Consider the following 221,753-nt stretch of genomic DNA (forward strand, 5'->3'; position numbering starts at 1 on the left):
GTGGCAAGGAACAGTTAAACCCAGGTAGACTGGCAGCTTGCCTGGCTCCGCACTGGCAGGGGCAGGCCCTGGGCTGCGTGGGAGCTGCTAGCTTACCGGGCTGGCCATTGCCATGAAATCACTGCAGAAAATGGGTCAGCGCAGGACGTCCTGGCTCTAATTTCTGTGAGCCTCTGGGTGAGCTGATACGGGGAGCGCGTGAGCTGCTGAGCAGCGTACCTACATGGGTACGCTCGACTGATGTCAAGCCCCAGGACAGCAGGTGAAAAACGGCCACCGCGGGGTCGGACCCATGGGCCAGCTCGCTCAGTAGCCTGTTCTCCCACAGTGGCCAACAGATGCTTCAACGGGCATGGCCAGCAAGTGACAACCCTTCCCCTCACTGGCCACTAGCAGTCAGCGGCTACACCCGGCGCAGGGTTTGCATCTCTGACTGTCTTGGCTTATAAGCACTGAGGGCCTGCTTTCAAGGAACGGACCTAATTTGTTTTTTGACCCATTATAACTCTGGCTGTCACAACATCCTCTGGCAGGGCGTTCCACAGATTGACTGTACGAAGAAATACTTCCTTTTGTTGTTTAACCTGCTTCCTGTTAACGGCATGGGGCGACCCTTGGGTCTTATGTTATGTGAAAGGGAAAATAACACCTTCTTCCTTCACTTTTGCCACTCCAGTCATGGATTTCTAGGCCTCGCTCACCCCCTTGCCCCGCCCCGAGTCATTGCTTTCCAAGCTGAACAGTCCCTGTCTAGTTACTGTCCTATGGGGCCCATTCAAAACCTCTCATTTTTGTTGCCCTTCTCAGTAGTGTTTCCAATATAATTTATCCGAGCTGGAGCAGCCAGTCTGGGATGCAGCGGTCAGGTTGTGGGCGTCCCATGGATTTATATAGCGGCATTATTCTATTCAGTGTTTTATAGTCCTTTCCCAAAGGGAGCTCCGGGGCTGTAGGCGTTAATGCCTGCAAGTTAGGGCTGTGTTTCTAGCTGGGTTTCTCGCGCAGCAGTTCAACTAACTAGCACAACTACAGCTAGAAATTTGGATTGCGAAAGACACTGGGGCGGGAGGGGCAGGTGCTGATCTAAGTACACAATAAAGCGGGCAAGAGGCCAGTGGTGTGACCCTGTGTCACCATACAACCGCACCATGCGGCGCTGACATCAAGGGCGTGCAACACAAGCTTTTCCCCAGTGCCGCCATTTGAGAGGCCCAATGGTAAAACTGCACATTTTCTTTATGTGGCACTAGAGTTTAAAACCCACCGTGTATATGATTTGATCGGATTCATTTAATTCAGTAATTCATTGAACCAGGCTGTCGCGCTGCCTTTGTAGGGCCATGCTCATGGCTGTGCATAGAAAAGAGGCTGTTAAAAGGAATCTGCTAGTGGTAGAAATGTTCTCCTAAGTGTTAGTTTTTTAAAATGCCATTGCTGCTTTATTTAGCTGGTAACACTCGCCATCAATATGGGGCTGCAGGGTGGGGTTGCCTGTGTGTGTCTGTGTTCCTCGCAGCTAAGAGCTCAGCTGTGGCCAGGTGGCAGGGTGTGCCCCTGCCTGCGAGCTAAGCCACCTGGCTAGAAGCTACGATCACTGCGTGGTGCGAGGAGGGGCTGTGATGTTAGTGCTGTTCAGTTTAGTCAGGCAGCAATGCCCAGCTGTGTAATATTGTGGGAACCCCTTGGCTTGAGTTGCTTAAAGATGCCCTCGGCAAAGCCCCACTAAATAGACCAACAGCGGCTCACCCAGCATTGTCATGGGCTGGACTCACATGCCAGCTCTTTGGGGCTGCATTAATTGGTTGTGGGTACAGGTGCTGGCTGAACCTGGGGCCCTTTACAGACATGGGCCTCCTGAGATACATCCCGGTAGGTGAGTGTGCTGAAGTCTTCCTCTACGGAATCAAAGCCCAGCCCTTTTCTCAGCCACTTTGGTTTTTGGCTAAGCGTTTTTTAAACATTCCCTGGACTCTCTATGCGCCTCCTCAGCTTCTTTGAGCCCAGCAACCCTGCTGCTCTGCTAGGCACAGGCAACGGCCTGGGAGCTGCTTTCCACTCGTGTGCTAGTTCACATCAAGGAGTAGCACCCGCTACACTAGCATGCGGGGTAGAAGAGGGCCACAGTGCCTCGTCCTGCATCTGCTAGGGCTGCTTGGTACGTTGGAGGAAAGGCATCTTAAACGGTCCCACAGGCTTCTTCAGACACCTCACCTCAACTACTCTCCTCACCTCCGGTCATAGAGTCACAGAACATTAGAGCTGGAAGGGACCTCGTGAGGTCATTGAGTCCAGCCCCCCGCCCTCTTGGCAGGACCAAGCACCATCTAGACAAGCCCCGATAGGTGTCTAACCTGCTCTTAAAAATCTCCAGTGATGGAGATTCCACAACCTCCCCAGGTAATTTATTCCACTGTTTAACCACCCTGACAGTGAGGAAGTAATAAATATAGTCAACCCTGACTGGGGCGTGCTTGCAGTTCACGCGCTTGTGAATGTAGCACGTGGCCAACAGTTGTTGATCCAATTATCTGGGAAAGCGATCAATCCAACTGATCTACATATACTCCTTTCCCATAACCAACGCTGTGAACCCAAGGAGATATGGTATTGTCCTTCACTATGACGAAGGCATCCTGGGTTGAATCATGCTACAGACAGCTGTTTATGCATGTCTGACGAGTTCCAATAAGAATGAAACCAGTCACAGTGGTTTCATCAGAACCTTATTCTAATAAGTTAGGAAGTTTTTTCTTAATGTCTAATCTAAACCTCCCTTGCTGCAATTTAAACCCATTGCTCCTTGTCCTGTCCTCAGAGGCCAAGGAGAACAATTTTTCCTCCCTCCTTTTTGTAATCTTCTTTGAGGTACTTGAAAGCACTATCATGTTCCTTCTCAGTCTTCTCTTTTCTAAACGAAACAAGCCCAGTTCTTTCAGTCTGCCCTCATAGCTCATGTGCTCTAGACCTTTAATCATTCATGTTGTTCTTCTCTGGACCTTCTCCAATTTCTCCGCACCGTTCTTGAAATGTGGTGTCCAGAACTGGACACAGGTCTCCAAACGAGGCCTTAATCAGCACTGAGTAGAGCAGAAGAATGACTTCTCGTGTTTTGCTCACAACACTCTTGTCAATGTATCCCAGAACGATGTTTGCTTTGTATGCAACAGCATCACACTGTTGACGCATATTTAGCTTGTGGTCCACTATGACCCCTAAATCCCTCTCTGCAGTGCTCCTTCCCAGCCAGTCTCTTCCCATTCTATAGCTATGAAGATGATAGTTCCTTCCTAAGCGCATTTGTCCTTATTAAACTCCAGCCTGGTTACCTCAGACCATTTCTCCAGTTTGTCCAAATCATTTTGAACTACGACCCTATCCTTCAAAGCAGTTGCAACCCCTCCCAGCTTGGTATCACAGGCTGTCTATCCACCTGGGGGCCAAATGTCAGGAAAACCCCTCTGTCGAGACATCTGTTCTTCCGCATGGCACGAGGTATATGGGGATGTTGACAGAATGCTCCCGACCAGCAGATCTCCAGTCTGGACTTGCACTCTGTCCACAAAACTTCTGTTGACAGAGGCCTGCAGTCTAGACGTAGCCTAAGAGGAAATTACAAGGCTCAGTCAGACCATAAGACCCAAAACAAGGGGCTCAAGTGGGCCACGCACTGATAATATACAGAGATGAGTTCCACCCCAACTTACGGCCTCTTGCCCTTAGCAGAATTACAGAAAGAATCTACATCCCTGAAAATCTAGGTAATGATTCACCTCCTAAATGCTGGGAAAAAAAATCACATTCAAGGTAATTGTTTAGGGTAGGAATGTTATTATTTTACTAACTGAGTCATCAGGTTAAGGGGTTCTGAAAAGATTAACTCAAACATTCTGAAATAATTAGAGTTAAATGACACGTAAACACTCATCTGAATTAATTTTTGAACTTGGTTGGATGCGTTACTAACTGCATCACTAGGCAGCCGTTTCTTTTTACAGCACTGAGCAGGGAAGAGCATTTCCCATCAGAAGAAGAAAGGTGTGGTGGTTTTATTTTGTCCACATTAATAAATTCGGGAGACATTTCTGGATGAACCTCTGGAAAATGTTGGTTTCTTGCCTGGGATGTTCGGTGGGGGCTGATATGATGACACACACAGAGTCTCTCTCTTAGTTCATTCAGCAGGGGCAGGAGAGACCACACACACACACACACACACACACACACACTGTACATTTTAGACTCTGATGTGGTTAGCATGTAACAAATAGAATAAATGTATTTTAACGTCCTCTCACCCCTGCTGGATGAAAACAGACAGGTCTCTATCACACATGGTATACATATATTAACCAAGATACAGCCAAACCTTTTAAATGCATCTGCTTTTATTCCAGACATTTAGAAGTGTTACATAAAGTGTTGTGATTGATAAATCTATTGAGAAGGTTAAAAAGACTCTGTGTGCGTGTCGGAATTGATTGAAATTGACAGAGGTATATGTGCTTGTAAAGTTACATTATAATAACAGCTGGAAGACGAGACATTTCAGAAAGATAATACCCCTGTTTTGCTCATGATTTAGTTTGCCATTCAATACCATCATAAGGTGCATTCACATTGAAGTGGCTTGTTTTCTGAACAGATGATTTCTTTAGCCAGTTTAACGGCACGTGAGTGAGGATGTCATTTACAAAACATTTTAAAAAAGGGCATTTCTTAAAGGGAACCAGAGAGATTTCAAGGTCTGTAATAACCAAAGTTGTTCTGAGCCCACATATTTTGCACATGTGACACCAGTAACTTTAAGCTACTTCTTTGGCATAGCCGCCCCATTTCACTAGTTCTTTTGTAGCCTAAGAGGGTTCTGTGCACAGCTCTTGCCTCTGTTGTAATGTGACTAAGAGCATCAAGAAACTTCCCAACTGCACCAGTCTGCTTGCGTTCTGAATCAGAAGCTTTTAAAAGGAAGAGACAGGGAGCGCTCTCGCGATATGTGGCGTCAACGTCACCCTGAGAGCTACACAGTTTTATCCAATTGTTTCAGTGTCACATTTTTATTTCACATTTCAGACACAGAACCACATGCGAGGCATGCGCCCTTCCTGCTCTCCTACAGGTTAAAGCGCTAATACGTAAGGCGACCATCTGTCCTGGTTCTGGTGGGACAGCCCCGTATTTCAGGCGCCAGGAAGGTGTCCTGATTTATCTTCAAAACGGGGTTAATTGCCCTGTATTTGTGGAGCGCGTGGGGTTCCCAGTTCCCACCACACACCAGTACATCTGCCATCTGGTTCGCACCTCCCCGTGGCTCAGGAGAGCTGGGAGCCAGATCCACATGGCTGCCAGCTGGCTCCCCTGGGGACAGCTGGGAGCGGGACTGGTGTGGTTGCCTCCTGGTTCCCAGCACCCACCTACATGGCTACTGCCCGATTCCTGGCTCCCCAGGCCTTGGTGAAGCCAGGAGGAGCTGCCCCTGTTCTGTATTTGGGATGGGAAGATTTGGTCACCCTGCTACTCTGCCCCCTGTGATGGTGCCACTCTGAGCGGGGGTTGGGGGGTGTGGGGTGTGCCTCCCATGCTCATGTACACACAGGTGTGCCAGCACTCATGGACCCAGCTGGCGCACACACAGCAGCACAGCCATGACAGCATGGCGAATGGTATTGGAGGGGCACAGCTCAGCTGCTTTCAGGGAAGCTTGTGCCTCTGTTGGTGCTACCCATGCAGCCGTGGCTACAGTACTATTGGGACTTGTGCGAGCTCAGTGAGAATTACTGTGGACGTGAGCAGGACCCGCACACCCCTCACTCACAGCATGCACATAACCTATGCTGTGCCGGGCAGCTTGCTGGATTCACCAGGGCAGGCAGACTTAAGAGACCAGAAGCCACCTCCTGTATGCCTCCCTTAGGCACAGCTCTGATTGGCTTCACTGAGTGTAAATCATACAGCACAGCAAGCACGCCAGCCGCTTTCCAGGCAATGATGGAGCCACACTTTCAGTTAGTGCAATTTGGAATAGCTCCATGGACGTCGGCAGCACCATGTTGATTCCGAGCTGGGCCATGTGGCCCTGCCCTGGAGACCTTACGCTATTAGGTGTGGACAGTAAGTACCATGTAACCACCGAGTAAGTGGAGTTTGACCGAAGTTGCAGGATTGGGCTTTAGTTAAGAAACATACCAAGCCATGAACAAAACTAGGAAGTGATGAAATAGCTGAAGACACTCGAGGAACCCAGCTTTGACTCTAAGGTTGTGTCTACATTTGCATTCCTCTTTTGAAAGAGGTATGCAAACGAGAACATAAGAACATAAGAATGGCCATACTGGGTCAGACCAAAGGTCCATCCAGCCCGGTATCCCGTCTGCCGACAGTGGCCAATGCCAGGTGCCCCAGAGAAGGAAAATGACAATGATCAAGTGATTTATCTCCTGCCATCCATCTCCTGCCCTAGTACTGAAGGCTAGGGCACCACACTTTACCCCTGGCTAATAGCCATTTATGGACCTAACCTGCAAAAATTTATCGAGCTCTTTTTTAAACCCTAATAGAGTCCTGACCTTCACAGCCTCCTCCGGCAAGGAGTTCCACAGGTTGACTGTGCGCTCTGTGAAGAAAAATTTCCTTTTATTAGTTTTGAACCTACTACCCATCAATTTCATTTGGTGCCCCCTAGTTCTTGTATTATGGGAAAGGGTAAATAATTTTTCTATATTCACTTTCTCCGCACCATTCATGATTTTATATACCTCTATCATATCGCCCCTCAATCGCCTCTTTTCCAGACTGAAAAGTCCCAGTCTTTCTAGCCTCTCCCCATATGGGACCCGTTCCAAGCCCCTAATCATCTTAGTCGCCCTTTTCTGAACATTTTCTAATGCCAATATATCTTTTTTGAGGTGAGGAGACCACATCTGCACGCAGTACTCAAGATGTGGGCGTACCAGTTTTATATAGGGGAAGTATGATATCTTTTGTCTTATTATCGATCCCTTTTTTAATAATTCCTAACATCCTATTTGCTTTACTAACTGCCGCTGCACACTGCGTGGATGTCTTCAGAGAACTATCCACTATAACTCCAAGATCCTTTTCCTGATCTGTCGAAGCTAAATTTGACCCCATCATGTTGTACGTGTAATTTGGGTTATTTTTTCCAATGTGCATTACCTTACACTTACCCACATTAAATTTCATTTGCCATTTTGCTGCCCAATCACTCAGTTTGCTGAGATCTTTTTGTAGTTCTTCACAATCTCTTTTGGTTTTGACTGTCCTGAACAACTTGGTGTCATCTGCAAACTTTGCCACCTCACTGCTTACCTCATTTTCTAGATCATTGATGAATAAGTTGAACAGGATCGGTCCCAGGACTGACCCCTGGGGAACACCACTAGTTACCCCCCTCCATTGTGAAAATTTACCATTTATTCCAACCCTTTGTTTTCTGTCTTTTAACCAATTCCCGATCCATGAAAGGATCTTTCCTCCTATCCCATGACCGCCTAATTTACATAAAAGCCTTTGGTGTGGGACCATGTCAAAGGCTTTCTGGAAATCTAGGTATATTATGTCCACTGGGTGCCCCTTGTCCGCATGTTTATTAACCCCTTCAAAAAATTCTAATAGATTAGTTAGACACGACTTCCCTCTGCAGAAACCATGCTGACTTTTGCCCAACAATTCGTGCTCTTCTATGTGCCTTGCAATTTTATTCTTTACTATTGTTTCTAGTAATTTGCCTGGTACTGATGTTAGACTTATCGGTATATAATTGCCAGGGTCTCCTCTAGAGCCTTTTTTAAATATTGGCGTTATATTGGCCGTCTTCCAGTCATTGGGTACCGAAGCGGATTTAAAGGATAGGTTACAAACCACTGTTAATAACTCCGCAATTTCACATTTGAGTTCTTTCAGAACCCTTGGGTGAATACCATCTGGTTCTGGAGACTTGTTACTATTCAGCTTATCAATTAACTCCAAAACCTCCTCTAATGTCACTTCAATCTGGGAGAGTTCCTCAGATTTGTCACCTAAAAAGGCTGGCTCAGATTTAGGAACCTCTGTAACATCCTCAGCCGTGAAGACTGAAGCAAAGAAATCATTTAATCGCTCCGCAATGGCACTGTCTTCCTTGATCGCTCCTTTTATATCTTTATCGTCCAAGGGCCCCACTGCTTTTTTAGCGGGCTTCCTGCTTCTAATGTATTTAAAAAATATTTTACTATCATTTTTTGAATTTTTGGCTAGCTGTTCCTCAAAATCTTTTTTGGCTTTTCTTACTACATTATGACACTTAATTTGGGAGTGTTTGTGTTCCTTTCTATTTTCCTCACTAGGATTTGACTTCCACTTTTTAAAAGCTGCCCTTTTCTCTCTCACTGCCTTTTTAACGTGGCTGTTAAGCCATGGTGGTTCTTTGTTAGGTCTCTTACTGTGTTTTTTTATTTGGGGTATACATTTAAGTCGGGCCTCTAGTATGGTGTCTTTAAACAGTTTCCATGCAGCTTCCAGGGATTTTAGTTTAGTTACTCTACCTTTTAGTTTCTGTTTAACTAGCTTCCTCATTTTAGTGTAATTCCCCTTTTTGAAATTAAATGCCGGAGTGTTTGACCGCTGCGGTGTTCTTCCCAACACAGGAATATTAAAAGTTATTATATTGTGGTCACTATTTCCAGTATGTCCACTATGTCCAGTAACAGTTACCTCTTGGACCAGATCCTGCGTTCCAGTCAGGACTAGATCGAGAATTGACTCTCCCCTTGTGGGTTCCTGTACTAGCTGCTCCAAGAAGCAGTCATTTAAGGCATCAAGAAATTTAATCTCTGAATCCCATCCTCAGGTGAGATGTACCCAATCAATATGGGGATAATTGAAATCTCCTATTATTACTGTGTTTTTTATTTTGATAGCCTCTCTAATCTCCCTTAACATTTCAGCATCACTATCACTGTCCTGGTTAGGTGGTCGGTAGTATATTCCTAATGCCATATTCATATTAGAGGAATGAATTGTTATCCATAATGAGTCTATGGAACATTTTGATTCCTTTAGGATTTTTGTTTCATTTGATTCTATTTTTGAGGTAACTCAAAAAGGCAAATGAGGCACAAATTTGCATACCCACCACCTCATTTGCATATTCTTATTTCAAAATAGCTTCTTTCAACAGAAGAAAACCTGTGTAGACATGGCTCTTTGCAAAGTAAACCCCATCTTCGAAAGATCCTTCTTCCCATAAAAAAGGGAAGAAGGATTCTTTCGAAGATGGGGTTTTACTTTCCAAAGAGCCATGTCTACACTGGTTTTCTTCTTTGAAAAAAGCTATTTCAAAATATGAATATGCAAATGAGGTGGTGGATATGCAAATTTGTGCCTCATTTGCATTTTCACCAAATCACAGAATCACAGGGCTGGAAGGGACCTCAGGAGGTCATCTAGTCCAGCCTCCTGCTTCAAGCAGGATCAACCCCCACTAAGTCATCCCAGCCAGGACCTTGTCCAGCTGGGACTTAAAAACCTCAAGGGATGGAGAATCTACCACCTCTCTCGGCAACGCATTCCAATGCTGCACCACCCGCCTGGTGAATAAGTTTTTCCTAATATCTAACCTACACCTCTCCCTCTTCAACTTCAGACCATTACTCCTTGTTCTGCCATCTGACACCACTGAGAACAGTTTCTCACCCTCCTTTTTAGAGCTCCCCTTCCGGAAGTTGAAGGCTGCTATTAAATCACCTCTAAGTCTTCTCTTCTGTAAACTAAACAAGCCCAAATCCCTCAGCCTCTCCTCATAGGTCTTGTGCTCCAGACCCTTAATCATTTTTGCTGCCCTTCGCTGAACCTGCTCTAGCAAATCCTCATCCTTTTTATACTGGGGAGGGGCCCAAAACTGGACACAATATTCCAGATGTGGCCTCACCAGTGCCAAATAAAGAGGAATAACTACTTCTCTAGATCTGCTCAAAATGCTCCTCCTAATGCGCCCCAGTATGCTGTTAGCCTTCTTGGCTACAAGGGCACACTGTTTACTCATATCCAGCCTTTCATCCACCATAACCCCTAGGTCCCTTTCCATCGTACTGCTGCTGAGCCAGTTGGTCCCCAGCCTGTAACAACGTTTGGGATTCTTCTGCCCCAGGTGCAGGACTCTACACTTCTCCTTATTGAACCACATCCGATTTCTTTTGGCCCAGTCCTCCAATTTATCCAGGTCCCTCTGGATTCTCTCTTTACCCTCCAACATATCTACCTCTCCACCTAGTTTTGTGTCATCCACAAACTTGCTGAGGGTGCTACCCAGTCCCTCATCCAGGTCATTAATAAAGATGTTGAATAACACCAGCCCCAGAACTGAGCCTTGCGGCACTCCGCTTGAAACAGACCACCATCCAGATATTGAGCCATTGACCACGACCCGCTGGGCCCGACCATCAAGCCAGCTTTCTATCCATCTTATAGTCCAAGGATCCAATCCATATTTCCTTAACTTATGGACAAGAATGTTGTGGGAAACCATATCAAAAGCCTTGCTGAAGTCAAGGTATATCACATCCACTGACTTCCTCATGTCCACAGAGCTTGTTACCTCGTCATAGAAGCTAAATCAGATTGGTGAGGCAGGACTTGCCCCTGGTGAATCCATGTTGGCTACTTTTGATCACTTTCCCCTCTTCCAAGTGCTTCAAAATGGATTCCTTGAGGATTCCCTCCCTTATTTTCCCAGGGACTGAGGTAAGGCTGATGGGTCTATAGTTCCCTGCATTGTCCTTTCCTTTTTTAAAGATGGGCACTACGTTTGCCTTCTTCCAGTCATCCGGTATCTCCCCCGATCTCCAAGAGTCTTCAAGGATAATGGCCAAAGGTTCAACAATGACCTCTGCCAATTCCCTCAGTACCCTGGGGTGCATTAAATCCAGACCCACAGACTTGTGCACATCTAGTTTTACTAGATAGCTCAGAACTTGTTCCTTCCCCACAGATGGCTGCCCTCCACCTTCCCATACTACATCATCTAGGACCATCATTGGGAAGTTGACTTCGTCCGTGAAGACTGAGGCAAAAAAAGCATTGAGTACTTTTTCCTGCATCATCTGTCAATAGGTTACCTCCCTCACCCAGTAATGGCCTCACACCTTCTCTGATAACCCGTTTATTGTTCACATGCCTGTAGAACCCCTTCTTGTTACTCTTCACAACCCTTGCCAGCTGCAGTTCCAATTGTGCTTTCGCTTTCCTGAGCGAAATTTTCAGTTTACTTCATTTGCATACCTCTTTCGAAAGAGGAATGCCAGTGTAGACACAGCCTAACAGCAGGAAGCAGATGTAGAAAAGGCGCAAGGATTAGATTTCACTATTGTGGTCTGCAAGAGCTGTGCTGTCTGGTCAGTTTTGCTTTACAAAGTATCTTGAACAAAAGAAGCTATGGCTTTGCTGAATGGTAGGTCTCCATTACCTATCCCAGCTGGGGTGAGGAAGGTGGCAGTGTAGGATGTAAAAGAATGGCCAGCAGACTTTCTGCTTGGTCAGGTACTTTTTCACAACTGCTTTGCCGGCTGATCTCAGCCAGGCTGAAACACACAACACTTGCCGCTCAGCTGGGCCTTTTAAGGTTTTGCACCACATTCGGGTTTACGTTATTGCTTGTTGGTGACCAGTGGAGCTAAGTTGTGACGTGTCGGTAATGGCCACTTTCTGGCACGGCTCCTCAGGTGGCACAAATCTGCGGAGTCCCATGGACACCAATGGAGCCAGGCGGATTCATGCCAGCTGAGGCTCTGGCCCTGTGACTCCATCTGTCATCTGGCTGGTGTCGCTCCTTCTTCTTCGTTACCTTATATGGCCTGGTGAGGAGACTCATGGTGGCTTGGGCATCTTCACAGCCTCTGGCTGATGGCCTGGATGGTCCACTAGGCCGTTTTCCATCTGTGAAGACTATATTATGGCTCAGCTACCCTGAGCATGGCAATGAGGCCTGGTCTATAGCAGAAAATAGGGTTGGCATGACTTCATGTCACCCAGCTGATTAGTGGAGTGGCCACCACTGGAGTTGTGTTTCTATTTGCGGTGCACATGCGCCAGTGCCTCAGTGCACATAACAATATTTATTCCGCACACGGAAGGGGAAAAATCTACACGTGAATGAAAAACACCAGATGCATCTAGCATGGCCCCACAGATGTAATGTCATGGCCTTCCCCACGCCTGTATGCAAGTGCAGAGTGGCTGCCCCTGTGGCTCCATGCCCCCAGGGTGCCCAGAATCGGCATGAGGGGAATGGAGCAGGAGGCTCTTGTGAGACACCTAGTGCTCTTCCGCTGGTCATGAGTCTGCTCCGAAGTTAACAAGGCCTAAGGCCTTCCAATGGGCCTGGACTGGCCAATAGCCCTGAGGCTGATGTTGAGGAGTACAGTGGCTGCGTGGCCAGTCCTAGCCTTTGGCAGCAACCCCAGCAGCAGCAGGTCCTAGAAGCTGCTGGTTTGAGACAGCACTTGAGGTGTGTTCCTGGCCAACCGCCTGCTCCTGCAGAGGTCTCCCACAGAAGATGGTGATCTGGATGATTTTAGCTGAGGCCTGAACACCCTCATGCTACAACCCTCCAGTCCCCTTGAGCTCCAGGCGATGTGTCAACCTGCCCTGGGAGCAAACACGTCTCCCGCAAGGGACTCAAACTTCTTGCCGGCTCCTTCTGCTGCAAACTGGGCCTCGTTATTCTTTAATTAACATACCCAAGAAATCAATTAACTGCTACATTTCTAATTAAATACTACAGGAGATGATAGTCTCATTATTATCTGCTGAGGTGAACAACTCGATGTGTTTCTTTTGCCATTTCTCCCACTTCCCCAATTATGGGGAATAATAAATGCAAATGACGCTGCTGTTCTCACAGGTTCGAAACTCCTTTTGTACATTAGGAAAGTCAGAGAGATTAATTAGCTATTAAGTGAATGTGCATAATGCTATCATTAGCTGTTGTGTGTATTGTTTTTGGCACAATTTGCTGTCCTAATAAACAGCATTAATGTGCTCTCACTCTCTCAGTACCATGCTTATAATTTCTAATATTGCATAAATAGCAAAGTGTGTGTGTGTGTGTGTGTCTTGGCTCTGAAAATGTGTGCTATAGGAATGGTGGATTATGATTTGGGCTAGATTCTTCTCTTACTCATGCCTGGGGTAATTCCAATGAAGTTGGTGGGGTTACTCCAGATTTACCGCCGGACCAAGTGAGAACAGAATTTGGGCCTTTTTAAAAAATGTTTTTTTGCAAGTAAAGAGAGATCCAGTGACCCCATAGTAAACAGAGATCACTCTTTTACAAGAGTGATTAGTGCTTACGGATGCTTCCATGAGCAGGGCAAAGAGGGGTCCCTCTAATTTTTTCCACCCGGGGCAGAATAAATTTTGTTACATGCACCAAGGCAGGTGAGCATGTGAACCACCAATAGAAACACATGCGGCTAGCTCTGGACACTCTGCTAGTCAGCCGGGCAATACCTGAATCTCTCCTGGGTGGCTGCTCAAGTGCTCAGCTTAAAAAGAACACTGGGCCCAATCTGAAATCCTAAAGGGGCCCACTTCTTAGGACATGGTGAGCTCCCACCATCTATAAATCAGGTCCCTTTTCAAGGTGTTTCAGGCTGGATCCCCAAAACCAGGTCATGCTTGAGCCTCCAAGTTAAAGATTTCAGAGCTCCCAGTGCTTAGTGGTCCAGTAAGTTTGGCCACCCTAAGCCTGTCTGTTCCCATTATCACGTCACCTCATTAGGGAAGTACGTAAACACCATCAGAAGTTAATAAACAAAAAGCTTCGTAATTCCTTAAAATCAGCACCTGCTCGTGCTGAGCCCAGTTTGCAGGGATGACAGTGCAAAAACAGCAGTGAGAGGTTTACCCCACCCTTACTCATGAACAGCAAGTCTGCGGTACGAGGTTCAAGTATGGCAAATGCAGACATGGCCGTGCACACCCGCAAGTGAAACTGGCTTTTTATGATTAATTATTCCTATTAAATTGAAGGCCTGAGCATCAACCACTGGGTTTTTCATTGTTGAACCATTCTGCTGCTATCGCTGACACCAGCATCCACTCCTAACCCTTCTAAAATGAATCATCGATTAAAAAAAAAAAGTTGGGCTGATTCAACATTGCATCACTCTGGATTTCAAGTGGGTTAACGCCACCACATATTTCAGGGGAGAAACAACAACCTAAACTTGCATAATGGAACGCTATGGTGAGGCTGACCCATTATCACTATTCTGGGTTTGTGCAGCTCCTAGCGCAATGGTGCCTGGGTTCTTACCCGGGGCTGAAGTTAGGTACATGAGGTTTTACAGACAGTGCTCAGCCCCAAAATCTTACAAATCCCAAAGGGCTTGAGTGTCTCTCGTGCTATGGATTTCAGTGGGCTTGTTCCGGATGCACACCAGCCTAAGCGAGAGGCAAGCTGAGATGTGCATCTTACACTTGCCAGTGACGTCAATGGGAAATCCCATTTAAAAGCATCGCAGGACAACAAGTCCCTGAGTTACACAATGACTGGCTGGAAGAAATAGAAGGCTGGGAAAAGGTGAGATGCTAAATCCTGTGTACATAACTGTATATTATACTGATGCCCAGAGCAATGGCCAGCCAATCAAGGCAGGTCTGAGTAGGGTGGAAGGGATCAAGACATGCTGGAGGATGGGCACTGGCCCGGTTCATATAGGTGCTATTCCCGATTAACAACGGGTGAGGAGTGCCTGGCTCAGCAACCATTGCCAGCTGGAGAGACCAAAATGAGTAACCTTCTATTGCACATGACAGGCTGACAGGTCATAGACTCATAGAATACTAGACCTGGAAGGGACCTCGAGAGGGCACCAAGTGCGGTCCCCAGTCCTTGCAGTAGGACCAGATACTGTTTGGAACATATCCACTTTGATTCTGTTTCCCCACAGCATCTGCTCGAGCCACGCAGGGAAAGGCTGCCCTAGCAGGAAGCAATGAATTAGTAGAGGCAGTGATGATGACGGACAGAGCAGACAACAGAGATGCAATTAGGGGGATTAAAAGGGGAAGGGGAGAGGGAAGACCTACAAGAGGAGATGACCAAGTGGACGGGAAAAGAAATACGAAGGATAGAGAACGCATATGAATGTTCAGAAGGGGACTGAAAAGGGTTCACACGCAAAACAGGGCTAACAAGAAGCCTGGTAAGAGAGAGACACCTGCTGCCCCCAATATACTGTCAATCATTCTGTGTGATAAACAGGGGTGAGCAAGTTCCACCTCCCGGTTTCACTCTGGAGTATCACCGAGGCCCATGCAGCACTCTAAATCCCAGTGGATCTTCTAGCCACATCAATGCAGGAGACACATGCTTATCGAGGGCAAAAGAAAACCCTACCTATTCCTGGAAACACTGGTTGCTTTGAGCAGCACGAGTGATGCGGAGCAGCTGGAGCGAGGCAGTAAGACTTGCCCTCCATCTCTGGGAAGCCAGAGGCCATGACAAATTAGCTGATTCCCTTTGTGTCAGGCACAGTTCCTGCTGGCACCTTAGGATGAGTTCTAGATTCCCTTGCCCAGGTCAGCTGTACTGCAGCTGGCCACTGGGACCTGGTACATCAGTTAAGCACTGAAAGAGTTTACCAAGGTCTATGGTGAATCCTCCATCACTGAAAATGTTTAAATCAAGCCTTGCTGGCAGCGTAGATGGTCTGAGCAAGGAATTATTTTGGGGCAGGTCTTTGTTCTGCGTTAAATGGGTTAAATGACCACAATGGCTCCCTCTGGCCTCGGAATGCAGGAATGTATGAACAGAAGATCTATGCTGCTATATTTCTAGAAGACAAAGGGACTAGACATTTAAAACCAAGTCCAGCAGCCACACAAGCTTTGTCCATTAGATTGGAGAGGAATTCCTCCCTGCACTTAACTCCACAAACCAGGGACAACATATAACATCCTCCCCGCTTTTCTACCTCCACCACCAAGAGCGCAATAGGGTAACATGATTGTTTTGATGCCAGCAAGAAGTGCTCTTGGATTCTGCTGCTACCTTATATGGATAACAGGAGACTGGGTGAAAGGCAGGTGACAGATGATGCTTCATTGAAGAACTGTGAATAAACGCAAACATCAAGAAATGCAGGGACTCCAGTTAGTCTCTTGCAATGTTGAAGAGGGTGGCCTTGATCTGAAATAACACATGAACTGAACTGTAATGATACCAGCTTGGAAAGCACTGCTACTAGAGATGGGCCCAGGCTCTAAAATTCATATTCATAAGAACGTAAGAATGGCCATAGTGGGTCAGACCGAAGGTCCACCCAGCCCAGTATCCTGTCTGCTGACAGAGGCCAATACCAGGTGCCCCAGAGGGAGTGGTCCAAACAGGTAACAATCAAGTGATCTCTCTCCTACCATCCATCTCCAGCTTCTGACCAACAGAGGACAGGGACACCATACCTACCCATCGTGGCTCATAGCCATTGATGGACCTAACCTCCACAAATGTATCTAGCTTTTTTTTAAACCTCGTCATAGTCCGAACCTTCACTGCCTCCTCTGGCAAGGAGTTCCACAGGTTGACTGTGCATTGTGTGAAGACGAACTTCCTTTTATTTGTTTCAAACCTGCTGCCCGTTAATTTCATTTGGTGTCCCCTAGTTCTTCTATGATGGCAACAAGTAAATAATTTTTCCTTATTCACTTTCTCCACACCACTCGTGATTTTATATACCTCTATCATATCCTCCCTTTGTCTCCTCTTTTCTAACCTGAAAAGTCCTCGCCTCTTTAATCTCTTTTCATATGGGATTTGTTCCAGACCCATAATCATTTTAGTTGACCTTTCCAGAATCTTTTCTAATGCCAATATATCAGAATTCAAAATTCAGCCAAAGGGCATTCAGATGTGACAATTTGGTTTGGCCAATTTAAAATTATTCTTTAATGTAGCTATGTTACTATTAGGGTGGTTTTCAGGATACCAGACCTTTAATTTTTAAGGCATCTACCTGCTGTGCAGCTCTCTGCTTTGTGAGGCAGTGTACATGAGACATGCACAAACTTTGCTCAGCCTTTACTTTTGTTCCTTCTTGTTTTATTAGTTCCCTTAACGTAACACAGACTGAACATGCACAGTTGATCTTGGCATAGGAAAGACACAGAACGAGAAACAGGTGAGGGGAAGGGAAGGACAAGGATACAAGAAAACAAAATTAAATTCTCTCAGAGAGCACTGTGTGTGTTCTCTCTCACATGCTTCATCTCCCCTGCATGGCAAAATGGAAGGCTTTATAGTAGAGCGTAGACAACTGAAGTAGCTATTTAAAGATGACACATAGATGAACATGATACATTGGGGAAGAGTCAACACAGCTTTTGTAAAGAATCACACCTCATCAATCTATTAGACTTCTCTGAGAGTGTCAGCAAACACGTGGACAAGGGTGATCCAGACGATAGCGTGCTTAGCTTTTCAGAAAGATTTTCACATCAAAGATTCTTAAGCAAAGTATAGTCATGGGGTAAGAGAGACGGTCTCCTCTTGGATCAGTAACTGGCTAAAAGCCACAGAATAAAGATTAGGACTAAATGGACAGTTTTCAAAATGGACAGCAGTACATGACAGGATCTCTCAAGGACCCATACTTGGATGTGTGCATTTCAACATATGCAGAAATGATCTGGAAAAGGGGGTGAACAGGTGACAAAATATGTAAACGATGGGGAATTATTCAAAATAATAACTGCTTCAATCAAAACTAACTGCTAAGAGTTACAGAGAAGTCTCTCAAAACTGGATGACAAAATGGCAGATCAAGTTCAGTGCTGATAAGCACAAAGTAATGCAGTACCAGCAATGTACTAGCAATAAAAGCTAGCAGGATGTTAGAAACCATTAGGAAAGGAACAGATAATACGACAGAAAATACCATAATGCCACTTTACAAATTCCTGCTACATCTTGAATATTGCACGAAGGTCTAGTCACCCAGCACAAAAAAGATATATTGGAATTGGTACAGAGAACTGCAGCAAAATGATGTGGTTTATGGAACAGCTTCCATATGAGAGAAATTAAAAAGCCTGGGGCTGTTCAGCTTGGAAAACAGACAGGTAAGTGGGGCGGGGGTGGAGAGTATGATAAGCACCTGTAATATCACAAGTGACGTTGAGAAAGTCACGTAACACAATAAAGTTATTCAATGAAATGAAAAGGCAGAAGGCTTAAAACTAACAGGAGGAAGTATCTCCTCACACAATCCTCATCAACCTGGGGAACTCCTCACCAGGGGATGCTGAAGCCTAGAAGTATAACTGGTGTCCAAAAAGAATTAGATAAATTTAGAGAGGACAGGGTCAGCAATGGCTACTAGCCAAGCTGGTCAGGGATGCAACTGCTGGCTTGGGGGTCCCTAAATCTCTGACTGCAGCAGCTGGGACTGGGCAACAGGGGGATGGATCAACTGAATACCCTGTTTTGTTTCTTCCCTCCAAAGTACCTGGCATTTGCCACTGTCAGAATGCAGGTGACTGGGCTACATAGACCACGGGTCTGTACCAGTGTGGTCATTCTGATGTTTTTATGATGTGCACAGAAACCAAAGTCAATACCAGTTACATGGCTACATCTAATAGAAGAACCAGATGCAAAATTCAGGGATGTTTGGCTCAGAGGCTTTGGTTCAGAATAGTCTCAGATTGTTACCTCTTTCTCCTGAAATCACACGTATCCATTGTGGGTCAAACTTAGAGAGGGGCTGGACACTGAGCTCCAGTTAAAGGCAATGGGAGCTGCAGGTCCTCAGCACCTCTGAGGACAAAAAGAAAGTCATTTCTGAGTTTGATTTTGGTAAGCAGGGGATCACTGTTTGTGACTCATCCCTGTTAAAGGGACACTGCCCAATTGTTTGCTCCAGTAACTGCACTGCCGTCATGGGAAAGTGAGCAGGATTCCCTCTGGAGTTGCATGCCATTAACAGAGAAGTTGTAGGTCATGACTGCAGAATCTTTATCATTATTAACACCAATAGTAATTATTATGATGTGAATTATGGCAGCATCTAGGCACTGTAATCATGGAGCAGGTCACATGGCGGTAAGGGGCACCATCCATGAGCACAACATCTAGAACAAGCACCTATACCAGCTTTGCCATTGAGATCTTGGGCCAAAGTTGCAGAAGTTAAAGGAAAATCTCAAATCACAGGCCAGCTCTCTAGCTGAGCTTAACCAGCACAGCAATAGCAAACATGAAATGAAATAAATTAAAATGAAAATAAAATAAAGTAAGCAAATTTGATATGGCTTCATTGGAAGAAAATAAATCTAAAATCTCTTGCTGCATCTGATTACGATTCTTTTGAAGCCAGTCCTGCCATAGGACTCTTGATTTCAACAGAGCTATTCCTTACTCATGCAAGTGTGAAATAAGAATCAGATCTTGTAGTTGCAATTTAAGATAAGGGCATATTAACTCCCCGCCTCCAGTCTCTTTTAAACCACCTAGCCCTTACAATGCATCTATGGCTTAGTTCCCCTGCTAATTAATTACCTGCAAAGCACTGATCTTAAACACTCTGCAGTGAAAGTTCATGAGTGAAAAGAAACAAACCACAGCCTCCCACCATCCTCCTTGGGAAAAAAATTAACTAGTTTGTCTTTTCTTTCTTTTTTTTTTAAACATTGCAAAACTTGTTTCTTTTTTTTTCTCTCAGGTATCTCTCTCAAAAAAATGCAGCGAGCAAATCCTTGAATATTTTTTATCAAGCACTGTAATTAGCTCTGCATGTTGAAAATTACTCACTCCATCTGTATGCCCCGGCAGGTAGCTAGAGTTCACAGCTAGTGGAATCTTTGATCAGTAATTATGATGTAAAAACAAATCATCCCCCCCTTTCCACCACCACCCCCCCGCCCCGCAGCAGTGACATCTCTGCAAAGGAGAAGTACTCACTTCCACCTCCCCCACACCCTTCCGTGACTCAGTTAACCTCTCCCGTCAGAGAGGCTGGCAGGCTTTCAGCAGAGTGGTTCAAAGGGTGACAAAATTATGGCACCATGGCATGGAAAACTGAGCGATGCAGATAGAAAACAGAGCCAGGACATTGCTCATGGGTAATCCGAGCAGCTGATTCCGTTTGCCACTTGGATTCTAGTTCAGAACAACATAGAACGCAGACTGCACCACATACAACTAGATCCAATTTGGTTTCTGCATTCATTAGGAATGTGAGATTGTTCATGTGCCCTTTATGCTCAGTTTAGCTGTTACACTTTTGGCATATATATTTTTTTCCTCCATTACAAATATATGGATGTGTGTGTATGTCCCTCAGTTGTGGGGCTCAGCTGTATTTTAATTTGGCTTTTATCTTCCACCCCACCAGTTCGGCAATGAGAAGTCTGTTTTCTTCTGCTAATTCGCTGGCCTGTGTTTTTCTCCAAAGCAGTTTGGGTTTCTCACTGGCAGGTTGAGATTTTTCGGCTCCACCTCTTGGTGAGCTCCATTTCTTAAACAGCTGCTGTGGCAGGCCTGGCTGTTCCGTTTCACTGCTGCTGTGAGCCTCATAACCCACACACGCACTGGTTGAAACTAAGGGGCCTGATTCTGTGCCGGGTTGCTTCCTGTGTCATCCGAGATATCCATGCAAAGTGGATGTGCAACTTTACCACACCAAAAAGGCAGGGCTCTGGCACTCACTTTGGGCCTGATTCAAAACCCACAGAAGCCAATGGAAAGTACGGCATTGACCTGAATGGGCTCTGGGTCAGGTCCCCATTGTGAAGGAGTCTATGAACAACGACATGAGGCACAAGAGAGCAAAGGATCAGTTGTTCTGGTGGTCACATGGTGTAAATCAGTGTCGTATCACTGAGCTCAAAGGAGTTATGCCAGTACTTGCCAGCTGAGGACCTGCCCTCTGTGTCCTGGAAAGGATGCAGCATTTTGCTGGCCGAACTGGACTTTGCTGACTTGACTCAGTTGCACCAGGGACACACCACAATAACGACACCAGGCTCCAACTGCCACGCAGGCCGGTGAGAAGCAGGACAGCTCCTTTGGCAAAGAGGGGGTTGTTTTGGTGTGAAACTACTGGAAGAGGAGCATCGGCCCCATGTCCCCATGTCACAGCTGTGCATTGGTGGGACAGAACACACACTTCCCCAGTCATTTTTGGCACCACGCAAAGTCCAGTCTTACCATGTCTCACAATGCCTAACGCTTGGCTCTTGCTCGGCAGACATGGGCTGCCTCGCTCACGTACATTCATGTGATCTAGTGCATTACAGGAAATATGTTGGGTTAAATTCTGTTGTCTGTTACCTTGGGGTAGAGCCACAACAGACCCATATTTGAGTAAAATTACTCTGGATTTACACCAGCGTAACTGAGAACATGACTTGGCCCACTAACTCTAAATAAGGCTAGAATGCTCTGAGACTGATTCTCCTCTCGCTTAAGCTGGTTTTAGACTGGTATAACTGCATTGACTCGGGTGCAGTTACACCTGATGTACACCAGTAGGGGGGCAGAATCAGTCCCCATTTGCTTGACCCACTGCTATGTAACTCCAAGTTTATGCTGGTGTAACTCCAGTGGGGAGTCCGCCTATCATAAAACTGAAGGAACGGATGGGTGACATAGGTCTGTTACTAAAAAACATTGCAAGAACCCATTTGTATACATTCTTCAGCAGAGGCCGTTTGGTTTTCCATGCATCCCTCCACCCCACAAAGCCCCAAACCCAAACAAGCAACTGAATAATTCTAATATATGTATTTTTATAGAGTCCCCGCCCCGCCCACCCATTACCTGGGTGAAGATCTTTTCATTCTCATTTTATTCATTTGTGAAATGCACCAAATTCTAATCTCTGTAACACCAGCCTAAAACTCCACTGACTGCAGCAGAATTACTCTGGTGTGAGCGATCAGAATGTGGTCTATATTGTAAGTCAGCTTCTCCGAGAGTGTCAGTGTCACTGAAATGGAGTTTTGATGGCTTATACCAGCCGAGGATCTGGCCCTTCACCATTTAGGCCTGATTCTGCTTTTAATTATTCCAGTGTATTTTAACAGAAACTGGCAAAGTTACTCCAGGAGTATGTCAACAAGAATAAAATTTGGTCCATTATGCAAAGTTACAGGACAGATCCGTTTCCTTTATACTAACAGATCTCTTCCCAGTCTGTGCACCGTAACTTGGCAGGTTGATGTTTTATTATCTCACTACCCCAGGCAAACCCTCAGATACGTTAGTGCATTAGGCTCCAATCACACAGAACGCCCAATGAATGGCAGGCTACAATCGCGGCTGTTTGTTGGAGAGGCAGGAAGGTGCGCACAAGCTTTGACCTTCATTGTGTTATTTGTTTAGAATCAAAGTGTCACAAACTTAAGCAAGGAGCATTGTTTTTGTGCATGATTACTGGTGCAAGACTGACATATAATCAATACTATACACTTATCAAATGTCCTATCTAACACTTCTAATTCATGCACCAATCGATTTCTATAGAATTATAGCTGTGCAGCATCCAAGTGTTGAGATTTCATTCTTATTAAAAAAACAAAAGTGTCTTGTGTAGTCTACTTTCATGGAGAGTTAGGCATACCCATGTCAACATATCATTAAACTCCCTTCCCTGCAGTCCTGTTTCTAAATCAGGATGTTATAGTGTAGCTAGTTTGCTAAAGTGTTTGAATGTCATTTGTTTTTGTTCTAGTTTAAAACTTCAAATATGAATCATTTCGACTGATGCGAGGTGCCAGTGTTCTGAAAGTGTTAATTCACTCCCAGCTCCTGAGAGCGGTAAAAGGTTACTATCTCTGAGTTCTAGTGCTTATTTTTCCCCCAGAAGTAATTGTGAGCTTCCCCTTTCTCCTCCCCGAGTCTTCTGTGCTGAGAGGATCCACTTCCACTTACAATCCTTTGTTGTAGACAACAGTCGTACTGGTGGTGGCCCCTGCAATTTCTGGCTCCAGTCGAGAGGTCTCAATCTGCCAAATCAAAGAGGAGGTAAGATTAGAATCCGGCCGATATTGTCCGACAGCAACAGACGCATGATACAGCAATAAAATACGGAACAGAAGCAAGACTTTGGCTGAGGTTATGCTGATTTTACTTATGCTGGTGTAAATTGGGGGTAACTCCACTGAAGTCAATGGAGAGTTACAGCAGGCCTAGCGGAACTCCTCTGCTGTGGATTGCAGGAGAGGAGCTGTAGTAACAAGCTGTAATGAGTGTGCTCTGCAAGTCAGAAATGCCGTTCACCAGCGATCTCCAAGTGCTTTCCCATGTTTATGCTCATATCACACCGGCTTATACTGAATTATGCTATGTGACGTGCCTCACACGCCCTCCCTTGCTAACCCTTGAAATTCTGCATGAATTTAAGCAGCCCAACCGCACCTTGTTTTAAAAGAAACTCTGTTGTCTTATTTTATATACAGGAGACGCCTGATTTATGCAGGGGTTGTGTTCCTGCAACCCCCGCGTAAGTCAAATTTCAGGCAACTTGGGGGAGCCAGGAACTAGGTGGCAGCCGACCTCCTGGCTCTCGGCTCCCCTCCTTACAGAGCCAGGAAACTGACCAGGGCAGTCAGGGAGACAGGCACAGCTTCTCCCCAGCTTCCTCCAGCTGGGAAGCCAGGGGTTGGAGCGGGGAGCCGGGGATGGTTTTTCAACTGGCACTTAACGGCTACGTCTACACGTGCAGCCAACATCGAAATAGCTTATTTGATGTTGCGACATCGAAATAGTCTATTTCGATGCATAACGTCTACACGTCCTCCAGGGCCAGCAACGTCGATGTTCAACTTCGACGTTGCTCAGCCCAACATCGAAATAGGCGCAGCGAGGGAACGTCTACACGTCAAAGTAGCACACATCGAAATAGGGATGCCAGGCACAGCTGCAGACAGGGTCACAGGGCGGACTCAACAGCAAGCCGCTCCCTTAAAGGGCCCCTCCCAGACACACTTGCACTAAACAACACAAGATCCACAGAGCTGACAACTGGTTGCAGACCCTGTGCCTGCAGCATAGATCCCCAGCTGCCGCAGAAGCAGCCAGAAGCCCTGGGCTAAGGGCTGCTGCCCACGGTGACCATAGAGCCCCGCAGGGGCTGGAGAGAGAGCATCTCTCAACCCCCCAGCTGATGGCCGCCATGGAGGACCCGGCAATTTCGACGTTGCGGGACGCGGATCGTCTACACGGTCCCTACTTCGACGTTGAACGTCGAAGTAGGGCGCTATTCCTATCTCCTCATGAGGTTAGCGACTTCGACGTCTCGCCGCCTAACGTCGAAGTTGGTGCCGCTACTTCGAAGTAGCGTGCACGTGTAGACGCAGCTAACCTGTGTTAATGCAAGTTGAGCGCAAGTCGAAATCGTGTGTATCGGGAGTTTCCTGTACATTTCCCTTTCCCTTGCTCATTGCGGGTTCTCCCCACATCAAGGCAGATCCTATCTAGTCGCCAAACCTGCAACAGAGTCCACACGGATGGGCACTTTGGGCGGGATTCATAAAGGTACTGAGTGGCTTAACACAACCCTTTTGACTGTGCTGAGACCCAGTGAAGTCAATGGGACTCCTGGTGCAAGCAAGAGTCAGCGTGATGAGAGCCAATTCCAGGATCAGGGTCCTAATGTCTTGGGGGGGACTAGGCGTGAGAGCCTAGCATTGCTGAAGTTGGTGGCAAAAGTCCAGTTTATTTCAATAGGACTACCATGTCACCCTGTACCGTCTTTAAACCTGCCACAAGTGGAGGCAACAGGACTAACAAACCTGTTGAGGTCCCTTCAAGCCCTATCATTATATGATTTCTTGTCTCTGTAAAACACTGTGCGCATGTATGGCACTAAAAAGTGTCAAATCACATAACAACTATATAATATACTAAATCATATGCTGTGTAAATCTTTGAGAAGTTTATCAGTGGATCTCTATGATGCATAGTTTAAAGGCAGCATCATTTCATTGCCCACTGCACTTTTTCTCTCTGTGAGATCTCCTCTATTTTTTCCAATCAGACTCAGAAAAAAGCTCTCTATGATCCAAATGTAGTCTGAACCTCTGTATTTGGAGGAACAGATGGGGAGTGGGGGAAGGAGGAGAGGGAATTCTTGTTGTCCAATCCAAGCCAGGATCCTCCCAGAAACAGGACAGGGGACCTTAATGTATCACATTTTAAAAAATCCTATACATTTAATCAGTGCTGTAGCTGACACAATGCTAGGAGCCCACGTTAAAATCTAAATGCTTTTGAAAATGTTTAACCTAGTTAGACAAATTAGCAAAAATTTGTGCAAAACAATTTAGGTATTTAAAATATTCAATGTTTTTAAAAACTGGAAAAACTGTTCTTAGCTTTCAGCTGCAAAAACCCAACAAAATATAACATCAAAGCAATCTTAACATGAGGTGCAACATAACCCTTCAGCAAAGCTGTTAAACAGCTACTGAGGCATCATGGGAAATAGCACTTCATTTATTCAAATGCACATATGTCAGGTTTTTGCACCATATGTCATTCCAAGCTATTTACAGTAATAATTAAATCTTAATCAACGTTTAACCTCTGTAAAATGTTTGAAGGGATCTAATCACCCTTCAGACTGCACTAATGAAGGAGAAATATATAAACATAAAAAGAAAATGATGCATAGATAGCACACCAGAAAGAACAGTAATTGCAAAATTGTATTTCTTTTAAATATAATCATCAAATTATGTAAAGTAAGCCAACGAGTATTTTAAGTGAAGACATCTTGGGTGTCAGAGGTGTGATCAGCTAATTTTGTACTGCTATCCATAACAGATGTAGCATATTTTCTTTTAGTGCCATTATTAGCAACTTCACCATTTCTTCTTTAACTGAAACACAAAAGTAGAGCAGTATACTAGGGGGAAGCTACTCCACAAAGATGCAATAGCCTTTCCTCTAATTGTACATGAGAATTGACAGCCGCCATTTTCATACCGGGATTAGCTCCGATTTGGTTAGCTTTTCTTTCTGTTTTTCCACCTCCAGGAAGGAGAGAAAAGGTTTTTGCACATCTATTAAGACAGTATCACAAAGGTATTAAATATCACAGCAAGAGGTGCCTTAGAATTACCTAGCTCAGAGACATAAGTAAGGGAGATATAGACACTCAGGTTAGTCACAGACTCACCCGCATGATCTAACTCTCCGCTCTGTTAATACACCCACGCAGCTAGCTCAGGCTGGCACAGGCAGGGAAATTCACCCTGTGTAAGGCTATAGGCACTACTTCAGCCCAGTGGCGAGGATACAGTGCAGGATGGATGGGTGGAACCAGCAAGGAAGGGAGTGTGCTGCTGGAGACAGTTGCTGAAGATGGAACAACCACAGGACTCCTGGCCTACCCAGACCCAAGGGCCCTGCCCCACTCGTAGAGGATGCACAAAGCAACAGCAGCTGCTGACTGAACCTGGTGGATGGAAGAGTGAATTGGGAGGAGCCGTGGTTTCCACTTGCACCGGCTTGGGGTGTGAATTCACAGCCCCACTTAGCTCTATGCACAAAGCCTCCAACAAGGCTGGGTGGGAAAGATGAATTTCACCTGCTACACAGAGGGGGATTTCTGGGGACTGCAATTCAGATGACTGTACCCCTTTCTGGAGTCTGATCTGTCTTGGGTACTCCCAAGGTCCACCTCATTTAAAAATGACTTGCTTACAGAGTCAGTCATAAAAAGACAAATGCGTCACAGCCACACTCTTACTGAAAAGTTAGTTACTTTCTCTTTTTTACCATATACTTATAAAACGAATCAATGGGAACATAACTGTTGTATATGCATTTCAGTGGATAGTATATATAGAGCAGTATAAACAAGTCCATGCCCATAGGAAATTTTAATTTGCCCTGATTTCGCTAGTGCTTTTTATGTTGCTTGTTGTGAAGGCAGGCAAGCATCTCTAGGGATGGATGTACCCCTTGGAAGACCTGACGGGTAGGCATCCCCCTGGCTGAGAACCCGGAAGCTAGACTGTGCATAGCATGCACAGCCTTGCAGTAAGTAGATCTGCGTCACCCCAGGGTGTTCTGGCCTCCTGGGGCTTCCTGACTTTATGGAGGGAGAGCAGTTGGACGCCACTGATGCAGCATTCTTGTCCTGCCCAGTAGTGCATGGCGAGCGAGGCAGGCACTGTGGAGGGGGAAAGAAGGCAGTAGGAGGGGATTAAGAATGGCTGGCAGGTGTCGGGCTGAGGAGACAGTGGAGAAGTGGTGCTCTCTGACCAGCAAGAAGGTAGAGTCCACGCTGGAGAGGAGAAATTCATAGCACAGGCAGTCTATGCTGGGACAGGTCTCTTTCCAGAGACCCTTAGCAGATGATAGAAGTAAAATTGCTGTGTAAGCAATCCTGGGGGTACTAGGTACATTTTATTGCCTCACACTGTTGGGCCCACCGATGAGCCCGTTAAGCCTGGGAGACTGGAGATAACTGACTGGAGGCTCTCCGGCACTGGGGGTTGGGGAGCCATGAGGCCTGCAGGACTCTGGTAAAGGCAATAGTGGAGGTGTTATAAGCACCGGCCCAGAACTTCAGTGCCACGTGCGCTCCCGGAAAAGCACATGTGTGTCCTAGGTGGATAAAGGAACAGAGGACTTTGCAGGGACACCAGCAACACAATAGGGAAAGTCCCGGCAGCAGCATGAGCTGGGCTATCTCCTCACCATCCCATTTTTTGTGTTAAAGACGTCGTTTAATACAGTTTGGTAGATGATTCTATATCAGCTGCCAGTATCCTGGAATCTCCCCAGCCTGGCTTTGGGCCGGGGCCTGGCACTAGACTCTTGGTGCTGCTGGGTGTCCATGCACTGGCCAGAGAAAAGGGAAGTCCCTCCATACTCATCCTGCTGGGCCTCTGGGTAAGTGGGGCAGATGTGCATCTGGTGGGCCCCCAGACTCACCCATATGGGGTGACCAGACTCTGTCCCTCCCTTAGGAGTGAACTCAATGACCTCCTGAGGCCTCTTCCAGCCCTACGATTCTATGATAATGGTGCTGGTCTCCTTTCCGTGGGTGAGGGTTGTTCCATGCAGTGCACTTGTGTGCTGGGGACCATGGCCCGCTATCTCCAGCTGAACAGTTGCTTGAGCTGTGGCAGTGGGAGAGTCGGGAGCGGGAACCAGCTGGAGGAACCACTGAAGGGAACCAGCCTTTGCAATCCCTGTTCCCAAAGAGTGCTGCGAAGCGTTGGGGCTGAACCTGCCAGCCTGAAGGGTATGTGAAATGCCAAACCAAGCAGGAGCAACACCCAACACCCTGGGTCCTGCCAAAGAAAGCTTCACCCTTGATGTCACCAGGAGCTAGCTTAGTCCTGGGCAAGGACCTGGATACACCCCAAGGCAGAAGAGAACAAGCCATATATTCAGCTGCTGGTAGGTCAAGCTGGCCAGTCTGGCTGGGACTTTGTCTAGGACTAAACATTATTGCCTTACTCTTATGTTTTGGGATTCAGCACAGTTCTAATAAGCCGGCATCCCTCCTCCAGCCGATTACCAGGTGCATTTAAAACAAATCCACCCTACGTTCCTTTTGAGCACCTGTTTATAAATGAGCATAACCCAGGTGACGAAGCCAGCATGGCAGAGCCGGCCTTCCAGCCAGACCCTTGACCTGGTGAAATGTATCCCCGGAGGGGAACAAAGGCGCTTTAATGGGAAAGCCTCTTGCCGGTGGCTGCGAGTGAGTTCTATTCCCCCGTCTGTCCCCTGCAGTGGAAGCCTCTCTCCTCTAATCAGTACAGACAAGGCTAATTGGGGTGATAAAGAACTGGCTCCGAGAGCTGGCGTGGGCTGGCAGAACAAATGGTGCGGTGGTCACAGCTGGGACTGTGGAGACAGAGGGAGAGAGTGTGATACAGGCTCCGGGAGCTGAAAGTTTAATCAGCCCATGTTGCATGCGGGGCTGCAAGGTGGGGGGTTGTGTGTGTTTTGCATTCGCTGCTGACATGGGTGTAACGTACACGCGCGTCCGGTGAAGCAGAAGCAGGCAGAAAGCAGATGCTTTTTGTTGGGGGTTGATAATCATCTCGATCCCGGCTCGGGAAAAGGTGTAGAAAGGAATGTGCTCCTAAGGCTGGAGGGTGGGAGACAGGTCTAGGCTTCCTGCCAGGGATCCTGTAATGATATGGAAGGCAGCTAGGGGAGACAGGACCAGATGGATTTGGCATATAGCTAATCACTCAGCCAAAAAAAAAAAAAAAAAGCTGGTTTTCTTGAGGGGAGGGTCAATATGTACTGAAGGAAGCTCTGTCACGATGGGGTGGGGGAAGGGGATTCTTGTTCTATGGGGCAGAGAAAAACACTGTTCCTGTTCAAACTGAAGCACGGATGCAGAATTTACTGGGGAGGGTCTATGGTATCAAGGTCAGACTAACAGTCTGTTCTGGCCTTGGTCTCTTTAACTATCTCATAGAGCTGGAAGGGACCTTCGGAGGTCATGGAGTCCAGATCCCTGCCCTCACAGGAAGACCTATCACCATCCCTGTCATGTTTTTTTAACATATTTGCTGCAGGCCCCTAAATGGGCCCCTCAGGAATTGAGCTCATAACCCCTGCAATTAGTAGGCCAATGCTCAACCACTGAGCTATCAGTCTTGAGTCCCTAGTAGAGCCCAGAGCACCTGCCAAATGGCACATTCAAACAAATGGTGCTAGAATCCAGGGCCGTATTAAAGCACGACGAGCAGAACTATCCTGTGTATCACAGCAGCACCTAAAAGTGCCAAACAGGGCCCGGGCACCCCTTGTGCAAGGTGCTGTACTATCAAAAAAGCCCCAGTGTTCCCTCTACTTTTTCCATGCATGGGCAGAATAAATGTTTTTATGTGCACCAAGGCATGTGCAGATATTCACCACCAATAGAAACAGCTGTGGGTGGCTGTAAGTGCTCTGCTAATCAGTTGGGCAGCATCTGAATCTTTCTTGGGTGGCTGGCCAAGTGCTCAGCTTACAGGGTACATGGGTCACAGCCTAATTCAGGAGAAGGCAACACAATGGGTGCGTCCACACTTGCATTCCTCTTTTGAAAGAGGTAAGCAGAAAAGCAGTGTAGACACTGTTCTTTTGAAAGCAAACCCCATCTTCGAGAGAATCCCTCTTCCCATTAAATAAAAGGAAGAAGGAATCTTTTGAAGATGGGGCTTACCTTTGAAAGAGCAGCATCTACACTGATTTTATTCTTTCGAAAGAAGAATATGAAAATGAGGTATCAAATATACAAATATGTGGCTTAGTTGCATTTTTATTCCCCTCATTTGCATGCCTCTTTTGAAAGAGGAATGCAAGTGTAGATGCACCAAATGTGTATAAGAAACATGAGTGATGGGCTCTACCTGGCCTGGGCATGGACAAGAAATTGAGGTTTTTTTTTTAATCCTTTCTTGTTCCTGCAGTGTGATCGTCTATGCGGATTATGACAACGGCTTCTAAAGCCTTCCTAGGATAATTCAGACCTCCTAATTTTTTAATTGGGAGTAAATGAAACCAGGTTGCTAATAGCGATAAAATTAAAAAATCGAACCAAACCTCACGGTGATGTGGTTATTTTCAAAAGGCTGAGGGCTGTCCTCAAAAAAACACAAAAGAAAAAACCAAAAAAGACAAATAAAAAAGCCAAAAACAAACAAACCCCCTAAAAAACCCAGCTTCCCAATTTAATACACATTTCAAGACAGCAAACACTGCTCTCCTCTCTTCACATCAAGGAGAACTTCCAAGAAGCTCCCCTTAGCTCAGAAAAACAGAAACGCTCTCTGGCTGTGTCTACACTAGCCCAAAACTTCAAAATGGCCATGCAAATTTCGAAGTTGCCAGGGTCCTTTCGAAAAGGAGCCCTGTCTGGACAAGCCGCGTCAATTTCAAAGTGCTGCGGCTGCCGGCAGTCTAATGAGGCGCTGAATATGTATTTCATTTGCATGGCCATTTTGAAGTTTTGGGCTGGTGTAGATGTAGCCTCTTTCTCTTTCTCTCTCATTAGCTGTGTCTACACATGCACGCTACTTCGAAGTAGCGGCACTAACTTCGAAATAGCGCCCGTCACAGCTACACGCGTCGGGCGCTATTTCGAAGTTAACTTCGACGTTAGGCAGCGAGACGTCGAAGTCGCTAACCTCATGAGGGGATCGGAATAGCACCCTACTTCGACGTTCAACGTCGAAGTAGGGACCGTGTAGACGATCCGCGTCCCGCAACGTCGAAATTGCCGGGTCCTCCATGGCGGCCATCAGCTGGGGGGTTGAGAGATGCTCTCTCTCCAGCCCCTGCGGGGCTCTATGGTCACCATGGTCAGCAGCCCTTAGCCCAGGGCTTCTGGCTGCTGCTGCGGCAGCTGGGGATCCATGCTGCAGGCACAGGGTCTGCAACCAGTTGTCGGCTCTGTGGATCTTGTGTTGTTTAGTGCAAGTGTGTCTGGGAGGGGCCCTTTAAGGGAGCGGCTTGCTGTTGAGTCCGCCCTGTGACCCTGTCTGCAGCTGTGCCTGGACCCTTATTTCGATGTGTGCTACTTTGGCGTGTAGACGTACCCTCGCAGAGCCTATTTCGATGTGGTGCCGCGCAACGTCGAAGTTGAACATCGACATTGCCAGCCCTGGAGGACGTGTAGACGTTATTCATCGAAATAGCCTATTTCGATGTTGCTACATCGAAATAAGCTATTTCGATGTTGGCTTCACGTGTAGATGTAGCCATTAAAAGGCATATTCAGGAATGCAGGTGGGATTTGTGAATACACCAGCAGCTTGGAGAGCTCCCTTTACACGAAACCACTCGGCAGACTTGTCTTGGTGGCATCTGTGCAACCCCATGGACACCAGGCTGTTGCAGCAAAAGGGAAGAACATCATCTGGAAATGAATGGCCCCTCCCTGCACTCAAGGCTCTGAATTTGCTTGAATGGGGGATGCAGAGTCTGGGTGCACAAACCTTGAATGCTTTTCATGGCCCCAGAATCTCCACATTTATCATGATCACATCTGATTAACAGCTTCCGACCAGAGCTGGTTGCTGGGAAGTCGGCTACAGCTGCACCCCATGTTACTTTTCAATAGATCATAAGGCCTGGGGCGGATGACATCTGCTTATGGGGCGAGAGATATTAGGATAACCTAGTCTGACTTCCTGCATAACACAGGCCAAAGAACCATGACCAGCGATTTTTCCATTCTAGCCCAACTACCTGTGACTGACTTAAAACAGATAATTTAGAAAGTCATCCAACTTCCATTTAAAGACTCCCCATGACTTTACCACACCTCTTGGGAATCTGCTCCATGACCATTTACCATTACTCTTTAAAAACTTGCCTCATATCTCCAGTTTGAATTTTTCTCACTTTAAGCTTCCAGTCACCAAAGGTTGCTGTGCCTTTACCTGCTAGATCGGGGTCAGCAGCCCCAGGCACAGGTGCCAAGAGTGGCACTTGAGCCGATTTTCATTGGCACGAGAGGCAGGAGCACAACCTCCCCCATGCAGCCAGGAGCTTGCTCAAAGCCAGGCTGCCTGTGGATTAACAAAAGACCAGCTAATGCTACCAACCACCACCTACACAGTAAAGCTCTGCACCTCAATTTATTTATTAATGAAGCTGTTTAAAGTAGGACTAGTAGGGTAAGTCTATACAAGGGAAATAAGTCGATTTTAGATACGCAATTCTAGCTATTGCATCTGCGTAGCTAGAATCAGTGTATCGGAATCGACTTATTTCCTTAATGAAGACCTAACTTCTATACTCTCACTCGGACCTCCCTTACTCATCACGATAGCGTGGACCACAGGGGTCAAGTGTGGAGCCCAGAGAGATCACTTTCGCCGCTTCTTCATCAGATGCGCAGAATCAAACTCTGGAAGATCGACCCTAACTGGGTCAATCTTCCGCTTAATATAGACAAGCTCTTAGTGACCTTAAAAAGTATCACCAGCACTCAGATTGTACAGAGAGTCAAAAGGTCAAATTTCGACACTCTGCCTCGGAAAGGTTGCTGACCTCGTGCAAGGTTAAAGAGGCCCGTACATTCAGAAACCTTCTCCCTTGCAGGTAGTTACCATTCGTAAATAGCCTCTTCGAATGGACTGAGACTCTCGATGTATGTCACATTTACAAGATTTTGAATCATTAACTTTCTACTCAGCCTTTTCCAATTTTTTAGCTTCCTTTTAAAACTATGCACTAGATACAGTCGTCCAGAAGCGGTCTCACCGCTGCTATGCACATTGGTAATAACACCTCTCTTACTCAATACACCCCGTCTATGGATCCAAGGACTGTATCGACCACTTTTGCCACAGCATCAGCCTATTGAGCTCAAGTCCTTTTCAGAGCCACTACCTTCCAGAGTCCAGCCCTCTGCTTTACAAACAGGGCCTTGTCCTTTCCCACCATTCATTACCTTGTATTTCGCTGTACAAAACACACATGCTAGCCTACAACATGTGTGGGCTGCTTTGTATTGTTACACTGTACAAATGGCAACTTTCATTATCCAGACTTGGTGCCCAGCTGGGTTCAGAGTCAGATCTGCTGGCACTATACACTTATACTACTTTTTACGCTGGGGATTCCTGCGACAGAGAAGAGGAGCTTGATTCTACTGTGGCTCATGCATCATCAATAGAACTGGTGTTTGAATTCGAATTTGCAGTGTCAAATTTTATTAACTGAACTCAAAGGGCAAAATGTGGAGACAATGACGTTGCACGGATGTAACAACGTGTCCTGCAGAATCTTTATTGCTGGGGACTGTGGCCCAAGAACATTTTGATGTCAACTGATAGATGGCATGAGAGTTGCAAGGGGTTTTCCAGAGATCCCCTGTATGAGCTCGCCAAAGCGTGGCATGTGACATCTCTGGGGAGAGGCAGTACCTCATTGCTGGTGATTATCATTTCAAAAATGGGCATGCAGATAGCGCCAAAGGCGTTAAGTATCTAGCTTGGAATTTATGTTCTTCACACCTTGAAGTTAGAGGCCAGTGCTGACACAGGCCTTGGGCTGATTCTCTTCAAGCAAGGGGGTAGCAGACCTTCTCTCTCTGATCACGTGCACATTGTGCCTTGTATGGTTCACGGGGGCAGCAATTTGCATACTAAGCCAGATCCTCACGAAGGATGTGGAAAATCCATAAGAGAGAAAATCTCCAGGAAAAAACAAAACTATCCAGGGGGTATTCTGTTTGTGAGAAAAGACAATGACCTTTCGGGGATATAATGGGGTGCAGCTCTGGATCCTTTCCTGAAGATTTTCATACCATGCAAAAAGCATCCCAGCCAGGCCTGGCTGAAAACTGCTGGAAAGACTTTGGTTTGAGACTTGGTAGAATCATAGCATTATAGAATCCTAAAACTGGAAAGGCCCTTGAGTGGTTATCACGGCAGGACCAAGCACCACTTAGATCAGCCCTGTTCGATAGTTATGTAAACTGTTCTTAAATATCTTTAGTGATGGAGATTCTACAACCACCTTAGGCAATTTATTCCAGAGTGTAACCACCCTGACAGTCAGGAAATTTTTAGGAATGCCAGTGGCAATTTTACTTAACATGTAGCCATTTGCCTCCGATACGTCTATTGCTGAATAGTCACAGAGATGTAGCCGTGTTAGTCTGTATCTTCGCAAAACAAAAACACAGTCCTGTCGCACTTTAAAGACTAACAATATAATTTATTAGGTGATGAGCTTTCATGGCATGGACCCACTTCTTCAGATCTGGAAAAAGTAGGTCTGTCCGACGAAAGCTCGTTACCTAATAAATTATATTGTTTGTCTTTAAAGTGCAACAGAACTGCTTTTGCACTTCCTGTCACTCGAATCTCTATTACTAAAACTGTGGCTTGTTTTCATGATATGCATATGTAAGTGCCGGATGCTAAGCACAGCAGCAATCTCTGGTGCGACTGGTGACCTTCAGGAGCAGTGAATCTGGATATACCAGGGGTCTCCAGTAAAAAGGTGCTGGACCCGCCAGGGAGATGCTCAGTGGTTAGGTTGTGCCTATTACGAAGCTGCAGAGAGAGAGGGAGAGAGCAGGACCTGTGCAGGCCTAGAGGAAAGTGCTTGTGCTCCCCATGGCGGATGGAGTTAGGAGCAGACCCTGGCAGGCACAAACAAGGCTTCCTTGCGCTAGTGGCAGATGGGTGACCCTAGGAGCACCACAGTGCTAAGGATGGGAGAGCTAGAAAGTGCCTGGCTTGACTTCCACATCCCAGGATGGCTCTGTAGCGCTGGCTGCTGGACACAAAGGTATTCGGTACACACAGGTCAGGCACAGCAGACCTGGAACCCCCAGGGGTTATTTTCACAGAATCACTTTGCCAGATTTGGAGATACCCCTGACACCAGGCTCCCTGGTATGGGTTTGTTTGACTAGTTCAAACCATTTTCCCCAGGCAGCTATGGTTTTTGCTACTCTGGCAGGTGGTGGGCTTTTCACAACTGCTTTCATCGAAGTATCTGGGGCCAAATGCACCCCCAGCAACACCTGCGCGAACAGAGGTGCACAACAGCATTCTGTGCAGGCGGGGAAGCTCTCAACCCTGGCAAAACCATCTCTCATTGGTGCTTATGCCAGGAGTATCAGTAGCCACAACAACAGAAGAGCTATGGAGATGGGCTAAGCTTGTGAACCGGCTTAAGCACAGGAATCAGTTAGAAATAGGCTCTCTCAGCCACTCCTCTGCAATTGGGTGCCCCACTTCGTGAATATACACATTCCCCTCCTGAGATGTTCACTCTCACAACTACGTCAACTGTCTCTCCCCCTGTTCTGTGCATCAGTAATCTGGGTCTTTCCACAAAGTCCTACAAACAATGCTCAGTTTGTCGAGCAGAGCCAGGCAAAATACAGCCCTCGGGCCACATCCGGCCCACCAAGCCACAGGATACAGCCTGTGGACGCAACAGAGAGCCTCAGGCAGACTCGTTGCCTGACCCGCCCACTGCATGCCATTAAGGAAAGTGGCTGCAGGGCCCTGTTTGTTTTTCAATGGGTGGGAACTGGAAGAGAAGGCAGGAGAAGCTTTACAGATTTCTGGACAGTGGGAACTTCCTGTCTGAAGCACCCCTCTGCTCCCCCTCAGGCTCCCAGTTATTCACAAAAGCACATGGCCCCTGCTGGCCATGAGTCACCTAGGTGAGTCTCCCAGCCACAGCCTGTCTCTGTCACCTCAGAGCCTCTCTCCTCTGATCCCTACATAACCCTAATTGTCTGCCTCTCTCCTCCACCCATACTCCAAATAACCCAAACCCTGTGCCTCAGACCCCGCACCCCAATCCCCGGCCCCAGATCACAATTCCTTCCTGCCGTAGGTTGCAGCCCAAACCCCTGCACGCCCTCCTGCACCCCAATCCCTTACCCCAAGCTCCCTTCTGCACCCAGCTTCCATCTCAGACCACCTCCACTAATCCCATGGAAGAGTGCAGCCCTTCACCACTTTCCAAATTCTTGGAGCGCCCCCCTCATCAAAAATTATTGTCCATCCCTGCTATAGAGTGAGAGTGGAAAAGATCACAAAATACTGTTATACAGTAGACCCTGACTTGCGCAGAGCTTGTGTTCTTGAGCAACACCACATAAGTCAAATTTTGCATAACTTAGAGGAGCCAGAAAACTGACTAGCGCAGCACAGCAGTGCTGGTCAGTTTCCCTGCTCCTCTAGGTGGTGGGGAGCTGGTGCCTAGCTGGGGCTGCCTGCCATGAGCTGGAGCCAGGAAACTGACCAGCACTGCTGCACTGGTCAGTTTCGTGGCTGCCCTGAGTGGCGGCTACCCCGGAGCCAGGTGCCAGCTCCCTGCCACTCAGAGTTTCGTTCACCCAAGATATGTGCAACTCAAGTGTACATGTCTTGGGGTTCTATCGTACTGAATTTTCTCCATGCAGCTTTGAAAACTCAGGAGGCTTGTTCTTCAAATGCTCCCACTCAGAAGTATCATAATAAACAAGCTCAGGTGTGCGTCCCTCGAGGCCTTTGGCTGGAAGGGGTCAAAACTGCTTGATTTTGTGGCATTGGCCTTATGCAGCTCACAGCAAACAGAGATCCTCCTGTAGTTCAAAGCAGGTAGATCTGGAGCAGGTAGATCTGGATTCTCTCTCCGCTGACACCAGGAAGTTCTTTGTGGCCGTGGTGCATGGCACAGTTAATAACAACGGTGCAGTAACTAAACTAAAGCACAAACGTTTGGGAGAAGAGTGGCTGGTTAGTGGAGAAAGGTTGGGATCAAAGACACTTGCACAGCTGCAGGGTGCTGAGAAATTTATCCAGTGATTACTGTCGCTATTGAGAGCTTTAGTGACTCATTTCTTTCCCACTCTGCTTTGATCATGGCCCTTTGTTTGGCACTTTAAAGTATGGAATTTGAAAAGGAGGAATGACATTCCCTAAGAGCTTTCAGTACTGTCTGGTGATGAAGGGAAAGCAACAACTAGCCAAGGTGCCTTTTTAAATCTTGTCCATTAATGGATAGAAAACACCACCCCCTCCCCTGGGTTCAAGGTGTTAATAGAGAAAGCTTGAGGGGCTCAGAAGGGGCACAAGGAACAGGTTGTTACGCACGAGTTTTCATCCTCTTTCATGAGAGACCTTAATCTGAATTGCAAAGCTGTCATGTAACTTAGCTACGTGGGGAGAGAGGCAGTCTCTGCCCCAAACAGTTCACAGCCTACAAGGATGCAGTGGAAAGTCAGAGGCGGGAATTAGTTAAAACAGTGGTTCCCATTCTTTTCACTAGTGCAGACCCCCAATCACCACCCCCAAGCCATTCACAGACCCCCATCAAAGCCATTTCTAGCCTCTGTGTGCACTTCATGAAATGAAAAAGGAAACCACAATATGGATTTTCAGACAGCAGTTTATAACATTATTGGAAGAGATGTTATGTAAAATTAATTGATTGTAACTTTGCAATTTATTTGAACTTATTTTCTATGATCATCTTTCTATATCTTTAATTTTTTTCACAGACCCCCAGCAATACTCTCACATACCCCAGGTTGGGAACCACTGATTTAAAACACTCTAATTATTTTTTCTATTTTGAACATTTTTAAATACAAGCTTAACTCTTACGACCCTCGCAGCAGCTTGGCTGGTGGGGCACGGTCGTCTGGGATGGAAAGGTGTCTAGTGCAATGTGGCGGAAGGCCCAGGATGAAGGGCAAGGAAAGGTCACCGACAGGGGCCTCACTAGTGCTGTGCAGAGGCCCAGAGAGACGAGGTCTGAGATGCGGGCAGAGCTGAAGCTGTGAAGAGCTTCAAAAGCAAAGTTTGGAGGTAGTGGTAAAAGAGGAAGCCAGGGAACAGAGGTGGTCACATTCCCCGTAAGTACAGCGAAGGTGGGCAAGGAAGTGATCATCCAGGGCATGAGAAGCACTGGCAGAAGGATGTGAAGGGAGGCTTTGGCGCGGTTCTTGTCTAGCTCCCACCAATGCTGTTCGTCCTTCACCTGCACGGGCAGCGAATTGACACAGACAGGATCAGCAGGGAGCCAAGGGGGACACAAAACCCTCCATGGGAGTTGCCTCCCTCCGGTAGCAGTCACCTCGTGTTCTTTAAACGTTTCATAGCCTTAAAATACTTGCATGGTCTTCCCTGAGCTCACTTCCAGAGTCCCTCTCCGAGGAGCATGCAGCACTTTGCAAACCACACCCCAACACAAGCCCCACACTCTACAGCATTTCCCTCTTGGTATCAGTCAAATGTCACCTGTGGACAAGGGCTCCAGCATCAGACAGGGTGGAGAGAGCGAAGGTGAGGAGAACCACAGCAGAGGCTTTGTGGGGTTTGATGGAGGACAGGTTAGGTGCTGGGGAGGCTCTTGTAGTAGAAGCTGCTGCAAATGGAGGAGGTAAGCAGTGAGAAGCACCAATAGTTTAACCCTTTCTGTTGCCCTGGGCGGAGTCTAATAATGTTGGCCCTTTCTCCCTGTTTTGCCTATTGCCAAGAAGTGAAAGTTTTATGACCCCTTCCTCTGCACTAAGGTAAATAGGAGCGGCCTTACTGGGTCAGACCAAAAGGCCATCTAGCCCAGTATCCCATCTTCTGACGGTGGCCAATGCCAGGTGCTTCACAGAGAGAGAACAGAACATGGGATTATCATGTGATCCCTCCCATTGGCCCTTCCCAGCTTCTGGCAGACAGAGGCTAAGGGACACCCTCTCTGCCCATCCTGGCTAACAGATGCACCACTTCTCCATGAAACTAACTCCCTTTCGAGCCCCATTAAAGTCCTGGCCTTCACAACATCCTCTGGTAAGGAGTTGCACAGGCTGACTATGTGCTGCATGAAAAAGCATTTCCTTTTGCTTGTTTTAAACTTGCTGCCTCTTAATTCCATTTCCTGACTCCTAGTTCTTGTGTTGTGAGTAAAACGCACTCCTTTATTTACTTTTTTCACATTGATCATGATTTTGTAGACCTCTAGCCTATCTCCACTTAGCTGTCTCTTTTCCAAACTGAAACATCCCAGTCTATTTTAATCTCTCCTCCACTGCAAGAAGCTGTTCCATGCTCGGAACCATTTTTGGTGCCCTTCCCTGTACCTTTTCCAACCCGAGTATATCTTTTTTGAGATGGAACAACATGATCTGCACATGGTATTGCTTGATCGATACCTGTTCGGTCCACTCCCTCTGGGGTAGCTGGTATTGGCCATTGTTAGCAGACAAGATACTGGGCTGGATGGACTTTTGGTCTGACCCTCTATGGCCATTCTTATGTTCTTACATTGGTATTGAAGATGTGGGTGTGCCAGGCACTTCTAGAGAAGCAATATAATATTTTTTGCCCTAAGTTTCATTTTCCTAATGTACCAGTGTCACGTGACACAAAAAGAAATAGCTCCAGTACAGACATGACCAGGCTGCATCTCAGAGGCTACAATGAAACACAAAGCTGAGCCATGAAAATGAAGTCTCTCCAGGCTTGGTCTGCCTGGCCCTCAAACACTCACACTGAGTGCCAAGCCTGCCGTGTTTTTCTAGTTTTGACATAAAACTTAGCCATGAGCTGATAAAGAGGTGAAACTTAAGACCAAATCTAACAACTTACAGATGTGTTTGATATATATTTCTCTATGCGGCCATAGTGGCCTGGCAGCACATTTCCATATAATTCATAGGGTGTATGTATGTCACGTGGGGATTATTAGATGTTCCATGTTGACTGCTACAGAGTTACCCATTCCATTGCAGGTCAGGTTTGCATGGTGATAGACATCAACCTAGGCAATAACATGCTTTAAATCTAACTCGCGTAATTTACCTGTGAATTTCACCTGGATTAGAGGGGAATTTAGGGTTGAGTCTATCCACTGTCCCTGCTCAGGGATTTGCCATGCAGCCTTAGACAACTATTCTCAGCTTGGCATTACAAAATGTCACTCCAAGAAATGAATTTTCTTTTCTTTCCTTTTTTTTTTCCTACTGAAAAAGCAGCAGGAACAGCTGACTACAGGGGACATTTAGGTGCTAGCAGGTTTGCCTGTTTCAGATGCTTTCTCTGCGTTTGGTGTTTGATGCACACGCCTTAGGTGGGGGCTTTTGGCCACCAGCCCTTCTCCATCTGTCTGGAGGTTCTGATGTTGGCTAATATGTTGGGTCAGATGGTACAAAGCAGAATCTCCAGGAGCTGAAGGGTTTTAACGTGGGCAACCTGCATAACCCCGCTGGGGAAATCTGCTCTGTAGAGAATGTCTCAGTGACGGCATTGGTGCCATATGTTTATTTATGCTTTCTCACATCTGCTGATTCCTCCGTGCAGGACTATGAAACGTCATTGCCTGCAACAGAGCACCAAGTGTGACCTCAAGGCCACGGTATGGGTGTCATCAGCCGCATGTATGACAAAGAGCAGAAATATTCTCCCAGGTCTACACTAGACATTAAAGTCGATTGTAGATATGCAATTGTAGCTACAGCAATCAACCGATCTACAATCAACTTACCTGGCCGTCCTTGCAGAGCGTGAGGTGTGCGGGTTGGCCCAATAAAAGACATTACCTCGCCCAGCTTTTCTCTCTAGCATCCTGGGATCAGCATGGCTACAAAAGCAGTGCACACGTCTCCTTTCTCTCTCAATCCGCAGCATCAGCAGTACATAGTTCTGATGGTGGCAATTTTCTTGTTTGGGTCAAAATGAGCAATACCAGATTAAATCCATCTGACAGTAAATCCCTCACACAGATTGTCTCAGGAGAAGATCTTCCTGGCTGTTTGGGGGTGAATATAAAATCTCAGAGGTATACACTACTATCAAGGCAACTTGTTGGGTATTAAAGAACTTACAGAAGTTGCTAGAGCTTCTGAGATGCCAAACAATCTTCTTGAGTTTTGAAATCTCATGCTTTCAATGGGTCTCCTCACTGACCTCCAACAGAAAGGCTGCTGGGCATGGCTATAATTGCTCGACTTTGGGAAATTTGTTTGTTACTCGGAACTTCTATGTATTAACCAATTCTTATGGCAGGCAAATTTGGAGCAGTTCTGTTTGCTAAGCGGGCATGAGTTCACAACACCTTACTTGGACATGGCCTCTGCACATAGGGGGAGAGGCTCTGCAGCTTGTGATAAACTTCAGCAGACATGTCTGAAACTGGGATTGCTGAGAAATGAAATGAAAGAAAGACAGCAGCAAGCAGGCCCTGGGAAAATGCTTTCTTTCCATCAGTATGGAGGCTTTTAAGTATGGCTTTCAAGCCTTGTTACGAGGTAATGTATAGCTGTTTGCCTAGAGTTGTCGGATGTCAGCTCTTTCCTTTGACTCTTAACGGCTTACAGCTATCAGGAGGTGAAGATGCTTTAAAAGAGAAGGGCATCAGGTAAGTTTCTTTATGACCACCGGCACCCACACACCTGCAGGAGTCTGTGCTTAAAGGAAGGATAGTTTACATACCTGAACCTGTGTCCAGGGAACAGAGGTATAAACATGAAACCAAATCCCTTTCTGATATTGCTATGGAAGCCCTTTGGGCAGTACAGATGGGTTCTGTCTCTCCTCACCCACATTACATGACCACAAACAACCATTCAAAACGACTCTTCCAACTACTGCTCTGGGGATGGAGGATAAGGGCTTATGGCCTGATCCTGCAAGGTCCTCAGCACGCTTATCTCCCATTAACTTCACGTGGACTTGATTTCAATGGGACAAAGACATCTCCTTCAATCTCCTTTGGGAGCAAGGTGATATGCCTCTATTGGACAGAGACACAAGGTGGGAGACCTTCTTGGGCCAGCTTCTGTTGATGGAAAGGATGAGCTTTTCAGCTTCAAAGGCAACATACTGAAAGGGCAAAAATGTGGTGACTGGGTCAGGAAACAAACTGCCACTATTGTAAACAGACATCAGCACACAGATCAACCTCCTCACACGTCGCAGTTGTTTTGACAGAGGCATGGGAACAAAAACCTGGGTGCTGAATAAACCTGACTATTGCTCACTTGTGACGTTCAAGGGATGAGAAATACCAGTGTGTCTAGTAATTACACTTGGGTGCAAAGAGGCATTTCTAAAGCAAACTGTCTTGTTCTGCTGATGCCTCATGTCCAGTAACTTCTCAGAGCTACTGGTGCTGAGAACAAGGAGCTCTGAAGACAGAACTTCCCCCTCTTTCTCTGCAAAACAGGCACGGCCTGGCCAAGAAGGAGGGGTGCTTCCCCCAAGCTGGTACCTCAGAGAGAACAAGGCAGATCAACCTCTAATCAATCCAACTCCGACTGAGTACAATTCAGGTGCCATCTGCTGGGGCGTGCTTGTGGCTCAGAGACCCCCTCATTACAACCTTGATTCTGACCATCCAACTCGTTTTGCACAAGTCTCCAAGCTGCCACCAGGAAATACCTTCCATCTGCCATCAGTCTGGGTTGGATTTCAATTGGCTCCCATGTACCACAGAAAAGGAGACGGGGCCATGACTTCATGGAGTTCACGAGGGACTTGGCTACTGCTATGGAGTTTACAAGGAAGGACGCTACCGTGATGGGCAGCAGTACAAAATGGATAGACAGAGGGATTAGGGGAGAGACAGGCAATAATTTTTGAGGCAGGCGTCACGCCAAGAATTTGGAAAGTGCTCAGGGGCTGAACACTGCCGCAATGTTAATGCGAGAGGTGCAATGCCTGGGATGGAGGCTGGGTGCAGAAGAGAGCTTGGCGTAAGGGGCTGGGGTACAGGAGGATGTGCAGGGGTTTGGGCTGTGACCTCGTGCAGGAAGGGGTTGTGACCTGGGTCAGGGTCCGGGGTTTGGGTTACGCGGGATATGGGTGGAGGAGGGGACAGATGATAAGGGTTATGCAGCGGTCAGAGGAGGGAGGCTCTGGGGCGACAGAGACAGACTCTGGCTGGGAGACTCATCTGGGTGAGTCTTGGCCAGCAGGCCAGCTGATTTCACAGGCAGACGCTCTGCCCGCCCAGCCCTGGCAGGGTCCATGTACATCTGTGGCTAGCTAGGAGCTCGAGGGAAGCAGATGGATGTTTCAGGCAGGAAGTTTCCATTAGCCAGAAACCAGCCAATGAGATTGTGAAACCTTTCCCGTCCTCTCCTCCAGTTCCCACCCATTGAAAAACAAACAGGGCCCTGCAGCCACTTTTCTGAATGGCATGCAGAGGGTAGGGCAGGCAGGGAGCCTGCCTGAGGCTCTCTGCTATGTCACTGACTGGATCCAGCTGCTTGGTGGGACACATCCAGCCCATGGGCTGTATGTTGCCCAGCCCTGGATTAGAGAGATCAGTGGAAACATTTCTGTAGCCATTAGCCCCCTTCATTTTATCAAGTTAATTTCTTTCCATACTGCAGGGGCTCCTGTGAGCCATGGCAATGCATATTTTCCTTCTGCTGAAGCATGACTCAGACGGGCACAGCACAGATCTGTGCTAGAAGCACAGGGCTCCCTGTGTTCCTTTAGAAGAAACAAGGCTCTACAGAGATTCCACAGGCTGCCCACAAGAAAAAGACTCCCAGGAGTCTCCATATGCCACTTCTGGGAGATCACTGCCAACAGGTTGGCACCCAGAATGTGCAGCCATCGTCCAGCTGAGATGAGGAGGAGGAGCAGGCTGCAGCAGAGAGGCAGCCCAGCAACTCACCAATATCTTCTGCTCTCTTGCCCCGTCTACATCCGAAGAAGAGAGTTCCAAATACCACCGGAGGGTTCTGTGAGGTCATGGTGATCAGCAGTGCTTTGGGCTTTTCTTAATTACTGGAAGCAGGGTGGTGCACTGGGTGTAGGAGGGGGGTCACATGCAACCCCACCACCCGCACTGTCCTCCACTTCTGCTGAGTATGCGGGTCGTGGTCCTAGAGCAGCTTGTGCTGCTCTTGGGCTGCACTGCTGTGGGAGAGGGGTTGGACCACCCCTGCACTCATTGGAAGTGGTATGGAGCTTCTAGAGGAACACGAGGGTGGGTTGGAGCACGGGGGGGAGGGGGGATGTAGAGTAAGGGAAGGGGATCGGCACTGAGGGGGGGGCACATTGCCAGTGGTCCCCTGGACCCCCACTCACAGGCTAGAAGGAATGATACAGAGAAGGTAATTAACCACTGGACCGATTTACTATGAGCTTTGATGGATTCTCCATCACCGGCAGTTTTTAAATCAAGACTGACTGACCTCCTAAAAGGACATGTTCCGCTTCAAACACGCAGAATTTTGGTAAGTCCTTGGGCCTGTGTTATACAGGAGGTCGGACAAGAGGACAACACTGGTTGCTTCAAGCCTTGGAAACGATGAGTGGTGTTCCGATGATATGCCATCTCCTCTTGCAACTCCCTGTGCATAGCTGCCCCATTAAAATGCAGTCCACTCTGGTGCAGACTGGAGCAGAGGCAGGCAGGAAGCAGGAAGGAAGGAACCAAAAGGCTGCAGTCACTTGACTCAGCAGCTGCTCAGCTCAAAAAATCACAGAACACTAGAACAGAAAGGGATGTCAAGAGGTCATCGAGTCCGGTTCCCTGTCCTCACGGCAGGACCAAGCACCATCTAGATCATCCCTGATAGATGCTTGTCTAACCTGCTCTTAAATACCTCCACTGATGGAGATTCCACAACCTCCCTAGGCAATTCATTACCGTGCTTAACTGCCCTGACAATTTTTTCTAATGTCCAACCTAAACCTTACTTGCTGCAATTTAAGCCCATTGCTTTGTGTCTTATTATCAGAACACCATAGCAGCTCAAGACTTCTTCCCCATCTGGAAGAGAGGAGAATCATTGCTGGAGACGGGGAGAGCAGGGACAGACAGGGCAATTCCATGTGGTAGGGAAGAAGAAGACAGAAGTGGATGCAGGGGAGGTTTCTCAGAGAAGAGTCTACATGGGCGGAGTTAGAAGGAAGAAGAACAGTGGTGGGGTATTTGCAGCACACAGAACTGACACGGAAAATCTTTTCTGATTCTTACTGCCAACATTTAACTTCATTTTATTTCTTTGGGGAGCTTAAAAGACCCATGCCATTTGAACGATCAGACCCACACAGGCAGTGCATGTTTTCAGTGCTTTGAGAACACACACCACCTTGCTGTACTAATGATCTCCCAGGCAGCCTTCGAGGGCATCACAATTAGAGGGAAGTGAAAGGGTGTAATCGTTGGAGGAATCTGCTCTACAGGAAATGAATGACTGTGATTATTTTTGCCCTGGTTGTTTTTGCAGCAAAGGTGTTCTGCAGATGCCAGGCTGTCAAGGTGGGATCGGGGGGAGTGGGGTGGAGGTGTGAAGGGAGGGCCAAAGGGCAAGGCCAAAGGAAAAACAGCATGTGAAATCCGGCTCCTCAGGAAACACATGCCAGGACTGTGAACCCTGCCCTCAACAGCGAAACAGCTGGCACAGGTGAAAGGAAACAAGAGATGAGAAAGAAGCGAGTGAATGAGTTGGAGAGAAGAGAGATTGCCTAAATGAGGTGAGTCATTTGCTCAAATCTCTTCTTGCTTTAGAATCTTATTTAGAGAAGGATGATGGGAGGGAGAAAGGAGGGATGGGTGGGAGCTGAAACGTCATAGAAACAAATGGACAAAAGACTTTCTGCTTTACATCAAGGCTGATCAAAACCTTTTTGACAAGTAGGTCTACTCTCCTGCTTGCTCCTTTGACTGGATACACTGTTGCCTCGGGCCAATAGCGGAAACTCTTCTGGTCCAGCAAACAATAGTTTTTTGTGTGCAATCCCTTTTCTGAGTTACAGATTCCAGTATTTGATAGGATAACAAGTCTGCTGGACTAGGGAGAAGCGGCGGATGTGGCATACCTAGACTTTTGAAAGGCATTTGATATGGTCCCTCGTGATTTTCTTATCAATAAACTAAGCAAATACAGCTTAGATCGGGCTACTACAAGGTGGGTGCATAAGTGGCTGGGTAACTTCTCAGAAAGTAGTTATTAATGGTTCATAACTATGCTGGAAAAGCATAATTAGTGGGGTTCCACAGGGGTCTGTTTTGGGACCAGTTCCATTCAGTATCTTCATCAATGATTTAGATATTGGCATGGTGAGTACACTTACCAAGTTTGCAGATGATAACCTGGGAGGGGTTGCAACTGCTTTGGAGGAGAGGGTCAGAATTTGAAATGATCTGGACAAATTGGAGACTATGAGCTATGAGGGCAGACTGAAAGAACTGGGCTTGTTTAGTTTAGAAAAGAGAAGACTGAGAGGGGACATGATAGCGATTTTCACATACTTAAAGGGGTGTCACAAGGAGGAGGGAGAAAAGGTCTTCTCCTGGGCCTCTGAGGATAGGACAAGAAGCAATGGGCTTAACCACGGGAGGTTTAGGGTGGACACTAGGAAAAGCTTCCCAGCTGTCAAGTAGGTTAAATGCTGGAATAAATTGTCTTGGGAGGTTGTGGAATCACTGGAGGTATCTGAGAGCAGCTTAGAGAGACATCTGTCATAGACAGTCTAGATAAGCAGTTCTAAAATGCCCTTCTGCTCCCCGGGCTTAAACCCCTCTCAACCCCAAAACGCCCCTCTGCCTCCCCATCTTAAACCCCACTCAGTCCCCCCGCCACCCCTCACCCCCAGGCTTAAACCCCTCTCAGTGAGGGTTGCCAGCTTTTTGGAAAACTTATGTGGGACAGGCAGCCCCACCTGTGGGATCCCCAGCCAGGGCTGCCTGTCCTGCATAAGATTTCCAAAAAATGGGGCAGGAAGCAGGGACCTTGGCAGCTGGAAGCTGGATGGGGCACAGAGCCCTGGATGGCAGCACCAGATGCAGATCCCTGGCCGGAGCTGGCTGGGGTGCAGAGTTTCATTTCAGCATGGCAAGGCAAGGCAAGGCAAGGCAAGGCAGGGACTGGGAGCTGGAGGAGTGAGCTGTGGCAGAGCCATAAATGGCTCCTTTAAGAGCCACATGCAACTTGGAGCCACCCAACCAGCGACCCTTACCAAACCTAATCGCAACCCATGTTTGGATCACCAGCCACAGGATGGGAATCCCTGGTCTAGACAGTGCTTGGTCCTGCCGTAAAGGCAGGAGACTGGACTCGAATACCTCTCGAGGTCCCTTTCAGTTCCAGTGTTCTATGATTCCTGCTGTGCTATGTGACCCTCTCTGATCCTATTAACCCCAACTCAGAAGAGGACTGAAACAAGAAAGACTTCATCCTTTAGGACTAGTAGCACTTTGTCAGTTTAGAGTGCTCTGTGAAGAGCTTCCAGCTGCTCTGGTGACAACACAGATAAGCCTCACAACAGGCCTGGGAGATTGATAATATTAGTCCCATTTTACAGATCGGGAAATCAAGGCACAGACAACAAAGTGATAGGCTCAAGGTCACACAGAGATTCAGAGGTCGGACTAAAAGACTGGTCTCCTGACTTCTAATCCCACACTTTAGCCAGTAGACCATGCTCCTGCCATGTGGTTCCTGGTGTGGTATCCAGCAGCAAACTGGTACAACCTTTCATCTGAACAAAACAGTCCCAGATGCCCAAGTAAAGGTAAAGAATGGCCCAATGAGAGACAAATGCCCTCTCCATAACTTATCTAGGGCATGATCCTACCACTGCAAAACGAAATGGTCCTTTGCTGCCCTGTGATGGGGTGTGAGTTGTGTGCCTTCAGCCCTCCCAATTGTCAAGTTATTGCAACTCAAGCAAACCACAGGAGTCCGAAGCCAGATAAAACCATAAAGTCATGAGCCTGCTCCCCCAAAATGGGAGTTTTACATTTCCCAAGGAGAGCTCTAGGTATTCTTCAGTAGCCGCTTACTGCAGGGTGCCTAGATTTCCATTATCCCATCTATTGAAAGGATGAGCAGGTAACTCTCACTCCAGTCCCATACACTCACTTGCAGCCCTTGTGTGCATGTGTGTGCGCGGGGGTGGGGGGGGGTCACTTTGCTATATCCTGAGCAGAGGCTGTATCACTACCCCACCCTCATATCCCACTTCTGACAGTGCACTGTACTTCTGCCCTTCATTGGACCAGATCACTTCGTCAAACTCTGAACTCAGGTGGTAGTTAGTCCACCCCTGCCCTCTACTTCAAACACGAACCCCCACCATCCTCCACTAGTCACCTGCGGCTGGACCTGACACAGCCACAAAGGCCACATATTTTATCTCCAGATCGCCACAGATCATAGCGGCAGTGGGACCAGCTGAGACACAGGTAGGCTGCCACCGAGGTCAAGGGCATTACAGAGGCAGCTAACTGGGTTCATAGCTCAATTAAAAGTCAGACTTGAATCAGCACTGGAAACTAAAATTACTCTCGTCTATGACAACTCTCAGAAGGGCAGCCGCGTCAGGAGTCCTAACGAGGAGTCCTGTGGCACCTTAAAGACTAACATTTATTTGGGCATAAGCTTTCACGAGTAAAAGCCACTTCATCAGATGCATGCAGTGGAAATCACAGAGGTAGGGATGCATATATATATAAAATAGACATAAATATATACACCCACAAGCATACCAAAAGGGAGTTACTTATCACTTGTAGAATCTTAGAATTGTAGAATCATAGAACCCTAGGGCTGCAGAGAACCTCAGGAGGTCATTGAGTCCTGCCCCCGAAAAGCAAGACCACACCCAACTAAGTCATCTCAGCCAGGACTTTATCAAGCTGGGATTTAAAAACCTCCAGGGATGGAGATTCCATCATCTCTCTAGGTACCACATCCCAGTGGTTCCCCACCCTCCCAGTGAAAGTGTTTCCTAATATCCAACCTAGACCTCCCCCATTGTAACTTGAGACCATTGCTTCTTGTTCTGCCGTCTGTTACCACTGAGAACGGCCTCTCTCCATCCCCTTTAGAGCCCCCCTTCAGGAAGTTGGAGGCTGCTATCAAATCACCCCCACTCTTCTCTTCTCCAAACTAAATATAGTAAACCCTTGATTTAACGGACTCATGGGTGGAAGGAATGTGCGTTAATGCCAAAAGTCCATTAAATCAGAATCTGCAGGGCTGGCTTTGTCCAACACCTGGGAGGAGCGCAGCAGGCTCAGGATAAAGAGCTCGGCAGAACAGAGCCTCTGGGCTCACCTGCTACGAGCTGCTCATCGCCTACTCAAGGCTGGGCACTCCTGCAGAAACTATGGTTCCCTGTAGGGGGTGTGCCTCTGCCCAGGGCTTCGGCTGGCAAGACACCAGCCAGATGTCCAGTCCGGGCATCCACCCTGCTGGGAGGAGGCTGAGCAATCTCCCTTGCCCTCGGGCAGCAGGCAGCCCACCAGGAGTGACAGCGAAGTCTGCCACTCACCTGGCATTGGTGCTCCTCTGGCCTCAAAAGCCCCAGTGGCATTTATTTAGGGGAGCAGGGAGGGCTGGCAGACAGTGTCCATTACTTCCAAAGTCTATTGAATTGGGGTCTGTTAAATCTAGGGTTTACGATAAGCCCAAATCCCTCAGCCGCTCCTTGTGGGTCATGGGCGCCAGCCCCTTAGTCATTTTGGTTGCCCTCTGCTTGACCCTTGCCAATGCAACCACATCCTTCCTATACTGGTGGGGGGGGGCAGAACTGGATGTAGGACCAGTGTTAAGAAGACCAGTTCAGTCAGGGTGGATGTGACTCACTCAGCTCTGGGACTGCTCTTGCCTGAATAAATCTCTCAGTCTGTAAGGTGCCACAGGATTCCTTGTTCTTCTCTATGAGTCATCTGTTGGTTTGCAATAGTGGTGCCTTGCACTAAGATCCCTTCAGATTCCTAAATTTATCTGAGTCAGCACATAGAAGTGAGGTCTCCTGGGAACACCTTCGGGCCAGAGGAAGAAACACTGGGATTTCTACAGGTGTTGGCTTTTCCCTCGGAGTGGTACTAAACAAACAACCCAGGAGAGCGTTGGCTGCTGCAGGTATGGCTCAGCTGAAGCATGTAGCATAGTTTTACAGCTAGCACCTAAAAGTGACGTTCTGATACTTGTGAACATTCAGGACCTCACAGCATTTGTCACAAGCAGCGTAATCGTCGAGACCAACCTTGACCATAAAACTCACTTTTGGCCAATGAGGTTTTACACTGCTTAACGCCATCAGCAGCCATGGAAACCATCCCTCATGCCTGGGAGCAAAGACAAACTGCTGTGCTTCTCACTTCTTAAACATGCACCGGTTCCTGCCCCCAGCAGCTGGCAAATCCTTCCCTCCTCCAGCTCCTGTCCAACTTGGACAAAGCTACTGCAGAGAATCCCCTCAAGCAAGGCAGTCCTAAGGGAGGGATGGTTGCTTGGAGAACCCCTGTTGCCGTGCATCTGATTTCACTCCTAAGTATGACACCAGGATGCTTCTGGAGGACTATGGCTGTGACCTCCATACAGCTCTTTTTGTCAAGTGCCATTTCATTAAAAAATCAGCCTTTTAACTGTGGACACATTTCAACCTCACCAAATCTGCTAATTATTGACAGTTGGTGAAGAGGAGATTTCACTTGTTCCTCCTGTTAAACTGCATCTAATTAGTAATTACTGGTTCACTGTCATCTTTACTGCAATAATCCCACTGCACATTGGCTCATTAACCTTTTGCTTTTCTAATGCAGCCTGCCAACAAGATGAAGGCTGAAACAGATTGGAAAACAATAGCTCAGTCTTGTATTTTTGATGTTTTTCCTCTTGCCCTGGAGATCTGAACAGAAGATTATTTTAAGAGAAGAATTTCAACTGCAATCACCCTCATTCTTGGTGATGGTTTGTCCTACATCTAGTCGGCTACTAGAAGCCTTTCTGAGCCTATGATGGGCCTGGGTGTCTCTGTCACTGACTCCTCTTCTGGACACTCCAGGTCTGGGGACCAGAGCCCTGTGTACTACCCAGCATGTTGGACCTGGGTTCTTCAGAAGGATTCCTGGACTCTGCAGGTGCAGCACACTGGAAATTTGCACAGCAATTCCTTTTAAATAGAACACGAAGGGGCTGAGTTAATTAAATGTGTGAACAATGAACTCAGAAGGGTAGCCCCTGGCTTATTTACTGGGACGCTGAATGCAATTGATTTTATGCAATTCCCCTTTTCAGTGTGGGACATGTTGCAGATGTTTGTACAGGCAATGCAGAACTGCACTGGAGGGACTGTCAGTGTGTACGTTATAGGTTACAGCACCTGGGCAGGAGGTGCTGTGAGGGGTGCGGGAAACAGTCTGAGATGGGAAGTTAAGCATATTAGCTGGATATCTCTGCAAAAGTGATCAGCAGTAACTTATTTAATGCAAACATGTCTATTGCTGCAATTAGTTTCAGAGAGACCACCACCATACTGAGACGCCCAGGAGAATCCCCACTATATTCCCATATTATTCTAGGCCTGCAGCAGACCCCAGGAGACACAACTCCATTGGTTTACAATTGGGCCCAAGGCAGTTTCAATGCATTAATTTTCCCAAAGCTTGGTTAAGATCAACTCACAGGTAACCAGTCTAACGTCTGTGTAAGCTGTTTTAAGGCTAGATTCTGATTTCACTTGCATTGGTGTTAAATGAGCATAATTCCATTGATTCTGAGGCTCTCTCTAGGTTGCTGAGAATTGTCAGCAAAGGATATGTAAATTGCACAATGCATTTGCATGTCTCCTGCCGACAGTTCTGTCGAGAGAGGTTTTCCCAACATTTGGTCCATCCACGTGGGGCCAAATGGTGGGAAAACTCCCTCTGCTGCCACATCCCTTCTTCCTCATGGAACAAGGAAGACCAGGATGCCAGCAGAAGGCTCCCAACATGGCAGACTTCTGTCGGGAGACCTCTGGTCTCCCGACAGAAGCCTGAAATCTAGACATAGCCTGAGTGATCACTTCTGATCTATGCTAGAGTAAACACAAGCAGAATCAAATCTTAAGGCTCAAAAAATACAGCCACATGACCTGCTTCATAAATCTGCAGAACATGTGGCCAAACTCACCATTTTTCTGAGGTCTTTGGGAGTAGGCAGCCTGACAGGATGGGAAAGCAGAGGTGTGGAGATGGAAATAACTATTAAGGGCTCTGGCTTTCGCATAGGTTGCTGGGGCAGCCCTTTAAATGTGTTTCTTGTATGTTCTGTCCAGTGTTCAGCTCCAGCAATGGGAGTGCCACACAATCAAGGTAAATAAATGAAATGAACAAGGCTCCCCACTTTGGTCCACGAATATAAAGTAAGAACAAAAAGCCACTGAAGCTTCTAAGATGAGAGCTTTCTTGTGAATCAGCCGGTGTGCTCATTTACTCGCTGACGTCAATGGAGTAGTACATGCATGACGGAGTTTGGCTCATTTACTGTTATTTTAAATCAGGGATGGGGAATTTATGGCCTATGGGCTGGATTCAGCTTGGGGCTCCTCCCCCAGCAGCAGGGAGCAGGCTGGGGGAAGGGCAGCTCCAGAAAGCTCTGCCCCTGCACATGCTTGCAGGGACCGCTCCCAGTCACTCTCATTCGCTGGGAATTGTGACCAATGGGAGTGGTAGGGGGTGTTGCTTGCAAGCAGAAGGTGGGGCAGAGCCACCTGCACCGCCCCTGGGAGCTATGTCAGGTAGTTGCCCTAATCCTCTGCCCCTCCACTAAGACCCAACACCCTTGGCCGCCTCCTGCATCCCCCTTCCTGCCCAGACTCCGCACCCCAAATTCTCTCTCACATGCTCCTCCCACCTAGAACCCCCACCCCAGCCAGCTCCTGCAGCCCCCACTCAAACCCCGCATCCCAACTCACTGTGTGCTCATCCTCCCTCCCAGACCTACCACCCCAGGGCTAGCCCTCCTGCCCAGACCCTGCACCCCCAGCTCCCTCCTGCACCCTCCCTCCCACCAGACACGCCCCCCATACCCTACCATCCCCCACTCCTGCACCCCCACCTTCTTTGGCCTGTGCTGTCTCTGGAGCTGACTACCTGGCTTACATTCCTGTTGTCAATCATTTGCTCCACGGACAAGCAAGCTGCCTCTTGTGTTCCATCTATAGCTGCTTTATACCTACTCAGGCACAAATTCTTCTAGCACGGGCCACAGAGGTCCTACCCAGGCGCACAGGAAGGGCTGCTGGCAGAGCCAGTAGAGGGAGCAGATTTCATGGGCCTCTAGTCCACACGCAGAAGCCAAACATATCAAACGTTCAGATCCTGAAGGGATGGGCTTCAAAATTGAGGCTCAGCATTAATGGGCTATGCCAGGCGACCTAGCCAACTCTGTGAAGAAATGGCTTTGAAGAGACTCATTTTAGAAAACTGACCTACTCTGCTCACTTCCTAGGTGCCGAATGCCCTGCAAGCTCATCAGCCATTAAACAGATTGGAATCAAACTCTGCAGGACTAGAGATTACACACGCCATGCGGTACAGGCAAACACTCATTAAAGACTGTGAATCTGACAGGACTCAATATAGAAATGCCCTGTGTCTCAGTTCTCACAGTAGACCCTGCTTTTTCCAAAGCCGAGGGACGAGAGCTGAGACCCCAGTGGTAAGTGATACACCCCTTGCTGTAACCGCTTCCTTTCCCTGACACAATGAGTGGGCAGAGAGTGCATCAGTCTGTTTTAGCAGCTAACCAGCTCTGATTCATGTTTACACTGTAGATAATGTTTTTTGTTTTTTTTTTTTGCTTTTAGAAGGTCACTTTCAATTAATCTTTCTAGCATTTGAAAATTCCTCATTGTTTGCAACTTTAGTAGTCTCTGATGCAAAATAGACCTTAATTTTTTTGTGTAATTTAAACAGAGCTGGGATTGATGTGGCTATTAACATCAATATACCTTGGCAGACCAATATATCAATCACACTCTTCACCCAAGGAGCTCACGGTGCCTTGCTGACATCCATTAGCATTGTTAGGTTCATTTTTCAGGCAGGGAAACAAAGGCACAGAATTTTTTCTTTTAAAGGTTGAAACCTTCACAGAGCCTGTGCAATTTTGGATGCTTCAGCTTCTGGATAACACACTGTACATACCTGTGGCGTGACTGGGTGGCCATCACCTTGGAAATTGGGTTCTAGCTGCTTTAAGATGGAGATCCAAACTATGAGTCACCAATCTGAAGAAGTGGGTCTTACCCACAAAAGCTCATGAATTAATGAATTTGTTAGTCTCTAAGATGCCACTGGACTGTGTGTTACTTGTGAAGCTTCAGACTAGCACAGCTATACGTCTGAGCCTAAATTAGTGGACATTCTTGAAAATTTAAGCATTACTGACTTGTCCAAGGAATTTGGGCCTGACTCATTTCAGTTGCAACTATGACGGGAAATCGTTAAATAGCCCATCTTCTCTGGTCTACATTTTGGTGACCCAAAAAGTGAGAGAACATCAAAGTGGCATTGAAGTGTGGCTTTTGCCTGAAAAGTGATGATTCAAAGTGTTATCTGATGGCGATAGCTGCCACTCTTTGGCTACGTCTACATGAGCCCCAAACTTCGAAATGGCCACGCAAATGGCCATTTCAAAATTTACTAATGAAGCGCTGAAATGCATATTCAGCGCTTCGTTAGCATGCGGGTGGCTGCGGCACTTCGAAATTGACGTGCCTCGCCGCCGCGCATCTCATCCCGACGGGGCTCCTTTTCGAAAGGACCCCACCTACTTCGAAGTCCCCTTGTTCCCATCAGCTCAATTTCGAAGTGCTGCGGCCGCCCGCATGCTAATGAAGCGCTGAATATGCATTTCAGCGCTTCATTAGTAAACTTCGAAATGGCCATTTGCGTGGCCATTTTGAAGTTTGGGGCTCCTGTAGACACGTCCTTTAAGTACAAGCAGACAGTAAGATTTCCAGGTACTTTTTTTCAAATGTGTCATTGGAATGTTTTGGTCCCTGTTTACCTCCCTGCAACTAACACATGTTAAGACTGACCACTGCCCAGCCTAGGAATTCCAAAACAGGAGGGTTGAATCAAGTAACTGTGATGGGAGAAAAATGGGATGGGTAGAGAAGGGAGACCAAACAGGTGCCATGTGTGTCTTTAAACCATATATTTCTTATGGAACTCAGGACTTTCTATTCAATTAATCACTCGTTCAGCCTTTATTGAATCTGATCCAAACCTCAGGAGTGAAATCTTTTGCAATAAACGTAACACAATCACAACCCTCTCTTTTGCTCCCCCATGGAAGATATTGTGGTATGATCCAATCACTGGCTAAAAGAAAAGAAAACCCACGTGGTGACAGAAGATGAACATGCTTTTGTGTGTGCATCCAGCCATTGTTACTGACAATGTAAGCACTGCCATGGGCTGAGCAAGCTGTGACGTACACACCGGAGGCCAAGTATGTTATCAGATCAAGCACCTACTTAAGCCCAGGAGATAATTGCTGGCTCCCAAAGAAGAGGAAGGCCTGGCAGCAAACATTCAACAGAGCAACTGACTTTTGTGAGTCAGTGTGTTCTCTCTGAACCAAACCCACAGCTGTAGGCAGGGCGGGCGGAGGGGGGTTGCTCCAAGGTCCTGGAAGGGGCAGGGCTGGGGCCAGCCAGCCCTCAGCACTGTCTGGAGTATGCCTTGCTGTGGTGCCCCCCCTGCAGTCCTCAGAACCACCTCGACACACTGTGCAATGCTCTGGCAGCGATTTAAAGGGCATGGGGCTCTGACTGCTGACACTCCTGCAGTGGTGCTGGGACAACGGCCCCTATATTCCCCACCCCGCCAGGCCTGGCTGAAGGCATGTCCCAGCTCTCTGAACTCAAAGTCAACATGCCCAGGCTAGCAAAAGCCAGGCTTCCCAGGGACTCGTCTGGCTGGTGGCTCCTCCAAACGGAGGTTTAACATCCTGTTGGCTGTCGAGGTGATCACCTGATAAAAACTTGCCTCCTATTCACTGGGTGAGGCGAACAAGCTGCCACGTTGCAGTGACTTTGACAGAGCTACTGACGGAGTGAGGTAATACCCCCCCACTTCATGCTGTGCAGGGGATACACAGTAGACATGCACTGACCTCCGACATCTGTGGAAAGAGACTGATGGCCAAGGGAAGAGCCAGGCCAAAGGCCCCGAGGCACACAAGGCCTTGCACTGGAAGAACCATCCGGGGACGGGACCGCAGGAGAGACGTTCTGTAAAGAGGAGCGAGGCTCTGTTAGCCAGACGGTCACACCAAGTCACCACATCGCAGCGAGTGCTGCTGCTCTGCTAGGACTGCATGAGGAGCATCCCCCTATCTGAGACTGACTCCAAACCCCACCTTGCGAGCCCACTGTTGCCTGGGTTCAGGACGCCAAACCCTCTCACTACTAAAACATTCAAAGGAAAGAAAGGACTCGGTCTCTGGCCCTTGCTCATGTCGTGTGGCACCCTGCTTTTGGAGTGGTCCTAATGCAATCAAGGGGGCCCCACTTGCAGAGGGCAATCCTACTCAGGCTGCACCACAATCTGTCCCACAGGAAGCTATGCGCAGACATGGGACTCATCCTACAGAACTGAGCAGCTCCTTTGAGTCAGGGCCAGGCAAAATACAACCCCGCAGGCCACATCTGCCCTGCCAAGCCACCAGATGCGGCCCAGGGATGCCGTGGGGAGTCTCAGGCAGACTCTGTGCCTGCCCTTCCCCTGCCACGCAGAAAAGTGGCTGCGGGGCCTTATTTTTCAACCGTGTCTTTGTTGGAAGTGTGCTGCCCAATGTGCGCCACAAGGACTTCCGGGGACAAATCTGACGGTTCTTTGAACTGCAGTGAGATGAGCCACTCCAATTCTGTCCCCAGGAACTGCAGGAGAACTTGGCAGGCCTTGTGAGCACAAAGGGGGAATTGCAGGAAGGCTCAGGAACCTAATCAGCTCTCCATCTGCATCCTCCCTGCAAAGTGGACGGATTACTGGTGCAAGTGAAAGCAGAACATCGGCTCGAACTTGCAGACCTAGCCAGGTCTGCTAGCCTGGCTTAAAAGCACCACCAAACTCAGGTGAGAGGGCTTTGTATGTGGACAGGAAGGGGGTTAGGGACAAGCCTGAGCTAATTCTATACTACGGGTCTCTACTGCAAAGACAGTCTCTGTCCCAAAGAGCTTAAAATCTCAACTGCAAGACAGACCAAGGGTGGGAGGGGAGTGAAGGTCTGGCCAAGGGAAGGGACTCATCCCAGGTCACCCAGCAGGTCAGTGGTGGTGTAGGAAACAGACCCATGTTCTCCCGCGTGCCAGTCCAATGCCTGTCCTGCCCTTCAGTTAAATCAACACCCAGGGCTTTTCACATTTCTTTTACTATAGGTTGAACCTCTCTAGTCTGGTACTCCCTCTTTCAGCAACATCCATGGCTAGCTAGATGACCACTTATCACGAGTGTGGCCAAGTTTCTTGCGGTCCCATAAAGTTTGTTTCCAGCCACCGGTCCTGGCTCTCAGTGTTCTGTGCTGTTATTTAGCTGTAATTTGCCCCTAAAAGTCTTCCAAGAGCCCAGTAAGCAGGGCAAGTGTTGGAAATGCTGTTAGACAATATTGACCTCCTGTGGTCCAGCAAATTCTCTCATCTGTCACTAGTCTGGTCCTGATCGCGCTGCACAAGAGAGGTTCAATCTGTATTTGTCTCTCTGATCAGCCTGGCTGTGAGCACCACCACACTGTAAGATCACACACAGCAGCAGGGTGAACAACTCTCGCCATCAAGAGGCAAGGCTAGTGGAGCACCTGAGGTTCTCTGAGTCTCGCTAAGGTGACAGTTGAAAGCTATGTTTTTATTTTTGCTTTGAGTAAAGCTCAGGAAAAACAGGTCCAGATTCTGTGCTAGTGTAAATCAGCCCTAGCTCCTTTGTTCTCCAGAGCCATAACACCTAACTGATGGTGAGTGAAAACAGCAGTGCTCCGTGTAAAGGTCATATTGTGCAAGCTGGGAGGGTATTATCCAATGTTCATCCATTCTGGGGTCAGTAACCTGGAAGAAGTTTCTAAACCCAATCTGGGTAGTTTATGCTACAGGCAGAATTCCTGCTGACACCAGCAGGAGTCATGTCTGAGTAAGAGATTCAGCATTGATCCCTTAACCATAATATAACAAAGTTATAACATTATCCTACTGGAAACTGAGACTTCAAGCATTGCTGGCCAGGAAAAGCAGACAATGGATCCCCTCTCTGAGAGAGAAGATTGCTGGAATTGATGCATTCAACTCGAGCTTAAAAAGTCTTCATCCATTAGAGCCCTTGTTGAGAGACTGGCCTCTTTCCGGCTTCCCGGGAATACAGTTTAGAACCCAAACATCATGGCTTACACCACCTTGGCATTTTAATTTGGAAGCTGCCCCCTTTTTAATTACTGCCCTGTTGGGGTCCTTATAATCACCCAAGTAAAAACTAAACTAATTTAAAATGATCACTGGTACAGTTCCCAGGTGTGACTTCCAGGAGTGTTTTAAACTCAGGCCAGTTCAAATTACAATGGCTATAACCTCCTAATTAAGAAGAGTTATGGCTTGATTTAAAGGGAAAAAAAAACCTAATTAACACTTGAAGTGTAATGTCTTAATTGGGACTGAGATTCTAAAATTTGTGAAGTTCTGTATAAATGATTCATAATTAGTTGAGAGGATCATTTTTCTTCCGCACTTAGAATCTTTGTCCTCAAATCAGTTCTCAAAATAACATTTATCTAAATATTGTCCTCTGCATTTTGCAGAGAGGAAAATGGAATGCTATTTAGTACCACAAAACCTCCCCCGCCCCCCAAGCAAAATCTACATCTGATTTCAATGTTTAGATGTTCCACAATCTCTTGTTTGCATCTCTTGTCAATTTCCTGGCCATAGGGTTTTACGTGATTTCAGGCATTTCAATCTGAATTTTCTGGTGGTGTAATTGTAGGGGTCCTGACCCACATAGGGGTTGTGGGGACAGGGGGTTGTAAGATTTTTTGGGTAGGGTGGTGGAAGTATTGCTGCCCTTACTTCTGCAGGTGGTGTTGTGCCTTCAGGTTGGGCAACTGGAGATTGGTGGTTCTTGGCCAGAAGTCCAGCTCTAAAGGCAGGGCTGCCACAAGCAGCGGCACAGAAGGATGGTGTGGTATGATACTGCCACCCATATTTGCGCACTGCAGCTGTTACTCTTTTGCTGCCCAGCTCTGAAGGCTGCATAGAAGTAAGGGTGGCAATACCATGACAACCCCACCCCCAGTAACCTTGCAACCCCCTCTGGCAACTCCCTTTTGGGTCAGGACCACTCACGGTGGGAAACATTACTGCCCCGTGAAATTGGCATGATATAGGGCAGCAGCTCTCAAGCTGCGGCCCACAGATCCTGAGGGTATTTACTGTCCCTGCTGATCAAGGACCAGGGAAACAGCTCAGCCGCAGGTGCAGGGGGGATGGGTGGGTTTGGGGAGAGGCAGAAAGAGGTGGGGAAGAGAAGGGGCAGGACTGAGTGGGGGCAGGAGGAGGGGTAGAAATGGAAGCAGAGCCTGGAAATCCAGAAATATTTTTAAACCAAAGTTGGGGTCCTTGGGATGATGTAGGATAAAAGCATACACAAGACCAGATTTCACCATGGGAAACCAGATTTCATGGGCTGTGATGCCTTTTCCATGGCTGTCAAGTTAGTAGGACCCTGCTCACACATGATGTAAGAACTAATTCACTGTTTGTGGAATACTGAACTAGTTTATCTTCCAGTAAATAAACTGGAAGCCTTGTTCAGCTGGTAGGTCACAGGAATGGAAGTTGACGCCTAGTTCCTTTTAACAGGTTTGCCATACTGAGACAACGTCTACACTTAAAACGACCCAGCGGCATGGCTGCCCTGCTGTAATAGTTCAGCACGGACATTACAGCAACAGGAGGGATCCTCCTGCTGTTGTAGTTAATTCAGCTCCCGAGAGACAGTAACTAGGTCCACAGATGCTGAAATTATGGGTGGGAGGAGGGATTGCTGCACCTCCTGATTAAAAGTAGCAATCACAAACCCTATATGTGATTTCTGCCTTCAGCACTGCCATGATAAAAGTTGCAGCACCACCGGCTAGGTTGGCAGGAGAATTCTTGTATTCACCTAGCATCATCTGCACCATGCATTAGATCAGCTTTTAACTCTACCCCTGAGAGACGTACTTCCCTTAGCCATTGCAACTTCTCAGTGGAGGCCACCCTGACGTGCTTTGGATCAGATTGCAGTAATGCTACTCCCATAGAAAGAAGAGCCGTCCCAGTAAAATCAAGGGGGAGCTATTTGCGAAGTCTGATGCAACTCAGTGCAAAACAGGGATATCCCACCAGAGCACCGTGTAGCTCAAAATATGTCAGACCAGCACCGGGTCTTCCAAAGTGGCCTCTAATTCCGAGCTGCTCCAGTTTTTCGGTCCTCAGCATTTGATGCGCTGAGCCCAGTACCTTGCTGCCTCGCATTGTGAGTTTTTGATTACACCAGTGGAAATAGATTGTGACACACTAGCAAATCAGAACAGTAGTGTTACACCCACTTTGCACTGGGGCAAAGAACACCCCAGTGACATGGCTATGGTGAACCGGACCCAGCGTTCCTAAACTGGCCATCCAAACACAAAGCACTTAGCATTGGAAGCTGCCTGTGAAAACACGGGCCTTGACTCTTCTGCTCCTCCGCTGAGGCTCCTGAAAAAATGACGGTTTCAGCCCCATTTCTGAGCACACATTGTAGTGCGTTTGCCTCACACCCGACTGCAAAGAACGTTTGTAAACTGATCTTTGGAGGAAAGGCACTACGTATGTGCAAAGTATCTCTCCTCCTGCCATTGCCACCACTTCTCTCCTTCTGTCTGTCTCTCTCCCTTTCTTTTTAAGCCTTGTCTGTCTACTCCCCCTCAAAATCCCCTAGTGCCTACTTTTTATTTTCCATCTTGCTGCTGACGCACAGAAGATACTAGCCAGCCAATGACACAGTGAGGAGCGTCTGGCTCATTGATCTCAGGTGTAAATTATTATTCTGTGATAGATGTATTTAAAACAGAAAAACCTTAAAGATCACATTTACATATATGTGTGTGTGTATATATATATATAAAAATATATATATATATATCAACTTATGCAGACAGTACATCTGCTCCACAGACACAGTGTGTTGTAGATCTTGTAAATACACCTTCATTCAACTTTCATCACATTGTTCATTAGTGATTTAAATTTTGCATAATTTGGCAGCTGCCTCTGGTGTTTTTCAGGAGGTACTGTAATTTATTCCATATGGAAGTCACTTGGTGTACTAAAAAGGAGATATCAGGTTCAGTGAACCAGAGCTGTATTTGCCTAGAAGAAGGTGTTAGATGCTAAACTAAATATGACAGGAGTTAACTGAAATCTCCCAACTGGCAGATTCTGTGGGTTTTGTTGTGTTTAATATAAACAGGATCATAGCTAATACATACAGCATGAGAGACACTCAGTTATCATGGGACAGGACAACTATGCTAATTTATTGTGGGTTAAAAACCTGAGGTAGATCACAGGCAGGAGGGGGCGACTCAGAGCCTCTTGTTAAAACTGCCCCTACAAATAAAGGAAAGCATGGAGTGATCTTCCTGTCCCTGATGGAAGTGTCCCAGGTCTGGATCCTGTTAACCCATCCTTGCCCGAAGCAACTTATCCTAGAGATCAGACCAATCTATCTGAAGAAACACATTTATTTTGCCAGCTTGATGGTCTCTATTTTCAAAATCAGCTCCCAGGGGAAGCTTCCCCCATGTGCCCTGCATGCCCCCACTGCTCTCCATGAGGGCCACTCAGTGGAATGCTGTGCTTTGTCAGCAATAAGACAGCTGTCAGGGGAGTGAAGGACTCCAGGGTTTTCCTTTTAAAAGAAAAAACAGCTTCGACTTACAACAGGAGGTAACCTCAGCATGGTATGGGTGCCCATGGATGGGATGCTATCAGGTGAGCCCATTTCGCTACACATTTTGAGACCCATCATGTGATAAGCTGGGCTGGAGAGGTGATTAACAGATGATGAAACGCTCATCTCCAGAGCAGTATAACTTGGCCACTCTTTGCATTCCCTTTAGCACTCGGCCAACGTTACCAGCCTTATCAGACCACCAGTCAGTTTCACACACAGTCATCCTGTGCCTTCTTTCATGTGGCTGGCATGCACGTTAAGACCTCCTGGAGCATACCCATAGGGCCCCGCCCCTGCCTGTATTTAAATCCCTCTTGAAGACCCACTTTTGTTAGGCTACCTGCAGCGAACTGAGCTGTTTGTAGACAAATTGCTTGTTTTGTTGTTCCCCCTTTTCCTCACCTCTATGTACTCGTCTGTCTGCTTGTCTTCAGATGGGAGCTCCTTGGGACAGAGGCCAGCTCTGCAGAGTGCTTGGAAAGCTCTGAGCATGCACTGGGTATCACCAAAAATAAATGGTTTTAAACCACTCTGTTGGTGCCTTGCCCAAACAGTGGCTTGAGAGGATTTTAAATGATGTATTAAACATTATAAAATGGCACTCATCTGCTTTCATTGCAGAATAAAGTATATTTTGGGTAAAACAACTTGACCAGCATCTTTTAACTTTGTGATCTCTGCTTTCTGTGCTACACTAAGGTGATGCAGCTGGTATAAGGCCTTAAGCCCTTAGCAAACTCCCACTGGCACAGAACACTACTGCACATTTCCTCCACAACACCAGAACATCACACCTGCCCTTCACTCCCTGCACTACCAAATCAAGTTCAAGGTCTCAGTCTGTACCTTCAAACCACTCAACAGCCTGGGCCGCACTTATATTAAGAGCATACATCCTCCAGGTGGAGACTATATCATAGAACTGGAAGGGACCTTTGGCCATCATCAAGACTAGCCCCTGGACTCACGGCAGCACCAAGCACCATCTAGATTGGGGGTGGGAGAACCCCAGCCTGCAGTCCAGATGTGGCCTGAGGCTTGCCTGGATTTGGCCCCTGATGTTTGGGACTCCCCTCCCTGGCATCTGATCTGTGGTGGGTGGGAGATGCGAAGCTCCAAGCCTTGTGGACTGGAGTCAGGCAAGCCGGGGTCTGATCTGGGCTCCTGCTTCCTTCACCTTCTCTCCCATTCAGACCCCAAACACCCACCCCCACAAGCTCTTGCACCCTTCCTCCTGCCCAGACCCCATACCTGCTCCCCAGCACCCCCCTCCCACAAACTGAACTCTGAACTCCCCTATTTTTGGTCCTGCCCAGGGCCCCCAGAGGAGCTAATCTGGACTGGGGGAAGGCCTGAAATCCACACCCTCACCCATTGTGTTGGCGCATGAGGGCAATAAGGTATCAGTCAGGGGCCACATCTGCAAGGGTTTAGGGTTTTTTTTTTTTGGGGGGGGAGGCTTCTCACTTTTACATGGCCCCCCAACTGATTTTTCTGTGGGTCACTGGCCCTTGGCTCAAAAAAGGTTCCTTACCCCGATCTAGATCATAGTCAATGACCTTTCTCCTCTGGCAAAATGGCACTCTCCGCAATAAGGTGAAGCTTGTCTGTGCAGGAGACAGTTTTCTCAGGGACCTATCCAGGACCACAAAATGACCTCAGAACTGCTGTGAACCTCACCACTTTCCGTTCTAAGTGCTACGAACATTTCACTGACCTTTTAGTCGCGAACAGAAATATAAAGCAACGTGCATATGTGCATATGTATGCGAGTATAAACCCTCCAACAGATAACACTTTGCTGCACACACTTCTCCCCTGGGAAGAGGATGGGAACACAAAAAATGTGGGAGGTGTGTAGTCACATTGCTTAATGCTCTACTGGAAGGCATTATGATACTCCAGCAATGAGGGTGGTAGATGTAAGCAGAGGAAGATGCCTGTGCATGACTTCTCTTAGCGCTACAGCCACCACACGGGTTCTTGTCGGATAAAAGGCTCAGGTCCAATCGCATGGGATCCATAGTGGCTGGGAGTCTCCTGTCCCCTGTGGCCTTTCTCCGCCTTCACAGCTGTTGTAGCACTACCCTGGCTATCCTCCACTTGTTCTGCCATTGAGGACTTTTGGGATCATTCCTCATCTGGACCCTCCCCCTTGACCTTGCTGCCATGGATGACCCTGCTGGGAGTTCGAGAATCCCTACAGCATCGATCTTGGATTCCTTTGAACACACAATCCCACTCACCACAACAAGGTGATGATCTGGAGAGTGAGAGTAGAAGAACCAGTATAGAACAGAACAACTAGAATCCTCGATCTGAACAAATCAAACCAATAGTTCTACTTATCTCCTCAGTATGAAGATTTCCAGTCACCAGTCTCTAGTTCAAGTCTGTTTGCCAAAAGGTTCTGTCACCTTCTTTGGCCTGGTTATGAGAATCCCTCTTTGTTTAACTCAGAAAACAAATTAATTGATTCCCAGTTCTCTTCTATACAGGAACAAACCCCAAGGCACTGGGTTTATCACAGGTCAAGGGAGAGGGGGGGAGGAATTGTTGCATGAGTCCCTGTTGAAATCTTGACACCAACTTTCCACCTCCAAATCCTGCTGAAAGGAGTAACTGCTCCTCAGGTGGGAACAGAAAATAACCCTGCTGCCTAGACCAAAATGACTGAAGTGATAGCAGATTCCCCAGTTCCCAGATGTTTTCAAGGTTATTTTGGGCTCATGCTGGTTGTGCTGGAGACTTAAGTTCATTTGCTATCTACAAAATGGGCACAGCATGGGCAGCTGAAACACCATGGCTGGGTCTGGCACCTGGGCTGTATGTCCGACATACCTGATTTAGGCTGCAAGCTCACGTTGGCCTTTTAAATCCAGAGTTGTGAGATCAACCCTTAAGGAAGCCTTTTCGAGATCTCGGGCAAATAGATTAAAAAAAAAATCTGTCAGGGATGGTGCTTGGTCCTGCCGAGACGGGAGGGGACTGGACTCAATGACCTCTCAAGGTCCCTTCCAGTTCTACGAGATATGTATATCTCCAGATACATCCTGGGCCAAAATCTCTACTGGTATAAACTGGTGCAGTTCCACTGAGTCCAGTGAAGATGTGCCAAGTTATACCCAGCGGAGAATTTGACCACATCTTTGTAAGTTCTGCACACAGTGGTCATGTTTATACCAAACTAATATTCTGCAGCCTTTGAAACACTAACCATTATAACTGCATAAGCAGATCATTTCCTAACAAAAAGCAGTCAAGTAGCACTTTAAAGACTAGCAAAATGGTTTATTAGGTGAGCTTTCGTGGGACAGACCCACTTCTTCAGACCATCAGATCATTTCCTGGGTGACTGAAAAATGGTTAGTGGGACCTGTTCACATTATGGCTTGAATCATACTAGCAATAAATCTTCTGTGATTTCCAGCAGGGTTACCGCTAAACTGGTTTCGTTACCTAGTGTGAACTGGGGATTTAAAGATTTAAGCCAGCCCAAAGCATGGTGTAGGCTAGTCCATTGCGCAACACACAAAACCCGTTCTGAAGATGCTGCCCAGTCCTGTTCCCAATTAACTCAAAGGGAATGTCCAGCAAGGGATGTGATAGAGAACCATGTCAGGCTGGCCACCATGGGCAGTAATTATGCCTGAGAACAAGGTGGTAATCCACGCAATGAACAGGTTCTCATTCTGCTTCTGTGAGAAGCAGGAAACTGGGTACAGGGAACAAGAGGAAGCTGGCAATACGCTGCTGCAACTGATGCTTCGTTGGTGAATCCCTGTGCCTTTCCTTCCTCATTTGCCCATAACCAGAGCACAGTAATAATCATACATGTGTATGAATGATGACCCTATCATGAGATATAAGGAAGATAAATTCATTCCTAGTGTAACACCACTGTAGTCACACTTAGGCTAGCGGTGAGTTTGATATAGTGAGTCTATACCAGAGAAGATGAACCATGAGTTCCCACACCGTCCTCTGTTTTAAAATGATATACAGGTTGAAGGTCTCGTCTGGCACTCTTAGGACCTGACTGGTGCTGAATGAGAGAATTTGCTGGACCACAGAAGATCAATGTTGTCCAGCACATTACCAACACTTCCACTGCTTACTAGGCCCTTAGTCTTCATTGAGGTGTAAATTACAGCTAAATAACAGCACAGAACACTGAGAGCCAGGAATGGTGGCTGTACACAAACTTTATAGGACCACAGGAAACCTGGCCACACTACGTAAGTGGTCATCTGGCTAACTAAAATCATGCTGGATTACGGATGGCGCTGGACGAGAGAGTGCTGGATTAGAGAGGTTCAACATGTGCTTTCATAGATGCAGCTACACTGCATTGCTGTTTTATTAAGGCTGTCTTAACACAGGTTCTTATACAACTTAAATAAGAATACATCTGTGTGAAACAGGAAACATCGTGCTGCTTGCAGAGCACGAGCTGTCTCAAAATAAATGTTGATTCTATAGGTTAGATGCCTCCACATGGCGTCCAGGCAGCAGGAGATGCATGAGACATGGTGAAAGAATGGAACACTGGAGAGCTGAGCAGTGGGAGGTAACATTGAGCTGCCTGAAGAGCAAACAAGGGAGGCCCAGGGAGTTAAAATACGCAGCAGGAGAAGAGACTAGAGACAGCCAAGGGAGCTGAAAAAAATGGCATGAGAGATGAGAGAGGCAGCTGGGGGAGTTAAAACATGCAGATGGAGAAATGCGAGAATGGCTGGGACAGATAAAAGACCTGGAGCCAAGTGGAAAGACGGCGACCAGGAACTGGCCACTAAAATCAACTTCTAAAATATTGGGACAAAAACCCCAACAACACTGTATTAGGTTTGTTTGAAGCTGAAAACCACTGACAGAGATGATGGCCAGATCCTCAGCTGATAGAACACAGCTCCACTGAAATCAAGGAAATAGGAAATTACACCAATTTACATGAGACATCAAGAGTGCCATTTGTAAGAGCCACTTTTCCCACTAAACAAAAACACACCAGAACTCTGAGGACGATCCAGATGGAACTTTGTGAGTCAGGCCCAGGTTTATTTAAAATCACCTTCAGCCATCAAAATAATACGTCATTATTCTTCTCATAATTTTTAAAGTAATATGAGGTTTTTTCAGTAACTCAAGGTATGTATAATACACCTCATATAAGGCAAAAAAACTTTCCCACCATAACCACAATATGACAGTTTGCAGTGTTACTGTAGTCCTATTGGTCTCAGAATATTAGAAGATAAGGTGGGTGAAGTAATATTTTTTATTGGACTAATTCTATTGCTGAAAGAGACAAGCTTTCAAGCTCATACATCTTGCCTCTCAGACAAACAGGAAAGGAGCTAGCAATTTTCCAGTTAAATATTTTTCAATAAAAAGGGCAATTTCTGCAAAATTGAAAATTTTCATTGGAAATTTTTGCTTTTGCCAAAACAATTCAATTTTCCATCAGGAATATTGAAGCAAAATATTTCATTTCAGGTTGGTTACACTCATACTAAAGCATTTCCAGCTGTTGAACTAATCTAATACTTTTTGTTTCAAGCCAATTCAAAATTAAACTGAATCTATTCATGGTACTGTAATGGCTCATGGGAGCTGTAGTTCACAAGTCTCATGCCACCATCTTCTCCTATGGGCCAAGTTCCCTGTCTTGACTATGTATCCCATGACGCAATGCAGCCTCCCCTCTGACCAAGCTTTAGGTACAGCATGGAAGATGATGTCTGGTCAGGCATCAGATTTACTTCTGTGAGGCAATGCAGCAGCACTGGGAGATGCAGTCATATCATCAGGATTACAATCTTGGGAATCTTCCAGTTTCAAAACCCACGTGATTTTTGCAGTTAATAACTTACAAATTGCTACAGATAAATAAATTAATAAAGCATCATAGCACTTGAAAACTGGAGTTACAAGCTTTCAGATGGAATGGAACCATTTTTTTAAAGTACTGATTGTTCTCAAGATAGCAGCAGATAATTTCATGTTGGAACTGCAGAGGGAGGAAAGGAAGGCAGCAATCAGAATAACGCATCACAGTTTTCTAAATCCAGATATTATAACGGAAGAGCTCTGCAAAGGCACAAACGGCAGTGAGCTACATACTTCTCACGGAAAGCTAATGGGAACTGCGGTTAGGTCTAAACAGCAAAGTTATTTTGAAATAACAGCTGTTAGTTCAAAATAACTATCCTAGCATCTACATGATGTAATCACTGTTTTGAAATAAATTTGAAATAGCAGTTGACTTATTTTGAAATTGGTAAACCTCATTTCATGAGGAACAGCACGTATTTTGAAAGAGCTCTTTTGAAATAAGACAGGGAATAGAGCCTATTTCGAAACAAAGCATAAGCCTCTGTGGACATACTTGCATTTTCAAAAGAGGAATACACATAGGAGAAACCAAAATGCAAATGAGGCACTGATTTACATATTTCATGATCATTTGCATAATCTCCTTTTAGAAGAGATTCTTTCAAAAGGAAAAAAGCAGTATAGATGGAGCTCGTTCTCACATAAACCTGATCTTTGAAAAAACCCTTCTCCCCGAAAAGAAATTATGCAAATGAAGCACAAGATATGTAAATCAATACCTCATTTGCATTTTTGATTTCCTCCATTTGCATTCCCTTTCAAAAGAGGAATGAAAGTGTACACATGGTCTCAGGGTGTAGATGATGTATTTTGAAATAGCTAAGTGCTATTCTGAAATGCATTTTTGTGTGTAGCGGTGTTATTTCGAAATAAGCTATTCCTGAATACCTTATTTCAGAACAAAGATACTGTATAGACATATCTTGGGTGTGTATATGCCCAGTGTGTCCTCGACAATCTACTGCATTGTCTGTAAATATTATAAATAAGTAGAAAAGTTATATTTCTGCTAGTCATTATTTAAGCTTTTCATTGCCAATTCAAAGCATTCAAAAATCAAATCAGAGCCCCAAAACCATGAAATTGGCTTAAAAATTATGCGATTTAAAAAAAAATTGGGTTCAATGTGTAGGTTTGGGTGTTTTTTGAGACTTTAGGGGACACTGAGATCACATTTTCAAGCTCTTTTTCGCATCCAGGATGGCTAAAAAAAAAAAAAACACTTAAAAACGAAACCTGAGAATCTCACCTCATTGCTGAACTCAGGACTGGGACTTCAAGAAAAATGACAAATAGGAGACTATTGTATGACTACAAAAAATGTACAATCCCAGCCAATGTCCCCAGTGGAGTCTTTATGGGCCTGATCCTCTCCTGGCGTAAAGCCATGTAGCTTTGCTGACCACCAAATAACCTGGCCTTATACATCTAGTTTCCTTCCTTGCTGGCCCCGAGTGTTATGCCTTGACCTTCCTGCACCGGTCTGAGCTCCTGAAAACTCACTTCTTCCAAAAAGGCCCTTGTTCCTGAGTCTTCCCCTCAGAGTATGGTTACCAAATGAGACAGAGAACGTTTATTCCACTGGTCACTAAAAACCCAAAACCCTGCAAAAAACGTGGAACTGTACAATACACACGTGGGGTATCTTTTGGCTTTCCAGGGAGACTCTTATCTTAGGGCACCCTGTGCTGCCATCCCACAAGCTGTCTGAATGGTGTATTTTTATGGACAGCCAGCTCCTTACAGCAAGAAGGAGCGTCAGGCCATAACGACTGGCCTGAGAAAACCATTGAGCAAAGGCGGATGAACAGCCAGGTCCACGCAACAGGAAAGAACCACAGATTGGCTCGGCCATTGGCTACACATTGGCTACATTGCTACATTGGCTGTTACAGCGCTGTTCAAGGAGCGCAGCGGTGAAAATACTGTTGTGCGTCCACACTGGCAGTTGCCAGCACAGTAGTGTGACCGCATGTGTGGTGTTTGCAGCAGCTTTTGGAGCAGTGCATTCTGTGCAGCTATCCCACAGAGCACCTCTTCCTTTTCCACTGCTGCAGTTTGTGGGAAGGCGGAGTAGAGGCACAGTGCATTCTGGGTCCTGTCCCAATGCCCAGTGGCACATCCCCTGTGTCCCAGCAGTCCCTGAACTTCTGGACACATTTGGTGCCACCTTTCAACAGCTTTTGCGCTGCGCGCTCTGCCTCCTGGGTCTGCGGGAATGGAGCCCCAGCTGTTGGCAAAAATGCTGACTGGTCTCACTAATATGCTACAAATGGCAGTCGAGTTATTCCTACCTTGGCCAAGTGACAATGAGGAGTCCGTACAGTGCATTACAACACAGGATTACTTGTGGCATTCGTGACGGTGCTGACCCCGGTGGAACACCACTTTTGGGCTCAGGAAACAAGCACCGAGCGGTGGGATCGGTTGCAGGTATGAGGAAAGCCACTTGCATGGGAGTGTGCTGAGGTTGGCTCCAACCCACGGACTAATGACATGCAAAGGGAAGCTGCCTTGCTGGAGGAGAAGCACATGGAGATTGCCCTGTGAAAAACGGCTGCTCCAGACAGCTTTTGCTCAATTGCCAATCAGCATGAAGTGGAAAGTCAACTGCTGGACTCACATTGATGGAAGTGTGTAGGGCCAAGCCTATCCCACTCTAAAAGAACATGGCTCCTTGGTGCAGGGGAGAACAGGGGAATTCCTTCGTGCAGGGTCGTACGGTACTCTGGACAGGTGGTGACTTGGGGAGATCACTGTGGGGGAGGACGACAAATTCTTCTGTGAGAGGATAGCTGTTGTCTGGGCCCATACACAGCTTGTCTTTGTGCAGCACTGGTTTCCCCAGCTGACAGCACGGTGGTGAGGGATTGTTAGCCTTAATGGGACAGGAAACACAGCAGCCTTGCCAGCAAATGGCCCAGATGCCTGGCCCAGCAGCTACATGGCACTTTCATTGAGATATCTGAGGCAGATTACCATGAAGCAAGAGATTGCCTCAATGCCCTGCTCAGTGTCTGAGCAGCCCCATGTAGATAGCAGCAACATGCAGACACAAGCCTCCTTTCTGAAATCGTCCCACTCCCAGCAACTCGCTCGAGTGCTTCCAGAAAGCAAACCCACTTCTCCCAGACACATACTCTGATAGCTGTGACTGGCTCGCCTCATTGGGGGTACAAATCAGCTCTCAACTGCAAGCATCTGTAGATGCCGAGTGGTCCTCTGGGTCCTGCTCTGGGTCTCCCTTCCCTCTCAGTATGCTCATCTACGAGTTCCTCCTCCTGGGTCGGTCCATGCTGAGATGGTCCCTGAGCGCCTGAAGTATTCGTGGGGCTTTCAAAGCAGGGGTGGGGCCCCCCAAGTAAAACACGCAGTTCTTTGTAGAACTGGCACATCCTGGGTACAACCTTGGAGCAGTGGTTGCTTCCTTCTTGCCTTGTGGTAGGTGTTTCTTAGCTTCTTCACTTTGACCCCATGCTGCAGTGCATCCCCATCATGCATCTTGAGATTTGCCCATAGGTATCATCAATTCTACAGCTGGAGCGCAGCTGAGACTAGACTGCTTCTTCTCCCTAAATGTTGATGAAGTCCAGCATCTTGGAATGGCTCCAAGCAGGGGATCTCCTGGGGTAAGTCTACATTAGCCAGCTACTTCGAAGTAGCTGGCGCAATGTTGAAATAGCACGCATCGTGTCTACACTCACTGTCCGCTATTTCGACGTTGAAAATCGACGTTAGGGGGCGAGACGTCAAAATCGCTATTCCTATCCAAAGGTAGGAATAATGCCCTACTTCGACGTTGAACGTTGAAGTAGGGCGTGTGTAGACAATCCACATCCCGCTACATCGAAATAGCGGGGTCCTCCACGGCGGCCATCAGCTGAGGGGTTGAGAGACCCTCTGTCCAGCCCCTGCAGGGCTCTATGGTCGCCGCCTGCAACAGCCCTTAGCCCAGGGCTTCTGGCTGCTGCTGCAGCAGCTGGGGGTCCATGCTGCATGCACTGGGTCTGCAACTGGTTGTCGGCTCTGTGGACCTTGTGCTGTGCAGGCCAAGTGTGTCTGGGAAGGGCCCTTTAAGGGAGCGGCTTGCTCTTGCCCCAGAAGGGCTAGTCCAGCCTGTGACCCTGTCCGCAGGCTTTTCTGGCCCCTTATTTCGATGGGGAGCACTTGTGTGTGTGGACACTCCGCATTTCCTTCCGGGGCAGCTCCTTTTGATGTTCCCCGTTGCTACTTTGACATTGAACATCGACAGCACCGACCCTGGAGGACGTGTAGACAATACGTGTCGAAGTAGCCGATTTCAATGTCCTTACTTCGAAATAGGCTACTTCGATGTAGTGTGCTAGTGTAGACGTAGCCCTGGTGTGTGGAGCAGGCCTGCCCAGCTGCAAAGATGTGGTGAAAACACAACATATTGCCAAGCAAACAGGAAGGGATCTTTCAAATTTCAAAAGGAAAGCAAAGGGCAGCTCTGAGGGTTGGTCACCTGAGAGCAAGGCAGTAGAGTTGATCAGAGAAGCAAGAAGAGGCATTGTGGGAAAGGTGTGGGAGGCTGGTCAAAACACAGTACTATCACCAGGGTGTCCACGTTGGCACCCCAGCACTTTATCCAGAACACAAGGCTGAAAGAATTGGGCTTGTTTAGTTTGGAAAAGAGAAGATTGAGGGGAGGCATGATAGCAGTTTTCAGGTATCTAAAAGGGTGTTATAAGGAGGAGGGAGAAAACTTGTTCATCTTGGCTTCTGAGGATAGAACAAGAGGCAATGGACTTAAACTGCAGCAAGGGAGGTTTCGGTTGGACATGAGGAAAAAGTTCCTAACTGTCAGGGTGGTCAAACAGTGGAATAAATTGCCAAGGGAGGTTGTGGAATCTCCATCACTGGAGATATTTAAGAACAGGTTAGTTAGATGTCTGTCAGGAATGGTTTAGACAGTACTTGGTCCTGCCATTGGGGCAGGGGGCTGGACTCGATGGCCTCTCGAGGTCCCTTCCAGTCCTAGTGTTCTATGATTCTATGAAGCTCTGTGCTTCTCACAGAGGTGGTTTACCTAGAGCTCAGAAACTGGGGAATTAGTGAACACTAAGGGCCTTGCCAGTGGGGACACCTTGAAAACTATGGCACAGGACATGATTTTCTGCACAGTTACTTGCCAGTGTAGACATGGCCTTAGACTGGTGGGAGAAGATCACTACACCTCAGCAAATGCAGGCTGGAGTCAGTGGTACTTAAAGGATGATGGACATAATGGGAAAAGGGGACATGCCAGGTAGGGCCCAAGAAGGTAATGGTGGAAATGGGCAGAAGGTGCCTACTACCGGACCAGAGGAAGATATTTTAAGTGATGCCAGAATCCCAAGATTTGGCTGGGACACTTGGGTTTACAGCTGGATATTGGATAAAGGAGATCAAAAGTTTCATAAGATCATTAAACCACCTTGCATATATCGTACAATGTGCTAGTTTTACATCTCATCAAACAGCACAGACGTCTTATGTGACATGAGTCCTGAGTTCAATTCCAAGCTCTGCTACTGGCCTTCTGGATCATGTTGGGCAAGTCACTTCTGCTCCCTTTGCCTCAGTTTCCCTAGGTATAAAATAGGAATAATAAGACTGAGGTCCATTGTAAAGCACTTTGAGTACTACCGATGAAATGTACGTGCCATGAGTACTCACAGCATGTCTGTTAGGAAAGTACCAAGCACAAGATTGACATTATGGAAATAACAGCAGAGAGTCAGGAAGGGTTTGTAGCTAAGGCAGGGACTCTGTGACATTGGGCAAGCCATTGAAGGGTTGCTCACATGCAGAAATTATTCCATAGATAGGTGGGGTGAGATTTTAAAGCACAACAGCTGTTCTGGAATAGTTCCATATGTGGACACACTTATTCCAAATTAACTTAATTCATAGTGGAATTAGTCTGGTCAGTTTCCCCATGCAGTCAGGTCCTTAATCTCACTCTGACTCAGCTTCAAACCTGCAAGAGGGGGCTAATAATACTTTGAATCCTGCTTTCCTTTGTTTTGTCCATGTAAGAGAGTCCAGGGCAGGGACACTGTTTGTACAGTACATAGCACACTGGGGACCTGGTGATGAAGAGGGTCTCGAGATGCTAGAACAGGGGTGGGCAATAATTTCTGATGAGGGGCCACTCCAAGAATTTGGAAAGTGGTCAAGGGCTGAACTCTTCCATGATACTAATGGAGGCGTTGCGAGGTCGGGGACGGAGGTTGGGTGCAGAAGGGAGCTTGGGGTAAATAGTAATACTAATGAACAAATGCAAAACACCCGGAAACACATCAGACATCAGGCTTGATCCTTGTTAACAAGCAGAGAGAATTTCACATAGCCCAGTGGCATTTATGGACCGAGGACAAAGCTGTTGTTCCTCAAAGCTGTGGTTCAATACCCAGTCGTGCTAATTACTGTTTACTTTGCCAGTGGAGTGTTTTAGAGTTGCCATCATTAAGGTTTGCTTAAAAAGCAGTTCCAGCTTAGCCCTCTAAACAAAGGTAGCTGACTCTTCAGAGACACTTTCCTTCAATGCAGTAATCAGTCTCTGAAGGCTAACAGGTGACGCACACCCTGCTGAAGCCCATTGAAACTGAATGAAGTATACAGCAGGGATGATAGTAGATACCCTCTTCTCTGGCAGAGAAAATCTTTTAAGAAACCAGGACAGAGTAAACATTCAGAACAAGAAGAACTCACGGCTCTAGCTTCTTAGAAGAAAAGGAAAATGGCATGCTGGTATATGGGAGAGGGTGGAGATGGCCAAGTGAGCACATATGTTGTTAAAATGCTGTGATATTGACTTTTAAATATTAGATGATAATTTTGCCCCACAGCATGCAAAACCAGAATATCACAGAGCCATATATCATGATGGAGACAATCTTAGGCGCAGCCACAACAGCTGTCCTAGCACTGTAGGTGAATCATCTCCATGAAGGGGGTATCTAACAGCTCTGGGAGCCTGTTTACACTGGCGCTTAACAGTCCTGAAACTTGCTGCACCCGGGGTGGGCAAGTGTTTTCTTTACACCCCCGAGCAAGAAGGTTACAGTGCAGTAAAATGGCAGTGTAGACTAGCCCTTAATCACAGGAAGCCAAGTTTCTCACAACATGCAACAGACGGGATCAGACGTTAGCATCCTACCTATGCTTCCACACAGTGGCTGATAACCAGGCCCAGGGTTTCAGAAACAGGCCCGCATGAAATGACACGCTTACGCCCTGATCCACCAAAGTCCGTAGAAGTAAATGAGCATCTTTCCATTGAGTACAGTGGGTTTTGGCATAGGTCTCTAAAAAGCAAAAGTGATCAAGCAACTGCAGCAAGTCAGACCGAAGATTTTTTCTTGATCCTTTTAAAGAGATGCCATAATACTACAGTATTCTACACCAATGGCCAAAGATGCGAAAATAACAATACAGCATGTGACAATACAATCACTGCTATATAGTGGAATATACTTTTGTCTTTGGCCAGTTTGACAAACATATTTCCTCTCCAGTAACAGTTACTATCCTCACTGGAGACTGAAGGTATAACTTCTGGCCTAGGCAGACACACTCACATTGCTCTGATCAAACTAACCAGTTAAAACAGAGTAGTAGCCATGGTGGCATAGGTGAGCTTGCTGACGAGTCCATGGACTCAGGTTGGTTAGCCCCCGATCGCCTTTGCTACTGCACTGCTATGCCTATATTGTTATTTTTAGCAACCTAGTTTGAGCTAGCACAGGTGTGTTTCCTTGAGCAGGAGTTGAGGCTTTCCAGCTTCATTCAGACATATCTTAAACTGCACATCTTTACCCACAAGGGCTGTTTCCCACTTTCCCCCGGTTTCCCTTTCCCTGAAATTCCCCATGCCTCACATTACCCAACACTTACTTTTCCAGTAGAGACATAATAATTGGAGGTAGAACCAGTATAGGCATTGGCAGGACCACTCTAGTCAGGGCTGTCTCTATCAGTGCCTTAAAGAAAATAAAATAAAAAAGAAGACGACACTTAAAACTGGCCCCAGCACAGGGCTTCATTGATCAAACAATTCAGGGGGACAGAAATCCTTTCCCTAGCATTTTTAAATGGTATATGTATGTTTGGAATGTAACAACAAAGACTGATAATGAGGTTGAGGTCGGTCACTTGCAGATAGAGTTATTGATTATTAGGCTGGAAGAGACCGCTGTGACCAAGAGGTCTGACCTCCTGTATAACCCAGGTAAGAGAACTTCCCTTAATCAATTCTTGTGTGAGCCAGAGCAGCTCTTTAGAAAAATATTTAATCAATCACACTAGAACTGGAAGGAACCTCAAGAGGTCAACGGGTCCAGTCTCCTGCCCTTACAGCAGGACCAAGCACTTCCTAGACTGTCCCCAACAGGTGTTTGTCTAACATGCTCTTAAAAATCTCCAGGGATGAAGATTTTAATATTGATTTTTTAATAGCCAGTGATGAAGAATCCATCACAACCCTTGGCAAGTTGTTCTAATGGTTAATTACCCTCACTGTTAAAAATTTGCACCCTCTTTCCATTCTGAAGTTGTCTAGTTTTACATTCCAGCTATTAGAGCTTGTTCTATGTATATATACACACCTTCGTGTGCTAGACTAAAGAGTCCACTGATTTCTGTTCCCCAGGCAGGTGCTTCCCACTGTGATCAAGTCACCCTGAACCTTCTCTTTGTTAAAGTAAACAGATGGAATTCTTTGACTCGATCACTGTAAGGTTATTTCTACACTACAGTCCTTACAGTGGCACAGCTGTACCAATTCTGACCGTATGAGCGGTAGTGTAGACATGGCCTTTGTTATGTTTCCAAACAGCTAATAATTCTCAGGTTTCTCCTCTGAGCCCTCTCCAACTGATCAACATAGGGCTGAGCAGTAAGTGGCTTTCCTGTCCCACGAGAATTTTATAGATTTTGAACAATGCTCCCATTCTGCATCAGGAAGACATACCAGACCCTTGAGAGGCTGAGTCTACACTACAGCTCCCTTTTGAAAGGATGGCTTTCGAAATGGAATGTATAGGGTAAATTGAAAAGTTTTGTTTCAATGGCAACCTTTTAAAAAACTTTAAAAATGCAGATTAAATTTATTAAAATATTTGTTCAAAAAGCCATTTTAACCCAAACACAGCTTCTCTTTTAGAATATGCCAAAAAGCAACATTTTGAGAATTTCATAAGTTTTTTTTTTTTTGCACAAATGTTTTGAGTTGGGAGATTGTTCAATCTAACCCTATTTGGTGAGCAAGTTTGGTTTTGATGAATCTGTATTTTTCATTAAAAAAATGATTTGCTGAAAAAGTCCTGCCCAGCTTTCCTTCCCTGCACTTGGTTCTTGCACTGTTGTTGCTGCCAGTTATGCACAGGAATCTATGCTTGGTTATGTCGGTATAAAACCACAATAACTCTGATATGAATGAGAGCAGGGCATGGGCCTATGCACCAAATAAGTAACCCAACTTTCCATCTATGATTACAGGTCAGCATGGGATGCAGTTGTGAAAAAGGTTAATATTCTGAAGTGTCACAGGGAAGACCAGGGAAGTAACTGTCCCACTCTATTTGGACCAGATGAGGCCTCAGTTGGAGTACTTCATACAGTTCTGAGCACCACACTTTAGGAAAGATGAGAGTTCAGAGGAGGACAACAAAAACGATAACAACTTTAGAAAACCAGACCTGTAAGGATAGATTTAAAAAACTGTGTGCATTTAGTCTTGAGCAAGGAATCATAGAGTCACAGAACACTAGAACTGGAAGGGACCTCAAGAGGTCATCAAGTCCAATCCCTGGCCCTCACGGCAGGTCCAAGTACCACCTATATCATCCCTGCTAGATATTTATCCATCCTGTTCTTAAGTATCTCTAATGATGAAGATTCTACAAGTACCTTAGGTGATTTATTCCAGTACTCCACCCTAACAGTTAGGAAGTTTTTCCCAATGCCCAACTCAAACTTTCCCTGCTGCAATTTAGGCCCATTGCTTAAAGAAGATTGAAGGGGACTTTATAGTCTTCCAATACGTTAAGTGTTGTTATAAGGAGGATGATGACCAAATTATTCTGTGTCCACTGAAGGTAAGACAAGTAATGGGCTTAATCTGCAGCTAGAGAGTTAGGTTAAATATAACGTAACTCTGGAACAGGCTTCCAAAGGAGATTGTGGAAATTTCCCTCACTGGAGGTTCCTAAGAGTAGGTTAGTCAAACACTCTCCAAGGATGACCTAGGTTTGTGTTATGCTGCACCACAGCATGCGGTTGGACTAGAGCACCTCCCAAGCTCTGTTCCAGCTCTACATTCCTATGATTCTATGACCTATTCAGCATATGATCTAAGCGCCTCCCAAACACTGATAACTGTATCCTTACATGAACCTAGGAAGTCAGCTCCTTCCCACTTTACAGATGGGGAACCGAGGCACACAGAGATAACGAAATTTTCCAAAGTCACACAAGGATCATGCTGCAGAACCAGAAATTCAACCTAGTTCTCCTGAGACATGGGCAGAGACAGAAGAAAAAACATAGATATAAATGCCAGAATAGGGAAAGCAACAGTTGCATTCAAGACTCTTCATCCCATATGCGGATCACAAATAATGTCTGCAAAGACAAAACTGAGGCTCTTCAACGCAAATGTGAAGAGAGCGTGCTCTTGTATGGATGTGAAACCTGGCATACTAAAAAGTCTTCAAATCACAAGCTACAGAAGTTCATAAACTGATGCCTGAGGTACATCCTTTGCCTCCAATGGCAGGACTTGGTCACAAATGAGAAGCTTTGGAACAGAGCAGGACAAGAACCACTTGATACTCAAAACAAGAGAAGAAAGTGGGGCTGGCTGGGCCACAGTCTCAGCAAACTGTAATCCAGCATAATTGGTCAAACTCTCACATGGAACCTGCAAGGAAAATGCAAAAGAGGAAGACCCCGAACAACGTGGAGAAGATCTACTGGGACTGAAGGACAACAACTGGGGTACTCCTGGGGTCAGCTAGAAGTTTTGTCCCGAGACAGACTGAAGAGGAAAACTGTAGATGACCTGTGCTCCACCAGGAGTACAAGAGTTTAAGTTAAGCCTCCTGAGACCTAGTTCAATACTTTGACCACAAGACCAGGAGGAGACTGGTGAGGGTGAGGCTGTGTCTGTGTTTACTGGCTGAGGGACAGGGGATGATACAGCTAGTGCTGAAAGAAGGGAGGAAGATGAGCTGAATTTAGGAGTAGCTGGGGGAGGGAGGGTGAACTGGTGCAAACCTGAAGTTGGTGGTGAGTCAAGGAGGACGACTTGGGGGGAAAAAGAATGCTGAGGGAGGGGCAGTCAGGAGATGAGAGACACAACCAGGTGCTGAGCGAAGCAGACTGGTGGAGGAAGGAGGCTGTGCATGCAGAGCTGCAAGGAGGATAACTGGGAAATCTAAACACTGCGGGCAGGGGAGTGTGGCTAAGGTGCGCAGTAAGAGTGGGTACCGCTGACTGGAAGGAGGACTCTGGGACAGTACAGCTGAAGTTGTATGAGATAAGACTGCAACTGAGCCATCCCAACCCATTCCCCCTTAGCTGTGTTCCAATTCCCTCTCCACATGCAGTGGGGTGTGTATGCAGGTGTGATCACAGGGCAGAACAGGTAACCCTGGTGCACCCACAAAATTTTTCACTGGTTGTCACCATCCTGCACATATTAAAATGCCTGTAGCACATCACTCAAACTCTGCTGCCAGGTAATCATTTAAACCCAGTCCTCAAACATATTTACATACTTCACTCCCATTCAGTCAATAGAAATTGGGAACCTAGCTCCCTTTTCAGGACCTGGGCCTTAGCCCTTTGGCCAGACATTAAGACACAAAGTGGCCTTGGCTAGGGATTGGGCAGGGTGAGTCAGGAAGTCTGGTTCAGCTCTAACACCAACTGCCTCTGAGCCCTGCAGGAAATTGCTTAATAGCTGTACCTCTGTATCGCCTTCAGTAACATGGCAATATTAACAGAGACAGGCACCTGACAGGGTAAATTAGTTACTCTGTATAAAGTGTTTTAAGAGCTTTGGACAAAAGGCATGACAGAAGTGCCAAGGACCATATTATGAACAACTCTGGCTGGGTGTGTGCCCCTGCACACTTCATCTTTCAGAATAAAACCCACAAGGAAAGGCCTGTTTCAGTGAGACAATCAAATGAAGCTCCAGAGACAAAGCTAGTCAAGGACAGTCATAATGCAGTCACAAGCCTATGACAGGTGAGAAGGTTGGTGGGGCAGGCAGGACCAAACCAGGAGAACAACAACAAGAGAAGAACAACAGCTGGGGTCTCCTTATAAAGATTTGGTGGATGGTTGCTAATGTCATTTGGCACAGAGTGAGTTAAAGAGCTATTCAGCTGGCAAACTAAGTACTTCTCACCTGTGAAAGGGTATACGTTATCTCTGCCTCCTGCTCAATGGCAAACTGCAGCTTCCACAATGGAACCCTTGGACTGGCAGTGCAGGGGAACAATAGGCTTTGACTTGAAAAGCTTTGTAAGATTTTTGGGGCCAGAAGGGACCACTACGATCACCTAATCTAACAACCTGCATTACACACCCATTCCTTCATGAAACTCACAGCTTCTGGTGGAGCCATGAAGCATCTTTTTAAAGAACGATCAGTCTGGATTTAAGACTTCAAGTGCTGGAGGATCACTCACAGGTCTAGGGAAGCTGATTTAGTGACCACTGGACAGCCTGCATCACACGTTCTTATTGGATTTGTCTAGCTTCACCCACTCGATCTCATTCTGCCTTGGGTACTAGACTGGCTGCACACTGACTAGAACTGGAAATGACATTTAAACAAGAGTTTCTACCACTCTTATTCTATGATTAATCTTGATTGACCAAACCAGGTATTCTGGGCCAAACACTCAAAAGCAGCTTCAACTCCTAAAGGTACCCCTGATCTCCCATTTTTGTGCATACCAAAGCCCCCAGATTTCTGAGTGCTCACTATACTTGTCTGCACAAAGCAGACAACCTCCATAGCCTGATTTATCCTGGATGATTATTAAGGCCTACTCCATCCTAGTTCACTAAATGGCAGCTGTGATTCTGCTTTGTTTCTAGTTCACTCAAACCAGGGCTCCCACAACCACTGGCTTCACTGAGCCTCAAGGCCAGTTGTGTATCTGTGTGCACAGCTCCCTGGAACTGCACAGGTGCATACACATTTGTACGCATGCACACAGCTCCAGGGAACCCCAGAAATACATATATGTTTGCATGTGAGTTTGCCCAGCTCCAAGGAACTCTACTGGTATGTATGTGCTCTGCATGTGTGGGTGCCCAGAACACAGGAGACCTGCAGGTACATACATGTTTGGCAGCAATTCTGGAAGATCCAACAACTTTTCCATTACTGTCCAGGACGTCAATCCCTTCTTCCAGCTCCGTGTGCCTCATCAGGACAACATTGCAGACATTGGCACTAGCTGAGGGTGAGAAAAGCACAATGATTATTAATCCGTCCGTCAGGTTTCACAGGCCACAGAAGCAAGCTGCAGCCCTCATTTAAAAATCAAGCAGGCCCCCTTGGCTCTCAGTAACATCCGTGCCAGTCTGCTTTCACTCCACTGTGAATAGAATTGGACCCCCCTGAAAGGGAGTTTTGAGGGTGGAGAGCTGACACTTGAACTGAGAGTTATATATGATTATTGAGAGGAGGCTACTACGTGGAGATCTGCCCAGGCAATTTGCTGTCACAGTCAGAGGTGGATTAAGACAAAATGGGGCTGGGAAACACCAACATTCACAAACTCCCCAAAACTCTCTTTTGTATGTTAACTTCCCCTCCCCCACTGAAATCCCACTTCTCAACCTGCTCCCGACATCCTGACTGACCTCCCAGCATCGCTGGGCCCGGGATGGTACTAAGTAGCTATGGGCTGTACTGCTGCTTGTTACACTGTTGGTGGGTCAGTACTCCATGTAGGGGTCCTTCTGACCAAAGTCTCAAGGAATCTGCCTTAATTTACCCCCGGGATAGCTGAGACAGACACAAACCCTTCTGGACAAATAGCTGCCTTCGGACATGACAGAAACCTGTTGAAAATGATTTCATTGAGCAGTGGGAACAAAATCCAGATGTTTGAGATCAGTGCTGCATTCAGCTCTTAACAGTGCATATCAAGTTCTGTAGACTCTAATTAGAAGCAGTTTCATTAACACCTGCTGTTGTAAACCCTATTCCTACTGGGTTCCCATCATGTGGTGGCACACTTAGGGGAACAATAGCTGCTTAGATTTTCTTTCTTTCTTTCTGTCTTCCTTTCTTTATTTAGCTTAACACTTTAATTAGGCCTCTTTCCAAACTAGGCTATAAGCCACCAGTGACTTAGTGGGTTCCCTTCATTTTGAATCAATATTTTAGGCTTAACACTCTCAGTTCACCCCAGTTGTGCAGCTCACACCTGGCCTCCGAGAGTTGCTCGCTGCTGAGATTTATGGCTGATTAGGTCTCCATACTGACATTCTGTAGACACACCCTCATCCTTGTTCGTCTGGACGATTGTAACCTTGCCCCTGTTCTCAACTCCACTCTGAAAATTGCTGCTAGCCTCAGCCTACCGGCTTGTGGCTCTGGCCATATCACCCCTTTATTGAGCTCTTTTCCAGTGCGTCAGACACAAACTTCATATTTTTACCAATAAGACCCTTCACTACATAGCCTGGCTCGATAGGTCAGGAACTTTAACTCTGCAAGTTGTCAGCTTTGCTTTCCCCCCAGTTTGTCCATTTCTCCCTAAGCTCCTTTATGCAATCTCTGACTGCAAAGCTCCAAGGTCCCCAACTTATCTTCTTGCAAACCCCTCTTTCGCTCACCCCTGCTATGATGCCAACAAAACCCAACCTGTGACAATGGCTAGGCAGCAGACTCTCTAACTTATTATATTGCCTAAGGAGGTTGTAAAATCTCTTTTTAAGAGCAGGATAGACAACTGTCTCTCAGAGATGATCTATGGTGCTTGGTCCTGCTGTGAGTGAAGGGGACTGGACTTGATGCCCTGTTGAGATTACTTCCAATGATATCAACACACTTGTTTTACCATTATACATTGGTAAAAGCTATTACCTTGCCTGAGTCATCTGTCTCATTCACCTGCAGTGAACTCTCTGGGACAGGGACTATGGCTCAGCTCTCCAGAGGGACTTAGGCTCCAATGATTTCAAAGGAAGTTAGAAGCCTATGTATTTTTAAGGACATGGGTCTGTTTTTTTAATTACATGGGCTGGCTCTTCAGCTGATGATGGATGAGGCTTATCGGTTATGGTTAATAGATAGGGGACAGAGCAGCCCTCTACCTCCTGTGGGCAGGGGATTTCTCCAGACCCGCATGGCCTGATGCAACCAGTGGGTGCTCCAGCCCAGCCAAAGCATCCTCATGTCTGCTGCAGGGCAGCTGCCTTCCTTCCCCATTTAATTGTTAACTAATTAAACTGGACTTTACATCCCCAGATCTTAGTGGGCAATTCTGCTGATGAAGCACAAGGAGAAACAGAATCTAGCTCCCTCCCCCCTTGGCTCTGCAGAGCTACAGGAGAGTAAAAAGCACTAATATTGTACTTTTGTCACTGTCATAACCGGCCATGGCTAATCTGTGTAGGTCACTGCTCTTACATTCATATACCAAGTTCATCTGTGGAATGGACCCAATTTTGGGGGGAGTCGGAATTCCTATCCAAGCTAACCCAGATTCAACATCGCAGGTCAGTTGCTACTTTCCTTTTCAAACGGCATTTCTCCCTTCTATTTAAACTCCAAACCCAGCTGGATTTTAGAAGCAACATTTCTTTCCTCCATGAGAGAGTGGGAAGCTGACATATAGAAAAGCTTAAAAAGGGGCCCAACTCAGACTCAACATGAACATGAGCAGCTCTGTGGACTGTGGCATAGCTACAGGAACTTATTTCAGAGCTGAATTTGGGTGCTTTCCTCTATTGTAAAACAAATGCCTTATTTCCAACAAATCCCAAAATTCTACCTCATACATTCACCTCAGGCAAATAATGCATGGAATAATGCACGTAACACTCATTATTTCTTTATCACCAGGGCAAAGGGCAGGAGAGCCGTTTGTGATGGCTGGTGGTACAGTTTCATCATCATTCCCACAAGCTGTTTGCAACATTATTTTTGTTTCTTTTAAGAAAAGAGCCCCAGCACCTCTGGGAGACAACTCTCTTCTCCCCTGTTCCACAGGCCGATGGATTTACACCCAGGATGAATTTGGGCCATGGCGTTGGTTTCTTTTCAGCACCACTCTGTGGGCCAGTGATCTGTTCCAGCTCTCTCTTAAAAATGCTGAATTGGAAACAGTGAGATTCAACATCTTCCCAAATCCCATTCAACTTCTGCAAGAAAGCGGAAGAAGATTGACTGAGGGACTATAAATGGCTAATGGAAGAACAATCCAATATGTGCATGGGACAAGGGCTGGAAATCAAAAATTGGTTCTTTAAGGGTCACAAATCACACTGATTCATACTAGTATATATCTTCATTAGGATGACTGGTCTTACTTACCTTAGGCGGCATGGTTTTCCTGTAATAGCAAGTGGATTAAAGTTGAAATCAGCTGTTCACATGAGGAGACCAGTTATATTTTCCCAGCCTGAGAATTCTCTGAGAGCAGCACATCCTTCCAGGATCAAACAGTATGTTCCTTCTGGGAATGCCAAAGGTTCCCTGGTTTGTTCCTTATTTTGTGACAAGCCAATTTCTTAGCAGATCCGTAGTAGAGAAGTGATGCTACCCATAATTGTAGTATACAGTGACTTCTCCAGGACAGTGCCCTGAGAACAGGGGCAAGGAGACTGGTTTTTTTTTCCACAGCTCTAATACAGGTTCACTGCCTAACCTTGAGCAAGTCACTTAACTGCTCTGTGACTCAAGAAAATGAGAATAATGGACTCGCCTTCATTGTGAAGCCAAAGAAGAGTTTTGGCTGGAGTGTGAGCCAATCAATGCATTCCTAGAGTGTAAGTGTATATGGGCAGATGCACATATTTATTCTTCCACTGTGCATTGGGAGGCGGGAGGGGCAATAGGGGAGAACAGGTGCACTGGCAAATGCATTCCCACTTCCTGTGATAATGCACTGATCGTCTAGATCAGGGTGAGCAGACTTTTTCTGTCAGGCCCCACATTTTGGCCCTGCAATTAGCAGGACCTCCGCAACCTGTTTAATGTAATCCAAACCACAGAAATGTCATTTAGGTCCATATGGGAAAAAAAAACAAACAAACCCCTTTTCAGACTGTGTAAGAAAACAAGTATGTAGAATGTAAAGACTTTAATAATTGGTATGTAAATGTGAATACACACACATAAAAACAGTAGCATATTTTAATGTTTTTAATTAGATGGATGAGCCTGAGAACCACCTGCCAATCATGCTGCACCCCCTCCATTGAAATTTCATGCCTCCTGGAGGGCCCCCCCCCGCCTTTGCGCACCTCTGGTTTAGATTGTCAGTTGTTTATAGCCCAGCACAGGTTTTGCCCTTTTCCTAATGTAGCGTCAGCTGGAATGCTTGTGTTGTTTTCAAATAAAGTATTTGTTTGCACAATCAATTGGTGTGCAAGTGCTAGGGAAAGAGACACAAAGTTCAAATCAAAGTTTTTGTTAAAGTCAGAATGACGGCAGGTAAATCGGTTCGTATAGCGCAGGTGAATCACATAACTCCCCATTAGGTCATTTCCACTTGCTGGTTAGGAGGTGGGCACACAGGGCATTACTCACTTCCCTCGTTTTCCTATATCCAGTTCTTGTGCCTTTCTGGTTGCCTGTATTGGGTTTATACTGTCTTTGACTCCCTCCTGGTGAAAGTACATCCCAACTCCTCACATACACTGTGCAATATACAGCATGTCCCAATAACACGGATGGCATTACATGCATTGACATCCAAATGGTCTATAAGCAGCACCAACCTGGATTTATCCAGTCAAAGTCATATTCAGTCACGTTCCTGAAACTTCTCAGCAAGTAATTAAATCTTCTTCTGCCAGATGCTCTAATATGAGGACACAACTTTGTAAGCCAGGGAGGTAGAGGATAACTCAAGTCCCTTAAAATAGCAGTGGGTAGAGAGATCTCACTGCTAGCCATGTTACTGAGAGGGAAGTAAGTGCTTCCTTGTCCAAATTTGAAAACACCCTGGAATTTTTCCTCTGGTGTCATGCACCCTGCAGTACATCCAATGCTGCTGTACATGAATCTTCTTCTATGGTTGAACAAGGTCTTCAAACGAACAAGCAATATCCTTTCCAGGTGATGTATCCATGTGCACCATGTGGGGGCAGACAACAAACACATGTACCATAAACAGTCCCAGCCTGGCAGTCCCAGTCTCTCAAAGCCAGTAACTATTTTGGGGACATCAGCAGTCTTCTTCAACACTTATGGGTAAACCACAACAACCACCAAGTCACAAATCTCTGTCACCACAGCCACTGACAGCTGATTTGCCAACACCACACTGGGCAGCCGCTGATCTGCAGCAGCCTAAGGCAGGCAGCTTCCAGATGGAAATAATCACCTGCTCCTGGACTGGTATGGACTGCCTCATATGCAAATTCTGGGACTGAAGGGCCAAGGCCAGCACCTCCCACAGCTCCATGAAAGTGGCCTGCTTCAAGAGGAAGTTTCAGAGTCACAGCCAACCATCCGAGGTCTGCAGGAGGATGTAGTTTCACCAATTCTGCTTCAGAACTGCCAGTCAGCACAGTGAGATTCCACAGCTGTTACAACCTGTCACAGCTTTTTCTACTGCTCCATCTCTGCATGCCTTCTTCATGACCTCCTTAGCGAGGCCTGCCACTCCCTCCTCAAGGCAACAAGTCATTGCCTAAATGTCCTCCATTACGTCTCCTGCCCTGCATTTGTCTTCTGTTCCAGCAATGAGAGCCGCTTCATGCTGACAGCTAGGGCAGGTCATCAGCATCCTGGCCTGGATTCAAGCCTTGCTAACAGCATGCAGTCTGTGAGCAGCAGTGTGGAATGTGACTATCTGGAAGTACGTATGTTTACAGCACTGGTTTACTCAGGGTAGGTCTTCACTACCTGGAAGACTGAACCAGTCAGGGCTGATCTTCCAGGGTTCAGTTTCATGGGGACCTGGGATGCTCTGGCACAGCTGGAGCTTTCCTGCCATGGGTGGAGTGCACTCCAGCATGGCTGAAGCAGCCACATCTCCCACCAGCCAGGCTGGAGTAACCTCCTGCCCACGGATTGGTGGGGGCTGCTCCAGTCCGTCCCAGGTAATCATAACTGATCAGCCTCATCCATTTATGTTAACCATTAACATCCCTAGACAGGATAGTGGATGTCTTCTACCCTAGGGGTGAATTCATTCTGCTGGTAGTCCGCCACTTTTGAGCTCACGGGGGACGAAAGAGGCTAAAAATGTCAGAGAGTGTAATTCATTTTTTGACAGGAATTTCTACACATGCTGAGAAACACAACACGGTTCAGATCCCTAGGTGATGTGAATCAGCGGCTTTGAAGTCACTGGACCAGATTCTCACATGGTGTAAGATGGCCCAGTCCTACTGAAATTAGTGGAGCTAGACCAATTTATATCAGCTCAGCATCTGGCCCCAAGCCTTTACAAGGTTAAATCTGTCTCATTTCTGCAGGCTGGTAGTTGAAAGCTAATATGAAGACAGATCTTTAATTAAGCAGTTTGCCCAGGTCTCCAAACCAATAACTTCCAGCTCTCAAAACAACAAAACAGCAATTAGTGGGAGGATTTCTGATGTCCTGGAGCACAATTAAGCATGACAGTACACAAATAAAATAAGAACCAGAGAATTAATTAAGGGCTAAACAAATTAATTAGGGTCCCCAATCAATTCTGACGCCAGCTTAACCTCTTTCTCCTAACACCTTTCTGTAAAAATAGAACCACCTCGTGGCAGAGAATCTGTACATGCAATGCTGAGCCAAGCCTGCTCTGAGAATGAATGGGGTCTGAAATCTACAGCTAGCTTGAAATGCCACCTTGATGCAAAACACAAAAGAATAGTTAAGATGAAATTTCCCATTAAACACACATCTGAAACAGGTAAGCCTACTGTGATAAGGATTTTCATGATAAACAATAATATAACACTCCTTTAGCACTTTTGACCCCTAGATCTTGCAGTGCCTTTTGAAAGCAAGGAAGTATCATCAGTCCCATTTCTCAGATGATGAAGCTGAGACATAAAGCAGAAGCAGTCAAGTGGTCTGCCTAAGATTACCCAGTGGGAGACAACAACCCTTTTAATAATAGTTTCTCCGTATTCCCATTATCACTGTGCTCTGAATGGAAATTACATTTTACTATGCAAATTGCCCAGTGCCCGATACGCTCAGCACAAAGTGGCCAATGCAAGAGGTGAAGCAGAGACTGTACAGCATCTACTTAGGTGCAGAATGAATGAAACAGATTTCTGCAGACTCCAGTTTTGTTCAGGGACTAACCAGTGTTCCCTGTAAGGTGGTCCCCCAGGAGAGATTCAAATAGCACACTGATTAGCAGAGCGCCTGCAGCCAGAAGCATGTGGTTCTACTGGTGGTACATATTTGCACATGCCTTCGCTCATATAACAAAATTTATTCTGCACGTTGAGGGATAAAATTAGAGGGAACACTGGGCCTAACCGAAAGGCCACTGAAGTTGATGGAAAGGTTTTAGAGCTCAGATACTCCGACATTTAGATGTCTGCTTCCACTGAAATCAGTTGTGGTTGGGTCCACACCCACAAAGGTATTTCAGAGCCTAACTTCTGGTCAGCGTGAGGCACCTAGACACCCTTGAGGATCTGGGCCTAATTGACTCCAACAGACTCTGAATATTTGACAGACTGTCTACCAAACAGTGCTATGACTACATTATTTTTGTATATTTTTAAAATAAACCTCAGGCTGTCTACCAATAACGATGGCAAAGCACAGAGTACGGAGCAACATAACGCCAGGAAATGCTGAAGTTGATAGCTCTGCCTCTTTGGGGCGTGCTAGGCGATACAATCTAATTACCTGGCTACACGATGTTTTTCCAGTGAGACCTCTGCCTCACGTAAAGTACAGGCTGGTTGATGAATAAATTAGGGCTTGTTTGGTCACTGGAGCTGAACAGTGTGCAATGGATGAAGGAAGGAGCACACCTTGCACAGTCAGGATGACATGTAACTACTGAACAGCTTCCTCATTCACTGCATGTCTTCATCTCAACTGCACCCTCAGGGAGCCCCGAGCACTCCACTTTCCCACTCGGACATACTTTTCATGTCATCATGTATTTATTTTGCATGGGGACACATACGTGGTTTGGGCTGATGACACGAAAGTACCAGAGGAAAGCAGCCCTGTTTCTGATTAGATCACAGAACGCTGAAGCAGATGACCAAGCTTCTGTTCTCAGTTCTGCGACTGACCCACTGTATGACCGCGCCATGACACAAACAGGGGTCACAATTACTTTTGTAGAAGTCTTTGAGATCTTTGGAGAAAGATGATGCATATGTAATAAATATTAAGAGGACGTGTTAATATAACATAAGTCTTCCCTTTGGGCAGCCCAGTCAAACAAGACAAGATGGCTGATGTCAGAGGAAGCAAGGGAGTATGTTCTCTGGACCACATGGAGAGCGGATCCAGGAATTTTTAGCTGCAACTTTTTTCATTGGAACCAAAACTTTTTGCAGAATCACATCAGTTTTGATGAAAATGCCTTTGAGAAAAAGAGAGAGATCCCCCTCCCCAGAACTGCCTATAACCTGATGGGTGAGGACACTCATCCGGGGTGTTCCAACTCATCTGAATGTACCTGGTGGAGAACTGTGCAGTATCTACATCCACCCTCATCCTGGTAAACACCAGAGCGAGATGAAGCTGCAGCCCATCTGGGTACACCAGCACTTTCTTCTACTAACATTCAACAGGGACTAACAGGAAGTGTGATCACAACCTGCACAGAAACCATCTTGCCTACTTGAGATGATCTTTGGAAGCCAAAAGTTCAGCTGGACTCATCACACATGGTTACAATGGATTTATGCAAACCAGATACCAGCGTGGCCAGAAAAACTTTCTTTGTCTGGCCAGCAGCCTATGACCTTATCTCTCACACACAGACATAGCCATTCACGCTTTGTCACATTAAATTAGGTTACTGCAACATGCTCTCCACCCTCAGCTGACCAAACAGGACACTTGGAACTTGCATGTGATCCAACAGGTAGCAGCTACCTTTTAATGTGAAGCAGACGCACAAGAGCATATCACATCATCACACTGTGCTCTCAATTAGCTAACAATCCAATTCTGCCACTTGTGTGTGCGAGTCCTACTGTTTGCACAAAAAAGTGACTGGGCACAAAAACTGTGTGTGGAAGTAACTTGCATGTACAAAAGTTAGTGTATACAAATGGAGTCTGAATTGGTGCCCACTTTAAAAGCACGGTTTTAGTTTCACACTGAGCAACATAGTCAAAGGCAATGGCAAAACCTTAACAGTCACTATGACCCAGATTCTCAAACCTAACTCTCAGTGAAATCAATGGGTGGTAGGCATCTCAATACTTTCCTTTGCAGATCTGGACTGCTTTATTTACTTTGCAGTGGTCGGAAGCACTGATGAAAATTCTTTACATAAGACTGCAGCAGAATCAAGCATGAGCAACATGAGCAAAAAGTTTTGAAAATGAACAGAATGCTGAAGAGTTAGCACTTCAATGTTCCACGACAGAAATAGAAAAATATTCATTAAATGTGTGGAATCACTTTAATAATCATTATCCAAGTCAGCAATGGCTTATGGCTGATGATTAGTCCTTTAAAATACTCAGACATATTTGTTACCCGAGCAATCTAGAAAATCTGGCCATGCAAGACTGGCTCTGAGCAACAATACAATACAAGTCAATGCTTTCATCACAAAGAGGGACAGGTTTCCTCTTAGAGGACAGAATATTTCAATGATCTACTATAGAATGGTTTCAATTTGCACCCCAAAAACTCACAGCTAGGGGTAGAGCTGTAACAATTATTCACACAGTTCTGGGTTTCTTTATAAGCAGCTCCTAAAAGTCCACATTTTTGCAGGAAAAGTATTTTCATCCATTTTTATTGTAAAAAAAAAATGGCTCTATTGCTGGTTCAGGGACAGAATTCTGTCCGATTCAAATAGCGAATCACTAAGTATCTTAAAAAATCAAATGCTTTGGGATTCAGAATTTCTATGTTCAATATTGTATTATTATTTCATGTCTTATAATGGAAACCGCACTCAGATAAATAACTGTCCATTTTCAACGTATCTTTTGTAAGCAGCTTTGCTGTGCTGGAATGCAGCTTTTTAACTTCCGAAAGCAATTTTCAGTGATTCATATAAGACATCCCTTTGTCTTCTATAACAATAGTGCACTAGGGGGAACTCTATTCTTCTCCTTCGCCAGTGCAGGAGGAGCACTGCAGATATGGAAGTCTGTAATGCAAGAGAACTATCTTAACTCAAGTATTGTTCAGTGACTAGTGGGTAAGTCTTTGTATAGTAATTCAGCCAATTGTATTCATAACTGCTGTGTGTTCGCATACCACAAACATTCAGGCCACACTAGCAGGATCGCTTGTGAAAGTGAACACTGCAACTGAATGCTCAAATAGCAGAAGGTAGCTAAGTGTGAATTGTACATTTGATTTCAAAAGGTGTAATTCCTGACCAATCTGCTGACTGAGAATCATTCACTAAAGAAATCTGTACGTTTCATGGTATGAATAAATGAAATTGTTCTCATGTTGTAGGCAGTGTTATTGTAGCCACATCAGTCCCAGTGTATGAGAGAAACAAGGCAGGAGAGGTAATATATTTTATTGGACTTTCAAACAACTCCCTAAATTTCCCCAAGCTCATCATTACACGCACGGTCTGAACAGACCAGCCCACACATCAAAGCAGTGCCAGACCCTGCCAGGACAACAGATGCAAAACCTGCAAACATACCTCCGCTACTACAGTGATCAACAACACACCTTTCACAACCCATGGCTGCCACATGTGCCTATCCCAATATGCGGTGTGCCTCACCCAGTGCATTAAATGGCCCAACAACAAGTCCATGGGTGACATCAGACAATCACTGTTCTCAAATGAACTCACACAGAAAAATGATAAAAGGCAAGAACCCCCTATCAGCTGGGGGGGTGATCATTCTGTGTCTGACCTCTCAGTCCTCATCCTCAGAGGAAACCTGCACAAAATCATATCAAAAGCCAACCCCGACAGCTTAAATTCACCACTCTGTCAGACACTGAAAATCACAACTGAATAAAGATACAGGGTGTATGGTTTATTACTATCACCCATCACCCAATCCCTTTTCTTGGCACCTCCTTAACGAACCGTAGAAGCCATTTCTCCAAACTACACACTTCAATATACCAAGGCCCTTGGAGAGGTACAAAGAATGTGGCATGATCTTTTCCGTGTCAGTGAGGTGCGCAAACAACAGATGGAGCATGGGCAGTACGTGAACTGACAGCCGGCGGAGGCCAGCCCCCTGCCCACTCCCAGCCTTACCCCTTTGCCTGGGGCCCTGCCCTCCTGTAGTCACCAGCCCACAGCCCAGGCTTGTGTCTCTAGCCCCACAGGGCCCTTGTCTCCCCCCACAACCCTGGAACCCTGGCAGGTGCACCCCCTGAGACTGAAGTCCCAGTACCACCAGCCCACCTGCGTCCCCAAGCTCCTGCGTACCACCTTGACAGCACAGCAGCAAGTTCTCCAAAGACCTCTGATCAGGATGGAGAGCCACAAGGCCTCTAGCACTAATTAGCGATGATACAGTAAGTAGGATGTTATTAAAAAAACCTTGTGTCTGTAAAGGCAGCGTGTGCCTTGCGACTCTCAGACTTCTGAAGATTGTCATTTGCAACTCAGAGGGTCACATTTTAGCCATCCCTTCAACAGAGGAAAAACAAAATCTTGTGTCCTTTGTAAGAGCTTGTACAGAGCTTTTCAGGGTTAAAGTACACTAGGAACAGTCATCTTCAAAACAACCTGGGAGGGAGGGGAGTACTTACTATTTACTATTTTTTGCTGAAAACTGTGCAAGACACCTCTCAGACCAAAACTGACCCCATCCCCGCCCTGGAGAATTTACCTTCTAAACTGTACTCCTGTTTACAGACCAGCAAGCTAAGGCCCAGGAAGAGAAAGGACATAATTTTCTAAACCGGCCACTGATTCTGGGGGCCTGGCTTTCTGTGCCCCCAACCACAGACACACCAGGCCTGAGTTTTAGAGGGACGTGTCACTTCCAACTTCAGCAGGAGTCAGGAAGAGCTGAAAATGCTCAGCCCCTGGGAAAAGCAGGCCCAAGTGGAGCATGCAAAAAAGTAGAGGACACTTGAAAATTAATTTGTAAGTGATTTGCCCAGTGTCATAAGGGGAATCAGTCAGAGCCAGGAGCCTAACTCAAGAGTTTCTGGCTTCCCAACCCATGCCTAAATCAGAACATCTCATCACCCTTCCCCTCACTCCAGACATAATACAGGAATTTATGGCCAGGGCTGGCTGACCTTCTTCTCCAGGGTAGCAAAGCAGAACAACCCTACATCTGTGATGTTAGTCATTTTTCAAACAGTAAAAAACCCCACAAACCAACAACTTAGTCTTGTAGCAACCTGCTGAATGCCTAAGCGAGAGTGCCTAAGGCCCACTGGCTCTCAGGAGACTGAGGTCCTTAATGTGCATAGGTGCCTTTGTATATCCCATGGCAGCTATGTGCATCTTAGGTGCCTAAATATCTTTGCAACCTACCTGGGATGATGTGCAGCAGCCCCTTTTGTTGAACATATACAACAATGTCAACTCTCCAGACTGGATGCCACTCGAGGTAGTGGTGTCCAGTTGGGAAGGTTGGCAATCCCATACAATAACCAGATCATGCTGTAAACCACCTATATTAGTCCTTGCATGCACACATTTTCCCCCTCTGCTTTTGAAGGGAATTTTAATGTCCCCAAAATCAAGGAACTAACACCACCAAGCGGTACCAAACCAGACAGCCACTCCACAGAACGCTTATCAGTGCGATTCAGATTTAACCGCCAATGCTCCTGCACTTCTGGTTCAGAGCCTGTAGGGGACGGAGTTAAGACCACCAAACTCACTTCACTTGGCATCTAACACCACATCTGGACCTACATTGCCAAGAGCTACTGAGTTAACACCCATGTCTTAATACCTTCATTCAGACTGAACGTCGGGATCTAATGGGAGATGCCAGTTGGTGTTCTGTTCTATAACGGAATGGAATGGTCTCAGCCTAGCAGAGTTTTGGGGTACTGTGCAGGTACTGCTTCCGATAACTGCACAGCATGCAAACCCTTGCACTTCAGCCCTGGTCCTCCATACTTGCTTCCCACATGACTACCAATATGCCAGTTAACGTTTACGTTATGTCTCAAATACATTGACTAAAACATGCCAGGAGAATAACTTCCTATGATTACTTCTTGTTAACTGGGACATAACCAAATCTTGGGCCCCCCACGTCCCGGAGCCTAGCAGTTATTCTGCCCAGGCTATGATTACTACTCAAGGACCAAACAGTTACCTAAACAGTGAAGAGTAGAAGAGTCAGAACTCATTCTTCTTTGTCCAGTCTTCTCTCTGACAGCATCAGTGGTGCACATCGGTGATTCTCACTGAACCAGTGCATTTCAATCCTGTATTTTATTTAGAACAACAACTGAACTACCCATTGCACATCTTGCAGTCCTGCCAGCCTGTTGTTCAGGCAACAGTATAAATCAGAGAGGCAGAAGCTACCTATATTCCTGACAGCATTAAATCCAGATTTAGGACTAAATGACATATAGTGTGCAGAAGCGTCTTATTGCTTACCTACAGCAGGGAACGGCACAAACCTCTGGATCAAGAGGCGGGTGGCTGGAGTAAACTTGTTTGCTCTCTGAACCAGAACATTAAGGCCCACCTTTAGACAGAGAAATCAAAGAAAGGCACAAGCATTTAGTTCCAAACAGTGGTACACATTCCAAGGCCTGCAGTAACTAAGGAGTGATGCTCTTAAATGAGACAGAAGGAGATGGAAGCGGGAGACCCTTGCTTCTGAAATCATTCAAGTTGAATTCATTCAGGTAATCTTCCATTACTTCCATCAGCTAGCTTAGTGGTTTGAGCATTGGCTTCCTAACCCTAGGGTTGTGAGCTTAATTCTTGAGGAGGCCATTTAGGGGTCTGGGACAAACAGATTAATTAACAGAAAAAAAATTTGTCAGGGATGGTGGTTGGTCCTGCCAAGAGAGCAGGGGGCTGGACTCAATGACCTCCTGAGGTCCCTTCCAGCTTGATGTGATGTGTATCTCCATCCCCACCACAGCTCGTACTCTCCTCTGCCACTCCCAAAGGAAGGAAAGGATACATTACTGTGTTACTCTTCTGGGTTTTAATTCACTACTGCCTTTAACAGAGATAACCTAGCATGCATTTTTATCCAGTTCAAAAGTATTTTCCCAGTTAATCTTACTTCTCTAGCAGAATTTGGATTGCATTATGAGTTAGTCATGTATATGGCAGCATACACTGTATTGCCAGCAGACCCAGTTGTCGTAAGATGGGCTCAAACTGGGATCTTTTGCATGAGTCTCTCTGTATTGTGTAAGCTAGAAGACAATTATTTTAGCCAGGTATCTGAAACTCACTGCCTGCAGGCCATCCCTGGCCACAGAAGTTTTGCAATTCAGGCCAGCAATACTAGGGTGGGGTTATCTATTCCTGTCCCCTCCAAGCTCCACCCCTTCCTACCATCATCTCCCCCTTTTACTCCTAAGGTACCTTGTCCCCCAAGGGATGCAGCCTCCTGGATTACTGCAGGGAGAGGGGAGCTAGAAAAGGGCAGCAGCTGTCTTACTATTTAAACACTGAGTGAACAAATTAGGTTTTTCACACCCTTAGCACCCTATTAAATCCAAGCAGATTTCTACTGGGACAGTGAATGACATTTTTCACATTCACACCCCCACTTTGGTATTGCTGGTATTAAAAAAGAATCATAGTATACATATTTTTAAATAATCAGACAAATGTTTGTCGTTTTTCCCCTTCTTTCTCAAAAACGACTGAGCAGTGTTTGCTCAAACTTTCCAAGTCCTGGTGAATTTAAGCCCCAAAGATGAAAGCTCAATTGTAAGCTATCTGAAAAGTTGGGGTTTTGAAGTGCAAAGACAATCCTAACTGTAGTTGCTGGTATCACTACCCCTATAACACAGCTACAGTATTTATAGATTTGATTTACTGAATCTTCAGAGATGTCATTTTTTTTTCACTACCCAACTCCTCTGCTTGCAGCTTTGAACGCAGGATGCGAATGCAAAACGCAGGAGCAGCAGCTTTCGAAAAGAGAAAAGGTTGAGTTGAGTCACTGCTGTGAAGTTACTGGTAATAAAATCCATTTTACTGTCAAATTCAATTTGGTGCCACAGATGAATTTACTCTTCCATCTCTAACACCCACCCCGCTGTGAATATGAAATTAAATGTTGATATAGATTTAAATACAATCTTCCCAAATTCTCGACACAGGAATTAGATTTAAGAAACTAATGAGGGCTTGTTTTTACAGGTTTGAAATTATTTTACCCAATCTGTGAACTCTTTCCTGCAGATCACAAAGTGGGGCCACTGTAAATAGGAAAAAGAGACCGCACTGCAACACACCAGTATTTGTGATCACAAATAACTGCAAACAAAAGGGGCACCAGCAAGGACTTGTTAAGGGGTTTTAATTGCTAGGGACTGGCCAGAGGTATCACGGCCAGTGGGTCAAATGCATCATGGAGTTAACGCAATGCTAATGGAGTTATTCCAGGGTGCGTATAGTTAATCACTGTTATTTATTTGTACCTCGTTAAAATCAGTCCCCATTCTGCAAAGACATACCAAAGAGACTGTCCTCGTACCAGAAAATGTTTGCTTCGTAGCTTGGAAACAGCATTGCTTGTTCTCCTGGACCTACAGTTGCCTCTGACAAACTATCTTCTCCTATTCTTTATGTAGGGTCTTTGCCCCAATTCCTTATTGTCAGCATCAACAATGCAGTCAGCTGAGCGCTGAGAGCAGAGTTTGTGATGCTGCCAGAACTCTGGATTTTACCAGGAGTATTACAACTGTAGCCCCTCCTGTTCACTAGCCCAGCGTGAGTTTATTCAGCATAGGGGAAGCCTTGTGATTTCTTACACAACTGGAGATTAGGCCCGAGGTTCCTTGGTGTGCTCTGCGTTGTGTATCAATGTGTGTGTACCTCAGACCAGACCACTCAGACAAATCACCAGGAATAGGCTTTATTCACTTAAAAGAACAAACAAACCCACACACACTTAAAACAGGATCGCAGTTCAGCAGCCCTGCTCCTCTGTCTGCAGCCTGCACACTGCTTCAGCTCAGTCTCTTCTGAGACCCTGTTGGAGGCAGAGGGCAAATCCTGGCAGGAACGAGGGAGTTCTTCCAGCATGCCAAAGTTTGTAGTCCACAACTTGTAGTTCCCAGGGCTGCCGCTGAAATGCGGTGGTCCTTGGGCTATACAACATTTGGGCTATGTCTACACTAGCTCCCCGCCCTTTTGAAAGGGGGATGCTAATGAGACACTTTGGGATATGCTGATGAGGCGCTGCAATGAATATGCAGCGCCTCATTAGTATAATTGCAGCTGCAAAACTTCAAAAGTGTTGCTTTCAATTCTAGTGGCTTGTCTACACGGGGTGCTTTTCAAAAGGATCCCACACACTTCAAAATCCCCTTATTCCTAGAATCAAATAGGAATAAGGGGATTTGGAAGTATGCGGGATCCTTTTGAGAAGGACCCCATGTAGGCGAGCCATGAGTGATCAAAAGCAGCACTTTCGAAGTGCCGTGGTTGCCGTTATACTAATAAGGTGTTGCATATTCATTGCGGCACCTCATTAGCATATCCCAAAGTGTCTCGTTAGCATCCCCCTTTCGAAAGTAGGGGGTCTAGTGTAGACATAGCCTTGGTGATTTTCTGAAAGCCCCAGCTCCTGGAGTCAAAGGATTATTTAAGAACCTCGACTTTCACATAAAAGAAAAACATCTTTCCCTCATGGTTGCAAAGAAAACTGGAAAACACAAACTAAATGTGACCAAAAGGCTTTGAAGCCAAAAGACAAACATTAAAAAACCTCTCTGAATTATATTTTTTAAAAGCTCACTATTTTTCAGCCACCTTTGATTTTTTTGAGGCTTGACTGATGTTTTTTGGGTTGGCGATGCTGAGTTTGGCCAATCAGGGCCCAATCCTAGCCTCCCTCAGTGAAGGCCAGGTCTGGGCTTTGTGATCGCTCTGATGTGGATTTCTGAAGTAGCAGGGTGACAATGTTAATTAAGTGACAAGAGGTAGTTTTATCTATTTTTTGGAGCTGAATTTTTACAAAGAAACAGAAACTGAGAACTTAGAGTCAATGAGAGCCAACAGCTCTTCCTCTCTACCTACTAAGATTTGGGAGACTTGCATTGGGGGTAGGACCCAACACTTGCCTGTTGCAAGCCTTCTTGCATTTTCCTTTGAAGCATCTTGTTGGCTTCGGCCCTATATGGACTATGGTTATGATCCAGTCTAGCAAATCCTATATTTCAACACCTTTCAGGTTGAGCTTAATGTTGGCATTTCAACTAACTGCCAGCGGCCAAGGAAAGAAATTCAGACCTATGGGAAGGGATCCAAATGAGACCCGTCCTTCAGACTCAAAGGTAACAGCACAAAAGGAGTCCAGAGAAGGCACAAAATATAGCTAATACAAAGGGTGGCGTAGGAGCTCAAATGTAGAGGAAGGAGATTGAGAATTAGGCAAAGGAGAGCAGGGACAGCGTAGGAGAAGAGATTGGGAAGGAGTTTTATACTGTTTGGAGCCACTGAGTTTCGGAAGAAATTGCATAAACACAGAGAGCCACTTTCCCATTTATTCCATATGATGCTGCAAGCTAGAACCAACCAAAAAACTCTGCCCCAGAAGTAAACTAAAGGTAAACAGTCACGTGAGGCAGCAGGGAAAGAGGGGTGGGGCTTTATTTTTGAATGCATATCAGCATTAAACGAACAGCAAGGCACGCAAATGGATACTGCCCTTTGCAGGGGCAATGGTGGCATGTCCCTGAGTCATGAGATCCAGCAGGCTGCAGGAGAGGGGGCAGAAATCTGCTCTGGCAGCCGTGAAGAGAAGCACTGCAGCAACAAGGGAAAATGCTGTAGAGAAGAAGAACTTGGGGGGGAAGGCAGCAGGAGGACATCCCAGAGTACCCATAAGGAGGTGGCCTTTGGGTGACATGGAGGACATTGTGATACCTACCCACTATGCTTTCATTGACACTGCACGCTGCTGTGGGGATATGCACTGGCACAAAAGGCGCAGTATGAATGCACTCCCCCATAATACATTTTTTGTCTGACCTGTAATAACCAATCTTAAACTGGCCAACTCCTGTCTGTAGACATGTCCTCGGCTCCTTTGGAAAGATCTGCTACAGCTCCAACAGAAGTCATGGGTTTGATGAAGAAACGAGCGAGTGAGGTTCTCCAGCCCATGTTATGCAGGACCCCAGGTGCCATCATCATCAGACAGTGGCAGATTCTCCAACAGTGCCAAGATTGGGTGTTTTGCTAAAAGATCAGCATGAGGAATTATTGTGGGGAGGTTCCATGGCCTGTGTCAGGAAGGGGTTGGACTAGCTGAACTCAGAATGACCCTGTGATGAGGTTTTTAACCTACAGCAGGCCACAGTAGGCAAAAAGGACCAACTAACTCTGTGGCAGGCACCTGAAGGAGAGTCAGGAATGATACTGCCTCATGGGAACCCAGCTGGGGCAATTCTTAAACTTAAGAATGGCCATACTGGGTCAGACCAAAGGTCCACCTAGCCCAGTCTCCTGTCTTCTGACAGTGGCCAATGCCCAGGGTCTCAGAGGAATGAGCAGAATGGGTAATTATCAAGTGATCCCTCCCCTGTCACCCATTCTCATCTTCTGATAAACAGGGGCGAGGGACACCATTCCCACCCATCCTGGCTAATAGCCATTGATGGACCTATCCTCCATGAATTTATCTGGTTCTTTTTTGAAGCAAGACTTTGCCACAAATGAGGGGCTTTGGAACAGATCAGGACAAGAACAAACTGACATTGAAATCAAGAGAAGAAAGTGGAGATGGCTAGGCCACACTCTGAGAAAACCATCATCCATTATAGTCTGTTGAGCGCTCACAGGGAACCCGCAAGGAAAACACAAAAGAGGAAAACCTCAGAAAACGTGCAGAAGGTCTACTTGGATTGAAGGACAACAACTGGGGTACTCCTGGAGCCAGCTAGAAGTTTTGTCCCAAGACAGAATGAAGCAGAGGAGACTTGTAGATGAGCTGTGCTCCACATGAAGTACAACGGTTAAGTAGTAAGTAGTAGTGGGGAGGGATAGCTCAGTGATTTGAGCACTGGCCTGCTAAACCCAGGGTTGTGAGTTCCTCCCTTGAAGAGGCCATTTAGGGACTGGGGCAAATGGATGTGAGGGATGGTGCTTGGTCCTGCCAAGAGGGCAGGGGGCTGAACTAGATGACTTCCCAAGGTCCCTTCCAGTTCCAGGAGATGTGTATCTCCAATTATATTGTATTAATTTAATATATTAGTAGTATAGTCTTGTTCTTCCCAACGTCCCCTGGCAAGGAGTTCCATAGGTTGACTGTACGCTGCGTGAGGAAATACTTTCTTCTTGTTTGTTTTAAACGTGCTACCTATTAATTTCATTTAGTGGCCAGTAGTTCTTGTCTTATGGGAACAAGTAAATAACTTCTTCCTTATTCACCTTCTCCACCTTGGTCATGATTTTATATATCTCTATCACATACTTCCTTAGTCTCCTCTTTACTAACCTGAAAGATCCCAGCCTTTTTAATCACGTCTCAAGAGAAGAGGCAGCCAGAAGGAACCCTGCAGTCATGCCCTGGAGAAGGTGAGCTGGTGGTCCCAGACAAGAAAGCATTCTAGGGGAAATGAGGCCTGAGATTCTGCCTGGGGATATTATTGTTTTTGTTTTGAGTTTGAAGATGACCATTACATCCCTGAGCTATTTGGTTTCTGGGAACACATGAGTGGCTGCTGTGCCCATTTAGAGCTCCAACTGTCTGTGGCGCACTGAACAAACCAGGTTCCTACATCTGATATAGAGTAGCATCTGATGAAGTGAGTCTGTGCTCAACGAAAACTCATGCTCAAAACTTTTCTGTTAGTCTATAAGGTGCCACAGGACCCTTTGTTGCTGTTACAGGTTCCTACAGGCTACTTAATTAACAGCAGACCTGCTGCCGTTTTGAGATTTACACTGCTGGTGTTTCTGCTCAGTTGCTCTCCTTGGCTCACAGACCGTAGCTCCAGTAGGGATGAGACTTCAACCGGTAAAATGATCTGGAGGAAGATCTTCAGGCTGCAACAAGAACCCAAGCAGAGGTGAAATGGCCTCAGGGAACAGAGGGGATTTCATTGGTGACCCAAGGGGTGGCTAGAAGGTTGGGAAGAAAGGCAGGAAAGAGCCCAGGGAGATAGCAACAGGGCCTGCGAGCGAGCAGACCGTGGTTGCTAGGCATAGGATCCTGGAGCATGGAGAAGTGGGTGGTACCCCTAACAGCTTCTGGGAAGGTGGCGTAGTGTGGACAGTAGATCAGAAAAGAAACAGACAGTTTATATCGAGAGATTTTGTCACTGCGGAAGGGGAGTGCTATAGTCACCTGGCTGGAAGGCTGTGTCATATAGAGGGAGTAATCTGACTCCAGAGGGGGCATCTGACTGGTCAAGAGCTAATCCCTAGAGGAGCCACAAGGAGGCTTCTCACCCATAGGTGCTGACTCCCCATCTAGCTGGGGGGATGCTCAACCCTTCCTGCCCCAGACCCAACCCCCCTCCACCCTGCCCTGCCTCTTCCTGCCTCTGCCCTGCCCTCAGACCCATTCCACCATGCCGAGGACCTGCTTCTTCCCTCCCCTTTCCTTTCCCAGCCACCTCCTCAGAGAGCTCCCCCTTCCTCCCCGAGCTTCCTGAATGCTGCAAATCAGCTGTTTGTAGGGCAGGAATTGGTTAGTGGGGCCACCAGTGAGTGAGAGGCATGGTGGACAGGGGAATAGAGAGGCAGCTTGGGTGCTGGTGGGTGCTCAGCAGCCACTACTTTTTCCCTGTGGGTGCTCTGGCCCCAGAGTCAGTGCCTATGCTCTCTGCAATGAGTAGCAAACCCTATGATAGGCCCCCTCTGACCTTGGAATTTAGGACGTTATGAATAATGGCCCCTTCTGGCCTTAAAAATCTCTGAACAGTTAGGGAAGGAGAGAGGCAAAGAAGTGGAAACAGGAGTTTTTGGAAATTGGCTCAGGGCAGGGATGCAGCACTCACAGCCACAACAGAAGTCAAACAGGCAAAGAGAGCCCATCACCTGCTCTCAGAATCAGGAACAGGAGGAAAATCACTGAGTGACAGAATACACGTTGCTGCAAATCTCTAAGGAGGCATCAGGCCACTCTCCCTCACCCTGCTTTGAACTGACCTATCCCTGCTTCTTAATAACAAGAAGTCCTGTAGCACCTTACAGACTAACATATTCTGGAGCATAAGCTTTTGTGGGCAAAGATGCAGATGCATCTGACGAAGAAGGTCTTTGCCCACAAAAGCTTATGCTCCAAAATCTCTGTTAGTCTGTAAGTTATCACAAGACTTGGTGTTTTTGAAGAGACAGACTAACTCAGCTACCCCTCTGCTATGTCTAAATGTATCTTTCCCACACTAAGTGGTAGACAGTCCTGAGGCTGGTGGGTGGCCTCCGACTCCGTCTTACAAACTGATGATAGGCTATAACACCAAATTCACAGGCTGTCAACACAGCCACTCTACACTGCTCACAAACAATTATCAAGACAAGGGAGCTGGGATTAGAAAAAGCCATGGGGTATCCTCGCCTAGAGAGGAGAGTGAAATATTGTGCACGTGTGCGTCTGATGGGGATGGCAGTGCGGAAGGAGGCAGGGAAGAGGGATACCGTGCAGGAGATCAGAGGTTATAGTGAGGAAAAGTGGCTACCGGATCACTCGGTGCTTTTGGTTTTAAACAGTGCACAAAAAGCAGTTCCTGTCTGTCCGTGCTTACACTCCCAGCAAGCCAAGTGCTGAGGAGACAGGAAGCACTGGGAAGACCAGAGAGTGCTAGCATGGTGCTTGCTTTAGATTTGCCTTTATGGCATATGATTTACTCTCTTCTTGTGGCCATCACAGATGCAGGAAGTCTTCAGGAGGGAGGGAGGTGGCTCTGTGGACGGGACCGGGAAGGCGTTCCATTCACAGGAGGGAAACTTGGGAAAAACACCAGAACATTTGTGGGAGAACAGGATGTGTGGTAACAAGGCCCTGTCACTGATGAAGTGTGTGGACAGGTGTGTGTGTCACTAAGGATATGTCAACACCACTATTCCATGTAAGCTCTGCACTTGGCACTCAAGAGAGAGTCAGGTGCCGCCCAGCTGACTAGCAGAGCACCCAGAACACCCACAGCTGGCAGCATGTGTTTCTACTGGTGGTACACATCCCTATACGCCTGTGTGCGCATAACAATTTACTCCGCACCTGGACAAAATGAGAGGGAACGTTGGTTGACACTACATCTGAGGTTGTGGTTCAGGCTGGATCTTGGGACTTTCAAGCTCACCTTGCTCCGTAGGCTTCACAGCCCAAGTTCTAGCCCAAGCCACAGCTTCAGAGCAGTGTCTACACAGCTATTTTTAGGGAGCTAGCTTGAGACCCACTAGCACATGGCTGCATATCTAGCCTCGGAGGTTAACTCCCAGATACAGCATAGAAACACCCTCAGTGACTAGATCTGAGCTGCAGACTGTGGTTGGATTATGTAGTAGGGCCTTGAAGACAATGAAGAAACATTTGAACTTGCTGCACTGCACAGAATCACAGACCTTCCTACTGAATGAGCAGCTCTCCTGTTCAAGTAACATTTGTGAAAACCATTTGCTCCTCCCTCTCTGTTCTCATTGCAGACAAGGCTCCAGAATCCATATTGTACAGAAAGGTTCTAACGACTCATGCGCATGGACAAACCGCAGGCATCCTGTTAATACCAGTCTGAATCAAAATTGCGATGAGTACAAGCAGAGTGCCAAAGTAACGCAGTTCATATTGCCTTCCACCAGCTGTAATTCTGGGACACCATTTCTAGAAATATTCCCACTGAGATGCTAAGACTTCAGTGATGCCCATTCACTAAACAGCATGACTCAAAGTCCCTCCAAGAAAAGCCCGGGTCCTGCAGGAAATGTCTTTGTAATTCAGTAGGTCCTACTCCTACTCTCGTCTTGCTGAGTCAAAAGCAGGGAGGGTTATTTTTCAGAGGAGGCATCACTCTAAAGGCCTGGCATTTGGGATTCACATTTGTTAAACTTTTCGTCGCATCTTTAAACCTAATTTCCTGGCCAAATTGTAATTAATCTAATTACATTCCCTAGCCCTAAATTCTCCCTCTAGTTTCAATTAAATATTCAGTTCCTCACTCCCCATACTAAAGTGATGTGCAACTTTGCTCTGTGCTGTTAAATAACTGACACATTCCCTCTGCCTTACACGGTTTGCACAGAACCACATTTTCAGCTTGAAGCCAGTGGGAGCTGGGACTGCTCAGGACCTCTGCAATTCATATTCTGGCATCTTATTGTTAAGTACTTGTATTCCATAGCATGTAAGAGCACTTGTGCTGGGCCAGGAGCCAACTGAGAAGCCCAGATTTATTGGGCACCTTTGAAAATGTTGGCCTAAATTTCTCATTTACTTGGTATCCTACAAGATAAGCTATATAAGTGTAAGTTTCAGAGGAGTAGCCATGTTAGTCTGTATTTTTGAGAACAGGAAGTCCTGTGGCACCTTATACACTAACAGATATTTTGGAGCATAAGCTTTCATGGTTAAAGACCCGCTTCATTTGTCACTACCACCATGTAGGGCCACAGAATTGGGAATGTCTGCACAGTCTGAAAAGACCGGGGCAGTAAAATACTATTTCTGCCAACAGACACCACCCGCACAGTTCTCCCCAACTACAGGCTGCAGGGTTAAGTCAAACAAGTCTCTTCAAATATCTTACATTATGAAATCACAGTGCTGACCCCACAGGCTTGTCCACTGCAAGCCTGATATTTTGAAAATACCTTCAGCTTCCAGTTTCCTTTGGGGGAGAAAACCAAATCCCTCCTGTCAGAATTCTTCATTTTTTTAAGAAGCTAAAATTTGTCTGCATGGCCAGATCTTAAAAAAATAATAGCTTGGTCAACAAACTTCCTTGTATTGTACTTCATTAGTGCTACAGCCTAATCTAACGCCCAGTGACATAATGGAAAAATTCCCATTTTACTTCAGTGGGTTTTGGCTCCTTGCACAAAAGCTATTTTTGATGGGGCTAGTTATAAAAGTTGGGAATTATTTGGAAATTGTAGCTCAAGTTCCCAGCACAGTTTACAAACTTATTCGCTCTGTTTATGGTCTGTGTAGAGACACACGGGAGAAGAAATTCTGAAACCAAGTAAGATCTGATTCAAGCAGCTTAACACCTGTACAGCAGCCTCAGTGGAATTTGTAAGCTCTGGAAGCCAAACAGTTCTGATTGAAGGAGTGAAGAAATGTGGTGGATTTCTTTGGCTGTAGCAAGCTACATATGCTAAATCGCCCTGGCTGTAGCTCGGATGGCAGTGATTGCAAGACTGCCCAAATAATTTCCATACTGTTCTTGTCTGGCTCCTTTTTAAAATGCATGTTGCACCATTTTGGAAGTAGCATCACTAAAGGCTTTCCTAAGTGAGAAATTTGCACTGGTGTAACTCAGGACAAGTGTTTAAAACACAAGTTTCAGAGGGGTAGCTATGTTAGTCTGTTTCAGCAAAAACAACACGTATCTGACAAAGTGGGTTCCAGACCACAAAAACTTATGCCTAAATAAATACGTTAATCTTTAAGGTGCCCTAGAACTCCACGCTGCTTTTATGGTAAAACACAGTGGAATTAGGTCATTAACCTAGAAGAGGGGAGACCTGGGTACAAGCTCTGCTCTGCCACAGACTTCCTTTGTGTCTTTGGTCAAATTACTTGGCCTCTCTGAACCTGTTTCCCCTCTGTATAAAGAGGATAACAACACTGACCTGCCTCATAGGGTTACTGTGAGGCTAAATCCATTATCTGAATCCTCAGGCATTTCAGAGGATCTCTGTACCCAGGACAAATAGAGTTAAACTGGTACAAAAAGCCTTGAGGACATGCTAAATTTTGGTTTAAGAATGGCTTATTTCAACATAGTTATGCTGATTCTAAGTTGACTTAAGCTAAACTTAAATAAGTCTTACCTACCAAAATAAGCATACACAAAGCTTCTTGCACTGCTTTAACTAGAGCAGTTTAAATTCACACCTTAGATAATACTGGCACAACCTTCTCATGTACACAAATTCCCATTTAACTTCAATGGGATTACTTCCATGTTGAAAGTTAGGAACACACTTAGGTACCTGAGTGAATCAGGACTTAATCTCCACACAAACATCCATTACAGATAACAAAATCCATCTCAAGCAATGCAGCAGCCCCAGGCCTCACAAAAATAGGCTGCCTGCAAGAGTTGGCTCTTTAATTGTTTATGTACAAAACCTTGTATGCCTCAAAGTAATTCTTTAAAGTAGTGGGAAGCCTGTCAGAGGTACAATCAATGCTGCTGTCACTACTTAGAAAAGTGTAAGAGAGTAATGCTAAGCCTAGCGTCTGAGCAACACTAAAACTGCATGTATGCTAAATAAAGAGAAATTGGTTTTATTACATTGCTTCCAAGGGAAAAGGTATACATCTAATGCCTAAGTCAAGTACATAAGGTATTAAGAGACTACGCTTCTCTTCTGTATTCTGATAGGAAATAAGACACATTTTTAACAATGAACATGATTAACCACTGGAACAATTTACCAAGGGATGTAGCCGATTCTCTGTCTCTATTCTCAATCTCTTCTGAGAAATCCTCTGAACTCTTTATACAAAACAAGCAGGACCTTGGTTTTGAAGACTTGTCCAAATGATTCTCTTGTGCACCGCACTGAATGCTTCTCCATTTATCTACCTTTGATAACCCTTGAAGGCTTTGAACCTGCAGTTTTGAGGAATTTAAGTATTCAAATGCGAGGCCTAAGGCCAGATCCAAAATCTACTGAAATCAATAAAAACAAGTCTAATTGACCTCCATAAACTTTGGATTGGGGGCTACATCACCAAGCCCCCAGAATCTTATTTATACACAGCAGATTGTTGTTACTCTATATTTTACTGCTTACAATTGATGCAAGCTATACATGACTAACATCCCACATCACCTCTGAGCCTTCCACTTAGCAGAGCAGGGCTGGAGCCCCCCTGGAACCCCCGTCCACAGCACAGGGCTGGGGCCATAGCCCCTAAGAGCCTCGAGAAGAACTGGGGCCGGAGCCCACCAGGACCCTCTACCACAGCACAGGTCTGAGACAAGAGCCCTAGTGCTGCAGACTCTGTAGCATAAGCCCCCACCATGGGGTGGGGCTAGAGCCCCTCTGCAATGCGAGGCTGGGGCTGGAGCCCCCCTGGCGTCCTCTTCATGGCACAGGGCTGGGGCCAGAGCCCCTGCCATGGAGCCGAGCAGAACCTGCCGCAGGCTGATTTCTCCCCCCTTCCCCCGTGGGCTGGGGGTGGTGTGTGGGTTCTGGCCAGGAGGGAGGGTGCAGGAGCAAGCTGGGGGTGGGCGTTGAGGTTTAGATGCGAGGGAGGGTGCAGGAGTGAGCTAACGGTGAGTGCGGTCTGGCTGGGAGGAAAGGTGCAGGAATGGGCTGGGGTTTGGGTGGGAGGTTCAGGAGCCGGGTGGAGGCGAGAAATCTGGGGGGGAAGGAGAGTGCAGGAACAGGCTGAGGGTGGGGTGCTGGGCAGGAGCAGCGTGGGTGATGGAGGGTTTGGGCAGGAGGGGATGTAGGAGCAGAGTTGGATAGTCTGGGAGGGACGAGGGGGAAGGAGTAGGCTGGATGAAGAGGGGAGCTTATCTCCCTGCAGCATTGTCACTGCTCTGTCCCCACAGCTGGCGATGGCCCCCTTTCCAGGGCCTGCAGCAGCTCTGTGCTCCTGGCCAGTGGGGCTCCCTGCCTAGGGCTGCCAGCAGCTCTGCCCCCAGCCTAGGGGGCTGCCCGCTGTACTGGCTGAGAGCACAGAACTTGCCAGACCAGGGAATCCGGGATAAGAGACATTCAACCTGTATTAAAATCCATGACATTTTCAGATATTGAAAAAACCCAGCCACAGGGAGATTTGAAGACCGAAATTGTAAAGCTCCGCCTCTTAATTTACTTACTAGGGTAAACCCTCCATTTAACCGACTAATGGGGAGAAGGGGTCTCTGTTAATGCCGAAAGTCCATTATAGCTGAATGGTTCTATCGTATGATGCTGCACTGACCTTCCCAGCCCGTCACTCGCTCCTGTCCTCTGTCCCCCACTTCCCTTCCCGCCTCCTGCTCCATTCTTCCCCTCACACCTCCATCTCCCTCTCCCAACTACGAGGGAGGAGCTGAACACTGGCCTGGCTCCTTCCACCTCCTGCAGCTCTCAGCACTGCTCTGAGCCGCCCGCGCCAAGGTAGAGCGTGGCCATTCCCAGCCTGCCAGCAGCCTCCGACACCATGGCTGCTGCTCAGCCCCATTGCAGGCAGCTGCAGCCGGGTGTCAACATGCTCCACACACGTGGGGCTGGGGGAGGAGAACTCCTGTGCCCAATGGCAGCCCCCCATCCCCTGGCTCCTCTGGCCCCAGCTGCTGCAGTGGCCCCTCCAGCCTCGGCAGCCCCAGACGTTCCAACAGCAACTCGGGCTCTGGTGAGTCTCTGCCATTTATTTGGGGGCGGGAGCTGGCAGACAGCGTCTGGTATTTCCGAAGTCTTTTATATTGGGGTCCCTTAAATCGAGGGTTTACCGAAAGCTGGTGTAAGTTGGACTATTGGTGACTTTAAAGAGTATCAGCGGCACTCGGCGCCTACCTAGGGGTCAAAAGGTCAAATTTTGTCACTCCAGCTTGGAAAGGTTACTGACCCCTGATCTAGATGGTGCTTGGTCCTGCTGTGAGGGCAAGGCACTGGAACTGATGACTTCTTCGGGTCCCTTCTAGTTCGAGTATTCCATGACATACGTAAAATCAGTTATAATTCTGACTCTGATGGCACCCGAATAGCTGTGCCTGTCCTCAGAGAACTGACACAGTGCAGTAGGCACACAACAGTCAAGTCTGTTCTTCCTCGTGCCAGGTGAGGCTGTTCTTCAGTAAGACAGCAAATACTAATGTAGAGGATGAGTATAAATGCTCTACCCCTAAGGAGCTCTGCGTTGGGAAACTTCTTTGGTCTCTTACCAGGAGCGCTGGCATTCCTGAAGTAGACAGCGCATCCTCAGAGATGGCTCTGACCAGGTGGTGGGAGAGCACAAATTAGCTTCGAAAGGAGCTGAATCCATATCTCCCAACTGGTAGGTTGGCTGTAGCATGGGGTAAATGAGGGGCAAATATATTCATATGGTGCAGAAGATGGAAAACCTCAGCACCTTTCTCACTAGTGACAGAAAGTTCGTAGGACTGTTGTTTCTTGGATCCCTTCAGTTTTCCAAAGGTATCTGCCAGCCATCTGATAGCGTATTCTGGAATTCTAGGCTGGACTGAGGCTGACTCTAACTTTCCCCATTCGCCTGATAGTCACGGGATTCCTTGCTCACCTGATCTGACATGCATTTGATTTCCTGCAATACGTCTTCCTCCAGAAAATGTATTTCTCATTGCAATGCCAGTCCTCCTTCCTGCTCAGCGAATGCCCAAGCAAAGAATTCATTTGTGGATTATTTCAGTGATGTCTTTTTATGCTAACTTCCTCTTACGTGTCTGACAGACCATTGTTGATCTTTGATCTCATCCTGTGATAACCTATGTGCTCCTATGGGACAGTGCGTAGCACACAGGAATGAGCATCAGAACTGCCATGTTCTATTCTGAGCTCTGACTTACAAGGTAGCATTGGGCAAGTACTTTGCATTTTCTGTGTCTCAGTTACCCCTTCTGAGCAATGCAGGTGATAACAGGGTGCCTCCATTGTAAAGGGCTTTCAGACTTACAGAAGCAAGGCCCCATAAAAGTACTAACTATTACAGTGTGTCTTGGCTCCCCGGGGTCAGTGAGCTCTCTCCTCTGGAGCCAGAGAGAGATAGCAAAGGACCAATCGGAAGCAGTAAATCTGGAGCCAAGGCACTCTTCTTTCAGGCAAGCTGGTCTCTTGGGTATGTTCACACATAATTTTGGAGCCCACAGGAACGCCAGGCCTGGAACTATAGGCTCACACTTATGCTCTAAACACAGCAGTACTGAAAGTGTTTTGAAGTTGTGGCTTGTGCTGGCATTTTGACTCAGAAGCAGCTTCCAAGTCCCATCTAAGCCATTTTTTTAGAGCACCAGTGGGAGCCCTCCTAGTCCAAGCTTTTCAATCCAGGCTGGAACACTTGGTGCTATTTAGGTACACCCTTAGTAAGGAAGGCAGCTGTCCACACTGAGGGGCTGTTTCAGAGACAGGAGCCATGAAGACAACACAGCTGAATCAGGCCCATGCTTTCCACTGGATGCCTGCCTCTGTTTTATGACAGGGCCTGTGTACCTGAAATGGCAGCCAAGCAGAGCCCCTACCACCTGCATGTCTGAGTAGCTCCAAACTGGATGTCATCACTTCGTTTCAGAGTTCCCTACGTCAGTCTAGGTGTGGACGTAACACCCAAGGATTATGCGCATAGCAGAGTGGGTTACCTTCCCTTCCACATGTCTTCTTTTCTGAGCAGGAAGCAGATACTCAATGTTCAGGCAAATCGTTAAGAGGAACTTCCTAAATAAAAAGGTAGCTATTTCTGACAGACCTCCACACTCTGTCAGGCTCTTCTTAAAATACGTATATTTCCATAGCATTGCTTACTTCGGAACATAGAATCATAGAATACTAGGACTGGAAGGGACCTTGAGAGGCCATTGAGTCCAGCCCCAATGGCAGGACCAAGTACTGTCTAAACCATCCATGACAGACATCTATCTAACCTGTTCTTAAATATCTCCACTGATGGAGATTCCACAACCTCCCTTGGCAATTTATTCCCCTGTTTGACCACCCTGACAGTTAGGAACTTTTTCCTAATGTCCAACCTAAACCTCCCTTGCTGCAGTTTAAGTCCATTGCCCCTTGTTCTATCCTCAGAGGCCAGAAAGAACAAGTTTTCTCCCTCCTCCTTATGACACCCTTTTAGATACCTGAAAACTGCTATCATGTCTCCCCGCAATCTTCTCTTTTCCAAACTAAACAAGCCCAATTCCTTCAGCCTTTCTTCATACGTCACATTCTCTAGACCTTTAATCATTCTTGCCGCTCTTTTCTGGACCCTCTCTAATTTCTCCACATCTTTCTTGAACTGCGGTGCCCAGAGCTGGACACAATTCCCCAGCTGAGGCCTAACCAGAGCAGAGTAGAGAGGGAGAATGACTTCTCGTGTCTTGTTCACAACACACCTGTTAATGACTCCCAGAATCACAGTTGCTTTTTTTGCAACAGCATCACACTGTTGACTCATATTTAGCTTGTGGTCCACTATAACCCCTAGATCCCTTTCTGCTGTCGTCATTCCGAGACATTCCGTGAATCTCTCCCCATTCCGTATGTGTGAAACTGATTGTTCCTTCCCAAGTGGAGCACTTTGCATTTGTCCTTATTAAACTTCATCCTGTTTACCTCAGACCATTTCTCCAATTTATCCAGATGATTTTGAATTATGACCCTAACCTCCAAAGACTGCCAACATGGGCAGTCTTTTCAGCCTGGTGTTTGTTCCACTGGAGTCTGGTTAAGAAATCTCCCTTGCTCAGACATCCTGGAGTGGCATTAGCACAAGAGTCTCTCATCTAGCTCTGTGGGGATCCAAATGAAGCATGCCAAAGCCTCAGGGGCTCCACTAGGGGTATCTGTCGGGAATTTAATCCCATTGTGACTAGATTTCTGAAGACCACGCCCTATCTTAGCCTTTCAGTGATGCCCCTGCTCCCTCAGTATGCTGCTCTGAGCCTCTTGTGACCCTAATATGCTCTCCTGGAAGACAGCAGTCAGATTAGCAACTATCTCCATCTATAGAGTGACCTTATTTTTCCTAAGGGAATAGCAGCATTTCACACTGACATCAGCTTCTTTTCATTTCATATACAAGACTTCTCCACAATTTTCACTGTGAACCCAAATGCAGAAGGAAATCCCAGATTCAGGAGAAAATCCAAATCCTGGAGGACATCTGAAGCGTCTTGAAGACCAACTTGCCAGGGACAAAGGAGTGGGGAAAGCACCATTCATGATTCATCCTCAAAGGTTTCTGAAAGGGATTAAAGCACATCTGACCACACTCCCTTGCTGGATCCATCCTCATCTCCTATGCTTGTGCGAGTCATTCCTCTGTGATACAACTTCGAGCCCATCCTGTCAGAGCCACTGCCACTTCTTGGGCAGAGAGAGGAGAAGCCTCCTTTGGATGAGATCTGCAGTATCAGCTACACTCTCCCAAGTCAATAATTTATTACAACCATAAGGCGGCTCTCCCCAGTGGAGCACTCCTCCTTCCCTTTTCTTGTCTTCTCTCCACAGACCATCGAACTTGTTCCTGTCACTGTGGCCCAGACAGTCAGTTAGCTGTCTGTTCACTTCCCAGTCTCCCCCCAGGGCAGGTGCTGCTAACCAGACCCACCACCCACACTGGGAAGCCAAGCAGCACAGAAAAAAAATTCTTCCCTGGTTTTATGTGTATGGTTGAGCCAGTGAAGACCCACCCGGACTCAGGCAGCCCTTTGGACTAGCTGGTACCGCTGGGAGCGAAGTGTAGGCTAAGCAGGTTTAGCTTCTGAAATCATTCACAGAACTGGAAAGCCTCAGGTTCTGCTTGCTAAAGCTGGAGTAAATTAGGAATAACTTCACTTAAACCACTGGAACTACAATGGCGTAAGTGCAAGGAGAATCAGGTCTACAGCACATTGTTGCCAATGCCCCCAGCCCAATCTTCCATTCTTGATTTTTTTGGGGTTTTTTAAAACTCTAATATACATTTTTATGCTACATTCCAGGATCGTTCCAGGTTTTGTCCCCCGTCTGATATTTCTAAATCATTTTTATATCAGTCCATCTATTCCCCCTTTTTATATTAGTCCATCGAGTGCTCAATTTTCAGACAAACCTCATCCCAAAAGAAGCTACCATGGAACAAATTTGGGAACATACCAAAACAGCCTGGAAAGAGACCTGCGATACAACACTGGGGAAGAGGACAAGGCATCACAAATAATGGCTCACAGCAGAAACTCTGAGAAAAGTGAAGGAACAAAAGGACAGAAGAGCTGCAGTCAACAACAGCAAAACAAGAGCAGCCCAAGTGGAAGCTCAGAGACTGTTTTCAGAAGCCAACAGAGAAGTTAAAAAGACTGTAAAACAGGACAAGAAGAACTTGTATAACCTTGCAGAACAAGCTGCAGGATGGAGAAACTTGAAGGAGCTGTATGACATGGGAATGAGCTGGACCATGGTGTACAGTGGATCAGCCAGTAGAGGACAAGGAGGGGCATGTGCTAACAAACCCAAGCAAGTAGCTCAATAGAAGGAAGGAACACTTTGAAGAGCTAATGAACTGCCTTGACCACATGGAACCTCTGGAGTTACCACTTGCAATTGCACCTCTGCAAATTAACGTCAATAGACCTACAAAAGAAGAAATCGGAAAAGCCACTGCCCATCTGAAAAGCAGAAAAGCACCTGGTCCAGACAACATGCATGCAGAAGCAATCAAGGCATGCAATGAGACATCAGTCAACATGATGCATAATCTATTTGGGAAAATCTGGGATACTGAGGAGATCCCAGAAGACTGGAAACAGGGCTACCCTATAAAGCTTCCAAAGAAAGGCAACCTGTAGTAATGCAAGAATTGGGTGGGGCATCACATTACTGTCTATTCCAAAAAATGTATTCAGTAGGATACTCTTGGAGAGAATGAAGACAGAAATTGATAGACAGCTCAGGGAAGAACAGGCTGGCTTCCAAAGGGAGAGATCCTGTACTGACCAAATAGCAACTCTCAGAATGATCACAGAACAGTCGCTTGAACGGAACTCCACCTTGTATCTAACCTTCATAGATTTTGAAAAACCCTTCGACAGCATTGATAGAGACACTTTGTGGAAACTGCTGCAACACTGTGGCATCCCATCCAAAATTACTAACCTGACCTGTTCAACGTATGAATCCTTGACTCGCCAAGTTGTTCACAATGTTGTCTTGACAGAATCAAGTGTTGAAAAAGAACAATTATTGCTTAGCATTCAGAAGATCAGTAAGCATGCTGTGATGAAAATAAAAGGCAAAATGAAGGTTTGTTTTGGCAAGCATACAGAGAACAAGATAAAAATAAATCAAAATCACAGAAAAAATAAATCTAGGTTACTTACTCCTAGCTAAAACCCTTTAAACATAATGCCTTCTCAGAGCCATACTCTAGGAAATTGTATGTTCCGCTGCATCAATCCAACAGCCATTAAAACAGTTTGGCTAGCTCTAGACAGATGCTCATCGGGGGTAAGACCGCATCACTCTAACGAGTCATGCCTACCCTATCCCCTCTATTCTTGTCCACAACTCAGGCAAATACAGTAGCAGAGCATCCTAGAAACAACATGGATATCAGTGATGGAAGAGACTTGTTAAATCTGCTACTTCATCCCTTTTTCCACAGCTAATGAAGGATTCTTGCGCACAGTATATTCTCTACTCCATTTTAAATGGCTAGTTTGTGTGATGATTGGGTGGGTGAAGAAATAAATACTGGACTTTGTACTGTTTTCCTTTCCCCAAGTTACAGTATGCAAAGGGAACAGATTTCAGGGCCAACATCTTCAGGCATGGGTGCTTTCAGTTAATCAAATTAAGCCACATTAAGACAATAAACTTAAGTGGCCTGATTTTCAGGGATGCTGAGACACGGCAGCTCCCACTGACCTCATTTGGGAGGTGCAGCTGTCCAGCACATCTGAAAATCAGACCACTTATTTAGACCCCTAACTTTAGTAATCTCAATTTGAACATCTCTTCTCTCTCTCTCTTCAGTAGTCATCTGGGCTCCATTATCATTGTAGCTGATTGCCTCAGAGTCTTTAAAGCATTTGCCCTTTCTCTGAGAGGCAGACTACAGTAATGCTAGTTTTTCCATTGCGCAGATGAGGAACAGCTGTGCAGAGAGAGAGAAGAACGCTAAGGGTACATCTCCACGAGCACTTTTGTCAGGAAAATTTTTGTTAGTCAGGCTCATGAATACCCCTGAATAGCGAAAGTTTAATCAACAAAGGTGCTGGTATACACAGCACTATGTCTCTTGGCAACATAGTGTCATAGGATATTAGAATGGGAAGGGTCCCCGAGAGATCATCAGTTCCAGCCCCCTGCCCTCACAGCAGGACCAGGCACCATCTAGACCAGACCATCCCTGACAGACGTTTCTCTAACTTGCTCTTAAATACCTCTAGAACAAAGGTGCACATTTTTAATGATGAGTCATTAATCATTGGACCAGTTTCCCAAGAGTCCTGGGGGATTTTCCACCATTGGCAGGTTTTGAATCAAGACAGGAGATTATTCTAAAACAGTGGTTCCCACCATTTTCACCAGTGCAGCCCCCCATTTGCCCCCCAAACTGTTCACTGACTCCTAATCACCCCCCCAAAGCGTTTGCAGACCCCTAGGCACTCCCTCACACCATTTGCGGACCCCCATCAAAGCCACTTCTAGCTGCTGCGTACACGTCATTAAATGAAAAAGGAAACCACCACCTAGATTTTCAGCCAGCCACTAATGACAACATTGGAAGACCTTTAATTTGAAAATAATAAGTGACTGTGTCTTTGCAATTGATTTTAAAAAATTTTAAAATTGATTTAAAAAAATCATTTGTTAAATGGAGATTCTACAGCTTATTCCAGTGCTTAACTGCCATGGCAGTTTAGGACCTTTTTCCTAATGTCTAACCTCAACCTCCCTTGCTACAATTTAAGCCCATTGCTGCTTCTCCTACCCGCAGAGGTTAAGGAGAATAATTTTTCTCCCTCCTCCTCCTTGTAACAAATTTTTAGGTACTTGAAAGCTGTTATCATGTCCTCTCTCTGTCTCCTCTTTTCCAATCTAAACAAATCCAGTTCTTTCAATCTTGCCTCATAGGTCATGATTTCTAGAACTTTAATCATTTTTGTTGCTCTTCTCTGGACCTTTTCCAATTTCTCCACATCTTTTTTGAAACGTGGTGCCCAGAACAGGACACAATACTCCAACTGAGGCCTAATCAGTCCAGAATAGAATGGAATAATTGCTTCTGATATCTTCCTTATGACACTCCTATTAAAGCATCATAGAAAGTCGATTGCTTTTTCTGCAACAGTGTCAGACTGTTGACTCATATTTAGCTTGTGGTTTGCTACAACCCCTAGATCCCTTTCTGTGGTACTCCTTCCTAGACAGTCAACTTTCCATTTGGTACGTGTGAAACTGATTGTTCTTTCCCAAATGGAGAACTGTGTATTTGCCCTCACTGAATTTCATCCTCTCAGACCATTTCTTCAACTTGACCAGATCATTTTGAATTCTGACCCTATCCTCCAAAACACTTGCAACCTCTCCCAGCTTGGTATCATCTGCAAACTTTGTAAGTGTACTTCCTATGCAGTTATCTAAATTATTGATGAACATACTGGACAGAACCAATCCCAGAACTGATCCCTGTGAAACCCCACTTGTTATGCCTGTCTAGCATGACTTAAAACACTGATAAATACTCTCGGAGAACGATTAGCCAACCAACTCTACCATCACTCATTGGATTTAATTATGCTTGCAGAGAGAGCTCTCACCTGCCAGCACAGCTGGGAGACTTTAAAGGGGAACAGCTGTAGTGGTACAGCTGTGCCTTATAAGGCATGTCATACTGACACAGCCTAAAGCTCAATGTTTCAAATGCATTTAGGCTTTGAGCTTCCAGATGGTAGGAGTCTAAACACCTTTGTGAAGGTGGGCCACACTGACTTGCCTCATGTCCCAAGGAAATCTGTGGTAGATGAAGGAAATGAACGAAGGTCTCAGATCCCAGGTTTGCACTATAACCACTGAATCATCCTTCCCTGTCACAATCTGATGCCACCAGACCAGACCTCTGAATGAAAAGGTTGGTGACTGTCAGTAGAATTTGTTTGCCAAAGCTGACGAACATCATTGGGCCTGAGTCCCCTCTCACTGCTGCTGGTGAAAAGCAGGAGTAACTCCACTGACAACCCCCAAGCACCACAGGATAAGAGTCAAATGAACCTCTTTTTCCTTTTCCGTAAAAAAAAAAAACAACTGTTTAATTGAGCCCCAGAAAAGAAGACAGCCTCCTTAAGAAATGTGCAGCAAGGAGGCCAGATTGGAATGTAATTGAGGATGGTCTATTCCCCACTGCATTTGAAAGAGTGCTCAAATTTTATATACGGATAGCAGGGGATGTTTCATGAAAGAATGAAAAAGGCATCTCAAACCAGTAAACACTGCTTTTGCAATAATGGGGGAAAATGGCTTATAAAGGTTTTGGTTAATTGCTAAAAATATGAGACCAAATCCTATTCTAAGTTACACCCCCTCAGTCTGATTTGGTTACATGGGTGTAACAGAGAAGAACCTATCCCACAGTGGTTAGATAAAGACAAAGGGTATTTAAACAATTGAAAACATGACCTGAAATTTGTCAAGACCTTTCTGTGCTGCTCACACTGCAAACATGGAAGGGACTCACTTTAATTAACGTAAAGTCTCTGCAGACCAGTGGAGATAATGGCACTTGGTTTTAGGTCATCTATTCTTAACAGGCTCACACTGGGGGGTGATCTGCTGCTAATTGACAGCAGAGATCAGTTAATGAGGTTTAAGGCCTTAGAATCCCAGGGAACAAAAATGAAGGTTCCTTCTAATTTTTCTTTTAACTGATAGATGTGAAATACCTGTTTCAGAAACTTTACTTTGGCTATGAAACCAGTTTACCAGATTAAAATCACAGCATCTGTAAAAAGTCTCATCTCTGCACAGCTGAAGGATCTCACCCAGAAAGTCTGCACTTCAAAACTTCCCGAAAAGGAAGGGAGCAGCAAATAAAAGAGACCGGTTTTGCTCAGACTGATTGGGCTAGGCACTATATAACAATGACACTACGGCCGCGTCTACACGTGCACGCTACTTCGAAGTAGCGGCGCCAACTTCGAAATAGCGCCCATCATGGCTACACGTGTTGGGCACTATTTCGAAGTTGAAATCGACGTTAGGCGGCGAGACGTCGAGGTCGCTAACCCCATGAGGGGATGGGAATAGCGCCCTACTTCGAAGTTGAACGTCGAAGTAGGGCACGTGTAGACGATCCGCGTCCCGCAACATCAAAATGGCGGGGTCTGCCATGGCGGCCATCAGCTGAGGGGTTGAGAGACGCTCTCTCTCCAGCCCCTGCGGGGCTCTATGGTCACCGTGGGCAGCAGCCTTTAGCCCAGGGCTTCTGGCTGCTGCTGCTGCAGCTGGGGATCCATGCTGCATGCACAGGGTCTGCAACCAGTTGTCGGCTCTGTGGATCTTGTGTTGTTTAGTGCAAGTGTGTCTGTGAGGGGCCCTTTAAGGGAGCGGCTTGCTGTTGAGTCTGCCCTGTGACTCTGTCTGCAGCTGTTCCTGGCACCCTTATTTCGATGTGTGCTACTTTGGCATGTAGACGTTCCCTCGCAGCGCCTATTTCGATGTGGTGCTGCCCAGCGTCGAAGTTGAACGTCGACGTTGCCAGCCCTGGAGGACGTGTAGACTTTATTCATCAAAATAGCTTATTTCGATGTTGCTACATCGAAATAAGCTATTTCGATGTAGCGTGCACATGTAGACGTAGCCTACACGAACAAAACAAAGCAGTACAGACTAACATGGCTACCTCTCTGTTACTATATCAACAAACAGTTAAACCTGTCCTGCAGAATTTGGGCTAACTGGACTGAAATGATTACAAATATGAATCAACTTGGTCTTCTCTTGACAGAAGAAGCCCACTCACTCAGCTGTTTCCTGTAAGGCATCCGTCTTCTCTTGCATATGCTCGAGTTTGTCTGCAAGCAGAGCAAAGTTCTCTGCAAACTTTGGATCTTCAAGCTTCCTAGTTTGGGTCCATTGGAGTCCCCTTACTGATTGGCATATACTGTTTCTATGACCCAGTCTAGGAAAATCAGGAAGAGTAATAGAGAAAGAGGCAGCCTTGGCAAAAAAGCAGTGCAAGATGTTGACTAATTTTTCTAACCCAAAGGATTAATCCTCATCATAAATATGCATGTTAAATTCATACATGCAGTATACATATATGTGAAGGACCACAATGCCTTGTGATGTACCATTATGACAAAAGAGATCAGCTAAGATGCCCCTGCTAACAATCTGCAGAAGTAAGCGTTTATGGCAGTGGCGTTCAACTGAAACTTACCCAATCACCACTGGCCCGCCCCCACCCCCGCCAGATTACTCATGTGGCACAAGCCACTCCAGGGCCCGAGCCACTGCTGCCATGTGAGTCACCTGGGGCCGGAGCCACACCACGGCTGGAGCTGCCACTGCTGCGCAAGCTGCCAAGGGTCCAGAGCCATGCCTCAGCTGGAGCCCACAGGGCCGGAGGAGGCACCTCCGTCACTGCTGCCACGCTTTTATCCCACCATGTGGCTGGGCGTGTGCACGGAGCAGCCGGAGGGGCACCCCATGTGTACGGCTCTCTTGCCCCATTCACTGTGTATATTGGTGAGCGTATTGGACACTGCAGGTTTATAGGAATGGGCTGAGCTTTGCTGATGGAGGGTCTCTCTTCTGGAATCCACTTTTGCTGCTAGTTTGAGGAGCTGCTGACCCTCAGGAAATGGGGAAAGGGATACCTTCTCTCAGGCTTTTGGCTGGGGGGCTAACAGTTCGTGCAGGTTGCGAGGAAAGGTTGGGGTGGAGGGAGTCATTGCTTGACACAATATTAAAGAGACAACCCAAATTCAGCAGTTACATGAATTGTGCTGAAAACTGTATGTTGAATTCAACTCCAAAAATTTTCGGGAAGAAGGGGCATCCGGAAGAAGGACTTCTTTCTGGAAGCCCCTCCCTGGGGCTGTGCTTCTACACGGCATTTTGGAGTCTGGAAGAACAGTCTTCCGGACTCCAAATCACGTGACGTTATGATAATGAGGTGTGGGGAATTTGCATCCACACCTCATTAGCATCTTTTGCTCCATGTATTAGCATGCCTCTTCCAAAGGAAGTGGCCTGTGTAGAAATGGCCTTAGGGTCTGTCTACACAGCAGCCTTATTCCAAAATAAACTATTCTGGAAGAGCTATTCCAAAAAAATACTGCTACACACAAAATGAATTTTGAAATGGCACTTAGCTATTTTGAAATACAGTGTCTACACACACAGAGCCTATTTTTCCAAATAGAGCCACTGGATGTACTATAGCTTATTTTGAAATAGGCCTATTCGCTATTCTAACAGCACCTGTTTTGAAATAGCACTATTCCTCATGAAATAAGGTTTACCAATTTCGAAATAAAACCATCACTATTTTGAATTTATTTCAAAATAGCAGTTGCATTGTGTAGACACTAGGATAGATACTTGGCTATGTAGACCTACCCTTGCTGTTCAACGAGAAGAAGCACTCCTGGTTTGGATACACACAGCTGACACAAGCATCGTAGCGTACACATGCAAAAGCACGCGAATTCTGGCACATGCATCCTAGCATGACTTCATTGTGTAGTACTGTACAAATTTGCCTTCACACAAGGATATTGCATAAAGAGAGATACTTCCATCGAAAGAATCCCAAAACACCAAGAAACTCTATACTCAATCCTGCTTCCTTAGGAAGGTAAAACTATTGACTTCATAGGTCTGAGCATTTTATGTACTGACAACATCAAAGAAACATAGTCACTGGTGTTGTGAAGGTCAATGACCTGGTAGAAGCTACATGAAAGTGAGAGGTAGAGGATGTTTTGGCCAAGGTAGCAGGGAAAATCCCTACTCTTACAAAAGATGCTATGGGATCTTTGATGTCCAAGCAAAGCAAACAGATCACCTTCATTTTTTAGGCCGTGTTTCAAAGCCCACCTTAAAGAGCAAAATCACTAAGTTAATTCCAGAAACATAGCTACTCTACACAGATGCTGAAAAGCTAGGTTGAATTTATGCTCCTTGGGAGTTTAAGAATGATAAACTTGATGGTTACACACTAAGCCATAATGTTAGGAAATGTAAACTTGTAAAGACTAGTCTTCGTGGCAGATTCCATCTAAATTACAACTTGAATATTGCCCATAGCTCAAATCCTGCCCACATAAAATACCTATAACTATAGCACAGTGGTGCTTTTCACTTGAGTTGGCCTACCCAAAGAGGGACAGCTGATGAGGTCTGCTATTTTAGTTTGCTAAGTGGAATAGACTAAAACTCAAAGTCAGCAGACCTCATCAGCTGCTAATACAACCAATCTGTGCAGCCAATGCAATCATTCTATGCAGCTCATTTTACAGTGAGGGAGTAAATAGAGTTACTTACTTTCAAGTTAACTATTCAGTGAAGGCATAACTGACTTCTACTGCACAAAACTACGGCAATGTCTTTGCTAGCGAGCGTATAGTACTTCGGCTGCATCCATGAAGCTGCGCCACTTTAAGATCACTCATGGGCTTGCTCAACGCCAATGTCCAGGGGAGAAGCTCTCTCACTGAACTAGCACTGTGCATACTACCACTTACGCTGGAGAAGATTACATCACTCGAAGGTGTGTTTTTTCCACCCTCCTGAATGACATAAGTTTTCCCTACCTAAGCGGTAGTGTAGACATGGCCTTAGCAGAGTGTAATGCCTAGGTATTAAAAAAGCTGGTGGCCTGTGCTCAGAGGGTCGGTTCTCAGTGTTAAGAATCTTTTCTTGATAATGAATCTAGATTACATCTAAAGCCATTTGCCAGCTCAAATAAACTGTCTCTTAAAAAGATACAAAATTAATATGGGGAGAAGTTACTTCTTTAGAGGAGAGAAATATAAAGTGTTACCCACTGCAATTGAGACAGCACTTATGACAGCTCCCAAGTAGCCCTGGATGAACTTGGATGTTGGAGAAGACTTTGGAAAAGAAAAACAAACAAACAAAAAAAAGCATTTCAACACAGAATTCTGGTTACAAAAACAATTCTGAAACATTATGACTATTTAAAACCATGGTGTGCAACCAGTTCTGAAGCAGGTGACCACTGCTATAATGAACGTGACACATTATTCTGAAAATACATTCATTATTTAAGCCAATACATTCATTATTTAGTTACACTCAACTGGCCAAACAGCCACATGTGGCTAATGGATTGGACACCATGATTTTGTCACATATGCTGGTTTATATGTGGCCCTGTTAGCTAGTGGGATTGCCAAATGAACAGGAGTGACAGTCTGATAGGAGCAGGATAAAGCAGCAGTTTATCAATTTGGGGGTTGTGGGATGTGTTGTGGGGCAGGGGGTGTCACAACTACAGGACTGGTATTAGGGGTTGGCAAGAAGGGCAACGCCACAGGGCAGCAGGGGCTGAAGCATGTAACTTAGCTTTGCAGTGCCCATTGTGGTCTTTAAGTAAGTTGAAATGTGGGGCACGCAGGACAAATCGGACTTCTGAAAGCAGTACAGAGGTTGAGCGCCACTGGGTTAAAGCAGTGGCTCACAACCAGGGATATGCATACTCTTACGGTATGCCGAGATCTTTATAGGGGTACATCAACTCACAAGATATTTGCCTAGTTTTACAACAGAATACATGAAAAGCACTAACAAAGTCAGGACAAACAAAAACTTCAGATAATGGCCCGTTTAAACTGCTCCATGTACTACACACTGAAATGTAAATGAAATACGTATATTCCAATTGATTAATTTTACAGTTATATGGTAAAAATGGGAAAGTAACTGTTCAGTAATAGTATTACTGTGACAGTTCTGTATTTTTATGTCTCATTTTGTAAGCAAGTAGTTTTTAAGCAAGGTAAGCCTTGGGGTATGCAAAAGGAATATGGTGGTCTGGAAAGGTTGAGAGTTAAAGGTCCTGGGAAATTGATTACTTAGCCCCAGGCATTTACTATTTGTCCTGGAACTATTATGTGTAAATTTGATTTGGCAAAATGACAGAGCTATTCCCACACGCACACGTTATTAACCTAAAGCTATCTGATTTAACTATAGGTCTTTGAAAGGTTATCTTGACCTGACAAGTTCTTTAGCTTTTAATGAGAATCTATTACATGTAAGCCAGATGGCTTGTCGTTCACTTTTGTACCTTCAGCTGGCTGACACCACAAGAAACAGTGTAACAACATAACAGAGTTTGTGGAGGTAGGCGAAAAGGAAGACTAGAGGTAAAGAATGACCCTGGGATAGTAACAAAATGGGGGAAGGACTCCCAACAAGGCTTGCATATTTAATCATGAATTCTTTTGTCATAAAAAAAGCCAGATATCTTTCATATTAGCTGTTTACTATTTGCTAAATCAAGTCACTTCTTACCAACTGGGCCAGCCCAGTAGCAAATTACAGTTGCAGTAAGAGAACAAGATCTGGAAAATAAACTGACTTATCTCCCCAAATTCAAGGGTGCCACATGTACTGAAGAAGAGAGAAGCTTCGTATCAGCTAAAAGGCCCAGAAGCTCCATGTTTAAATGCTCTTGAAAACAAGAGCATTAGATACAGGAGGCAGGCCAGTACAGCTCCTGTCCCAGCCTTAATAACCTCTGCCCCTGCACCGCTAAAAATCTGGATGGACTCTAGGACCCTGCAGAACTCCTCTAAGAAGTTATCCTGCCATGAAACGTTTGAAACCTGTCTGAAGGTGCGGAGTGAATATCGCCAAATCACATTAGCAGATGGTTCTTATTAGTGCTAACCAGCAGAGATTAGAGCAGCTCACTGGGTAAGAAGAACCAGCATCTAGAGCTGAGATGTCCTGCTCTGGGAAATGATTTTATATCTGGTTGAGGTCACCTGAGTTCCTAATAAAGTCAAAGGCACTCAGATGGAATTATATACAGAACACATATATTCTACAGAGCAGAACAGGAATGACATGTGCTTATATCACTCAAACCCAGGCCAGCAACACCTCCGATATTCTGGAACACTGCCCCTCTGTGAATGGTGGTGGGACATAGAGAATTTGAACAAAAACTTGTTTCACTAATTACTGAAGACAATTTAATAATGCAGTCTCCAGAGAAGGGCCAATCCATAAATCTGCTATGGCACCTAGCCTGCAGCTTCTGTTAAAGTTCAAGTTTTGGGGATTACGACTTCAGTGTCAAAACAGATCAGACCAGACTTACTGCGGGCACTGCCCATGCAGCACTTCCTTACCTTTGTTGCATTTCGGTTTGCATAGTTGACACATGCGTTGTGACTCTGATTCAACCACTACAAAGGAAACAAAAGGGAATAAGACACAAACAATTATTTAAAAAATCAGAACAAATACATTTGTGTCCTTACTGCTGCTGCAAAAACCAAACATGTGATACAGAAAAGTCCACTTTATCCAATTATACCTCCCACTGGGTCATGGAAGCTTTGAGATAGCTAGAAAACCGGCACGTCTGTAAAAGTACAAGCATAAAAGAGAGGAAAAGTACTTTCAGAAATGTACATTATCCACCCTGCACACACACACACACACACGCATACAAGCTACTGGCATCCCTGCACCTTTCTAAAACTCTGTGAACATTTGGAGTACAATCCAAAGCCAAGTGGGGGGGGGGGCTTTTAATTGATATCAAAGGACAATGAAGCTGATCCTCTGATTACAGTGCTAAATATTGTAACATTTGAAAGGGACACATCAGATAGGTTAGACACTAACTTTAGTGAAGTAAGACCTCCTTGAACAATGCACGGTTTTGCTGATGTGGACAGCACTGTGCTGGCTGGAGATGCATTCCTGGAAACAAAACTACTGCCCCCTGGGGGTGATATTTTTTTGTTGACTGGACAGTCCTCTGCCAGCAACAAAGAGGGACTCCAGTGCACATCGTACAACAGCGTGGCTGCAGTGGCACAGCTGTTTCATTGTAAGGTTTGCAGTGTAGACACAACCTAAAGCTAGAAAATAAGGACATGCCTTAAACAAAAATGGTACGATTGTGCTAAAAACTAATCTAAAGCTGGAAAGATCAAACCTTCTCTACAATTCTTTTCATAAATATACCGTCACTGAAGGGTTGCATTCCGTGGTAATTTTAACATTAAACTTTCTTCTTCCTGCCCTGTTCCAGGATATCCTTTATAGAAAACAGCAGGATATTACAGGTCTTAACAGCCAGTCCTTTAGACATTCACTAAACTCAGTGGTTCTCAAACTGGGGGTTTGTGGGAGGCTGGTCTGGGGATCATGAAAGGATTTAATGTACCACTTCAGGGACAATGGCCTGGATGATCTATTGGTATTTCCATCCCTCACTTCTAGGACAGCACTCACTCAATGGAAGTGTGCAGGCAACAGTACTGGCAACTGGAGGAGAGTAGCGCCACGATTTTGAACTGAAGTGCTTTATCCACAGCAGCTCTTGTGAATGAAAAAGAACTATGGTTCCCCACCCCACACCCAAAGCAGGAGCCAGGGGCAATGTAAGAGTAGGGTACTACCAGTACTTCTCCCAGCCAATGGCCAGAATCGGAGAGAAGAGAAAGAAGAGAAGGGCAGCAGTCACCGAGTGGTGAAATGTGAAGAGGGCATAGACACAGAGAGATCTAATTGAGAAAAAGCAGTAGTGGTGGACCACAGGTATGGTCTTCCTATTGGCCTCAGAAACTTTCCCATCGAGGAATACAGCAGGCCACCAAAATTTGACTTTTATACAAAAAGGAAAAATGTTTACAAGAAGGTTGTTTGGCAATAGGTGCTGGGAATGGCCTTGGTTTCCAAGTGCGTCTTTTTATAAAGCTCCACTAATCCAACTTCATTGAAGTGGCCCATTGAACAAAGGTAGGGAACTTTCTGTAACAGGGCCTCAACCCAGGTGAAATTGGGTTTAATTGAGGACCCAGTACTCAGCCCTGCTTAGTCACCATCCCACAACTCCACCCCAGTTACCAACCCAAATCTCAGCTCCAAAATACAAAACTGGGACAAGAGTTGCTCCGCTCCCTTCCTACCTTAAGCCGTCTTTGGAATGGGGATGGAACCCCTGCTATCCTCTCCCTGGCTCTGCTGTCTTCTAGGATGGCTGGTTGATACACTTCTGGACTCTTCAGAGGGTGTCTGGCTGGCCCACTCCCCCTTTCTGCAGTGTTGAAAGGGGGGGCAGCAAAGGTAGTAGGGTCACTACCCCCGCATTCAGGAAAAGATCTCCTGGAGGGAGGATGTTCTGCACCACCCCTCAATTCAGCAGAAACGGGACCCCAGAGGCTGAGTGGTCCCACTCATGCTGCTCCAGTGACTGCTTACCTCAGTCTGGGGCCTGACATGCCCTGGACTGCAACATGCGTACTCAAGGTGCTGTGGTTAAAGAGTGTCAGTGCAGGCACATGGGGCTGCTCTTCTCCAGCTGCTGGTCAGTACCTGAGAAATAATACTGAAAGGAAAGAAGAGGGGAAAGAAACAGAAAGGAGTCAGAAAAGCAGGAAAAGGAAGGGGAGAAAGAATTGGAAAGAGGGAGGGAAGCAGGGACAGAGGAAGAAGGAATGGAGGGAACACGAATGGTGGGGAGGGGCAAAAATATGCTTGCTGGTGACCCTCTATAGTTTTTGTACCACACATTAATCTGGCATGTGATGTTTGCGTGAAGGACTCCCAAAAGCAATCTCTTCTGTTAACTCTGTGACCTGGGTCCTTCTGGTTTGACAGTGGGACCAGCAGGCCATCATAACCAGAGAAAGTTTGTGAACCACTGATGTAACTGCAGCCTCCCAAGTGCGCTCGGAGCGAGTCAAGTTGAAGGCTATAGCCCTTTTCTTTGCTGCGGGCTGTGTCTGCATCTGGTATGAAGCAGTTAGAATCCTACATTTTACATGCTGAAATTACCTCTACCTAAGCACAAGTCACTGCCAGGGAGTTCCATGCTGCTCCACTCTTGGAATGGGACTTGACATTTGTATATTCTGTCAATGAATTTCTCCTAGATTGTGCTCTTGTGAAGTGGTTTTTTTTTTTTTAAAGAATGCTCTTTCCACTTCCAGATAAGGATTCTGACACCCTTATTTATACTGAGTAAACGGTATTTTCTTAGCAACATGCCTCACGTAGCATCAGACCAGGATTCATCACTGAATTTGGTCTGCACATGATGCAGGTTCAGCATATGAACTCTGTGGCCATCACTTACCTTGTTTACCTTAAAACAACCACAAACTACTAGGATATGCTTATATTTTCTGTTGTCTGCACATACGCTTTCCAAAGTCCTAGACAGTTGGCATTTTGCCTGGATCTTCCATGGCTGGCTTGACATTTTATACCACTACTTACTTGGAAGGCAATAAAATGGAAAGATTTTTAAGCACACTTTAAATAAGCCATACTATTCAATTGTTCAGAATTGTTTAACTGGGATAATATTAACTATCGATAAAATTCTTACATGCACACACAAACACACCCCTAAATAGCTTTGTGTAAAGGAACTACATAGGAGTAACTGTAGAAACATTAGCCAAGCCCCTGGTTCCTATCCTAAACCCGACTCAGCATGCAGAACAGGCATGGATCCCAGCTGCCAGCTGATGCCCATGCAACCGGGGGGGGGTCTTCTGCTTGTAAACGCTGGAGACACCACTGCCTTTAGGGACCATCTGCAGCCTCAGAGTGCTGTGGATGAATTTCCCTAAGGAGGACTTACCCGCGAAAGCTCATGACCTAATACATTTGTCAGTCTTTAAGGTGCTATAGCACTGCTTGTTACCTAACAAAACAGGCAGTGTAGTTGTAAACACGTTGGTCCCTCAGAGACAAGGTGGGGGAAATAACATCTTTTAGTGGACCAGCTTCTGTTAGTGAGACACAAGCGTTTGAGCCACGCACTGCTCTTTTTTCTAATGTTATCGCTCTCACCAAGAGGAGGAGGTCCCACAAAAGATATTAGCTCCCCCAGCTTGTCTCGCTAACAGAATACTTTCTTTCCAACATCCACAAAGGCTGGAGCTTAAACTACTTGACAGAACGTCTTAAAAACAGCAGAGGTGCAAGCATCAAGGACCAAATTCCCTTCTCCATGGCTGTGTGCTTTGTTTCATCATTTACACTTGAGCAAAGTGAGCATAAAGTAATACCATTTGGACTTAGCATATTTTACACATCCTTTATAAAAGTGTGAATGATAACACAATGTGCTGGGCAGTAGAGAACCAGCTCCACAGGTTTATTTGCAGAACCCTCCAGTCCTACCAAAAATTTCCAGTTACATCCAGCCATCCTGTCTTCTAACTAAGATGCTCTTGATGCAGAAAGGTGAATGCGTCTTATTCACACTATCCTTGGTTTTTGGGTCTGTGCTGATGAGGTGACTCAAGTATGCTTTACTTTTTGTCACAAAAGTCCGTAGACTCAACGTGCCGTGGCAGAAGATTGTTACCTGCCAAAAAACAGTGGTTGCCAGCGTCTGGTTTGGCAGGAGAAGACCAACAACCTACAAGAGAGAGGAACGATTTAAAAAACACAAAAGGAGCATAATGAATACACTGTCGGTTGGTTTGTGGTGTTTTCCTTCACATTAAGCACACTGAGATGCTTTCTACCCACCTATTCATGTGGGGCAACAGGTGCAGAATATATCTGCTCCATCAAGGTTCACGATTAGAACCCTACATATCTGTGGATATCGGCTTTGTACCTGCAGGTATCTGCATGCACAGATGCAAACATCTGTGGCTCATTTTTGCGAATACAGATCTTGTATATGTGCAGGGCACTATTTATAATGGAGTTCAGTACCATACAGAAGAGCAAGGTAAAAGAAAGAGAGCAGACATCTAGAAAGCAGGATTCTCTTTCCACCTTTGTCCCTGACTTTCCCTTAACCTCTGTGTACCTCAGTTTCTCCATCTGCAAAAAGGAGATGGTTATGCTACTACTCTCATATGGATGAGCCTTAATTACTTTTGCAACACTCGTTGAAATCCTTAGACAGAACTTCAGACAGAAGGGCAAAATATTAGAAGCTGTATTATTCTGAGGACTAATACTCTGAGGGGACTTCCCCTGTTGGTAATGAATTATTTTACCCAAGTATCTGCTGGAATAGGATTTAAATATTGTATTTCAGAGAAATTCACAACTAATTTCTCATTGTTTATGGGTAGGTGGGAAGGTTTTATTTGTCAATACATTTATGGTTTCATCTTTTAGAAAGGCAGCAAATGTTGAAAAGAGATCGGATTTTCTTCTAAGAAAAGAGGGAACTACCATCTTGAAGTTCAAGTGCTGTAATCTGAACCTTAGCTGGGACCAGTGGTTTTAACGATCATGTGGGTTAGATGGTTAAAATATTCCAGGGCATATACCTTACAGTCACAGTTACAAATATCCTAGAGGTCCAAGTTTGGGCCATGCACTTAGTTCCATACTCCCTGGACCAATAGGGGTCGGGACACTTTACCTCACACAGGTATGTAGGGAGATGCAAAGAAAGGCTGTGCCTCAATCCACAAGAGAAAAGGTTACCACAATGCATGGAACTGATGGGGGACAGAAAAGGAAGCACAGAGGCAGGAAACTCCTGTGGCTCACTCTCAGACAAAGCTCCCAGCAAGATGAATTGCCAGTGAGTGGGTAGATACAATGCGATACTCCACATTTAATGTTTCCCTCCTCCAGCTACCTAATCTTCCAGAAAGTCAAGTGAAAAGACAAGCATGGATTGGTAATGTAATGTAAGACACCAAATGAAAAGCCAGGCCACTTTCCTTTGTTCCCCCAATGTGCGCAGCTTTTATAGGCCCATGTTCCCATGAGAAACCCCCGTTCCCCATGAGAGCACTCTTCCCTGGGGGCTAGAAGACAGTCGATTCACCCATGTTCTTGGCCACTGGGCCAGGTCATCCTCTCTGATTTTATTTATGCCAAGGATGAGGGGAGAGTAAAACCTGATAGAACAGCCAAAAGAACTGGTCAAAAAGAAAGATGAGCCTACAATTTGCACTCTTTTTGGGGGGTATAACTCACATGCTAAGAGTCCAGAAGAAACAACTAACAAGGGGGTGGCAAAAGGGTTGCAAGGGATGGTTTAGTTTACACCTTCCTGTTAGTTGCTTTTTCCTCCTACTTGCGTTCTTGAAATATGAGTTACACCTACTTTGCATGCCTGCTGAGTGCCAAATCCATGAGTTACACTAACTTACCATTTACACCCAACACATAACACCAGGATTTACATTATCAGCGAACTTGGCCCAGACAGTTTCATAGGAGTTGCGCTTCACTCCAACAGGCTTGCATTTGGCTCCAAGAGCCGATAGGTTAGAGGCTGAGTAAGAGGAGGCAGCTCAAAATGTTAATCATTTATAATCTGAACCTCAGGGGAAGAAAACAAGAAAGACTACAAGAAAATGAACACCCAAAATCTGCATGACTGAAAGAGGCACATTTAATGCAAACTCTCCATATGTGCGAGAGCCTGCCAAGGAACGTACAGCTTCACTTTTAATTACTGTCAGGGAAAAAAGAGCTAAAAATGAAAACAAAATAAAGAACCCTAAACACCAGAAATATGTCAACTGCAGAATCCTAATTGCTTGTCTAATGTGATGGTCATTGTGGCTTTGAAGCCAAGGCATATAGGTGGTTTCCCTAAAATTTTCTGATTCTGACAAGACTCTAGGGGTGTGTCTACACGGGCACAAATCTTTGAAATAGCCAAGCTAATGGCCATTTCGAAGATTACTAATGAGGCGATGAATTGAATATTCAGCGCCTCATTAGCATTAGGACGCTTCCAGCTGAGGCACTTCAAAAGTGCACCGCTCCACGTGGCTACACGAGAGTCCTTTTCAAAAGGACCCCACACCTTTCGAAATCCCCTTATCCCGCTCACTGATCGGAATAAGGGGATTTCGAAAGGTGCGGGTCCTTTTGAAAAGGACCCTCATGTAGCCGCACCGCGCTTTCGAAAGCGGCGCTTTCGAAGCACCGCAGCAGGAAGTGTCCTAATGCTAATGAGGAGCTGAATATTCATTTCAGCGCCTCATTAGTAATCTTCAAAATATGGCTATTTCGAAGATATGTTCCCGTATAGACACAGCCTAGATGAAAGAAGTCAAATGGGAGGAATTAGCAAGTGAGATCTTTTTTACTCAGGAAACTAAAGTCCTTTCCTATTGGTTAAAGAAACTGCATTTATCTACGAGTTCATATTAATAATAGTACTCAGCTCTTATTTACTGCAGTATTGCCAATCCCAGCAGTCAAAATCCATCAGACCCCATGAGAGGAAGAAAAGACAGAGACTCACAATAATCACACAAAGCCAGAGGCTGAAACTTTAAGAAGATTACCAAATACCATGAGACTCTCAGTGAAGTTGCAGGAGATGGTAATACTGCTACCGCTTTTCCTCGCCAAATACATTACCAAGAGGGGCAAGTATCATTCCCCCCTTTCACAAAGGGCACAGCATGGTAGAACTCACTAGCCAGATGATGCACAAACAGGCCTTGGACCTTGGTGACATGGCCCCCACTCCAGTGATCTACCCACTGAGCTACGCTGCTGAGTTAAGTAAGCTCAAAGGAAGACTCTTCCTAAGTTGGTGTCTTCTCATAGGCTAGAACCACCAAACTGCTGCAGAGCCATGTTGTTCGAGGAAATCCCATCCCCCTATGTTCAATGTAAGAGTCAAACTGTTTTTATGCTAGTGCCGGCTGCCAATTTTGTCACTAAATTTCACAGATAGATTGGCATAAATGTTACATTTTAATTTTAACATTTGAAAATGCCTCTTTTTAAAAAATGACAAGAGGTTCCAGTTTATCCTTTACAGCTAGCGAAATGGGACTCATCTGACAGCTCTCAGCTCCTCTGACAGCTCTGGATTTGGGCCGATTTAATTGTCAATTTGATCGTTAACTCATTTATGTTTAACCTAATTTAAAAAAAAAAATTATGCTCCACTCAAGTTATCCCCCAAAATATTAGCTACAACATATACACAATAATCATTTTGACCTCTCTACTGTGGTGACCACGTTATTACCCTTGCACCTTACAGTGATAGACTCAGGAGCTCAATCTGTTTAGTTTAACAAAGAGAAGGAGTGATTTTATTGCAGTTTATAAGCACCTGGTTATGGAACAAATAAGTGATAATGGGCCCTTCAGTCCACTAAATGAAAATACAACATAATCCAGTGTCTGGAAGCTGAGGTCTGATAAATTCAGACTGGAAACAAAGTATGATTTATTTACAGTGAGGGTAATTAACCACTGGAACAAGTTACTAGGGGTCCTGGCCAAAGTTTCCTCTACTTTTTTTCCCAACAATGTGCAGAATAAATTTTGCTGTGTGCACTGAGGCCCATATGGATGTACACCACCACTTTAAACTCATATTGCTGTAGCCGTGGCATGGCAGCCCAACTCCTTGACTGTCCAGGAGGGAAGGTAAAGAAAGGGTGAGGCCTCAGGGTGGAAGGGGCTGTGCTGGGGCTTGCCTCCCCTAGCTGCACCTTCACCCACTGCCCATGGCTAAGGGACTGTTTAACTGCAATGTCAGGCTGAAGGGCCCTAGAGCCCAGGCCCCAGCCCAAATATCTACACCACAATTAAACAACCCCTTAGCCTGAAGCTTCGCACAAGCCTGAGTCAGCTGGCATGGGCCAGCCACAGGATTTTAACTGCAATGTAGACGGTCTCCAGAGAAATAATGGGTGAGAGACAAATACAAGTTTAAACCAAAAACTAGACAATATTACAAAAGTAGCAGAATGGGGGGTGTGCAGGGAAGGAAGTGAATAATGTGTAACCGGCAAACAGCCTTAAACCTATCTAAATCCATCAGGGCATATTTTGCACAATGAAACCCTTGCTAACATGTGATGGGAAAGGTGTGAACATTTTGTGAATGTCACACCGATGCAGTGTGGAATTTGGAGAATTCTATGCGAGCGCTAAAAAATGCGTTTCCTGTTACACTCAGGCCGGGAGGGGAGAGATGCTAAAATACTTACGATGGGCGTTCCAAAAGGAATGTAACCTGAACAAAAGAAAGAAAGAAAGAGAAACCCATTTTAACACATGGAGGCTAAGGAGGTAACGCACCTGAGAAACTCGGTGCTGCTATGAACGTAAACTAGGAAATACACAGGGCTAGACTGGGTCTCCTATTGTTTGCACCAGTTTCACGCCAATGGAGTGCCAGTGACTTTACTGGAGTTACACCTTGATGATCAGGAGAGGAAAACTGGACTCACCATACTTACCTCACATTCCTTTTCTGCTCCTGGGCATTTTGAGTATTTCCCCAAGGATTGTTTAGGTTTGGTCTACACTAGAAAAGTTATTCTGGTGTAGGTTGGTTAAGCATGTGTTATTTTTACTGATATCCAGGTCCCTAAACCCTAGTATGGATGTAGTTATTAGAATAGAAAGCAACCTTACACTGGTACATCTTATTTCTCTTTCTGAACCAGAATGAATTACACAGACATAGCTGTCTCCACACTGGGCAACTGAGGGAGTGGATAATACTGCTTTAGCTGTAACAGTATTGTTAAAACAGAAACACAGTATAGTGTGGCCCTCTCCAAAAATCAATATGCTTCACAGGTCACCTCCCCTAGCAAGAGGTGCCAATTACCACAATACTTTCTTCTCTATGCAATACTTTGCTGTCCTGTGGCCCCTCCCACCAGATGGGCTAAGAGCATATTACAAACATTAACACATTAAGTCTCATTAAGTCATTAATGCATTGTCTGTCATTAAGTTGACAGGGATGCCAAAGCCCAGGGAGGTGCAATGATTTGCTCAAAGTTGCACAGAAAGTCAGCAGCAGAACAGGGGTGGGGAGAAGCCAGGAGTCGTGGCTCCCCTGTCCTGCGCTTTAGCCATGAGGTTATCCTTCCCCACCAAAAGTCTTTAGCGAATGAAGTACCAACCCTGCTACCTCACTCACGTTCACACATTGCTTCACTGCGTGAGCCCATTTCCTAGCACAGCACCTTAGAAACCAGACAAATGTCCCTTCTAAGAGGGGATACAGACTGTCCCTGCTTGGGGCTCTTCAAAGAAGGTATCAAAGGAGGTAGTTCTCTTTTGCCTCCAGGAAGGGAACACTAGGAAAAGGAGGGGAGCAGGGAGAAGGGGTTGCTTTAATGACGTAACACCAATTGTCTTGCACCAAGGCAGGATGTGGTATGTCACAAAAGCAAAGCACTCTGTCTCAGGGCTTGTCTACACTTGTGGGGCTTTTGGGAAAAAACCCTTTTTTTTCTGGGAAAAACAAAAACAAACAAAAAACCCTGCCCTGTAGCGTTCACATGGACATGCAAGAGAAGTCGAGATAAGAGGGCTTTTCCCCCACAATATTAATTCCAGCTCTGTGAATGATTTTGATTGACTCCCCCACCCCGCCCCACAGTCAAAAATGAATGTGTGTGAAGAAAGCACAGCTATTTTCAGTTTATGTGAAGGCTCCTTTTACAATGCTGGGGCTGTGAACTGTGGCTGTAAATTTGAATGCTCCATTTTGCAATGCCGTGGCTGCGTGAATGGGATTTTTCAACTTTACTTACTTCGACCTTGGGACATTGCAAAAAATATTGTTGACAAAAAACATGCAGTGCAGACACAAGCTCTGAGAAAGAACATGGTCAAGGCATGGAAGATGCCTTCCAAGAATTTTACACCCTGCTGATCATCAGGATAGGGGGCCCAATCCAGTCTGCTTAGAGGCAGAAAGTACCAGAGGTTTTATTTACGTGGCAGCTTTCTTCCCCTGAGGTTAAAATGAATGCTAACCCTTAAGCAGAGTGCCTGGATACAACAGGGATGGGTGCTGTGGAGAGGCCAGACAGGAGATTAGCTAGAGTTCGCATCCAGATGTCCAGAGAGTATGGAGAAGAAAGAGGCAAACATTAAACATTGAAAAGGTTCAGAGAAAGAATTGGACAAAAACAGGATTATATCGTTAACTATGTGTCTTCAGTAAGATTAGCAAACAGATCAGTACTCTGATTAGAGGCTATACTATACCTGACATTCTGAAAGGCATGAAGATCTTCTCATTAGTATCAGGATGTATGATGGCCTGCAAAACAATCAGTAAATAGACATAGTGAAAGTATGGAAGTGGCTGGCAAGCAGAAAAGAGCCTGACCCTTCCCATGACATACACTACGTTTAACCAGAGAGCACAGCATGTGTGCATGTCTCTACAGGAGCATAAACAGCATGCTGTACATGGCTTTTGCAGCACAGATCTGTGGCCCATAACCACAGTAGAATTCACAAAAGCCTCCTCCTACTTAATGGTTTTTGGTTTCTTTAAAAATTCTTGACATGGCTGAGTGCTTGTGACAAGTGACAGAACCACAACACTGGAGACAGAAGGCTAGCGCTGGTACATAATGAGCAGTAAGTAACACGTCCACCAAGAACACTCTACCTGAGAGGTACTACTTAAAGGGACAAGAAGAGAATTTAGTCTTCATGATTCATTCAGTACGTGGTGTCTCTATCAAGAATGCTAACAATGAGGCCAGTTTTGTTGGTGGTTTTGTAATCTGGGCATTCAGACTAAATTAATTGTACACAAGACATTAATAGCCATTAGATAGCAATAACTCATTGTCAAGCAGACTAGATGGGAAGCAGCAACCTAAAACAGTGCAATGGAGCTCTCTTGTCCTATGTGTAGCTTTGAAGTTTTGACACAGTAAAGTTTCTGAAGGAAAAAAAAAATCAGTTCTAAGCAAATGTTCAGGACAGATTTTAAATTCAAATTATTCCAAAGTGTTACTCAGCTCTCCTGCAATAAACCAAGTTGTTCAAAAATCCCTGTGATTACAAAATTAAAAGCATGCTTTCTGAAATGACAGATTTTTATTTAACTCTTCCTGACTTTATACATGATGGGTTTTGCTCAGAGCCTCCCACTCCCACTAACTTTACATATGCGTTTTTCTAGGATTAAGCATGAAGATTATTGATAAAATCTAAACAATAACAAAAACTCCCTCCATTCTCATGTATACATATGCCGTCTTGTAAACTGGGTCAAGACAAGCATGGACATTTGCAGGGAAACCCACCAGAGCCTGTTCATTATGTTTCTAATTGAACAAGTGACTGCAAAGTCATCAAGTGCTACTGAAACAAAGAATCCTCCAGTAAAATCCAACTGGCTGACATAATGATTCACTGCATTACTTCAGGGGTGGAAGAGAATTTCAGCATTCATTTCCATCCAGTTCATGGCCCTACTGTGGCGGCTACCTACAAAGGAATCAAATGTTGGACTGAGACCACCATCTTGTTCTACTCTACAGCCAGCGATAAAAGTCCCCTTTGGTCTCCCAGACCTTACCCAGATAAGGACCAAATCTTCATATGAAGTCAGTAAGGTTCAGTGTAAAATTGGTGTAAACGGGGTGAGATTCAGTTTGCTGTTATTTGTGGACTATTCAGGGCAAAGCTATGACAGAGTTTTTATTCTTATGGAAGAACTGTCAAACATTCTCATAGGAAGGTGGAAAACAGGAAAACTCAATAAAATAAAATAAAATAAAATGCTCTTGTTTCAGACAAAGTTATTTGCACATGCTGTTTGATCTTGTCAGAAACATAATTGGAAAACTGACAGAGAAAGTGGCACGCCCTTTTTCCCAGTTAGGAGAAAAGAAAGGAATCATAATATTGTAAAGGAGGGATAAAATATTTTAAAGGTTTATTACCTGCTTTATTTTTTGAGCTCCCCAAAGCTGGGAAAAGAAAAGAAAATATTATTTTTAAAAAAATCAGCAAAGACGACCTCATGCGCTTTGAGAACCAAAGTTACATACAAACCCCCTGAAGCACTAATCTTCTGATCTTTTATATTAAAGGAATGGGGAGAATCACTCTATGAACGAACCTTCCTCTGCGTGTCACAGACTGTGAGTAGTACCTTATCATAGCCAGTAGTTTTACTGAAATCTATGACAATGAGGGTGAACATCCGTTCTGTTTTTACTGGGACAGTCCCTTATTTAAGCTGTCTCATAGGCATCCATACTTTTTAAAGCAAATAGACAAACTGTCCTGTATTTTGTGGGGTTCCTGTTCCCTGGCACCCTGTGTCTTGGGCTGGCAGCCTCTCCTGCCAGGGAGCTCCTGCACTGGGGGCCTGCGCTGTTCCCCAGAGCTCTGCACCTGTGGCAGCAGCTCCTGCTGCAGGGGACCTCCTCTGTGTGGCAGCTGTCCCATTCCCTGATACCCCACAGTGGCAGCCCCCATTGCCAGCGAACTTCACAATGGGGTGGCTGCCTTGTTCCCTGACGCCCTACACTGAGGGGAGGCAGCTCCCACTGCTAGGGATTCCTCCACAGGTTGGCTCCCTGGTTCCCCAGCCTCCCACACCTCAGGGAGGCAGCTCCTGCTTCTTTCCCTACCTTTTTTGCGACCGGGTGCTGGCAAACAGGGTGCGTGCTAACAGGAGGGAGTTTGGAGAGGCTCTCCTGGAGGAGGAGAAGGAAGGAAGGAGCAAACTAAAGCACCTTGGGGTAAGTGGCTGCTTATATTTGGAGGTTTTGGGCTTGTGTGTTTGTTTGGAGTTTGGAGTTTGTTTGTTTGGAGTGCTGAGCTGAGTGTGTGTTTGTTTTGTTTGAAAGGCCGTGTGCTCAGGCAGGCAGGCAGGCAGGCAGTTGGAAGCTGATTAGGTTTGAATTGAAACACCGTGTGCTGATTGGCTGAGCTGTAGGCAGAGGGAGGAGCTATCAGGGAGGCTGAGCACTTAAACCCTGCTAGTAAGCGACCAGGGAGCTTTGCGACCGGGTGCTGGCAAACAGGGTGCGTGCTAACAGGAGGGAGTTTGGAGAGGGAGCTTGGAGGGAGCCAGTGACTTACTTCTGTTGCCCTTAAACTAAATCCTTTATAACAACTCTATCTGAAACATTTAATTAACCCTCGTATATAACTAGAGTAGGAAATGGAGGCAGAAGCCCAGCAGCAGAGTGGGGGCTATCCTGTTTATTGTGTCGAGTGCAGTATGTATGACTACCTACCCTGTGGGCGGGTGGCGTATGTGTGCGCTCGATGCAAGGAGCTCCTGGCCCTCAGAGACCGAGTGCGTGCTTTGGAGGCCAGGGTGGCTGAACTGGAGGAGCTAAGGAAGGCAGAGGTGTTTGTGGATGAGACTTTCCGGGACATAGTAGGGCTGTCCCACCTCCAATCTGACAGTCCTGAGGCTGTTACGGAGGATGAAAGGCTCAGGGAAGGAGAGCAGTCAAGGGGAGCAGAGGGAAACCATCCCGTAGTTGGGACCCTCCTTCCAGAGGGTGATGTTGTATCCTCTCGTGCCGAGGATACTTCTCCGGGGGAGGGAGCGCCAGCTGTTAGGAAGAAGCAGGTTTTAGTAGTGGGGGATTCCATCATTAGAAATATAGATAGTTGGGTTTGTGATGACCGGGAGAACCGTATGGTGACTTGCCTGCCTGGTGCGAAGGTTGCGGATCTCTCGAGGCATCTAGACAGACTTATGGGCAGTGCTGGGGAGGAGCCGGTCGTCGTGGTACATGTTGGTACCAATGACATAGGGAAGGGTAGAAGAGATGTTCTGGAGGCCAAATTTAGGTTACTAGGAAGGAGACTGAAATCCAGAACATCTTTGGTGGCATTCTCTGAAATGCTTCCAGTTCCACGCGCAGGGCCAGATAGACAGGCAGAACTTCAGAGTCTCAATGCGTGGATGAGACGATGGTGTAGGGAAGAGGGGTTTAGATTTATTAGGAACTGGGGACACTTTTGGGGTAGGGGGAGCCTATACAGGAAGGATGGGCTCCACCTAAATCAAGGTGGATCCAGACTGCTGGCATTAAACATTAAAAAGGACATAGAGCAGTTTTTAAACTAAGAGGTGGGGGAAAGCCGATTGGTGCGGGGGAGCACCTGGATCGGACGGAGACTTCTCTTACACGAGGCTCCATAGACAGGGATTCCCTAGAAGTTAGTCAGATAGGGAACGTGGGAAATAATATATGGGCAAGATCAGATGTGAAACAATCGTGCATAAAAAAATCCACCACGTCTGTGAAAGGCGGACATATAAATAGTGGTAGTTTTCTAACATGCTTTTACACTAATGCTAGGAGTCTGTCTAATAAGATGGGTGAACTGGAGTACCTCATATCAAAGGAGGAAGTTGACATAATAGGCATCTCAGAAACATGGTGGAATGAGGACAATCAGTGGGACACTATCATACCGGGATATAAATTATATCGGAAAGACAGAACAGGTCGTGCGGGTGGCGGAGTGGTACTATATGTGAAGGATAATATAGAATCAAATGAAGTAAAAATCCTAAAGGAATCAAAATGTTCCATAGAATCATTATGGATAACAATTCATTCCTCTAATATGAATATGGCATTAGGAATATATTACCGACCACCTAACCAGGACAGTGATAGTGATGCTGAAATGATGAGGGAGATTAGAGAGGCTATCAAAATAAAAAACACAGTAATAATAGGAGATTTCAATTATCCCCATATTGATTGGGTGCATGTCACCTCAGGACGGGATTCAGAGATTAAATTTCTTGATGCCTTAAATGACTGCTTCTTGGAGCAGCTAGTACAGGAACCCACAAGGGGAGAGTCGATTCTCGATCTAGTCTTGACTGGAACGCAGGATCTGGTCCAAGAGGTAACTGTTACTGGACCGCTTGGAAATAGTGACCACAATAGAATAACTTTTAATATTCCTGTGTTGGGAAGAACACCGCAGCGGTCAAACACTCTGGCATTTAATTTCAAAAAGGGGAATTACACTAAAATGAGGAAGCTAGTTAAACAGAAACTAAAAGGTAGAGTAATTAAACTAAAATCCCTGGAAGCTGCATGGAAACTGTTTAAAGACACCATACTAGAGGCCCAACTTAAATGTATACCCCAAATAAAAAAACACAGTAAGAGACCTAACAAAGAACCACCATGGCTAAACAGCCATGTTAAAAAGGCAGTGAGAGAGAAAAGGGCAGCTTTTAAAAAGTGGAAGTCAAATCCTAGTGAGGAAAATAGAAAGGAACATAAACACTCCCAAATTAACTGTCATAATGTAGTAAGAAAAGCCAAAAAAGAGTTTGAGGAACAGCTAGCCAAAAATTCAAAAAACAATAGTAAAATGTTTTTTAAATACATTAGAAGCAGGAAGCCTGCTAAAAAAGCAGTGGGGCCCTTGGATGATAAAGATATAAAAGGAGCGATCAAGGAAGACAGTGCCATTGCGGAGCGATTAAATGATTTCTTTGCTTCAGTCTTCACGGCTGAAGATGTTACAGAGGTTCCTAAATCTGAGCCAGCCTTTTTAGGCGACAAATCTGAGGAACTCACTCAGATTGAAGTGACATTAGAGGAGGTTTTGGAATTAATTGATAAGCTGAATAGTAACAAGTCCCCAGGACCAGATGGCATTCACCCAAGGGTTCTGAAAGAACTCAAATGTGAAATTGCGGAGTTATTAACAGTGGTTTGTAACCTATCCTTTAAATCCACTTTGGTACCAAATGACTGGAAGACGGCCAATATAACACCAATATTTAAAAAAGGCTCTAGAGGAGATCCTGGCAATTATAGACCGATAAGTTTAACATCAGTACCAGGCAAATTAGTAGAAACACTAGTAAAGAGTAAAATTGCAAGGCACATAGAAGAGCACGAATTGTTGGGCAAAAGTCAGCATGGTTTCTGCAGAGGGAAGTCGTGTCTGTCTAATCTATTAGAATTCTTTGAAGGGGTTAATAAACATGCGGACAAGGGGCACCCAGTGGACATAATATACCTAGATTTCCAGAAAGCCTTTGACACGGTCCCACACCAAAGGCTTTTATGTAAATTAGGTGGTCATGGGATAGGAGGAAAGGTCCTTTCATGGATCGGGAATTGGTTAAAAGACAGAAAACAAAGGGTGGGAATAAATGGTAAATTTTCACAATGGAGGGGGGTAACTAGTGGTGTTCCCCAGGGCTCAGTCCTGGGACCGATCCTGTTCAACTTGTTCATCAATGATCTGGAAAATGAGGTAAGCAGTGAGGTGGCAAAGTTTGCAGATGACACCAAGTTGTTCAGGACAGTCAAAACCAAAAGGGATTGTGAAGAACTACAAAAAGATCTCAGCAAACTGAGTGATTGGGCAGCAAAATGGCAAATGAAATTTAATGTGGGTAAGTGTAAGGTAATGCATGTTGGAAAAAATAACCCAAATTACACGTACTACATGATGGGGTCAAATTTAGCTACGACAGATCAGGAAAGGGATCTTGGAGTTATAGTGGATAGTTCTCTGAAGACATCCACGCAGTGTGCAGCGGCAGTTAGTAAGGCAAATAGGATGTTAGGAATTATTAAAAAAGGGATCGATAATAAGACAAAAGATATCATACTTCCCCTATATAAAACTATGGTACGCCCACATCTCGAGTACTGCGTGCAGATGTGGTCTCCTCACCTCAAAAAAGATATATTGGCATTAGAAAAGGTTCAGAAAAGGGCGACTAAGATGATTAGGGGCTTGGAAAGGGTCCCATATGGGGAGAGGCTAGAGAGACTGGGACTTTTCAGTTTGGAAAAGAGGCGATTGAGGGGCGATATGATAGAGGTATATAAAATCATGAATGGTGTGGAGAAAGTGAATATAGAAAAATTATTTACCTTTTCCCATAATACAAGAACTAGGGGACACCAAATGAAATTGATGGGTAGTGGGTTCAAAACTAATAAAAGGAAATTTTTCTTCACACAGCGCACAGTCAACCTGTGGAACTCCTTGCCCGAGGCGGCTGTGAAGGCCAGGACTCTATTAGGGTTTAAAAAAGAGCTTGATAAATTTTTGCAGGTCAGGTCCATAAATGGCTATTAGCCAGGGATAAAGTATGGTGCCCTAGCCTTCATAACAAGGGCAGGAGATGGATGGCAGGAGATAAATCACTTGTCTTCTGTTCTCCTTCTCTGGGGCGCCTGGCATTGGCCACCGTCGGCAGATGGGATGCTGGGCTTGATGGACCTTTGGTCTGACCCAGTATGGCCATTCTTATGTTCTTATGTTCTTACCCCCCTCTTCCCCGTCAGGAATCTTTGGAACCTACCCCCCTAACCAGGGGGTTCTGGAGCCCCCATCCTCCACTCCCTTACAACCCTGGTGCCTCCCCCTTGGAGGCTGCAGAGCCCCCATCCCTGGTGCCTCACCCTGGAGCACCAGCCCCCATCACCAAGGAGCCATGACATGGGACAGAGACCCCATCCCTGGAGACTGGTGTCCCGTATTTGCCATAGGACAATGTGCTCACCCCAATGACAGCACATGGAGAGGAAGGCACTGCTCAACATAAGACAGGATGACAGACCTTATATTGTAAGCTTCTCAGAGGAGGAACACTGCCCTTTTCTCTTTTGTGTACACATCTGAGCATACGATTAACATAACAATACCTCAGATGAGCTCCGAGTCCCACTGAAGTCGGTGGTCGTTGGTGGGCGTTACACTTTAAGGCGGGTAAACACCGCAACGATGTTTTTGTAACCATTCACTCAAATGCAAACTATGATTAGCTTCAATAGGGTGACTGAACCATTTTTCACTCTTCCATGAACAACTGTGCAAGGAAAATCTTCTTGACTGAAGAATGCTCACGGAAAAGGAAAGTGCCATGAATATTCATAAAATACAGATTTTTGTTAGCATTGGTAATGCAGTAGCACACCAAGGCTTCAGACCAGGGTGAGGCCCCATTGTGAGTGCATTGGATAAACATACAGAAAGTCAGCCCCTGTCTCAAACAAGTTTACAATCCTTTTTATGGCAAAATGCAACAAGTGACGGTAATAAGTAATCGAAAGAAATGGGGGAGCTTGTGAGTAACAGAGAAAGATGACCATCCATCATGACTCACTTTGGGCAGAATTAGGTGGTTCAGTCATTTAAGGTTTAACATTTTTTATGTGAAATATAGGATTTTGCCACCCTCTCTCACCTTGGACTTGGCCCTGCTCCCATTCAAGTTAATGACTGACTTGTTGCTGGGTCAAGGCCACTGAGGTATATTTGAATGGGAATATTCATGGGTTAAGGCACTATGTCCAGTGAGGAAGTAGGACCCACAGCTAGCAGCCCCTAGTCATTATCTACACCTAGATTCTGATCTCATTCGCAAAGGTGTATATCTGGACTATCAATGTCACGTGAGTTACTGTAGTTTTCAAGCCCCTCACAATTTGTAGTGTATTTATCTTCCCTACACCACCGTGAAGAAAAGCACTGCTATTATCCCCATTGTACAGAGGGGAAACTGAGGCAAAGTGATTAGCCCCAGTTTACACAGGGAGCATGTGGCAAAGAAGGGAATTAAACCAAGATCGATTCAAATCTCTGGCTAGCATTTCACAGACTGGACCATGCAGCTTCTTTAAGACAGCATACGTAGAAAGGTATAAAAAAAACATCAGCAGACCTTCAGACTATTAAACAAAACAAGAAAACACACACTTCAGTCAAAGAGGAATTACACTGTATGTTTCTACCTCTTCTAAATGCATAATACAGCAAAAACAATGTATTTGCTGGCATGATTTTACACACTGCCATAGAGAACTTCTTTTAGCTTCCCTGCTCAGCTCTGTTTCCAAATGCTCTACTGAAAAAAGAGTCCATCCATGAGGAGTAAGGATGTTGCTGAGCAGGTTCTATGAGGCACTTTGGACCAGGTATCTAATTTTACTAACTGGTCCCAATATTTCTGCACTTCTTTGCTGCAGAGCAAATATTGTCAGAACACTGGATTATCCAAGTGCTTCCCAACACAGTCCTTGTAAGACGCACCTGATGAGTCACCTAAAGATTGTGCCAACTCATTTTCAATTTTTTTTATCCTCTAATTCATTTTCTGTTTTCAGCAAGTCTACAACATTTTTCCAATAGATTCAACACTGTGAGTAGTTGGTTTTGCCAGCCGGTGCCTGGCTGCTGACAACAGGTCTCTGTTTTAGTTAGGGATTCCATTCACACTTTCTCTGGCCATGTTAGAGATGGGGGGAGGCCAAACGCTGATCTCATTTACACTACTGTGAATCCAAAACATCTGCACTAAAGTAAGTAGAGTTATATCATATTTATGCTTGTCTCAATCTGCCCACAGTTTCCAAATAAGGGGCTACTTTTGGGTGGTCTACCACGGGCATTCCTTTTTCACACAGGAGTTGCTATACATTAATTACATAGAAGTATACAGTAAACTCTTTCACATCTGACATTCTATCATTTGGAACTCTCAAATAATCTCCACATTAAATATAACTAAATTTTAATTACTTTGTCCACAAGTACAGTATAGTGAAAGTAAATACAAATAAATACAGCAAATACAGTATAAGTTTACAGCATACAATACTACTGTTGTTGGTAAATAAAGTACTCTGCATGCATTTTTATTTGTTTCTTAATATCTAAGCTTGTTTGTCTTTAGTGTTGTGAGTTGCTGGCTCTAGCTTTCTAGTATCCAGAGTATTTGACTATTCTGCAACCTCCTGGTCCCAAGGCTGCCAAATATGAGAGAGTTTAGCATATACCAACTGCTACCATTCAGGACAACTACACCTGAATTTCCCCTTCATAGTTCAGCAAGATCAGCCACTGTAATCTCCCAGATCCTCAGCTGTCATCTCTCTTGAATGGAAATCCATATCTCCTTCCCTCCTGACTGAGTTTTTTTCAGGGTACACAAATTTCTCCTTATGCTGAGAGCTCCCCAGCAGGTCACACCGCCTAAGCTAGCCTACTTTGCTTTCTCCACAGAGGCGACAAACAGAGTAACTGTCCACAGTTACCACACCACTCTCTCTAAGCAAGCACATTTATTCTGAAGAGAAAGCATTATAGAGATAGCATATTAAAATAACAGAAAACACGCCCACACGGTAGTAAGCTTACCCCGAAATCACCCTTATTCCACCAAGAGCTCAGGCAGGTCTCAGTCTGTCAAATCCCACGCAGGGACTCTTGTGGTTACAAGTTCGTAACACCTTTTGTTCAGAAGAAGAACACCCATGATCCATGAGTCCTTCTTTTATACAATTTGTCCTCACGTAACAGGTGATAACCAAAGATTGCCTCCTCAGGGCAAAGCCTCTAAAAGCCGAATTATTTCGCAGATGAGTGAGTTTACGTTTGCATACACTTCCTCCCTAGAGATTTCCTGGAAAACCCACTTCGCTTTAACAGTTAATTCTTGTCTGCCCGTTGTTTCAAGTGGTTCTTAGAAGCTCTTAACACCCAGAGTTTACATTAGTCATGACTGCCCCCTAGAGACATTATATGCAATCCCAAAATACTATATAACCATTTGCATTTTTAATGCAGTACACATCCAGACTGTTTCAACTGAGTTCATTAAGGTTTACCCAGAACACTGCAGGAAATTGACATACCTGTCACACTAGCCACTTATTAGCTTGTATTCCCTCAAGTGTTTGCTCTCCCTCCAGCTCTGGTGTTGGTAGCAAATCTGCTCATGTTTTGTTTCTTTTGTGTAAATCATAAAGTAAAAAACAAAAGCAAAGCAAACTGAACCATGTTTAACAAACTTCACTTTCTGTGCAGCAACCCAATGGGCAGTGGAAGACAAAGAGTTCTGACTGCGGCCCATGAAACCTTTTAGGATGACAGGTCTGCCTCTTGCTTCAATGACACATGCTTCACCACTGTGAAGGAATCAGCTCCAGGGGCCATTTGCAAATGCTCCAAAATTATAATCTAAGAGCTCTCAAATTTGTTGATGACAACTTACTGTCTTCATCCATGATTTCCAAGATTCTACTTGCCCTTCAGTTCCGGGAGCAGGGACTCAACTACTCTGTTACTGACGCGCCAGAGGTTTGTGTAAAGAACGAGAACGTATGAAGTTAAGACATCCTCAGGAGTTTCTACTATGATTATTCAAAAGTCTGGGGTGGGGAGTAACACCCAAAACCCTCAGAGAACTGGGCGTCCATGGAGATTTCTTGCAGAGCTTAGCAGCAGAGAATGAAGTTGGTGGGATGCATCCTCCCAACTAATCTAGCAGAACCAGAAAGCTCCAAACACTCGAAGTGCAACCAGGCAGCTTTCCTTCTTACAGACTTCCTTAAGGTTGGACGTCTCTGGCAGCAAGGCTGTGTCAGGGTTGGAAAACCCAGAGCACAATGAGGAGAAACAAACCCAATTAACCCCAGGGGAATGGTCACAGAGGGGTGGCCATGTTAGTCTGCAACTTCACAAATAACAAGCAGTCCTGTAGCATCTTAAAAAACAACAAATTTATTAGGTCGTGAGCCTTCATGGATAAGATCCATTTCCTTAGATTACTAGAGTAGACAATTAGAATCCAGTGTTCGTGAAGGGGGGAGAAGGGAACAAAGGGTTCCTCTGACTAGTAAGACCTACAGATGAAGCAAATTAAGCAGGATGTGTGCTCTTCCTGCAAATATCAAAGGTGGGGAAATTGCTCTTGTAATGCACATGATATGGGAACTGTTCTTTGGTTAACTAGGAGTTTTGGTTAACTGGAGTTTTTCATGGTAATTGTGCCTACAAATTTGCCCTAATGGTGAGTCTAACTGTATAAAGTCCACAAAATGTCACAATAACCCATAACTACATTCTTTGTCCATCTGCATTTGAAAAGGAGACAAAATAATTAGTCCAAAAATAAAGGCCTACTAATATAACTCGTGGACTGTGTTAAAATCATGCCTGAGAGACAAAAGAAGTCGGGGAAAACACCAGCAAATTAAAATTCAGGCATCAGAAACTGGGCCTAATTGGCGGACAAAACGATGAGAGTTTGGGCTATTCCATCCACCACCTGCTTTGTAGGACCTTAATATAAGAAACTTTAAGGTGAAAAATTGACTACTGGAGCAACCTTCCCCATTATCATGGCTGCCCCCCACACCCCAGACCTTCAGCATCCTCATCCTGAGACATATCGTGACCAGACTGGGCCAGAGAGAGGATCCCAGAGGACATCATTACTTCTACCAGCTCCAGCTGAATTCCTATCATCCCAGGAAAGGGTAATATGTGGGGTGGGGGGAGCACGTGGCCCCCAAATGCCACGAGTGGGACAGGCAAGGGGCTCGCCAGCAGCCAGTGTGGCCAGAGTCTCTGGGCATGTGGTAGGACTAGTGGAGGAAAAGGGGTGGCCTTTCTTGCATTAGAAGTCCACCCCACACACACACACTGGCAGCAGCAAAAGTGGAGCAACATGGCTCCAGCTCCCTCTCCTATCCTGTCATGTTGCTCGGGGAAGAGGTGGGGACTGCCCCTGCACTCAGCAGTGGGAAGTGGAGCCATGCAGCTGGGGAAGCAGAGTGAGCTGGGGCTGCATTGCTCCACGTCCATTGCCATTGATGGTGAGTGTGGGGAAGAGAGTGGGGAGCATGGACCCTTGCTGCCAGTACTAGACCCCTGGGCCTGCTAGTATCCCAGGTCATACCACTCGGGAGGGAGAGGGAGAGAGACAGGGTGGGGATGGATCAAGGGCAGGGATGATGGAGGAAGATGGTGAAGAACGGGCAGAGAGGGGTTGTGCCAAATCAGAGACCGGTGCCAAACCACAGAATTTTCTGGAACATGGGAGGTCAATATTGTCTAGCTGCACCACCAATACTTCCACGGCTTACTGGGCTCTTGGATAAATTACAGCTAAATAACAGCACAGAACATTGGGAGCTAAGACTGGTGACTGGAAACAAACTTTATGGAACCACTGAAAACTTGGCCACACCCATGATAAGAGGCTGTCTGGCTAACTAAAATCATGCTGGACCATGGATGTTGCTGGATAAGAGTGTGCCAGACTAGAGAGATTTAACCTGTACAGACTTCCAGTGTGTAAGATAACACTTGAAAGTACGTCTCAAACTAAAAAACATAAAGGATGCTTCAACCCCAAATCTATCCTTTAATATATCTATGTGTAAAAATATGAGTTTTAATTATGTCACTTGAAGGAAACAATTCTCCTTCATTGACTGAAGAACCGCAGTACTGTATCCTGTTTTGGGCCCGCCAGTATAAAAAGGGTGTGGATATGCTGCAGCAGGTTCAGCGGAGGGCAACTAAAATGAATCAGGGGCTGGAGCACAAGACCTATGAGGAGAGGCTGAGGGATTTGGGCTTGCTTAGTTTACAGAAGAGAAGACTGAGGGGTAATTTAATAGCAGCCTTCAACTTCCTGAAGGGGAGCTCTAAAGAGGAGGGTGAGAAACTGTTCTCAGTGGTGTCAGATGGCAGAACAAGGAGTAATGGTCTGAAGTTGAAGAGTGAGAGGTGTAGGTTAGATATTAGGAAAAACTTCTTCCCCAGGAGGGTGGTGAAGCATTGTGATGCGTTGCCTAGAGAGGTGGTAGATTCTCCATCCCTCAAGGTTTTTAAGTCCCAGCTTGACAAGGTCCTGGCTGGGATGACTTAGTGGGGATTGATCCTGCTTGAAGCCAGGTGCTGGACTAGATGACCTCCTGAGGTCCCTTTCAGCCCTATGATTCTATGAAAACAAGCAAGCAGTCATGTAGCACTTCAAAGACTAACAAAATAATTTATTAGAGGATAAAAATATGGAACGCTGCACAAACCCTTGCATCGTTCCACTTTTTTGTCCCCTAATAAATTATTTTGTTAGTCTTTGAAGTGCTACATAACTGCTTGCTTGCTTTCTCTGGACAATAACAAAGAAATTTGATTCGGAACCCTGCTAGCCTCTTTCTGGCTTTACTACACTATCTGCCTACTGCCACAAAACTTCAATGTTAACATGATACCAGACTGGAGTTTGCACCCCATCAGCAAGTGCCAGTCATTTCTTACTCTGGAAGCTGTAAACGATTTACTAAACTCACCTCGGATTATCAATCCCACACTGAATTCCGAGTGCTTCAGCTTAGTGACTGGAATGTGTGATCCATCAGGGCTTGCTCTATGAGCAAGACTTTCTCCTGTCATTGCTCATTTTCCTGACCTCTTTGAAAAACAAAACAAAACTGTTTGACTCCCACAGGGAGAACTGTTGTTCCTATCAGAGTGCTGCTTACTTTGCTTTGAAAGTTCTTGGAGAAATATCTCAAACAGACAGCAAGAGCTTGCTAATTGGTAGCCTCTAGTATTAAAGATACCCAGCTCTTCTGTTTGGTGCTCGTTCATGCATTAATAAATGAAACAGGACACCAGCGTGGTGGTCAAGTGGCTAAAGCAAAAGCACTGGAAGTCAAGAGGTGTCCCAGGTTTGCCAGAGTCACTATGGCCAAACTTTCAAAAGAGGCTAGAGTGCCCAACTTGAAACATATAGGACTTAGCACCCAGAGATGGTGACCACCTGTAACTCCCACGGACATCCATGTGGGTGGCCATTGCTATGACCCTGCAGAATTACAAGAAAATTCATGGCAGTTGGGATTTTCAAAGACTCCTTGGGTATTTAGGTGTCCAGCTCCCACTGACAACAATGGGAGTTAGGCTGGAGCCAAACATGGCTTGGTTCTGTGGGGGACAGGGGAGGTTGCTGAAGGGGTGGGACCTTAGGGCCGGACCTCGGGGTGGAAGACGCAGGGCTGGTTCTTGCTTTCCCCACCTGCCGCTCACATTTACAATAATGTAAACTTGTATAAGCAAAGGCAGAATCAGGACCCAGATGACATGGTGAAAACATATCACAGCCCTTAAATAACCTTTTACAGTCTCAGAGCACTTTATAATCACTAACTAACCAAACTCCACAGCATTCCGACTAGATGGATTTTGCAGACGGAAAGGTACTGGACCCTACTGGTCCCCTGGTGGGGAGGGATACGTCTCTGCTAATGTACTGACAAACCTGGTACTTCCTCAGGGATACACAGGCGGTCTGGGCTACACACAGCAGAGTTCCACTTCAAACATGGTCCCAGGACCTCCTGCCAGCCAGTGATCATTTGCAGAAGACATAGTATCATTTTGGTATTATCTTCCCACCCAAATGCGTGTGTGTGTGTGTGTGTGTGTCTGAAGGACACCAGAACAAACTGCTTTTCGTCCAGCCTGTCCATTCCTCTCCCAAGCCTGCTCAGTCTTTGCCATCCCCCATCAAGGAACCCAAACCTGCTCAGGTTGGGGGAAGGTGGCCCACAGTTTGTTGAGCCACTTCTGTGTTCGCAGGAAGATTCACAGTTGGAGCATCAGGGTTGGGGGTGGGATGTAGGCACACTGGCAGGGGGCTTGTTTCGGTAGAACTGATTTTAGGCATTGCTTCTGGGTTGCATTCTCTACCTAGTACGGACTGGGCCAGGAGGTTCTAGCAGAGATGAACATGCAGGACGGAAGTGCTCCCAAGTCCAGTCTTCAGACCATTAGAACACATCCCTGCGAAAGCGAAGCAATGGGAGCCCTGGTGTATAGCATTCTGATAAAATATAGGTTAGAAATAGGGGACCAGAGGGGGGGAGTGTACAGTTTACTGCAAATGGACCTCTTCGCTCTTCATCAACAGTGTGAAGAAAAGTTATTATTCTCCAAAAGGGATGCTGTTTGGCCTCCAATAGATGCATGGTTCTCTGCTGTGCCTGGGACTACAGGAGCAGCTCTTCCTGCTGCTAGCATGATTGAAGGACGATCACAGTAATAAATACATGCCCATTATACTGGGGGGGCTCTTTTCACTCCACTGAGACTAATGGAGAAGAAATGAAACAGTTTCAAAACAACAAGTTGCCAAAACTGCAGTTGGGTATGCCCAGGAGTCAGAAGCTACAAGCAACATGCCAGAGTGCATGCTCAGCCAACGCTCATGGGAAGGCACTGGTTGGAGGAAGAGCGTCTCTCTCTTAGGACACAAAAGGACACGTTAGAAGCTCACATTTCTCTCTTGCCGCAGCTCAGTTCTTTCAGTGACGCTCTTGTATTAAAGGGGTGAAGATTTCGGGCTAGATGTCTTGAGGGAGGTAGAATGAACAGTAATCGCCACCTTAACATCAAGACACTGCCATGTTGGGTTCATGAGAAATTTGCACAGAGATTTCTTTTGCACGTATTTTGTCATTGCTCCCACAATGTGCTCAGTCTCCTACAAACATACAGGAAAACAGAATCATACCATCATAGAACCATAGAGTTAGAAGGGACAGCAAAGGTCATCTAGTTCAACTCCCTGCTGAGATGCAGGATTTGTTGAGCCTAACCCATCCATGACAGATAGCTATCATCCAGCCTCCTCTTGGAAACTCCAGTGAAGGAACTTCCATTACTTCCCCCAGCACCTGTTCCAATGTCCTCCTGGTTTTACAGTAAAGAAGTTTTTCCTAAGATTTACCCTAAATCTGCTGTGCCGTAGTTTGAACCCATTGCCTATTCTACAGCTCTCTGTGGCTACGTCTACACGTGCACCCAACTTCGAAATAGCTTATTTCGATGTTGCGACATCGAAATAGGCTATTTCGATGAATAACGTCTACACGTCCTCCAGGGCTGGCAACGTCGATGTTCAACTTCGACGTTGCTCAGCCCAACATCGAAATAGGCACAGCGAGGGAACGTCTACACGGCAAAGTAGCACACATCGAAATAAGGGAGCCAGGCACAGCTGCAGACAGGGTCACGGGGCGGACTCAACAGCAAGTCGCTCCCTTAAAGGGCCCCTCCCAGACACACTTTCATTAAACAGTGCAAGATACACAGAGCCAACAACTAGTTGCAGACCCTGTATATGCAGCACGGACCCCCAGCTGCAGCAGCAGCAGCCAGAAGCCCTGGGCTAAGGGCTGCTGCCCACGGTGACCACAGAGCCCCGCAAGGGCTGGAGAGAGAGTATCTCTCAACCCCCCAGCTGATGGCCGCCATGGAGGACCCCGCTATTTCGATGTTGCGGGACGCGGATCGTCTACACGTCCCTACTTCGATGTTGAACGTCGATGTAGGGCGCTATTCCCATCCGCTCATGGGGTTAGCGACTTCGACGTCTCGCCGCCTAACGTCGATTTCAACTTCGAAATAGCGCCCAACACGTGTAGACGTGACGGGCGCTATTTCGAAGTTACTGCCGCTACTTCGAAGTAGCGTGCACGTGTAGACGCAGCCTGTGGCAAGAGAAAATAACTTTTCCCTGTCTTTTTAAAGGCACCACAGAGGTCACAAACTAGACAAACTACAGTTCTGTTTCCACAGATACTTATGCACATGCTTGCATTTAGCACAAAATAGATCCAGTGTCATGGGGACTAGCCTAGGACTTTTGGGAACTTGGTTTATTGTGCTGCTCAAAGACAAACCCTCTCTGTGACCTTGGACAAGAGGGTGTATTTTGCTAAACATACTAGGCAGGTTGCTTAAGGGGAGAGTGATTCCACTGGTTTGTTGTCCCAATGTGATAAATTTTAGCCAAAAGATGAAGAAATGAGGCATTGTGATAAGATAAAGTTTAACATAATAGAATCATAGAACTGGAAGGAACCTTGACAGATCATCAAGTCCAGTCCCCAAACTCATGGATCAAACTCCATCGAGACCATCTCTGTCAGGTGTTCGTCTACCCTGCTCTTACTCTCCAGTGATGGAGATTCCACAGCCTTTCTAGGCAATTTATTCCAGTGCTCAACCACCCTGACAGTTAGGAAGTTTTCCTTAAATGTCCAACCTAAACCTCCCTGGCTGCCATTTAAGACCATTGCTTCTTGTCTTATCGTCAGAGGCATTTTTCTCCCTCCTCCTTGTAACAAGCTTTTAGATATTTGAAACCGGGTATGTTCCCTCTCAGCCTTCTCTTTGCCAGACTAAACAACCTCAGGTTTTACTCTTTCTTTATAGGACATGTTTTCTAGCCCTGTAATCATTTTCGTTGCTCTCCTATGGACCTTCACTGGTCATGGAGAGTTGGGTTTAGGGAACGCCGCACTTCTTGTGATAAAGCATTTAGACCTCTCAATTCCCTAATTTAGTCCTTCCAGAGCAAAGCTTCACCCTGTGCCTGAGAAGTATTGTCTATGTACAATAAATGATGGCAAGTGCCTTGGGACAGGATCCTGATTTTCCTGCACTGTATTTTTGTGTCATACTGAGTATGATAATAAAAATAGTAAAGCAGCTGTGTTGTCAAACAAGGATTCTTCACATCTCTCCTGTGTAGCTGGTAGCCATCAAGTACTGCTTCTTTCAACTTTTACCACTTCTGACATGCCAGCCTCAATTTGTTTTTCCAGTCTGTGCTGGTCGGTTGAAAGGGTTGGAAAAGGGACTCTGGCAAATAGAGGACACGGATGTAGTTCTACAATTAGACAAATGATGCAAAGAAGACTGGGAATAAAGCACAAAAGCCACATCTTTAAAGCCTGTGGTCGGTGAAGCATTTCGCTTTGAGGCTATGTCCACGCACCAGTACTCATAGGTTGCAGGAAATGCCACTTTCAAGGAGTATGCAGCTTTATTCATTCTGCGAAAGCTTCTGTGATGGCTGGTCTCCCTCAGAGAAGTACTTCTTCAAATTAACATGCTTTTTTCCAAGGGAGACTCCCCATAGGAGGCAGTGTGGGAATGGCTGCCCTGTTCAGAATTGGATATGTTACAGTCTATACCTTCTGCTGCAAATTGGCTTTGAGTGTACATGTGTGTGTGCGCGCCTCATTTTCATCCATCTCCTTTCAAGTATCACCAACCATCAGAGTGCCATGCTAAAAGCCTGAGTTCTCCAAGAAGCCAGGGGAAATCTGCAAACCAATGGCTCACAGGACTGGGAACTTTATACATAACACCTTAGATCTCTCTCACCCTGTAGAAACTCGTAACGAATGCAAATGGAAAAAAAAATTTGCAAAATCAGTAAAGGAATTGTTTAACCAAGGAGCTAGGGGAAAGCTGACAGGTGCACTCAGATGGGACAAAAAAAGCTGCCAGGGCTTTCAGTGAAGCAACAGTATCTCTGTACACAAAGAAAGGTGTGATATATGTCACACTTTCTCTACCACATCAGCAATGATCACAACACAGCTCCTCTAAGATAACACACAGATCTACCTCAGGGTGCAAGGATAGTTGAGTGATTAGCAAATTGGCCTTGTAAACCCATAGTTGTAAGCTCAATCCCTGAAAGAGCCTTTCAAGGACTCGGGGCAGGTTAGATCTAAAAAAAAAAAAACGGTCAGGGAGGGTGTTTGGTCCTGCTGTGAGTGCAGGGGACTGAACTTGATGACCTCCTGAGGTCTCTTCCAGCTCTACAGGATATGTATGTACAGCTACTCTTAAGGGAAAATTGACATGCTTGAGGTCAGTCTTCTAGGGTTCAATTCAGTGCACCTATTGGGAAGGTGCTAAATTGAACTGTCATGGCACTACTGTCAACTCGGGTCAGGGAGGTTAATGGGAGAGTTCTTCCTGTTGACCTCCTGCTGTGTGGACAGCAGCAAAAATCAATGTTAGATATGTAAATCTGATAGCTGGATTTGCGTATCTAAAAATCGATTTTACCTCATAGTGTAGATCTGGCCTAAGAGACATAACGGGAAGCCTGACGCCACCATTGCTTCCCTTCTAACTTTCCAGAATACAGTTTTCATTCCCTTAGGCCAGGTCCACAATAGGAGGTAAAATGTATTTCAGATATGTAAATCCAGGGTTAAATTCAAGCAAAATAACAGCACAGAACACTGACAGCCAGGGCTGGGGGCTGTAAACAAACTTTATGAGGCCATGAGAAACTTGGCCACACCCATGACAAATGGTCCTCCAGCTAACTAAAACGCCAGATGACGGATGTTGCCAGAGGAGAGTGCATTGGATTAGAGAGATTCAACCTGTAATTCTCCATGCAGAAGTAGGAATCCAGTAAACAATTGCTTGTACGTGTTACCTCTTTGTTCGTGACTCCAGGCGGTAAAGTCCCATGTTTATAATCCTCTAGCAACTGCACAGCTTCCTTAAGACGACTCTGTAAATACATAAAACAATAAAGCATGTTCTGCACTGACCACATTAGACCTAAGGCTGTGACTCTAGGTTACAGGAGCACACACAAGTCTTAAAACACACTTCTTTATGTAGGCCTTAGTATATGCATCTTTTTATATATACACACATATTTAGCACATGTATCTGCAATTGACTTATATTATCCACTTCTTGAGGCAGGGACTGTCTTCCTCGTTGTACAAGTAACGAACATCACATAATAATTACGCAGGATAGAAAAAAGAACAAATAATGCTGGCATAAATAGTATCAGAATACTGGTCAACTGGTGTCTTCTTGGTGTGATGAAGCTGATTTACTATATCATGAAGGATGCTGGAGTCATAATTCAGCTAGAGAAATATATTTTTGAAAGCAAAATGACATATGCAGGTGCAATGGACAGCACATTTACAGGGAATCAATTCATTCGCTGTATCAAATCCTAAATACCATCAGAAGTCAAAAGAAGCTTTGCCTACGTAGGGACAACAAAACTGAAAAATATAAAATGAGTCTAAATACTATGTAAATTCAAGCCTTCAAGAACTGTACTAAGAGGTGCTAGCATAGATACTTACACCTCTTCCATTAAAGGAAACATGCATGTGTGCATGCGCGCGCACGCACACACTGTGATCACCTGTGAAAAATCAGTATCTATCAACAATTATTAAACAACATGTTTGATTCTAATCTCAGCTACATCAGTGTGGAGTAGAATAACTCCACTGAAGTCAGTGCAGTTTCTTGTCTCAAACTGGGCGTACCTTCACTGAAATCAATGCAGTTACTCTGCTTCACACCAACATAAAGGAGGTCAGAAGCAAGCCCCATATATCTGAGATACAACAATATTTTCACTTACTTCAGAACTGATTTAACTGTGCTATCTCAGGTACCAACATGTGCAAAGGTTGGTACAGGCTGCACCTATCAAAACCTCTCTTGTCTGGCAATATCTGGATGTTCCAGGACGAGAGAGTACCGGTTTGGGGGCTACTGAGAGCCTGCAAGCCTGAGAGCCTGCAAGTGTGGTCGCTGCCAGAATGGCAGCCAACAGCCCAGCTGGAGCCACAGCCAGGCCCCGGCCTGCCCCATGGCAGCACAGAGACGAGAGCCAGAACCCTTGCCTCCCCAAGGCAGCAGAGGCTGGGCGCTGGAGCTCACCGCCTTCTCTGCAGGACCAGGGGACGGACATGGAGCGTCCTGTCTGCCCCACGCTACACGTGAGGCAGGCAAGAGCCCCAGAGGAGCCATTGAGGAGCTTGGGCTGGGGCCGGAGTTCTAAGGAGGGAGGCTGGAGGGTAGGGATGCAAAAGCCCTGGGAGCAAGGCCACATGGTAGCAGAATCCCTGGATCGCCCCTGGTCCAGCAAATTCTCTTAATTGGAACCCATCGGGTCCTGACCATGCTGGACCTGGGATGTGCAACCTGTATTTTAATGATGACCATAATATACATATTTGAGCTCAATTTTTAGAACCAGTGTTGACACCATTCTGATCCCACTGAAATTAATGAGATCAGAATTAGGCGAGAACTGAGAACTTTTGAAAATCTCATCCATTATACAAACAAACTCAGGAATAAGCAACTTCATCACTTTGCACTAAAGGCAGCTTTAAATATCACATGCATTCAAATTATCACAGGTGGACATTCACGTATTGCTGAATCAAAAAGTCCCATTTGTTTCCAGAATATATAATGATAGTTAAAGGGGAAGGGTGATCTTGCAATTAAACACTGGACTGAGACTCACAGGCCAATTCTTTTGATGTTTGTAATAAAAAGTGGGACATAATCTCCATTCAATTAGTTCAAACTGCAGAAGAACAAGTCAGGCTGTAAAGGCTGGTGCGGGGTGGGTGAGGGGAGGACACTGCTTATCCGATGCCCTGCCAAACCTGCAGTGAGGTTGCAAAAATGTTAATGGACTAGGGAAACATTTTACATTTATTTAAAAACAGAAAGACAATTCAGATTTATTTACCTGGTGACAGACTGCCTGCAGGAATGTTCATGTTTTTAAATGCTACAGTCTAGCTTGTTTAGTTTAACACTCCTGCACTACTGGTTACAACTATTATTTCAAGATAGGAAGATTATAATCAAATTTCATCTTGTTAAAAAAATTCCTATTTATAAAGCATCCCTAGGCACTTATGGCCCTTACCACTGCATCATAGATCCTCACAAACATTAATAACCTAGTCCTTCCAAAAATTAAGCAAAGTATCATTACAGCCGAACTTATTCTTCTATAAACTGGGCTAATTGCTGGCAGATTATTAGCTCCTTTTTGTTGCAAACATCAAAGCATACTTTGTTGTTTTCTTGGAAATGCCCGCAGTTAGGCCAACCTGAAATTAGCTATAAATGAATGACTAGTGCTTTTCAAGCATTCGGTATTTAAAAGCATTAATGAAAAAGCAGCAGTCCCAGCATTCTACAGAGCAAATGTGCTGTGGATGGATTTGTGCCCATTTTTGCATAGACTAACCTAATTCCATGTATATTCACATATTTCTGGCCCTGTATTACATTTCGTATTGGCTTGAATTAGCCCTAATTCACCACAAGTGTAAAAAGTGAATAGCCTTTGCAAAGACACCTAATGAAGCTTAACTTCAGGAGACGTGAAGAAGGAAAGAATTCAAGAAACATTAAAACAGCCTTAAGGAAATGTGAACATTAGAATAAGCTTCTTCTCTTCAAGCTCTGCAGTGGAGACCAGTCAGAGTTACAGCTAATTGTTTTTCTATCCCCTCTCTAGATGTGCCTGAGTGCGTCCTACAGGTGATAAACTGCTTCTTGTGGGTTTGAGTCACCGGATTCGCCCACTCATACAACCCAGTTTGCAGATCCTAGTACACATCCCAGCAAGTCCAGCTTCACTTCAGTACCAGCAGTTTTGCCCTTCAGGAACTGTGACCAGTGATATATCCATAGGGACCATGCAGCCTTGTCAAAACAAAGTATTGTTTGTTCTTAACAGTAGGAGCACCAAACAGCACAAGAGAGCAAATATTTTAAACCACAAAAATAGGCTAAACACAAGCCTCTCTACATAGAGCTTGTAATTCCCTCCCCTGTCCCACCCTCCTCTCTCGGCAGCATTAGGCAGGTACCCCCACCTTTTTCAGATTCCTGACACAGAGACCTGTTCCCTGAATAGCCCCAGCAACTAACCCTGCTTTCTCTAAATAGTAAGAGTCCCTCTCTTGAGTGTCCTTTTGATCTTAAGCCCCCCGCTCTGGGCAAAGTAAGCCTTTTCAATCTGCTGGAGTCACAGCAGGAAGTCCTTCCTAATTATTAGCCCAGCCATTGTTCTTGCAATGGGCTTGGAGCACTTGATCCAGAAATTATTTTATTTCTAGTCTGTACCGAACAGCCTCGTTTGACTCATTCCCAGCAGTTAGACAGATCACAGCCCTTAAAGCAGTTGGACAATCATATAGCACAAGTAAATTAATATTGAGCAGCCTTCATGTCCTCCACTGTCACCCAAATGTTTTGTCTTCAAGATATATTTATTGAAGACAAACTTCATCAGACATATTACTTGGTAAATTCAAGTCTCTTTTCAGAAAGCAAGAGCCTAATCTGAAATCTCCATGCCGCCTACGCTCACTTTCTCTGGCATCAGAGGGGTTGTCGAGTTAGTCTGGATCTTCAAAAACAACAAGAAGTCCTGTGGCACCTTACAAACTAACAGATATTCTGGAGCATAAGCTTTCATGGGCAAAGACCCGCTTTGTCAGATGCATGAGACACTTTCTCTGGGAGGTTCCCTAATCACTCCGCACTTACAGCTGACCTAGGTTTGGCATGCTGACTCAACAAAGATACAATCCAGACATCTGAATTCACACTAAACTAGTTGCGTGTTCACACCATTTGTTGGGTGGGACTGGCATGTGTTGGGAACTCTGAGGGGGCAGAGGCACAAGTATTGGAAAGAAACACCACAATCTGCTTGAAAGACCATGGATTACTTTAGTAACCAGGCTCTGGACAACTGGAACAAGATATTTGAAAAAAATACTAAAACAATCCTCCTGGAATTACCTATGCTGAGATTTAAATTCTCACAATCTAGCAACTGTATGTTGTGAGTGAGAGGAAGAGAGGTTGTGCTCTTTCCTAGAAGGAAGTGGTTTTCTTTTAAAAATATACATAACAGTGGCTAGATACAACAATAGGCATCTGAAATGCTTATGAGTAAAGCTAGTGATATGTTCTGTGCTCAATGGCTATCACAGCCTCCACAACATTTATAGAGGGAAAAAAAGGACTGTACGCAACTCTTTGCGCTGCCATTCAAATAAACAACAAAAATTAACTCTTTAGCCTTTATGGTTCTCAGAATCATCTTCCTAACAGGACAACAAGGCAGTGTGTAATCTTCCTAATGCTTCCAACAGATTGTGCTTCCAGAGAGCATTCCTTCTTTTATAATAAAGTGGTTAGAAGTGACAGGAAAGCCATCAAGCCATATAATTAGGAAGGATAACAAGCTCTGTCAAAACTGGATCAAGTATAACAATGTTAGCAATAATCTTGTGTATGTTACTTGTTTATCTTATCTGACTATCTTATCTGAAGAGGAGTGACAGTTTGAATATATGCCTGCTAAACTGATGGCTGTGACTTCAGTCCTTGAAGGGGCCATTTAGAGATCTGGGGCAAAACATTTACTTTTATACACACACACACACACATTATATATATATATATATATATATATAAAAATAACGGATGGTGCTTGATCCCACCAAGAGAGCAGGGAACCAGGACTCCATGACCTCCTGAGGCCCCATCCAGTTCTATGACATGTGAATGAGTTTGATTTTTTTAAATTTAAAAAGGTAATTAATTTATATGAAAATATACACAGCCGCTTTTGGGAAGGAGGGAGATGGGGAGAGAGGAAGTGTGATAAAACTGACTTTTGCATTTTTTCTATGACAAAAAACTGATTTTTTCCAATTCACACACCCCAAGACACAAAAATTCTCCTAGTAATAAAGTAAAGAAATACTGAGATGAAATAAAGAACAGGAGACTCTGATATGACAATCCAGAAGTGAAAAGTCAAAAACAACTGAATGAACATTAAGTAAACATCCAGGGAAAAGAATCAATTTTCTCTACCAAACTTCACAAGAAACCAATATTGTCAGTTCAATATACCAGAGAATATACTTAGTAGCATTGAGTTTTAGGGAGTGGAGTTTTGCACTGAAATTTCCTAAATTGTACGCCTCGCAAATTATCTGCGTAGAACAGCATGTAACTTTGAATGAAAGTCTATAGTAAATAAATGAATGGATCTGTGTTCTATTTTTTTCCTCTTCTGATGAAACTTTAGTAGTTACTATAACAACCCTGGCTAGCTCTCATCTTGTAGCACACAGAAACAAAAAAGCCCAATTTTTGCTTTTAAACTTGCAGTCTCCTTAAATGTCTCCTTTTGGCTCAGCAAGCAAAAACATAAATAAGGTTTTGTGAAAGGAAAGAGCCTCGGAAGAAAATTGCTGAGGGCTGCAAACGATTATAAAAAGCTTCAACAAAATTTACAAATGTTATAACAAACAAAAATGTGGATCATAACGATCGCACTACGAATAGTAAAGGCACTTGGTTTAGAATCGTTCAGATTGTTTTAATAAAACATTAACTGCCCCCCAAACTTTCCTAATACAGGTTGAACCTCTCTAGTCAGGTACTCTCTTGTCCGGCAACATCCACAATCAAGCATGATTTTAGTTAGCTGGACGGCCACTTATCATGGGCACAGCCAAGTTTCCTGCAGTCCCATCAAGTTTGTTACAGCCACCACTCCTGACTCTCTGTGTGCTGTGCTGTTATTTAGCTGTGATTTACCCCAATGTCTCCTCCGAGCCCAGCAAGCAGCGGAAGTGTAGGTAATGCTGCTAGAAAACATTGACCTCCTGACGTCCGGCAAATTCTCTCATCCGGCACCGGTCACGTCCCGAGGGTGCCAGACTAGAAAGGGTCAGCCTGTACAGATTTGAGATTAACCATCAGTGCCTCACACTTCCAGAATGTTGAATGCACCTTCTTTAAACATTCTAAACCCAGGAACAGAGCCATCCTGCCCACAGAGCAAACTGGGGTAGCAGCCCCGCGCCCTGCACTTTTGGGGCCCCACAGTGGCTACCCCACCCATCCTAAAGACAGGTGGATTCCTGGGGCCGAGGGTCAGGTGGCAGGAGCAGTACTTGACGCACTGCGTTCTTGCTTTCTGCGGCAGCGGGAAATGAAGCAGTGCTCTGCTTCCTGTTGCTGCGAAGGAGCAAGGCACACTGGGCTGGGTGGCTGGCACAGCGCAGCACACCACAGCAGGACTAAGCAGGCTGCCACTCCTGCTGCCTGCATCATGAATGCAGGGTGGCAGGGGTGACCTTGCTGCCTCCACCATCTGGCCCTCTGCCCCAAGTAATCTGCAGGCCCCACTGTCGGGGGGGGGAGGTAAGGGAGCAAGGTGAGGTGGAAGAGACAGAGCCTGCAGTAAGGTGGGGGGTTGCCTGACCTGATGCCTGGGGCACTGGGGGGAGTTGCCCAGGCCCTGCCCCTCTGCTTGAGATGGCCCTGCCCAGGAAATGCAGAACTGTGGTACGCATCAGTCCAGTGATGCAACTTGTACCACTAATGACACCACTGATTCAGACGTGCCCTGAGGCCCGGCAATTCAAAAGGGTCTGGGGCTCCTAGCATCTGTTGCAGCAGCAGCATCTAGAGCCCCAGGCCCTTTAAATTGTCACTAAAGCGCCGTGCACTCTGGGCAGTGCTGAGGGCTGGCTGCCCCTGCCTCTTCCAGGAGTACAGAGCTGCTCCCCTTCCCCACCTTGCCCTGGGGCCTGGCGGCGCTGTTGACTCCCCTGCACTGACTCCAAGGTGGCATACCATCGTTATGGTGAGGTGATGTCACTACAGTTACAGTTGCACAAGGATTTTCACTTTATGGAGACCAAAAATAGCCTGCCAAAATGGTGTCCGCTGGTTTCAAGCAGAGGTGGGCAATTATTTTGAATGGAAAGCGTTCAAGGGCTGCACTTTTCTAGGACATTAATGGAGAAGGTGCAAGGTCTAGGATGGAGGTTGGGTGCAGAAAGGGGTGCCAGGTAAGGGACTGGGGTAGAGGAAGTGTGTGGGGTCTGAGAGCAGGTTTGGGTGCACGAGTGGATTCTGACCTGGGGAAGGGGCATAGGAGAAATGCAGGATCTGGGAGGGAGTTGTGAGCAGGCACAGGTGTGTAAAGAGGGGTTTGGGTTGTGACTTGGGACAGGGATGCAGGAGGTGGTGCAGAGGGGTTGGGTTGTGATCTGGAGCAGGAAGGGGTTGTATCCTGGGTCTGGGAGTTTGGGTGCAGGAGTAAGCCAGCAACCCAATGGAACCCTCAGGCAGATCTCCCAGCCTGCTGTGCCCACCAACCCCGCCCCGCCAGCTCAAAGCAGCCGGGAGCTGGGGCCGGCTTTTGCATCTCTGTGCAGTGAGTGCCATTGGGGTAGGGGGACTCCACGAGCTGCCTGCAACCACAAGCGTGGTCCAGGCTGCTCCCATTGGCCAGCTGCCAGCCAATGAGAGCTGTGAGGACTGGGGCAGCACACAGACACCCCTCCCCCTCTGGCCAGGGATGCATGCCAAGCAGACACACACACATTGGACTCAACAGCCAGTCACTTTGAGAAGCGTGTGGAAGCACATAGGCAGGGAACAGTGTTCCCTGTCAGCTGAGCGCTTGAGTGGCTGCCCAGGAGAGATTCAGGTGCCACCCAGCTGGTTAGCAGAGCACCCACAGCCACCAACATGTGTTTTTATGGGTGGTGCACATCTGCACCTGCCTTGGTGAACATAAAATGTATTCCACCCATGGAGGGAAAATACTTGTGGGAACACTGGCAGGGAGCCTACCCTAGGGTCCTGCTGGGTTACGGGAGATTGGTGACGCCAAGAATTGAGGTGGACCGGATCTGAATGTTTGGTGGGATGTATTTTGCCTGTCTCTGGTTTAGAGGATCGCTTTAAATGTTTATTGTGTGCTGCTTTGTCCTCTAGCAGTTTGTGGGCGGAAATATCATTTGAGGTTTGCTATGACTGCTGCTGGTTACTGGGGTCTTTCATCTTCCCTCTATTTAATTCAAACTATTTTCCAAACAAAAAGCAGTCAAGTAGCACTTTAACGACTAGCAAAATAGTTTATTAGGTGAGCTTTCGTGAGACAGACCCACTTCTTCAGACCATAGCCAGACCAGAACAGACTCAATATTTAAGGCACAGAGAACCAAAAACAGTAAGCAAGGAGGACAAAGCAGAAAAAGATAATCAAGGTGAGCAAATCAGAGAGCGGAGGGATGGGGGGGGAAGGTCAAGAATTAGATTGAGCCAGGTATGCAGACGAGCCCCTATAGTGACTCAGAAAGTTCCCATCAAGATTTAAACCATGTGTTAATGTGCCGAATTTGAATATAAAAGCCAGCTCGTCTGTTTCCCTTTCCAGAACGGTGCGATAATTCTTTTTCAAATTTGGCACATTAACACATGGTTTAAATCGTGATGGGAAATTTCTGAGTCACTATTGGGGCTCGTCTGCATATCTGGCTCAGTCTAATTCTTGACCTTCCCCCCCACCCCTCCACTCTCTGATTTGCTCACCTTGATTATCTTTTTCTGATTTGTCCTCCTTGCTTACCGTTTCTGGTTCTCTGTGCCTTAAATATTGAGTCTGTTCTGGTCTGGCTAAGGTCTGAAGAAGTGGGTCTGTCCCACAAAAGCTCACCTAATAAACTATTTTGCTAGCCTTTAAGTGCTACTTGGCTGCTTTTTGTTTTGATAACGTATAGACTAGCACGGCTTCCTCTCTGAATCTATTTTCCCTGACAGTACTTTCTAAATCTGTAAAGTAAAACCTGTGTATGCATGTGGATTGTACACAACTTTGAAATAACAGCTCTTAAACCAGAACATATGCTCTTAGAGCAAAAGTTCCAGAAGATGGCCTCTCCAGAACTGAGACAGAGAACAACCAATGTGTGTAACACATTCTCAGCAAGCTGTGAAGAGCAGGGCTCTTAACTCGCAGCATATGGCTGCTACTCAGGTTCACAAGACACAGCGTAGCACTTTGAGCTATCCACTTATTTAGCTGCCTGCAAACTACGGTTTGCAACAAAGCCCCAGTGCTGCTGCACTTACTCCAGTTTACTTTCTCTGGCTTGTCAGCTTGGATTGAGTCATGCTGTAGAGATAATTTTAACCTGGATGACAAGGGGTAGAAGGTGCTGAGATCAGTCTTCAGCGGGTAAAAGAAGTATAGGGAGGATCAGTCCTACAGTAAGCCTCAAAAAAAGTTACAGACCATATCATTTTGATGGTACACTGTTTGGAGGGGAAGAGGCCATATCTAGAGAGCTCCTTGTGACCTCAAATTTGGACTAGTAAGCAATTCTGGATTTCCAGAACATCTGGCAACTTTCATGACAGGCCAATCAAACATGCAGATGTCACATAAATTAGAAAAATTAGGTGTTAAACATTAAGCTAGTCGCAACCTTAACTACAATGGGCCTACTTCTCAACAAATATTCACTAAGGATTGGACAGCTCAAGAGATTGGCAATGGGATATGGTGCCTTTCAAGTCCCTGGTTCAGATTCACTACATTCCAGGAGTGACCAAAGACTGTTTGGCCAGCTAGGAATTGGACAAAAACTGAATGTCCACCTTACAAATGGACTTTCTTGATGTGTGTCACAGCAGAAAGGTTGAGGGCTCAATGGGTCACGGAATCTGAGCTGAAAGTGATACCCTCAAATCCAAATTGAGAAAATGTTGGCAATGCGTTATGCCAAGGACTAAACACATTGCTACTGCCTATGAGGTATCTATTTGGAGGATATTCAGAAGACTGCTGGATTATCAGACTGGTACTTTTTCATAAAATCATATCTGACCTTCTTGCTAGCACTTAATGGCAGCTGATTAAATCACGGCAAGAGTGAGGATTATGTAGACCATCCCTGACAGGTGTTTCTCTAACCTGATCCTAGAACTCCCCATTGATGGGATTGTAGAGTCTCTATAGTCAATGGATTCCACTGTTTAACCACCCTGACAGTTAGAAATGTCCAGTCTAACCCTCTTTTACTGAAACTTAAGCCCATTGCTTCATCTCTTATCCTCATGGGCTAAGGAGAATTTTCTCCCTCCTCTTTGTAACTAACTTATATTACTTAAAAACTCTTGTGTTCCCACTCAGTCATCTCTTCTCCAAACTAAACAAACCCAATTTTTATCAATCTTCCTTTATTATGCCATGTTATCTAGACCTTTAATCATTTTTGTTGTTGTTCTCTGGATTTTCTCTAATTTGTCCACAACCTTCCTGAAATGTGGCACCCAGAAATGGACACAACACTCCAATGAAGGCCTAATCAGAATGGAATAGAACAGAAGAATTACTTAAGTGTCTTGGTTTCAACACATCTGCTAATATCTCCCACAAGGACGTTTGCTTTTCTTGTAACAGTATTACACTCATCACTCATATTTAACTTGTCATCCGCTATGACCCCCCAATCCATTTCTGCAGCACTCCTTCCTAGACAGTCATGTCCCATTTTGTCAGTACAGGACTTTGCATTTGTCCATAATGAATTTCATCCTATTTTCTTAAGATCATTTCTCTAGTTTGTCTAGATTTTTTTGAATTTTAATCCTATCCTACCACCTCAGTGGTTTTCAACCATGGGTACACGTACCCCTGGAGATATACAGAGCTTTTCCAGAGGGTACGTCAATTCATCTTGATATTTGTCTAGTTAACAACAGGGTACATAAAAAGTACCAGCTAAGTCAGTACAAATTAAAATTTCATACAATGATTTGTTCTGTTCAATTCTGTATACTATACACTGAAGAGTTTATTTATATTTCAAATGATGTATCTTATAATTTTATGATAAAATTAGAGAGTAAGCCATTTTTAGTACCAATGACCCCTTTGTACTTTTATGTCTGATTTTGTAAGCAAGTGAGTTTTAAGTGACGTGAAATTTGGGGGTATGCAAGCCAGATCAGACTCCTGAAAGGGATACTGTAGTCTGGAGAAGTTGAGAACCACTTCTCCACAGCACTTGATAACATCCACCAACTTTATAAGAGTACTCTGCATGACACTGTCTAAGTAACTGATGAAGATATTTAACAGTACCAGACCCAGAACTGATCCCTGGAGATCCTACCTGATAAGCTCTTCTAGCCTGACTGTAAACCATATCTACTTTCTGGGAACAGTTTTCCAACCAATTCTGCACCCACCTTATAGTAGCTCCACTTCTGTATTTTTCTAGCCTGTTTATGAAGAGCATGTGAGACAGCATCAAAAGCCTTAATAAAGTCAAGGTACAGCAAATCTGCTGCTCCCCACCATCCACAAGGCTTGTTATCCCATCAAAGAAAGCTATTAAGCTGGTTCGACATGATTTGTTCTTGACAACTCCATGCTGACTCTTACTTTTCACACTGTTATCTTCTAGGTGTTTGCAAACTGATTGTTTAATTATTAGCTCCATTATCTTTCTGGGTGCTCATGTTAAGTTGATTGAGCTGTAATTCCCTGGGCTGTCCTTATTCCTACTTTATAAATTGGTACCATTTTGCCCATTTCCCAGTCCTCTGGAATTTGTTCGGTTTTCCATGACTTTTGAGATAATTGCTAATGACTCAAATATCTCCTCAGTTAGGTTTCTGAGTATTCTAGGATGTATTTCTTTTGGGCCTGGTGACATGGAGACATCTAACTTTTCTGAGTAATTTTTAACTTGTTCTTTCCCCTTTTTAGCATCTAATCCAACCTCATTTGTTCTCTTCATCATCATCTTCAATAACTGTGGATTCAGCTCCTGTTGGTGTCTGATGCATCTCTCACTATTTCCTTCCATCTTTCCCTGTCCAGGGCGAAGTGGCTTAGTTTCTGTAGACTAGCTCCGCACCAATCTACTGTATCATCTACCCATTTTCTGTGGGGTCTGCCTCTCCTATTTGAACTATCCGTTATGCCAGATACCAGGGTCCTGATTTTTTGTTCTTCATTCATTCTGTAGATATGCCCAAATAGTTGTAGCTTCCATTTTATAACCTTCTGCAGCAGGTTCTCTTTTGTCTGCATCTTTCTATATAATTCCTCATTAGTGACCTTCAGCATCCATCCTATTCTCAGAATCTTTCTGTAGCTCCTTTCGAACACCAATATTCTTCTTTTCGAATCTTTCGTTATCACTCATGTCTCACATCCATATAACATGCTGCTGAATACACACGTTTTCAAGATGCTCAGCTTCGTTCCTAAGCTAATCGCTTTGCTTTTCCAGATCTTATCCATCGCCTTCAAACTCACTCCTGCTTTCACTGTTCTAGTCGCTATTTCCTTCTTACAGTCCAGATCATACGTTATGTTGCTCCCCAGATATGTGAACTTCTCTACATTTTCCAGCTCAATATCATCAACACTGATCTTCCTTCCTATCTCCTTATCTCCAGATACCATTGTTTTTGTTTTATAGATGTTCATAATCAGTCCATACCACTTTCCTTCTTTGTTTAGCACCTGCATCGTTTTCACTAGCTTCTCCTCATCTTCCTCAATGATAACCATATCATCCGCGAACCTCAAGTTGTTAATTCTTTTCCCGTGTACATATATCCCTTCTATCTCTTCCTTGATCTTTTCCATCGCTCTCTCCAGATGTGCAACGTAGACACTTGGCGATATCGGATCTCCTTGTCTCGTACCACTACTTGTTTTAAACCAACTTCCCAACTCCCAGCATGTTCTCACCACTGCCTCCGCATTGTCACTGATAACCTTCAACAACCATATCAGTCTGCTATCCACTCCATATGACTCCAACACCGCCCAAGTCACTTTCTGATCTATATTGTCAAATGCCTTTTGAAAATCAACAAAGCAAGTGTATACTTTCTTGTTCTTGTGCATTTGCTCTGGCATTCAACATATTAGGCATCCAATCATTACTAATCTTTTTGGTGAAAATGGAAACAAAAAATTAATTTAACAATTCTGCTACAGTAAACTTTTTCATAGCTGGCATTTCAACATCTGGAACTCTCCAATAATCAGCAATTTAACTGTAAGTAAATTCTAGTTACATTTTCCATAAGTACAGTATAGTGAAAGTAAATACAAATAAAGGAAGCAAATTTACACAGTAAATCCTCAATTTCATGGGCTCCGATTTAACAGACTTCAGAAATAATGGATGCTGTCCGCCAGCCCTCACCTCCCCTAAATAAATGCCGTCTACTCACCAAAGCTGCCGCCACCACTGGAGCCAACAAAACCAGAGAAGCTGCAGCTGCGGCTGGGACTGCTGGGGCTGGAGGAGCTGCTGGGGCCACTGGGGCTGGAGGAGACGCCAGGGCCACCAGGGTCAGAGGAGATGCCAGAGCAAAGTGCACAAAAAGCCAGCTGCTGAGCACTCTCTCTCTCAAGCCTGACACATTCCTCCCAGGTCTCAGAGGGAGGGCTCCCTAGTGCACCTTGCTAGGTGCCTCCAGTCCTGCAGATTTGGATTTAATGACCTATTGGCATTCATGGACATTCCTTCCCCACATTAGTCTGTTAAATCAAGGGTTTACTGTATAAGTTTACAGCATACAATACTACTGCTGTTGGTAAATAAAGTACTTTGCATACAGTTTTGTTTCTTAACATCTAATCTCATTTTTATTTAGTGTTATGAATTGCAAGGTACACTTCTCTATTGTCCAGAATATTTACATATATAGCAACCTCCCGGTCCCAGAGCTGCCGGACATGAAAGAGTTTACTGTACTTCCACATTTTCAGTTATTAATCTTCCCCCTCACTGCGTAATGGACTTCCCCTGTCCTTGGTCCTCCTCTTGCTTCTAATGTATTAATAGAATGTCTTCCACTTACTCTTTATGTCTCTAGCTAGTTAACCTCCTTTAGTGCCTTGGTCTTTTTGCTTTTTCCCTATCTGCTTAGGAAATTTGTTTGTATTCATCCTTTGTAATTTGGTCTAATTTTCACTTTTTGTAGGACTCTTTTATTGAGTTTCAGGTCATTGAAGATCCCCTTCTTCTGTCAAGGTGTCCTCTTTCTATATTTCCTATATTTCATGTGCAGTGGGACAGTTTGCACTTGTACCTTTAATAATGTCTCTCTGAAAAGCTCCCAAGTAGCTTGCATTGTTTTTTCCCCTCACTTGCTTCTCATGGGATCCTACCTACCAACTCTTTAGCTGTATCTACATGAACACTTTCCTTTTGGAAGGGACATGTTAATGAGTGAGTTCGAAAGATGCTAATGAGGCACTTTCATGAGTATGCAGCACCTCATTAGCATAATGGCGGCCACAGTGATTCGAAAGTGCTGCTTTCAAATCGCACGCTGCTCATGGAGACGGGACCTTTCAAAAGGACCCCCCAGTCTTCGAAGCCCCTTTTTCCTAATACCAGATAGGAAGAAGGGGCTTTCAAAGACGAGGGAGTACTTTTGAAAGGTCCCGTCTCCATGAGCAGCGTGCGATTCAAAAGCCACACTTTTGAATCACTGCAGCCACCATTATGCTAATGAGACGCTGCATACTTATAGCAGCGCCTCATCAGCATCTTTCGAACTCTCTCATTATCATGCCCCTTCTGAAAGGAAGGGGCTTGTGTAGACACAGCTTTTGAGTTTGCTAAAGTTTCCTTCTTTAAATCCATTATCTTTGTTGTGCTATTTTCCCTCTCTACCATTCCTTAGAATCATGAATGCTATAATTTCAGGATCACTTTCACTTAACCTGCCTTTCACTTGCACATTCTCCATCAGTTCCTTCCTCTTTGTCAAAATTAAATATAAAAGTCTTTCCCCTAGTAGCTTTCTGCACCTTCTGAACTAAAACTGGTCTCCAATATATTCCAAGAACTGGTTGGATAATTTGTGCCCTCACCCTGATGTATTATGTTTCTGACAGATGTCTATGTATTTGAAATTCCCATCACCACTGAATCCTGTGTTTTGGACAATTTTGTTGGTTAAAGAAAGCTTCATCCACCTTTTTCCTGGTTAGATGGTCTGTAGTAGACTCCAGCCATGACATCCTTGTTTTTTTAACCCCTTCTATCCATCTCCAGAGACTTTCAACAAGTGTTAGCCCTATTATCATCTTACCATTGGTCCAAGTGTATACATTTTTAATATACAGGCTACATCTCCTCCCTTTTTTCCTGCCTGTCTTTCCTGAGCAAGAAATAGTTTTAACCTTAAAAAAAAGTTTGCTTCAGTGAATTTCATATTGACTTTATAGAAAGCATATTCAATAATCATTTGCTCGTGTTAATTTAGTGGCAAGTCAATGGACCAGCAACGTGTTAAAATACTGAAAAAACCCAATCACAATTATTTCATTTGTCAGAAGCACAACCGCCTCTCTTAGCCTTTTATGAGGCAAGTTTCAGATTTCACCTGCTAGGAGTACAAGATAAAGGTGTTCTAAGGGCTTAGGACAGCACCACAAACTCAACCTAGCCTAGCTGGATTTCCAGATCATTTTTTTGCCACTTATGCAATCCTGGGTAAAAATAATTAAATTATTATAGCTAATGATTCTGCTGATAATATGCAAGGCAGACTAGAACCCAGCTGACTCTACTGTATTAAGTCTCCAGGGAGAGAGAACAGCAACAAGAAACTTTCTGTCACCATAAGAGCACCTGTCATGAAACTAAAAAACAGACAGCAGATTCATGCATGGGATTGTGATTCCACTTTGGATGTAAGTGTGGGTGCTGTCTGAGAGGGTTCCAAATCATGAAGGATTCAGTCCTTAATAATGAAGCAGGCAAAGATACATCTTCTTTGTTCAGACAGATAAAAAACAGCACTTCTGAATGCAACCTGACTCTTAATTTTGATTTAACTTCTGCTTTATTATAAGCTTTCTAAATGAAAGACCTCTCCTGCAGTGTGTTAATAGTATGTCTAGGTTAATGTCATATGGAATAAGTTAGGCTTTTAAAAATATCTGCCGGTCCCCACTGCTTCCTCTTATGGGGCTTAATGACATAGTAATTTAAAGTATTATTCCAATCATTTTAATCTCAAAGTTTTCAGACAATAGGCTTGTTCCACATCAAGAGGTTTCCCATTCTCTCAACCACAAGGCTAGCTGGGCCTGACTTCAACAATGCAATGTTTTCTGCTTATTAAACAAGTTTGAAATTTGTTGCTGGAATAATTATTTTGTCAAAGAGTCAGTAGTGACATGTGTTAGCACACGGGAATTCCCCTGTCTTTAGGCCTTACGTGCAATGTTAACTAAGGGCTGAAGCTTAGACAGTTTGATAGATTCATTAAAGGTATGTAAAATAAGAGATTTTGGACAGGGCAGCATGGCCCAGTCAGCTAAACAGAGATATTGAGAATGGAGCCACTGGTTTGTTCATGTAAGGCACATGTGCTTGCTTTTCATCACTGTTCACTCATTTTAAATTTTAATTATATCATAATGTAATACCAATTACAGGCTGAACCTCTCTAATCTGGACCTCTCTCAATTGACAACATCTGTAATCCATCATAATTTTAGATAGCTAGATGACTACTTATCATGGGTGTGGCCAAGTTTCATGGAGTCCCATAAAGTTTGTTTACAGTCACCTGTCCAGGCTCTCAGTGTTCTGTGCTGCTATTTAGCTGTAATTTACCCCTAAATGTCTTCCAAGGGCCCGGTAAACAGAGAAAGCATTGGTAATGTACTAGACATTTTTTACTTCCTGTCGTCCAGCAAATTCTCGTTCAGTATCAGTCAGGTGCTGATGGTGCCGGACAAGAGAGGATCAAACTGTACCTATCTCACAGTGAGGATGAGCTAACATCTGAAGCACTCAAAGATGCAAGATACTCAAACATTAAAAATCTACATCCGAGTAAGGTATAGTCTCAATTTTGTAATGTTAAATATCAAAGCTGCAGCAATAATTGTCTTCAAAGCACCCTTCATTCTAACAAAGACAAAGCTCTTCATAAACTTCACCAATGGATTTCACAGAACTATGAGTCAAATTCATCCTTGATGCAATAGAGGGGATTCACTTTGCTGAATATCGAAGTACAGCCACCTCTGGGATGGAATGCTCCAAGTGCCTAGCAACACAAAACAGGTTTTGAAAGGAAGTGAAAAATAGCCAGCTGCAACTGTTGTGGAATTAATAATAACCTTCACAGTTCTCATTAGAAAGCTCATTTGTCCATTTCTTTCTGCTGATACTCGGCTCTTCCAAGACAAACAACAATCCATTTGCTCCTTGAGAAGAACCCTAGGCCTGAAAGATGTAGCCATCTGTCAGTAGGAAAGGGATTTCTGCATATGGCCATGTTTTATCTTTTACTCTTCCAGCCATTTCTAGATGTTATTCCCCATTTAGAATATAAAACAGAACAGAATGGCTTTTTATATTTACACACTAAATATTTCAGAGCAGTGAGTCAGACACAAATCATGAAGCAACCGCATAGACAAACAAAGCAGATTGTACGTGCTTAGGGGTTCTTTATGTAATCCCAGATAAAGGTTGAATGTCTCCAATCCGGCACACTCAGGACCTGACCAGTGCCAAACGAGAAAATTTGCCAGACTACAGGAGGTCAGTATTGCTTGCCTAGCAGCATTACCAACACTTCCACTGCTCACTGAGCTCTTAAAAGACATCTAGCGCTAAATTACAGCTAAAGAACAGCCAAGAACTCTGAGAGCCAAGACTGGTGGCTAGAAACAAACTTTATGGTACCATGGGAAACTTGGCCACACTCATGGTAAGTGCTCATCTAGCTAACTAAAATCATGCCAGATTACGGATATTGCTGGTTGAGAGAGTTCCAGAATAGAGAGGTTTAACCTGTATTAGCATCAGTTTTACTGAGAAAAAGATTAGCCAAGAGAAAAGGGTTAATGTGGACTGCTGAAGGCTCATGGGACCTTCAGTATAATTCTATCCAAAAAATTTCCCAATCTGGGAATTTGTTAAACTGTCCCTGAGAGGCTGTCATGACTTGATGGGATTAAGTCTAGAAAGGTGTCTGCAGAGGGAAATAATGTTTCATAAATTTAGCAGAATTCTTTGAGGATCTCAGTAATGTAGATAAAGGACAACCAGGTGACATAGTTTATATAAATTTCCTAACGACCTTTGAAAAGACCCCTTGTAAGAGTCTCCTAAAGGAGTTAAATATGCACGGAGTAGGGGAGAGGTAAATCAAGTACTATCACAGAGCAAAGCCGATTAGGAGGCAGAAAACAAAGAGAAGGAATGAATGGTTAATTTTAATCATGAAAAAAGTTAACAGGCTCACTGGTGCCTCAGCCCACCAAATGACAGTCCCAAGGGGTTCCTGATCTGTCACAATGCATATTAGAAGGAAAAATCTGAACTTCTAATATGTCTTACAGGACCGCAAATTCATTATATAATCCCTGGAAAAGAATCTACATGTTATTATATACACATCTGTGACATCCTCTTGTCAGTGAACAGCTGCGGTCAAAAGAACTCAATAAAGCGTATAAGGAACAAACTGGAGAATAACATGGAGATTATTGTAATGTCATTACATAAATCCATAATGCAGTTTTACACTGTCTGCAGTAACATCTACCCTATTCCAAAAAAAGGCATTGCAGAATTAGAGAGGTTTCAGAAATGGGCGATGGGGATGATTAGAGGCATGAAAAAGCTCTCAAAGGAAGAGAGGTGAGGGCCCTTAAAAGTAGATTGGGATGGAGTAGATGAGAAATTAGAAGAACCAGAAAAGACAAATATACAAAATAATGATTGGTCTTGAGAAGTTAATACAACTTCTGCTTCTATGGTCTCATGAAGTAATAACAAGGGACATTCAATAAAAATGAAAGGCAATGAATTAAAAAATGAAATTGTTTTTCAGAGACAGCATATTTACTCTGTGGAACTCTCTGCCACATGATGTCAGAGAGGCCAAAAACTCAGAGTGATTCAAAGAATGACTGTATAGTTCTGTGTATAAGACTACCCAGAGTTATAGCAGTTAACACTTAAAAAGAGAGCTTTGCTGCTTCAGGGTTCAAGCTCATATCGAATTCCAAGAGATAGGAGGAAACCTTAATCATGAGGAGAACAGAGTGCGTTCCTACTCAAAGTTTTTGTCTTCCCATGCCCTTATTAACAAAGGAAAAAGTTCCTACTAAGAACTTCTGCATAAGGCTGATAAAGGAAATTAAACTATGAAATTTGCAAAGAATATATAACAAGAAGTCTTGTGACACCTTATAGACTAACAGATATTTTGGAGCATAAGCTTTTGTTGGCAGAGACCTGCTTCATCAGATGCATGAGTGGGGGTTGGTTTCAGAGGGGTCTTTAAAGAATGGGGTCCCAGTAACAGGGAGGGCCAGAGCTGACAAGGTCTGTTCAGCAAGGTGGAAATGGCCTAGTATCAACAGTACTTATCAAAAGAGGAAAAAACAAGTCAGATCAGACAGGGGGATGTGAGCCTTTGTCAGAGTCTAATGGGGAGATATTAGCACCCATAGCAGAGAAACTGCCTTTGTAAGCTGTGAGCCTCTCCCAGTCTCTGTTTAATTCATGGTTAACGGAGTCAAATTTGCAAATAAATTGCAGCTCAGAGATTTCTCTCTCGATTTGATTTTTGAAATTTTTTTGTTTCTGGACTGTCACCCTTAAATCTGCCACTGAGTATCCAGGGAGATTGAAGTGTTCCCCCAAAGGCTTCTGTACATTACCGTTCCTGATGTCTGATTTATGTCCATTTATTCTTTTACAGAGAGACTGTCCAGTTTGGCCAATGTAAATTGCAGCGGGGCATTGCTGGCACATGATGGCAAATATTATATTAGAAGATGTGCAGGTAAAGGAGCCCCGATGGTAAGGCTGATACTACGTCCTGTGATATCATCACTGGTGTAGGTATGTGAGCAGAGGTGGCAGCGAGGACCATTGCAGGGGCTGGTTCCAGGCCTAGAGTCTCTTGTTTGTGATTTGTAGTGGCTAGTGAGGATTTGTTTAAGGTTGGCAGGCTGTCTATAGGTGAGGACAGGCCTGCCTCCCTAGGTCTGTGAGAGTGAAAGATCATTGTTCAGGATGGGTTGCAGATCACTGATGATGTGCTGGAGAGACCTTAGGTGGGGGCTGTATGTGATGGTCAGTGGTGTTCTCTTGTTTTCCTTGCGAGGCTTGTCTTGTAGTAGGTGGCTTCTGGGTACCCGTCTGGTTCTATCAATCTGTTTCCTCACTTCCTTAGGTGGGTATTGTAGTTTGAGGAAAACTTGGTAAAGGTCTTGTAGATGTTTGTCTCTGTCTGATGGATCAGAGCAAATAAGGTTGTACCTTAGTGCCTGGCTGTAAACAATGGATTGTGTAGTATGCCCTGGATGGAAGCTGGAGGCATGTAGATAAGCATAGCGGTCCGTGGGTTTTTGGTATAAGGTGGTATTTATGTGACCATCGCTTATCTGCACAGTAGTGTCCAGTGAATTTCTTGTGTGGACTGGTCCAGGCTAAGGTTGATGGTGGGGTGGAAACTGTTGAAATCACGGTGGAACTCTTTCAGAGCCTCCTTCCCATGGGCCCAGATGATGAAGATGTCATCAATGTAGCGCAGACAGAGGAGGGACGCTAGGGGATGAGAACTGCGAAAGCACTGTTCCAGGTCAGCCATAAAAATGTTGGCATACCGTGGGGCCATGTGGGTGCCCAAAACAGTGCCACTGATTTGAAGGTATAATTTGTCCCCAAATCTGAAATAGTTGTGGATGAGGACAAAGTTACAAAGCTCTGCCACCATGTGTGCCTCGGTCTCATCAGGAATAATGTTCCTAACAGCTTGGAGTCCATCTCCTTGTGGGATATTGGTGTAAAGGGCCTCTACATCCATGGTGGCCAGGATGGCATTTTCAGGAAGGTCACCAATGGATTGTAGTCTCCTGAGGAAGTCGGTGGTATCTCAAAGAAAGCTAGGGGTGCTGGTAGCATACTACCAACTACACCATCAGGGGCTCCTTTACCTGCACAGCTACTTATATAAAATATGCCATCATGTGCCAGCAATGCCCCACTGCAATCTACATTGGCCAAACTGGACAATCTCTCTGTAAAAGAATAAATGGACATAAATCAGACATCAGGAATGGTAATGTACAGAAGCCTGTGGGAGAGCACTTTAATCTCCCTGGACACTCAGTGGCAGATTTATGGGTGACAGTCCAGAAACAAAAATATTTCAAAAATCAAATGGAGAGAGAAATCTCTGAGCTGCAATTTATTTGCAAATTTGACTCCATTAACCATGGATTAAAACAGAGACTGGGAGAGGCTCACAGTTTACAAAGGCAGTTTCTCTGCTATGGGTGCTAATATCTCCCCATTAGACTCTGACAAAGGCTCACATCCCCCTGTCTGATCCATCTTGTTTTTTCCTCTTTTGATAAGTACTGTTGATACTAGGCCATTTCTACCTTGCTGAATAGACCTTGTCAACTCTGGCCCTCCCTCTTACTGGGACCCCACTCTTTAAACACTCCTCTGAAACCACCCCCCTACTCATGCATCTGATGAAGTGGGTCTTTGCCCACAAAAGCTTATGCTCCAAAATATCTGTTAGTCTATAAGGTGCCACAAGACAACTTGCTGTTCTTGAAGCTACAGGCTAACACGGCTATCTCAAAGAATATACAGTAATCCATGGTAGATTTCCCCTCCTAGAGTATGCATTACTTTGCATTTATCAATAGTGAGTTTAATATTAAAGAACAACACAATCAAGCCTTAACATGTAAAGGTTGAAACTCTCTAATCCGCAACTCTCTCGTCCGGCAACATCCGTAATTCTGTATAATTTTAGTTAGCTGGATGACCACTTATCATGGGTGTGGCCAAGTTTCCTGGGGCTCCATTAAGTTTGTTTCCAGATACCAGTCCTGGCTCTCAGTGTTCTGTGCTGTTATGTAGCTGTTATTTATCCCTAAATGTCTTCTAAGAGCCCAGAAAGCAGTGCAAGTGTTGGTAATGCTGCTAGACAGTACTGACCTCCCGTGGTCCAGCAAATTCTCTCGTCTGGCACTGGTCAGGTCTGGAGGGTGCTGGATTAGAGAGGTTTAACCTCTAGTAATTTTTCTATTTTTATGTGCATGCTCTTATTGTCTTTCAATAAACACCAATTCAAGCGTCAGTGAAAGCCCCTGAATTCACAGGTAACTATCATGCTTTATATCTTAGTAGTTTGATGACTCACAGGCATCCTCATGAGACTGTATGCCTCTCTCTTGCTAGTATGATTTCTTCAGGCTGCGTTCCACACTATAGGATACCGTCTTTTGAAAACTGTATTTCATATTTCATCCAAACTTGCATTTTTTTAAGTGAAGCTAAAAACTTCGATTTTATGGCATGAGAACAACTGTTTTATTCTCTTTAGATTCCTGTCCAAGAGAACTGAGGAGAACTCAGGCAAATAATCCATTACCTTAGCTCTATCTTTTTGAATGAAACTGGTCGATTCTGGAAAAAATGGAGATATTTTTAAAACTTGGCTGGGCATGTTTTCAGTGTGGTATGTAGAGAACAGGATCTACATTGCCACTGATATTAATGGATGGCTAAGCACCCAGTGCTCTCTGTAGTGCATTGAAATCAAGTTCACATCTGTGGTTGCATTTGCCATTCACAAAAATAGTGTGAATTTTCTATCATATCATTCCCTAGAGCAGAAGCATGCGGCATTTTTAAGATTTACCAACTACAATATATTTTTTGGGGGAAAATAATCTTTAAACCTAGAACTTCTATGAAATATTAAATGCAAAAATGTTAATGTCAAGCTTAATGCAAAAATTACATGCAAACAAATCAGGTAAATTAGAGTGTTGTTGTTATCACAGTAAAGTCTCTCTGTAAATATGCCAGCTTCCTACTTAGAAGATGTGCTTGCTGCCCTGTGCTTACTCAAAGTTATATCTTCTAACTTTAACGGCATATCATCTTTTTACAACCTTTTATGACTTGGGTGTACATCAGAACGCCAACCCTGCTGTACAGTGAGGACTGAGCTATTTTTATTCTGGCTCCTGCAACATCAGCAGAATTGTTAACTAATCTGCAACTGCAGAAACTTTATTTCACACAGCAATGCACAAGCCAGAAACGACCCAGGTTCACCTTTACAACCTGGCTGAATTTGTGGAACTGTCAGTTAGAAAACACTAAAGGGCTGGATCTACACTACCTCCCTACTTCAAAGGGAGAATGGTAAGTAGGGTGTCGGGAGACTATTAATAAAGTGCTGCGCTGCATATGCAGCACTTCATTAAGCTAATTCTCCCCAGCAGCAGTTTCCAAGTGTTAAACTTTGAAGTGCTGGCTTGCGTGTAGCCGCAGCTAACCTGCCGGTACTTCAAAGTGCCTCGGCAACTTTACTCCTCAAAGGGTGCATTTACTCAAAGAGGAGTAAAGGCACTTCAAAGTTGCCCAGGCACTTCAAAGTGTTAAACTTCGAAGTGCTGGCTCGCATGTAGCCACAGCTAACCCACCGGTTCTTCGAAGTTGTCGCGGGAGGGAGAATTAGCTTAACGAAGTGCTACATATGCAGCACAGCACTTCATTAATAATCTCCTGACATCCTACTTACCATCCTCCCTTCAAAGTAGGGAGGTAGTGTAGATACGGCCAAGGTGTTTCACTGTGAACTAAATATCACCCTAAAATACAGAGATGATCAGCAAGGAATTTTGTAATTCTACTACTCAAGAGTCACAAATACACTTTCATGTTTCCCCAGCAACCTTGAAAGTGATCTCTAACAGATTTTTTTTTAAATTGGACTTTGTGCCCTTTATTGCTCCTCCAACATGCAAAAGCTTGAAAAGTTTTTGTTTAATTTGTTTGGGGGAGTTTTTCCTCTTAGAAATGCCAGGAATGTCAAGTCTGGCCTTCCCTTTTCACTAAAGAATCTCTGAGATCTCTTGGGAATATTTACTGGGAGTTCTTCTACTTTAATTGAAAGGACAGGGGAAACCGACTCTGAATTTCATGATTTTTGTGCTATTACTGCCTCATCCTGAATGGCTGAAAGCACCTTCAACTCTCGCTGAAGTCAAAAGGAACTGAGTTTGCTTTGCACTTGACAGAATTGGGCCCTCAAAGCAATGCTCATGTTACATTAGTGGACTCTTGCACTCAAGCATTTCTCTCTTTTAAACCACATCTAGCAAATAAACAGTATTTTCAGAGATTACAAAAAGTAAACCTATTACCTCGGTAACAAAGAGAGTGCGTGGGTCAATGATGTCCAAGAAGTGCTTGAATCGGCCATAAAATGAAGTCTGGAGAAGAGAAAGAGAGACCATTAGACATGATGCTCCTTTGTGAAGCAGAAAGGTAGTTTACTGTTATTTCCTTTGGGAACCATATAATAAATAGGAACACTATACACTAAAGAGCTGACAAGATATCTCTTCTTTTTAAGCTCTCCACAGTGGACAAGGAGATCAACCAAATTGAGGCTTTCAGGCTCTGAAAAAGTGCATGGATCCCAGATTAAATGGCACTTTGTCATCAAAATGCAATTTGTTTGCCACAACAAAACAGAAATATTTTTCAAAATTTAAGGAGGGGAAAAATGTTTCCTACAAATCGCCCAAGAGTTTGTAACCAGATTCCAGCATACCGAAGTGTTGTGCTAGCACATGAGAACTTGGAAGTGAAACAGTTGTGCCCAACGTCATTATCCAAACTGGCCATCTGAAAAGTAAATTAGATAATCTAATTTTCAGTAATCTCAAGTGACTCAGAAACATGTTTAAAGGGTTTTTTGTTGTTTGTTTCTAATGTGAGCTTTAACCTGATAGTACTGGGTGCTTTACAATACACGCACAACTTTTGCCTGGAAGGTCTTACACTGCATGAAGAAATCTACAGTGGTTTTGCTGATGCGAAGTGCCAGATCAGTACGTATAAGGATTGAAATGTTTTTTGATTAATGAAGGCCAGGAGTGACAAGCTTTTCCTAACAGATTACCATCTTGGTACCTTGCTATTTTAGATGACTGCAGGTAAATTTTAACTGAGCATTATTTTATGTTTCTCACTACCACACTCTCTCGGACTACAAATAATTAATAGTAGATGTTTATATTATGGTGGTGCTCAAAAGCCCCAGCTGCAATTAGAGGTCTTTCTGATGGATGCAACACTTAAACCCAAAGTGTTTATAATTTAAAGGACAGAAAGAACAAAAAATCTCAGGAAAGTGGATACAACATTCCAACAAATGAATATGGTGAAGAATTGGCATGGCTTTGTTAGTTCCATACACTGCAATTCTCCTGCCCTCTCCTCTGACTCCGTCCAGTGCAGAGAGACACCATTTAGTCTACAGGAGAAAGCAGTTTTCCATGGACAAAGATTATAGAGTGAAATGGACTTTGAACACTCATTACTAGTCACTTGTGCTCTGCAGCGGATGTCACCGAGGAGCACTTGTATGCAAAGAACACAGCGTGCATTGAATAATTTGGCAGCTCCTAATGCTAGTAGTCAGGAGCACTGGGACAATTTGTGCAGCAGAGGTACTGAGAGCCACTGAACCAAACGGCAAGCCCTGTATATAACGGAAATCGCTTCAAGCCCGGGGGTGCAACAGCTCCCTCATACCGCTAGTTCCAATACCTACGGTGGTAGTTGAACTGAATACAGTGTGATGCTCCAGTTTCCCCTACTACCGCCCCCAAGGGGTGCCAGCTGGAACTGGGGCACTGCTGGGTCCTCTGTTTAAAACAATCTGGGTTCCCTTTCACATGGTGATGTTGTGACAAGCTGCAAAGTTTGCCCTCACACAAACATTCACAGGCAGGGCCCACACCCAGCTGTGCTCATGAATGCTCTGCCAATCACTGCAAGAGCCAACAATAGAGAGGCTCCTGCCAAAAATACCTCCCAGCTCCTCAGCCTAGGATCAGAGCTATAGCGCCCTGGCCTGGTCAAAAGCCTGACCATTATGAATTTATTATCCAGTCTGCCCCTCCCTCCATGTGCAGGGGACCGTGCATAAGCCTTTGTTAACTAAGTTGAGGTGTTCCTCGCACTTCAAGAAAACCACACTGTTTAAGGTAAAATAAAATACAAAAACAGGTTTATTAACTCCAGAAAGATAGATTTGAAACGGATAATAAACATGTCAAAGATTGTTACCTCAGAAATAAATAAAATGGCAGTCTAAGTCTTATACAGGAGATAGGAGTGAATCAAGCCGCATCTCACCCTATTAGACAATACCAACATCAAGTTTCCATAAACAGAAGAGAAATTCCTTCAGCCTGAGATCAGCATTTCCCCCACTTCGGTCTTTGTTCCTCAGGAGTTTGGAGGTGCTCTCTTGTGTGGAGAGTGAGGCTAACTGGTGATGTCACATCCCCCTTTTATAACTTCCTCCACACAGTAGGAACCCCTTTATTCGAAGCCAAGTTCCCAGCCCCGTTTGTGGAAAAATACTCAGATGTCAAAATGGAGAACAGAAGCACAGAGATCTAGTCATATAGCCACATACTTCAATGAGTCATTACCCATAGGTTGACCAAAGCATCTCCAGGATAGCTCATCAGATGAAGACAAGCTTTCCCCATGGCTCTATTAATGGGCCCTTCTACTTAAATAGACCATTCAGAGCGCCTGCAGATGGCAGATGTATGTTACCTACCTGCAAGCACATCTGAAATACAAATACATAGTCAACACTCTTAACTCCATCTACAAAAATACATTCATACAAATAGGATAATCATACTCAGCAAACCATAACTTTTCCATAGACATTTCATGTGGTATATCTTATACAAAATATATCATAATCATATTACTATGGTGAATATGACATGCAGAGTGTCACATACAGTATAATGAAAACCCTGTTAAAAGGATGGGCTGTCATTTAAACCATTTCTCAACCTACAGCCCAATCAGCACAGAACTGTGGCCCATGTAAGATCCTCAGCAATACAGAGGTAGTATTAGATGCAGACCACACACATATATGAGGACCACAATAGTAAACAGGCTGAGAACCATCACTTTAAATGTTCAAGGGTTGTCTGGTCCTGCATCCTGCGTACAGAGTTCTGTAGGGAAGTGTGCAATTTGCGTCATCAGCAATTTGCAGGCAGACAGCAGTGTATGGAGTGGTGAGCTGTTTTGGCCACCGACTGTTTTCTCTCTCTCTTTTTGGGTTCTTGTCCATTGTTATCCTAAGAAAAAAGAAGCATGTTGCAATTTCTAGCCAAAGTATTCTATGTTTTATCTTACTTCTCTGCTTGTATGCTGAGAAACATCCTTTGCTTTAAAGGAGATAGTCAACGACTCATCAAAGTGCAACCTGGGCAGACAGACTGCAAACTTCCAGCCTTCTGTCCACAGCTTTTAAACCATCCAGGAATCCAAAGGAACAGGAAAAAAGGAAAAGGTGTAGTTGGCTCCTGAGCTTGGCAGGGCTGGTAGATGCCTATAGCTCAGGTGGCCTGACACTTTCCATTTTAAGATGCTGTTTTCAGTGGTTCATAAATTTGCCAACTTTAGACTGTTTGGATGGATGTTTTCCACAACAGATGTATGCCTCAGACTGATTAACAGTCCAGCAGTTTTTTACTACAAGGCTAGGGGAAACAGGTTGTTTAAAACACGTTTTAAAATCCTAGAGGCGTTCAGTCAGGAGCTCTAGTACAGGTCCAACCTCCCTAGTCCAGCACCCTCAGGACCCAAATGGCCCTGGACAAAATTCTGAGGAGTAAAGGGACTTTGAAGGAGCGCGGGGCACTTTGAAATACCCGCGGCTGACACATGGCTACACACAACCTGGCACTTTGAAGTTTTGCACTTTGAAGCTGCCGTGGGGGAGATTTAGCCTAATAAAGTGCTGCATATGCACCGCAGCACTTCATTGGTAATCTCCCAACACCCTAATTACCATGACCCCTTTGAAGTTCGGAACTAATCTAGACACAACCACAGACAGCTAAGTTCTCTAGAAGTTCCATCTGCCCTAGGCCTGCTCCAGCCAGGGCCCAAAGGACTGAACACAACTTTCCCACGTAACTGCATGTCCCATCTGCTAAGGGGTACAATGGTGCTAAGCACAGGAAAGGAGAGCAGGAAAAACTGTCTCTTCTGTGCTCTAGCGTCCTAAACTAAGTGAGAACTGTGTTCTGAACACAAATTGCTATAAATCATGTAATCAAAGAGCGTGTTGTAAGACACATGGATGAGAGGCTCAAACTATGATTGCACAGGCAACATTAATTCTAATGCTTCCTAATTTCAGAATGCCTAGACTTTGCAACCTTGACTTTATTTTAAAGTCTACATAGGTTCTTATACACCCTGATCACTACAATACGAGTGCTTTGCAGGAGTGGATTAATTGACATAACATCTGTTGTGTGTGGTGTTGATCCACACACACGCTGCCTTACCCTGAAGATTCCCAACTCTGTGGTTTTCTCGCCATTGCCCTCCTTTTTGTTTTTTCAAACAAAGAGCAACAGAAACAGTGCAAAGAGCCACAAGGTAGTGAGAGTCAAACAAGATCAGGGAAAGGATCTGGACCTGACATCTCCTTAGCCTCGCAGTTTGTGTCAGTTACACCTGTGCAACACAAAAAGTGACAAGCTACTAGATTAGAATGGTCATGTCTTATATACACTTCGTGAAGTTGTAACGAGGCTACACAATGTCCAAATATGGGGGAGAATCAGTCCCTTCTGTACTTGTTAGTAGTGGGCCTTAACCATGAACACTCGTCACCTAATAAATCTGTTAGTCTTTAAGGTGCTACACGACTGCTTGTTTTTTGCATCAGCCAGTACTGAGTATTGTTGTGGAATACATGGTTTTACTGTATATTAAAGTCCAAGGGACAAAAATTCTGTGTCTATAGGAAGACAGCAGAATACTCTCTCACAGATTAGCTTCCTTTATTCCAAAACTGATCTATTGGCCTGATTATGCTTCACATAAGCAGCAACATCCTAATGGACAGGTCCTCAAATTCTGGAGGCTTCAGGCCCATCTGCTTGCAGGTCACTCCTGTCAGAGGACCCCAACCTGAATAATCCCTAATCTATATTTAACATAAGGAACAAAAATGCAGCACAGCACAGCTGTAGCAACCCTCCTTATTATACTGCATGTTGTAGAACTGTGTTCTCTTACATTATTTGGGGAAGGAGGGGTGTATGTGCTGGTGAGCCAGCGTTAAGCAGAAATCTCCACAGCCGTTGAAGGTAGATTTGCCTTCCAGCAGACAGGCTGGGGGCTCTCCAACTTTATGGAGCTGCCACAATCTAAAGCAAGGGCCGGGGGGGAAAAAATCAAAGCTTGATGGCCGCATGTGGCTTTTTTTACACGTCAAGTGTGGCGCACAGAGCCCCCTGTGCCCTGCCCCGCTCCACCTACCAAACTGGGGGTGCAGGGGTGGGAGAGAGAGAAGGAGCTAGGGCGTCTGTCCTGCCGTGGGATGGTGCCTTCTGAACAACTCAAGACTTCATCCCCACTAGGCAGGCCTCCAGGAACTCAAGGATTCAGCGGGAGCAGAACAGGACTGAAGCCCGGAAACCCCGCTCCCTGCAGGGCTGAAGCCCAGAGTCCTGGCATGCATGCCCCAGCTCTCAAACTTCAGACTCGTCTTATGTAGCTCAGAGAGTCAGAAAGTCCAGCCACCCCAATCTCTAGAAAAAGCCTATTGCTCTTCCTAGCTTTCCAGAGCATAATCCCAGAGGGAATCACGCTGCCCTTTGTCTTCTGACCTGCTCCCGTGCCACCCTGTCCCCCCACAGTCCTGAAAGGACTCAAGTGCTCTGGATTGGGAACCGGTTAGAACTAATGCTGACACAAGAATCATCGAGTCCTATTGGCACTGCCCTGGAGTTTGACAGGGGATGAAGTTAAACCAGCAGTGGGCAATAACTGGCCTGCGAGATGGACACAGTTCACCAGAGTTCACCCCGGTGGACAGACATCAGGCTATTTACCTGCTCCTCCACAGGTATGGCCTCTTGAAGCCCCTGTTGGCCACAGATCGCCAATGGGAGCTGCGAGAGGTGATGTACTGGTCCATGCCACTTCCTGCAGTTCCCATTGGCCAGGAATGGTGATCTGTGACTAACGAGAGCTCCAAGTGGCCATACTGCAGAGATGCAGGTAAATAAAGCACCTCACTCTGGAGAACCACCTCTACATTATTGCCCATCCCTGAGCTACACAGAGCCCCACTCCCAAAACACACAGACATGGCAGTAGATCAGATGCTCTCCCGCTGACAGATGACTGATCATCTGTGTGGTTTTTCCTGATCCTTTTATTTCCTCTTCTGAAAGACATGAAGGGGAGAACCCAGCCCATGTCTTCTCTGGCCAAAGGCTTCTCCATGTCCACGTGTTCTCTCCTGTCCTGGGCTAAGGCTGGAAGCAGAGACTGAGAGCTAGTTTACACTGGAACATTGCAGCTTGTGGCCCACTGGAACTCCACCTGCGGCCCCACAAACTTCCTGGCTGCCTCCCTTCTCCACAAGCCTCTTATGAACCATGGCACCAGTCCAGCCCCACACTTTCTACTCTTCTTTGTCCCTCCCTCCCAGCACTTTTGGAGCACAAAAATCACCTGATTCACTCTCCATCCTGCTCCTCATCCTTCCCCCCAGAGCTGCAACACCTCAAATCACCTGTTCGCAGCTGTTCCAGCTCTGGGAGTGGTGGGGGAGGAGTGGGAATAGCGCACAAATCAGATGATTTGTGGGAGGGAAGGGGAGGAACAAGATATTCTGGTGCCCCAGTGCATGAGGGGAGCTGCTGTGGCCCACTGAGGTGAAGGTGGCCCACTCATGCAGCCAAGTCATGACTCATGGTTGCCCATTGCTGCTCTATACCGATGGGAACGAACTTGCCCCTTGACATAGTAAGCCTACCTCCACAACAGCAGAGTCCATGCCAGCATCTAAGTCACTGTAACTCAAAGCATGACTTATTCATACCCCTCAGTGACATAAATTACCTCAGCATCATCTGTAGTAGTGCAGATAAGCCTTAATGATCATGAATTTCCCCATTATGTGGGGAGGTGAGTTTCCAACCAATAGGATCAGACACAGTTTTGTGGAAATTAATCTTTCCTAATAGAGTAGTGCATTTAAGAGCTGTGGGTACTGGCCACATTTGCACACAGACGCTAATTTCAATCACATCCCACGTCAGCGCCTCGTTAGAGCTAGGGATAGTCATGCGCTGCAAGTACAAGGTATGGTTATTAGCAAACATTTCACTCTGCTGTCTCTAAACCAAATTTCTTCAACCAACACAACAGCACTAAACCTCATTCACTCCCACGTCCAGGCCAAGTTTTTAAAGAGCAGCTTTGTTAATCAAGCATCTGAAAAAAAAATTGTAATCAGTGAAAAACACTTCCTCCTCTCGCCTGTTTCTCTCCTTCTTTCACACACAAGCTTGGCTCTCTCACAAACCACCAAAATGCATCAAAATTATATTTTTTCATAAAAATAAAACTTGGCTTTGGGCAGAAAATTGTCAGACACGTACAAGAAAATAATCTGTTGAGCAAAAGTCAACATGGTTTCTGTAAAGGGAAATCATGTCTTACTAATCTATTAGAATTCTTTGAAGGGGTTAACAAACATGCATACAAGGGAAATCCAGTAGATATAGTATATTTAGATTCCCAGAAAGCCTTTGACAAAGTCACTCACCAAAGGCTCTTGCATAAATTAGGTTGTCACGGGATAAGAGGGAAGATCCTTTCATGGACTGAGAACTGGTTAAAAGACAGGAAACAAACGGTAGGAATAAATGGTAAATCTTCTGAATGGAGAAGGGTAACGAGTGGTGTTCCCCCAGGGTCAGTCCTAGAATCAATCCTATTCAACTTATTTATAAATGATCTAGAGAAAGGTGTAAGTAGTGAGGTGGTAACGTTTGCAAATGATACTAGACTGTTCAAAATAGTCAGGATGAAAGCAAACTGTGAAGAACTTCAAAAAGATCTCACCAAACTGAGTGATTTGGCAACAAAAGGACAAATGAAATTTAATGTTGATAAGTGTAAAGTAATGCGCATTGGAAAAAATAACCCCAAGTGTACATTCAATATGATGGGGGCTAATTTAGCTACAACTAATCAGGAAACAGATCTTGGGGTTATCGTGGATAGCTCTCTGAAAACATCCACACTGTGTGCAGCAACAGTCAAAAAGCAAACAGGATATTAGGAATTATTAAAAAGGAATAGAAAACAGGACAAAGAATATTTAAAGTGCTCCTTTATAAAACTATGGGTATGCCCACATCTTGAACACTGAGTACAGATGTGGTCTCACCTCAAAAAAATATTTTGGCATTAGAAAAGGTTCAAAAAAGGGCAACTAAAATGATGAGGGGTTTGGAATGGGTCCCATATGAGGAAAGGTTAAACAGACTAGGACTTTTCAGTTTAGAAAAGGGGAGACTGAGGGGGGACATGGTAGATGTATATAAAATTATGAGCAGTGTGGAAAGAGCAAATAAAGAAAAGTTATTTACTTGTTCCCATAATAAAAGAACTAGAGGACACCAAATGAAATTAATGGGTAGCAGGTTTAAATCAATAAAAGAAAATTCTTTTTCACATAGTGCACAGTCAACCTGTGGAACTCCTTGCCAGAGGAGGCTGTGAAGGCTATGTCTATAAGGCTGTATGTACACTAGAAAAATAACTTTGAAGTTGCTTACTTCAAACTACAACTTTGAAGCAAGCAACTTTGAAGCTGAGTGTCTACACACACCCTACTCCGTTCCCAGGAATGGTGAAAGGACTTCAAAGTTGGGTGCTCTACTTTGAAGGGGAAAATGTGTGTAGACTTTCTGTTGGCTACTTCAAAGTTAGTTCCTAGTGTAGACACACCTAAGAGTTCAAAGGAGAGCTACATAAATTCATGGAGGTTAGGTCCATAAAAGGCTATTACCCAGGGGTTAGGAATGGTGTCCCTGGCCTCTGTTTGTCAGAGGCTGGAGACAGATGGCAGGAAACAAGTCGCTTGATCATTGTCTTTGGTCCACCCCCTCTGAGGTACCTGGCACTGGCCACTGGGTGTTGGGCTAGATGGACCTTTGGTCTGACCCAGTTACGGCCATTCTTATGTTCATATGTAGAGAAGCAACATGAGAAGAAGCATGGTGCTGGTCAGGTTAGAGGACAGGAATTTGAATTCCCAGTCCTAAATCCTATAGCCAAATTGGGTGGATACAAATCAATCATTTTTTAAAAAATAAAAGTAAAAAATATCCAATTGTTTTTAAATCTTCTAAATACTAAAGTTCTCATTTAAAAATCACAGTTACAATTAAATCTGTTCACAAACATGCTACACCTCCATTTACAAAAATGAATTAATGGCTCTCGTCTGGACAGCCTCGCTACCAGCTCTTGCTTCTTGAAAATGATGGTCTTTCAATTTTTTGTTACTCAGCAGAATAAAATAACAGGTGCAAAGGCACACATGGGCTGAATAGGCTTGTTTTTGTTCTGTGCTTATGTGGTAGTGCACAGGGCTACTCATGGCAGAGTAGTTAAGCTATTGTCTTAAAAACCGAGACATCATGTACAGGGAAGGACTGAGGCAGCACAGAAAGGAACAGTGGAATGGACTGGAAAGAAAAAGGGAAAACATTATTCACTATGCACACACACAGCTTCCTATATTGCCCCCCAGTTTTGCCACCAAAAAACTGTCATGGCTTCTGAGCATAAGACAGTCCCTATCTGGGGAATATTTTCAGTCCATGGATAAAAAGGAAAACGTTATCAAGTGTAGGCAGCACAAAAAGTTGATGCAGAGCCTAGCTGAAAGAATTAAACACAAGGGAAACTGCTTACTGGTAGAAAATGATGTGGATGAAGATGTTCCAGGTTGTTTTCAGACATATTGACAACCGGTTAGTAACTTAAATAATTCACTTTTCAGTGCATCATTCTTCAAGACTTTCTCTATGCCCTTTAGAATAAGTGTGATTTAACAAGTAAATTCCCAAGCTGTTTCCTACATTGGATGTTGCTAAGTTTATCTTAGCTAATTCTTGTGGCTTGTTTAATTAGTTAAATAGGTTTAGAATCTGTCACCCAAGCATTCAGTACAGAAAGTTGCAGCAAGAGAATTCTAGAGTTGCCAGATGCCACTGTTATTTTCTTATTTTATATTGCATAATATAAACCATCATGGCCACAGACTATAATGGTCATGCCCATAAGTCTATTTCCTATTTTACTTCAGCATAACTCAGCTTTTCCAAGAGAACCCCATTCTGTACGTGTTTTCTCAGGGAAAAAAGAAAAAGAAAAAAGAAAAAACCACAGACATGCCAGAGAGTTCAATGAGACTGACTTACTTACTTCAAAATTGAGTGCTTTCTAAGTGCAGTGAGTTGTGGCTTTTTTGGTAATTTGGAATTGAATCTGCATCCTTGCTGAAACCAATGTAAATGATTAACTAACTAATAGAGCGACAAAAACACCTATTCAGAATAATTTTTTGATTTTGTTTCAGGATCCCATTTAAACATAAGGGACCTATACTATCTAACTGCAAAAATGTCTGAAGCACCCATTAGCACTGTTAACAACAGTGCTGCAGTTAAACACGCTTCAGCAATAAAGTAGCAAGCAAGCAAAAGATTTCAATCAGCCAGTGAAACCACCACAACGGATAGGTTTGTAGTAAAAAACCGAAAACACCAACAAGACAGCATTGTTGAAAAATTGATTCATTTATGCCACAAATTCTCCTTTTCACATTGTTAACAATAAACATCTTCCTCTACGTGGTTGAGGCCTAACAACCAGGCTGCACTGCACCTGAAAGAGCAGACATTGGCGGAACACTGATGGACACAGTGTATGAACAGAAAACTGAGTAGTGCACAAGAAATAGGGAGAGGAAATTTGCCAGTTTAAGCTGTGCTGCGTGGACCAATGTACAACATGATTCAGTAATATGTGCCTGTGTGATAATAGAAGATGGGGTTGCAGATCTTTCAGAAGCAAAAGATGCATTAGGAAATGCCCACACAACAGAATATTTAAAAGAAGCGTCAGTGAAAGCTGTAATAAACTGTGAACAAAAATTCAACCGTCACGTGCGCAGTTTTGTCACAGACAATGCTGCAAACATGGCAAAGATGAGATGACACTCAGAAGAATGGGAAGCATGTTCCTTAATAACATATGGTCACGGTGCCCGTTTAATACATCTTTGCACATCTTCTGCAGGAATAAAGAAAGTGTTGAAATCACAAAATACTTCCATAACCACCTTTTGCTTCAGCTTCACTGAAGAAAGCAGGAAGATCCAAACTAGCTCTACTTCAAAATGTTCCACAGAATTCTGTGTTTGATTGTTTTGAACGATTTATTAAGAACCAGCATATTCTCATAAAACGCTGTGAAGAAAACCATGATTAAATACATGGAAGTATCTCATCCAGAGTATCTAACTATCACATTAAAGAGGAATGTAGAGGATATGCTCAGCATATTGAAGCCTATTATCCACAGCACTACACAAACTTGAGAGAAATTGCTGTTGCATTGCTGACAGTGTCAAAATTTGGAAGGCCCTTCAAGAGACACTGAGGAAAGAAATACCCCACCAGAAAGTTAAACTGCAGGTAAGAAAGAAGCAAATGAATCAAATGTTAAGTCCAGCTCATTTTCTTGCTAACACCATTAACCCCAAAAACAAAGATAGATACCTAACTTCTGAAGATGCTGCTGCTGTTATGGCATGGGCCTCCCTAGATCACTCATCTGTTATACCAGTCATCATAAATTTCAGAGCTGGAGAGGAACCATTTAATCAGTATGGCTGCATCTACACCAGCAAGTTCTTTTGAAATATTTTTTGAAAGAAGGGGCTCTTTCGAAATACCCAGCGGAGTACACACAAAAAGAGTTCTTTAGAAATTAAATCAAAAGAAGGCTATGCCCCTTTTGAAAGCACTCTTCCTCTCCCATTTCACGAAAAACATCTTTGTTTGAAAGAAAATGCAGACACATCCTGGGCCCTTTTTTTGAAAGGGAAGTCCTCATGGCACCTGATTTTGCAATCCCTGGCTGGTTCTTTTGAAAGAGTGGGGGCTGTGTGGATGCTCTCTTTCAGAAGAGCAGATCAGTCTTTTGATCTGTTTTTGCGTGTGGATGCACTCTTTTGAAAAAAAGCTCTTTAGGAAAAGATCTTCTGGAAAGACTTTTTATTAAAGATTGCTGAAGTGCAGACAGAATCACAGAATCATAGGGCTGGAAGGGACCTCAGGAGGTCATCTGAGACGTATCCTACATGTTTACTGATGATATTTTGAACATCACAGCACTAAAATGGTGAAAATCATTAGCCAAGCACCTGGAAACAGAGTCCCTTCAATTGCTAAGCCAGCTTTTCACAACAGTAGCTTCTTCTACAGACACAGATAGAATATTTTGTTTGGTATTATCCACTCAAAGCTAGGAAATCAACTGGAGTTGAAAAAACAAGAAAACTTATATTTCTGTTTCTGTCTATGAATCAAAATGACAGCGTAAGGGAAGAAGAAGAGAGCAAGTTGTAGAAGTTCTAAGGACATGGTGTGTTTAGTGTTCAGAGGACCTTGTCACAGTTAATATTTCAAAATTAAAAAAAAAAATGAGTTTAAGGACAGTCATCAGCCAGCAGCTCAGGAGACTGCTGCAACTGCGAATGTGAAACATTTATGTAACAGTTAAGATTCAGTTTAATAAAATACAAGTGCTATTGTATTTGTGCGTGTGATTTAGCTCTTAGCATTCCTAATGCTGCATTGGCAGCTTGACACAGGTAATGAATTCGATGTACTATTTCCAAACTTAATAAAAATAAAGTTATCTGAAAAATTACACGAAATATAAACTCTTAGATGTTCTAAAATGCTATAATGAGTTGTAAATTAATGTAGTTTAGTGACCATATTTGCATTGTTGTTTAAGAAATGTGAAGTAGTATCACTAGGAAACTTGATTTAAATCAGTGATTTTTTCTTTGTGATTTATATCAATAAATTAAATTGCCTTGATTTAAATCAATCCTGCCCTGTGGCCAAATGCTTGGGGGGGGGGGGGGCGGAATAAAAACACTTCACTTCTCCATGCCTCAGTTCCCCCATGTTTAATATGAAGATAATTCCTTTCTTCTACACAGAGTGTTTGGAGGTTGAATTCACTTATACTTGATGGCAGTTGTTACACAGTGCTTAGAGTGGTCTGGAAAAAAAGGGAGAGGTCTAGCAATCCAGAAGCAGCAACTCTGTTAAGACAGTACTTAAAGTGCTGCAGAAGCTCTGGGTCATCGCTGGAAACATGTTGCTTTTATGAGCAGCTGCATGGGATTCTAGGGAGTGACCCAACCACTGAACTCAAAGAGTCTGTGGATATCTGCAAAGAGACTCCCAAGGAGTCCTCTGGCAACGGCAAGGAGGACGTGCCTGCTGAGGAAGAGGATGACAACAATGGTCAGCAGGTGAACGGAGCAGCTGATCTCACTGACAGCCCGGAACTTTTTGTAACACTGGATCTCATCCCCTCCTCCCAGGATGTTTCGCAGACCTTGATGATGGGGAGGGCACTGCTGGCGAGTTCTCATTTTGAATCATGCTCCAAAGAGGGCTATGGCAATTGGGTGTGATACATGGCGGATACTGTACCTACGCAGCCAGGGGCTCCCAGAACGACTTGTTAATGTGTCTGGGGATGGAGCACCAATCTTCCTTGCACATCTCCATAAACCTCTCAGACGGGTACTCCAATTCTTCTCACAAGGTTTTTTGGGAAGCCTGCCTTATTCCAAACTCCTTGATAGGATACCTTTCTGTGCCAAGCCACCAATAAATAATCTGGAGTTATGGCACCCAGTGCAGCATAACAACCAGCCTTATGCCCACTTTCAATCAGCATCCATTCCTTACCAACGTTTGTTAGTCTAAGATGACTAATATATTTTTGCAACTTAGAGGAAGTAGGGGAAGGAGCATTAAGCTACTATGTGATAACACAAGCTCTCTGCCATGCCTGGCCCACCCAAACTTCTCTCACTGGGCTGCAGGACGAAGGGAAATTTCACTGTCCCAGCCAAAATGGGGGAAGAAAACATGTGATGACCAAAGACAGCCAGGCACACATGATGACCACCATTGCCATGGCCTCTAACCACCTCCCCTGCATTCCACTTGCAGTATGCACAGCTGCAAAAACTGCTTTTGCAGTCACAGGCTTGAACGCATGCCCCCAGTCTGTGCCTTACCATAGCTGGAAGCAACAGAGTCAAGCAGGTCCCTTAAGATCTCTGTGTAGTAGCTGCTGCACAGAGGATGCTTAACAGTCAGAATATGTCCTTTCATGGAATACCTCCCCATTGTCTTTCAAAAATGTTCATTCATGAGGTTCCTTTGCATATTGTTAAACTTATTTACAGTAAATGTTATCTCCTTAGTGCCTAGCTTACCCTTATGCTTTGTTGCAGTGTGCTCAACTGTGGTATTTTTGACCACTACTGCCCCCACCTCCAGCTGTTAGACTGGCACAGATCTGCAGCAGAAAACAAATGAGGGAAGACATATTCATAGAGCACACTGAAACCACTACATAGAGAGGGCAAAGTTAAATGCATGGAGGAGAAAAATGTTGGGGGAGAGGCGGGTTGATCGGGAAGAAAGGAAAGTGGATCATGACGCAAGGAGAGAGCACACCGAGTGTGAAATGGAGATCCAGAAGGAGACGTTGCAGATGAGGACACAGCAAACAGTATTGTGGTAGCCTCGTACAGGAGCACAGAGCCCCACTGCAGACCACATGTTCTCCTCACCATGCTCCCTAATGTCCCCCATCAGCACCCTAGCATGTGCTAGGGGAGAGAGGGAGTCAAGGGCAGCACTGCATTCAACTCCCAGGAATGCTTCTGAGAGCTGAAGGCTGACTTTCCCCCACATGTGATGACAAAATGACCTTGCTTACCCACCTCCAAATCCCCTACCATGAACACAGGCACAAATCTTCGAAACACCCATATTTCGAAGATTACTAATGAGGCGCTGAATTGAATGTTCAGTGCCTCATTAGCATTGGGACGCTTCTGGCCACAGCGCTTCAAAAGCGCCACTTTCAAAAGCACACGGCTCGGTGCAGCTACACGGGGGGTCCTTTTTGAAAGGACCCGCACCTTTTGAAATCCCCTTATTCCAATCAGTGAGCAGAATAAAGGGATTTCGAAAGGTGTGGGGTCCTTTAGAAAAGGATGCCTGTGTAGCCGCACTGAGCCGCGCGTTTTCGAGGCACCGTGGCTGGAAGCATCCTAATGTTAATGGGGTGTAATCTTCTAAATGGCCATTAGCATGGCTATTTCGAAGACTAGTGCCCGGATAGGCACACCCTTAGCGTCCCCTGACTACAAATGATTAAGGTCAAAAAAGTGTCCTTATTGCTTGTGTTGCACAGGGCTGGGGGCATGGAAGAGGGTGTGGTTTACAGGCAAGCACCCGTCATTCAGGGTGGACTCCATAAGAGCAACAGACATGACTATCATGTCACTGTCTCGTCATTCACAAAATTGTTTTTCAAAGCCACCCTGATTAGCAAAGCCACTTGTTGTGCTTTTTTTATTGCCCTGGTGACTGGCTGCTCATAATTACTGATCAGGTGATCTGCCTCTGCCCTCCAGCCTGGCATGAAAGTTTCCCCATTGCTCTCACATAAATTATGAAGCATATATCAGGTTGCCACCAGGAGGGGAATGTTGCCTTCACTGACATCTAACCAAGTCAGGAGGCTCCTGAACCTGGCCTTTCAATGTAAAAATGCACATTCTACCACCATTCTGCACTTGCTCAGCCTGTAGTTGAACTGCTTCTTGTTGTGTTTCAGGCTGCCTGTGTATGGCTTCACGAGCCAATGGAGCAAGGGGTCAGCTAGATCATCCAGAATCACTACTGGCATCTCCAATGGTGATTTTCTGGTCTGGGAAACAAGTCCCATTCTGCATCTTTCTAAACAGAGTTCCTAAAGATGTGTGCGTCATGCACCTTTCCTGACCATCCCACATAGATGTTGGTAAAATGACCCTTGCAATCCACCAACACCTGCAACACCATGGAGAAGTATCCCTTGCAGTTTAGGTACTCTCTGGCAAGGTGGTCTGGTGCCAAAGTAGGGATGTGCATTCCACCTATTGCCTCGCCACTGTTGGGAACCCCACAATGGCAAAACCATCCGTTACGTCCTACACAGTTCTCAGAGTCACTATCTTTCATAGCTGAATAGTACCGATTGCCTTGGCTACCTGGAATACACCAGCCCCCTCTGTAGACATGCGCACACTGAACTGATTGCCCACTGAACGGTAGCCGTCTGGCATTGCAAGCTTCCATAGAGCTATTGCCACACACTTCTAAACTGTCAGAGCACATCTCATTTCGGTATTGCAGCTCTTCAAGGCAGGGGAAAGCAGTTCGCAAAGTTCCATGAAAGTGGCCCAAAACATGCATGATTGTCCTATAACTACAGAACAATACAATCCCTCCAGTCTGAGAACTGGTGCTCCACTGTGTACAAAGCATCAAGTGCAGACAAAATCTTCCTATTCCTCTTCTCCAGTGTCTCACGTTCATGTGTGTCTGTGTCCTGCTCGAGTCTTCTTCGCTCTCATGGCTGCTTAGGCTACGCACATACCACAGCACAAAATGTGAGGTGCTCACAATACATGACATGACATGACAGTTTTAAGCTGTACAGGTGCACTATGGGATGCTGACAACACACACCCACAACCAACCATCAGACACTAGGACAGAAACCCCCAGTGCAACAGAGCAGCAGGATAGCTACCTACAGTGCACTGCTAACAAAATTGAAGCTGGCAATGCCAATGGGGACACACACTGTCAACTTGATGTGCCAGTGTGGACATGCACCCTTTGTAAAATCATGTGCTAAAAATTAACCTCAAATATGACCAAATTTTGTAGTGTAGACATACTCTTAGGGTATTGATCTCTTCCCGAAGCTGTAGATAGCCAGCTCAGATGACTCTGTGGCTGCTCAAGTTGTCCCAAGAAGCATGAGACTAAGGTTTTGTGCACACTTTAAAGTGCAGCCACTGCATGAGCACGGGGAGAGAGATCTCCCAGAGTTTTATGTAAACCACCTCCAAGACGGGAATAACTACCAGTGTTGGAATTGTAGCTTTCAGCACCGCTGCCTGGTTCACACTGGCACTTCATAGCACTGTAGCCTGTTGTGCTGGAGGGGGGCTGTTCTTTCACACCCAGAGCAAGAAAGTGACTGTGTTGTAAAGTACCAGTGTAGACTTAGCCTAAGGTCTTGCTTACATGGTGAGCTAATTCATGAAAAGCCTGGGAGTAAATCTATAATATACTGGCTCACCATGCAGTAATACTTTATGTAGCCTGGGTGGTGAACTCGTGCACTGTAGATTCACACTCTGGCTTACCATGCAGTAAGTCATCATGCAAACACAGCCTTTTATTGACAAGACTTCACTGCCAGCATCCTCCAACCTGAGGGCAGAAGTAAAACAGACAGCAATCACATAAGATTCATTCTGCTGCTACTTGGGATAGCTAGGGCAGGATCCATTGCTCCTAGACCTTAATAGTCATTTTCTCATCTTTCATATCAGCATCTGGTTGGTAGGTTTAGTCTCTTAGGATTTATCAGATAAGTGGTTCAGTGGAAGCAACTAAAGATATATCTATTTATAAGCATCTGTGCTCATATCAAAATGCTGGAGCCCATCCTGCTTCCAATCCTGAGGCAGTTCAAATGCTGATCTAAATTTTGTATGCCAAGCCCATCACTATTACTTAGTGTGCCTTTTCAAACAGAACTATTTGTAGCAAACACAGCCCTATATTGAATAAGAGACCAGATGCACAAATTCAAGTGTATGCCTAGAGCACTGAGTTACTCCAGGAACATCAAAGTGATAAATAAGTAGCCAAGAAGTTACAGGGAATTTTGCAGATTGGCTACCACAGATCGGCAAAGCAGGTTTTCAAAGAGAGTCTCATAGGCATTTTTGGAAATAGAAAAGGTTCAGAGCCACAAAAGCTAATAGAGCTAGGAAGCTTCAAACCAAAGAACTCCTAAACACCTTTGTTTTTAATTATACATTGACATTTAACACTGCTTACTTGCCATATAGCATTCACTGAATGATGCAACACTTTGCCATCACTTTTATTCAAATTAAACAAGACACTGCATCTCATAAAGAAAACAATGCCACTTTTCAGTCACTTATTAAGGTCTTGCAGTGGAAACCTTTGAGCAGCTAAAGCTTAAAGAGACCTTAAGTCAAAAGAGACCTTTGGCTGCAGTTGGGTGGTAAGTGTGGTATTAATTTGATAGGACTCACAGACATAGGTCATAGCTGAGAGTTACACCTGTTTAGTTCACCTTGTAAATAGGTTCGGTGGTCAAATTAATTCCAACAGCAGTACTTTTAAACTATGTTGCACATTTTATTGCATTCAGTATGACATTGCATTCCATATTCTTTATGAAAATGTGCTTACAACAGAAAACAGCATAACTAAGAAATGCTTTATGCAAGATAGCTCACGTGAAGTATCATTGGAAAAGTAATGATGTACCAAATGTGATTATCCTATTTGTATGCCTGTATCATTTTTAAATCTGAAGTTAAGAATATTGACTATATATCTGCATTTCAACAGTACTACATTGGGTGATGCCCACTACCAACACCACAGATACAACAATGGAAAAGTAAGACAAGCTGAATTCCTTCAGCAAGGGCAAATGGATTATCAAAAGGCTGGGCCTTCCTGCAGATGCTGTACACTACCACCGAGTCATGGATGCTGTGATACTACAGAGTCAGGTGACCTGGTCAACTGATACTAACTTCCAACCTGGACTGTTCAACTTTTCCTTTGGGAGGTGGGGGAAGCAAAACAAAGGAATCTCATCTTTGGAAATTCTATATGAGGCAGGGGAAGAAAACACTCAAGGTCTTCCATCTGTTTCTCCTCTACTTCCCCACCCAAAGAGATGCTAGAGAACACCTGGAAACCAAGGACTAGAACACAGGAGGGAGAAGGGAGAACTGCTCGACCCAGGTTGCAAGGAAATCTGAGTCTACCTAAAACAGCATCTAGATCACGGGTCAGCAACCCCCGACACAGGTGCAAAAAGTGGAACCCAAGCCAATTTTCATCAGCACTTGAGGCGAGAGCATAGCCCCACCCTTCCTCCCCCAAGAACCTGAGAATTTGCCCAAAGCCATGCGCCTGTGGATTAACAAAAGACCAGCTAACGCTACCAACCATCAACTAAATGGCAAAAATCTGCATCTTAATTTATTTATAAATAAAGCTGTTGTAAGTAGGACTTTTAGTGACTTTAAAAAGTACCATCAATACTTGGACCATACACAGACATCAAAAAGTGAAATTTTGACACACTGGCTTGGAAAGTTGCCGACTCCTGATCTAGAGAGAGGAATTATTATTTGTAAGCAATTTCTTTTCTGAATCTAGATTAGTTTGCATACTTTCTTTTCTTAATACACTTTGTTCTATTTGTTACCTCTTTAACCACTTAAAATCCACCTTTTGTAGTCAATCATCTTATTTCACGTTCATTAGATAACCCAGTTTATGTAATTTCTAGCTGTGAGGTCAAGAAATTGTGCACATTTTCCTCCACACTGAGGGAGGGGGCAAATGTCATGTAATTTTGGATTTGAACTCCAATGAATATGGGCACCTGGATGCTGAGGCAAGTCCCTTAAACTGATCCCACCCAGAACTGATCTCAGTGTCTGTATCATTCTGAGTTGGGTGTGGCCCCTGCGTGTACAGCTGGCTGATGATCCTAGTCCAGCAAGACCAGGTAAAGGGGACCCAGCCTGGCAGAAAAGACAAGCTCAGTGGTATCTGGACACATCAGGCAGCATCCCAAAGTGTCCCACACATCACAGATCAGTCTTTCAGTTTGATTCTGAAGTATGTAAACTATTGAATACTGTTCCTCTTAATCTTCCTACCAGACTCTTTCAACATTGCCAGTAATAACACAAGTCATTTTAACACATTTACTTGAGATGAAGCACAGATATATTTTTCAGAAAGATTTCTCTTACTCCTGCCCCCAAATTAAAGTCCTATTAGTAATTTGAGATAAGTCATTCAGGTTGTGACACCATTTTTACCACTGAAAAGATTAGACTTCCGGAAACTTTAATCTATACAGTTATTATTTGATCAACTAGTGCTGTTAATTAGTTACTTTTGTGTCTTTAATGCAGACTCCTTGGAAAAGTGCCCCTTATGGAAATACATCACTGCCCTACTAGCAACCAATGAACAGCAAGAAAAGGCAAGACCAAACCCTAACAACACTTTTAAAGGTACGAAGTGTGAAAATGGGATCACTAGCACACAACATGACCCAAAATAAGGAGCTCCTCCTGCCACATAAAAGCAGAAAGAAGCCTCAGGCTTGACCTCTGCTACACAATTATGACAGCCTAGCTATGGTGGCCAGGAGAATGTTGTGGGGAAAAAAATAACCTCCCCCAGCCAACATGGCTGTGCCAGAAAAACCCCTAGTGCAGATGCAACTGTTTACACTGTGTCTACACTTGAAAGCTCTGGAGGGGAAAGTGTTTGAGGATTAGTATTATTCAGGCTGCTTTCATTACTGCCTCAGCCTGGCTCTCTGTACACATTATCCTGCCCACTATTTGAGAGATTCCAAAACTTGTAAGGGGGGGGAAGGGAGTGTTAGTTTCTGTGCTTCTTTCAGACCCATCCAATTAACTCTAAATGTAAAAATTCATTAACAGAATCTATCCAGTAACTGTACACTATTCACTGCTCTATTGTGTCCTCCTCTTGCCTGCTCTTCTTCATCTCACTGCTGGATCACGAAGGTTTATTGCTCACCCCACATTTCCCTATTTCTTCCTCTCTCTAACCCCTTTTAATTCAAGATTCCCTCCCTTTCTTCTCCCATCTTCCCAGGGTTGTGTTTGGATGAGAAGATGATGTGCCTGCAGAAATGGGCATTCACAAGACTTCTAGACTCCGAGTTCTGAGTTGAATATGATGCTTTCTGCTGCAATCCCAACATCTCATAACCCAGAAGATGAAAGTGCTGGCTCAGGTTTGAATTTTGTATTCTATGTTATTCCCAGTCCTAGCACAGCAACTTCTGAAGCTCAAGAGGCCTGCAACAGTTCCATCTCCTGCACATAGGTCATCCCCAGTCCTACCTCAAAGGACCAAAATAAGAATAATATATGAAGATATACATATCTTATTGAACTGGAAGGGATCTCTAGAGGTCATTGAGTCCAGTCCCCGACCCTCTCACCAAGGCCAAGCACCCTCCCTGACAGATTTTTTTTTAAATCTATTTGCCCCAGACCCCTACATAATCTCCTCAAAGACTGAGCTCACAACCCTGGGTTTACACAGCCAAAGCTCAAACCACTGAGCTATCCCTGAAACGGACAAGAACAAATCTTGTCCGTTTCAGTCTGTTCCTGACAGCTCCCTGTGGGAGAACACATGTGAACCTCCTCTGCCAATCTCGCACAGTCCACCTGCATATTCTGTGGGGAGAAGCGATAGCACATAGTTAAAAAAAATTATCTAATGGAGTCTGCTGCAAGAGAATGATAGGGGTGTTTGTCGTCCTCCTCCACTCTGACTGCTCTCCCAAACATTCCACAGACAGCTAGTTAATCTTTCATCAAATACGCAAGATGTTTCTCTTATTAATAGGATTATTTCCAAGGAACTTAAGTTCTAGCTGGCAGATTTCTTAGGAAAATAATGCATATATATATATATATATATATATATATATATATATTGCTCCCTTATTTGTACATAAGTAGTAGAGTTTAAAAAGCAAGAAACTTGTCAGCTGACTTAACCTTCAGTGGTCATCAGGTCCCATAAAAGCGTGCACACAGCTTCTGTTTCCCAACTGGTTCTTTTAACAGCTGTTGTAGTAAACAGTTCACTAGAAGAAAACTGAACAACACAAATTTGCTGTGATTAATCGAGGCTATTTTGGTACCAGTTCTCACCAGCCTGAAAGCAGGGTTTAGTTCTGAAAAGTGGCTAGGAATATTAATTTCTCTACACTACACAGCAGTTCATAGGGAGTGAGGGAGCACATTACAGCTCCATTTCAATTAAATCATTATGCTGCAGGCCATGAGAGATCCAGCTGACTTCAAGATAAGTAGTACAAGAATGGAAATACTTCTTACAGGCTCAGGAAATTCAGGAAGAGGCGAGAGGTTAACAGGCAACTGCAACATTTGACTGTTACCTTAATTTAAATGAAAGCAAAGAGACTGGCATTTCTTAAACTATACACACTGTAAACAGACACCTGGAGAACATGACAGCTAAGAAGATTAGTAATGGAAGACAGAACTTACCTACCTGCAGAGTTGTACCAGTTTATGTTAAGGTATCATTTTAAAGTGATTTAATTAAAACCATGAAAAAGGCAGCGTGAACACATTTATTCTGGTTTCATTAAGACTTATTTCAGTTTAAACTGATTAAGAAGAGCTTTGAGATTTAAAAAACAACAAACAAAAAAAAAACCTATGCCAGCAACACAAAATAAGAGATGTCCACATAGGAAGCTGAACTAATTTAACTAAAATCATGTAAGAAAAGGCCAAATACCCCTTCACCTCTAGCTGTCTGGTACAAATTCAACCCACACTGGTAAACATGGGAGTAACATCATCTGGCTTTGTACACATGCAGCAGCTACACTGTAATGCAGGCACCAATTTAGCTCCACCCAAGTTTTGAACTGTGTTTAAACATGGTTTTAAGCACAGTCCTTTGGCCAGTGAAGACTGGGCCTCAAGTTCACAGAAAGCAAAGCAGTCTGAAAGCCAAATACTGATAAGATGCACATTCATGACAGAGGGTTTTAAAACAAGCTAAGGTGATCCTTGAAGAACGCCACTGCCCTCATTCGCAGAACCCTTTCAAAATGGAAAGTGTTAATTTAGGCAGTCTGTGTAGGAACTGGACTGTCACACCATGAGTTTGATAGATCCAGTTAATTTGGTGCAGCAAAAAGTCCCACGCTTTATCTAAAACCTTGCCAAGCATGTTTCTTCGTCCATCCTGACAGGGCCTAATTAATTAACTTTGCAAAGAACAACAACTAAGAAACCCTGTAAATCAGGATAAGCTTATCTGCCCCCAGTGTTTCAGGTCTAGCCCTTTGCTTCAATTCTGCCAAGAGAAGGGGAAAATCTCTAGCACTGGGGATGCCTAAACATGGCTTCAATGCATTGTGGGTTTCCCAGACTAATAGGAGATGACACAGATCATAGAGTCTCTTTCTCCCCTCTGGACTAACAGGCTGGAGGTGTCAGGGAGCTGACACTCAGCTAAGAACAAGCCGGTCTCCCTCACGCTGAATGGGGGTGCTGGGTAACAAGATAACTCAAGTCCTTGGGTACACTGAGAACTGACCCAATGAGACCTGGATGACAAACACTGCTGATCCTGAGGAAAGCAGGACTTTCTCTGGCCTCTGGAAAACAAAAGGGATTGTGATGCCATCTTACCTGGAATAAACCAATCCCAAGGAAAAGCAATTTTTTCCCTCCAAGGGTTTTTTTCCTAGCAGGCAGCTCTTCCCTGCTTCTCTCCTCAAGGACAAAGGTTCTTAATGTAGCTCAAATGAAGTTTTCATAGCCCTTGTTTTATTCAGATATCCTCTGAAAGGACCACAGGATTGTTTCCAGTCATCATTTCCATGAAAAAACAAACTAATACGATCCAGCAGTATTATCATCATTTACATAGCACCACAAGTCTCCCCGGTGTGTTATAAAACAAAGATAAGTAGTGCCTTATAAATAAGATCCCCGCACTCAGGGTCTTATAGACCAGTCCAGGTGTAACAGCAGTGGATGAGAATAAACCAAGAATTTGGGAACACACACTCCTTTGGAAAGTACCAGAGGGTTGAGGGGAAAGCCCAGGGGAGGGGAGAGAATTTCATTGAACAGTTGATATGAAAAGATAAGTTGCTTTTACAGATACATTACTTTCCTCCCTAGCTTATTTAGTCCTGATGAAAAGTGCCAGCATAACTGCTCTGGAAACTAGGGATATCTACACTACAAGCACTACAGTGGCAGCACTGGAGATACAGACATTCGCCACAGCAGCAGAAGGGGTTTTTCCATTGCTGCTACTACTACTAAATCTATGCCCTCAGGAGGTGGCTGCTAAGTTGATGGAAGAAGTCTTCCACCTGCCTAATGGTGTCTATACCGTGGCTTTGGTCATCTTACATCTCAGAGGTATGATTTGTTTTCATACCCCTGAACAATGCAGTTGGGACTAAAACTTAGGTTGACCTTATTTCACACCAGGGATAACGCTGGCAGCAGACCCACTAGCTTTACGTCAATGACCCATTGCTGAACTGGAGAGAACCCCAACAAAGGCCTTGTCTGCACTAAACCTTCCCTTTCCATCTAGAATTTCCCTTTGCTGATACGATGGGAGCACTGACAGACATGCTGCCAGCATTTTAAACCCTCATGAACTCTAAAATCCTGATCAAAGAAGATCTAAAATCTAAACATGGTTATTCAACACAGTGGTTAAAGCACAAGCATTTGGTCTGTATTTTTGCTTTTACTGTTGCTCCCATTTATGGAGCTCCATGTGTTAGTAACAACAGAAATCACAAGGGGAGGAGGGAGTCTAGTCACTTAGCAATGTGACATGTGTGTATTCCTATTCAAAGGCTGAGATGTCTCTCTACGGAGGATATATCTACGCTACCAGTTGGACCCAGGGGCAGCAATTGATCCTGTGGGGGAATGTGTGGGTGTGTCACTGTATCACGTCTCGTACAGACATGACAAATCGACTGCCAGTCACTTTCCTGTCAACTCTGGTACTCCATCAGAACGAGAAGTGCAAGGGGAGTCAATGACAGGAGAAACATCTCCTGTTCACACATCGAAGTTAACATACCACAGTGAGCAGATCTAAGTACATATACTTCAGCTACTTTATTCACAAAGCTGAAATTGCATAAATTAAATCACTTTCCTGAGGTAGCATTGATGGGCCTGAGTGTGCTCACAAAGGGTCCAGCTGTCATGGAGATTTTGCAGATACGGCAGCTTGTCCATTGGGATATGGATGAGACCCACAACCTAGACAGTCAAGTTAAAATGTGTATATGATTGTTAACATCCTGCTCTATCCAGTGTGGATTTTTCTTTTTTAAAAACATTGTTACAAATGATGATCACTCCTTAATGAGCAAAATGCTCCTGGGTCTGTGCCTGAAGCCCTGCCAAGCCTGCCTAATATCATCTGTGTTGACTGCATAGCATTTGCTCCTTCTGTCCAGTTGAAAAGCTGTGTGGTCAATTTGAACATCCCTGGACTTACTGAGACAAGCAGGTAATTAGCACAATGAAATAGCCCCTCGCTGCACATAGATTTCTCACTGTACCTCCCCAAATCTCCTGACTTCCTGTCTTGTGTTTTAACCACAAGCCGATCCTTCTATCAGTAGACAGGCAGGTAAGCAGTCAGGTAGATTTGCTTCCCAAATTTTGGCACTGCATGGACATCAAGCAACTAAACTTCACATTATGTCACTAAGTCCCGTAAGGCAGATAGACAGCCTTAGTTCCAAGGCAGCTGCCATCTACAATTAGCAAGTCAACTAGCTGGCAACTTTAATGTCACACTGTGATCCTGTCCAGATCTCAGCAGAATAGTGAAAAAGTCTCCTTGGAAGCCTTATGGCCTCTATGACAAATTCCAAATAATCTGAGGTGGAAGGGGGAAAAGGGATGGAGAAATCATATTAACAATCAAATTCTTGAGATTAACATTTCATTTGTTTGCTAGAAACACAGGAATTGAAAACCAGCTTGGTCATCTCTGCCTAGTACGCTCATGTTCACCAGTTAAAACAATCAACAGTCATTGGAACCGATTACTTTAGCTGCTACCAATCCATCAAAAAAAAAAAAAAAAAGAGTATGCAGTTATATTTCACCAGATAAGATTCAGGCAAGTTCTTTGTTGGCCAAGCCATGAACAGTCTATGTCCAGGAAACAGAGTCCACACAATCTCTTAATGCAGAAGCAGCCAGAATGCGGAACAGAATTGTGCTAAATTCTCATGATTCTAATTTTCTTTCAGGCCATAGCTTCTGTCAGTATTGGACCTAACCCTCTCTTTTCAGATATGAAAACTTCAAAAGGAAGAGCATGTTCAGCAAACCAAAGTCTACTGTGCACATCTTCAAGTTTCCAAAGCACCAATACCTACCTGACTTATGTCATATCTGTAGCAGTTACAGCATCACATACATTCAGCTACCTACAGAGCTTTTTTAAACATAAATCCTTTATTTGACAAACCATAACAGTGATCAGGCAAGTTTGTAATTTGAGAGTTAAATGGCTATTTGAGTCAATGGACCAGAGCACCCCCTTTAGAGCAGTTACAAGTAATCAGTTTAAGTGGGATCCAGAAAAAATTGCCAAATGTTTGTCACATCAGGGGCTTGCCCTCACTAGGCTTCCTAGGAAGTTTCCCTTCTCCTACACTGATGCCGAGGCTGATGGAATGACTAGTGCACACAAGTTGTCAGCACTTTTATCATACTTTCTAGGCCTGCTCTGGGCAGAGACGGGTGACATGGTAATAAAGATGCCTGTGCCTAATCTACCGACACTACTGCGCCCAACACTGCCGTTGTATCAGGGCTAGTGCCCTGGCTGGCAATTTCCCAACTAATCTTCCTCTGCAAACACAGTCCATTGCACATCCGTGTTGAACTTAAGTATAAAATAAATAAATCAACAGAATTATCACACTGAAACAGTAGCAAATGCTTTAGCAGGGAGTGTGTTTTAAAGTCTTGGGAGAAACAAAATGTAATGTCATTGTGTAACAATCCACCCTTTAAAGGAAAAGCCTTACTGCTGCGTCATTAACTGCCTTTTATATAGGAGTCTGCTTACTCTCCGGATCGTCACCTTGTCATTATGAGTGGGTTTGCGTGTTCCAATGAATCCAAGAGTGATGCCACAGGGATTCTCGTGCTCCCAGCAGAGTCACCCATGGCAGCAAGATCAAGTTAGAGGCCCCCCCAACAAAGAACGTTCCTAAAAGTCCTCAATGGCCAAACAAGTGGAGGATAGCAAGGGTAACGTTACAATGGCTGTGAAGGGGGACGAAGGCTGCAGTGGACAGGAGACTCCTAGTTGTCGTGGACTCTATGCCCTTGGACCTGAGTTTTCTGTCTGTCAAGAACCGTGTGGTGGCTTCAGTGCAACAGACCCCCCACATTAAAAGATGTTACGCACAGATATCTTCCTCTGTGTACTACTCTCCTAAACCTAAGCCCTATAGCAACTGGTGAATGGTGACAGGAGCAGAATTGTGAAATCTGGAAGCTCTTAGTCATGAACCAGCATGTAGGTAGTGGAGGTATGTATCAGTCATTCTGTTTCAAGGACTGAGGTGGCAGAACGGTTCGGCTGCTGCATCCACAACTGAGCAGCCCTTTTCTGGATCCACTCTGCTCACCCCACATGGGGAGGGGGCTAGAAAAGGTGCCCTAAACATAGTCTAACTCAGCCCCCCGAGTGGATAACCACGTCCAGTGGGTTCACCTCCATGTGGTCAAAATCCAACGGTAAACTTTGGAACATGGAATATTTGGACTCTAAAAAACAACCCAGACAGACGCATGGCAATTATCGCCTGCAAGCTGTGACGATTCAATATCAATACCGCTGCCCTGGCAGAAACATGTAGACCAGAAGGAGGACAGATAACAGAAGAAGGCAAAGGGTACACATTTTTCTGGAAAGGAAGCCCAGTGGAAGAAAAACGAATTTATGTAGTAGGATTTGACATCAAAAACAAACTGACAAAGATCCTATCTGAAATTTCTCTTGGCTTCAAAAACCAACAGGCAACTGTCATCAGTGATTATTCACCAACGCTAGATGCTGAAGATGACGTGAAGGAGAAGTTCTACACCCAACTGGACACAGTCCTGAAAGACATCCCCAAAGAACACAAGATTATTCTCTTGGGAATTTCAACGCCAAGGTCAGAAGAGACGTGGATCGCTGGCAGCCAACCATTGGGAAACAAAGAGCAACAGCAACTCCAGTGGAGTGCCCCTCCTTTCAAAATGTGAGGAACACGAGCTCGTCATCACAAACACCCTGTTCCACCAGAAAAACAAACTGAAGACCTCACGGCAACATCCTTGATCGAAGCACTGGCACCTCATAGACTATGTCATCATCTGCGCTTGGGATTGGCACGATGTCCTCACACGTGCAATGACTGGTGCTGACGTCTGCTGGACCAATCACCACCTTATTTGATCCACAATGACATTCAGGATTGTCACCAAACGGAGAAGTCAGATGAAACAGATCCAATGAAAGATCACGTACAAGGCAAGGCTTGAAGGACCCCATCAGATGAAGTGACTTCCAGACAATGCTGGGAAGGAAGCTGACGACAGTACACCCTGAAGATGTGGAAGAACACCGGTGTCAACTGAAAAATTCCATCACTGGAGCTTGTGGAGAAACCACTGGCTACCAGACCAGGAAGCATCAGGACTGGTTTGATGAGGACAATCTGGAAACTGAACGCTTGATTGAGGCAGAAAGGAAAGCCTTTAGGGTCTGGCAAAGCAAAATCAACTGCACAATGAAGAGAGAAGTGCATGCCAAGGCACAAGTGCAATGTAAAACAACGACTCTGAAAAACCAGAGGTGGACTAAGAAGGCACGAAAATTCCAGCATCTTGCAGACATCAACGATACAAGGGTTTTCTTCAGCTCTACCAAAGCTGTTTATGGACTGAGAAACCATGGAATCAATGCCCTGAGATCAAAGGATGGTACGGAACTCTTGAAAGACAATGAAGCCATTGCTTCTAGCTGGAGGGAGCACTATAATGAGCTTTTGAACTGCCCCTCCACCCTGGTCTTAGAATCCTTTGACCAAATCTCTCAGCAACTGCCTAGAGATGACCTCGCAACACTTCCTACCCTGAGTGAGATCCAAGCTGCCATCAAACCGATGAAGTGCAACACTGAAGTCTTCAGAGAAGGTGGGCTAGAGCTGTACAAACAGCTCCACCTCCTGATTCTCAAAATTGGGGATAGGGACCTGATGCCACAAGATTTCAGAGACACACTGATCATCAGTCTTTTCAAGAAGGGCAACAATATGGACTATGGAAACTTCCTCCAGGCAACAGCTGGGAAAATCTTAGCTCGAATCCTTGCAAATGGACTCCTGCCACTCTCAGAAGAAATTCTCCTAGAATCCCAGTGTGGTTTCCAACCATTCCGAGGAACAGCGGACATGATCTTCATTGCCTGAAAACTCCAAGAACAATGTCATGAACACAACCAAGCCGTACGTATGAGTTTCATGGACCTAACCAACGCCTTTGACTTGGTCAATTGTACCGCCCTGTGGACCATCCTCCCAAAGATCATCCGCCCCAAAAAATTTGTTAGGTGTTTCATGACAACATCACTGCCACAGTATTGAGCAACGACGGATCCCAAAGTGACTCCTCTGAGGTCAAAATGGAAGCAAAGTAAGATTGTGTCATTGCCCCATCACTGTTTTGCATATTCATCGCCATGACCTTTCACCTCATTGATGGCAAGCTTCCAGATAGCGTGAAGATTTTCTATAGAGTGAAAGGGAAGCTTTTCAATTTCAGGAAACTGAAGGCTAAAAGGAAGGCCTCCACAACCTCAATCACAGAGCTCCAGTAAGCGGATGACAATATGGTTGCTACTCCTCCCACAGCCCTACAGACCATCATAAGTGCCTTTGCTGAAGCATACAAGAATCTCAGCCTCACACTGAACATCAAAAAGACCAAAGTGCTCCACCAACCTTCACTGATGGGAGTAATCTCATGTACCTTCTATTGAAGTCACTGGAGAACTGCTGGAAAATGTGGAGCACTTCCCATACCTTGAAAGTCATCTTTCTGCTAAAGTCGACATTGATGCAGAAATCCATCATCATCTCAGACGTTCAAGCTCTGCATTCTCACGCCTGAGACAAATGGTCTTCGAGAACTGGGACATCTATCCCAAGACAAAGCTCCTTGTATACCATGAAGTAGTTGTTCCAATGCTACCATATGCATATGAAACCTGGACAACATACAAGTGTCATGTGCAAGCACTTGAACAATATCAGCAACGCTGCCTTAGGAGAATCCTAAATATCTCCTGGAAGGATAGGCACATGAAGACTAGTGTCCTGGAAAAGTCAAACACGACCAGCACTGAAGCCATTCTCATTCGGCAGCAACTTAATTGGTCTGGTCAAATGGTTCAGATATCTTATCCACACATCCCAAAACAAATTCTGTTTTCCGAATTGGAGGAAGGAAAAGTGTTGGGGGCTAACGGAAATGATATAAGGACATGATGAAGGCACACATGAAAAAGTGCTGCATCGGTGTCAACACTTGGAGGAACCCTGCCCGGGACCATCCCCAGTGCGAACAGTAATCCGGAAGGGGGTGGTGCAATTTGAGAGGTCCTGCCGCAGTGCAGACGAGGACAGGTGGTAAAGAAGAAAACCGCATCAAAAACTGCCCCGCACCCGTCCAACAACTACTAACACGAGCCTCTTATGTGATAAGATCTACGGCTCCAGAACAGGGCTGATCACCCATCAACAGACAAAGAAATAGGAGGATGACATGAAGACACCCTACTCATTACTGAGTGACTGCCAAGAGAGAGAGGATACAGATGTGTGCAAAAATCCATTTTTAAACACCCAATATTTGTTTTTCTGAATGTCACCCATATTTTAAAAATTGCCCCCCTTTTCCCCTACTTTGTCTTCTCCCTTCCACCTCCACACCCCATCCCCCACTGGTACATAAACCCTGGATTCTCGTTATTTACTCCAATCCAAACAGCTGAAGATGCGGGTCTTACCCACAAAAGCTCATTACCTAATAAATAAATTTGTTAGTCTTTTAAGGTGCTACGCAACTGCTTGGGTTTTACTAAAAAAAAAAAAAAAAGTCACACCAGCAGCTGTGAAAAGCACATCTGTCTTTCAAAAATAACCTGGTTCCTGTCTCTGGTTCTTAACAAAGTGGTTCTCCCCTCTGAGGGACACTAAAGATTGAGCAGCCACGGGGCAGCGGAACAACCCTGGTGGGGAGAAGCTCATTGGGGCAGCCACTGGATTTCACACACGAAATTCACAGGCACAGAGAACAAGGCCCAAGAGCGTCTCCTCTAGCGCTTCATCACCTGTTTGCCTCATTCACACCCAGTGCCCATGGGCATGAAAGTGCTCTCCATGCACCCAGGGTATGGGCATGGGGCATGCTGCAAGCCTTGGCACTAGGGGCGTGGGGCACGCTGCTTGGCAACTGGAGAAGGCTACTTAGCACACGGGTCAGAAGGGACAGGGGAGCACACTGCAAGCCTTGGCAACCAGTGCAGGTAGGACAGTGGGCAGGCTGCAAGCCTTGGCAACCAGTGCAGGTAGGACAGTGGGCAGGCTGCAAGCCTTGGCACCCGGGGCAGGAAGGACAGGGGGTGGGCATACTGCAAGCCCTGGCACCAGGGGTGTGGGGCACACTGCTTTGCACCCAGGGCAGGAGGGACAGGGAGCACGCTGCAAGCCTCAACACCGGGGCAGGAGGGATGGGGGGGCACGCTGCAAGCCTTGGCAGCCGCAGCAAAGACAGCACATTTGCACGCAGGGGGGTCACATAGCCAAGCAGCCACGGTCCATGTGTGTCCCCGCTCAGGCGAGGACTCGAACCCACGGAGACAGCGCGTCCCGCTGCCCACCCCCGCAGCCACTCAGATCCCGAGCACGCACAGGCACCGCCCTGAAGCTACGGGGAGGGGCGCAAAAGGCGGCGAGTGACAGCGCGGAGCACCAATAAGCGTAGGGGCGACCCACCAATCCGAGCGCGGGACAGAACTGGGCAGCTGCCCTTCTCCGCAGGACCCCGTCCCGGCAGGGAGCGCCCCTGGCAACCCTTCCCCCCACCCGTCTCGGGACACCCCGGCACGGCCCCGCCCCTAACGCTCACAAAATGGCGGCCGTACCTGGTCGAAGCGGGGCTTCCCCAGCTGGAAGGGGGGATACTCCGCCATGCCCCTCACGCCCCGCAAGCGCCACCACTTTAAACGGCCTCCGCCGCCGCCGGGCCCGGCCCCTCGCCGCGCCGCCGCCGCTATTGGACGCAGCCAACCGCAGCGCGGCGGGGCGTGCTGGGGGTTGCAGTTTTTGCTCCCCCAAGCCTGGGGGGCGCAAGGTATTATGGGCAATGTAGTTCCAGCCGCTTGGCGCAAGACATTGTGGGAAGTGTAGTCCCAGCCTGTTGAGACATGGAGGACAAAAGTGGTGCATGGTGGGAAATGTAGTTTGGAGAATGGGCCAGTGGGGGGGAGGGGTTGCTCCAGAAAGAGGCCCATCCCTCCCCGCTTTTCAGGTGGCCAAAGCAGGATAAGAACATAAGAATGGCCATACTGGGTCAGACCAAAGGTCCATCCAGCCCAGCATCCCATCTGCCGACGGTGGCCAATGCCAGGTGCCCCAGAGAAGGAGAACAGAAGACAATGATCAAGTGATTTATCTCCTGCCATCCATCTCCTGCCCTTGTTATGAAGGCTAGGGCACCATACTTTATCCCTGGCTAATAGCCATTTATGGACCTAACCTGCAAAAATTTATCAAGCTCTTTTTTAAACCCTAATAGAGTCCTGGCCTTCACAGCCTCCTCGGGCAAGGAGTTCCACAGGTTGACTGTGCGCTGTGTGAAGAAAAATTTCCTTTTATTAGTTTTGAACCTACTACCCATCAATTTCATTTGGTGTCCCCTAGTTCTTGTATTATGGGAAAAGGTAAATAATTTTTCTATATTCACTTTCTCCACACCATTCATGATTTTATATACCTCTATCATATCGCCCCTCAATCGCCTCTTTTCCAAATTGAAAAGTCCCAGTCTCTCTAGCCTCTCCCCATGTGGGACCCGTTCCAAGCCCCTAATCATCTTAGTCGCCCTTTTCTGAACCTTTTCTAATGCCAATATATCTTTTTTGAGGTGAGGAGACCACATCTGCACGCAGTATTCAAGATGTGGGCATACCATAGTTTTATATAGGGGAAGTATGATATCTTTTGTCTTATTATCGATCCCTTTTTTAATAATTCCTAACATCCTATTTGCCTTACTAACTGCCGCTGCACACTGCGTGGATGTCTTCAGAGAACTATCCACTATAACTCCAAGATCCCTTTCCTGATCTGTCGTAGCTAAATTTGACCTCATCATGTAGTACGTGTAATTTGGGTTATTTTTTCCAACATGCATTACCTTACACTTACCCACATTAAATTTCATTTGCCATTTTGCTGTCCAATCACTCAGTTTGCTGAGATCTTTTTGTAGTTCTTCACAATCCCTTTTGGTTTTGACTGTCCTGAACAACTTGGTGTCATCTGCAAACTTTGCCACCTCACTGCTTACCTCATTTTCTAGTTCATTGATGAACAAGTTGAACAGGATCGGTCCCAGGCCTGACCCCTGGGGAACACCACTAGTTACCCTCCTCCATTGTGAAAATTTACCATTTATTTCCACCCTTTGTTTTCTGTCTTTTAACCAATTCCCGATCCATGAAAGGATCTTTCCTCCTATCCCATGACCACCTAATTTACATAAAAGCCTTTGGTGTGGGACCGTGTCAAAGGCTTTCTGGAAATCTAGGTATATTATGTCCACTGGGTGCCCCTTGTCCGCATGTTTATTAACCCCTTCAAAGAATTCTAATAGATTAGTTAGACACGACTTCCCTCTGCAGAAACCATGCTGACTTTTGCCCAACAATTCGTGCTCTTCTACGTGCCTTGCAATTTTATTCTTTACTAGTGTTTCTACTAATTTGCCTGGTACTGATGTTAAACTTATCGGTCTATAATTACCAGGGTCTCCTCTAGAGCCTTTTTTAAATATTGGCGTTATATTGGCCGTTTTAAAGATTAAGATTAAGATTAAGGATGTAGCACTACTGTCCTTTGGCCTGACTGGAGCTGGCGAGAAGGGCTGTGGCTTTCTGGTTTTCCACTGAAGGGGCCTGCAGAAATGTGACCATGGTGGCTGCAGGTGGCACAGCCCAGGAGACCATGAAAAAAAACAGTATATGGCAAAATCAGGGTGCCTGCCTGCCTGAGCTCCAGGCAACTCCTGGAAAGAGCTGCCAGGTCCCTGCAGCCCCAAGGTGCTAGGGCAAGCAGGACCTGGGCCTAGCAGATAGAGCAGCCCACACTGAGCACCAGCTCTGCCCTTCCTATTGGCCAGGAACTGCAACCAATGGGATTTGCAGGAGGATGCACCTACAACTGCCAGGGCAACACAGTGGCCTCCCGGGCCCCCTGCTGTAGAAACACCACCAGAACCCTGTCATCTACAGGCAGAATGAAACCTGGGCTCTCTGGAGCTTAGTGCATGAGCCGCCACACTACAAGTTAACAGTCAACTGCCCCTTAGCCACGGCTGCAGAGCGGACTTGTTATTTTCTAAGTGATCTCAGCACTACTAGGTGGGACAGTGCACCACCCCCAGAAGGCATCCAGGTTACATATTCACTTAAGAGCCCAAAGGACCTGGCCACTGCTCCTGAAAGTCATGGTAAATGCCCCTAGGACCCTGAACTCCAACTGCTGTTCCAAACCAGAGTCTGCTCCCCTAGCTAATGCCCTCTTGGAGCCTGCACCCTATGTCCCTCATCCCTGGCGCAGAGCCTGCGCTCTTATCTGCAGCTCTCACTCCAACGCCCTGCCCCAACTGGGAGCCTCCCTGCACACCCTGAACCTCTCACTGCTGGGTCCACAAGGAGCCTGCAACCCAGCCTAAAGCCCTTCCCCATGCACCCCAAAATCCTGTCTCAGACTCGTGGAAGTGAGTAGGCAGTCAGGAGAGAGCAAACCACAATGGGAAGTGGGTGGGATAGAAGTGTTGAGTTTTGTGCAATTAGATAGCTGGCAACCCTAATGGAGAGAGAAACACATCCAAGCAAAACCTGACTAGTACAATGACTCCAAGATGTGCTGAAATGCATCCTGGAATATTCAAGGAGCTGATTGAGGCAGTATCTGAGCCATTATCTATCATCTCTGAAAAATCTTGGAAGACCGGAGAGTTCCAGAAGAGTGGAAAATGGCAAATGTGTCCATCTATGAAAAGGAAGTAAAGACAACTCAGGAAACTACAGACCAGGCAGTTTAACTTATGTGTCAGGAAACATAATGGAGCAAATATTTAAGGATTCCATCTGCAAGCATCTGGAAGATAAGGTTATACATTGCCATCAGCATGGATTTGTAAAGAACAAATCATATCAAACCAAACTGATAGGTTTGTTTGATAAAATAGTAAGTCTTGTGGATAAATGTGAAGTGGTAGATGTGGTATAGCTAGGCTTTAGGAAAGCATTTAATACAGTCTCACCTGACCTACTTCTAAACAAACTAGGGAAAAACAAGGTAACTGGGTATGCTATAAGCCTGGTGCATAACTGGCTGGATAACCATTCCCAGAAAGTAGTTACAAATGGTTCACATTCATGCTGGAAGGGCATAACAAATGGGGTTCTGTAGGGATCAGTTCTGAGACTGGTTCTGATCAATATCTTTCTCAACTATCTAGATAGCATAGAGAGTATGCTTATAAAGTTTGTGGGTGATACCAAACTGGGAAGAGCTGCAACTGCTTTGGAGGATAAGATTATAATTCAAAATTATCTGGACAAACTGGAGAAATGGTCTGAGGTAAATAGGATGACAGTTAATAAAGACAAGTGCAAGGTACTCCACTGAGGAAGGAGCAATCAGTTGCACACATACAAAATGGGATTAGTAACAGAGAAGGAGCCGTGTTAGTCTATATAGTATCAAAACAAAAAAGCAGTCAAGTAGCACTTTGAAGACTAACAAAATAATTTATTAGGTGAGGTTTCGTGGGACCGACCCATTTCTTCAGACCATAGTCTGAAGATCATGGTCTGAAGAAGTGGGTCTGTCCCATGAAAGCTCACCTAATAAATTATTTTGGTAGTCTTCAAAGTGCTACTTGTCTGCTTTTTTGTTTTGATACAAAATGGGAAGTGACTGTAGGAAGGAATACTATAGAAAGGGGTCTAGTAGGTCATAGCTTACCACAAGCTAAATATGAGTCAACAGTGTGACACTGTTGCAAAAGAACAAACATCATTCCAGGATGCATTAACCAGAGTGTCATAAGCAAGACACGAAGTAATTCTTCTGCTCTACACTGATTAGGCCTCAGATGGAGTAGTCTGTACAATTCTGGGTCCCACATTTCAGGAAAGATGTGAATAAATTGGAGAAAGTCCAGAGAAGAGCAAAAAAAATGAAGAGGTCTATAACACATGAACTATGAGGGAAGATTGAAAGAACTGGGGTTGTTTAGTCTGGAAAACAGACAACAACAAAACAGCTTTAAAACACCTGGTTATTACAAGAAGGAGGGAGACAAATTATTCTCTGTTGAGGAAAGCAGCAGCAGCAACAGTCTTAAATTGTGGCATGGAACGTTTAGGTTGGACATTAGGAAAAACTTCCTGTCAGGGATCTTAAGCAGTGGAATTAGTTGCCTAGGGAAATTGTGGAATCTCCATCACTGGAGATTTTTAAGAGCAAGTCAGACAAACATCTGTCACAGATGATCTTGATGTTGCTTTGTCCTGCTGTGAGTGCAGAGGACTGAACTTGATGACCTCTTAAGTTCCCTTCTAGTTCTAGTATTCTATGACTATGATGTTTGGGTTGGGAATTGTTTGCCAGTGGAAACATTACAAAGGTAAAAATCCATAGCAGAGTCCTATTTTTACAAAACCAAAAGCATGCAGTAACTGACATATGAAGCCTTCATAAAGTCACTTATTTTTCTGCAGAGAGATGCCCTGCATTATCAGTAGGACCACACAATAAACCACTTAGGCACCAGTCCTGGAAAGAAGCTTGTTCTGTACTTAAGTTTTTGCCCAATAAATAGCTGTATTGAAATGTAAGCACTGCGTAAGTCCTTGCAGTAGTAAAGCCAAAATAGCCTCCCTCCTAATTTGCCTCCAGCTTTTTAATTAGTTTTGCTCCACATCCAACAACTTAGATTGCTCCTGCAGCAGATACAAACTCACTGAGTAATTTCAGGCTCTCTTTACTTAGTGCGGTCTTCTGGAGGCCAGTATAGTGCCATTCCTGACCCTGCACAAGAACGCACTGCACATTTCCTCCCTGAACAGCCTGTGCTAACACGATCCATCCAAGCAGGTGCCAAGTTAGATAATAGAACATGATCCCACTGGATGAAAAACAAAACAAACTAAGATTGTGGATAACTGAACACCTCTGTTTGAGCAGCAAAGTCATCTATCAAAGCTTAAAGGGAATTTAAAAAAATCTAAAGGGATGAGGAAACTCATGAAAAGAAACCTGGGCCATGAAAGGAAAACAGAGGATTGATAAAATAACAGGTGGAGGAGATTAGAAGAGAGGAGCTGGAAACTCTGGTATAGAAGCAATAGCTCAGCTGGGGACTGGGCTTGTGCAAAGCAGAGGCCCAGTGCAATCTAGGTCGTTTAGAGAAATGATGGTATTAGGGCTTCAGTTCACAATGAGATCTGGGATGCCAAAACACACTTGGATGTCACTCAAAGCATTACCAAACAACCCCTTTTAGACCTCTAATGCCCTCTTTGTTTGGTAAATTCTGCTCATTGCAGGATGGCTGGAAACATATCCTCCTCCTCGCCAGTATTCCTCTGTTTTCACAGGTGTGCAGGGATCCATGTTTACACTGAACCCTGACCTCCGCTCAAACACAGACTTAATGCTGATAATGATGGCAGTTTAAAGAGTATTTGACAATATCTATTTTCCCAAAGGGCTTTTGAATCTTCATCACAATTTCCCTTTCCTCCCCTTCTATGGGGGCCTGTTGCCACGAAGCACATTGCACTCGAGCCTCTTCTGCAAAATGCACAGAAGAAGCGCAAAAGTCCTCTGTGCTCTTCTAGAGACAGAATACCAGACAAATGCTCCTACTAGACAGAGTCCTCAGCACATAAGGCACCTACATAGCTTTGCAATTAGCACCAACAGTTCTGATTGTTTGAATAAGTTCATTCGTCGCTCTTAGTAACAGCAGAAAAATTCATTGCTAGACTTAACTGAGTTATGAACCAAACCACTGTCGGTTTCCATTGCATTCATGCATCTTTAGGGATAAGGAGCTGAACTTGCACTCTCTGTCCAAGATCCACGCATTAATGTAGAAGCACTGGAATAATAGAAACAGCTGTCCCTCACCTGCCAAGCTTCTGCATTCTTAGATCCCATTTTCATACCATCAAAGCTTTCACTTAACAGTCGTGTCACATTTTGGAGACTAACAAATTCATTGGGTCATGAACTTTTGTGGGTAAAACCCACTTCCTCAGGGAGCAGACTGGAATTTTGCAAAAAGAAGATACAAGTTACCTCTCCATGATATTCGATTCTTACCTCATAGGCTTGGTTGTTCTCCCCTGCTAGAGGCGAAGGGGGTAGAATTGTGAGTGAGCAATGTTAACTTTTGTTGTGTTAAACTTATGCACAAAGTAGGGCATCTAAAAAAGCAAAGGATGAAGGCAGCAGCTGCTGAAACAAGAAGGTCTCAAGGTTTTTAAAAATGGTTGGTCAGAAGTCAGGTACCTAAATAAGCAGGCTGGTTTCAAAGCTGAGCAGCTAGTAACAATTACAATTGCCTTTCTGTACATAAACCCACAGGCAACTGGTGGGCCAGACAAGCCAAACAGGGCCTGCCCACTCATCCTTCGGCTTTGCTATAGGAATCCAATGTGCCTTTATAGAACAATCACTTCATTAGCCTTTGAAGGGCAGAGCCACCTTTAGGAGGAGTTTAGCAGCACGAAGCCACAATGAGCCCCATGGACAGGAAGTGAAGCATACCTTTTCCAAGTGAAGCTGGAGGTGGGATCATCAGCAGGGAGAATATCGTCACTGATTTTAGCCAGAACGTAGATCATAAGGCCAGAAGGGACCACTGTGATCATTTGATCTGGCCTCCTGTACAACACGGCCATACCTTTATTCTTATGAAGTGTCACCTACCAGACCTTCAGCTACAAGTCATCAAGGCCTTCAGCAGCATTGTTCTTCTACTGGGTCATATATCCTGTACTGACTTGTCCGCTGCATCGCCACCATGCTGTGGTCCCTCAGTTGTCTCTCATCCAACCTGTGCCCCAATCTTAGTCTGTGTAGTGAGGAAGAGCAGATGGGATGGCTACCCACCTCAAATACCTTACCTGAGGGCAAACACTACAGACCGAAAGAAAAATGTTAAGCTACTGAAGGCAGGGAGGGATGTCTGGACCTGCTTGTGTGTGTGTTAGCAGGAGGCAGGGGCTAAGATTCTTCTGCTCCCCAACACTGTCCTGTAGCAACATGCTTTCCGGGGGAAATACTCCAGTTTAACATCCCCATGTGAGCAAGGGGGTTAAAACCCCATGGAAGTTTTAAAAACAAGCCTGCTGCTCTAAGACTCGTCTATACCTTGGATGCTACAATAGAGCAACAGCCAGAGCACTGTCGTACAGATGCTCCTTGGCATCAATGGAAGGGGCTTTTCTGATGATATAGGTAACCCACCTTTCCAGGTGGTGGTAGCTAGAATTCTTCAGTTGACATAGCTCAAGGGTCGGCAACCTGCAGCTCTTTGAGGAGCCACTTGCAGCTTTGGATGCTGCTGCCACAGACTCCTCTTGCTAAATGTAATTGTTTTAAAGGCCAGCAGGAGGGATCTGGCCATTCAACCAATTACATTTAGTTCCACTATTTCAGTGGCAGCAGGGCAGGAGTCACGCACGCTGCAGGTGGGGGAAGCGCTAAGCCTGCAGGAGAGTTGGGGGGATGGGGGGGAGTGGCCAAGTCTGCCACAACTGGAGCTACACAACTCCACTGAGGTGGCCTCAGCCACAGAGGAGCAGCAGCAGCGTGGGACCTGGAGCTTGTCAGCTGAAGTAAGTTAAGCCAGGGGATGAGGGGGCAGGTTTGGGGCTGAGAGGGGTTAGCCTTGGGGTAGGGGTAGGGCAAGCTTGGGGATGGGGGGAGGATTTGGGGGCTGAGGTGGTTAAAGCCTGGGAGTGGGTTTAGGAGCCAAGCTGGGGTAGAGCCTGGGAATGACGGGGACGTGGTGTGGAGGGTCGATGCACAAACATTGCTCCTTCCTGCTTAACAGCCTATCCCCAGGCACAGCACTTGCCTCATCATCATTTGCTCTCCAGTCCAGGGGGTGAAAGTAACAACCTTTCTAACCGGTCCAAATCATTGCGTAGGCGGTTCTGAAAACAGGGCTTACAAAAAGTGTGGTGTGACATTCTTTATTAAGGACGGTCTCCCATTCATGTGCATTGCAGTTCTTGAAGTATTGATTTTGTAACTGAATTTGAAAAAAATGGCTCTTCTTGCTATTTTGGTTGCAGACCCCTGACTTAGCCACATCTACACGAGGGTTAGATTGGCTTCGTTACAGGCTGGTGATTTTTTTCACGGGCCTGAGTAATGCAGCTAAAGCGATCTAGGGTTTAAGTGTAGACAAGACCTTAGTAAACTATCTTGTCTTTCCATTGAAAGGGGATTACTGTTTCTCTCGAGATAAAGGCCTCAAGTACTGGGCTGATGGCATCACATTTAGGGACCCTTTATCTTGTGTGTGTCCTCTAGGTAATTTCTACCATTTCTAATTAGTTCTCTCTCACCACAGAATCTTCCAGAACTTCTCTACCCCCTTGAGAAGTGGTTTTGCCAACACCCATTGGTACATAGAATCATAGAACACTAGGACTGGAAGGGACCTTGAGAGGCCATCGACTCCAACCCACTGCCCCAATGGCAGGACCAAGTACTGTCTAGACCATCCCTGATAGACGTCTATCTAACCTGTTCTTAAATATCTCCAGCGATGGAGATTCCACAGCCTCCCTTGGCATAATTTTGTATTCAAGGGCAGCAGCACCTGATTTCTAAACGATGGCTCCAAAGAAGGAAGCAGCTGTATGATAAGGGACAAAATAACCATAGACCCAAATCTACCCGGGATCCAGGCTCTGATTCATGGATATCCTGCATAAGACAGCTGGGGTTTAGCAGACATTTGCAGCTCACCAGGGCTGATCTGTGAGCCAGTAGGACTGCTTTCAGATAAAACTAAAGCTCTGTGGTTTGAATGGATTCAGGTCCTACACAGCCTTAATCCACCCCGAATAACTCTAATATGGGGAATCAGATGTAGATCCACCTTCTTCCCTGACAAGGGCAGTAGACAGACCACCACTTTAACAAGAACCAGGGTTTACGGTGGTGGTTTGTTGAAGTGTTTTGAAGTATGGCTTGTCCCTCCCTTTGGGGAAAATGGGTTGGCTGAAATAAAGAGGAGCAAACATTTGGGGACAATGGCGTAGTTTGCCAGAGTACCTTGGCTACAACGTGTTGTTGCAGGAATTCATCTGGAAGGGTGCATGTTTTCACTGCTTTTAGTCCAGTGCCTAGCCCACAGCCAAGTGTGAGCAGCCACACTGCAAAGCCCCACACAAGTTACTATGGCCTCACTTTTGCTGCATCCCCCGCCCATCCCACATGTGGGCTTCTGAGGGTACATCCCATTGCTCTGCTGCAGTAAGCTGAGATAGGATTCTTCGCCAGAGAGCTGTGGGAGAATTCATCTGCCCTTCTGCGCAGGTACTGGAGGATGATCAGCGCTCAAGTGACCGAGGACATATCCTCATTGCAAGAGAAATTCATAGCCTGCATGGGAGGGGAACATGAGCACCACACCAT

The 221,753-nt window shown here is 45.2% G+C and overlaps 1 protein-coding gene across 4 annotated transcripts; it reads right to left on the reverse strand.

Moving 5' to 3' along the window:
- Positions 1–4,074: 4,074 nt before the first annotated feature.
- Positions 4,075–212,106, reverse strand: SFXN5 (sideroflexin 5). Of its 4 annotated transcripts, XM_074992204.1 has the most exons (15): positions 211,937–212,106; positions 179,918–179,986; positions 155,456–155,533; positions 137,316–137,342; positions 135,616–135,670; positions 133,590–133,615; positions 129,002–129,055; positions 124,794–124,850; positions 122,457–122,522; positions 95,044–95,134; positions 81,464–81,579; positions 75,995–76,080; positions 56,352–56,469; positions 22,931–23,004; positions 4,075–6,610 (listed from the first exon to the last, which is right to left on the reverse strand). In XM_074992204.1, exons 1-15 carry the CDS (start codon positions 211,982–211,984, stop codon positions 6,541–6,543), a joined length of 1,035 nt encoding a protein of 344 aa, XP_074848305.1. In that variant the 5' UTR covers positions 211,985–212,106; the 3' UTR covers positions 4,075–6,540. The 4 variants fall into 4 exon arrangements, with proteins under 4 accessions (XP_074848305.1, XP_074848306.1, XP_074848309.1 ...); XM_074992208.1 differs by lacking the exons at positions 4,075–6,610; positions 22,931–23,004 and adding an exon at positions 44,891–44,934; XM_074992207.1 differs by lacking the exons at positions 4,075–6,610; positions 22,931–23,004; positions 56,352–56,469 and adding exons at positions 67,078–73,682; positions 75,258–75,405.
- Between the last annotated feature and the right edge of the window lie 9,647 nt (positions 212,107–221,753).

This window comes from Carettochelys insculpta, chromosome 4 (genome assembly GCF_033958435.1).
Source record: "Carettochelys insculpta isolate YL-2023 chromosome 4, ASM3395843v1, whole genome shotgun sequence".
NCBI classification, from domain to species: Eukaryota; Metazoa; Chordata; order Testudines; family Carettochelyidae; genus Carettochelys; species Carettochelys insculpta.

Coding starts and splice junctions, on each gene's coding strand:
- SFXN5 (XM_074992204.1), bottom strand. CDS start 211,984: ATGGCGGAGTATCCCCCCTTCCAGCTGGGGAAGCCCCGCTTCGACCAG. Junction 124,851..129,001: donor CAACCACTGTTTTTTGGCAG/GTAACAATCTTC, acceptor TTTCCTTTGTAG/TGGTTGAATCAGAGTCACAA. Junction 6,611..22,930: donor GTTGTCTACAACAAAGGATT/GTAAGTGGAAGT, acceptor TTTTCTTCACAG/AGCGCACAGTCAACCTGTGG.